General features: G+C 40.7%; 2 protein-coding genes and 1 pseudogene across 4 annotated transcripts; 1 reads left to right on the top strand and 2 right to left on the bottom strand.

Moving 5' to 3' along the window:
• The first annotated feature begins 84,429 nt into the window (after window positions 1-84,429).
• On the top strand, window positions 84,430-137,541 carry LOC118699128 (leukemia inhibitory factor receptor). 2 transcript variants are annotated; one of them, XM_036402875.2, is made up of 20 exons: window positions 84,430-84,515; window positions 104,486-104,640; window positions 105,338-105,458; window positions 107,727-107,869; window positions 109,082-109,245; window positions 110,034-110,208; window positions 110,494-110,760; window positions 112,836-112,965; window positions 114,762-114,925; window positions 116,562-116,707; window positions 119,022-119,187; window positions 119,341-119,411; window positions 119,842-120,055; window positions 123,286-123,465; window positions 125,098-125,199; window positions 126,750-126,917; window positions 127,560-127,721; window positions 128,746-128,839; window positions 129,381-129,459; window positions 130,129-137,541. In XM_036402875.2, exons 2-20 carry the CDS (start codon window positions 104,559-104,561, stop codon window positions 130,765-130,767), a joined length of 3,267 nt encoding a protein of 1,088 aa, XP_036258768.1. In that variant the 5' UTR covers window positions 84,430-84,515; window positions 104,486-104,558; the 3' UTR covers window positions 130,768-137,541. The 2 variants fall into 2 exon arrangements, with proteins under 2 accessions (XP_036258768.1, XP_036258767.1); XM_036402874.2 differs by lacking the exon at window positions 84,430-84,515 and adding an exon at window positions 84,782-84,970.
• A 5,867-nt stretch (window positions 137,542-143,408) lies between these two features.
• EGFLAM (EGF like, fibronectin type III and laminin G domains) lies at window positions 143,409-218,845 on the bottom strand. Of its 2 annotated transcripts, XM_054518012.1 has the most exons (24): window positions 218,682-218,845; window positions 203,216-203,328; window positions 201,161-201,244; window positions 200,017-200,043; window positions 195,522-195,639; window positions 195,139-195,274; window positions 188,511-188,677; window positions 175,223-175,338; window positions 174,692-174,986; window positions 172,114-172,214; window positions 170,782-170,882; window positions 169,545-169,689; window positions 167,505-167,694; window positions 163,667-163,792; window positions 162,694-162,937; window positions 158,324-158,435; window positions 156,649-156,765; window positions 154,255-154,435; window positions 151,914-151,937; window positions 149,721-149,799; window positions 148,740-148,883; window positions 146,173-146,256; window positions 145,018-145,121; window positions 143,409-144,505 (listed from the first exon to the last, which is right to left on the bottom strand). In XM_054518012.1, the coding sequence occupies exons 1-24, from the start codon at window positions 218,788-218,790 to the stop codon at window positions 144,351-144,353; spliced, it is 3,072 nt and encodes a 1,023-aa protein (XP_054373987.1). In that variant the 5' UTR covers window positions 218,791-218,845; the 3' UTR covers window positions 143,409-144,350. The 2 variants fall into 2 exon arrangements, with proteins under 2 accessions (XP_054373987.1, XP_036259895.1); XM_036404002.1 differs by lacking the exon at window positions 151,914-151,937.
• On the bottom strand, window positions 179,038-181,817 carry LOC118698999 (40S ribosomal protein S6-like; annotated as a pseudogene).
• Window positions 218,846-251,703: the final 32,858 nt, after the last annotated feature.

The following is a 251,703-nucleotide window of genomic DNA, read 5'->3' as shown; positions in this document are numbered from 1 at the left end:
CTGGCTATATCTTCTCATGTAGCCGTGAGAAAGTTTGTTTAAGGTTGTTCCTCATCTCTTCCAGGACATTCATGGTGACAGTTTTTTTCAGTTTGTAGTACTTCATAAAAGAGGTCTTCTGTCTCTTCTTGAGGCTTGGTTGCTTTTCATCAGGGGGATGTGATCTGCAAAGTTTTCAGCCTATGGGCTATCTTATACCTCATGATAACCTACACTTTTCTTGTGGTCCACTTCATCACCTTGATCCTTCTCTTCAGAACTGCTGTCTAGCCATTTGTTCCCTGCCTCATTGTATTTCAGGGATGTCTCATACTTCCCTCTGCCAAGTAACATCCTGTTCCTTAGTCAGGAGTTCCGTTTTCTTGTGATGCTTTTGCATTTTAGTCAAGCAAATAATTTGTAGTCAAAGGGTAGTTTTATTCTTCAGAACTGCATTCTGAATAGTTGGATCTATTTCTTCCACACAGTTCATGTGCATGTTTTGTGAGTCATATAAACTGAACTTTTCACAGAGGGTCACTCATTTTTCATTGCCTGCCTGTGGTCTGGAGACACCACAACTGGACATTCGCTGCTGTTTCAGAATTCAGACCTGACATAAAAGTTTTACTGAAAGTTAAGTAAAGCAAAAAGTAAAGTAAAGTAACACTTGCTAAGTTTTACTGAAAATGCAAATCACAGATGTCTACGGTTAGATGCCAGAATTTTAGCTTTTCTTTTTTTCTTATGTTTTTTAACAAGTCTCTGCAATGTTCTACTAAGTTCTTTCTTCTAATGTTTCTAGACAGCATAATTAGTAAAGCTTTCTGGAAATTTATCAATTGCATATTTAAAATAGATTTTTAACTATATACAGTAAATAAAACGTGGGGTGGAAAATCTTTGCACATACTATATTAAAGATAATAACCCCTTTTTTGTGCTTTGAGCACTCTGATCTGTGTTTGAAAATATTTATTCTTTTAGGTCTCTAGTGGAGACACCTTTTAAAATCTATCAACCCCTGTTGAGAACCTATCAACGCCTGCTGTGGCAGGGGTTGAAAAATTCTCTCTTGCCTCTATGTTTGGGTAGCAGCAACAGTCTCTGATTATGCTTTTACTGATCCACATGATCCTATAAGTTCCAGAATGAACAATGTATTAGCTTATCCTGTGAATACTTCCTTATGAACATATGAATTCACTGCTATTTAGAAATAATGCTCAAGATACTAAATAAAACCAAAAAGACCATAAAGAGTTATTGAATAATAATATTCAATAACTGTAATGAATTTCATGCCTGGTCAGAAAGTGTTTCAAAAAGCAAGTTGTCAAGTTCTTGGTATTTGAGCAGGAAAAACTGACATACAAAGAGAAGAACAAAGGTAAATCCACAAAATAGCCTGGAAGCTCAGTGTGTCAAGTGTCACAGAATTTAGAGAATTTAAAATACTAAGTAGCAAACTCTATATACACCAGCTTATAGCAATGTAGTTTGGAAAGACCTAGAAGGCATCCAATCCAACCTGGCACCATCTGTGTCTGTAAGAAGAGCTCTGAGTTTCACCTCACTTTCCTGGGTGTTTTGTTGGCTGTGTACATATATCCAAAGCCCACCTCTGGCACGACACACCTGCTGGACCTTGATCCAGACTGCTGTGACAGTCTGCCATCTGTAGAGGTTTTGAGAGTAGGGCTGTGGACATGAGATTGTTGATGTTCAAGGATTTCAGAGCAAAAGTTCCAGCATGAAAAGGTGTAAAATCATAAAGGTAATGTGGGGAAGCCTGGTCAAGCTAGACAGTCAGCTGGGGATTAGCTGTGAGCCCTTGTGTTGTGTCTTAAGTATTAAAGGAAGACTGCAAGTTAGAAATGTTGGGATTCCTCTCCAGAGAGCCATGGGAACTGACCCTTACCCTTTTGGCTCATGCCTCCCTGCTCAGCAAAGACTTCTTGAGTAGTTTAATATTAATGGTGAGTATAGTAATGCTTTGTCTAGTAGCTCATTAAACTCTAGCTAGCTCTTCTCTCTATTGGCCAAAAACTAACTGCTTTATTTTCAATTATGTGTATTCTTCTTGCAGAGTATCTGTGCCTGGCTAAAATACCTAAACAAGCTGAGCAAGTGTGGCATATGTACTCAACTCCTTAACCAAACTAAGGGTAGCTATTACAGGCTGCAAAGAAGGTAAAGACCAGAGTATTAGCAGGGCAAGAACTTCTCTAGTTCTAGTCCATTCTATAAAAATATAAAAGAGGTGATCATTGATGCATATGAGCTTGGCTCACTGGTCATGTAAATAACACATGAATAGCAGGTAGCTTTTCTAGGACTCACTTATCTAGGAACAAAAAAAGCCATGGGTGCAAGGAATCTCACAGGTATACTTCCCATTGCATGTAATTTGACTACCAGGCAACCACTTTATTCCAGAAATGTGTCAGCCTAAATGAGCATTTTTCAAGCTCTCTCTCCTAAGCTGCTGTTTCCATTGGATCTCCCCTTGAGCAGGGACACCTCTTGAGTTTGGTCATCAAAGCAGAGACACATCCCACCAACAGCAGATGCTCAGTAACTGACAGATACCATGCATAATCTGGTATTATAATGCAGGAAGATTTTTGAGTCATTGTTATGTCCTTTGTGCAAGAGAATACAGTGAACCTTGCCATTGACTGGTGCTGTAAAAGTGTCATTTTTACAACATATCTGAATAAGCTCACTTTTGCTGATACCTTTGGTGGTACTTCTTTATTTTTCATATTTCAGTGTCAGCTGGTCCTAAAATAAAATATTTCCTCTTTATATGTGTTTGTAGCTTCTTGGCATCAAAAACTAATTTTTCTCTGTTGACGTCTGTGTTACACAATGTTCTTGTAATGCTACATAACTTACTTGCATAATTTGGAAAGTCTACCACTGAAGTTGGTATATTAATAATTTGTACCCATATATTACACGATGTAGTAAATCTGCCCCTTATGAGTAATAAAAAGGTAATTTTCTTATTTCTCCACCCTTCAGGAAGAAAGTAAGCCATTGGAACAATGCTATCTATGTTAACAGGACCATTTCAAAGGAAAACCAAAAAAATCTGCAAACATATGGAACAAAACATAGTTCCCTTTGTAGGGCACTGAATCAAAGACTCGAAACAAGAAACATTTAATGTTATTTAATGTTCTTCATTAACCAGTGTAATGAAAGACTTTACTGTGTTGTTTAAAGTAAAGCAGAAATATTTGTATTTCAAGAGTTTCTGATTCCAGTTAGTTAGTAATCATATGCATGAGCTTCTGCACAGTTTAGTAGAGGTGTTGATTCTCTTATTAAAATCTAGTAATTTAGATGAAAAATCTGAAGTTCTTTTGGTTGCAAATTAATATTCAAAATACTGTGAAAGATGTCATCTTAAGCCTCAAAGCAGGATGAATTCCACCTGATTCTCAAATTTTTTTTCTTAAAGTCTCCTGCTCCCAGAAGTTCCACTGCCTTCAAGGACGGCTTCTGGCTCAGATCTCACTATAGTGATAAAAAGTTCTCGTTTTTGGAAAGGCTTAGTAGGTCTTTATACCCACTGCTCTCTGCCTGCAAACTAATAGAGACCAAGTTATTATTTCCTGTTCTGCAGCAGCCTTTGAAGCATTGCAGATTAATAATAGGACCCCCTCAGGCCTCTCTAGGTTAAACAAACTAAATTCTTTCCATGATTTACAGAATGTTGATTGTGTTCGCTGCTATTCACATGTCTCTTGAGTCCAGTTTCAAAGAATTGATGGACGCAACATTTCTTTTAACAGGAGCCTTATTAACACTGTATTTATTCTCAAGTGACACTTCTGTTCATATCTGTCTCTATGTTTGCTGTTTCCTCAGAAGGAGAACACTGTTTATTTAAGATCTACCTGTGATGTTCCATAAGTCACAGATCATTTTTGTCTTGCCAACTCTTTCCTTGTTTAACTATTTCTGCTTAACACTACAACATTGCTCTTTCCCTTTTGACACACTATTTCTTTAACTTGTCAAGATGCTTTTGAATCTTAATCCTGTTTTCTGATATGATTGTGAGCCTCATATCTTCACATCATTTGGAAATCCTGGGCATCTTCTGTTTTATCAGACAGATTGTTGGCTGTGTACAGCCAGACAGGTGTTTTGAACTCCACTATTTTTTCTTTTTAGCTCCAAGCCACTGCTAATTGCTTTCTGACTGCGCAGTGGCAACTTCCAAACCCAAAGTAAAGCAAACCACTGTCTTCCATAAACAGTGTTCTTCATACATTATTTCAATTCTACCCAGGAACAATTTCTATTTAGTCAGAAGTTGCCGAAGTACTCTACAGAGTGAAAGAGTTCAGAGAAAAGTTATTGAGCTGAATTGCACTGAACAATTTCAGATGTACATTTTAGAGCATCCAGAATGCTAAGAAGTTTTCATAAATATTCATGGAGTTTCTCTGGAAGTAATTTTGTTCATTCCACAGCTGCAGAGGAGCTGTTGAAACTGTACAACCATGTTGCATAGGTATAGTACTCTTTATTTCTCAATAGGCTCTCAGCTTGGAGTCAAGCTAGGATTCTTCAGTGCCAATCTAAATTGTCTCACAAAATGTAGGAGGCAGGAATAGTCTAATTGTTTGCATTTGTTTAGTAGGTGAATCCTGAGTGCCATACACAGATAATGCTTGAGCTTTTTATAGGCATTTCCATTGTAGTTGTGGTAGGTCACTGTAAAGGGCAAAGCCTGATCTCATATCAAATTGCAGTTTGTTGTACACAAACTTGTGTGGTTGCAGCAACAGTCTCTCCTCCAGGCATACGTCTTTGATCAAGTAATAATTGTAGCTCCAGACAAGAGAGGGTGCAAGTGTTATATTTGTATTATCTGATATGATCTTAACTAATAAGTAACAAGTGTAGGTTTGTTCTAAATAATTAAAATCACAGTAGTATAAATAAGTTATGGGGTTAATGAAGAAGAAATCATCAGTTATTTTTCTTTAAATAATAATTGCTCAACAATTCCTATTGTAAACAATTGCTATTTAGATGAAAAAGCAGTGAAATGTAGGAAGTAACAACATTAGAATTAAAAAATAACTTCAAGTGTCTTTTTATCTATATACATGGTTTATATTGTGCTAAATTATGTCAGGTCTGCTTTATTTCACAAAGCCTGGTTTTGCGGTGAACACTGGGATACATGAAGTTCACTGATTCTGTAGAACCTCTGTGTTTTATTTTCTCCCAAATGTCAAGTGGAAGGTCCACAGCTTTGTTATGCTGAAATATTTAAACCCAGCTCAAAAACTTGAAAAAAATTTCACTATAATATTTTTTTGTCTGTAGTCCTTCATCCACAATGTCATATAAACCAAATTTATGTACATCAATTTAATGGCAGTCTCTAATCTTTTTCCCTGCCTAACTTACTTGGAAACTAAAGCTATTAAAATTTTGTAGTGTTGTTATTTGAAATGCAGTTGGGTTCAGCAGTGCAAGATAATAGATTTGTTACTAACAAATAACTACTTACATAATTTAGGCACTTATTTACCACTGAGATTGTTTGCGGTTTAGAGAACAGCACCTTCCAAGAATCTTTGAAAGTCCTAGGTTCTCCTTTGAGTAGATAAATTGCAGCCTAATCATGTCCCAGAACTATTCTATCCCACTGGACTGGATGAGGCGCAAGTAGTCTGTCTCTCCAGGTCATATGCTTCTGTGTCTTTCTCAAGAGTTGGCAGCTTTAAATGGAGGGCAGTGGCTGTATCCATTTACACTACTGTTAAATCTCTGCCTTCAGTCATTCCTTGGGGTCATTCCAAGCATGTATTTGAACTTCTTGCAGCTGAGGAGGGAATTGAGTCCTTCTCTTTACTTTCAGCTTGAGTAGTCTGGTCAGTAGGCTATTATAAAAGGACTGCACGCCTTTGCGTTTTAAGAGTGGGCCTCAACATCTTCATGTGAAGGACAAGTACATGCAACGTGCAATAGTCATACTCTGAGAATGAGCTTCCTGGGAATCCCCACACCTACCTTTTGACCCCAAAAGCATTTTTGCAGGCTGCATGCTCCTGACACTGCAACAATTCTGTACACATGAAGCCTAGTTCCTCAAGGAATTTGAGGGTAGAAATGCCAAGTGTATTCAGACTTTCAGGTTAATGGTTAGCTAGATAGGATTCCAGGAGGCAAATTAGCTTCTGCCTAAGAGCCTCGATATGTAATTGTGTAGTTTCCTGGCTCATCAGAAGCATGCACTCTCTGGGGCCCAAGCGAGACAATTCAGTGCTATTTTCAGATCAGCTTTCCTCGGGAGAAGCTCTCTGCTGCCATCTTGTGGTAGTCTAGAGGAAGAGACATCAAAAGCAAACATTCTCGGTTCCCATCGAAGTCAAGGGTTAAAATTCATTCTGTTCTTGGACGAATAAAACATGGAGAGTGTGATGTAATATTTCAGGAGAGAAGAGTAAACAGCACAGTGTGGTAGAACAAAATAGTTGTCCACTTTTGTATATTGAGACTGCATGCTCAAATGTGGTTAATACGTACTTGTTTCGTTATTGGATTTGTAGGGTTTTTTTTCTGTGAGATAATTTGCTAGGATGAAAAAGGAGCACAGTATTTCTCTCTGTGGGATGAGAATATTGTTTATAGCAGTAGTAGGGCTACTTATGGTTACATTAGACAGCACTTATTCAGGACATTTATACAGTACATTATATATCAGTGTCCAGAAAAAACTGCCTTTTTTGAGTGGAAAATGGAGTTGGACATATTCAGAAGGAGGAAAATAAGGTTCTCTGTAGATTTTTGTTGTTCTATGGGCCCTCACACTGTTGTAAGAACAGATCTGCCTGGTATCTCATGGAAAAATCATACCAGTGTTTCAACACTAGTGCTTTCAGATGCAAATCCAGCATTCCATTTGTAGATAACAGCTGGCAGGAGATGACACAAAGACACTTGTCTCCCAAAATCCCTCTGGTGGCACAAGAACTAGCCTAAAACCATTCCTGAGTTCTGGGACACCGCAATCCACTGACCAAACGTGATAGAATACAGACTACAACTGAGACTGAGGCAAAGGACTGTTTTCCACAGGGTAAGTGTAGAAAGTGAGGCTTGCTACAACAAAATGGTTGTTTACATGGATGCTCCACTTTCTCCAATTAATACTGTGCTATTCTAAGCACAATTATTTGCTTTACACACAGTTTCAAGGTATGTTCACTGTAGACCACATCGAAAAATCTAAATTAGTTGAATGGGCTGAAATGGAATGGGCTGCTGCAACTAGCTGGTTTCAGGCTTCTTAGCTAGTTAGTTAAAATGAGCAAGGGGATTTCCAATCAAGCGTTGGAGACAGTGGGACAGCTCTAAACAAGTGTCCATTAAATGTGACTACTAGAAACTGCTAAGTCACTTGGACTGAAGTTTAAGAAAACAAACAGGCCTGCAAGAGGCAACTGAGTTTTTCAACTGAATGAATGACTGACAGTAGCATCTTGAAATGGTAGTGCTACCTTTATGTGCCTGTTTGTCAGTTCACGGTAGTCAATAAAATTATTGGAAGAGGACTTTTTAAGCCCATTGGTAATGCAAATGGTAAAAAAAGGTTTGTTTTTGTTTTGTTCCACGTATTGGCTTTGAATTGTTGTATTCAACATTCTTGTTCCCGAAAGTCTTGTTCAGTAGAGTCTGTGGAAAGTGGAATCAAGCTCCAAAAGACAAGGTAGGCTTTTTCAGATGTAACTTGGGATACCTCAGCAACAATTGGGATCTTTTCTTTATACATTGTTGAAACATCTTGGTTGAAAAACCTACTGCATTTTTTGAAAAATAAAAAGAGCTGGGTGTTATGTGGATGTGCCAGAAGTAAAAATTCAAATTTCCACCCCGAGAATTAGTTATCTTTTTCCCCTTTCCGTAAAATGGAATGTGTGAAATTTAAAGAAATTGGAGGGCAGAAATTGGAGAGCAGAAATCTTGTAATTTTAAGTACATTTGTGTCATGTACTATATCTTTAATGAGCTGAGATGCCTAGATTTAAAATTTTAAATTTAAATTTAAATCTAGGCTGAGATTTAATGCTGTGATTTAAATGGCTGTGCACTAAATGCACAGCCATTGCTTAAACTTGGCTGTGCATTTAGTGAATGAATAGGTAGTTAATCAATTACAAATTAATAATAAATTCACCAGAGAAGATGGTATAGTGTGAATGCACAATGAATGTATAAAAGGCTGGCTATGTATTATTTAGAGAAAATTGCGGCTTTGATGCCTTGGATGCTTAGGCTCAGTGGATTGATGAAATTTAGTGCAGTGTTTCCTATCTGCCACACTGAGTAAAAGAATCTATGGTGAGGACAGTGTTGTGTTGTGTTGCACAGTGCACTTAGGCGAGGCTGAGGAAGCCTGGTTTGTGGAGGCATTGGAAGCACATCGTGAATTAGTGGACTCAGAGCCCCAAGCAATCATTCCTGAGTGTGGGGTGGCAGGAGTTGGGAGCGCTGTGGCTGATAGTGCCAGTTAATGACAATTAAGTGGGGAGGAGGCAGACTCGGCAAGGAGCTGCCCAAAGAATATGTCATTAGAGCTGCTCATGGGCACGCTCTCAAGTGTTGTCTGTGCATCGGGGGATTGTGGGCATTCCGACAGCAGCTATTCCAGTCCTAAAGTGGTATCAGCAAGCCTCTGCTGCTGACAGAACTTAGTGATATAACCGGAGCCAGCAGCTAAGCTCCACGAGGCTGCTCACCCACCCCCCCTCCCGGTGGAATGGGAGGGAGAATCAAAAGCAAAATTTGTAGGTTGAGGTAAGGAAAAAATAGTAATTGAAATGTAAATTGAAAAGTAAAATGTATGAATGATAGTAAATAAAAAAGGGAAGAAACAAAATTCAAGCAAAACCAATTGATGCACAATCGAGTTACTCACTCCCTTCTGAGAAATGCCAGACCCAGTTCTTGCACCCTGATCAACCCTGCTTCCAGGTAATTCCCCAGTTTATATACTGGGGATGGTGTTCTATGCTGTGGAATATCCCTCTGACCTGTTCAGGTCACCTGTTCTGGCTGTACTCCCTCCTAGCTTTCTTTATGTACCTGTTCACTGGCAGAATATGAGACACAAAAAAGAGTCATTGAATTAGGACAAACACTAATTGGCAGAAATCAAAATGTTAGTGTATTATAAACATGATTCTCATACTGAATCCAAAACACAGCATTGTACCAGCTATGGAGAAGAAATTAACTGAATCCCAGACAAAACCAGAACAAAAAAGTTCTGTTTTCTTCACGCTGCTTCCCTAAGAAAAAGAATTGCTGCCAGCCAGTGGCTTTTCTGGGCACGTAGAGAGTGTTTGCATAGGGAGTAGGTCCCACAAAAAGTTGCACTTGTGCCACTTAGCAGTATGATGGTTTTTTCTCTGATTGTTTATGTATAGAGGTTTGCAGATCATGTCTTTTTCTAAAAGGGTAGCTTTTCTGATTTAGCTATAAAGCCTTTAGAGATGAGAAGCACAAGCTGCAAAATACCACTGTCATACTAGGGTGTTTTACCCATGGAAGTACTCCACTGCATACTCAGTGGAATATGTGTATTTAAATCCACATCTTGTATCATACACATTGTTCCATGACCGCAGATTCCAGAGGAAAATGTCCTCCAGACAAGGCTAGATGGCGCAGTAGGTCAATGCATTGAAATTTTGAGGTCCTCAAATTCCTGTAAATTTCCACAGCCTCATATGTTTATAGACATATTGGTGCATTGATTAATATCAAAGAATCTCATTGCCTTTTGTAGCTTTTCTGAGTCGTTATTTTTCATACTCATCCAAGTAAAAGTCCATAGAGAAGAAGCTTCATGGTACTTTCTGGACTAAACAACATAAATACTTTCCTCATTTTTTGTACCTTGCCTTCCAAACAGAAGTATAGTTGAGGGCAAACAGAGTCTGGCTGCTTCTAATTTGAGAAAATTAGAGTTTATTTCATTCTTACTGCCCTCTTGAATACCGCAGTGGTGTGTTTATAGATGTTTTGTATACCAATAAACCACTGTCTCCAAATACTTACCAAACATTAAAGAAATCTTCAGTGTCAGCTGTTTCCTCTATGGAAAAGGAAATATTTTTTGAAAATACATTATTAGTGTGCCCTCAGTACTTCTTCTGTCTACCATGAAAAAGAAAGCTGAGTCTAGTAGTGAAAAATTTCTGTTTGGCTTTGAAAACCTCAAGAGAACTAGCCGGACAGTTTTGTGAAGCTACTTGGTGAGCATTAAGTGGAATATTTTTTGGTTACCAAATAGGTTGTAGCAAACTGCTAGTTTCTCAGATAGAGAATATCGTTTACATAAAAAGTTCAAGATAAGTGTCCATCTCATGCATTGTTATTTGCAGGAGATAACTAAGTCATGATTAGTGAGTTATTTATATTATTTTTAAAAGTTCAGGAGAAGAGTTATTAATATTTGAGCAGCAGTATGTGGCATTTTAAATAACCCCTATTATCAAAAAGGTTGAGGATAACAGTCAGATGGTTAATGAACTGAGCATTTAGCATCTGCTCCTTTGAGGTGTCAAGTGCCTTTGCAAGGCACTGAGTGCACTCAAATTACATTAAAATAATGAGGGAACTCACTTCCTTACAGAGGATTCTCAGCCATTGGCAGGATAAAGCTATTATCATGCAGGCTGTAATGGATAGTAGGAAAAAGCCATTTCCTTCTTTAATTTTTATTTTATTTTATTTTGTTTATGTGTATGTAGCTTTCTACTCCTGAAATGGATTGTGGAAGTTACAAATGCTCTGTAAGCAAATGTGAAAGCTAAGTGCCTGCAAGCAAAGTATCTTCTGCTGCTCTGAGACACAGGGTAAGCACAAAAGCTGAAGACAACAGAGGGAAATTGAAGAGAGCAAGAGGCCACGAAAACCTTTATGTGGTAGATTTTAAGTCCTTCCCTGCAATCTGCTTCCACAGCATAGTGTGCAGCTCCAGACGTCTCTGTGCAATGTGGCCACTCCTTTGTGTGCAGGCACATGGTGGGAGCCCTCTGCTGCCAGCCTGTGCCCTGAGATAGAAATGCAATTGCTCAACAACCTAACTGCACAAATCCCAGGAATCAGCATTCACAGCTCATATTCCTGACTTTTTCCAGGATAATCTGCTTGTCCTGTCATGTGATTGAGGAAGGTGCTGGTTTAGATCCACTTTGTGAGGGTTTCTACTCATAAAATAGCTGTGCCAGCTGTTAGAGGTATTTTCAATGGCTACAACACTGATTTTGGAAGATTTAGACCAGAAGGAAAGTAACATCTGTATTCCACAGATGTGGAAGTGACAGCAACTGAAAGAATCTGTGAAGATTTAAAGTGAACCAAAGTGATGCTGCTTTAGAACACCAAATGCCTCCTACTTAAGTAGGAGCATTTCTCTTGAGGCAGTATCCATACACTTCATACAGTGTAATCATAAGAGATACATGCAGAATTCTCCAGGACAAAATACTCTGGAGGTTGAGTGACACCCTGGTGAAAGAGCCAGCAATAGAATTTAAATTATTGCGGAAATTGTCTCCTGAAGCCTCCATCTCTTCTATGCCAAGTCCTACACAAATATTGGATAAAATAAATGTAAATAGTTGAAGAAATTTGAAATAAAAGACAGCTGATGCTTATATGCAGAGAGGGAACCACAAAGAAACAATATTTTTTATCCGATGTGTAGTGATAGCAGAATTATATGATACTCCAGCTATGGCTGAAATTTTGACAACTTTATGATATTGAGAGTGCAGTTGCTCTGGGGAAGCAAACAGACAACATGAGTTTCTCAAGCTGTTGAAGCATGGGGTCCATGCTGAGTCTATGTCCTGTCACCAGGGCTGGGATGGAACAGGCTGCTGAGTATTCTCAGCCCCTCACTGTGGGAGAAAGTAAGCCAGCAAGGGTTTCTGAAGCTGGCACCATGAGATAATTCTAGAACCCAGCTTAGCCCCAAACCACAGAAAGAATTGTGGGTCTTCTAGGGAGCTACTGTCATCTTTTTCAGACAATGTTCTTGCTCTACTCAGATCTCAGAGGGATATGGTGAGTGCCTGGTGATTCCTAGCCCTCTGGGTTAAGGGGCAGCAGGGGTTTCTGTGCTTGGATTAGTTCATGAAAGGCTTGAAGGACAAGGAAGGGAAGTCAGAGAAGTGGTACTGAAAGGACGATAACCAGTCAAAATGCTTGCAATAACGTACTGGACAGATATGAGCAGGTCAGTCTGGACAAGGCCAGGAAGGAAAGTTTCTTAGGTGCTGACATGAGACTCAGCAGTCTTTTTAGAGGAGTTTTAGCTAGCTGTGTAGATAGAAGAGCCTAAGCTGTAGAAATGTTATGTGGGAATGATGCTCAGAATTTAGATCTAACCTGTCAGTAAAGACAAGGGAGGGTGTAGTCAATGATAATTCCTATGTTATTGACTTGAGAGACTAAGTGATGTTATCTCAGAAAATGAGAGTGGGGGATATGTAGTAGATTTATCAGAAGGTTGAGTGCCATAAATTTACCAGCAAATGGTTTAAGATTGGAAAAAAATATAAGTAATGTAGGGAAGTAAATATCAATAAAAAGAACTGGATAAATTATTAGTATTTCTGGGAATATTTTCTCCTACTGAATGGGCCACACAGCAATCATATTGCATAAATGGGGCTTAGTTAATTCTGTATCTGTGCTAGGAATTGTTCTTTGTATTCTGTGGTACCTGGTAGCATCAAGACTATGCCAGGGAACTTTCTGAGAGTTTAAGAGTTTTCTACTGTGGTTTATAACTCAAAACTTACATTTTAAACACCATGGACATCATTGAAACATCAAGGCTTACTCACTGATGACACAATCATTTGTCATGCCCTTTTCTCACTTTCCCTCAACATCTTGCTCCTGTTCTTGCTGTGCTGTATTATTTTCTGATCAATTAGAGAAATCCTTTGTGTATCCTTACTCATCCACAGTGAAGCAGTGAAACTTCTGTCTTCTGTCCCAGACACTGAATATTCTGCTCATTACCAGCTTATAACTTCACATGTTTAAAAATTTGCTCTTATTCTTAGCAGTCACAGAGAAGAAATTAAGAATTCCCCTCAAATTCATGTAAATTCCTTTGTACATCTCTGCAAGTGATAGGTTTTGTATAACAAATATTTTTGTTGCTTACTCATGCTTTTGAGTCATTATCCAAGAATAAAAAAATAAAAACTTCATTTGATCAATCCACATAAAATGAAAGTATTCCTTCAGCAAATTTGTGTTATCTACTGGTTTTGACCACAATGCCACCTCATCTGCTTTCTCACCAATTCTGTACACCCAGAAAGTTTTCTGAAGGATGCATAAATCTGACATGAGAATACATGAATACAGCTTGATGGTACCAGTTTTTCTTTTTTGACCTCATCAAATCTCATCACGTAGCAACACCAAACATCCTATGTGGGCAGAAGAGGAATGGTGAGAGACCAGTTATTTCTTTCTTGTGTAGCTGGTTGGCATTATTAATCTTTTGGGCATCTAGTGAATCTTTAGACATACTTTGAAGACTCTGTGGTTGCCCTGGGTTTGGTTAATTTTGACTCATAGGAAGAGATCAAAGGATCATGATAACTCTGTTGTGGTTGCCCAGAGCTGCACGTTTTCTTTGTGGTAATGTGTAGTAATGAAATGCCTTGAGAGATACCATGAGATTTGCCAAGTGGCTTACCTCATGGTCGACGTCTCACCTTGTAGTACCGAGAATGGATTGTGGTTGGGTGAATGTTGAGTAAGGAGGAGACCATGGATGAGAGACAGGAGAAAACAAAGATGTTACAAAACCAGCAAACAGTGACAACAACATCTAGGGTGTTGTGGTTTGTTTCTATGTTTGTTCAGTTTCCCCCCCCCCGGTTATTATGTTAATGGTTCTGCCCAAAGTTCCAGTTTATGTCAATCTCTGTACCCCTCCCACGTTACTATGGTTTCCCTAATGTATCTTGTTTGTTCCCCTCCCCTAGCTACCTGCCTGTCACTCAGCACCCCTCCCTCTTTTTCCAGAAGCTTCTGGCTAGGGTGTTGGGTGATTGGTTCCGGGGCCAGGGCCCCACCTGCAACTGTCTCCTGTTGGCTCCCCATTATTGTCAGTCTCAAATGTATCTTCCCTACCCCTCTTCTGATTTGTTGCCCTGAACCCCTCCCTTTCCCTTTATAACCTGAGGTTTTTTCCTGCTTTGGGGCTCTGGACTTCTGCTCCCTAACCCTCCACATCCCCTCTCCAATAAACCTCCTACCCTAAGAAGCCGAGAGTCGCCCCTTCTTTGTATCCTGCAGCCTTGGAGTCTCTAAACGCGGCCACCCGCCCTCAAGCAAAACATCGCTTAGGCACAGGGCCTGGACTTAGTGTCTGGGAAGTGCCTGACTGGCTGGAGGCTGGCTGGACTCTTTCTCTAGCCTGGGCATTCAACTATCCACCGGCCACCGCTCCACTAGGGTATTAGAAGTAACAATTGAAAGGAGATACTTTATATTCAGAGTTTTTTTGATCTTCTGGATTATATTCAGACTTCAAAATCAGTATGTCCTAATGGGTTAAGACCTCTTAAATTTCACAACTTTGTGTGATCTGTGCTTCTCAGATATATGTTTTATATTTTGGCCCACCAAATCCTTTGGGAGTAAAAGGTGAGTGGATCCTTTGGTGAATATTACACCCCATGATGGTGTAATAGCTTCCATCAGTATGTGTTATTTCCATCACCAAAGACCTTTTTGAGATACTTCCATTCAGTTCCCCAAAATGTCCTGAAAATGTAGACTGTAGAATTTCATTATTTGGACAGTGATCTCATCATTTTACATGTAGAAACAGTACTACTACCACTTCTCTCTGTTTGAATTCTTCCTTCTTCTTTACTCTTCTGTCGCTGTATCACTGACATTTCTGGTGAGTTCCTTGTCCACGTGGCTCCATGCCCTTTCCAAATTTGTTGTAGGATACTTTTGCCTCCTTTTGTTCATCTAAACCCACTTAAGTTTCTAATATGAAGGAGTTCAGCTCAGCCAAATTATTTGGTGCTGTTATCTGCTTACCTTTCTTTTCACTTGCCACACCCTTAGTTTTTTGTCATCCAAAAAACTCAGGTTTATTTTCAAATTAAAATTATTTCTGAAAATGCGAGATAGCATGCAGTCCTGGAAAACTGGCAAAAGCAGTTTGGTGCAATCTTCTTTGAAATTATAAAAACTATTTCTCTGCATCTGCAGACAGCATTCAGCAGATGTCTTATAACAGAGGATGTATGCCTAAACATTGTAACAGTTCTTTACTAAGTTGAATGCTTACCAAGTGTTTCATTATAATTGTCTAGATGAGCACTTCTTATGGACCTTCATTACCTTGTGGGGGATTGTATTTGTGCACACATTCATATGTGTATTCAAGATTTCAGGATTTCCAGAGTCATTGATCTTTTCCAGAATTCCTTTCCACAAGTCTTGCCCACAATTCCTACCAGTAACAGGGTGGTTTCATGTTTCAGTTACCTGGAGTTGCTGCTTTAGCATGTGAGCAATTAAGAATTTCCTTTATATCTTTTGTCACGTATATTCAGTTTCTTTCTTAAATACAGACTTTTATCTTGCACAGTAATTGATTCCTTTTTCCCATTCTTCATATCTCTGCCCTTCTTGGTGCTTAACAAATGTATCAGTTCCTACTGGAAGTTTGGACTAGAAGGACTTTCAAGAAGTATACTGAAACAAGGCAGCTATGTTTGCATTTTTCAGAAGACTTTTGGAACATTATAAAGCACAGGGAAGTCAGGATCTGCCTGGAATTATAATCTCAAGTACAAGCAAAAATTGCCCGCAGTCAAACCTTACCAACAATAGCCTGATTGTACTATCTGAGATTAGAGATGCTACACTGAAAGAAACACTTTATTTTTTTATTTGTAGCACACAAACACAGAGATGCAGTGAGAAGGCAAGCAGAGTTTTCCAATGGCCATATTGTGCTTTGACACAGAGTCTACTTGGTAACAGGGAATGAAAGTGATCTAGACATGGTCAGCTTTCTTCAAGGGAAAATAAAACCTATACAGAGACCATCTTGATTGTGCACATCAAGTAAGACATTAATTTGAACTTTAATAACCACAGTTCTCTCTCCACAAATCAGCAGTGCAAGCACTTAAGAATCACAGGCTAAAGCGGGAAGCATTGGATCAGTTTATTTCCTAGAGTAGAGTTGAAGGAAGTTTAATGGGTCACCTGCAAGTCTTCTGAGAAATTAGAATGGTAAGGCCTGCCAGAAATGATTGAATTTTTCATCTGCAGTTAAAGTCCCCAGCACAAATGTCATGTCTCATCTTTATCAGTGTGTGCATGTGTGAGTGGAGCATGCTACAGGATATGACCGGTTCTCAACTGAAAACATTAAGAGAGAAGATTAGTGCTGCCAAAGATTTTGCATGACATTTGTGTACACTGCAGACTCATCAAAATTTGTCTAGTCTTAGCAGGATTTCTGTGCATTTGACCAAGATGTCTGGCAGTTGTATCCATGTCTTTATTTCAGTGTGATAGGGATGGTGCATCCTATCATGTTTATATAAGAAAAATGCAATGCAGTACAGTTAAACAAGAATAAAGAACAGACAGGAATTAATGCCTTGCCCTCTGCCATAAGATTTCCTCAGTAACTATCGTATTTCACACTTTCACAGAGGATCTTTGATGATCCGCATAAATTTAGAATTTCAGCTTTGTGATGAAATTGCAGTTCCATATATAGGGCAGCAGTAGGCAGAATTTTTCCACAATTTTTCATTATAGGCTTCAGTCACAGGCAGATGGGAAAGCCAGAAATAGAAGGCCCACATGCAGAAGTGAAAGACACCTTTGCTGTCATCTATCTTGAGCACAAGAAAGAGGTTGCAGCCTCTCTTTACATTCTCAGATGATGCTGGATCAGAGGATCATAGGGGTGGAATGGAGATAGAACTAGGAGAGGATGCTTAAGTTCTCAAAGTTGTATGTGGCATAAACCCAGTTTTGTCCTGTTTTAAAATGGTCCCATCTGTATGCTTGGAAAATGGCTTTGAAAATGTTGGGGTTTTTTTAAGATTGTTTCTCTTCATTGTAGTACCTGGAGCTCTCTTTTTGGAGCACTTGCAGGAGAGGTGGATGTAATGTTAGAACTTGTGTGTCAGATCTGAGATTTCAGTGAGGCAAAGTCTTCTCACAGCCCAGTTCTGATGGCAGCTTTATAATTACTGACCTTGCTTTTCCTACTAAGCATGCTGTGCAATCACAAAGATGCAGGATTTCTTGCATAAACATCACACCATTGCCATCTCTTCTGAGACTGAGCTAAGAAAGGAGGTTTTGTCAGCATGAGTCAATGCCTCGATTCAAGAAATGTAGCCTGTCTTTTGAAGTGCCCCTTATTGTAACCACAGGCTGCCTTTAGAATGGCAAATCTCGAGACCATAAACTTAGCTGACATGCCTGTGATCTGCTTTTAATTAGTCACAAAATCCTTCTGCTAGCCACTCACCCCACTTGCCATCTGTAGAAATGATTTATGATGTTATGAACCACTTAAAATCTGTTTTTAAAAGTAGGTCTGAGATTTTTATAGAAAAAGGAAAGTCTTTTGGGCCTTGGATGCTACACTAGCAGGAGTAAGCTTCCTGTGTTTACACTAGTACTCATGAGCCTGTCATAAGTGGGCACTCCTGAAGGGCAGCATGTGGGCACTCAGGTAGGAGGCTCAGGACTAGAAAACAGGACTTTAATGACTGAAGTGGGAACATACCGGCACCAAGAATTTTGTTTTCTTTCTTTTTTTTCCTTTTTTTTTCTGAAATAAATGGAAGGAGTATATAGGAAATTTTTCATTTTTTGAAGAAGGCAAAATGTAGGCTAATTTCTAAATTATATTGCCAGCATTTGTTTTTTAAAATGTTTTCTGTAAAAAATGAATTTGAAGTTTATTTCTAATTTTAGAGTATTAGGCAGACTAATTATGGAGATTTTTCCTGTATAACATGTAAGACTGGCGTGGTATGTAGAGTCATGTAACTTCCACATCCTGGTGTAAAAATACACAAAAGGCTCTCCTGTGTATTTTCCATTTTTCCCAGAAACAGGAGAGGTTTTTGTATCTTTATTCTAAAAGCACTTCTTTCACACTTTTTGGGGAGTTTGGTCATAGAGATATAAGCTTTCTTTGGTAGTCTGCATTACTTAAGCTTTCCATTTCCATAGGTCTTAATAAATATATATATAATATATAAAAAGTAATAAAATAATGCAATTTAGTATGCAGCATGAATCTATCTGTGGTGTAATTATGCTGTTTATTAATCAAATAATTCTATTTTTCAATGTATCTTTGAATGCTGACTACTATGCACAATACCTTTCTGATATTTAAATAAGCAAATATGTTCTAATTTATGCCATCCTTTTGCTGGTATTTTGATTTCCTTCTCGCTGTGTTTTCTTATGGACAGAGGGAGTAATCAGTGTTGTAGGTAAGGACTGAGTGGTTTTGGATTTGCTCCAATTCTGATTTGAAGATATGGCTTGTCTTTCTTACATGACCCTGAGCAAGTTGCTTTCCCCTCTTAGTTTAATCTTTGTAGATAAGACATTTTTTGTAGCATGGTCCTTACCTACAAAATCTCTATATTTATGTCTATGTGACCTGTTTCTTGGAAAATAACATTGATGCCATGTATGAAAAACATTGGTGGTAGGTTTTGTGGCAACACCTGACATTTAGTTTCCAGCTGATTAATGTGTCTGGAAGCTCTGTTTTGTCAGCATTCCTTCACTGGCCATCTGTGTTAGGGACATGTAGACTTGTGTTCTTCTCAGCATGAGATATGTTTATTTTGTCCTGATAAATAGCCTTCTGCTCATTATTATTAGAAATTTCCAAGTTAATTTTCTATTTATACCTGAGAATCTCTGTTACATCTGATCAACCATGATGCTGAAGAAGAAATGTTCTAAATATCAAACTTTAGCCATTTGTTTTTTACATTGAACTCGCGAGACAAGAGATCAAATTATTTAGTACAGGTAGCAAGGAAAGTTATTGATTGATCTGAAGTCCTCACACTTTAACTTTTCCTGGGCCTCTTCTCCAACCAGTGGTCAAGTTCTCTCTCTTGTGTAGTGAAACAGGTTTATTTGGAAAGGCATGTCATCATTAAGCTCTGAATGTTTAAGTTTCTTGCAGTATTAGATTAAAGAATAATGATGTTTATACCAGAGGTTAATTTGTTTTGGTGACAGAGCAGAAATGCCCATTCCAGCACCTAAACTGTGCCACAAGGATAAACTCATTGTTGGAGCCCCTTTGCTGTGGCCTTGCCAGTTCACTCTTGAACACGGAGCAGCATTCAGTTTACTGTTAACTGGAGCTGCTCAGACTGTGCCATAGTTCTGGTTTTTCTCAAGATGTTAGATGAAGGATTTTTTTTCCCTATTTATTGACATAATTGGAAAAAAAAAATTTGGGCACACCTTTAAATGGCTACAAACTTTCTAAGGAACTGCAAAACCATTCTGATCGTCCAAAGAGCAAACCAGGAAGTTGAAAGGTGTTCAGAGGTTTTTGAAAAATCTATTGCAACACTCAGAGCATCTAAATAATTTTGTGAAAATAAAGTTTATACAAGTATACTGACAAAAGAGGTTTCACAGTCACTCTGATAGTGGTCCTGAATCTCTCAGCTTGGATTCAAGGATTTCAAGGAACCAGCACACTCTTCAGGATTAACACACAAGGCTCAAGCAGAGGACAAAGAGTCAAAGAAACTCAGAGGCAGCAGCATAGATCCTAATACTTCCTAATCCTATCTTCTGCTTTTTTTGTAATGCAGTCTTTGGGAAGAGTCTGAATTGAAGGAAAATAAATATGAGAAGATTGTTCAAAGAAAAAAACCAAAATGTGGCATAATTGAAATTGGAGTTGACAGCAAGTAAGTTTATTCTTCGCATTCTAATAAGAAAGCAAAGAGAGGAGAAGAGGCCTGAAAAATGTACAAGGACTGGAAGCAGGAGTGCAGTCATTGGTAGGTAAGAGGAGAGAAAATAGCTCCAAAGAAGGAGCCATTCAAATTTGAAGAGATTAAGAATGCTTGTGATTCCAAAAATAAAAATAAATATTTTAATGTTGAGTGACCCAAAAGCCAAATTTTGTTGCTAGCTTCTGAAGGCAGAGGGAAAGGGAGTATTCAAATGGCTGTCAATAACTGTTGAAAAAGGAGATTTAAAACATACTCTCATCTTTCCTTATAGCATTTCTTTACAAGAATAGATTTGGGGGTTTTATATTTCTATAATATATTCCAATAATTTCTAATTATTTATATTACTATTATGTTTTTATATTTCTATGAAGAAATATATTTCTTTATAGAAGAGATTTGGGTTTACCTTCTAAGCACATTCCCTTTTCCCTGAATACTTTCCTTCTAATGCAGCCTTATTTTTTCTAATATTTTTTCTTTTTCTGCTTCAATGAAGCACAAAAACTACTTTTAGAAAGGAGTAATAACTACCTAAACCATCTGTGTTTTTCCTTTTTTTTCTTTTTTTTTTGGATGCTGGAACAATTTATTTTCTTTTGTTCTTGAGAATGAGATTGTCATCTGACCAGATATAGGTACTTGCTTAGTGTTGCTGCTGTCAACATTCAGAAACAGAGACAATGGCTTGGCCAAAATCCAGCTGTCATTAGAAAACTCTTTCTAAAAAGAGCTCTGTGGGATTTTAATTCCATCTGTCCTTCATCATGACTTCAAACATACCAGTATTTCTAAAAGCCAACTAAGTTCCTTTTAGGTCAGTCGTGCTCCCTAGGGACCAAAGTAAAAAAGAAAAGCTTTAGCTGACAGCTTTATCAATGATATATGAGGGAAAACAGAATTCAGTGCTGTTTTTTATAGCTGCATTAGTTATGCATTGCTGGCACTTAAATATCATTTTCAGCAGTAAAATAAGAACACAGCTATGGGTGATTTCTTCTCCCTTGAAAAGCTTTCCCATACTGGTGAACTGCAAACTGTGCACATTGAAAAGGGAGCTGGTGGAAGAAATGCATGAGACAGAGTGGGACAGGACAGGGTGAGACAGGATGGGATGGGGTGGGATGGAATGGAATGGGTTGGGATGGGATAGTCAAAATCCTGGCAGGATCTTAACGGAGATAAAAACACTGCCTCATACCAGGAACAGATCTCTCTACAAGTAGTTAGAAAGTGATGATGGAGAAAGATGGTAAAACTCCCAGTGATTTCCTTGGGAAAGGGGAAGAAGTATACTTTGAAAAATTACTGGTTTAGGGGTGTGTGGCTTCTCCAGGACCTGGGAGCCATGTGCTTGCACCATACATATAAAGCCAAGAACTGGGGTAGAAAAAGGGGATTTCCAAATATGTTTTTGCCTAAGATTGGTAAAGTCCCTGACACTGGCTCTTAGTTATAGGCTACTCTGTAAATAGGATATCCATCACTTTCAGAGAGTATTAATTGAATGTCAGTAAACCAACCACCCTTCAGGCCTTCAGAAGCTCAGCCAATGTGCAGTGAATCAAAGCTACTTAAAACAGCCAATCCTATTGATATTCTCTGAAGATGGTATATTTTGAATTGAAGAGTATTGAATAGGACATAATATGCAAAGCAAAACAAGGGAATATGATCTAGAAGATACAATAACTTAGTTCTAGTACCAAAGCTAGCCTGGAAGTAATAGTGAGTAGTATTTTACTTTTGCAGTTAGTACAATGCATCATCATTTAGCTTTGGCATCTGGAAACTAAAGATTTCCTGTCCACAAACACAAAATTTCCCTTTAATTGTGTCAAATTTATTAAGTGTTGAAGAAAATGATCCTTTTCTTGGTCTTTTGTTCAAATCTGTGGCTGCCCTACTTGAGGATTGAGATAGTGACAATAGTCTAAAAGTTGTGAAAGAGAGCAAATGTGATACAGCCTTTTGGGCACAGACAACTAGTGGTTTATGCTTTAGACTGGGCTTTCACAAGGGGATAATATTTCAATTTAAGCTTTCAGTGTAAAATTACACTATTGTTCTGTCTCAGGATTGATTGAGCATTTGAGGATAAGTATTATACAGTAGCCTTCAGGAAAAAAAAATAAACCAAACAAAAAAAACAATCCAAAACCCAATCTGGTAAATGTGGGGGAGCTTTACTGGATTTTCTCAAGAAGACCAGAGAGAGAAGCGAAGGGAGGGTTATAGCCATGGGACCTGCTGAAATCCCTCAGCTGTTTCTGAGCTAATCATGACTGGCTTTGAAGAGACTAATTCAGTGCAGAAATATAATTTATTTTCACATCTGATTAGGGAAGGTGGAGTTCAGGCTTTAAACATAGGATCAAAAGTTTTCTTGAAATCTCTGTGTGATATTTTAAGATTTGAGGACCTTTGAAGATACTTGTCTTTCTACTGAAGATACTTGTCTTTCTACAAGTTTATAAAATCCATATCCATTGATGATAAATGGGAGGTGTTTATGCCATCAGCAAGGATGTTACAGCATCACAAAATTTTTTCCAATTTGCTTCAGTGGTATGTTTTATAGATTGAGCTACTACTTGACACGCACATGGGATTTTTGTAGGCTTTCAATAGTTCCACAGTCCTGTTAAGCATATTGAAGAAATATCCATGTGAATTATTTCTGAAGTCTGACTTTCTGAGCAGAACTGCAGAGTGCTGTACCAGCCTGGCTATAATGTTGTTCTAGAGCTGAACTGTGCCTTTTCTTTTGGGATGATGTCTTACAAATGCTTTCTGTCTTCTCACATAACGTTTCTTGAGATTGAGTCCATTCTTGTGATATTCTGCTAGGAAGAAAAAGGTGTATTCAAATCATGACTGCCATCCTTGAGCAAATAGTGGGAAAATGAAGAACTGCCTGCTGTAGGACATGACTAGGTTCGTGAACTTGAAGGTGCACAAGTCCATGATGCCATACATCCATGAGTCCTGGGGAAGTTATTAAGGAGTCAACTATCATATTTGAGAAGTTGTGGCAGTCCAGGCAAACATTGGATAATGCCCTATTTTTAATAAGGGAAACAAGTAACACCCAGGGAACTACAGGCCAGTCAGTCTTAGCAGTGGCTGGTAAGATCATGGAGGAGATTCTCCTGAAAACTGTGCTAAGGCAAATGGAAAACAGAGAGGTGATTGTTGACAGCCAATCCCCATGTTAACATGGGTTCAGAAAGGGCAAAATATGCCTGATAAATTTGGTCAGGGTTTGCAGCAGTGGTGGATAAGGCAGGGTAAGAGACATCCTCTACCTGGACTTGTGCAAAGCATTTGACACTGTCTGGCACAACATCCCCATGTCTAAGCTGAAGAGACGTGGATTTGATGGATGGGCCACTTGGTAAAAAATTGGCCGGATGGTAACACTCAAAGAGTTACAGTCAACAGCTCAATATCTAAGTGGAGACTGGTGGTGCCCCTTAGGGGGATCATTGTTGGGACACTGTTTAGCAAATTTGCCAGGGACATGGACTGTTGCTGGGATAAACACCAATTCTGTGTCTCTATTTTCCAGGCTTTTAAAAATCCATTTTTCACTGACATGACTAACAGTAATGCTTCTCTTGACATAGTGAAATGACACCGTCTGAATTTCTCTGTAAATGTTTGATGAGAGAAGGAGGGCTTTTAATTTGCCAAACGGTAGTTTCATAATGCAAAGTTTAGAGATAAATACCACTTCCATCTTTCAAACATCTGAAGTATAATTAGACAAATCTTAAGTACTTTTGAGCACTCTGTTCCAGGATGACAGTCCTGATCCCATGTTAGAGCACAACTAATGCAAGCCTCTACATAGTGCCTTTGAAAAGTGGAAGAGGTTGGCAGAAACATCAAATAATGATACTTATCTCTTGGAGCGCTTTTTGGCTGTAGATAATCAGGAGTTCTCCAAGTACTGTTGCAGCATACTGAACTACAGATGATAAGCACAGGTACCCCCTCCTTTTCTCACTGCTCTGGCACTAACATTAACTGGCTCACCCCAGAAAGTTGGCCACCTTGAGGAAACAAAGCTCCTCCTCTTTGGATGAGAGACGGCTTATTTAAAGGACTTTCTTCTTTTTAGAAAAGTTTGGAGCTCATAATGCTTCGCTCCAGGGAGACACACAGATCAGAGACTGTTCTGTGTTCTCTTGAATTTTGCTTTACACCCTAGCAGAGGATAAGAGGGAAAACACAGACCAGCTAATGCTAGGAATGCTAGCCTGCATACATATTTGGGGAAGAGCTATAATTAAATCCATGTCCTCCTACATTGCATGTAGGCACTTGCATAGCTTTTATCCCTAAAGGCCTCTCTGTGTGCCAGAGAATGCCTAGGAGCAGTTGAAGGCTTCTGACAACTCCTGCAGAGAGATATTTCATGGTTCCAAGTCCTATCAGCTACTAATACAGGTTTCACTTCCTTGTCCTCATGTTCTCCATAAATCATATTTCTTGCTTTTTTTCTACACAAGAGGTAAAGACAAAAGGGTTGATTCTCAGACATTCAAAGAGCTTTTTCCTATAGTTTGTGAGAAGTAAAAGAGCATCAAGCTACATAGTGAAAATAAAAGCTAACCCTGAAATATTTCCATGTGTTGTTATTATTATTGTTGTTTGTTCATTATCTATTATTATTTTAGAAGTGAATATATACATTAGATTTCAACAGTTTACAGCACTAGTTTTTAACTCTACTTGATTCCTGATCTATTTCTGACTCCTGCTTTTTTTCCCAAATGGAATGTACTTCAGCAGCAATACCTTGTCCCCACTTGAACATTAAATTTAGCACTTTTGACTAACCAAGAGAATCAGAGCATGCTTAGATTAGACCAGTAGCAAATTCTGTCTTGCACTTAAACAGCTTCAGAAAGCTTCAGAAGTTTCAGAGAATGAAACAGTTTTTCAAAATTGCTTCAATTTGATTCATATATCCCTCCCTCCTAAGGCATGGACCTACAGGCATCCCATACATACAGAATTGTTCTCAAAAAAGGTTGTCAGAGCTTTCACATAGGGAAGCTAGGATGAGGTTTGCCTACAAGACATCTAGAGCTTTGCTTTTTCTTTTTACCATTTCTTTTTTTTACCATTTCTTTTTTTCTGGGAAAATCCAGGCACATAGGTTATTGCTCTTTCTGGAGAAAATCAGAACCACCCATAAAACCACGGGTATTTTCTAGTGTGCAGAAACCTTATGAAATAGAGTTAATACATTTAATGTGGTGCAGCTACTGTATAGGAACATCCTCATTTGTTTTTAGGATAACTAGAATTTTATACAAGGTTGTTCTGCATCTGGGCTAACAGAAAACGGAGTCAGAGGGTCCAAGTGATATCACCTTTAGGAAAAGAAAAATATTTTCTGAAAACATTAAAGTAATCACTTGCTTAGAAATTCCAAGACAAAGGAAGCGAAAGTAATGAGTAAGTGAGCATTTTAAGAGAGAACAGATCTTGTGGGAAAGTCTCCTGGGGAAGAATTGTTCCAGCCACTGTGAGTGAAAGCAAACACTGTTTTAATGTTTAATAACATGTTTTTTTCCTTTGGCCTGGCTTTCCTCTAGAAAATGTTCCAGTGCAACTGAGTGGTAAGGAAAAGAAACTGCCTGTCTTGGAGCAGTTTTATTAGGCTTTGTATAGCAGATATGTACTGGATCGTGGAAGTGCACAAGCCAGGTCTCACCTGTGCAACAGAGACGAAAATACTTTCTACCTATCTACTCTTACTGTGATCTCAAAGTCATCCACCACTGCAGTCAGGAGTAGCTTTCCCATTTTCCAGATACCCAGACAGCCTAAAATACATGAATCAGAAGGTGATGTTTGAAATGCACATCCCCTACATGTCTGTGGCCTGGTTCTACTTTGTACACACAGTTTCTACCAATTTGTTCCATTAGAGCAGCCAAAAGGCTAAACTCAGCATCCTCCACAAAACCATTACTTTTGTTATAATGCAGCACTACCTGTGTTTCATCTTTATAAAGCTGTGTGTTTCTCTTACCCCTCTTCCACCCTTTGGAATTCATTGCATGTCTAGCTAGAACTACCCAGCACTCCTAGCAGTGGTCAGCTCTGGTCTCAATCCATAAAGAAAATATCAGTGTGCTAGTATGGGAAACAACAAGTATTTCAGAAAAAGCTGTTGTACTTGTCAGACCACAACAGGGAGGTTCAACTCTTCTCCTAGAGAGCTGGAAAGATGCCAGGGAGAAATTATATAAAAACCCAAGTCCTTTGATCAAGCTTTCCACCTGAGTGCTGCTGAGTGATTTTGCACAGTGTATGAGGTCAGGCACCTGTCAAGCCTGCAAAGGGCTTCAGCTGAAACTCTGAATGCTATTAGATGTCTATACAAAGGGCCACGGAAATTCCCAGTAGGAGGTGTGTGTGGCATGGCTGCTCTATGTTCTGCTCAGATGTATTGGGAAGAGGATTAAGAAGTTTATGATGACATCCAACAGATGATTAAAACAAACTGGCAAGCTGAGGATGAGGAATCAGCAACATAGGAGCGTGGTTTTAACCTAATGATTTGTTGCCTCCACTGGGCAGCCTGCCTAACTTGATCTGAGTCGCATCATTTCAGGGAATAATGTCCTTGAGTGATTAGTACTGCAGAAAAGTTACAGGTCAAAAGGTCTGAAACATGACCTGTTTGGAAAGATGGAAGAAAAGGCAGTTGTTTAGTCTGGAGGAGTAAAGACTGTGGGAAAGAGTGGTACAGCTTCAAATTTGAGGAAAAAAAGGAAAGGAATACAGTGTTGCAGAGAAGACAGGAAGAAGTGGGTATGAGTTACAACAACAGAGAAAATGTGGTAGGAGCATTAGGTAATCTGTCTCCAGTTTAACTTGCCTAAGATGGCGTTGAAGCCTCATCAATTAAACTAAATATGAATTAGACAAGAATCACCAAGTGACATGGATACTGTAGATAGGCAGGAAGAAGACCTAGATGGACTCATGCTTTATTCTGGCAGTGATTTCAGTAAATTTTGTGGTACTTCTACATACTGAAAATACACACAAGGCTGTGTATTTTAGTACCTATTTATGAAGGACCTCTCCTGATCTTTAGGGCTGCTTGTTTTTAGAGATTTGCAACTGAACATTTTGCACAGAACAATGGGGCTTTTTCAACTCTTTTCAGCATCCCATATTTGAGGAGAATTGTGGCAGAGTTTTGCAATTTTAGCACTCATGCAATAAAAGCAGCTTACTGTTTTGTTTCCTTCCTCATGTTTGCATCTCTTGAGTTTGTTTTGCTAGCCTTTATTGCCAAGAGATTCAAAGCAGAGAAGCTAATCAGAAGAAACCCTGTAAAACATTGACAACTGTTCATCACACCACATCACTGACTGCAGTTTGTAAGGTTTTTCCTGATTCTCAGGATGTATGTGATAAACAAACATACAACTACTAAAATCAGGGCTGGTCTAAGCCCAGCCAAGGGCAGCTGGTACAAATGTGTAGAGATTCACAGGGAGCAGAGCAATCAAAGAAGCAAGGAGCTGTCTAATTCGGTAGTAAAGCAACATTACAAGCACACAGAACTGACAGCTTGCTTATCACTACTTGTTAGTGTTTTGGTAGAAAGAAATAGGTCTCTTAGCTGTTCACTGCAGTCTTTTCCTGCACAATCTATTTTCCTTCTGATCTGATGATTCACGTTTATGAAACTTTTTAGATCAGTGGTATGATTTGCTGCTTATGGCGAAGGCTGTCTGCCAGCTCTGACTGAGGGAAATGCTTGAACGCGCACAACCAGATGGTGCTTGCTTGCTTTACTTAGATTGTGCAGAAGTTTAGGCATCAATAAAGGGTGTAAATACAATGCATTGCCTCTCAGAGACATTGGACTGGGAGGCAAATAACCATATTTGCATGGCACTGCATTGTGTTCAGACCTAGCTCAAGGGTTCCTACATTTTCCTGTAAATGGTATTTCTATTAGTTTGTGATTTGGCCAAAGCTTGACAGATTTTCATGCAAGCAAGACAAGATCTAACATTCTCAGATTGTCCCTTTATCATATTGCGAGACTTAGTCTAAATCTTGAGGGTTTTGGAACAAATTTTTAAATCTGATGTGATCTGTTTTCTCCTAATTTTGCTTTCAGGAATGGACGTGGTGTTCTGCAAAAACTAGGAACAAACCAGAATGTTGTAGCAATGCTCCTTAAGTGGTAAAGTTTTGACAAAAGAAAAAGAAGGTATACAATAACATAAATTAAACAATTTTACATTGCTAGCTCTCTTGCTTTTCAGTCAGTATCATTTAAGATCTTTGTTTCAAAGAGAAAGGACAATGATAAATCAATTGCTTTCTAGTTCTTAGAAACATTTACAACTTTTAACTTGAAGTTTGTATCTTGCTCTGATGAAAAGTCATGCTTGAACATGGTATGACCTTTGCATTTCTTATAACAGCCAGGTAACCAATGTTATTAATAACAAAGTATTTAGAAATGTTGTTCTTGTTCTGGGCTGACAAGTGACTTGTACTGTGTTATCAGTTGGCTCTCTCCTGCATACCTTCTTAGGGAAGTAAATAGCTGGCACACTTGGAGACCTCTGGTTAAGATAATCTGGGGACAAGAGCAAGGAAACTGGAGGTGCTGGAGATAGTTAAGCATGATATTTGGCAAATGCCTGTCTATACTCTTTGGAGTTATTAAAGCCTTTGATTTTTCTTCCTCCCCAAACACTAACCCTGTTAAGAATTTTAGGTGAAAAGTTCAAGGAAAAGGAAAAGGTCCTTTTACCTTTTTTGCAGCTGGTAGTTCTAAAACATAAAGAACCTCTATGACAGTGTTTATCAGAGAGAGGAGAGAAAGAGAAAAAGTAAATCAAAAGGACAGTGACATTTGCTTCTAGACTCTTAAAATGCACAAAAGCAATTTAAGATGCCTTGGGGCATGACTATATTCTAAAAAATACAGAAGACCTTGAGACTGAGTTGCCAAAATATTTTTTTAAAACCTAGCCATAATTTCTTCCATTTTTGGTGTATTCTGCAGAATGTACTCGGGTGTACTCTGCTATCCAGTCTCATCACAGACACATTCTATTCTCTTGTCTGTTTCTCAACTACAGAATTACACACGTGTTTTATACAATATATTCTCACAGGAATGAGCTTAGCACAATGGCCTCTCTCCTGCTCCACATACAAGATGCAGCTGGTTGGTCTGATTTTTTACTCCTCTAATCAAAGCACTCAGCACATGTGGCCCTGAGCAGGTGAATGATCATTCTGCAGTGCTATAGCCAATTAATCTGTACCTCATATCATGTCTTTGAAATACAAGAGCCTTGCCAGAGGCACACTGACAAGCTGCAGCCAGGCTCTGCTCCCCTGTGCCATGTGTGGACCCTGGTTTTCAATACTCCCCATCATGTGTCCTGGCATGCCTCCATCTGTCAATAGCAAAGAGAAAGTCACCTGCAAGGCCTACAAATCTCTTGTGGTGGCTTTCTCAAACATAGAGTGCTTCCTTTTTTCTTTCAGAGAGTTTGCAATAAGACCAGTCTCTGACTTTTTCCAAAGTAAATTGTACACTGAGATAAGTTCCCATATTATGTATGAGCTTCATGGGCCGTGTCAGCCACAGTGATATGTACAGTCCAATGTTATGCAGCTAAAAAGCTACAGCTACCCAGGAAGAATAAAAAAACTCAGCTTGCTTTGGTATAGATTGCCTCATGCCTGTACTGGCAAAATTTTAATAAGTTGATAATAATCTATCACTTTGGGTAGATCTCATGGTTTGTTGTTTTTTTTAAGTGACAATATTTTAAAATATATCAAGTGGAAAAAAGGTAAACTGTCTCTGCGTAAAAATAAATGTATGTATTATTAAACACTGAAAGATAATTTTATGCACATTTTGCTGTGCCCCAGTACCAAGTAAATATCCTAGAATCATTGCATGAGTGTACACAAATGAAAAACTATGACAGGTAATTTCTGTCATGTGTTTTGCCTTTGGATAGGGATTGTCTGTGAAAAGGGTATGATTTTTTAAAACTGAGTCATCTGCATGCAAAACAGCTAAAAATAATATTTTAATGTAGTCTTTAAGATTACAACATTCATATAATTAAAAACCTTTTTCTTCCTTGGAGGCCAGTGTTTACAAACACATGAAAATCCTTATAACGTGCTTGATAATAAGACTACACTTAGATTTTATATTGATTAGGTGAAATTAGGAGCCAAGGTTTCCCAAGACAGAGAACCTCTTTGGCATTCTTCTACCCAAACCCAACATGATGGACAAGATGAAGAATATTTTTTCCCCTTCCTCCTCCTCTCTTGAGGGTCACATCATTACTCCAGTCACTTAATGAGAGCTGTCATGCTGACAAGCCTGCTGAGCTCTGACAAAACCTCCTGCCCAGTATCCTGTCTCTGACAGGGAACAGTAACAGATACCTACCAAGAACTTGAACAGTGTGACCTGCTGCTGGGTTCATAGTCCTAGTTGTTGGTCTTTGGCAGCTTAATGCCTTCCTGAGCCTGTGGCTGCATCTGGGCAGTGCCCGACAGCCACTGTAATATTCTTCAGTCTTTTCTTCAGCCCTATAAGGGTTGCAATTTACTATAACTTTCTGTGCATTCCTCTGGGACAAGTAGGTCAAATGACAGAGAGGACATCTGCTTTTCATTCAATGCCCTCCTTTCTTGGAGGGCACCTGGATGTGCCTGACAGGAGCAGGACAGAAAGATGGGCAAAGAGTCCTTTGCAGGGTATGGAGTGGAACAGGCAGAAAGGAGTCACTAAAGTCATGTTTCTGTTTCTAAATGGGACAAACAGGAGAGGGGCTTAGCTGCTGGTATAGTTTTGGCCTGTGTCAGCTAGCACCCTCTGAAATACTGCCAGACTATGGTGCAGGCAACAGCATGCCGGGCTATTCCTGGGCTATTCCCAATAGGCATTCATATGTTGAATCCCTAGCCTTGAACACAGTCCTTTTTCTATTCTTAGACAACTTGAACCAAGAGAAAAAAAAAAAAAAAAAAAAAAAAAAAAGAAAAAAAAATTAGAGCTGCATAATCACCACATGGAACACAAAGGAGACCCAGAGCCAGCTCTGTGTAGTGTGAACCCTGCCATTTGGCACAGGGTATGGGAACAGTCCCTGCCCTTGTGTCACTTAGCAGAATGAATGGATCCAGAGAGACTAGGAAGCTGATGAGAAAAATCAGTAAGCACACCCCAACCAGAACTCAGAGATGGTAGAAAGAGTGGGTTTTTTTATGAAGCTGAGTAGCTGCATGGAACTGGTTGTATGTCAGAAACCCTGCACTGATGTAGTGAAAGTCTGAATCCAGCACCACGATAATTAGTATGCTTCTAAACCTTGTTAATATCTAATCTGCCTTGGTATGATCTTTTCTGCTTTAAAACGTGTTTATACCCATAGCTTATCATTAACATCCCAAAAATGTTAAAGCTTAGCCAGGCTCAAACTAATGGAACCTTCACAGAGTCATCCTGAGGCCTCCACTCGACCTGTGCTCTGACACACTCATAGGGCACTGGATAAAGCTACACCTTTCAGCTGTTCTGAAAAGGATACCTTGCTCCACAGAATAAACTATCAGTAAAATTTTACTCACTCTTCTCTGTGTGAGTTGTCTTCTATACTACTTCCTTGTAAACTATTTCCAATAAACTTCTATTTCCATTAAACTCCTATAGTAGGTTACTCAGGAATAAGGCCTGAGTCACACAACATGGATACGGTAGTAACTTTTAAGCAATGGTTGATAACTGTTCTTAATAAGTAACTTTTCCTTAATTGGAGCTATAGTGGCAAAAAAAATTCTCCTCAAAAGAAAGCTGGTCTTCCAGGGTATCTCTCATCATAATCCTGATTCAAGCAAGTCCTGACAAGCTGTGATAAGCACCATTTTCAGACAACTCAGTTTTGCACTGAATTTAACTCCATAATTTCAGACTCTCCCTACTGGCTAGAGCAAGCCACATGTGTTTAAACACATGTCGGTTCTTTCACTTCCCTTTTTTCAAAAATCTGAATGTATTTTTTCTGAAAATAGAAATGTTAACTCTCTGCACACGTAAATTCCTGTTACCATATCATCTGTCATTGAAATGGTGCATTTCGCATATAACTTGTCTCATAAAAGTTGATTTCTCATCTCTTTAAAAATAAATATTCAATTAGAAAGAAGAGCAAGAAATACATAAGCACTTAAAATGAGAAGATGTGTTTGCTGAAAGCACTGCGTATCATACACACGTATAACAAATATTCACACTTTCTCATTCATCTTCTCAGTGGCCATTTCATTCCTACAAAAGATAGAAGACAACCAGGATAAAGATAGATATGTAATCTGAGAAAAACAAGAAATATTGAAGGTGCAAAATATATACCCCCTGTAAATGGCTTCAGATGGCTCTTTCTCTAAATCCACAACCCTGTCAGTGCTTTCCAACACGTCATCAATTTGTTGTGGAGAATGAAATGGAATGCTAACTTGGGAGCATTTTTTTCCACTGGCATCTTCTGGTGCCAGTAAATCACTCACCCCCTGGGTTGTCACAGCACACATGTCAACATATTGAACTTAGCTAGACAAACTGGGGCCTAACTTGAAGCATTCAGCTGAGCTCTTATTCCACATGAGGAATATTCATAGTGAGAACATTACTAGAATTCATGAGCATTATGAAAAGAGGCAAAAACAATCCCTTGAGTAAAAAAAATGAAAGGAATTGGCTCATTTCCTGGTTCAGAGTGGTTAACAACATACAAATTATTTTTTTCTACTGCAAATGGCATTTGCTATCATGTGGGTCAAAACTAGCAATGATAGTATATGCTCAAGAAAAAAGAATTTAGGTGTTCAGAGCCTATAATGCAGTGAAATCACTGTTTTCACTCTCTTCCTCAATGCACCTAGAGAAGCATAAAGCCATTCTTCAAAGAGTGCATTAGCAACTTGATGCACAGGGACTTTACACCATGACACCAATTAAGCTTAATAAAAGTTCTGCAGCTGAATTGTCTCATGCTTTTAGCTGAAAATGTACTTCTAATGGTGTTTGGACTAATTTCCCTCCATGAGTTTTTCTCTGTAGGTTTTTTACCTTTTATGTCTTTAAAAATTGCAGCACAATTTGCATATTTCGCAGTCACTGTGTCCGTGTTTCTTAATCATGTGGTTTTCTTCCTTAATTGAATTTCAGTGGAATTGCTCTGCATGCTGTGAAGGATAGGGCAGAAAGTGTTGACATACAGCATTAATCTCCACAACCACCACCACCTGCCGAATTGGATCCTGGCTTTGTTCATTTGTGGAAGGCTCTATTAATTTACTTAGTGCCTTCACAGTTTTCTGACCATATTCTGCATTTTTTTTTCTCTAAGTGCTCTTTCTACCTGCTATCTTGATTTTCTTCTCAACTGCATTATCAACACAGTATTTTCTCATTATATATTAATGGCCTGCATGTTTCCAAAGCTTTTATCAGATCTGTTTAATGGAAAAAAAAAAAAAACAAACAAACAAAAACAAACACATGGGGAAGGCAAATCACAGGTCTTCAGAACTGAGCTCTTTTTATCAGTGACACCCACCTTATTAGTTTAACCATTTACATCAGATTACATGCCATTCTGGACAAGTTCTGCCTTCTAGTAAGTTTCACTGTGTACCAGAGAACTTCAGGACATTTCTCTGTTTTTACAATGCAGACGTTGAGACGGCATTTTGACCAAATGCATTGAAGAGAAATGTGCAAGCATTTATTTAAATAAAAACACTAGTTTTGTGTTTGATCTTAAATACACACATTCTAGTAGGGGAAGAACTCATAAAATCTGTCTCTGTCTTTAGTGTCAAGGGGTACCAAGAGCAGACCACTTTTCAAGGTAAGAAAAACCAAGACAAGCCAACCACAACAGCTGGGCAGAATGTTCCCTCCACAGCTCCACACCTGGAGAAGAGGTGAAGCAGTCCAGGAACCCTCCAGAGAGTCTTGTCAGGAACAGCAGAAGATGGGATGAGGCAAAGACTTAACTAGGCTGTGGCATTGCCTGAAGAGTCCTTTAGGAGGTAGGGTTGAAGGCAGGTGTGCCAACAACAGAGCTCAGCCAGGGAATGAAAGGGCCAGGTCTGAGCCTACAGAGAGTTCCTCCATGTGGGCAAAGGGTGGAGTCCCAGATGATGCTGGTCAGACCTTCTAAGATCAATTGATGTACTCACAGTCCTCACCATGGGGTCTTCCATGAATTTCTTAGTGTCAGGTTTTTCATCTGTGTCATCTAATTCCTACTTCATAATTAAAATTTAGTGAGCTCTTTAAATGTCTTCAGAAATTTGGCTGCAAGTGCAGAAGATACTGAGCTGTTAGGCACCTAAGAAGCTTTCAAACACATTCCTAAGGTCAGTGAGGCCATTTAGCTGGTAAAAAAGTGTTTGCATTGCATTTTAGCCATAATCTCTCTGTCTATTAACATTGTTGTCTTCAAGTTGGCATTCTAAGGAGGATTAATTGGCCCAAACTCATATTGCATGGAAAGTGCAAAAAATTCTTCCAACTGCAAACAGTTGGAAGGAGTCATTGCTAGGAGTCAATGCTAGGAGTCATTTTATATGCTAATCCTAACATCAGAATTTATCTTTACACCACATAAACTTTAAAAACATCTAGTAGTAGCCATCCAGAATTTCTCCATGTGCTTTGCTTTAATCAGTTTTTCTGTATTAACAGGCATATGAAACATCAAAACCAGAAAAGTTTCCTTATGGTGTTTCAGTAGGTGAGACAGAGGAGCAGTGGCAAGGAAGCATGAATATCAGATATGTGAAACTTGATAACAGATCTGTAGTTTTTTGAGATAAATCTCCTGAGCCCCCACTGTGTCTCATGAGCCATCTCGTGATAGCCAAAGCAGAGCATGTGAGAGCACAAATACAAGATGGGACTGAGTTCAGGTAGGATGTACTTTGTAATGGATAGGGACTGTTCCTCAATGTCCATGTGACAGATTGTTTTGCACTACTGATCTTGCAATTCCAAATGACTTTATCCCATTTGACTTAAGAATTGCAGCTGAGCCATTTGGCAGGGCATGGAGGCTTCTGTGGGAGAAGGAGACTGCCATACTTTGAAAGCAAAAATGGCAAGGAATACAGATCAACTTCTGATGCGTTCCTTGAATGCGCATCTAGGGAATGTTATCCATGTATTTCTCATTTTCAAGGTTCATTTTGGATTTTTAACAGTTCAGCTATGTGGCCGTATGGCTGATTACTAATTTTGTAGTATTGCTATCTTTGGAAGGTGAGCCATTACTAGCTGATTGCTATAGCAGTATGTTGAGCCAAATTTATTCTGACATGACTGCTTTGCTCATAGCAGCCACAGAGGTCTGTGAGATTTTCAGGCAGCAATTCACATCTTCTCAATGCTCAACAATTTCTGTTTCAGGTCCCTGTATCCAGGCTTGGCTCAACACTGCATTACTCTACAATTGTGCTGGTAGAGCTACTTTATAGACAAGTTGGTGTAAGTTGGAAGAACACAACGATAAAATAGGCTTCCTATTCTTATTTTCAGGACAGTAAGGCTACCTCCCTATGATAAGGATGAATAGAAGCATTCTGTTCCAAATTACTTCCTCAGCATGTGTTTTTCCCTTGTTGTTTTGGATCTTTGAAGCTTTTACATATTTGCTGCATGTTTCTGAGCACCCCTATTGGATTAGTCTGTTTTGGTTTTTCCCACAGAAAACTGACATTAAGTGCTTCTTTTCCCAGCAATAATAATCTCATTTACTATAAATTGTTATATCTGGAATACCTTGGAGATGCCCTAATGCTTTTACATAATGAAAGCACCATTTATTTCCAAATATTGCAAAGACTGTTTTCAATTTTTTTCCTCATTTTTCAGTGGAAATCATTGAATTTGATGGGGAAATAATTGCTTTTACAAAAGAAATCAGTCATACAAGCAAATGTATAACTTATTTGCAGGCAGAGAAACAAGGAAATGTTTATTTCTTAAACATGCAAAAGAAAGTATGAACTTTGTATAGTTAAATAAAGTAAAAAGTACACAAAACAAGTGATCTATGCATTAGGTTTAGTTTTTCCTTGACATTTACATTAAAGTGTACAGGTGTTTACATGAAAGAGATATCTGATAATAAGGAAAGTTTTCAAAATTTAGCTTGCACCAACATGACTATATTTTTAGGCAAGTCTGGCAAAGGGAGGAAACTTCAAAACCCAGTTACAGAGCGAGGGTGGGGTAATGATACAGGTGTTTGCATAATTTTTTACATAAACCAAGCAATAGAGCAGTCAAGTAGGGCTGTTCAGTATATACTGGAAAGAGGATACACAATGTACCACGGCAGCATAAAAGCAAGGGAAAACAATTTTGGTTCCTTCAATTTTATGGAATATATTCCTGATGTGGAATTATTCTGTGACCTTCTGAACAGCCCCAGTGCATCTTCTGGAGAAGAGAACCAGCTGGCCCAGTCCAGTTCCATGGCTCCCACAAAGCAGCTGGGATCTGCTTGGGCAGCTCATGCCACAATGATTCCAGAGTGTGACTCTAAATAAGCAATCCTCTCAAGCTGCAGAGATGACAGCTGGGTGGCTAAAAGGGTTTCACACTGTCCCATGAGGATTCTTAAATCCAGATCAAGTGTAGAAGATGTTACTTCTTCAGAAAGACCCCATGACCAGTGACTGTGAAGGGAATCTGCACGCCCACCTGAAGGATCAGTGGCAGGGAAGGCAGTGGATCTCACTGAAAGGGTGGATTGTGTAGTATGGAGAGGCTGAACAGGGTATGGGCTGGGGATGTTAATGTTTTTATACAAATGCCACAGATTTTATTTCTGATTATTTATCATATTTGTAGCTGCCTTCAGTTCAAGGCTTAGACCTAGACAGACTTGAGACAGGGTCTGCTGCAAACCACCTGACCTTCAACACATCCAAGTGCCAGATTCTGCACCTGGATCAGGGTAATCCCAAAGACAAACAGTGTTGCATAGGGAAAGGATTGAGAACAACCCTGCCAAGAGGGACTTGGGGGATAAGAAGCTACACATGAGCCAGCCGTGTGCACTCACATCCCAAAAAGCAAACTGTACAGTGGGCATCCAGAGCCCCGTGGGGAGCAGCTGTTGGAAGGGATTCTGCCCCTCTGCTCTGCTCTGCTCTGCTCTGGTGACACCCACCTGCAGCACTGCAGCCAGCTCTGGGGTCCCCCGTGCAGAAAGAATGTGGACCTCTTGTAGCTGGCCCAGAGGAAGCCAAGAAGATGATCAGAGGGCTGGAGCATCTCTCCTTGAAGACAGGCTGAGAGAGCTGGAGTTGTTCGTCATGGGGAAGACAAGGCTCTGGGGACGCCTTATAGCACCTTCCAGTACCTGAAGGGAGCCTATAAGAAAGTTGGAGAGGGACTTTATAGAAGGATATGTAATGATGGGACAAGATGGAATGGCCTTAAGCTGAGAGAAGCCAGGTTTAGGTTAATCATTAGGAAGAAATTCTTTACTGAGAGTGATGAGGCTCTGGAACAGGCTGCCCAGAGAAGTTTGTGGATGCCTCCTGTCTGGAACTGTTCAAGGCCAGGATGGATAGAGCTTTGGGCAGCAGGTCTAGTGGGAGGTGTCCCTGCCCATGGCTATAGGGACGCCAGGGATTAGAACTGTATAGTCTATAAGATTTCTTCCAATCTAAACCATTCTGTAATTATGTGATTGCATACCAAGTAGATACCTGTGATTCAATACCTAGGTGAGAGCGTGGTAAATATGTGTAGGTTCATACAGGAGTCAGCTCTTTGTTTGAACTGTTATTAGTGCTGTTCAGCAAATGCAGTTTATCCCCAGCTAACAGGAATGACAAGTCACCACAAAGACAAATTGGTGGATTTGATATTCTGGGCATGCAGCCCCTTTTTTGGGCCATTCCTAATTGAAAGACATTGTCCCACTGGTGATTGTCAGACCTCTTCCTATGTGAAGGGCTAGCAAAATTGAAGCCAGAGTTATAAATCAATGTTTATCCCATGAGTCATGGGACGTATTAGAAATCATGCATGACTATCAAAAAACTGTTTTTACTTAATTGTCAAGTAAGACTTGAAGAATAATTGATAAAAAGCTCAGATTTCCAGGCTGTATTGATTTTGCTTTGATTGATCTATCTTTCCATCATTTTGATGATTAGGTTTTTTTCCTGTGAACCTCCAATCATTGATTTTTATGGAAGTAGCTGCTGGCATTTACATTTCTTCTTGTTCTCATCTATCACTATCATTATCCTTTGATGTGACTATTTTTTAAACAATTATGTGTGTATTGAGAGTGCTGTGTTAATGCTGCAAAGCTAAACATCCCATATGAATCATAAATAATTATTGGTATAGTTTGTCTTCCTACACAGTTGGAACATACATACATTTTTAAGGTTAACTGACATGATTTTGTGGTAGAAAAAGTAAATGCAAAAGTATTTAGGAACAGTTCAGCAGTGGGACTGTAAGATTTTTATGTCATTGGATCAGTTTTGCAAGTATTCATTGTGAATGTCTAATGTTCAACAACTGAGCAATCATGTAAGTAGCAGTGGAGATGCTCTAGGAACCTGAAGGACACAAGAAAACACTCTTCTACTCACTCAGCAGTAGGTACTGCAGTTGCAGTATCCACTGCTTTTTCCTTAGTGGAGTGCTGTCAAAATAGTGTGCAAATCTTTGCATTCAATATATGCGCTCCATGGAAGATACAATTAAGAGGAGGAGCCACATTGATTTTTCTGGTAAGAATTCTACTTTTTTTATTCTTAGCTCTGAGAAAGCCAAGTTATTAGCTATCAGTAGAGGTTGCAGGATGTTTGAACTCTGCTTTTTAGTGCCAAGAAAGTGAGATTAATGGGAGTTCTAGTATATCTCTTCTGACAAAAAGCCCATTTTCATTTTTGCTTTTAAAGGAAAGTGCCACATTTCCTGTAATTTGCAAGACAGCCATCAGCTACATATAAGGAAAAGAGTATAAATTCAGCCTCCCTGCTGAGCTATGGCATCCTGATTGTCACACTTACTGGCAAAAGAGCGTTCAAAAACATTGCACTACTGTGTTTGTTGAGCAGTAAGTGCAGATTTCAGTGTACTGGGACTTCATGACACCCACTCCACCCTCCAATTAACCCACATGTTGACTTTGCATTCTTTCCTGGGCTTCTGTCTTGCATGTCTTTCCTCTGCTGCAGATAGTTTCACAGAAATCTGTGTTGAAACCAAGCCTCTGTGTCCTTGGTCAAACAGTTCTTCCTGAGTGAAGCTTGCCTTTGGGAGCTTGGGCTGTGGGCAGTGAAACGCTGCAGAAACCATTCTGTGTCTCCAGTGGTTTGTGTGCACAGACATGTCACACTGTCTTGTATTTGCCCTGAAGGCTTGTCTGGCACCTTTTGATTGATTGTGCAATAATTCACTTGATTCACTTCCTTTATTTCTTTTCCCAATCCACACTTACCAGCAGTGACAAGAGACTGCACACAAAGTCTTTTAGCCTGTGAGTTTTCTGTAAGGTTTTCTGCATAATTCCTAGAGTCCTATATTTCATAGAGTCATAGAAGATCTCATGTGGGAAGGCACCTATAAGGTTCACTGAGTCCAATTCCCTGATCCTCACAGGACAACACAAAACTAAATCATATCACTGAGAGCATTGTCCAGATGCTTTCTCATGAACTGTAGAGGAGTTCTCAATAACTAGTGTATTGCAAGCCATTCTTGGACTGCCACATCTAGGAACTGAAAAGGTGGAATGGAAAGGAAGATGATAATTGTTAGGAAGTGGATGAAGGCTCTTCTGGCTAATTAAGGTGCCTTGGTGCACTCATTGCCCCGAGAGCCCTCCAGGGATACCACAGTAATGGATAACACAGTGGTGAGTGCTGCCAGGAGAAAGAGCCATTTGAGCCTGTTGTGGCACTGAAGACAGAGGGTTGGGAAGAGGGAAAGTGATGTATTTGGAATGTGCTGTGGAAAGCAGGCAGTAAGAGCACAGGGGAGTTCTGGATGGAAGACATAACCTCGTGCTGAGAACTTGCCATTTTACTGGCTCAACTTCTAGTGATTAAAAAAATGGTGAAATACTAAATGAAACACCACCATAAAGTTTTTGGCTGTTTCATACGGGACATCTCATTTGCATAACTTTGGTCAGAAAAAGTTATTCCTAGGGGATAATCTAGGGGTTGCTGCAGAAATACACAGAGTCTAGTAGGATGATCAAGATCTAAAGTAAACAGTTTCTAATTTTTGTTTCACTGAGAGCATAATATACAAGTTTCATTATTTCCATACATGTTTTCCACACTCACTTGTTGAACTAATTTTAGTCCCTTAAAACAATGAGAGGAAAATTGTACATGGCAGAATATTGTAGATTAGGCAGTAGGGAAGATTTTGCAGCCTACCCAGATTCTGAGTCACAAATGAGATATTCAAATACGCCATTCTTCAGAACCCCCTTTGCTGTTTGAGTACAGCTTCCCTGACATTGCCTGAGTCTGAAATTTTGTTCTCTCATACAACAGTGTTATTTCTACCACCTAATAAATCGCCATGGCTTAGTATATTTATGTCATCTGCTTAACTTTTTGATACGTTGCACTAAAGCATCTCTTACTGCATCTCTTAATGCAGTCATCCTTACTCAGAAAGTGGCCTCAGATTGGCCCAGCTTCTGGGCTATTTTAACTTTCCTGTTATAATTGAATAGATACAACTCAAGCTCTTTGGGTCTTATTTATAGTAGTTAGAGTGGTGCACTTCCTTCCTCAGGGAAAAGATATGTACACTGGAAAAAGGGTTGTTTTGCTGTTACTGCCCTTTCCAGTTCCTGGAATTCAATGACTATTCACTTTTAGGCTGGTATGACCATGGCTTCAGACCTTGGGTCAACCTCAGTGAAAGGGACCTAGGCTGATTTGAATGACCTTGCTTCTCATGCAGGCAGAGTATTCACAGATGGCTGCAGCTATCCTGCAGAAATTTGTTTTTTCTATCTAGGGACTCCTCTGCAGTGTCTGCCAGCACAGTTGTCAGAGAGGTGTGTGATGCTTTTTCCCCACACTCTTAACCAGCGTCTCTCTGCCAGTAAAACCTCTAAGTTTAGCCAGGCTGTAGTGTGAATGCAGCTGTATCAGTATAGCTCATTTCTGTATTAGAAGAGAACAGTGTTGTACCATTGTAAGGAACCTTATCATCACACTTTTATTAGGGGCAATATCAGCATAAGCTCTTTGGCAGAAGTGAGAATTAGGCCATTTATCTATTGCACACCCCACTGCTGATGAAAGGGCTCAGTTACAATCATCTGTGAACCCCTTAGGAAAAACTGAAGGATTTGCTGACTGAGACAAGTTAATATAGCACTGGAGAGATTCACAATGTCATGCAGTTCTAGTGGTGAAAAAAGGCATGGGAGCTAAAAAAAAAAAAGATCTAACAGTTGCCATAGCCACCTGATGGACCACTGCATGTTCTCTGGCTGGTGGCATCACCCTTGTTTGCAGAGTTTGTTGGGCTGGCCAAGATTTTTAGTCTTAATCATTCATGCAGTTCTTAATAAGATGTGATTCTGTAACCACCTCAAAGGGATTTTTTTTAGCTGAAGACAAGGCTGCACCTAGATTTCATGCATTTTGTTTTCAATAAGATTATTCAAGAGGAAAGAAACACTCAGTTGAAAAAACACTGGAGTGAAAAAAGAGCATGATAGAATGAAGAGAACTGCATTGCCCTTAAAATTTTACCAGCTTTTTTACAAAGTTATTTCCCTGTGGTGTCTGGCTTTGTAACCCAAGTATCTTTTATTTTTATGTCCCTTACCTGTTGTTGAGGGACATGTCATGTTCATGCTTTTTATGAAGACTGTGAGAGATTGCAAAGTATTTTACTAGTCATTCTGTGTACACTGCAGTTGAGTGGGAGCTGTTTTCTCCATTTTCTGGGGAATTCCAGAATTGCCATTCCAAAACGGTTTACATCACAAAATGGGTCAGACAAACAGGCAAATATCTGCCAGGAACCAGAATTGTCCAAGATTTATCCTTTACCTGAGAGCTATAAGCCCTTGTGTTTGAAGAGTTTTCTTGGAAGTACCTAACTTTGCACTTAGTGGTTTCAGTAGGACATAGAGAAGCTGAAGGAGGCAATATCTGTGTCTGCCATTGCTCACATGAGAGGATATATAGGAGGAAGGTGCTTACAGCAGTAAGCTGTACCCTCAGAACAAGATTTCTAAGCCTTTCCTAGTACCCAATGTGTAAGCTTTAGAGGTGATGGTTCTGCTGCACCTTGGTCTCCCCTGTCTGTACACAAAAGATAACAATACTACCATTTAATAATATTGTGAGGAATCATCTATTCCTTTAACATAAATGCTTTGCAACATGCCAGTGAGAGTCCTGAAAAAATGTTTAAAAACAATTGACTCTTGTCCTTCTCAAGCAGTAGTAAACTGGTTTGGATGGGCAATAGCAGGATTTAAAGGCAAAGATTGCCCTTTATCTGAACCAGCAAAACTTCTGCCATAATCTAGGGTGAAGCCAGACACAATCCTGAACTGAAAGAGGGGAAGGCCAAGAAAGCATTTTCTTGTCTTGACTTACTGACTGTGGAAGTGCACTGCAGGCTCCCACCTCAGCACCCCACCACAGGCAGTGAGATGGCCAGGTGGGTCTTGCTTTTCTCACAGAAATAACATAAAGCAAATCTTCCAGCAGAGTTAAAGCAAAGTGAGCAGCTAAAATGGATTCACTAGTGTTTCAGTTGGGTTGTTAGCTGATTTGGATTACTTTTAAAATAAAAATATAACTGTCTAGTTCTCCTTCTTATGTGGACCAAAGCCAAATTATGAAGTCTTCATGAATTTTTTTTCTCAGAACAGGAATGCTGTCCATCATGTACAACAAACTAGGCAGGCTGGCTCTGGGTGTCTTCTCAAGAGTTCAAAACACTCTTGCCCTGTATTACATAAGCTTGCTATGGAGCAAAGGCAGAGGCCCTTCAGAGTCTCTAGGATCCTTCTAGGCTTTAGCAGATGCATGCAGGAGCAGAATACCCCTTGTTTGTGGACTATCCTTGGCACTCAGGCGCATTTCAGCTCAAGCACATGCTGATAGTCCATCAATAAGAAAAGACAGGTAATAAAACACTAGGAGCAAGCTTCCACATCCCTCTTTTCCTCCTTCAGTCTTTGCATACACAGTTCTTTTTGGCTGGAGCAGAATTTTAGAGGTCATGTTGTTTCAGCCCTTTGAACCCCAGTGTTCTGTATGTCCTTTGAAACATTCTGTTCTTACACACAGCTTCCAGCCTCTTTACATCAGCACATTTGGTGTAGGAATCTGCTCTTTGGTTGTTAGCAAATATGACCTGTCCAACTTTCAGGATGAGTGTTTAATCTTGAGTTCTCCAGTCAGCTTTTCTACATTTTTCTAGACCCATTTCTCAGGGGATGAAGTGCAAAAAGCTAGTTTCTGTAAATGCCTGGACTTGGTTGGAGGAATTTGGAAAAATTCAGGGGATTGAATATAAAGGATACAGTGTGTTTTCTGCTTTTGATTTTTTTTTTCTGCCTCTACATTCATCTATAATTTGTGGCATCACAGTTAAATCATGTTATGCCACTGATATTTTTGTATGGTGTAATCATTCCTGATTGCTGTCTCTGCCCTTTGCTAGCTGGTTTCTTTCTACAGTACAGCTCTCTTGAGAAACCACAGAAAAGAAAAAGAAAAAGAAAAAGAAAAAGAAAAAGAAAAAGAAAAAGAAAAAGAAAAAGAAAAAGAAAAAGAAAAAGAAAAAGAAAAAGAAAAAGAAAAAGAAAAAGAAAAAGAAAAAGAAAAAGAAAAAGAAAAAGAAAAAGAAAAAGAAAAAGAAAAAAAAAGAAAAAGAAAGCATAAAGACAATTTTTGACTTCCAAATGTTTGTGTAAATTGGTCTCTCAACTAAAATAAAGTAACATGAAATGATGAGATAAGTTTTGTGTCACCTTGTCATCTTTTTTACTGGTTTCTTTCAAATCAATAGAAACTTGCTTTCATCAGCAAGTCTTAAGAAACATTGGTTACTGGAAGGGAATCAGTTTACATTCTAGCAGGGCTTTGCCTCACCATGAAGGAAATAAAGGCATGATTCGCATGAAATCTGTCCTGTTTCTGCACTGTACTGTGTGTACCTCTCCTGAGCTCCTGGCAGTGGCCTGGCACACATGCCGTGGTGTCTCTAGCTGCTCTCAGTGTGCTGAGGCGGGCTGGTCATGAAGGAGACCACCCCAACAGACAGGACATTCTGACACTCCTGCCCTATGGCTGGCCTCAAGCCGTGCAGCAAGGGAAATGCTTTCTGAACAAAACACAGCTCAGGGAAAATGAAAGGCTGTGCTGTGGCCTGGCTCTGGAAGTGTCAGTTGAGTCTAGCTGGCTTCGAAACACTGGGAAGCTTCCTCTGCTCTGGCCATATGCTCCACTGCACTGCTCTCCCTGCCCAGATACCTGCACCTTCAGGGTCAGGAAATCGCTAGACAGTCCCAGAGCCAACAGGGACTTGGCAGGCATTGCTTAGGAGATACACTCCGTGTGGCAGTAGGGTTTTTGAAAGGTGTAGTGACAGTTTTTAACCCCAGGTGAGTTTTAACCATTAGTGCAGCACATATGTCTTGAGAACAAAACACAATGTTTGACATCATTTTCATCCAGATTCTACAAAACGGCAAGCTGAGTGTTAAGACCTTTTCAATTGTACTTTTAAACAAACACATTCTGGCCTGTCAGCTTGGTGATACTAACTTCAGCTGAATACCTGCTCAATTCTTTCTGACTCAACCATCTCTTCACTCCCAGCTGACTTAATCCAATAAGTCATTAGCTGGTGCATTTGTGAGACGGGACTGTGAGCAGTGAGGGAAATCACTGACAGCTTACTGTTGGTAGCTCACAGCACTGGCTCTAGCTACAATCTCATGTAACTCATTAGTACAGAAAATGGGAACCAAAGGTGCTGAGGTTCACTATTACAGAGCATTTCTCAACAGCACAGAAAGTTTAGGTTAGTTTTCATATGTTTATAAGTCAGAGTCATTACACAACTCTTCCCATTGGATGATTTGTTTAATGAGACAACCTCCTCATGAGATTATATCAAGATTTAGGATTGTTTTGGTTTGGTTAGGATTTTTTTACTATGGATTTTCTGTAGTCATAAAGTTTAGCTTTTGCTCATTTTTAGCCACAGTAAGTTGTTGCAAATTGCAACATCTTGCATTCCTTCTCAAATCTAATAACTGTACTATCAGGTAAAATAAATAACAAGTCTTTCAAAGAATGTGTTATCTATATCAGCTTCATGAACTTGAAAAATCTGATCTTTAATATCTCTGTGCATTAGTTCTGATTTGTAAAAACTATGAGATCTAATTGGCCTCTAGTTTTTTTGTTTGTTTTTTTTTGTTTTTGGGTTTTTTTTTTTAATTAATAGAACTCAGATGTGGATAGGACTATAGTAATTACTTTAGTAAAATCTGGTGTTTTGCAATTGACTGATTGATGTATGGACCTCTGACATTTGGAGACCATGAGGAATTTAATTTGATTCATACAGTTAGAGAGAAGCATAATTTTTTCCTTGCAGTTGAGCTATTCCTTATTTTTCAGAAAACACATCAATGTAAAGACCTCATGTGTTAAATTTGATTTACATCATTCCAGCTTTAATGTTCAGTGTTTGCATAGGTTCACTCTCCACTTAACAGAGAAACAGGCATTGAAGGCTAACATTTCTGAGAATGATGGGCTCTATCATTTCAAGGGCCATCTGTCTCTCCCCACTGACTCTAGACAATTAGTTGAGGACAGTTTATCATAAGTAATTCTGTTAAGAGGCACTCCAAGTCCTAGTGTGGGGATGTGCCATCAGCACTCTAATTATTATTGCTTACATATCATATTTTAAGTTTTTCTAAGAATAGCTTCCCACAACAAACACTTGTCCAGACCCTTGATATATTGAATTGTGACTTAGGTAAATGAGAATGCTCCTCTTTATGGTACATCCTAAGACAATGACCCTGTGGAGTTTCTGATCTCTTTCACAAACTTAGGTCAACTTTTTTAATCTACTTTAATAATCCTGTTTTTCTAGGTTGTGTATCATCTGTGCTGACAGAGAAACAACCAGAAAATAATGCTGCAAAAGGACCCTTAGAACTTGTTTCAGCTTTGTCCTTTTCCTGGGTTAATGGCATCTTCTTCCTTCCTTCCCATTCCTAACAGAAATTTTCATAGCCTATTCTTTAAATCCTCCAAAGATGGAGATTTTAGCCTTGAATTCTGTCACCTAGCCATGCTATATCTTCATTGTTCTTCTTAGAAGAATGTTTTCCTTTAGATTTAAGCTTCATTATTGTGGCTGCACTTTAGAGTCCATTGTTACTGCCTTTGTAGTCTTCCAGTCCTGGGATATGGAACAGCAGTGGTTTACTCAGCACAGGACAAACCTTACTTACCCCCCCCCCACCCTTCTCTTGTTTCACAGAAATGCAAGAAGTCATGAGTATTTTCTCTTTTTACCATTGTTGTTAGGAGTTTTTAATCTCTATGCAGAGTATCTGTGTTACCTGACAATAAGTTACCTGTCTGTCTGCCTACACACCACTAACATAATTCCTTGTTAGTCTTACACTGTGGAGAATCTGGGGTGTACATGGGTGAAACAGTCCTCCTAACTTTGGGAGGGACAAAGCACTACTAATGGTTCTTCATAAGGAAAGGCATGCTGGAAAAGTAGCCACCAGACTAAGTAACTATAGAAATAAAAGTCAGGGCTGTGGAAAAAACCATTCTGCTCGTGGGTTCAAGTCTGATTTCTCCAGAAAAGCTGTCAGATTATAGCAGCTGAAAGGCTATTGCTCTTTACAGATACAGAATCTGCTGAGACAGGAAGGTGCAGAGATGGATAGCTAAGTTTTAACTAGCATGCAAAGCACTGCCAGGACAAACAAGCTTCCTGCATAATTTCCTAACAAGAAATTAGGATATTTTACCTCAGGGATATACTAACAAGAGAAGGCTGCTGAAGTAATGATCTCTATGTCATACACAATGACACAAACTTCCAGAGTTGAAACAATCCAGTGAAAATTATGGTCCTCATCAGCAGAAAAAATGCTTGACTACAGCCAGCTAAGGTGCACTTACACTATTTGGTTTAACATTCTGCAGCTCTCTGTGGTATAAGTGGAAATGAAATGTTTTAAGGGGGTTTAGGTCAGTATTCCTTCTACTGTGCTCCTTCTGACTGGTGTAGCAGCTACAGCTGGATATAGAAAAATATAGTGGCTCCTCACGTCCAAAAGTTATCTTGTGGAAAAATATCTTAGTATGGCTATAAATCTGCAAGTTCTCCCATTCCTTTAACCTTCAGCCTCCATATATACTGGCATAGGACAGGGTTTCCAGAACAATCCATAGACCCTGTGCCTGCGTCATACAAACACATAAAAAAAGGAGCTGGTACTTGGTGTAACTGGAAGCATCTTGAAGCTAAGTCTATATGAATAAACATGGAATCTTTGTGACAATTCCAAAGGAAGACCCTGCATTCTTGAACTCTTGATTGAGTTTAACTCTGAATGAGAGCCTGAAATGAGAGAGCTGATTGTAAACAGTACTGTGAAATACTGGGTTGTTTATTTGGAGACTCAAACCAGACATGCTAGAAAGAACACAGGAGTGTTTACAAAGTTGTATACACACAAAACCTGCTCTTAAATTCTTTGAAATGTAGAGATAAAACAATCTTTTATGGCTTTTTTTTTTGTTTTGTTTTTGTTATTATTCTGAGTCTTCATTCTCTTCTCTGCCCTTGCTTCAGTGTTACTTGTGGTGCTCCTGTCATGGAGAATCTGTGTTTCATTATCAAGGTCATGGCTGGATACCATCATAAACCCCTTCTTTAGAGCCTGCAGGAAAAAACAGACCATGCAGTAGCTAACCAGATATTCTCTGTTACTGAAACAGTTTTTGACTGAAGCTTGCATCCAAATATTCACTGGTTGGAGAGGATTCTTGTGTGACAGATGGCTGATTACCCAGGAACATCAGATAGCTCAATCCACCAAAAACAGTGGTATGGTTATAAGGGCATAGAGAAAAAATGTTTTCTTTTGCCACTGAAAATGAATTTTCTTCCAATAATGTCAGTATGAGAGCGAATGAAGGCTGAGAAGGAGGCAGGAATGAGCCAAGCTGAAGTACAAAAATAGTTAAGGAAAAATCAAGTCACACTTTTATTACTTTAAAATTACACTATACTTTCCTTATATAAATAAACTCACAAAACAAATATTTAAAGTATTATATGTGGTTTATATTAAAAAGTCATACTATCAGATGATGAATTTAGGAGGAACTGACTCCTCATACATGCAGATCAGTAGTTACAGACTGAATCGCTTAGTTAAATCTCTGGACTGTGGCTACTGAGACAGAATCTTGTCAGTGCCCCCTGTGTACCCAAAGGCCTTAACTGCATTGGCTAGCCTCACCTGGGTCTCCACACACACTCTGCCCCTGCAGCCAGGGGCCTCTTTTCAGCTCATGTCAGGGATTTAGTCCCTGCTGAAATTATGTTGTGGGAATACTGATCTCTAGCTCAGCCACAGCCCAGAGTAGCAGTGGATCCCACTGATGATCCCTGTCTACAGAATGACTCCCTTGCTTGTTCTCAGACCTGTCTCATTACTCTGGACCTGCTCCATTATTGTTGAGCTGTGTCTTCCCCTGGGATGCCCTCATCAAATCTTATCCCGGTCCTGATCTGTGGATTTTCTTCGTGCCTTACCATCAGACCTGACATACTACCATGAATTCACCTGATAATCTGGATCCTTTGCTGACTCTGGCTGCCATCTCTGAGTCCATGCTGCTCATCTTCCTTGGCCAGGGTGGGGTTTGGGCTTTGCCCTGCTAGTCTTGTATTGTGCTCATTTCCTGGTTCCTCTTCCCTTAAGGAACAGTCAGTCCTTGCTGTACCCTGAAAGGTCTATCCAAAGCACTGTTACCACTGGTTTTCCAAATGACTCTGTTCCAATTACAGGAGCACTCAAACTACCTATGCCACATTTCAAAGACACGATTTCAATCTCATTTCTGCATAAAATAGACTGCATAGACTGCATAGACTGCATTTCTGCATAGACTTTATTGCAGAATATTTTCATGATCAGTAATGAACAAAAGTGCTCCAATACAGAATAATTCTATATTCCTACTAACTCATATGGGACTAAAAGCAGTGCATCCTAACTCTTGGGTTGAATATGATGCTATTTTGCACAGATTAATATATTTTCTTTTTTTTCCCCTCCAAATATATAACTCTGTGTGGCAGTAATGCAGCCCCATTCTTTAGTCAGAGCCCTAGAGTTTTATTATTTCCTACATCTATGCTAGTAGGATGGCCCAAGTTGCTTAAATGAGAAGGAGACAATTAAACTGACAGCTGTCTACTGGGATGTAGTGGAGCAAATAACTGTCTGTACTTGAAAAAGAAATTGTGCTGCAGATACATGACAACATAGCCAATCTCTTTGAACAGGGAGAATAAAACTGTCCGTTCCCTGAAATAGTGTCTGACTATATTGGGAACACTCAGGTATGACTCTGAAAGCTGTGGCTTCAGCAAGCAAAAAGTGATCACAAAATAAATAAAGAAATGAAAATACGCACATTCCCACACACTCAAGCAGAACAGGGAAAATAGAAAGGATAAATACAGAGTTGAGTTTATTTACTTTATTGCGAATGAAAGTCAGTGTCATTGCTAAGAACAACAAGGGCCTTGGATTGTTTTTCAAATAGGTGAGGCAGTCTTTTGGTTAGAACCAGAAGAGAAGCAGTTTGAGTCAAAGTGCCACAAGAAATAAGCCAGACTTTCAGAGTGCCCAAGTCTCACTTCAGTTTGAAGCCCTAATTAAATCATCATTTTAGGGTCATTACTGGAGACTTCTAAATTTAAGTACTCAGGACCGGGAGTTATCCAAAGCCATTCAGGTCAATAGCAGCTCCATGGACTTCAGCAAGCTTGAGATCAGGTCCTTAATGGGAGTATTTCACTGCTATGTACATCCACAGAATAAATATGTAAGATATATGTAATGCATGTATTCCTACAAAATAAAGTCATATATTACATACAGCTTTTCCTTCCTACCTAGCATTAATAAAGAGAGTTAAGCATGCCATTTTTCTTTTTTTTTTTTCCTCCTAAGGCAACCTATTTCAGATATGAACAATCACGTTTTTGCAAGTTAAAGATTACACGGTGAGTTATTAACTTTAAACACCCTTCATTCCTGAAAGCTATGTGGTAGAGACATTTTAGGTTCAGGCAACTCCTCTTACATAAGAGAGTTTTTCTGCCAAGCTATTACCTCAGACAATTTTTTGTGTTGTAGGTGAATATTTACATAGAGATTTCTTCTCCTCACACAAGGATACTGGAGAGCCTGGATATCCAGAATATGGCAAAAGCAGAAATAAGGCAGTCTTGGGCTTGAAAAAAACTGAAGAAAAACATCTCCAAAAAGAATAGACAAAATGAAACCAAATGCTGACTTGTAATTCTGTCTTCTGTGAAGTTTTCCTCCCTCCTACTGCTTCCAGCATAAGCAGAGCTCTCTTGACACCTTGCAGATACTTAGGAGCACCTGGCCGGCTCTCAAGGGTAAGTCTCAACTTGTCTATGAGTTCACTAGAAAAACACTAGCATGTTGTTCTTCTTCCACCTGATATTTATTTTCAGTTTGCCTACAAAGACTCTGGTCAGTGCAGTTTCTGCTTCTCAGAAATTACACCAAATGAATGCTGATATGCTTGGCTTGCAACTTAAAGTGCCAAGTTAAGCAGCTGTCCTGAAGGTCTTGGGCTCCCTTGGGTGCCTGAGGTTTCTGTGTCCTTACAAAAAGAATAGAGAAGATGACAAAAATACATCCTCCTTTATTTTTTTCTTTTCACTGGTTTGTTGGTCTGGGGACAGCATGTACTAGTTAACAAGTCCTGCCCTTTCCTATTGTTATCCTAAATTGGTAGTCTTCGGGCAACTAGACGGCTCTGTTGTTAGGCTCCCTTTTAATGCGTATTTCGATTAGGGCCAGCATTAAAAGGCTGCTGTGGGTGTCTGGCTGGAGCCATACCATGGGGTTCAGAACTACTCAGTAGCTCCCTCTTTCAGTAAAAAATATTAGCATGTTTAACGGGGAGGAAAGTGAGGGGTTCCTCACTAAACTATTGTCAGATTTTAAGGAGTGGTGTCTATGAATGAACTGGAGGAAGGCTGAAAAATCCTGCAGAGGAAAACTGCTTTGGCACTGAAAAAGAGGTGTGAGCAAAGAAACTTTCAGACATTGGCTTGCTTCTCACTCCCACTGGAGTCAGTGAAGATGCCTGTAATTGATTTCAAAGGGAGAAAACCATGCCAGCATTTGTAGAGAAGTATTTTTTGTATACTTCAATACATGGAACCAAAGTTCTGGCCCTTCTGTAGCTTATGTAATGGAGTGATCTCCAAGGAAAGGGAAAATTGGCTGCTATATAGACGTGGAAACATCCATTAATCATTGGATCAGCACTCTAAACATTTCCTGTTTATATCCAGAATGACACTTCTTTAAATTATACTGCCAGCTTCAATTTGGCATCAATGTCTTATTTTGTAAAAACAAGCTGTTATCAAATTTAACAAAAATAGAACAGTTTCTATGAAGAAAATTATTCTGAATGGCCTTTAGTTCAGATCATGTTTCAGAAAACAAACTGTCTTCAAAAGTTTTCATCTAGTCACCTCAGACTGAAAAACTGAGAGGAAACTGGTTGAAAAAAAAAAAAGTTTGAAATTGTCCTGTATTGTCCACTTTAGCAGAAAAAAATGAATTATTAAAGAGATGTGCAATTCTCTGGCTCAGGTCATAGTAAATGAGCCTGTGGTGGATATCTTTCTAAAAAGAAACTGAAGTTGTACTGCTCACACATAAAAACATCCATTCTGATTATTGCTGTTTGTCCCTCCTGCTCTCTCAGAATTTCCATGATCAACAGTTCTTGCTCTCTCCCACCCTCAGTCCCCCAGACCTAAACCTACCTCCTTTTTCTCATCAGGACCCAAATAAGTCACAGATTTTAACATATTTCACAGCACTGCATGAATGTATAAACAGATTTTGCAGGGAAGAGAGAGCAGAAGGAATGAGGAGAGGGGAAAACAGCACCTGAAAGCTAAACCTTCTAATATTCCATTTCTGTCAATTGTTTTCAGCATGACAAGAACGGGTTTTTCACAGTAAAGGCAGACTAGCAATATCCTATGATAGGAAAACAAATTATTTTTGGCACTCAGTTTAACTGGTGCAGAGCAGCTGTGTCTATGCAATCAAACAATTTTGCCCTCCAGGATGGGTGGCTGTATCCAGACCACTAGCTGTGACTGACTCCTGGAAGCATACCTGGGAATTGTCTGGGAGATCCCCACTTGGCTTCAGCTGAAGCTGTGCCCCACTGTCCCACTGCTTGAACAGTTGAACAGGGAAGGCAGCTCATCAAGAATCACTCAAGTTCCCTGGAGCTGTTTGCTGGTGTGACGACAACCTAGCTGTTCCCTGGGTTGTAAGAACTAGGGACACTATACCAAAATAAAAAGTGCAGTAAAAGTTTAAGTTATAAAATATTCTGGGTTCCAGGGTCTCTTTGTTGTAATCATGAAGTTTCATTTTGACAGTCTGATGTATCTTTCCTCTCCCCTACACACCTAGACAGGGAAGATCCTATATGGTAGTGGCAGTACTGGCAAGCTCTTTATTCCCTAGGGTTTATAAGTGAAAAAGAAAAGGAGTTTATGAGAGAATATAGTGAAGAATGCATCCAGCCTCCCAGTTTTTCCCTTGCCTGTGTGTCTTAGCCATCACATAGCATGAAAACACCATGCCCAAATATCAAAATCCATCTCTCTCACCCCTTGGAAAACAGGTAGATGAGTAATTTACCTAAGGCATGGTTGGCTAAAATATAGCAAATACCAGAACACTGTGTCTGTTCCTACTTCTTATCTGTTCTGCTGTTTCAGCACATAAAAGAAACAGACTTTAGTGACATATAAACTGCTGATGAAAGTGTGAGTCTCTTGACATATTTTGCATGAAGTAATGGTGAATCTCAGAGTTTGGCTGGCAAGGTAAAAAGGTCTTTAGTAATCTCAGCAGAAAATCATTGATGCCCCAGCGTCTTGGCATTTTTAAATCAATTCATAAACATTTCAATAAGGAAGGACATATTCTAATCCAAGGAAATTCTTCCCAGTGTAAGAGAAACAGTTTTAAATTCAATGGGTTGTATCAAAAGAGGCTACAGAATAACTTAATCTAGTAATAATTTGTGAAATTCAGGTCGCAGGATATGGCCAGCAGAAGAACTGTAAAACTTTGGCTTTTTGTTTGAGCTGTCCTGACATACATTACCCACAACAAAGCATTTGGCCTTTGCCTCTACAACACTGGCTTGTTCTGTGGCAGAGCCAGGAATGTAGGAATGTGGCTCCCAGCCAGGCTGGTGGGGAGAGGAGAATGCCCTCGACCTGGAGGATTCTAGCTCTTTCCATGTCTGCATCTTTTATCCAGCACTTTATGACATTTGAAGAGGGTGCTTTCCCATGCTGCCCGCAGCTGCTGTTCCCCCTGCTGCATCTGCCACTGTCACACTCCCAGCCCGGGTGGTCGTGCCGGGTTTGTGCACTGTGGGCCAGCCAGGATGTGGCTATTGAAAAGGCAAAAGTGGGGAAGGCCAGAACTTGGCTATATGTGCACAACAGCAAGTCAGTCAGTGCTCACAGGCTGAGAATACCACAGTGTTTGAGCTAAGGGAAGCTCTTTGTTTGCTTTTCCTTGCACTAGTGACTGGGTTACTTCAGCCAAATAGAAGGCTCTTTATTTTATTTTATGCTCTGTGAACCTGACCCATCACAAATCAATTACAAAAAGCTTATAGGTTCTTTCATCCTGCTCCTCCCAGGAAGGGCAGCTGAGAATAATTCATACGAATAAATCTGATAGTTCTCAGAAGACTGTACTTAGTGGGCTTGAAGTTCTTCCTTGTGCTTCAAACATCCACTGAAAGAGAGAATTGAGTTTCGTGTGAGGTAGTGGTAGTAGAAGAAAAGATGTTTTACAATTCATTTTTACCAGTGGGCAATTTCTGACTGTTCCTCTGTAACTTTGGAAAGGATCATCACCCAGGGTCCTCCCAGGAGATAAAGTCAGTAATAACTGCAGAGCAGCAGGGCTCTGGACTCTTGCTTGACACTTCACAGCTCTCCCTGACATCTGAATGTACCAGTTTCTGGAAAGTTTAAGGTTAAATAGGTGAGTCATTTATTCTGTTGTAAAGACTTTTAAAGGAACTATTGTGAATTCACCTTCTGCCTGTGGGTCCAGATGTTAAAATTGACTAAGGCCCACCTCTAATTCTAAACTCAGTGGTAGTCTACAGAGGAATTAAATTTATCAGCAAGAATTTAAATTACATCTTTTTCCAAAGCCTGTTTATATTCCTTTCTTTAATCATACTTTCATTGGGCCAGCAAATAATAACATGGTAATAACATCATGCCAGATAAGCCACTTCAAAACCAGGAAGAGAGGAAAATTACAAACACTGAACTGGCAGAGAAGACGACCACTAGAGATTGCCCAAATGGTGCCACAGTGTCTGCAGACATTACAGGGAGACAATGGGATACTGTAGAAGGGATAAGAACCAGTTCTGGAGGCACAGTGTTTATTCAGAACATGGAGAATCACAGCCTCTGGGATTTCTATTGCATGTGCCATATTTAAAGCCATATTAAAAGAGTATTTAAAGGTTGAATCTCTTGGATTTTAGATGGGAGTGGAGATGTAAGTGCTTTTGAGACCTTACAAGTCACTATTCTGCTGCTTTAAATACTTTGAGAGTTTGGCTTTTTGAGACTGAGGGGTGATATGATCAAAGTTAAGGATTTCATATGTACTGAGTAGCCTCCATCCCCATTTGCACTGATGGGAGTATGGAGATGCTGTCCTCTGCCTCAGTGTTGCTTTGACCCATCATTTAAAATACCTAGGCCAAAAGGTAAGCTCTGACCTACATGAAATTGCTGCAACAAGTGGTGGTTTTTTGCCAGCTTTTCAGTTTCCTTTGCACCTCCCAATGGGATTGTGATGCATAATTTGAGTTTGCTAATTACTCTGGCAGGAAAGCATTCTGACAAGCAATGTCACAGTATATTGTGTAATTGAGTTTAGGCCAAACACAGAGAAAAGAAGCAGGAAGGAGGTCAAAAATTTATTTCATCCCTTATATTTCTGTAGGAAGAAGGTAGGTGGACCCAGCAATCTCCACATGCTGGAGAACCCAAGAATAGTTTTCACTTCTGCTTATGAAACTGTACTGGAAGATTTTTTCATGCCACTCACTCTTGCAGGTCCAACACACTTAGTGCCTCCAGGCTGAGAGAGGAGCCACAGTGAAGTTCAGGCTGAATAATGCAGATTGAAGAGATACCTCTAGCTATCAAGGGTGTCTCAGTCCTAGAACCTCCATCTGTTTAGATGACTGAAATGAGTGGATTAACTCCCAAGGCCTAGGAAAGGGAAGTTAGTTCACTACCAACTGCTAGTGCATAGTGAAGGAGATATGAACATTTGTGCAAGGAGAATACACAGCAAACAACATCCACAGCAAACAACCTCTGACTCACCACATGGTTATTAGCTAACTTCTTTAACTTAAAATTGCCTTTTTGTGAAAGGGAGAACACTGGACATTTGGAGTTTGTATATCCTTACATCATTTAATGGAGCTAACAAGGAGGAGTGTTTAAACTCCCTACTGCAGCATGGACATCCAAGGACTGTCTGTCTTTTATGCTAATTCAAATACTTGTTGCTGCTTTGATTTTGTGCTTAGCCAGTCCCAGTAACTGATTGCAAGGAGAGAGCTGTTGCTGGCAGTTGAGAGCTATTTGTGAGCAGGTGTGAAGTTGAAGGACTTGGACAAGAGAAGGAACCCTGATCTGTTGCCTTCCTTCTCAGCTTTGAAGAACCCACATAATTTGTAACATATATCATGGTCACTTTATGAAGAGAAGTGGCAGCAAATCAGAGGGGAAAGGGCTTATACATGGGAATATACATACCTGTATGTTATCTTGGAATTAATTGTGTGTGTTTGTGTGTAGGCATGTGCATGTGTGTGCCTGTGCACGCACACACAAGAGTGTGACATGTCTCTGCCAGGAAAGGCAGGGAGGAATTCACAGCTGTCGATAACACAGATGTCCACAACTGAGCTAGTGACTGCACACTTCCTTACAATCAGTGGTGAGAAACAGGCACTTAGCAGAGCACAATTCATCTTATCATCTGAAATTAATCACCTTTTTTAAAAGGCTGTTTCTCGCCATTATCTGTAAATGAGCAGAGATCTTTGTTGCAGAGGTGTGACATGAAGTGAGATGAATCCCACCTTTCCTGTCTGAGCTCTCTGGAGTATTCCACATGCAATTTACTGCATTATACGTTACTTACAGTGCTCTTTGTGTGACCTGGGTGTTCACTTGCCAAAGCCAATGAGTAAACCTGATCTGAATCCAACTGAAAATTATAACAGATCTTTCCACACAACAACCTCATTATTTATTACAGTGGCATTTGCTTTCATTTGCTTTCTTAAATACAATCTGAAGTGTAAGAATTATTCAGGTTTTGAAGGGTTCTTTTTAAAATTAATTGTTCATTGATCTACATTATAATGTGATTGCACAGACTGCACAGTGTTAGCAGAATCAAGAGAACTTTGGATCATGGCATGGGGCAAGAGGCAGGAATCTCTTAAACTAATATTTTTGCTAAACTTTCTCTTACTAGAAAGAGTGTGAAGAACTAATTTGGCAGACAGTTGTTACAAGGTGAATGACTTTACTTCATCAATAAAATAAGCAGAGTAGATATCTGCCTCCTGCAAACACAGCTGGCTAGAACATTAGAGGGCACCCCCAGGAGCAGCTAAATAAATTGTATAATGTAAATGTTCACATTTCAGTAGCATCTACATTGATCACAGTTTTACATGACATAATGGTTCCCCAAGGCAACCATTGGAATTATATGATTTTTAAGGTCCTTTCCAACCCAAACTATTCTGTGGTTCAATGATTATTTGGCTTGGAACTATATGATCTTTAAGGTTCTTTCCAACCCAAACTATTCTGTGGTTCAATGATTCTATAAAGGTGCATCTTGGACATGCTCAAGGCAGTTCAGGTCCTCAAATTATGCAGAAAAAATGTCAGATGAAACCAATCTGGTTAGACATCCTTTGCTTATTCGTACACAGAAATAATGATACAGGTGAAAAAAAGGGGTTTCTGAGATTCACCCAGATTCATCCTACCTAGCTTCAGATGCTGAGATGTCCAAGTCAGAAGTCTAGCTGTTTTAACTCACTGTGGAAAAAGGGACAGCCCCAAAGACCAACTCAGATTTTGATTTAATTGCTCTCCCTATCTCCCCTGATGATAGAATAAATAAGTATCAAATGCAGCTACTCTGGTTACATGGATGAACATATTTCTGTTAGCACCTTAGCAGTCCTGTAAGGCATTCATAGGGTCCTCAGCAAGTCCATCTGGATTTGGTATGTCAAGGGAAGAGCATATTTTTCCCTAGTTACTCAAGCAGGAGTTATCAGTTGCTGTGTTTGCTGATAACCTCAAGATCTCATTCCTGAGAGTGCTGACAGAGGCATGTGTGGTGCAGATCTCAGGCTGTGCTAGCTAGAGGGAGCAGTACTTACCAACAGTTCATTAACTCCACTTGCATTAGGTACTTACACAACGGATGTTTACAGGCTGTCTTGGCTGGATTTATAATGGCAAGTGGTTGCTAGGAGGCGGGAAGAGATTAATCCTAAACAGAAAGGAAGGCAAGAGAATCAGCTTTTGAAAGGGCAAGAAGGATGACCCAGGAAAATACAGGCCTCTCTGTCTTACTTCAGTGTCTGGTAAGGTTATGGAGAAGATTATTCTGGGAGGTACTGAAAAACACCAGGTCAGTGCAGTCACTGCTCACAGCCAGCACGCCTTCATGACAGGAAGGTCCTGCATGTGGAGAGCACTACTCTCTGCAGTGCTGGAAAGTAGACCACTGCATCAGGAACTGGAAGGCACTTTAACCTTTCCTTCCACTGTAACCAAGAGGGAATTCTACATACCCTACCTCTTTCAGCATGTTTGTAATGGCAAACAGAATTTTAATGACCCCATAGGGTGCTCTTTGCTATTGCTGGAAATAAAAAGCCTTGTGCAGAAGTACTGGAGAGTCCAGAGGAGAATCACTAGGGTAATCAATGTATTAGATCATTGCCCTTATTAGGACAGGCTGATTGAGCTGGGAATGTTCAGCATGGAGAAGGGAAGGCTCATGGAGGAATCACATCAACATGTACAAAACCTGAAGGGAATCTGTAAAAAAGGTGGAGCCAGGCTCTTTCCAGAGATGCTCTGTAACAGCCTGAAAGGGTATCAGCACAAAATGAAGCACAGGAGGTTCCCTCTGGACAGCAGGATACACTTTCCTTTTTTACTGTAAGGCTCACTGAGTACAGAAACAGGTTCCCTGGAGAGGGGGTAGAGTTTCTAGCCTCAGAGACTCTAATAGTCTACATGTTCCATGTAACTCTACATAGTCCTAGGCAAGTGGTGACCTGCTTGAGCAGGGGATTTGGACCAGATGAGCTCTAGAGGTCACTTCCAACCTTAGCCATTATGATACTCTATATATGTTAGCCTGGGAAGCATCTGTGCTGGATTTGTGGTTGTCAAAGCTCAAGGCAAGAAAGTTGCCCTTGCACATGCAAGAGGATGTGAGTGGGGAAAAGATGTGAGTGGGGAGGAGATCACTTCCAGCTTATCTTTGGCTGTCTCTGTCCTTGCAAGCTGTTGAGGAATTAACACACATGACAGCACTAACATTTGCAGGAGGATTTCTGATCTATAGAGCTACATACCTCCTATGCAAGAAAAATAGCTGAGAAAAATTGTTTCATTGTTCCTGATACTTGTTTTTACACTCAGGAATCAGCTTGCCTTGGCACCTTTCCATCTCTGGAACCCAGCTGCCAACAGCCTGGTTTGGGTTTAGCTGACCTATTATTTACTTTTCATCTTGAATATCATAGACCCAAAAACTAAAAAAAAAGGTGAATGTCACTACAGCAATGAGTAAGTACTAAATAGATTTTCTTTCATATGCAGTGTGTTCATACCATGGGTGTTTGTTAAACACCTGGCCTATACCCTCCTACAGTCATGCTTGAAAGAAATCCTATGCATGCAGGTTACTCCTCTTCCTCAAAAGTGCAACCTGTGATCCAGGACAGAGCAGTAAGGACTCCTGCTGGCTTTTGCAAGGAACCTTACAACCTTTCCATGCAAATTCATCAGATAAATAATTAGCCCTAATTTTTCCTACTTGATAGGAAAAAATAGCTTTCAAAAAACTTTCAAATAAGATGACATTCTGCTTGCTTGGACTCAACAGGAGGAAAGAGATCATGTCGAAATTACCTAGGGATAAATAATTCTGGGGGCCCTGGTGTGAGTAGTTTTCTAACTGACCTGAAGCAGAGCAGAGATAGTGTAAGACCTCAGATCCATGTGGGTGAAATAACTCTGCAAGTGGTGGACCCAAAAGATCCTGGCACAGCACAGTTCTGTTTTCACTGCCAGTTGCTATCAGAAGTCACAGTTCTCATTTTCCTTAGTCATAACTACAGCCTCTGCAACAATACAACTTTTTTCAGCCTGACACATATGCCACTTCCCAAGTTGTATTCAGAGACCTTCCCAAGCAGTTGTGGTAGGGTTCCCTAATATGGAAAGTATATTTGAAGAGTGGGCAGAAAATGAAAATGTTACGTGGTCCAGAATCCTCTGGTTTCATACCTTATCCTGTATATATATGAAATGTGCCAAACTGGTCTCTCTGTATGAACTGAGCAATGTACAGTAACTATGATTTGTGTAGGGTAAATGCTTCCTGTTGGTATTTTAAAACATACAGAGGCAGGCTTAAAATAATGCACCAGCCCAAGAAGTTCTTTAAATAGCACAGGAAATTCGATGAACTCTGAGTACACCAGTGACAGCACAGGAAAAGGAAAAAAAGAGATCAGATAAAACTTTGGTGACAGGAATGACAGTGGGATTATATTCTTCCAGAGGTTATCACAAGCTTGATTCTGATACAGGTAGAATGTCACTAATAAAGAGGATATTCTACCAGGATGGGTTATACTCTCCTAATTATGGAGCTGTTTCTGTGGCAACAGACAGAAACCACATTTACCCTGGTTTTGATGGCTTGTTCCATCTTTAATGATGCTTCCAGAGAGTTAAGGAGAAAACAGTGATTTGTGGAAAAGGTCAGCATGGGAACATTTTTGTCCGGTTGTCTTGCTTGAACACACTGACTGCTTGACAGAAAAACTCTTTCTATCAGACACCATGCTTGGTTACAGTTTTAATTATAGTCCTGCAACTGAAATTATAACTAAAACTGTATACACTAAACTAAACCTATAACTAAAACTGTAACTTGGTTACAGTTTTAATTATAGCCCTCCATATTGGGACAAGGGGGCAAGGGAGTAGGGAGCCTTATTCTTATGGCTGGTACATTGCTGCTATTAACAGCCACTGCAGAGTCCATCTCCCTCCCTCCCTCCTTCCCTCCCCCTTGTCTGTTGATTTATGTGGGTGTTGCCACACAGAATTACTTGATAATCTCATTATATCTAATCCTGTTTACTCCTACAAAGGAGACTGGCAGAGCTCCCTTGTTTTCCTATTCCTCTTTTCCTTTAGTTATTTCAGAAATATTCTCTATAAAGCATGGACTTTCAGAGTCAATGCTTATCCTGTTTACTGTCCTTAATTCCAGACTCATCAAATTCAGCACCCTGCCCTATCTCTTTCGGTAAATATTTTCTTTGAGCCAAGCATCACACAAACATTAGCTGTAGCTCTCCTTATGTTCAGTTCATGTAATTGCATTATTCTGATGCAATTAAAGCTTCTCAAATGACATTTTGTGTTTACATTATCTTTTATGCCTTTAAAAGTGGTCTCACAACATTTCTTCATGGGCAATGCAGTAAAGAAGACTAAAAGCTGTAAATGTCTACACATACAGTTGGTAGTTAAATACTAAGGTGCTTACTAAGGTAGATTCGCTTAATTCAGAATGTTTCTAAAGCATAGGGAATCACAAGTATAGTTTTGGTGATTGGAAGCTCTTAACAAGGTTACTAAAAGCATGTAAAAGCTGTTGATATGAATACAGGCATTAGGAGCATGCCCACATAAACATAAATCTAGATAGCAGTTGTAAGGCAAGATGAGAACCATAACCACATGTACCTGTTTACCTTTTTAAGTACTGGACGTAGCTAGCAATAGCATGCTTGACTTGATAAAGATTTCCATAGATAGGCTTAGTAATTTTTGTTTTACCTATTTAGTGCTTGTGAAATGTCCTAAGGAAAATGAAGACTTTTTCCTTATTTATATAACCTAGATAGTGAATAAACCCATTTCCTGAGTTTGTTTTAATCAAATAATCCCATTGTGAAGTGATAACTTTCAAAAGTACTGCAGTACACACTCTTCAGCACTATACAAGGTTTTGGAGGAAAAGAAGACTCACAATTTCCTAGTCATTACTTTTATACAGTTCCAAAAGCTACATTACAGTTAATTGTACTGTAATTCTTCATCATTAGTAGCATCATTAGCAGCATCATAGAATTTCTATGATAAATGGGGAAGGAATTGTAGGGAAAAGTAACATGACATTGTTGGCTCAAAAAAGCAGATGAGTTTTCTGGGAATGGAATAAGAACAGTTCCACTCAAAAATCCTACATTCAATCTTTCGGACCAAGATGTATGTAAGAAGATTATTTACAGCTTAAGCACCACATCTGTCTTACTTAGTTATCTATTGTACCTGAGAAAACACTTTCAGCATCCAGTATCACAAGGCTGCCAGCCCAGAACTGCCACACTATGCATTAGACATTGCTGATCATTTTATAGCATCAAAGAGCACATTGAGGCTTTGATAGGGATCTCCACCAGGACAGTTTTCAAGTAGGAATGATTTTCTAAGTAGGAAGGATTATCTGATGGTGACAATGCAGAATCTCACTGTGGAGGGGAAAGAAAAAGGTTTCAGCACAGCCTCTGAATTTACAGAACTTAAAGTTATGAGAACAATAAAGTTCCTGTATTTTAGGGCCCAGATTTCAGTACCATGTTACCACTAGGAGCTTCTAAAATCAGTTGCTATGTAGCTGTTTATCTGCTTAAAAGAATTGTGTTTGACTTCCTTCCTTTAACATTTCTGAAATTTCCACCATCAGGCATTACGTCTCTCTATCGACCTTCACTCAAAAATCAGATAGCAAGAGGAAGTCCCTGTAAATGGAAGAATTGGTTTTACATCCTTACTCCAAATCTTTTAAAGAAGAAAGATTTAAAATTGGGTCCTGCCGTCCCCCAGCTAAGGTGTCCAGTCACTGGCCTCTGAATTAGACGTTTTAGACTGCTTAAGTTTTTCTGCTTCTCATAAAATACTGAAATACCTCCCAGGAGGAGGGATAGAAATCACAGCACTCCAGAGCTGTGTCCACAGCAGCAGTTCTCTTTTTCTTCCCTAAAGACTATCTCAAAAGTTTGTACTGAGTGAGATAATGTCTACAGAAGAAATAGAAGACAGTTGCCCCATTTGACATAGGAAATATCTGCTCTCAAATTTGAACCGGACAAGATCCCGGGTCACAGGCTGAGTGTTTTAATTAACAGGCTATTAAGTTATTAATGGAGGCTTTTTTTTTTTAATGAGAACAACTTATTTGGACACAAATTGATTCAGCTGAGATGTTGATTCACAGAAATTGGAGGTATACACACACAGACTCCCCCATCATGTGATAGGAAACACATCCCACTGAATGGTGCCAGTTGTGAGGGAGAGGGAGGCTGTGACCAGTACTGTCGATACACATACTCTTATTGTTCTGTCTCAGGCAGCTCTAAGCTCCAGTACTCCTGGGTCTCTGTCAGCTACTGAACCTCCAGTTCTTGGTTTGCCACATGCAAAAGATGCTGGGTGTTCAACCAAAGCCTGCTACTTTTATCTAGGTGAGAAGAAGTTACTCTTTCACATTGGTGAATGTTGTTGCAGAATTGACCACCAGTGATGTTCTCAAAGATTCACAGATGTGGAATTATGTAAAGCTGAGCCCAGACCTAATTTCCATGCCAGTGTCTTGCTCTTTTCCTCTACTCATCTGCTTCCCTATAGAAATGATTCTTAAAGTACAGAGGCCAGATTTGCAATCAAATATATCCTGTGGTTGTATTACTGTATAATAATTTGCCATAAGAATCCATTAGAAAATGCACCTATTATAATGGCATAGGAAGTATCCCAAGTACTTAGCATTTCAGAATTTTCCTCAGTTTCCCTTGTTTCTCTCCTTTAAAATTTGAAAGCTTTTATAGCACAGAATGTGAGTAGAGCGTATTCCCGGGGCACTTCAAGATGTTGGCCTCTGAGGTAAAGGCTTTTTGAGACAGCTGCTGTTCCTTCTGCTGCCTTTCTTGACAACACCAGCCTGTTTACTTCATCTCCCTTTGCTTTAACCCGTAGGAGTCTTGCAGAACTCTTCACAGCTTGGCAGTTAAGAAGCAGAGCCAAGAAAACACTTGACAATTGACACAATTCTGCAACTGACACGATGGGTGACAAACATAGAGAAGCTCTCCATGTGCAGCTTAGGAGAGTAATTTGGTTCAGGCTGCAGAGTGCTGAGCAGCAGAAGACTTTGTAGTCTTCTCTATTGCACTGAGTCATTATTAGTTTTGAGATAATGACTCAACAGAGCATTTCAGAATAGAGCTATGCTTTATTCTAACATCAATCTGCGTTCAACAAAGAAACTAAATATCCACTTGAGTTTAAAAATGCTTATATAATTTGCTGAATCAGTCCTTTACAAGCAGCCTGATTTTACCTTGCACTGCTTTTCTTCCTATTCCATTGTAGCTGTGATCCTGGCATCTCAACAGCAGGAAAGAGTGACTGTGCCCTAGGAATACAAACAATGGAATTTGAGATTAAAACATTCTGAGGAGAAACTCTAAGTCATCGTTTCTCTTTATCAGTTAAATTAGATCTACAGTGGCAATCCCACCCTGCAGATATGCACAGACACAGATATGCAGATATTCAGAGAAAGGCATTCATGCTCTTTTTGCTTTGCAGGCCACATAGTGATTTTTTTCCTTTACAGGAATTCCCACAGACTTCTAGACGTGACATGATGAGAGCATGCTCTCTTTTGCCTAAACAGTTTCAATTGATTTTATTATGAAAAAGGAATATTGGAATAACAACTGCTATAGAGGACAATATGCCTCTTCTTCTGGCATAATAGGTGCTGACAGAAAGAGCATGAAAATGTATTTTCTGTAAGATGTCTCAAAATCTCTGACAGCTGCATTTAGTGTTGTGTTTGGGCTGTAATTTTCAAAGGCAAGCAAGGACAGAAGCACTCAAACTCTGTGAAGTGGGGCCTTCATTCATTAGAAGCCTTTGAAGCTTAGACTTACTGTTCCATTCTGAGGCACAAGAAATATCCTCTGCTCTACAAATCCTAACAAGGCGTGCAGGAAACATTGTTACCCAGGGCAGGAGTACTCCAAACTATAGTGCAGAGAATATAAAATGACATGCAGATTACAGCCTTTTTAATGAAGTTGGTTATATCCATGCTGTCTTTCTCAGAGAAGACAAGCAATAGTTTAATTGAAATAACATGATGAGTGGTGCCATGAAAAGAGAAATATCATTCACGGGTGGTTCTACCAAATGGAGGGAAAGGTATCCAAGACTACTTCTGCTTCCTAGGGAGGATCATCATTATTTATTTTAGCAGCAGTGGTCAGAAGGAGGAAGAAAGTCAAGGAAGATAGGATTATGTCTCTCTATATCACCAATGATATATCATCAAGCCTCTGAAATTATATTCTCCATTTTTATAATCCTTGAAGGAAAAAAACAAGCAAACTGTCAGTACCTCAAGCTAGTGGAGCATCCTGAACATAGAGAATATAAAAAATGTGCTCCCAGCAAAGAAATCCCTAAAAATTTACGAGATTGATTCTGCCTGATTGTGATAATAGTCTTCAAGAATATTGCAAAGTGTGGTACCAAATAGTGATGTATGGCTTCAGCATGAAAGTACCAAGAAAGATGTGGAAGTCAGGGATCTAAAGTTTATTAGATTTATTAAAGTTTATTAGATTATTAATTGGTTTTTTCACAGTTAGGAATACACTACAAAAATGAATAGCACAAAAATGTTCTTAATAAAAATGTTCAAGCATATCCATTTATTGATCAAAGTGGTTCCCAGTAATCAGATTGTACATTTTGTCTCAAGAGGCAAAGCAGAAGGTTATAAGAGTGTGATAGCACAAAAATGGTAAGAAAAATCAGTAGACAAATTACAGGTATAACACAACATCCTGAAGGTATGTGTAAGACAGTCTAGAATAGGTAGCAATTAAAAACAGGCTTCAGGAGACATCATGACTTAGATTAAAGATGATAATTCAGATAATTCAGGAGAGGTCTAGGTGTAAGGACAAAGAAGCATTGAATGAGCTCATGGCAATGTAAGTGGAGACAGGCATGTGACAGTGAGTATAGGAACCCCAAGCAGGTTCTATTCTAAGTGTGAGGTAATCATGATTAGGCAAAAAAGCACCTAGAGGACCATGAAGGGTTTTCAGGATTTGGTGAAAAAAATGAAGCAAGAGGAAAATGCACATAATGTGGGAGTATTTTTTGTGAGCTACAACACATGGAGACAAGATCAGCTGTGAATGTGATAGCAAGGATGCAGTTATGGACAGAAGGAGAGAGGGAGGGAGGTTTTAGTGACTTGCTTAGTATTGATGTGTTAAAGATAGCTGAGCTGTTTGAGAAAGATAAGTTTACAGGAGATTTAAAAGGCAGTTTAAGCTTTCATCAAGAAAAAAAAAAAAAAGAAGAGTGGGGAATTTTAGAACCAAATAATTGTAACCAGAGAGATGATGGAAAGAACTTTGTGGGATGGTGGAATAAGATAGATCAAAGACTACAGAAGCTGGCTTTGTTGGTATGTAAATAGTTTTTCTCCATCATTTATAAGAAAGTGTTGAAATAAACAATAATAAGTGTCATAAAACTTCCTACTCATTGTACCCTTTTGCGACATTGTAAATACCTCTCCCTTACACAGAAGAGAACAACTAAATAGAAATGTGGTTTCTGGAAAATAGGAGTGGGAGTACACAGGAAGACTGACTTTGTTGTGTCTTCTAAAGATGTCCGGAGAGTCATAGCACAACTATAATATTTTCTGGAGAAACAGAAATCAGGTCATCTTCACTAGTCCCCCTGATGTCGCTAGTAATTTTGGTGCTTGCAGAAGAAAAAAGATACAAAGAATAATTGGACACCTCAAGGACATAGAAAGAAAAATGTGACTTAAGATAAATGAAGATAAAGCCAACTCAGATAAGAGAATTTCAGACAAGCTTCTCTATCAGCTGATAATTGTAGAGATCAGAACATTGGCAGTTAAAGTACCTCAGATAATTAACAATCAGGATTTCAATGGGAATATGGAAATTAATATCAATCTGAGAAGGTAAATGTATTAGAAACATGTGTTACTTTATTTTTAAATTATAATGCCAGAGTTTAGAATATACCAGACAAATTTAATTCATCTTGTTTCACATAAAAGTGACCCTTGGTGATTTACTAAAAAGACAAATGAATGAAATAACTTCAGAAACAAAATACTGCTCAAGCACGTGTGGGTAAGAAAATTAATTAGGAATAATGGGGGGTCAACAGAGAACATGAATAGTCATTTAATCCCCATAGCTTCAGTGGTCAAAGTGTGTGGTTAAGATGACCCAAGGCAGACAAAGAAGCATCTGGATAAAGCTTTTCCATTGCTGCTTGAGGCTGGTCAATCAAAAGGAAGAAAAGTGGAAGCACTAAGTTAAAAATGTGTTCTTAACACGTGTGACAAGCTACAAAAAAAATGTGCCCTAGCAGAAGGAGTTTGGGGCAAACTGAGGAGTCATGAGTCACTATGTTCTCTAAATCCATGAAGGGGGAAAGCAGCAAGTATGTGGGAATGAAATGGACCACCAGCAGAGAATTATGCCTCTCAGGCATACCCACATGCCACAGGAGACGGGCGTGTAACAGAGGAGCACATTGTGATTACAGTCTGCCAAGTGGTGAGCAGCCCAGATCCTAAGCCATATCACCATTTACATCATTCCTGAGTTTACTCATCTAGGTCTCAAAATAAACAAAGGAGGAGCCTTACATTTTAAGCGGTTCTACTTCAGCCTAAGCAGAAGTTTGAACGTATTCCCCAAGTCGAAAAAGACAAGGGGAATGTCTGGCTCCTGGTGTCTCTGAAGCAAAAGTGAGCTGTGCTTATCATGCACACTGTGATGCTGGGCTGGCCACACAGACAGGATTGAAAGTAATAACAAAAATTGAGATATAGCTCCCTACTTATTTGCTGCAGGAGCTTTTCCGCCCAGAATTATCAAGCAGTTCGTGGATTTCAAGCCAGATTTAATTGCCATTATGAAGGAAAAGCCTTTCTCACTTATTTTCTGGAGACTCTAGCTTTTTGCCTAAGTATTTGAGAATGCACCTACTTCTGCCCTGAAATACACAGTAGTGAATAATAATGTTCCTGGTTCTTGCATTTAAGACATTATGCGTGCTGCCAAATAACACCTCAGTATCAATAAGGGTTATGAAGTTACATTGCAGTTTTCCTAATGCAATCATGTCACATGCCCTATATTGGGAAAAACAGTGACTTTTTAATTTCAAGAGCATAAGTAAGTTTTGGATGGTCATGCTTAAGCATGCTTTCCAATTATCTAAAGAAGGAGTGTAAGAACTGTCCTTGTCTACTCAAATGCAGCTGATTACTATTGATTGCCAAACTCTTTGTTCCATATTCTTTCATGAAATCATTGAGGAAAGTGACACCTTTGGGCTTGGAAATCTAGAGAAGGGTATTTCCCTCCTGTAAGTGATTTTATAGCAGAATTATTTTTTAACTTAGCTTTCTGCTAAGTTTTATCTACATTGAATACAGAAATAAAAGATTCACTAGTGCTTTCTGGAAAGAGTGAGAGGCACAGAATGAAGATAAATTGCTTTACAAATATCTTCCAGATTTGACGACAGAGTGCATCAAATGTTACTATAAAAGCTGAACCAAAGTTGAAGCTAAATCTATATTTTAAGAATACAAAAACAACTTTGGGTGAGTCACTGAGAACACAAAAGCAACCACAAAATTTGTGCACAGTCTATACAGTGACCTTGACATGATTTCCAAAACCTTTAATTTCTGTTGGTTAGGAGAACTAAACACATTATTTAGACAAAATACTGTGTTTTTGCAAAGTTTATGCTTTGCAAAAATGAAAAGGTTACTGAAGACATTAACTCTTCAGTGCTGTACAAATGTGGGAAGGATGTGTACTACTGAAAACTTGCACAGATCACCTTGGAAATGAGTATCTGAGTATCTGAACTATTGACCTGGGCTGCAAGTATTTTTTTAAGAGAAAGAATATTTTCCAGTACATTTTTTTATAGTTTAGAGCTTCTCTTCTGGTTGTATTTCAAGATACAGTATGATGAAGTAATTCTTGTTTCATAAGAATTAGATGCCTACTTTGCACCAGACAACTCTGACTCCTAGTATGGCCAGAGGCTGGTTATTTAGGCTGTTATCATCACTGAATCACTAAGATTCCTCTTTGTGCAACTTTTGTCACCTACTGAGAACATATCATGGCTTCTTTGCAGATACTTGTCCAAGTTAATGAATCTATGTTAGTGAAGAAAGTTTTCTGGGCTCAGAGTCCAGGGAACTTATCCAAGGCCCACTGGATTCAAAGGGAGCTTTTCCATGAGCACAAAGATTTAAACAAAGCCTGTTACTATTAACATGCAGTCCTGGAGGGAATGGTTGCTGTTCTTAAAGACACATTTTATCAATATCAATGTTGTTGTGGTGTCAGTGGTGTCAATGCCTTCTGTGGAAGAAGACTGGTGAGAAAGCCATCATTAACATAAAATATTTTCTGAGTTACTCTGCCTGAAATGAAGAAAATAAAAAAAATCCGTCATAAAGTCTTCTAAAAAAATAAATCGCGCTTAAATGGCTTCTGTTTTACATGTGGTATGAGCACAAGTTAGTGAGGATGGCATTAGTGAAAATAAATAAATAGTGGAATGAAAAATTTGCTGCTCCTAAACACCAGTAGACATTCTTATCACCTTCTCTCCTATTTGCCTGAGTCATGAGTGTGCTATCCCTTCTCTTCACAAGTGGAATGAAAAATCTTTCACAGATATTACAAGAAAGCCTATATAAATTTTTATGGACAAGTCAGCAACAGTGTGAACTGGAAATTATATATTTATTATGATATTTTTCAATGCCATGGGTATTTTAAAGAGTAAGTGCAGTCCTCTTTTGTGTAGCCTGTAAAGAAACTAGGGACCTAAAGTGTTTTACACATTTGGTAAGAAACTGCATATACAAGGCAGGTATTCCTTAAACAGTGTGTGTGACACAAGCAATCGATATCTTTTTTTACCCCTTCTGTGAAAAACAAGTCATTCTATAGAAAGACTTCAGATCTCACCAAGCACGAAAAAGACAGCAGTAATTCAGTAATTGTGGCACTTCCACTTACTAATGGAACTCTGGGTTCTGGTCCTGCTTTAAGGGCTATTTATTTACTTTAAATAGTGAGTGGATTCAGGGCACAGTTCTTGGAGCAGGGGTCAGAATTCAGATTGCCCCTTCTTGTGACAAGTATTCAACTTGACACATTCTAGTAGGAATCTGGAGAAATCTGTGTTGTTCTGGTTTTGTATTGGCTATCTTTAGGCATCTTTTGCAATAAGAACACTGACTGAAGGCAGTTGCACTCAGTGCTCAGAGAATTATTTATGAAAGCCAAGAGCTCAAGGGCGAGGCCATGTGTGACTTTGAAGCGCCTAAGGAAGAAGCAGATATTGGAAGCCAGACTTTCCAAAAACTCTTTCAAAGCCTCTTCCAGCCCTAGTTCTCTTTGTCTCTCAGTAGGCACAGGAAAATAGCTCACAGCATCTATAACAGAGTAATTTCCTGTGAACTAATACTCAAAATTGTAAGCGTACATTCATGTTATGTTACTATATGTATGACCCTCTTACTTATAAATTCCAGTCTGCTAAGGATAAGACTGACAGAAAAATTATACAGATACTGTTCAGAGTGCAGGAGGAAATATGCTGAATAGGTCATTATTTGGCCATCATCTATGTAATGCAGGGGCCAAAAATGTTGAAAACAGATTTTTTTTTTCTCGCTGTGTATATTGAAGAAGAAAAGGTTACCCAAGGTTTTCTATGCATTTGGCTCAAGGATGCTGCAATATGAGAACATGTGATTTGTTAGGGAAATCCTATGTGACTCCTCTACAGCAGCTAACCAAGTAAACAAGAAGTGAGCTGGAACTTTCTGTACAAGGACTTTTACTGGAATCAGTCGGAAGCTTTTGAATATACTCAGGCTTCCTCGGGAGGTTCCATCTGTTGCTGCATGTATCATCTCTCAAACAAATGAACTTTGAACAGCTCATGATTTTCAGATCAAGGATTTTAGAAAAGGTTTTTCATCCCCTTACAAGTTCAAGGACATCTTACCACTGTCATTTCTATGTGAGTTGATAGACTTTTATAAAATATGTTCTAGACTTCTGTTTTTAATAGGAAATAAACAGCATAAACCTTTCATTTAATAAACACTTCATCTTAACAATTTTGGTGATAATCTCCCTCTATAATATGAGTGTCTTTAAAAGGCAATTTTTTTGCATATCTCCACATGTAGTTTTCAGACATTCAAGCTGGCACTTATCTGTGTTACTAAATATGAAATCATTCAAAACATCTGATCTTATTCTAAGCCTTCATCTATAAAAATCACCACGTCATTTCTTTAGTTTACTGCAATGAAAATCCTATGGGATCACTAAATACTGAATGCTGAAGTCTATCATTATCAAATTATGTCACTCAGGAGAAGTCAGTGGTAATGTGTTCTTAAAAAATCACAAGCTCTAGACATAAAAAATGGGATTATTGCTGAAAAAAAAAAGAAAAGAAAGTTGGCCAAAGCACCTCCGTTCATTCTAACAAATGATTTTTAGCCTTCTTTCTGCACTGAAATTTCCAGAGGAACATCAAGATCTTGACAGATAATACAGACATTTTCTGATATGAAAGTGCTTGTATTCAGAAGTTGGTGACAGGTGCATTTCGGTGTATTTGCCCCTCTTTTACTCCTCCTCTGTTTCTTTTTGTTTTGTTTTCTTATTTAAGCATTTTCACATTATTTCAAAAGCAGGATATCAGCTCGAAACTGTTGGTTTGTGATTGCAGAAATAAATATCAGCAGTGAGAGCTCATCAATTTTTAAATTAATCTCCTTGTCTCTACAGTGATTATCCTGTTTGGCTGAGCTCAGTAGCAAATGCACAACAATATTTCATGCCAGAATTCACTAATCACTGAATTTGTAAATCTGTGTCCATTGTCCTGTGAGTAATCGTCCACCTTTGCACCTTAACAGCTACAGCACCATGCTTTCCAATTATTGTTTCCAATACAGAAATTGCCTGTGAAAATTACTTCTCATGTCATATATGCTGTCATTTCTAAGTCATTTGACTGAAGCAGAGCAAAGCCCCAAATCTATTCAAAACAGCTTATACAAGATTTACTTGTAGATGAAGATTGGACACTCTGTATTTAAGTTTTCAGTTCAGTTGCCAGCTCTTTGGGCTGTTGTACCAACCATTCATGTTGAAAGCAAAACATGACACTGAGCACCTGTCCACTCTTCAGGAATTATACTTTGTATCTAGGATATTCCTAATATTCATGTATCCTATCATTCCTGGTAGTTTTTTATGAGCCTTACAGGTAATTTCCTCTCGGGTCCCCCAATTCATCTGAGCAACTAAAAAAAATGTAGGCTGTTGTAGATGATTCATATTCAGAGAAGAAGGTAGTGACAGAGTCAGACCTTTTGTTTTGTACCCTAGTTTATGTGCAAAGACCCCAGTAAGCCTGTATTCCTGATCAGCCTCTAACAGCTAGATGCTCTTCCACTGCTCCTAAGTCCCTGTTTCTTTCAGCCAGCACTCATAGGAGCTCTCATCTAACTTTATATTGCTCATGGCATGTTCTTCTGCAGTGACTTCTCCTATTTTCATGCTACTTTCTCTTCCTGCTCATTTATTTGTTCGTTGGCCATGCAGACCTTCACAAATATGTATCAGAAAAGTTCTTCTAGCAAAAGTTTGGGGTAGAGAAACTGCTTTTTGCTGTTTTTTCCAAATACCAATAGACTTATGCATTCCCTGGACAAATATTGGTTTCAGTTCTGTTATTCTGAAGCAGTGGGAAAATGGGTAAATGTCTTAAGGATACTGGAACACCCAAGATAGTCCTGTGACTTCACTGGGAAACCAAGAACACAGTATTTTATATGTCTTTTTCAAACCTGGGAGATCAGTGCCAAAAAATGTACTTTGTAGAGATTCCAAGCTCCTGTCATCAAAATCATGTCAAGAAGATCACACTCCAAAGAGCATCGGGGAGGTAGAAACTGCTGATGCCTAAGGCAGCTCTACATGTTTTATTTTCTTTAGGTCTGGATCTGCATAACTTGCTTTTCACAAGCCATCAGGACCTTGGATTTTGCTGGATGAAGGAGTCATATATAAAAATATTGTCATGGGGTTCTTCTTCTGTTCATAGAATGCCACAAATTCTTCATTATCTAAATAATTTTGGATTATTTTAGATGCTATAGGTTCCTTTCTTCAGAACTTACTAGGCCTTAACAGGAGATTTTGAAGGTCACAAAAAACACAGACTGGAAAAGTAAAATGTTGTGAAATATAGTCCTTTGGTAGTGTGTTTGTTGCCTAACTTTCTGAGTTCTGTAAAAGCAAACTAAATACTTTTATAATAATAAATCAAAAAAATATAGAAAAATTACCAGCCTGGAACAAAAAGTAAACTAAGCTTTATAACAGAAGCAATATGTGAAATTTGGATATTGATTGTATTTTGGGTATAGATTGATCAGCAATTGTTACTTAATTTATCAAGGTTATTCAGAAGCTGCCCAATGTTGCTTCCCCTTCGACTAACAAAAGAAGTTTTCATGAATAAAACCCTTCCTCAAGAAAAATCAAAATGTATAGATTTTGAAACTTGCAAATATTATTCAGTGTTGCATTAATTTCAAAAGCAAAATTGCAAAATCACAAATTATGTGTTAATTACATTTGTTTCCAAAGCAAGCATTAACACACACCCTTTAAACATCATTAGTGGGCTTTTAGGAATAAAATTATGGGGAAGAAAGAGTCACAGTGATAAAGTAACAATCTTTCTAGTGATAATGTCACCACAGTTATCCTCTCTGCTCTGTTCATCTTTTTCAGGAAAAGTTTTGCGAGATATAGGTCTTATGGTATAGAGTTCTTTTCCCACTAAAACTGACAGCAAAGGCTTGCACAGGCCTGATATGCTCCTGAATACATCAAAGACAAGGGATTTGTCACTTTGCCTGGCCAGATTTGATATTAAACATACATGCTAGTAAATATGGAGATGGTTTATATCCCTCAATAAAATTTAACATTTACATAGCTTTATCTTTCCAAATTGCTGTAAGCTGCAAATGACTAGCTAAACAGAAAGATAACCCTTCCTCTCCAATCTTTAGAGTGCCAAGCTTCCCATTTGTTTCCAGTCCAGAGATTTCTTGTGAAAGTTATCTCTTGCACAGTGCTGAAATTAGTGGAGAAACTTTAAGGCATCTCTGGGAGACTATTTAGTGGGTTGGTTCTGCAGCTTGTGTTTTGTCTCAAAAGTTAAGAGTAGCATCACATTTGGTCAGTGACCGCTGCAGAATAGAATGAGGGCTAGCTCCCTGGAAATTTCTATGACACTTGGCACCACAGACTATAGACCTTTGTAAGCAAGTGCTAGAGTAGCTTTTAACCAGCTTCAGAATAACTAAGCAAAAGAGCAAAGGAGAGGGGAAGGGACAACAAAAAAGAAAGAAAAAAGATCCAATTAAAACAAGGAGAGAAATAGAGAGGCAATAGTATTTGCAGAGCTGTAGTAGCTAGTGAAACTAACAATTTTGGGGTGTTTAAGGTAAGACTGCCCCCAGATTTTCTCTTCTAAAATTCAAATGCTTATTTCTGTGTCAATCTGAGAGAGACTGATGAGTAGCTCCCTTTGGAAGAACAGTTATTGTTGTACTTCTTCTTACCAGCTGTGAGAGCCCATCCCACTGGCCAACTGGTACAAATTCCCCCTGAAGCCTTTGGTACACTCCCTCTTTCTGGAGTTGGAGCCAGTTGCGCTACCAGACCAGACTTCACATCCATGTGCAGCCTGCAGTCTCTCTGGCAACCACTTCTTGCCAAAAAAAAGCAATGATTTATGCAACCACTGTCATCTGTGCAGCATATAAGCTTATCTCCTAATTCCAGAGCCTCTCTCTGGGGTTGCGGGCACCGGAGCTGTGAGATGCTTGCTCTGCTATCACTGCAGGACAGTGCTGCTCTGTACTCCCAGCTGGAAACAGAATAACCAGCCCTTAATTCCCCAGAGTCACCTTTTCCCACTGCTGCAGAGCTTTGGCACATACTCATGGCTGCTGTAAATCCTGCCTCCTCTGGATGAAGGGAAGGCTAGGAAGAAGCCTTTGCCACTCGGATGTCAAAAGAAAACATGTTAATGGCACAGCTTACATTACTGTCGAAGAAGTGGGAGTTTCAGCAAGTCTTTCTGTCCAGGCTTTCTCTTCTGTGGGTGGGAGGAGTCAGGCCATTCTGAAATAGCTCAACACAAAGGGTAGTGTTCCCGTGAAGTCCGGGAAAGTGGTAGGATTGCACAAGAGAGTTGTCAAGGTTGCTGCCTGTAATAAGGGACAGGGTGAATCATAGTCTGACTGTCACGGGCAAATACAAGTTTCTTCCCAGCTTTCTGAGAAAGCCTCACTGTTCTGTGTGAAAAACGCACAGTTTCTGCACCCAAGTACAACGGGGGGAAAAAAGCATGCCCTGGAGCAGGGATCAGAACTTTGCACTTCCCGCTCCTTCACTCCTTCACCACCTTCACTCCCGCTTCAGCCCTTTCTGCCTCCACTGCTTCCCTCTTGGTTTTTAAGGGATGTCCACGCTTCAAAATCAGAGTGGACAGTGCCCTCTAGCCTAAGGAGGCGGCCAGAGCACCCTGGGGGCACGGAAAAGCCTCAGGAGCACCCCCTTCCCATTGCACTCCAGCTCTTCCCAATCAAACCTTCAAAGCCTGTATGCATTTCTTGTTTCTCCCTTGTGACTACAGAGAAACAAATTTCCCTAGTGTTTAAATCCAAGAGAGGGCTTCAGGGCCACAAATGCCAATTGAGGCTTGAGTAGAACTGTTGAGCAGGTAGGGCAAGACGTGACACAAAATATTGATGTTAATGCTATCTCCAAAGCCAGAAGAGATTCCATCTAAATGTGACTTCACACGGTGTGTATATTTTACATCTTAACAGGCCGAAACTTTCAGAGTCCTCCTCAGGATCAGTTTTGCCAACTACAGGCATGAGACAGAAGACTGCATGTGAGGCCAGGGGTCTGGAACAAGGCATGGTAGAATTGCTGCCTGTTGGTACACAAAAGTCAAAAGACAACAAACCTCAGCTTACAGAGCTATGTAGAGGAAGGCAAAACTGAGAAAACAAATGAAACAACAGGAATTTCCTTTTGGCTAGAACAAGTGCTCTGTGCTCAGCAGGTTGCTTCCTGAGAGCCTTTTCCTGTGTTCACTAGATGCTTTATTATACATTTTAGGTTCAGCAGAGAGTGTGTCAGGACCTTGACTTTTAAGTTTGCAATTTTCATTAGAGTGAAGGAGAGATAGCAGCCTATCCAAGTAGGAGGAACATCAAATTCCCAAATGCTGCAGTGTCTATATATATCTGTCAGGCTGCATTTCACAGCAGCCCCATGCATTAAGCAGGGAACAGGCACAGGCTGAAGAGGCACTCAATACTTAGAGATTGCAACAGCCAGAATGCCAAAACCAAACACCCTCACTGAGGCTTCACTGAACTACCTCTAAAATTGCAGATAAAAGCCTAATAAAAGCTTCTGGCATGTATGTTCTCCTCAAAGACAGGCACTCCTCCCAGACAAGTTAGTTTCCCTGTTCCAGCAGGCACCCAAATGAATCAGTTATAGAGTTTTGTGGAGGGTGAGCACTGCTGTCATGCTCAGATGTGGGCTCACAAAGAGTAGAGTCCAGATGATCTTTGCAACTAGGGACAGAGCTCACCTCCCTCAACTATGATGCCTCAGAAAATGGACAGAAGGCAAGTTCCTTTTTTCCTCAGATTCCTACTGTCAGTTCATCCTGGCTATTGCAAGCCTGCTTGAGTCCCTGGCTGTGCCTGAAATACTCCAATCCAATGGCTAAGGCACAAAGCTGAAGTTTGAACTCAGCACCTCCACCAGACTAAGGTCAGCCTAGAGCCCAGGACTGTGGTTTGACACACAGCAGGAGCGCTCCTTCAGCTTCTGCCCTTGGATGTTAACTCCAGCCCTATAGCCCTTTAATCTTCGCCCTTGGCTGTTTATTCCTGTTTATTCCTACCTCCTACCAGCCTTCCAGAGTCATGATGTTTGTACTTAGTGTAGCTCAGAGCAGGAAAACGATTCAGTTAAAATATAACTTGAGGGGAGGTTAATAAAAAAAAAAAAGGAAAAAAAAAAGAAATCTGAAAAAAGAAAAAAGAAGAAAAGAAAAAAGAAGAAAAGAAAAAAGAAGAAAAAAGAAGAAAAATTTTTTTAAAAAAAGAGAAAAGAAGAAGTAATTGTTTCCTCAATCTGTATTACTGTGTGGAAATACACAAAACATTATGTTTACAGAATTCAGAATCACAGAATAAGAGACATATGATAGATGCTGAAGCTCACACTGGTGGCAAAAAATGTACCTGCCAAACCCTAATCTAGGCCAACACATGCATCAACTCATTAAGAGGCATGAGATTGTGCCTCACTCATGCGCTCGCAGCACCTGTCTGAAGAATGCGCTTTGCAGCCTCCTAGGTGAGCTGTGTTTCAGAGCAGGGAGGACAGAACAGAGACAAGTGACTGTGAATCCATTTCAGCTCAGTGCTGACAGATGTGGTTCTGTGGCCCCTGGTTGGTCTGCATCTCATGTGACCCCAGTGGGGAATGAATGCCTGCCTAGACATCCAACTTGGCCAAGAACGGAAACAAGACAAAGCATGCTCAGTCACACAATTTTCAGTATGTACGTACATTTCTGGTGTCTCCAGTGCTGTCAACACATGTTCTAAAAACGGTTTTGCAAGAAATTGTTCTCTGCCTAAAGAAGCTCAGCCTTGCAGCACTGATGCTTCAAAAAATCAGGCCCTGTGCAGACAGCTCCTTTGGCTTTACCAGGTTATGCAGAGGCAAATTAAAATTGCCATTAGTCTTCAAATTACTGAAAGCAAAAGTGCTTGTTACACCAGATGGGAGGAAGTAAGGATGTACACAGATATGTAATTAAGTCAATACTAGGTTAGAATTGTATGTCATTATAGAGTTTTATTACTGTAGACAATAATAAAAATAAGGTTGAGAACAAAATTGGGCCCACCTTGGTGGAAACTCCTAGAATAGATACAGAATTTGCAGCAATAAGTAACCTCATGCAAAGAATTGCCTGCTTTTATGAAAACTTCTTTCAGCCTGACTTCCAAACATGCTGGAAATATCTGCTTTACTAAGGTTAGCACTTCTGTTTGTGTTCAAATGCAGACCTTTTATTAGTTTACAAGAGAACTGGGGTTAACAAGGGTAAATAAAACACTAACAAAAAAACCCAGTATTTTTAAGTCAGGCCCAGAAAGGACAAAGTTTCTTCTAATAACTGCATTTTTCCATCGTATTCTCCAAGGCCACACCTTGAGGCATCTTATTTGCATATTGTTTAGTACTGTAACATCCCAAGCTTTGATGCACTGCATCAAGAAGTATTGAAACCCACATCTGAAAAACGACATGGAAAGACTGGCAGAAGGAATGCTGTGAACCATGTGAATACAGAACTTCCTGTTTTCCTGAAAAGCATTTGTTACATATCTCCACCTCCTCTCTAGCTGAGCTCTCTTTGTCTCCCTACTTCTATGCTGATGCATAGAAATTAGCTTCCAAGCAGTGAGTGGGCTAACAGCTCCATCCAAGGATAGTGTTGGAGAAGTCATATTTCTTTCCCTGGATTCAGTTCAATGTGGGTAGAGAGTGTTGCTGCCTGGAAGCTTTGTGCAAGGAGAATTTTGAAAATTCTAGGGACTTGGGATTCACTAAAACTGGCAGCTCAGCTTGAGTTACATGAATTCTGATTGAATGGAGATCAGCTCTGGAGTGCATCTAAAGTTCATAACAGCTTAGAGCACTTCAAATTTATCCAACGTTCATCAGACATGTTCAGGCCATGGACTGATGAACAGAAAATCTGAAGCAACAACTTACTAAGCCTTGAAGTACAGAGGGCATTTCTTGGTGAGATCTCTTAGAAATAGATAAAGCATGGCAGTATGTAGCTGATAAATTGGTGATCAGAAAAGTGTGACTGTTGGGAAAGGCACTGCACTGGAAATAGAGCCAACACAACAGTGACAATGAGTTGTGAAATAAGGAGCATAGTTGAAAGTTGCACAGAACATGACAGGATGTTTGAATGTGATACACTGCTGTCAGGGAGCCAGTGAAGCGCCTTGTAAAATTACAGGCATATGAATGTCTGAGATGTTCTTGGTATCTTTTATTTTCAGATTTCCATGCTTCTCTGGCTATTACAAATCTAAATTGCTTCTGACTCTCATAAATCCTTTTTTTTTTCTTATGTAATTAGGCCCTCCCAGTACTGTACAAAATATGCTTCTTCAATTTCATACCTATAAATCATACTTAGTTCTAGGACTGATTCCACCAACTCTTCCACAATCAGCAATATTGTAACAATTTGTTGATGTTTCTTCAAAAATGTATATTTAGCTTTATTCATTCCCAAGAACTATTCTATGTCCTATATCACAGTCTCAACAGCTGACCTCTCACGCTACTGTATTAGACTCAGCAATATGATGCATCCAACGTGATGATTAAGCCTGTGCTGTACTTGACACTGCAGTGTAAGCAGTGGCACAAGTGCTTAGACTGAAAAGCAGGCCTGGCCTGCAGCTGTTAATTGGTTACAGCATGGAGATTGTTGCAGCAGGGGAACTTCAGCACCAGGTCCCTTCTCAGGCACCAGTTCACTGCAGCCCCTGCAGACGTGTTTAACTGAGGTGTTAAGACTTAGCTGAATGAAATACAAATGGAAATGCCTGTTTGTGAGAGCACCAGAAGCCACACTAGAGCAAGGGTGGAAAGAATGAGCATTGCTAGACACAATGGGCATCACTGACCTTACTCAAATCAAGGAATGGTGAGGAGTGTGCTGGTTACATCAAGATCACAAGATAAGACCAAAAGTTCTGTTCCCTTAGCACACGCTACTTGTCACCCACCCCCAAAACTGTGCTCTGATAACATGGGCTCAGATGACATCTTCTCAAAGAAAGGCAGACAGGAGCCATAAAAATGTGAAAATGAGGATATAAGGTGATGGGCAGAAACTTTTCCAAAGGTTCTGTAGAGCAAGGCAAGGAAGAGGAAGGGTCTGAGGCAAGACCAGACCACAGCTGCTTGACTCAGGAGGATATAAAAGACCTGTTCAAAGGAATTGTTTGCAGTTGCCAGTGAAGATGGACCCAAGGTACTCAGTGAAAACTCAACAGCTGGTACCCCCACTTCTATCCTACACACAAATGCCCTAGTTAGACACAAAGATCTTGGCATTTGGCAATGTGTGGCAATGTAATCCATCTCCTATCACCTCTGTAATGCATGGGAGAAGCTTTACTTTCACTGCCAACAAAAAGGGTCCTATTATGGACAGTGAATCCAATATTTCAACACCATGTATTTCCTGGGCATCTGAGGCAGATTTTTTTCCCAGTGAAAGGAATGTGAGTGCATTAAATTTAATTGGTTTTGGCAAATAGTGTTTTTCTTCCCATTTCTTTTTAAATTCATGGCACTATCAAAGTTAGTGCAGGTCAGTAGATCAAAGTCCTTCATAGCTTCTCCCTGTAAACACAAAAACCACAAAGGGCTACATGGTTTTCCTACAGACAAGAAAGACCAAGGAATTTTTTGAAGCCCTTTAACAATATATTGCCAACATGTCCCTGGTTTTACAGTCATAGGTCTTTAATGATGAAGAAAATGCTCTGTATTTGAAAATTATTAATTACCAAGAGTTTATTTCTCTGGGATCAGTGTCCTCATTTCCAAGAAAAGCTCCATGTCAGCTTGACAACAAGAGATGCCTCCACTGAGAGTTCATAGGAAAGAACTGCTGCTTTGTAAGTGCACAAAAATACATGCACTATCCCCAGTACTCGAGGTTATTCTTGGCATGAGCAGAGGTTACTCCTGCATTTATCACAGCCAATCTGAGTTTTGTTATTGGCCTTCCTGAACACATTTAGTTGGACCCAAATTTACTTTGTCGGTTGTATTATATAATTTTGTTTTAAAGAAAACAGGAACTGATAGCCCATAAAAACAACCATTGGCAGACCTGTGCCGGCACTACTATATATTTGCAATTTCTGGCTTTTGTAAACACTGGTAGAAGTAGTACCTTTCAAACTTCTGGTTAAACTGTATGGTTTGTAAAATGTGCACACAGCTTCTCAGCAAAGGAAGTTCTCTAATATTCTTTATTGGCTGGAGGAAAGTGGGTGCCAAATACAACTGTGAAATGAGAAACAATGCACAAAGGAAAAGTTCCAGAACATCAACACATCCGTTCCTTTTCTCTGCCATAAATAACCAACACACCCTGAAACACAAGACTATATGGCTCCAGGAAACTCTCATTAATGAAAATGTCCTAGCTGGACTTCTCACTTTCATTTGGAATTACGTGCCTGAGAAATTTTTTCTGACCTAGACAGCAGATCTGTTGTTCTCTAAGTAATACTAAGCTCTGAGATAGACTAAAATAAACTGAAGCTAACCTACTTTCCATAGAGACTTAAACCTCTCCCTCTCAATGTCCAAAATATAAGTGTTGAAAGGCACAGCCCTGCTGCTGTTGACATCAATGACAAGATCCTACACTGACTATATTAAGACATAGTTGTGTGTTCCAGCATCTGTCCTTCAGTTTTCTGGAAAACACAGATAAGGCAGGAAACAATATAAATGGTTTTCTTGTATATACTCTATGCAGATAAATTTCCTCATAAAGTATAGCAGCTATGATATTTTATGGAGAAGACGTCATGATGAGACTGTATGCATGCATAGCATATTTACTGAAGATCAGAAGTAGCAGGGTAATTAGGCCACTCATTTATCTAGGGGATGTTTATATTAAAATTATCATATTTTGCTGTATAAAAAAGAGATAACTGATACCAACCATCTGTAGTCTTATCCTCTTGAAACTTGTGCTATACAGACTTGTCATAAATTGTACCAGACCTAGAAATTTCTGTCTCCTTAACTTCCAACTGAGTCACTGAAAATTGACTCATTATTACAATATTAAAACATTAATACAAATTCAGGAACTATCCCTAGCTCTTTTTTTGTCCTAGAACTCTCTTCTAATTTCACAATCACACTTTTCTGCTTAAAAAACCATCAAACATACACAGCTCCTCTATGAAATATCTGTGAATTACAGGAAAGCTATCTGGCTAACAAAACAGAGGAAATAGTAAAAAATACTATTGTTTCATTTTGTGATCAAGAAAATTTGCAAATCTTCTGCCACTACTGATGGTATCATGCTATAGGGCTTTTGGACAAGTGAGATGCCTGTGAGCCTTTAATAAAGTTGAAATAGCATGAGCTGCAGAAAAGAAAGGTAGTAAAATTTCATTTAACATTTTCAATGCCTTTTAAAGACAGTTCTTGTGTCATTTTCTTGGATGGAAGTGTGTATCATCCGTGGCACAAAGTACATGCTACATCCTCATGAAACTTAAATGCAGACTCTAGAGAGGGCACCAGGCTGCAGTTAATGAGATCTGGAAACAAAGAGGCAGTCCTCCCTTGAAAAGGTGTGTACAATGAAATGTCCACCTTCTCCTCAAAGCTTGTGGTGCTATGGGTATTCCCAGTTTCATTGGGATTTGGTTGCTTTTGCATGAAAGAAAGTAGAAGGGCTTCTGGGCTAGAATACAAACCAAATGGGAAAATGTTCTTAGGCAGCTGACATATCAAACCTCTTTGTGCCTGCACTGAAGACTTCACCACAGAATTAGCCATCCAGCAGCCTTTCTAGTGAGGAGAGATTTGGTACTGTGAAAAGATGACTGATATGCTGGAAAGGCAACTGCTTGAACCTACTAAATAGAAGATCCCTAATAGGAGTCTTGTGATAAAGTCTGTCTATCCTTGGAGTTGTGAGTGTTTCAGTGTGCATCAATGTTCTGCTTGGGATTCAGCCAATGGTTGAATCCCAAGCCCATGGCTTGTCTTCAAAAAAGGTTTAAAATAATCCAGGAATTGTAGCTGTATAAGGAGACTCAACCCTTCCTCTTGAGAGGCCAACACACAGACAAGTGTCTCAGGGTTCAAGGCCTGAAGTCAAGGTGTTCTTGAGCTAGAACAGATCTGAAGTCATGTATCATGATGCATGACTGAACCACAAGGTTCAGGTGCATCTTGCTGATCTACTGCATGTCCAGTTCTGTTTGCACAACTAAAAATGCTGGATAGGAGATAGAACAGTGACACATTTCTTCTCTACAGAACAGCCTGTCTTCACTTAGACTGTGCAGGTAATGTGCAGGATGGCAGGAGAGTCTGGATTTGGGAACTTGAAGTCTACTCAGCCATCATGGGACAAAAGTCTGGCCCAGGAATGCCATGCAAGTATTTGCAGTTTTCTGTCATCAGGGTTGTGAGAGAAACAAAAAATCTGCAGCAACTTGGAAAACTGCACTAGGAAAATGTAGGCAGAAAAACACAAGGAAAATCCAGCACACACTTTTTCTCCCCATTCTCCTGTGGTTGACTGGGGCACAACAGAAGAGCCACAGGCTTGCCAACTCTTCTGATTTTATGGGTCTCGTGGCATTTTTTTTTTTAATTGCCCGACTCTTGAGACTGTGGGATTGTGAGGATTTCAAGTTTAATTTATAAGAGAGGCTGACATGCAACAGTTGCGGCTTCAAAGAAATGCTGGAGGTCAAGTCTCAGACCTCAAAAACTAGTGGCAAATATAAAGATAAAATGAATCAAGAATTGCCTGCATCTGTGGAGCCAGGCCCACCGCGTCCAACCCTGGAGGTCTGGCAGCGCTGGAAGTGTTCGAGGCACTTTTCTATAAAGGGTGTTTGACCGCATCCCTGAGAAAACCCGAAAGGCTCAGATGAGCTCCGCGCCTTCACCCTCCGGCAGCACACTCGCCCCAGCCCGCGGGGACCCAGCCACACCGCCGGCGCTGCAGGGTCCCCGCCAGCTCGGCCCCACGGCACGGCCACGGGCGCCGTCAGCCCGCAGTGCCGGGCAGCTTCGGCACGGCAGCACCGGGGCTGCTGCAGCGGGGCCGAACCGGGCCGTGCCGGGCGGCGGGAGGCGGCGGTGCCCGGGGCAGGGCCGGGGGCGGCGGCGGGCGGTGCGAGGCGCAGGCTCCTCCCGCGGGCAGCCCGCCAGCCCCGCTCCTCCATCCCTCCCTCCCTCTCTTTCCCTCCTTCCCTCCCTCCCTCCCTCCGCGGCTCCATCCCTCCTTCCTGTCGGCGCTGCGCACTGCTGCCGCCGGAGCTGGGCCGCGCCGCGCACCGCCCGCGCACCCGCGGCATGCGGCCCCCTCAGGGCACGGCCGGGCGGCGCCGGGTGAGTGTGGGGCCGCGCCGGGCGCCCGCTCCCGGCCGCTCGCACCTGGGAGGGGGCGGCCCGAGGGGCGCGATGATGGATGTTCCCTCCATCCCTCCCTCGCTCTGCCCGCCCCGGGGAGGTGCCGGCCGGGAGGGGCGGAGGGGGGGGGGGGGTTGGCAGCCCCACCGGGACCCAGCGCGGCGGCGGGGATTTTCGGAGAGCCCCCGGCTGCCTGCCTGGTGTCGTGCGGCTCGGGGCTCGGCCGGGGCTGGGGACAGGTGGCGGCGCCGGGGGCGCGGCGAGGGTCGGAGCCGGTGCGGGCGCAGAGCGCGGCAGCCTCCCTCGGGGCGCGGGGGGAGACCGGCGGCTCCTGTCTGCCGCTGCCGGAGCCTGCGACTTAAATAGAGGCTGTGTTTTGTCAACAGCTCATTCTGCTGGCCGGCAGGTTGGCTGGCTCGAGGACTGAGCAGCGGGTAAATACTATTTATGCCTTTATTTCATTTTATTTTATTTCATTTTATTTTATTTTATTTCATTTTATTTCACTGCACTTCACTTTATTTTATAATAAGTAGCACCCTTTTGAAAAACCGAATTTAGGAGGGGACTCCAAAACCCCTTCTGTATTTGGGGAGCATCCAGACATGCTGGGTGCCTCTCTGCGCACTGGCTGTACAGGGACTCTGGCACAGCGGCAGCTGTGTCTGTTTTGAGTGATTGAATTTCTGATGTGTCTAGATACCGTGTTTGAAAACGATCTGTGAAAACCTTTGAGGCAGTTCTGTAAAGAACGTTATTCCGTTGTAAGATTCAGCGTGTAAATTTGAATTGACTATTTTGTACTGGCAGGCTGTGTGTTACTTCGGTAGGAATTGGTTATATGCTTGCTTGCTTTTTCAGTTGTTATTGGTGGTGAATGCCTGGGAAGTTTGCTATGAATGGGAGTGAAAATCTGGATAGGTATTATAATCACCTATTACTGAGGAGAGTGGGATAGTGAGCTGATGTGTAGGAATTGTCACTCTGATTCTTTTTGACAGACTTTTACACTTAAAATTGCCATTGCAAAAATAGTCAAATATTTATATTCCATTATCAAGGCCATGTCGTGTCAAAGTTCCTTCAGGAAAGCTTGGGAGTTGGGTTGACTTCTGCTGTACTTGAAACTCAGCTTGTTACCTAAGTAAGACAGTGTAACTTGCCTTTGATATCTCACCTGGAGGTCCATTCTGCCTTTTCTCCTTACTGTAGAAGAAATATTTAAATTCTTCCTAAACCCTTAGTTCAACCCCAGAGCATGAACCCAGACTGCTAATAACGCTAAGCAGGTTTAGTAACTGTGAGAAAGATTGAACTCTATCTCATGCCACGTTCCCTCTCAAATCAGCATGTGGCATTGCCAGCTGAGACAGTATGTTTTTTTGGTGTAGCTCCATCAGTGCCCACATGCTCTATATATAAAGCTTTGCACATCCTGTAGGGAAGAATGCATGAATGCCTTGATCTGCAGAAAGTCTGTGCTTGTCCTTAGCTCATCAACCATTTTATGCTGCATGATTTTGGTGATAAAGATAAGCTTTGATTTCTGTACATAAAGGTGAGAATAGACCTAGAAGTCTCCTGGATTTGGCCACAATTTGAATGAAGATCAAAACAAAAATTATCTTTGATGAGGGAAAGGATTGGATGTGCAAGAGACAGGAGCAAATGCCATGAGTGTATCCACAGAATGAATAGCAAGCACCATATCTGCACTTGGCTATTATTTGTCAGCATGAGTTGCTGACCATTAGCTGGAGATAGATCTGCAGGTTACTTGGGAGAGGTTTAAAAAAGACAGATAGTCTCAGTAGACTGCAGGGCTGTGATCTACCCTGGAAAAATTGCAGAAAGTCACAAAAGGAACACTTACTAATCATTAAGTTGGACCTGGTTTGGAATATAACTTTTAGGGAGTCAGTAGATCACACAATTTTGTTTGCTTTCTGTTTACTAAGTATTTGCATCCTTTCATCTTATCTCTGTTTCACCTATTCAAACTTTTATCAGCACTACTGAGTGATAACAGTTTCCATTGTGCACTCTCCAAACGCACCACTTTAGTCACCTAGAGCAACCAGCGGCAAGCATTATCTGTGAATTAGATTGTGCAAAATCCCTTTACAGGTGTGCTGAGGAAAGGGAGAAACTTAACCTTCAGGTGAGGGCATTCTCGCAGACTTGCCGAAGGCAAATCAGGAATACATGGGAGCAGCCATATGGGTGGAGATGCTCCAGCATCTTAAGAGAGGAAGACTTTTTCACAGGTGGCAAAGCTGCTGCTGCTACTCTAGCAGGTATTCATAGGACTTTAATTTCAAGCACTTGCTGAGTTACAGTCTCTGGCTATAAGGTCATATCTATTTCAGCATCATGCAGCTGAGGGTGTTGGAAAATGTTTTAAAAAATATCTGAATTTATTGACATCCATATGTATCCATTAACATCCAATGCTAGAACAGAATCTCTAAATGTATTAGAAACAGCCCTTTTAGAGTATAAATGTTGGATTGCTTAATCCAATGAGTATCTGACAGCAAATTATGTGCTTTATGAAAAGATATATTTAAAGATGTATTTAAACAACCTAGATGTTTGTAAATACTGACTCTATCTTGCAGAATGCCGTATATCCCAAGGCTGATGCAGATGAATTATGTTTTTCTTTTGCCCCTGAGATTTAGTTATGATTATTCTTGACCGGTAGGCATCAAATTTGTCTAAAAAAAGAAAAATAAATTGCTTCTAGATAAGACTTGAGAAGTGCTCTATGCTCCAAAGTTAGTTGATACATTTTGTTCCATAAACAGTTTAATGTAAAAGATGACAATAATTTTTGGGACCAAGACCTGGAGTCCACAATCCTGCACGTCCAGGGAGTGACATCTCACAAGGACATGACTGTAGCACTGAGTCAGTGGTTGCTTAGGCTTCAGAATCGACAGAAGGGCTGGAGGAGTCTTCATCCTGACTCATCTGGCACTTTGAGTAGCCTGAGGTGTTTCTGATACCCCCGCAAGTGCTGCAGTGACTTGGGTTGCTTCAGAAAAGGGAACATTCCTGCTGTTTTCTTCTCCTATATCTTTAAACAAAAGCAACAGCTTTTTTTCTTTGGAACCTGATTCTTTGGTTCTGTGCTCATTTTATCAGCAGGTACAAGCAGGGAGTAGTTGCTTTGTGAATCTTGAGTGTTTAAGCATCAGGCAAGTGGTATGGTCCTGTCAAAGGTGAGACTGCATCTGTGCATGCTGATGCCTACTAAGTTTATCATCACCTCTCCTTTTTTTTCATTTTTCTCTCTAATATTTAACTGCAACTAAGTGGAATTTTCAAACATGTCTCTATTAGATTGAAGCATTCAAATTTGGGTTTTATACATGCTTAAATGCCTTCAGGCATGATCTTCCAGAATCGTATGGATTTCTTCCAGAGTCATTAGCATGGCAATGATGAAGGCCATACAAATTCCTTGATGAACAGACCTATTTTCTTACCTGTATTTTGCAGGATTGAGGGGCAGTTAGGATATCTATCACTAGAAAACACAGAAATCCCCTGTGTTCTTTGCCTTCCTTCTGTACTGACTTACAAACTAACAGATTTTAATTAGAATAAATAATCTTTGGAAGTTGTTATCTATCCCTGGGAAATATATTTGGGGGCTGTTTTTAATGCACATTATCATTTATTTGCTGCTCACTGCTATCCTCCTTCCTCTGGAAAATTTGCAGTCCCTACATTTACAGTCTGTGGGAGCCCTGCTGCTATGTGTGTCCATAAGGTCCTTGAACTCCTGCGAGCACCAGAAGCTCAACAGGGCCTTTTGCCACTTTGCTGCTGTCTGCCTTTCCCTGCTGCTGTCTCTTGGAATTATTCCTAGTAGCAGGTTTCACTGTAAGCAGAAAGTGCTTAGGCTAAAAATAGCTCCTAAGCCATTGGTATGAATGTTGGTCAGGGTGTAAGGTTTTGAAGGGCATATGCACCCCCTCCTTTCTGTGCACTGTCTGGAGCTGGCACTGGAGTGAGGTCAACTGTTGCTACAGCAGAACCAGCTTTCCCTTATCCCACAGGCAGGGAACTGCTGAGTTGTCAGCTGTTGAGTCCAAATTGTGCCTTTTACCTCAGGGAGCACAAGTTATAAAAGCATGTGTCATGGAAACAAGGACAGCACTGTGGCAATTCCCTGCTCCTTCTGCCTTGCTTCCTACCCTGCCAAAAATCAGACCCTCAGCACAGCCCAGAGCAGAGGATGGGCTGCTGTGTTGGCAGGTTGGTTTTAGCACTACCTCCCCCCTCTATTGGGCCGTGTGTTGTCAGGGTGCAGTCTTCTTTCTCATCCCTATACCCAGTTTCCTGCAAAACCAAAAGCACAGCCTTTCAGCCATCCTCCGTCTCCTGAAATTTCCTTTAAGTAGATAAAGATGTGCTTTCTTGAGGTTGATTTTATGTTGCAGCATTCTCTCCCCAGTCAGCCAGTTTCAGTGATACAGGATCATTGGTTAGGAAATTATTGTGGGGTTTTTTTCTTCATTTTTGGTGGAGTTTTTTGGAGATTTTTTTTTTTGTTTTCTTTTGTTTTGGAAGGGAATGGTTCTATATTGATGAGTAATGTTATGCTAGTGTTCTCTGCCAGTATAGCTTACTGCATTTTCATCAACAGTCAAAAATACTTTATTATGGAATATATGTATATTCCAAAAATAGAGGTGTGCATTTATGCTTGCTTTGTACCTACAGCTGCACTGATAACAGCTTTATAATATTGACTGAACCTTGATAGTTTCATATCAAGGTTGCCTGGTAATTTGTAGTGCATAATCATGAGATTTAAATAAAGCAATGTATTTGAGTGTTTTCTTTAGGTGATAAACACTCTCTGAAAAGTATGCTGGAGTGTTTCTTATGCTTGCATAATTTTGTTGTTATTGCATAAGTTGCTTAAAGGTATAATGAAAGTACAAGCAACAGGGGTGGTTGAGGGTGGTTTACTCTATCAATCTGGCTCAGAAATGGTCCGTGTTTTACTTCTGGGCCTCAGCCATCCACTTAAGCTAGTTTTGCTCCCTGAATAAATCAATTTCTTCCCTCCAAGAAGAAATGCAGGCTCAGTTGACCACATGTAACTCAGGCACAGTTGAGCATTTTTTCTGGATGGTGGGGGTATGGCCTATGGCGAGGTTGGCTAGGGTGGTGAGCAGAGCAAGTCAGCTCTCTCCCAGCTGGCTTGATGCCCTTGAATGCCCTCCACATTGTGCCCTTGGGCATGACACAGGTTTCAGCCTAAAGCTTTAAAAAATTGCTCTTTCCTAATTTCAAACATTTTGAACACAGAAGAACAGGAAAAGCTGCTTTGGAGCCAGCCTGGCCACTTGCTGCAAAATTGTCTAGCCCAGACTCAGGGTGGTCTCAAACAGTGTGAAGGTGAGCCCCTCTGCAGCATTTAGGCTGTGGGTGAAGACACCTCCACACTGCAGTCCATCAGGGTGGTCTGAGAATATCTGATAGACATATTTTCTTTTCCTTTATTGGCTGCATTTCAAATTACATGCATGTTTGAGAGTTGCACATCCCACATATCTTGGAGAATCCATAGGAAAGAGAAATTTGGACAAGTGAAAGAAGAGTCTTGACTCTGCTCAGCGTGGGGCAGGTCTGGGCAGTTGCCTTTTGGGGTTGTTTGGTGGTATCTGCCTTAGCCTGGCAGCCCTTCTCCTTTCCAAACAGGATTTAGCACAGTCATCCAGAAGCTCTTGTGCCAAGACAGCAGTGCTGCTCATCATGTGATGTAACTATGTTTGTATGGCAGATCATGGTTTTGTCCTTCTTGAACTGGGTGCTCTAATGGCCTCTCTTAAGTGTAGGAACAGTGAGGACAGAGCTTCAAAATATTTTTCTCAAATAATTGGTTTGAATATTACTGCAGGGCAAAAATGCTTCCTAAATAAAATGAACTTCAGAAGAAAATTATAATGGTCAGTATCATAGGTGGAGCTTCTGCAGATTCTGAAGTCCAGAGGGTGAATGTAAGTTATAAGTATTCCAATTATAACTAATTTTCACAATAATTCATGTTTTGGATCAGGTTCAGCCCTTGTGGCAAGGGACGTGTGACCTCTGAGGTTTTTACAGCTACTCTGGAGCTAAAACCAAGGAGATAAGCTTCTAATGTTTAATCCTAGGCAGAAAAAAGAGAGGAGGTGAGAGAAAAGGAAAAAAAAAAAGAAAAATATTTGTTTTTGTTGCAAGCTTACGTGTTGTCTTGAGTTATGTGCAACAAGAACAGAAGTACTGTGTGTGTGAGGTGAACTTAAATGTCAAACTCCTTTAGGGCTTCATCTAGTTGTGAGGATATTAACATCTGTTCCCTAGATTCTACCTGTTCCTCTTCCTTTTCCCCTCCTTCCCCCTGCTCCACACATTTCCGAAGATCATGGCTGTGGGAAGCCTTTGGTGCACAGGTCTCAAGGCACGTAACTCATATTTCATCTGCTAGAGCAGCATTGTCACAATTCCCAATATAGAACAGCCTTCTCCAAATTAAAGGTGATTGGTGATTTGTTTTTCAAGATGATGGAAAATTTTTGACCAAATGTTGCCGCATATTTCAAAAGACGGGGTCAGTCTGGGTGTAAATCCAGCAAGATGTTGGGTGACCCTTTTATTGTAAGTCTTACCTCAAAGTCTGTATTTTGTACCTTTCATATTTCTTCCTTCACCATTAAAATCCTTTCTAAAGTGAGATCTGTGCATGATTTGTGCTAATCTAGTCAGATGGAGTAATGTGAACTAAAGGCTTTAATATAGTAAGACTTGCATTGAACCCATATTTAGAATTTCTTAGTAATTAATACACCCAATCTTATTTTTATTTCAACCAGTTCACTCCTCCTGTGAGTACCTTTGCCAACACTTAATTAGTTTTGCTTTTCACAATGTTCGCTTTTCAGTGGAGGTCTACTACATGGCATTTCCTCTCGTGTCTTACACAGTGAGTTAAGTTTAAATCCTTTCTCTGTGTAGGTAGTTGAGAACTGTGACCAAGTAATCTCTCTGAATTAAATAGTTACATTGTGTTAGCCTTTGCAACAACAGACCCAAACTGTTCAAAGTAATAATTTGATCCTGAGTATAAATCGACTTTGTACTGGATGAAACCATTTCCACTGCTAATGAATGGCTAGTTTTTCTCTTGTGTTCTTGGATCAGCAGCTTTTGTAAGGTAGCTTGATCCATACAGAAAAAGTTGTTAGGACTTTTATTTTCAATATCTTTTATGTATTTATTTGCTTGAGCTGATACTTTGAAAACTGAACGTTTTCCAGTTCCTTCCTCATATTTTAACTCGTGAGTGGTGCAGCTGGTGTTAACATGCAAAGAATGCATCCTTGAAAACGTTAGATTCTTGTCTGCTATCCTTTTCCCCTGGTGTATGCATACTTGCTAATCAGTAGGTATCTCTGGGTTGAAATTTGGTCAGTGATTACTGCAGACAGAAATGGGAGCAAGTACTCAGCATTACAATAGCTGCTGTAGAATTAGGTCACTAACAGGCTTTCAGCAAAATAGTGTTAATTTTCCTCTTCACACACTCAAACACATAACGTATCCTTATAATTTCACATATTTTCTGAATGATCCTCAAGTGTGGCATTCCTAGCAATGGTTTGTGTGAGTCTTTCAGCTTCAGGTGCTTCATGTGAGTGCATTAATAGTTCAGCATTCAGCTGTCCTGTACTGAAGACTAAGGAAAGAGCTCCTGCAGTTGGGCTCCTGCCAGCAGTGCAAATGTGAGTTTGTGCATACCTTCATTCATAAGTTAGAATTAGGCATATACTTATGTTTCTGAAATTCCAGAGCAATATGTGTATATATGTGGTTACTGAGGCTTATTATCTTGCTTAAATCTGCAGTGAGTCAGTCACGAGCATCATTCCTTGGCTGTCAAATACCTCTCATCAGAGGACATAGGTGACCTCTGATAGCATTAAGCAGCTTTTTTCATGAGACCTGAGAACTAACATGAATAAGATGCTGCAATCTAAACCCAGCTTTTTGATGAGCTGATCACTTTAAGAATTTAACAAGTATTGGTAAAAATTGCCTCCACTCAATCTCTTCTTTTCAAGTAATGACCATTAGTTTTTGCTGTACTTAATGATAGTCAGTTGGTTTGGTTTTAGTTTTTAAAATTTTCTTATTTGGATGAAATCAGGCACTTGTCACTTGCATTTCTAATACCTACATAGGTATCTGATCTCTTTAAGCTTCTCTACTGTGGTTTACAAATCTTTTCTGTATATAGTATTCTAAAGTAAAATACTTATATCTTATATTACTATGAGGCATATGTATTGGCATCTAAATATGTTTTGCATTTATAGTCCATGTGCAGATTCTGTGAATAATTCTTTAGTATGGGAAATTGCAGAAATGGGAAAAGCAGAGTACTCTCCAAAGATGTTTGAGGTGGTGTTATTTGTGTAATGCTTTGTGAATTCTAATGACTTGTTTGGTGATGAGATTGGTGCGAGCTTTTGTAGAATAATATTTCAGACAAGGAATAAAAAATTATGTGTTGTTGTTTCATACCATAAAATTAAATGTTCTGCTAGTCTGTGGATTTCGACAGGTGAACCTGTAAGGATGTGCTTGGCCTTGTGCTTCATGTGCCATGTGTCTGGATAGACCTGACTAGATTCATGAAGAGCAGAATTTTTCCTAAAGAATAGAATACTGGAATAGAAACTAAAAATAAACTGAAACAGAACTTCTGATCCATATAACTACACCCAGATTTTAGTTCTCCAGTCCTCCAGCTCTTCAGGTTCCCCTTTCCCCTGCCTTTTCTTCCCAATGTCTGGCCACCTCAGTCTGCAGCCACCAGAGAGACCATTGAGAATTGTCGCACATCTCTTGCTCCCGCAGTCAGACTTGCTCAGCACTTTGGAAACAATAGCTGCTTCATCGCTGACTTGTGAAACAAAAAAGTTAAACATATCAGCAACAATGCATGAAAAATGTGATGAACAACCTTCCACAGGAAGAGGTTTTTCCATTCTACTGTGTAGGATACAGAGCTTATTGGTGTCAGAAGCTAATAAGAAATCCTTCTTCTTTTGTGCCTTATCTGCCAGCTCAATGCTGAGAGAATTAAACTGTGAGATTTACTAATAATAGCAGGAAGGAAGAACCCTGTTAAGCATAGATAGAAAAGTTGAAATTACTTATGTGTGTAAAATCCAAGGTGTTTTTTCCTCTCCTCAGCCCTTTTTTATAGTCACCCTTCAGAAGAGAAAGACAAAAGAGAGCTTCAGGAGGTGAGTCTCACTTTCAAGGGAGGATTGAGGGAGAAGAGGCAGATGCAAGTTACAGATGCTATAATGATGGTCATGTGAAAGGGATGTGGAGATGTGAGACGTGGTCTTAAAAATTTCTGTTTAATTTTCTTATCCTAACAATGAATCATGTCAGAAGAGATTTGTGGAACTAACTCACTCTATGTCCTATTAGTAGCAGTCTCAATCTTGTATGAGCTGCTTTCAATTTTAAATGAGGTGTAGCATCACTACCCTTGCAGATGCTGCTGTCTCAGCACTTGCTGGTGAGTTATTTACAGGGACTCAATTTTCTTAACTTCTAAAAGAAATTGTAGAAAAGCATTGTTTTATTTTACAGCAGTAAAAACCATGGATCCTAGCCATCATGTGTATTGTTTTAAAATGTTCATATCTTCATTGCTTTGTTTCTTCTTCTGAGCATTATTTTAATGGTCCAGAGTTGCCTTTACTCTTTCTCCCTGTTGAAACCAGGACAACATCCCTGAAAAGTACATTTATTGCAGTATTTTCTATTCTGAGACCCTCAATGAAACACCTAGACAACTGCTAGGTTTTTTTACATCAAGGAAAATAAACTTTCTAAGATAGAAAACCCCATCCAACAGACAAAATATAAACTTTTCATTTATATTATTCTGAAAAACTTTGGAATTTTCAGAATCTTTTTTGTGGACTGAGAGATTTCAGTCTATATTTGAATTATATTTACAGTCATCTAGCAAAAATTGAAAACAAAATTTGAGCTTTCCTTCACGTTTTCTTTTTAGACCATGTGCTGCCTAAACTGAATGATCAGTCTAAATTATTGGAAGCCGAAAGCTGGGTGTTAATTTACTTGTAAAACAACTGCATCTTGTGCCTCTCGCATTGCAATAAGTGGTTTGTTTTAGTCAGGGCAATACAATTAAGGAAGTGCTGCATTGTAGAAGGGATAAGGAGCACACTAAAACTGATGTGAGGCTGTATGTTTCTTGGCAGCATCAAAGTCTATTGGATGGGTAGAAAGGATAACATGAAAGAGTCAGTTTATTTTGAGGCACTGGGTTGCTGAGGTGCTACAAGATCTGCAAATGGACCATAAACCCTTTGCAGGGTTATGGTGTTAGAGGAGCAGAGCAGCAAAGAGGAGTAGCGTTGCCCTCTGAAAGTTGGGTTAGTGTGCCTGCGTGTCTTTTGGGTCCCTGGCTCCAGTGGAAGCTGTGAGCAGCAAGAGAATGAAGGAGTACTGTTACCATAAGCAGGCATGAGAGTGAGCCCATGTACGTGCATGAACTGTGCAGTTAACACAAATTTCTTGTAGCCTGTGTCTGTGAGAATTAATCAGGAAAGAGACTGTCTCCAGTATATTAATTAGAAGTCAGTATTTGCTGAGTGCTTAGCGCTCGCACTTTGCCACCTTAAAAGGAGGGACGTGCATGTATATATGCGTAAGTAAAAAAGTCAAAGGGTAACAAAGTACAATTAAAACAGCATTTGAAGGAAATACATGAAGGAAATACAACTGCTATGTAATTACACATGGACTGACTTGTTCTGATAATGTCCTGCCGTATTGTAGATCTTTCTCCTTTGTCAAGATTGGAAGGGGAATGGCAGCATTGAGGGCGCATTTGTGTGCAGAGCAGAGAGGAAAGTGTTTGCCCACCCCAATGGAAGGGTCGTCATACATGATAATATGCTGCAGTATGTCTTCATGTGATCCATCAGATACTTATTAAGAGAGGAACTACAACCGGTCTTGAGAGCTTTTAATCTCAATAAAGATTAGTACAACAGGAATTTGTCAGAAAATATAGATCTGTAGTTTCAGGAATTGCCCATTTCCTTGATTAGTAAAAAAAATCAATTTATTTCTCGTAAGTGATTCTCATTCCTTACATTCATTCTAAAAGGATATTGCATAACTGTTGTTCTTTATTCTCAATATATTATTTAATGCGAAAGCTGCATTTCAGCATTTGATCTATTTATGTGCTCTTTGTACAGGTGAAAAGAGACTTTGGATTTGGTTCATTGTACCTTAAAAATAATTTGGATACCACAGGTTTTATTGTAAACAATGGAGGATTCCAATCCTTGGGTCACTGCCGGTTTTTTAAAAAAAACACACTTGGAATTGCTTCAGTAATTATCAGTGTTCTCTTATAAAACTAATTAGGCTTTTCCTGTGATGGAAGAAGATTAAAGGTCGTATAGTTCAAAGTAAGTTTTTGGATACTTCCAGATAAAGGAAAATAAACTCTCATTAGTAAGGTCGACTTCTTAAATGTTTGTGAATTCACAAGGGTGTATGAGCTGAAGAGAACCGGCAGGGACAGTACTATGCAGATAACATGACTTCTAAGGAACTGCAATTTTATTCTGCAATCTTTATAAAGACTGAGTGATGTGGTCTGGCCCTTGAACCTGACATTGAATAAAGTGCAGCTGACAATGTGGGCAGTTGACATTTTCTTATGAAGACGTGCTGTTTTGAGAACTACAGGGTGGCTAACAGTATCCTCCAAAACTGAAATGTGCTTTGAAATAATTAGATTATGTTTTCTTCCAGTTACATGTCAGTAAAATGCAATAAGCACTGGAGAAGTGGAAGCTTCTCTGTTTTCATTGGATTCTTGGTTTATGTACTAAAAAAAAAGAGGTGGGTGCATTTTTTTTCCTATGCTTTGCACCTGTATTAAGTATTGAAAAGGCATAGTGGATAGTCACTGGAGTCATGATAAGACGTATTTTTTAGTAATCAGACTTCTGTGCATTTGCTCACTGTGCTTGTTCCATGCTGTGTTGCAAAGCACAAGAATTCAAGGAAGTGTGTTGATCATGAGGTCACCAAATTCAAGTATATCAGGAAATGTGTGTAGCTGAATCAGATTTATTAAAGTACATCCCTCGTCTCCATACAATATTAATTTGCCAGTTGTAGTAAGTATCAAGAAAATTTTTGAATGGGTTAAAACGCAAGTGTGTAAGTGACTCTGAGCTGTTTCCTTCTCCTGCACAGCACAATAACCTACAAGATCAAAAATTCTCTTTTGGCCAGTAGCATTCCTTAACCTTCACCCTTTTGCTTTGTTCTTTGTTCAGATGATTAGGTGTTTTCCATCTGCACCTCTATGGCAGGAGAATTTGTGCTTGTTAATTTGAGCTGACTTCCTAAGGAAGCTGGGCTTATCTGATAATGTGTTGTCCCCTCACCCTTGCAGTAACCTTTGAACACACTGCTCAAGTTCAGTTCAGTCAGGACAAGGAGGTGAGATCTCTACTGTGTCCTTACAAACATGGTGAAACTCAGCATCTGGATGGAGAAACCCTGCTGAGGAAATGGCTGTAGAGTGAAGTCAACCTTTACTGTTCTGCAGTCCAGACTTTTCCAGCGTGCCTTTTCTGATGTCTAATAAGGCCTAGGGGTAATCTATAATAATATTGTCCTAATATGTAACAACAATAAATCACGAACAGGCTTGCAAATATCCCAAAACATATTTAGTCTATTTTTGGTAGTATTTGGGTTCACTGTGTTTCACAGAAGAGTTTGTTTTTTGTTGTTACCATCTGGAGAGCAGTGCTGTGCTCCTAGTAGTCATTGGTGTGCTTGCATTTAAACATGTACTTGATGACTAATTGATATGGCAAGGACTTCCAAAATCAGGAGTGAGACTCCCAATTTTCCTTTGAAAGTGTCCTCATTCTTCTGAAAAATCTCACGCTAGGAACACTGAACAATGCGTGAAAAAAATTACTCTAGTAGGACTAAGAGTTTTTAAGTTAGCATACAGTTTAATTGAAAACAGGCATAAATCAATGAGAGCAAAAGGCAAAGTGTCCAAAATGCATATCTTGCTTGAAAAACAAGAAAAGTCATCTAATAAGTTACCTTTTGATTGTGGTAGAAAAATGTCATCAGTTGTTGCAGTGTTTCTTTGCTTTTATTGCCCTTTCAGTCCACTGCTCTACCTGAGTGCTCCACCTCTTCAGTATCACTGTGCTTTTTTCTTTCTAGCTCATCAATCCCAGCAGGGGTATTCTTCCCAGTGGTCTCTGTCTTGTTCTTGTTTGGTGGGGCTTTTTTGGTTTACATGAGTAACATGAAGGAGTCTTCCACTGTACTTTCCAAATCCATCTCAAAATTGTATACATTTTGCAAATATGAAGTATTTGATGTCTACTTCTGCTACATATTTTCCTTTCTTTCAAAAGGCAGGTCCTGAATGTCTCAATTTTTGTGTATGTGTTGTGCTCTCCAAGAGGTGCTAAATGCTTTAATAAAATCATCCTTGAGTTGTGGCGCTTGTTCATGAATTTGTCATCTCATGCCCTTGCCAGGGAAAGGTGCTTCTCATGCAAATCGCCACCTGGAAATAGCCTGCAGCTTTCCCAGTCTGCAGTTTGCTTATTTGTATTTCCATAGTGTCTAGCAGTCCTGGAATCAGAAAAAAAAAAAAAACCGAAGAACTAAAAATACTGGAATGCAGATGCAGTTGCAAGTTGGCCTTAGAAGCTGAAACAAGTGACATTTTTACTCCGTCTGGGGTGCACTTTTACCCTTGTTGGTAAAATTTCTTGCTAAAATACTTGTGTCTGTAGGTGGTGCTTGAGACCAGGAGCTTTGAAAACGAAACGCTGAAGTGTTGATCCTTGCACTGAGCTTGTCTCCTGACTTCTCACTTCTTCTTGCTGGAGGTGCCTGCAAGATTAACTGCAGTATCTCGGAGGTGATGCTGCTGTTTGGCAGCTAGGGGAGGCAGTGAGGAGGGAGTTTTTCTTCTTGTGCTTGACAGGAAAAAGACCCTAACAAAACAAATGTCTCATAGGACTGTAAGTTTGGCCTTGTGTACTCCTGCACATTTACTGAATAATATATTAACACCCTGTCTTTGTTTTCTTCTCTTCCACTGCAGATTAGAAGACATTTGGTGCAGATAGGAAACTTAAATTATTTTATCAGCTTTCAGAAAAAGGAATAGCAGATTTTTAAATTAATTCCTCAGAACTGGGGAAAGCCAGATTCCCAAATGGGACTCAGTCTCCGTTTATAAACAAGTTTCAGTGATTCATGTCCTGCAAATCTTTAATAAAGTGGAATAGTGCCATGTTATAAAACAGAGGGAAAGCCTGCATCTAGATTACTAGAGATTTTTGTCTCAACTTCGGAAATTTTTTCAAGGAGGTGAAAGAATGTACTCTACTGAAAAACAGCCAAGCTCCCTCTCCCTCAAATAAATCTTATTAATTCTTCTTTTTTTTTTTATTACTCAGCTATCTTTAAAGTCAAAGACTGAAGCCTGTGGGATCAGCTGTGCTAAAGAAAGGCAGTTCATCTTCCGTTTCTGTGTTCATTGCTTTTACTGTCAGCTGTATTGGCCATTTGCTTGGTTTCCCAGAAATGTGTACTTCTGGCATGGTTTTTCAGATAGGGGAATTTTTTTGGAAGCTTTCAGTTGGCAACAGTAGAATGCATAACTTGATATATGCATTATTACCTGGATGTGAGTGTGTTTTCTTTCACTTTGAAGGTTGAATTAGTGTCTTTCAGCAGAGACAAGTAAAATGATCTTTCTCCACCTGCTGAGGAGAGTAATTTTTCTTCTAGAAAGGTTTGATCTAGGCACATACATATCACCTGCATTTCTGCCTGATAGTATTTGGGATGATGGCTGTCTGCTATTGCCAGAAATGCAACCTCTTATCATTCTGTACAATATTTTGGTGGTATGCTATGTAATAATTTTCCTTGAGAGCTTTTAATATCCCATTTGGTGGTAAATTATTATGATACCTTTAGCTATGGAGGCAAAATAAAAATACTAACTTGAGAAAATTTATTGGCCAAGACACTTCTTCATTTGCCTTTACTACATATATTTTTACTGATTTCATGGTTTCATCTAGACTTCTTGACTTAGTTTCCTAAGCCTTTTGTATAAGCTGTCTTTTTAACCATTTCTTTTCAGGTGTCTGTTTATGGAGCAGAATTATATATATAAAAACTCTGGCAACTAATCCTCAATTCATAGACGTTTTTAAAAGATGTATCTGGAGGCTTGTGACTGTCAGATCAGGCTGCAGGCAGAAAGCAGGCTGGAAAGATTATTGATTTTTTTTTTCTTTAGCTTTTTTGTTTGTTTGTTTTCAAAGTGGTTTCCAAGCACTTGACAATGAAATACATTCAGAGACCAGAAAACTCAAAAGTACAACAAAGCTTTGAAGAACTTTTGTGCTTAGAGAACTGGTCTATTACAACTGACTAAGAAAACACTTTTTTTTTTTTTTAAGATAATTGAGCATTTGGGCAGCTATGCTAAAAAAGAAAAGATACACAGAGCCAGTTAAGCCAAGAAATAAGTAGTAACAAACACAGTCAGAAAGAGACATACCAGTTATTTTCTGCTTTTTCCTTTAAGAGGTTAAGTCTAAAGAGGCTGGTAATTTCTTAGCTGCCCTCATTTCTTTGTCACAGAACCTTTAACCTTCTTTACAGCTGACAAGGTTTTGAGGCAAAGCTGTCCTCACATATTTTCCCATTATTGTCTTGGAGTAGTTTTCCCTTTCTGATCTATCTGATCATTACAGATAGATACAGTGCGTAGATGCACTGACTGCATCAAAATGTCTTTAAAAGTCATTTAAAAGTCCATGATGACTGTTGACCTTTTTTAAATATTGGCCACCAACTGCTGGCTTCAGTGGTTAAGAATCTGAATCTAACTGTTCTTTTGCTACCTTGTCTGTGTAAAAAGAAATTCAGAATTTCTTTTTTCTGACCACAGGTGCAAAGGTAGCATGACATAAAGCCCTGGGCAGAAGTCAGGGCATTCCCATGTGCTGTACCTTCCAACACTTATTATGGAATCCTGCTTGTAGTAGCTGCTCTTAAAGAAGGGCAGTTTACACTGAAGCCTGTCATTCATGCCTGCTGTTGTTATGGCATGAATTTGCATGTGAGTACTTTCTGTACGCACCCACAATTTTTTTAGCATGGATTTTTGGGAGGCTCTTTCCATATTTTAAAATTTCAAAAGTGAAAGACCTTTTCAGGCAAAGACTTTAAGGTGAATTTGCTGTGCAAACATACTCATGCTCAGTCAGGAGGTTTGCAGTCCATTTGAGGATGAGATTGGAGTCTGAAGTATTAAATAAACAACTACGTGGCAGCTTTGTACAGTATCTGAGGCTGGATCACACACTGATATTGAGTCAACAAGGTCTGAATGTAGGAAAAAGCAAATATGTCATGGGCTGTGTAAACACATAGGTTTGCCTTAGGAAAGTTCCTTCATTGTTCTTGATAATGCTCAGGCCTCAGGGCAGAGATGTTTCAAAACTATGGATACAGCAGCTTTGGTTCACTGGGAAATGTTTATTCCAGGAATGATCAGAAATCTAAAAACTGAGACTGGGAAATGGTGAAAAAAATTGGAGCTTTTAAGGGAGGCGCTATTGGAGATCTGATATCAGTCATCTTCTATGTAAGAGGTTGCTGCAAGGCAGAGGATAAACTGTTCTTTGTCTGCTGGAGATAGGACAAAGTAATGTGCTTAAAATGGACCAAGAGATAGCTGTGGAGCACATTTGGAATGCTGATGATAGTGCCAGTGAAGTGACATGAATATATTGCCCAGGGAAATGAGATTGTTATGGGATGTGCTATTTTTTTAAGATGGACAACTGTTAAAAGTGGTTTAATTCCAGTAGCTTTTTCTAGTGGAGACCATGGACTTAACACCCTTCATACTGTTTTTAAAAACAAAGAGCTGCAGTGTAAAGACAATTATATTTAGTAACAACTGGTCTGGTTGCACTCCCAGGCAACCATGGTCAAGGTTTTACCTTCTTGTGACAATGTTGAGCTCTCTTGAACTAAATAAATATCCATGCTTCTAAGAGTACCTCTGTCTAGAGGATAATATGCTTCTCATACCTTTCAGGATAAGGAAAAACATCCATGCCTTGTTTGAGTTAGTCTTGAACTCACGGAAGGCAGCTTTCATCCAAAGAAAGTAAACTTCCTATTTTTAAAGTACTTGAGTTATTTTGTAACTTTTTAATTAAAACAAGGCTATAAATGGGAATCTTTTCTCCTGACTAATGGCATTTAATTATGTGACATGTGGCTTCTAATTGCCAACTTTTCAGCAAGTTATAAAATGTGAATAAGAAAATAAGAGCTAGGGAGTGTATTTTTGTTATGAAAGGTCGTGGTTTACAAAACTCTCATCATACCCTGCATGAGACTACATAGGTTCACTTCTGTGCCTGACTCTGAAACTGAAATTAAAACTATTAATTTCTCCTAACTGCTTGAGTTAGGAGAACTTGGTATGACTCAGATTTCTTGTAATGCACTGCTATGATGTTACTCTTAAAACTTCTGCAGTAGGAGGACAACTCAGTGAGCTACATGTTGAAAGAGGTGCAAAAAACCAGATTTTCCTAAAATACACACGCACATACGTAGTTGCTGAATCTACCTCATAAACCTGGCAGGACTGAGCAGGTTTTGCATGTATCTACTCAGGTAATGTGTTTAGAGACTTGGGATTAACATGAAAAGCTTGAGATTTAATTAACATCACAGCTCAGTTCTCTCTTCTTCAAGTGGCATCAGTGCCTTTTAATCTTTCCTTGACTTTACCAGCTGACAGAGGACTGTCATGTGATTGTGCTCTAGAGCTTGAAATTCTGGGTTTGGACTTTTCTGCAAACTGGAAATAACCTTTGAAGAAGTCCTCAGAAAAAGATAAAATTTACATATACTTCATAGACTGAAATAGAAATTAGTAATTTTATTCATGTAACTTCCAGGCCTGTCTGAGTGGTATGCACGCTTTTTACGAAGTTGGAGGTTTATGAGCAATGTTTAAACCTGGAGAGAACATTCCATATTTTCATTAATAACTTAGAGAAATACAATATGAGTACCCTGAGATACACCAGAATGCAGAGGGAGAATTTGGCACAGAGATAAATATATTTTCTGTGCTGGTAGGTTCTTGATTCATCTTTTCCTGGATTTGTCAACCTCTGCTCCTGATCTTGCTTTTAACAAGCTGCACAGCATGGATATTACAAATTTGGAATATATGAAAAATACTCTGTGGTGGCAGTGTATCTTAAATTAGTATTTGTTTTGTGAGGTTTTCTAATTATTTGAGAACATGCTGAAATTAAAATAATTACTCAGCTTTATGGGTGCCCTTCCATATGTAACAGTGGTCTTGACCATAGCATTTCTCTCATCTCTTGTGCTGCCTGGACCTTTCCCTCAACCTGGTTATTGCAGACCAAGAGAAATGGCCTCTTGTGAGCAGCTCTGAATTATTTGGCATAGTGCTGCTGTGTTTCTCCTCACACAGTGCAGATTGGTAAAGGACAGAAGAGCATTTCATGCATTTCCAACTGTCCCCTAAGTGAAGATCCCTTAAAAAAAACAACCAAACAAAAAGCCAAGCTCATAAAAATACAGGGAATGAGAGAGCACAGTCCTGGTGGTGCAGGGAAATTCAGTATAAAGGGATTTCTTTTAAAATTACGGAGACTTTTACACAAAGTTTGTTATTCTAATGATGTTTATCTGGCTTTGGAAGATATTCTGAGTCAAGGTCAGGAGCCTTTCAAAATAGGATCCTGGACAAAATGGGAACAAAGCTGCTCTGTAGGACAGGTAGGCTTGGTCATATTCTAACATGAAAATCACCCAGTTCCTGCTGTTGGTTGCTGAGAAGATCTCTGGCTACGTGAGGGTGGAAGGGTGCTTATGTCTTCACAGACTTCAGGTAGCAGGGAAACCGTGCACCAGGTATTGACAGAGCTTTTAGATAGGTTTTCCTGCAGTTTTTCCCTTTTGAGAACAAAATCTGACAGTGGATGATGTGTGGTTGGAACTGAGTTCACCAGGGTCCTGCTGAACAGCTGACCTTCTCTTTTTAAAACAAGAAGCTTGTTAAATCTTCAATGAACACACTAAACATGATACTCCAGATGATAAGTTTTTACTCTGAGGTCAGTGATTACAGCAAGAATTATTTTTTGAGAAAGAAATGGCTCCCTTTTTTCCTCCATTATTTTTCTTCCAGGGGTCATTAGTTAACACTGATTGAACCAGTGATCCTGGGTGATCAGATCTGGTTCTGCAATGTCTTGGGCATCCCATAGCTTTGAATCAGAGCTTTTTGAAAATTGAGCAAAGGAAAGAAGAAAACAGATGGTGTGTTTGGTCTTAAGTGCATAAATTAATCAGAGGACATTTCCAGTCACGGTATACAATATCCTTTGTGGATCTGGCATTTCATCTAAGATGAAGAGCCTTATCCTAGGAGAATACTCTGCCATGTCTGTTCTGTTCTGATATTAGATAGTCCTGAAGAGTACCTATGAACTGCAGAGTTTTATATGTCTATGATTCTTGAGGAAATGTCTTACAGAAAATGCATGAATCAGGGAGTTGTTGTAACAGAGAAGAGGTTTGTTTGCCAGATGAAGGAAAAGGAGTTGCTGTGCCTGGGAGCATTACTGAAGAAGAAAAGTATATGGAACAAAAAGTGGTATTTGTGGCATACCAGGTCCAGAATTTAAAACTTTTTTTTATTTATTTATTTCTGTATTTAATTTTAGAACTGACCAGCTTGTTGGAAGATGACGTTTACTCCTGCTTAAAGCTGCTATTCTTAAAACAAACAGTAGAAGAATGTGGAAGAACTCAAGCCTCCGCTGCCTTTTAGCACTAGCTATTTTATGCTTAAGAAGCTTAATGTATGGCCAAGAGATAGGTAAGTTTATTGCAATGTAATTCACTAACTCCTTTTTCTCTGTAGCTTCTGTACCTTGTAATTGCATTGCTTTCCTACTATAAGTATGTTCAAAACCTGTCACCTCTGTGGCCCCACACCATCCCAGGATGGAGGCAGTGCCAGGCCTGGTCTCTGCTTTCCACCAGCACTCAGCAGCATCTTGGAAACCAGTGCAAAACTGGGTGTTAAATTCTCCATAGTAACCACTGATAGTCTGCATATGCATTGGTGTAAATGTCTGCATTGAAACCTTTTTGCTGTATATGTTGGCCCTCTTCAGCCATTTCACACATTATCATTAACTGTCCTTCTGTCATTAATTGCCCTCCATGTATGACATGGAGGAGAGCAAAAAACTCATTATGTTAAAATCAAAGCTTGTGGTTTTGCTATTGGCCCAAAGCCTGCTTATTAGGCTAGGCAAGGAACGAGTATTGTGGAAAGAGGCAGCTGCCTCTGTTATACACATGAGTTTAACTCCAGATCTCAGGTACCTCTACAAGTCTGTGGCTGTCTAATCAGGCACACAAATCATTCAACAGTTTTAAAATACTGGCCAGACGTGCATGCAATAAAAATTTAAGGAGAATGGCTGCAGATGTGAAAAATAGCAGTTGTTTTACAGTTGCTCATTTTTGACCTGCAGTTTTTTACTGTATTTTTTATATTATTTCAGGCTCTCCAGGGGACCCCCGGAATTTGAAATGTGTAACGCACAATTTACATAAAATGCTCTGTACTTGGGATGTCTCTTCTAGAGGAAGACATGGACAAACTGACTTTTGCTACACTACCAAGTAAGTCCCTCTACATACCTGGTTAAAAATACCAAATTGTGATGAAGGTGCAGTTTTTCCTCAGTCACTGCCCATGGAAATTGTGATGGTGTTGTTTCCCAGCATCTCCCTAGCAGTTTTCCTTGGGTGGTGCTTCCCCTAGGCCCTGTTAACTCAGGCAATGGCAGGGTTTCTGGCAAAGCTGTTCCATGCTAATAATTTGCCTGCCAAAATCTGCTTGCTGTTTTCAAAGGACTGGAAGATGCTCTTATTTACTCAGACTTCTCTGTATGTCTGCCTATCCCTTGCTCAGAGTTTTCATGAGGGATATCTTCAAAACAGGTTCAGTCCAAAAGGAAATGAGAGTTGGAAGCAGTGAATCCTGATGTTGTGGGCCAAAGCAGTAGAATATATGACACAAGTGTTGAGATTCACGTGGATTTTGTGTGGAAAAACATGAACAATCTCTCAGCAACTGTCTTAGAACCTTTATAAATTTTAAGCTGTATTAGAGGAAACATAAAAATTATTTCACAATTGAAACAGCTTTTCTGAAGTGAATGCAAGTTGAGAATTTTGAGAAAAGTTAAAAAAACTTAAATCTTCTGTGTGTTTTTTCACTAATGAGAACTACATGTTCAATTCCCCATGCTGTGCATCTGCCAAATACTTATCATGTGCTAGGGATGAGTTCAAATCCATTCTGCATCTTGATCCTGCCCCCAGTCCAGATATTTGTACTGTCTTTTGTTTTCCTGCAAATTCTGCAGGCAGCCCAGACTTTTCCTTGGGGTCCCGGGGCTTGGCTGCACTTAGTCCACCTACATGCTTGATTTTCTGTGTCTCATTATTCCTGCTGCATTGCCAGCTATCATTCCTATTTAAAAAACACCATATATATGACTCTGTGGCCAGAGTTCAGAAGTGCAGAGTTCATGAGGTACTGCTCTCTGAACAGGAACAGTCATGTAGCTGCTGCAAAGCAGGACAGGCTGGGGTCCCTGAAGCAGAAATTCTGAGATGAGCTTGCAGACATCTCTGAGGGAAAGAGGTTTTGTTTTTCAGTTGCCCAAACATCCTCTAATAATATCTCAGTACTGAAGAGGAACAGCCTTTCTGAGCACTCAAGTCTCAGCTGGCCTTTGCTAGCCCAGAATATTGTGTGAATCTTAAGAGTTCAACCCAAGCTCTTGACTCCAGCTGATGGGAGCTCCAGGGTCCTGTTCCAGTTCATGAGTGAGTAACAGTTCCTCAGCAGGAAGTCTGGCATTGTTCTCTCTGCTTTCCTTCCTGCCGTCATTCCCCCAAGAGGAAGGTCTGGATTTTTCCAAACTTTCTGCCTTTCTAGTTGCATATCAGTGATAATGAGCAAAGGGACTTGACCCATCCATTATTGTTTCCTGTATATATCTACATCTTCAAGACAAAAGCCAGATCACATTGTGCTGAGCACTGCACAAACATTAAGCACAGGCTACATTTTCACCTGGGATTTTAGGAATCCTGTGCCATGCTCTCTGCTCTTTCCCTGTGAGCTGAGCAGCAGAAGGGAGCTAAGATCTGTTCTAAGACATGGACGTGGGTGGTAATCCTTCTCTTTCAACCCATGTGAGGGCACATGGGTTTTAAAGAAATGGAGGGAGAGTGAGTCAGGAAACACAAAGGGAGGGGACGATGCTATTAGGTTTGGTTTGGGGTTTTTTGTTTTTCTTATTTCAAAATGTTGATTCATGGTGACTAGGTTTCAGAAACATGTATTTTGTTGGCCTCAAGTTTAATTAGATGTTAAGAAAATTTTTTCACAAAAAAGGTTGTAAAGCATTGGAACAGAGTGCCCAAGGAGTTGGTTGAGTCAGCATTCCTGCGAGTGTTAAAAAGCATATGGATATGGTACTTAAGAACATGGTTGAACGGTGAACGTGGTGCTTGTGCTAGGTTAACAGTTGCATTTGATGACCTTAAAGGTTTTTTGCAACCTTAGCAATTCTATGATTCTATGATTTTGGTTAAAAAGCAAGGTCTTCACTTTGAAGTGTTCTCTTAACAACTAGTTTGTTGCATTTTGCAGCCACTGCACAGCCTACCACTATGATAAAAGTGACCTGAAAGATGAGGGAATGCCATTAATCTGATTTTAACCAAAGCCCAAGCAAGTCCTTCACAAACTCAATATGGAGTTTTCTGTTTATTACAGAGAATTTGTGTTTTATTAGTGTGCAAGAATAGGACTTAACTTGCCTTAGCTTCCTATCAGCTGAAATAACTGTTTAATCCTGTCTGTCCTTTTAGTGGCCTTACCCCTCAAGTGTGTTTTAAAACTAAGGAGAAAAGAGTTGAGATTCCAATCCCAGAGGGCTCCATCACAGTGACAATCAAAAGCTCTGGAACTGCTTTTGCTACCAGAGAATTTGTAATTCACCAGAAAGACATCTGTAAGTATCAGGTCATATGTGTGTACCTAAGGCCTTTATACTATGTTTAACAACGTTTCATATGCTTGCAGGTTTCTTTGACAATGTTCCTATATGTAGAATGTTGATATAGTGACTCCATGAAAAGCTTCCGTGTATTTTTATAGATTGTGTTCTCTAACCCTTCAAGAGAAGGAATACTCCCAGTATAAATTAGGAAGTATTTGTAAACAAATTCCTAAACTACATACATAAGTAAATGAGACTTTTTCCCACTTCTTTCCAGGCAAAGAAGGAAATTGTAAACAGGAGATGGCAGTGATGCAATCTGCCATGCTTGGTCTAGATTTTACGTTTGTTTTCCCTGCTTACTCCTTCAGTGTAGTCAGATTCTAATGTCAGTAATGCTTCTTATCCATGGTTCTGTTTTCAGTCAAGAGCAGCTCAAGAACTTATACAAAATGCAATTAAAAAATATTTGGTCAACATGATAAGTCTCTCAGTTCATCACAGGTTATTGTGGGCAGTGTATTGATTGTGCTGAATACTTTGTAGGCTCTCAGATCCTTGGTCAGGACTGAAGCTGGATGTATCACACGTATTTTTAAAATGTTTTAGCTTGCACCAGGCCCAATGAACTGCTATAACCCTTATATTACCAAGGTTCTTCCCTGTTTCTCAACCTCTTGCTTCACCACAACACATTTTTAGAAGAGATACTTCTGTTTAATCTCTGTGTCTTGTCCCTGTCAGGATCTCATGCCCTTAATACTTCTTGTAGCTTAAAATCACTTTCCCTGTGATCTTCAGAACCTCATGTGAGCTTCTTCTATCCTGTGCTTCTGGTCTCCTTCCTTGCCACTCTCCCTTTTGTTGCAAGTCCCCACTTCCCTGCTGGTCTCCAAAACATAGTTCTTCTTTTGGGGATTTTTTTCCCCGCCATTCTCATTGCAAAGAGTCATATTCACAATCAGTTACTTGCCCATCTACATGCTGAGGTGTTAAAAGAAAATGCTACCTGATGATTCATCAGCACCTATGCTTTCCTGAGAACTCTCATGCTCAAGTAGCCACAGAGCCTTGTTCTAATTAAACAGAGGTTGAGTTACATGTTTGTATGGCTACTAGCCAGTTCAGAGCGCAGGGATGTGGCTGTTAAACACCTGTAGGGCTGGTGCTGCTGACTAATGACCTGAAAATGACTTTTTTTCCTCCCCCTGCCTCTTTTTCAAGCCTTTGTTCCTGTCACTCCACACATTCTTAGTTTAATGCCTGACTTTCCAACTTCCACATTGAATCTGAAGTGGAGTGATAATGCATCGGTCTTCCCATATGGACTGGATGCCCTTTGGCAGATTCAGATACTCCGAAAAGAAGCTATGGAGGTAGTCACACAAGTAAGTACCTTTCTTCTTTTATGAAAAATATATGTACAGTTTTTTGCCTTTTGTAATGTTCTGAGAGGTCACTTGAACAAAACCGGGAATGATGAAGATAGTAGAGCTTTGCAGGACCTGAGTGTAATTATGCTTCTGGCAGGTAACTTCTTGTTAAATTTCACAGTTATGGGAGCACTGGCTACTGTACTGTTGGTACTTGGTCACAGCAATTTTTTTTTTTTTCTGGTACAGAGACTTTGGAATTAGAACTTACTTATGAATTTGGCAGATACTTTACACCATTGTCTATGTATCTCCAACAGTGTCTCCAGTCTTGGTCATCTCTGAATGCTCAGCTTGCTATTTTCTTTTTTTGTAACCAGAGTTCTTCCAGTTTGTAGCTCTGTGCTATAAATTTTAATAATGGACAAAAGATGAAATGTGCAGCCTGGGACTAATATTGGACGAGTTTTATTTTGGAGAAGTTGAAACATTTAGCTGCCTATGAGATTCCCAGGGTGCAGTATATCTCTTTAAATGCTTGGGAATCCTCTTGCTCTCCCTCAAATGTCTGCCCTCTGGTATTTCTGGCTGACAGTCTACCTAGCTGTTAGGCTGTTCAGCCACTTAGACTTTTGTCCAGGTAAAGTCATAAAAGTTAGGTAGAACACTCCAATAATCAAGGAGGATTTTATGATTTACTTCACGATTTGCCATTCTGTTGACACTTTGGAGATTATATGTCACTATTAACAGGTGTTCATAAGCTCTGTCTTGGTTGATTTCTTGGTGCAAAACCTTTGCAGGTTACTTACTACTCAAAACTGACTCATGAAGATGCCATTCTTTCTTGGAGCTGGACATCAGATATGCCTTTGGAGTGCACATCACACTATGTGAAGATGCGCTGTTACATTAATGCAACACAGTTTGTTGGCCCCAAGGATTGGAGTGACTGGAGCCCAGCAAAAGTAATCCCTGGTATGTTTGTTCCCTTGCAACCACATGGACTTTTATTTCTTTATAAGAATTAAACCAAGGTCAGAGGAAGAGCATTAGGTGGTTAGCATTAGGAAGAGCATGGGCTGCTGCCTTTGAGACTGTTATGATTAGAGAAATAATGCAAGCACTAGTTAATGAAACCTAGCAAATATTTATTTGTATGCATTGGAGTGCTCCTCAGTCACATTTTAGCTGATCATCACTGTGTTTAATAGCAAATTGTTCATGTGAGGTTTCTTGTTTGTTTTCTTCCTTCTCTGCTAGGAAAAGATACCGAGCCTGGTGGAAGTGGAGTGTTTCCTCTGGACCGTGTGGTGGCAGTAGGTTCAGATTTGGTGTTTTGTTGTGTCCATGAAGAAGATGAGCACATAAAAAATATGACTTATGGATCGAAATCCTATACAATGATGCAACTGAGCCGTCGAAGCCATGCCATCAGAGTGCTAAATGCCAGTGTTTCAAATACCAGCGGAACAAATGTAGTGTGCAGACTCGAAAATGGGTTGGAAGGAAGTGTCGTGTTTGTAGGATGTATGTATCATGATTACTAACCTTAGGAAAATCAAAATAATTTTGAGACTCTTAAGGTTCTGCTAGGAAAAAAATACTATTGTGGGTTTTTTCCCTCCCGGGGAAAAACGTTTTGAAGTTTGGTTTTGAAGTTGAACTGGGGATTGTACTTGTTTGATTTCACTGTGGAAAGGCTAGCTCATGGAAGAGACACCAAGTCTGAAAGGATGAGAAGGTACCCATGTAATCCCTCTTTAGAACCTGCCCCAGTGCTTCTCTCATTGTTCTAAGGTACTTTTTCATGATCTGGAATGCCAAGTATTTTATTGCCATATGAATATTCAACCCCTGCCTCTTCCAGTCTCTATCAGTTTAGGTTTACATCTGTTCTAGTATAGTCCATGACTAGGTGAGAGTAAGGGCAAGAACTGTTAGTGCTAACATTCATTTACCAATCAGTCAAGTGAAGACAACAGTTGCAGCAACAACAGATGCTCATCCAGGGCAGAAGCTCCTTGGGGGCTAATTACAGCAAAGGAAAGCATTCTTCTAAAACATCCTTTTAGTGTTTTCTTTAAAGATACTGACTCACTCTGTATCTTCTCTGTGTAGGCATGCAAGGCTCAGACATATGTTCAGAAACAGATACCTATTAAAACAAATGACTTAACGTACCTCATTCTTCTTCCCCATAATTGGTCACTTTAAAGCTTTTTATGTTTTTTCCTCACAAGGAATTTGAGAGTTGTCTTCCAATAGCTGCTCATTAGAATCCCATTCCCTATTACAAATGCCTGCCTTTGAACTTAAGGTCCTTGGTGTTGAGGAAAAGGACAGGAGAAACTGGAATAATTTTGAAAATGTGTTCCAATCTCCAGCTTGTGCATCCTGACTTGGTCTGTTAAGGGTTCACTAGGAAGTGTAAAACATAATTCAGCCTTTTATTACTTCTCAGTGATATACCATTTTTACGTTATGTGTGAGAATTTGCTTTTGTGGGAAAATCTTCCAGGTAAATAGATCAAGAATGAAAGCTGTGACAATCCCATAGGATTTTCCTTCATTTTTTTTTTAACAGATGGGATGCCAAGTCTGTTTCTTATCAGTGTTTCTTTTTGTAGTACCTGCTTAGTGGGGAGAGGTCTTGTTCTGGTCCTCTTGCTGATGAGGGGAAGAAAAGGTGAAGGAAGTAAATATGCATACATAACACTTTGGTTAAGCCTAGGTCTAGCAAAACAGGTGTTCTTTTCTGGCTCACTGCTCATAATCTGAGCTAGGTCTGCAGCTGTTGCTAATTAACACTGTGTGTTAACTCCCCTTCTCTAGGGCAGAGAGAAGGGGATATATCTCTATGTGGATATTGTTGCCCTACCTTTGGCATACGCTTTTTCAGTTTCATACAGCTCAAGTGTACAAGACCTGAAATAAGTGCTCTGCCTAGTCTCATGTTTGCATGGTCTGTTGGGAGCACTGCCCATCTTTTCCAGCAAGGCACTCAACACTGCTCTAGTATGAACACAAAGAACAAGACTTAAAAGGAAAAGATGGAAACTTCCAAAGCCATGGTGACGAGGATGAGCCATTCAGGGCTTGCTTTAATTTTCAAATTCAGTTTGGAATTCATGCTAAAGGGACTATTTTCTTGACACGACTTGTTTGGAAAATTCAAAGCAGTGGTGGGGCTGGCATGTTAGAAAATGTGACGCACCCGACAGCATTCCTGCATTGCTCAGCAGCTGAACTGATGCTCAGAATTTCAGAAAACTCTTGGCATAGTTGCAGTGAAACACTTCCAGGTCAGAGCCTGGAGCTTGTGAACATGTTTGCATGAGATTTGTCAGATTACCCACCCACTTAGAATTCTAGAGTCAAGTGTTAGTCAGATGGGGCTGATAATTATCCACTTATTTTATTGTAATTTTTTAAAAGCATATTACTTCTGTGGTTGGGGTGTATCTATTGCCATGTATTTTTGAAACACGCAATCTAGACCCAGCAAAACAAAAGAGCAATGCTTTCAGGAAGCCAGTGACCCAAATGTCACACTAGGATGGCAAAACATCAGCTAACTGTTTTGGTTTCCTTTCCTGCTACAGATGCTCCTGATATTCCCCAAAACCTCAGCTGTGAAACACCCAACTTTCTGATAATAAAATGCAGCTGGAAACCAGGCAGGCCCAGTGGACTATATGGAGAACGAAGAACAAAGTACAGTTTATTTGAAAGGTAAAATAGTCAGCACTACAAGGAGTAAAAGGATACAACTGGAATACCTCCATTGCTGCCTGGGACTTACTGCACCATACACATTTAAATGTAATTGCTTAGAGCCTAAAATACTTTCCAAGAGTTTCAGCAAGCTGTACCTAAACTAGATTTGGAAAACCTTGGTCTAGCTCTGCAAAATTCCAGTGGGAATTAAGGATAACTTTCCCTAAGGCTTATACCATTATGAACCCACAATCAGATAAAGGGCTTACTGTATCAGGCTGCTGCCAACATGTAGTCAAGACCAGTATGAAAATACAGGGAGATAGTAGGAGGCAATCACTAATTTTTAATTTTTTTATATGAAACCTGGTTCAGATAATTTCAGACATTTACTGAGCTTCTGGTAAGCAGGATGACAGAAGTTCACTGAGAAATAATAGTAAGACAGGTTGTGGGGCATTTCCCAAATGCCACTAGGGAAAATAGTAGTTAGCCTCCATCTGTTCTCCTGCCGTTAAGAATTACAGCAGGCAGAGTAGATGTTAAAACATTGAAAAGGACAAATAACACTGGTTTCACCCACAGGAAACAGTCAACTAGTGTCCTACCAGATAGTCTTTAAGGCCAGGCCATGTAAAACCTTAAAAAAGAAGAAATATTGGAATAGCACTTGGAAAGTGCAACTACTTCCTTGGTGGTTGTGATTAGAAGTTAGTGAGGAGTTAACAAAATTCCCATGGTGAGAGGAGGCTCTTGTGTCATTCCAAAGGAGCAGTCAGGGAAAGAAGCCAGGAGAGGCCTGAGTCACACAAAATGATGAGAAATGGAGTCTCGTGGTGGCTTAGAAGCACACTGGAGGCAATGAGGTTTGAGTTACAGTCACAGATGTCATCTAGAGTGCCAGTGCTAAAAAAGCCGCTGGGTAGGGTGCAAAGAGGTGGACAAAACAGGGCAGATATTCACAGGAAAGGAGCTTCAGTCACTGACTGCCCATATTCATCTTATAAGTAATAATGTTGTCCAGTTTTGTTTTGCTCAGCCCAAATTTGAGAGATTAATATGATGCATTTTGGGATAAATACTCTCATCCTTATTGTCAGACTATGCTGAACTCGAGCACAGTGTGGAGGGAGCTCAGAGCTCAGCTAGAACACAGTAAAAATGCCTGAAAGAAGAAGTAGTTAGTTAAACTTGAGCTACTGAAAGAGAGGCTTACAGAGATTGTAATTAAAACAGATATATGTACATATGTACAGATACACAATTTAGATTTTATCTCTAAAGATGCACCACTGTTCTTGTCTGTTAACACACTGCCTCTCCTGCTTTTTATTAAAAGACAGCTGGGACTAGTGGATGTATTCCAGGTAACAAACCTGTCTTCATTTTTAACAGGGCTTATAGAAAGACAATGTGTATAGCATCTCACTAGTTCACAAAGCAATTAAGAAAATTCTTTAAATGCAAATGTATGCTGATCTGAACAAAGATACATTCAATCAGAATCTTAGCTGTGACTTGTAAGGTGGTTTTACAGGACCTACCTGTTTTCCAGGCTTTTGAGAAGTGAGAGAATGGAAATGTTATGCTAGTGGAAGAGGAGAGTTTCACGTGAGAACAGGGCAAGTCATGACTGATGCCACTTTAACCTGCGTTGTGGTGTTAGATATGCCTCTGCAATCAAATCATTCTGTAAGCCATGTGAACTGAACCCATCGTTCTGTACCATGTTTTCAGTCTAGACTTGTGATTGCTGCTAGGAATTAACTTACTCAAAAACTAAGGTTTTCCCTCTTCTCTTTTCTTTGTAGAACATCTGGTAAAAATGTTTCATGCGAAGTCAATGAAATGAACAGAGACCATGTTTGTGGCTTTCCAGTACTGCCTGATCAAAAAACCTATGATTTCATATTAGGTGTCTCCAATCCTATCGGGCAAGCACAGTCATCTCTTTTGGTTGATATAACTCAAAGAGGTAAGACTTATGACTTACAAAGGGAAAATATGTTTCCTACATGCTGTTTGTTAGTTTTGGGCTTGAAGAGCTCTACATGGTATACTTTTCATTATTTTCCTCAATTGTCACTAGATTATTACCATATTCAATAATATGAACTTGAAAGCAACTCAGAGCATTTCATGAGGCAAAGATGAACTGTACAGGGAGATGCCAACAGCAGTGCTGCCTTGTTGGACGGACAGCTGCGTGACAAATTCTCATATGTGATCCAATAATTAGACAGCTGCTGTTTATCATGGAATCCCAGAGTGGCTGGGGTTGGAAGGAACCTTAAGAATCATTTAGTTCCAGCACAGCACACACACTCTCCATGCCCCACCTCCTGCCATGGACAGGGATGCCACACACCGGATCAGGTTGCTCAGGGCCCTCTCCAGCCTTGCCTTGAACACTTCCAGGGATGAAGCATCCACAGCTTCTCCGTGCTCATAAACAGCAAGTTTATGTTATGTTTCACATTCTATTACCCATCAACAATTAAAATTTAGGTGTAAGTTTATGAACCTGTACGTAAATTACCCTGTATTTCAGTGTCTGCTTACAAGACAAAATATTACACAGTTTTACAGCAGCAGGATTTGGAGCATAAAAAAAATAACATGGAAAGACAGAAGGTAATATCAGGACTATTGTGTCCTATTGGTAATAGCCATGATCATCTGCTGTCAGGGCTTGGATAAAGAAGTAACTTCTCTCATTTAGACCTTTAGATTAAAAAAGGAAAGGAAGATGACCATCTCTGTAGCACTGCCTTCACCACCCTTTTCTCCTCCACAGTCCCAGCTGAGATTTCAGGGATTCCTATTAGTTACAGTATTCTGCTGTTCTCCAAAAAACTGAATTAAATATGAGGATAGTACATTTTTCATTGTCCAGGTCCCAGTTCAACTAGCCTGAGATTAGAATTGTCAGAGTAAATTGACAGTTGGGAAAAGCATAATTTGTTTCTGTTAATCATTAACTGGGCTGTTTCACACCCAGGTGATATGCTGCTGTTTCCTATTTGTTTCCTTTTCTTTCTTTCCTGCACTGTCCAGTTAATTTCCAAAGCACAGCACATATTTCATTAAGGTATTTGGACCAAATCCAACAGTAGGTATTTTTTTACTCTGATAGCTGTGAATGTTAGTGCTGAATATTATTGAAAGATTCTATGAAGGGAATTTTGGGGTGGGGTCATTTAGGAATCCTCCTTTGTCCGGGTCTGCGGATTTTAAGTACTAATTTAAAAAGTTCACAGAAGTTGAGCAAAGTACAGTAAATTTCATCCATCACCTGTGATCTTCTGAAATAGCTAGTGATTAACTCTTTTGATAAAATCAGTTAGGAGGAAAAATGTTTTTCTGTGTCTCAACTCCTTATCATGTGTCCAGTACACTCAGTCTTAAGTAAATCTCTTTCCATATTTGATAGCTGAGAAGATATCAGGAATGAGAGTGCTTGCAGGTGCTTTCCCAGCACCAGTTTTCCCAGCTGCTGATTGAAACACTTATCTTTCTGATTCTCTCTGACCTTCTAAAATAAGATTTTTCTGAACTATAGTAAATGGGTTTTTTTCTTGCAACTGAAGGTTTTTTCTTTATTTTTTAAGTTCATCCGAATGCCCCAGAAAAGTTAACTATTACTGGGAACAACTCTACAAGCATCCAACTGCGTTGGTTTATAAATGGCAGCTTTGCTGAGACCAGGCTTCTGTGTCAAATTGAAATTAGCAGTAGTCACTCTGAGAGGAAACTGGTAAGCATTGCTTGTAAAAGAAAAGTTTTTGAACAAATGCTAAACTTTTTCACTGAACTAATCACATTTCAAATTTATTTCTCACCAAGAGCTTCATTCTGATGATCTTAAGTCATTAACGTAGTACTGAGTAGAAGTTATTTACTAAAGTAAGAAAAATTCCTGCTCATCTCTGTTATTGCCAGTTTTGGTTGGTGGGTTTTTTGTTTTTTTTTTTTTTTTGTTTTGAACACTAGAGAAAAGCCAAATTATACACCATGTTATTTGGTACTTGAAAGGAGTGCATAGTGCTTTATGCTGATCTTTTAGGTAACAGTCCATGTGCTTTGTCCTTCCTGGTGCAAGCTGTATTAACATACTCTTGTTCCAGGATGCATTGTTGCCCTGCAGACTTCCACACTGGCTGTTTCATATCTTGAAGTCTGCAGTTGAATTTCTCCCTTTATTTTTTCCCCTCAGAGAACAGTTCATTTGTTTGCTGCCAGCAGTTGACATGCATGTGGCCATGTTAGGCAGCTGCAAAACCTGCTCATATGTCAGTGATGCAGAGGCAGGATAGGGAAAGATTCTCCCATGGGATGGGAGAAGTTAATTTCCAGTTACACCCCAGTTTACCTGGAGTAACTTCTGCAGCATGAAGTTAATGTGGGGTGACCTGTGTCACTGGGGAAGCCTAATGAGAAGTGCATTTTCAGCTGGCCTGAGATTTACCCCCAGTTTCTTTGTGCGCACTTATCTCTGACCATTTCAAGTAGGGACATAGTGAATTCTCAGGTAGCTCTTGGTGCACAGAGCCTGAATTTTTAATTTGAGCACATTAACCTCAGAGGCTTCTTTTTGCAATGCTTGTTTGATTTTTAGCAGTATTCTGTCACCCTCTGCACTTAGTTGCCAGCTGGGCACAGCTGTTGAGCACGGCCTTGAATATCGTAAATCAAGCCACATAAATGATGCAGCTAAGACTGAAGATAATCATGATGTACATGCCTCCAAAATAAGAGGGTGCACGCTCTCTAAGAGTATTTTTTAAATACTTTCAGAGCACTTAATAAGTGCAGAAGCCTTAAGCTTTTGTATTTTGTCTCTAGTAACCTGTGTTAAGTAATACCAGAGATTAGATACCACAAAAGGAACTCAGATATTTTTGTAATATGCAGCTCAAAATCTGGGGCCTGGACTCATTTGTGAATTCTGCTACTGCATCAATCATCTGGGATAGTGGAAAAGGGTCAGGACTTACACTTCCACAGCAGTTTGATTCCCTTCACCTGTATCAGAGCCCTCACCCACGGATATTTTGTATGCAGCAAACAGCTTGGCAAAAGCTTTTATAGCTTTGTTTTATGGTTGCTGGTTGCTTAATAAAAAAACTCCAGGAGTTCCCTGTCACAAAAGGAGCTGTGAAATTGCTATGGGGTTTTACATGGCATTTTGAGGATGTTTTCAGAAGCATTTCCATCTGCATGAGAGATTGTTGGCTTTTCTAGTATTTTTCAAGTTGTTATTTGGATTTTCTATTATTTTTCAAGTTGTCATTTGGTTTTAGAAATGCAAAATTAATTGCATCGTAAAGTCACTTGGAGTCCAGTTTTTGGCAGCTGTGATGCACATGTGTTATAATTAGAATCAGTAAAAAATATTCCTGGGCTTAGGATTTCTTTAATAGTGAAATTGAAATGCTCTCTAGACTCACACCACTTTAAGAATAATAGGAGAGGCTAGTCCTGTCATAAGAGCTGTGAACTGAGATCACTTGGGTAGGACCTGGATAATGTCTTCTAAAGGAAAAATGGAGGCAGCAGACTGCATGATAAGCATCCTGCTCAAGCAGACTGTCTTTAGTGAACTTCTGTGCATGTCTCATAGGAAAAAGGCCTTTGTCCCTGCAAGATGTGCATGTGTTCAGTGGAAGTGTGGGTTCTGAACACCAGAATTCTGGCCTGCCCCATGTGAGCAGTTTGGATGCAAATGGGAGAGAGGGGGACTGAATGGGATAGATGGGAAACAATCACCTGCTGCTGTGTGCACCCTGTTGAAGAATCACCCATGTTGCTGCTCCTTTTTGCACATTACTGTATGCTTCAAATACTGTCTGTATAGAACTTTATTTTGGTGCATCTCTGAAGTTTTTGTTCAGGGTGACTGCATGGGACATTTTTTTCCCACTATTTTCTTCATAGGGCTTGACTGCAGCTTTGACACTGTCAGTATTTTTGGGGGACAAAAGCCCTCACCTTTTTAGGTGTTGACTAGCAGTGTAATTTAGGAGAAAAAAAATACTTGTATCATGTCAATTTCTGTAAATTTTGAACAGCACAATGTCTCCATACCTGGGCGGAAATCTTCAACTTATACAGCTCAGCTGAATGCATTGCGCCCTGACACCAAATACCAGCTCAGGGTGCGCTGCTCGGCTGCTGACCACTTCTGGAGGTGGAGTGACTGGAGCAGGGGGGTGGAGCAGACTACATCAGAAGCCCGTAAGTTCCTCTCACTCTTGATGATAAAATGTTGAACTTGGGAAGATACGTATTTCAAAATTAGTCATCTAAAAAAACCTAACTTTTCAATAGATGGTAAATTGTCTACTCTGCTACTGGGGAAAAATACAACCACTCTTATTTTTTATTTAGCTCCTGCAAGAGGACCGGATATCTGGAGAGAGAGAAGTCCTTCTGGTGAAAGCATAATAGTCTTCTGGAAGGTAGATAGAACAAGTAAAATATTATGTCATGTAACGTATAAAAAACTATTTACTTTTATAAATTTATAAATATATATAAACGTTTACAAATTAGTAAAGTTTATAGTCAATAAACCAGACTGCTTTTCTTAACTTTTTATAGAACCATCTATTGAGACAAATATTTTTCCCCAAATAAGAATGTTATTAAAGTTTTATAATTTAAATATTGCTTTGAGAAGCATTTCACATGAAGAATTAAATGCATTTGAGTTGAAAATTAAAAACTTAGGAATTTACATGTTAATTCTCAAATTACACATGAGTTACTTTTTTGCCTTATAATCTTACACAGTCATCAGACTAGATCAGGACCTGTAAATTCATATTATCCTATGTCATCTTCTGTATATTGCATTTTGGTTTTAATGCACTCTTTGTCTGTTCATAGCCCTTATCCCTATCTGAAACCAATGGAAAAATAGTGTCTCATGAAGTGTCCTGCTACCTGCTAGAGAGGCTACTGGAGCGTAAAGTAGTCTCTGAACCTTCAAACAGTACTGAGATAAAACTTGGAAAAAGTGACTGTGTAATTAGCGTTGTAGCCAGAAACCATGCGGGCTCATCTCCCCCTTCAAGGATAACAAGCGTGGAACTTCCAAGTGGTGAGTGCTCCCAGCTGAGAATTAAACACCTTCAAAGCTTGGGGAATATCTAGTAGAGTTTTTTTATTGAAAAATAATGCTTTGTTTGTTTGCGTTTATTTCCCCACACAAATCTGCTGGGTGGGGGGACAAATGCTTTGCTTTTGGAGTAGTGTCTCACCAATTAATTGTGCTCTTTACATAAAATAAAGATGATAATGTGCAGTCTTTACAGCTATTTGCACTTTTCAAAAGCATTGGTGTGGATCCCTGATATTTAGGGAGCTCAGTGTATTCCTGTGTGGTTCTTGTTGAGACACTGAGAAGTGTGACATGCTAAAGAGATTCAGAAGTTTTGGAGGTGTTGTGTGGCTTTTTAAGGTGACAATTGTCAGTTCAATGCCTGAGAGCTCTGTAGGAGAACATTAATTGGGCTGGTTGGTAAGGTGTTGGCATCCTTGTGCTAGGGAGCCAGTATTTGAAAAGGAGGTAGGGCTTTAGCTTCCCAATTAAAACACTGCTGCTCTTCCTGAAGGCTTTGTATACAGAAATAGCTGAGCCTGATAATGATTTCCTGCTCTTAACACTGAGCTTGCAGAGTAGATAATATTGCAAAGCAGTTATTGAGAGTCCACGCTTCCCTGCACACCAAATCTTTAGCTCCATATTTGGCTGATGCTCTGCAGGGAGAACAGATTCACACAGCAAGGCCTGTCTCAACTTGTTTGCCAGGAGCATTCATGGGTCCACTTCTCCTTGCCCACCTGGGGAACAGGTGTCACAGTTGGTTGTCTGGCAACTCAGGTTCTGGTAAGACTTGGCCATCTCTCACAGGAAGAAATGTGTTCTGCCTGAGATTCACAGTGAGATAAAAAACAAGTTTGTTTCTGTGTAAAGCAAAACAATGAAATACAATGTTTCTTGTGCTCCTCCAAAACAAAGACTCACAGAATAGGTCAGGTTGGAAGGGCCCACCGTCTAACCTCCTCACTCAAGCAGGATCATCTCAGAGCACAGGGCACAGGATTGTGTCCAGATAGTGCTTGGGTATCTCCAATAAGGCAGACTCCACAACCTCTCTGGGCCTGGTCACTGTACAGGAAAGTTCTTCCTCATGTTCGTGATCCTGTGCATCAGTTTCTGTCCTATTGCTTGGCACTACCAATCAGAGCCTGGTCCCTCCTCTGTCCCCTCTCTGCATGCTTTGGCAGACGCTGATGAGGTCCCCTCTCGGCTCTTGTTGAGGCTGAACAGGCCCAGCTCCCTCAGCCTGTCCTTGTAAGAGAGATGCTCCACTCCCTTAAGCATCTTTGCTGCCCTCCGCTGGACCTATGCCAGGAATTCCATGTCTCTGTTGTCCTGAGGAGCCCAGAACTGAGCACAGCACTGATGCTAATACCTGGTAGTATATTCTTAGTCTGCCCATTGGAAGGAAAAGTAACTATATGGGACAGTTGATTTGAAATGCTTTTATAGCTCTCCTTTAGCAGAGAAAGAGTCAGGATCTGGAAGTCAAAGAGGTCTATAATAGGTTTGTGGTTTGGGAGAGCTGATGGCAGCTAGAGCTTTGCATTCATTTATAGCTTTCTCTTAGATGTCTGAGGCTCCCTTTGGTGTTACCCAACTTGTACTCATTAAAGATTTGCTCCTGAGTTGGTATAGGAATTGAGCCACTGACTGGAGTCATACAAGATGACTCATTCAAAGAACTGGATGACATTTTTGCCCAGACATCTTTTCTGGCTGCTTCCTGTATGCAGTCTGTAAGTGCTTTTAATGTCAATAAGAGAGCAAAGGGTCTGAAGCTGGAGTTTATGAAAACTGAAAACACAAACAAAGGATACACTGCCATAATTAATTTGTCACTGTCCTTGAACAGTGCTCTGTAGAGAGTTGAGGCATATAATCTGGCTGATCCAGGCTCCCCTAACATAGTAGTGTTCTAGTGCTAGTAGTTTGTTCTTCTAGTCTGGGTTGCAGCTATAAATACACCAAAATGAGTAGTACTGCCCATGGTGAATTTCTAGTCATCTAGCTCAGAAAATAAGGTGGAGTGTGGTGTATTTAAATGGTTTTTAGACAGTATGTGATTACTGTCAGTAAAAAACTCTTTTCTGTAAATAGAAAAATTAAAGTCTGCTAATTAGAAATATGATCTTTACCAGCATCACAGAAATATAGTTTCACTGGCTGCATAGTAGTTTTTCTGGGGAAAGTATCAAGGCCCTTGTGGAGTTCATTTGCTTATGTCTTTTTCTTGCCATAAGCAAGCTACAAAACAATTATACACTTAACTGTGTGCTAAGATTATTTAGAAATAGGCAGTCCTTTGACATTTGCAGCACATCTATGAGAGTAAAGTTTTCATAGCACTAATTCTTGAAAACTGTCCTTGCCCTTGAGCCTTCCCTAGTTTATGGCTTTAATAAAATGAAATAATAGACTCAATGGGGAGCATAAATGAGAACACTGAAAAAGGAAAACTGAAACCCTGAGATTGTTTTTGCAGATCTGTCATGGGGCCACCCCTTTTGTGGTGGCCTTTGGAAGCTGTCCCTTAGCTCTGCGGGGTCCCATGTAATGGACAGCCATGGAAGGCAGCTGCAGGAATTGGAAGCTGTTCCCAGATCTGATCACTTCACAAGGGCAGCTAGATCTTTGATAATCAGAAACAAGAAAAATAAATTAAAGGCAAAGCTTTTTTTTTTTTTCTTTCTTGTATAATTTACCCTTGGTAGACTGAAGCCTCCATAAAGTTCACCAGGGACATGATTATTGATGTTGATTTTTCATGAAAAATGGTTGTCTGTGGTTGGGCAGGTGACAGCAAGACATTTTGAAAGAAACACAAAGCAAACCATTTGATGAAATGACAGCAGGAATTTATAGCTGGAGGCTCCTGCCAGATTGGTGTCAATTCATATTTGAACCTGACATCTGCTGTAAATCCTTACCTTGAAAAAGTGCTGTTTAAGCCAGTCCTGAGCTGCTGCATTTCTCTTCATTGTACTTAAGGCTGGCTGAGGGATTTGCTGGAGGCTATGTCTGATTGTGAGCACTCCAGAAAGCTCAGCTGAGTGCGCTGCTTCGAATTCTGAGTTCACTCATGCCTCTCATTCCTAGAAATGACTGCCCCTAGAAATGACTGCTGTTTATAAAGCCATTGTGCTGTGGCTGGAAGGCTTTCTTTCATCTTGGGCTTTAGATAAGTGTTTGCTCTTTGATGGATTTTTGTGTCATCTTTGTTGCAGACAATGTCACAACAGATCAGGCCGTGGCAATGGGCAATGGAATTAATATTTCTTGGGATTCTTACCCCAACATGACGTGTGGCTACATAGTAAAATGGTGTCATTCATCTGGGTCTGAACCCTGTAGTGTGGACTGGCAGAAGTTTCCTTCAAGTACAACAAATGCAGTGATAAAATCTGGTAAGTCAGAATACTTTCTTGTGAGTCTTTCTGGTTGAGATCCCAAGCAGCAAGTGGAATGAGAGCAGCATGAAGCTATAGGTTGCAGATGGTTTGATTCCTGTGTACTTCTGTAAATAAATGAATTTCTTCTTGGTACTGTGTTTATTTTAATTTCTTACACAGCCTTGCCAAATCCAAATATCAGTCTTGATTTAACTTTTGTCATTCCGTGTTTATTAACTGTTTTGAAATTACCTCTTCTAGCTGTACGCCAAAATTTCCTAACTCAGCCTAATGCATAGTGGTTAATCTAGGGTTAGGGGTTTTATTTGGATTCTAAGCATAAACAGTGCTGCTCAGGATGGGAGAAGACTAATCCGTTGTTTTTACATGAGGCAAATTTTTTTAAGTGTGACCTCCATGTGTTGGCTTGCTGTCAGCTATTGAAATTTCCTGGAACAGGGCACATTCCAGGTCTCTAGATGCTGGTGGGCAGATCAGGGAAATGAAATTCAGCTGTGGTGGGACTAGTAGCAGCAGAAGAGGAAAGAGAGAACCCATTAAAGATGTGGGACTTTTTTCTCTGCTTTCTATAAGGGTATATATTTGCCTTTTAAAAGATTTTAGTATTAAAGTCTCCATTCAAGGAAACAACTTGGAGCTGTGTACATGGGAAAGTTGAGGGGGATTGAGACCTGGAAGGAAGGGGGCAATATGTTTTTCTGTCTGTTACCGCAACACTGTGTCCATGTTGTTTCTGTTTGTGCTAGCTAGAGATTTCTTTTTTTTAAGCAGACAATACAGTGTCTGTGATGCACTGCTTTACTCCTGAGCTCTTCACTGGGATGCTTCGTGCAGCATGTGACTCTTTTATGAGTTATCCAGCTGCTAGGGCTGGGCTTAAGCTGGCAAATCCACCTCTGCTCTTAGTCCTGCTAGGAGAATCCCTCAGGCTGGGCCTGAACTCTTGCAAAACCCAGTTGACTTCTGTGTAGTTTCACAGTGGTATCTTGTTTAGAAAAAGTCTTGAAAGCAGTGTACAGCCCCAACTTGAGAAAATCCCAGAAAGTGGTAAATTATTTACACATTATAGTATCAAATAATTAAATTATAGTATCAAAATTATAGTATCATGTCCACCAAAGACATGGGAAGCATAAATATGCTGACTATCTGTGTTTTTTAAAGTGAGTTCAGGACTGAATTTCATTGCTAAGTTGTTTCACTGTCACTTCTGCGAGTTTTCTGCATATCTTTTGTACTGTTGCTCCAGTAAGCCTGGTTATTTCCAAATGCATTTGTATTTCTGAGGAGGCAGGATCTACATGGCTGCTGTGGGAGGAAAGTAAGGGGATTATTTCTGGTAACTTCAATTTGTGTTTCCCCATGGAAAGGGCAATTTATGCAACTTGAGTAGCTTGTTTTGAATCTTCTTTGTTTAGTACTAAGCTTTCTCTGGTAGCTAGACTTGGTTACTGCTTCTAAACCACATCTGATGGCATAGCTTTTGTAGAAATTACAAACAGGAATGGTATTTATACCATTATACTTTCTAATTTTTTAATATGTACTTATATATCTGCATCATGTGAAATCTAAATGCATTGTTCTTCTGAAGTGAAATATTCTTACAGCAGTTTTCTCTTGCAGCTCTCTTCAAACCTGGCGTGAGATACAACTTTTCTCTGTATGGCTGCAAATCCATGGGATATCAGTTGTTGAAAAACATAACTGGGTATATGAAAGAGCTGCGTGAGTGCACTTTTATCATTCAGGATCTCTGAAAAGTGAACTTAATCTGTGTTTGTTTTTTAGCTCAGTGTTGGTAGAAGGCTGAGACCAGAATCTCCATGCAGTACTGCTGACTTCTCTTTGTTCTGTGTATAACTGTAACACATTTCTCCAGCCACTTCCAGTTCCAAGCTTATGCAATAACCCTGTGTTCTCCAGCTTGTGTGGTGGCACAGAGTGTCACAGCAATTCACAGCCATAATTTGAACCACATGGCTGTGGTCCATTCTACACAAGAAGAGGCAACTTTTTTGATTCATCAGGTCCAAGTAAACTTCTAAGCACATCTGGTACAGCTCAGAAAATGTAAAAAGTATCCATAACATTTCTGTGTTGAAATGAAAGCATTTCATAGATCCAAACTAGATCCTAGAGAACAACTACTTTGAGAATTGTATTCTGTCCCAGACAACCCTGTGTGGGTAACTGGGGTTTGACCCAGTGCTGAGCTTTGCTGGCGTGAAGATGCATTAGTGTCTGAATGCTTTCTGTTCCCAGGTGTCTGGACATGACTTTAGCCTTTAACATCATAGCTGTATGGTATTGTAACTACAGCACCGATTTCACTTTGAAGTTTAATATGTTTTCTGCTAAAATAGTTTGCCTAGAAAACTGAACTGCTGACATAATCTGAGTCCTTGGAAATGGTGTTGTTTACTTCATTGCTAAGGTTGAAGGTGAGGTTAAGGCGCTTTTACCAGAAACTCAATTGTCAGCCATTTGTATTTCTGCAGAAATTCTGAAAGGTTTCCCAGAAGAGTTTTCCATATGTGTTATGAACAGATCAAACAGAAGCTTTCAAGATAAAAAGACTTTGAGGGACTAATAATGCGTTGAGCGTGCAGAAGAAACTTATTGGGAACTGAGAAATGCACAAGAGAGCATAGATTCATTCTAAAACTTCAGATTTGCCTTTGGACAGATAACCATCGAGAGAAAAATTGATGCATTCTTAAACATGAGTTTAGCCATGGTGGTTTAAAGCCAAATGTCAGCTAAGTCCTGACATTATACATGGGGGTATACATTAGCTGCTGTAACACTTTCAGTAGGCCTCAGGTATTGGAAAAAGGACTTGTGTAAACTGCTAAGAGTAGTTCTTTTAAGCTGAGATGGTAAAATTGTGTAGGTTTTTTTTTTTTGTTTTAAGACGGGCTATGAGTTAAAGCCTGTAAAAGCTAACATGTATCCTCTGAATGTTTATACAATCTTTAGGGGTTTGTTGCAGGAAGAAGGGTATGGGTCTGTAAGAAGACTGACCAAAGAGAAATTTTTCTTCTAGCACCTCTTAGTAGCTAATACTGCAGTAATTATTAACAATTAGCCCAACTTTGCTGTATTTTTGTAGACTCCTGCTAAGTCTTTCACATGTACTTTACAGTGAGGAGTCTTGAGGAAAATGTTGGAAAATGCTAGCTCCAAAACGAAACTGATTAAATACTTACATGTTTTCAGCATTTTATAATAAGGCAATTTCTTACTGGTTTCTTCCTTCATAACTCTCTCTACAGCTCCAAAAACTGCACCAAATTTTATTGTTGAAGAAACTTCTTCAGATTCTATATTGGTAAAATGGGAAGACATTCCTATTGAAGAATGCAGAGGATTTCTAAAAGGATATCTTCTTTCCTTTGCAAAAGGTGAAAAAGATGCTTTAAAGCCTAGACTTTCAGAATCAGGTAAGTTAATTGTGTAAATTGCAACTTCCTTGCTTACATATTTCCTTTTTATTTTTTAATAATTTCATTTCACCTTAATAAAAAAGATGCTTTAATAATAATTCAGTTGCATTACTCACTGTTATAATTTGCTCCTGATACGTGACAAAGGCATTTAAAATGCCTTTGTGTGATTAGCCCAGTTGTTTTTTAATATAAAGCAAAAGTTGGAGAAAACCCTGTCTCACTGAGGCCATAAAGTAATGCAGTGACTAAGTGGCAATGTGTACTGCTGTCCTGTGCTCAGATACCCTGGGGAGATGAGGTGGGGAGGTTACAAGGCTATATTTAATAGGGTTAAATAAATTTAACATTCTTCCAGTGCCTGTCCTGTCAGGACTGAAGCCTGACTGACATTCATAAGAGGACACTCAGGAGGGTAAGGAAATGTAGTCAATCTGCAGCAGCAGCACCACACTCCTGTGCTGCTTGGGGCTGTGTAAGCATGTAGCATTGCTAGGGTTCTTTATTTCAGTTTTTTTTACACAGACTGTTCTTCTGGTTTCATCTGCTCACTTCAAGACAGTTTTGCTGAAGCTGAGGTTGTCTTTTTTAATCCTTTCTTACGAAGTTATGCTTTTCTTACTGCTTCCAAACAAACAGGAAATCCAGAACTTAAAGTTAACAATATCACTGACTTAACAAAGAAGTCTATGAAAATACTTGATCTTCAAGGCAAAACGAGTTACCAGCTGGAACTACAAGCCTACACTGCCGGTGGATTGAGCCCTCCAAACAGCCTCTATGTGGTGACAAAGGAAGACTGTAAGTTGATTATCCCTGTTCAGACATATCCCTGTCTTTAACACATGGGCTGTACAATGTATATAAAGCTGAGCTTATTTTGTTGGTTTATTCTGGTCCTGTAGGTTTGGGCCTACAGTCTAATTTTTACCTTTATTTAGTTGGTTATTTTTAAATACAAAAATACAGTTCAGAGTAAGGGAAACATCCTTTTCTATTACAGCTACTTTGTAGTTCATGGTAATGTATGCATAAAAAATAACTTCTAACCTACTACTAAATATAGTGGAGTCTGAGCTTAGTTTTCTCAAGCAGCCAGTTGTTTCTGCCAGGTTTCCCATTATGAATATCTGCTAATACATGATGGGAAGAAAGATATTGTGGAAATATTTATCAGTTTCAGAGCTGAAAACAGATGCTTCTCTGCTTTGAATTCAGTTTTATTGATCCCTTGACAGAAGCAAACACAGAAAGACAATTACAAAAAAGAGATTGACTTTGGAGAATAAGAGAAAAAAAGTACTTCTATGAAGGACTAAACACTGGGGTGCAACTAAAATCAAGCTTGAAGCATTTAATATCAATGGAAGAAGACAGTGGAGATCTATTGGAGCTAAAGCTCAGGGATTAGAAGCATTGTAAAACATATAAAAGACAATGCTGTTTATGCAATTAGTTGTTGGCCTAGAAGAGCCATTATCAGAAACTGGGCCAGCTCAGGTAGCATGAAAGTGCAATGCAAGTGCTTAATGAGAACAGAATCACTGTACCAGTGAGTCTTGTGCTGCACATGAATCCTTCTGTAATTAAACAATCAGAGAGAAATATCTGCTGATTCCTGTAGTTATCAATGAATCTGTGAATTCCAGCAAAGGGAAAGGGTGATAGTGTAGGTCACTGTTTGCAGACCATTGCACTAGCTGAGTTTAATGGAATGGGGGGAATATTAGAAAAGTTTAATGGGGGGAATATTAGAAAAGCTGTAAAACTTACTGATTATATTGGATATATATTTACTGTCTCCTCTCTTTTTCTTATCCCCCAGCTGTAGGATTAATCATTGCAATTCTCATCCCTGTTGCAGTGGTGGTGCTGCTTGGAGTGTTGGCCAGCATCTTCTGCTACCGAAAGAGGGAATGGTAACTGCCTGCCTCGGGTTCTCATCTTTTCCTGGAAGTGTTTGCTTCAGTGCTAGGGTTTTCCATGATTTTAATTACTCCCTGTTTTCTCTATATACCCAAAGATGTTGGTGGGCTTTTTTCAATGGTGGGTGGCAAAAACACCATGTGGAAAGTGAGGGAGAAACTGAGCTGGAGAGAGGTCAGAGGGAGGAATGCAAAAAGCTTTTGCAGGAGCCTCTCTTCAGTGAGCACCGTTTATAAACAGTTCCCGAGTGGAAATAAGCTGGCGACATACTGTAATTTGTGTGCCCTCTACAAACAAAGATAGACATATCATCTTCAGCTTTTAGTAAATGTGGCATATTAAATTCCCAACTTAAAAAAAAAAGGGGTTGCTGTTTTTTCCATTATACTCAGTGAAAGTTTAACACATTAAATCTTTGCACCAGATGTCTTCAGTATTCTGAGTTAAAGGGAAGTGTCCTGACTCCTTTTGTGTATTCACAATCTGTTTCAGGCCTTGCTATCTTTATAATAGTTTATTCTTTCCTTTTTAAAGGATTAAAGAAACATTTTATCCAGAAATCCCAAATCCTGAGAACAGTAAGGCACTGCAGTTTCAGAGGAACATCTGTGAGGTAACCCTTATTTTAAATCTAGTATTTTAAGCTTCTAAAAGATAAAACCAGTTAAAGAATTCTTTTGCAAACTTTGACTCATCTGTTCCAATTGTAGGAAAAAATTCTGTGGCAGGGGGAAACAAGCCAATTTACTGAGTAACTTCTGTCAGGTGCTATCTAGAGCTTTGTTGTTGTAATGTAGTTAATTGCAATGTTTGAACTAGGAAAGGACTGTTGCATTTCTCTTCTTCCAGCTAATGAGAAGTGTCAGTACCTGATAAGAATACAAGAGTAATACAGGCATCTTTGTTGAAGTATTAGAAGAAGCAGGAAGTATGGAGATCTGCCATATCCCATTATCCCGGTAGATACATCAGTTGAGATGGGCAGAATATTTAAACAGCCTTCAGAAATGGGTTGTACAAAGACAAGATTTGGAGAAAGTTCTTAAAAATATACTGCAAGATCTCAAGTCTCTTTAATTTGCATAAAATACTTCTAACATTTACAGGAATGTGAGCCAGAAAATGATAAGCACTTTTTTCTTTTTAATGTATCGTTATAGTGGCCATGGAATGAGTACAGTCCACAAGCCACCAAACTGCTGTAATTTCAGCAACTTGTTGCTTTCAGATTTTCCAGATCTTTTAGCTTAGTGTCTCCCCCTTCTCCTTTTTCTCATTTCAGGGGAATAAGACACTTAAAACACTGGAAATGAACCCATGCACCCCCAACAGTGTTGAAGTGGTGGAAACACAGTCCACAGCTCCAAAGATTGAAGACACAGAGATGATGTCCCCAGCAGCAGAGACCACTGTGCCTGAAGATGGCTCTGACTCAGAAATGGAAAACCATGTTGTTGTCTCCTACTGCCCTCCTATCATTGAAGAGGAGATCTCAAATCCCCCTACAGATGAACCTGGAGGGTCATCTCAGGTGGTTTACATTGACATCCAGTCAATGTATCAGCCTCAAATTAAACCAGAAGAGGAGCCAGAAATAGACTTAGTGACTACAGCAGGCTATAAGCCACAAATGCAGCTCTCTATCAGTGCTCTGAAAATAGAGGGCCATTCACCTGTGGAGGAAGAATTGGATAAAACTGCAGGCTATAGACCTCAAGCAAACACAAATGCGTGGAACATGGGCACTCCAGACTCTCCTGGATCAGTTGAAAGCAACAATGAAAATGCATCTTTTGGGAGCCCATGTTCAATTAATTCCCGACAGTTTTTGCTTCCCCCAAAAGATGATGAAGACTCTCCTAAACCCATTAACACAGGGTGGTCCTTCACACACTTTTTTCAGAACAAACCAAATGATTAACAGTGAGTCCTCATTGCATGTGAACCTGCCTTCTGAATAAGCTTTTATTCCTGGTATTGTTAAGAAAGGAAGAAGAAAAGTGCAAAAGGCATGAATTATTCTTGGAGACAGTCAGCAGAAGTTCTAGTGAGCTGAATGTTACCATGTTTAAGTTAGTCAAAGTGTTAATATTCCATTGTAATAGAGGCTGAGAGGCCAAAATTATAGCAATTTAGTTATTACTCTAGTAAAATATATTGGATGTAAGGGGTTTTGAATTTACAGCCCCTGATAATTATAGTCAAAGAACTCTGCCTACCTTCACAGAGTGCTCCAAGATAAACATGGTCTCATGCAATTTATAACTTGGAAAGATTGCTTTGCTTTGTTGCAGTCGTTCTCAACCATGCAGACTCAAATGATGCAGCACCAACAGATTTCCTTACTGAAGGTTTAACTTATAGCAAATCTCAGCCTAAGACTCAGAAACAATGTGGTTGGAAACTGTTGAGATCTTGTACCTAGTTATAAACAATGAACAAATGAGAGTGCTATTTTTTTTCTTCTCCTGTATGGAAGGTTATTGTCACTGTTTAACACTTACAAAGCAATGGCCATTCAAATCTGTTGCTTTTTGACTAGACACTAATTTCTGTACCTACTGTACAATGTTTATTAAATGTTTGACTCAGGGGTACAAACTTGGGGAAAAGAAGTGTAACACTGATTGAAACCTCAACAAGAACTGCATAAAGTTTAAAACTTCCTTTTTTTAAAAAAATACCTTAGAATGCTCTATATTTTTTCTATCTTTTGGTTAAAGAGTTAATCTTGCCTAATGTATTGCACTAATACATTTTGTATTTCATAGCTTCTGCTCCAGACCTCCTGCTTTGAAGTGGTACAGTAGTCCATTCACCCTCAGTGTTCAGCAGATTTGCACTAAGCAGTAATGTAAGCCACGGGGAAATCTCTGTCAACTCACCTTAGCTGCTGAAGCAGTTTGGCACATGAAATTAGAGGTAGTAGGACTAGGTCCTTGAGGAGAAATTGCTTTTTGGATGGTCTTTATTGTATTAGCTTTGTATTACCTGCTGTCTGACTGATCTTTGATCTTATGTGTCAACCCAACAGGACCTTCTATACAAATCCTACCTGGGACTACAAGGTAGGATTTCTCTAGTGGCAGAGAGAAACCCAGGGAGGTTTTAGTGCCACTAATTCTACCTCTCCTTTACCAGATATGTAATGCAAAGAAAGCTTAAATTATATACATTTGTGTGCTTAAAGGAGTGTTTAGAACAATCATCTTTTAAAATGCTTGTTTTCCCATGTGCATCTCTAGACAACTGTAACTGTAACATTTCACTGTGTAAATTTCAGGCTGTGGCATACATGAATTTCACTAGTTTACAGGAGAAACTTTTGAGAAATTTACCTGTTTCTTCCTGTAAAACAGTGGGGAGGTATCAGATGAGCTTGATCAAAAAGGGTCTCCATATGGTTCTAACCAATTTTTTTTTAATCTCCATTTCCTTAGCTACTGTGCTTTGTTTGGGGTTTAGATTGCTGTTTGGTTTTGGTTTTTGGGTTTGTTTTTTTTTTTTAAATAAATAAGACATGGGAATGGTTTTCTAAAGAAAACAGATAAGGAGACTGAATTGGCTAGGCTGCTAGTTGTAAAGGTGTGAGAGCAGACCAGGAGGATGACTTGACAGACATTTGGTCTCCAAACCACGTGATCTGGCTCTCAAAATAAAACCAAGCATAAGCTTAAACCTAATCACAGCACTGGGTCTTTCAGTTTCAGAGGCTGGCGTGTCTCTGCCATCTCCATAGAACGAAAGTGTAGTGGTGTTTCAGAACTGACAAAAAGGCAAAGCACTAAATAGTTACCGTAGTAGGTAACACCCCCCTGTGTGTGCCTCCCAGACTAGTGAGCTGTGAAGTAGTAAAAAACAGATTAGTCTGCAGGTCTGGCAGAGTGCAAGGTGTCTCTGAAAGGACAGAAAGTGCACATAGGATTCATCTGTTGAGTCTTTGAGTTAGCAGGGCTGCACGTGGAAACACAGGCAGTGCAAAGAGCTGACGTCCATTTGTGGCCAAGCGTTAGCACAAGAGTAGTGTCATAGCATATTACTTAAAACATTAAACTAACACATGAAAGGAAGCAGTTAAGCCCTTTGTGACTGATAGCTGGGAGGAGGCTAAATCCTAATAGTGACAACTGTTTTTCATAATTGTTTTTTAGAGTATTTCTTTTCACTAGTGTAGACTTGGCTTAATGTGTCCATCTCCTAAGATGAATTTTAGCTTTTGCTGCTATATGCTTTTAATTGAAAGCAGATTATGTCATGGACAGCATGTATGGGTAGTGGTTAGGGTTTTTTTTTTTTATAGAGCAGATTCTCAGTACAGAGGAGCAATCAGTATTGCATGGTGATCCAACTGGAAAAAAAAAAAGCCTCTCTGTAGCAGAACAGCTGACCATGAAGAATAACTGTGCTTTTCATATGGCTGTGTATTGCAAGAAACAAAATGAAACTGCCATTTGAGAGTACTAGGAATTTTTAATTTGGAGACTGGAAATCAAGGCAGCTTCAGAGAACACACAGAGCTCTCACAGGAAGCAGTTTAGGACCATTGTCAGTGTTCATATGGTGAATCACTTACACGTAAGCATCACATACTCAGGTTTCCCACTGTGCTGCTCCTCCTATTCAGTAAAGACAACAACATTTTAAATTGCTTTATTTCTTAGTGATTAGGTAAGGAAAAACTCCACAAAATATATGTTCTGCTTCAATGTTGATCTTTTAAACTCCCTCTGACCTAGTTATTAATCTCTTTTTTTTTTTTTCCTAATTCTTGACTATATACCTGGTGTTCTGACTTTCAGGATGCAGGTCAAAAAGGTCCTTTAACTGAAATGGCCTCAGTAAGAAGAGGGGGGCAGATGTGGGAGAGACACAAGCTTGTGCAGTATCTGTAGCATTATTGTCACTTAATGCTGATGAGCCAGTAAACAGGTGTCATTCCAGCACCTGAAAGCTCAGCTGCTTCACCTCTGTGGTTTCCTTTGAGCCTATTCAGTGCTGCCTTTCAAATCCCCATCTCAGATCTTCAGCAGTGAATTCAGGTGCATAGGGAGAGGTGGTCTGCTAATGTGATCAGCCACCTCTAGGTACATGGAGCAGTAGGGATGAATGACCAGGACAGTCAGGGAACAGACTTGCTTTCTGAGCCCAAGTGCCATGTTAAACCAGTGGAGCATCTTTAGGAATGTCTTTGAACCAAATACTCTTTCAAAGCATGGTGCTCTCTTATAGCCTCTAAATGTTTGATAACAGTTGTAAATTTCAGAGGGGATCAGATTCTTTGTACTAGTGCCTTCTAACTTCCTGATGAGCCTCTTTGGACAATTTTTTTTCTGAAAATATCCTAGGAATCCTAAAGTTTAAACAGCATTTCCTTACCATCCTTTTGTGAAAAATCGTATCCTTTATTGAACTTATTTTTAGTTCTTTTGCCTTTTTACTTCATTTTTAGAAGAGTAGAAAGTGCAGCTTTAAAAAAAAAAAAAGAACCAAACAAAAAGCAAAATCCAACAACTTCCAGAAGGGATACGACCAGAAGGGATTGTGTCATGCCTAACTTCAGTCCTCCAGGATCAGTGTTCGGAGATGTAGGGTATTAATGCCAAGCAGTTGCTTTCTAAAGAAAGTTGTCAGTTCTGCTGCTTTTTATTTTTGAGCCATGCCTGTCATATGTGACAATTTAAGTTTTGTAATGGATTTTTGTACTGTTCACTGTACGTGTGGAACATCAGTCACATTTGTTGTATCATTGTGCACTCTCCTATTTGACACATTCATTATTTTTGGTTTTTTGACATGCCCGAGATGTGGGATCTCATGCTTGTGTTAGATTTTGGGATGGTAGATCTGCATGTAATATACCTCACAGAACTACTAGTTAATATATCAACAAAATAGTAAGCTAATATTACAGGCAGGCAGTGAATTACCTCCCCTGCTATGCAGTGGCTGTATAGGCAGACCTAGAACCCAATAACTGACATTTGCTGTCTTTATTATCTCTAGTTGCTGCTTTCATGGGTAAACCATTTCCAAAGGGAGCCAGTCGCTGTGCTGCTTGTCATGGCACAATTGGCAGATGCACCACATTTCTTCATCCTTGGTTTGTGTGGGGGACCAGAACTTGACTTTGCTAGGAATGTGACAGCAGCACACTCCTGCTGACCTCCAGCTTTAGGCTGCTCTGAAGAGGCATTTTCAAATCACCTTTTTATGTTGTTGATAGGTTCAGCTGGGTAAAGCTGAGTGCTGTGGTGTTTCCTGTGATCATGAGTTCACTCAGTTGAACATGAATAGGAGCAAAAAGGAAAGTGATTGAGTGCACTGGAGAGAGAAGATGATTAGACATCACTCTGAAAAGGCAATGATAAATTGTGTGCTCTGTTTTTAAATAAATACTGCTTTGTAAATAGAATACTTGTATCCCTACAAGTAGATAGAAATATAGTAAAATAATTTGACAGATATTAGAAAAATGTAACATTTAGAGAATGAGATTGCTAACAAGGCTCTATGTATCATAAATTTATGAAGAGCTTCCCGTGTAAATAGCATCTTATGTTCTGCCACAGACTTTGATGAAGACTTCAGTGCAAATGACATTTAATATTTATAACACTAAGTCCTAACCCTTTATGCACACATGTGCTTGCATCATCATGTGCCTAGGTGCGTATGGCAGAGGAAGTCGGCTTACAATTGCCAAAGTGATTTTCTTGGAGTCCTGTACAGGAATATATACCTTCTGAGACAGTTTTGTCTAGAGGAAGCACCTGCTGTCTTGTGCTCCTCCCAACACACTTTGCAACACTTGAGGTGCTTGCATTAAATGTTGCCCTCTGTGGATGATGCTCAAAGATGCTGTTGGCAGTATTTGTTGGTTTTTTTCCCTTGTCTCTTCCTTAGCCAGCCTGGAAACACAGTCCCAGACCCCAAATGCTAGACAAGGATTTAGAAGTGTTTAAGTGTTTTATTCCCTCATGTTTAAGACTGTCTTAGATATCTTGTTAGGAGCTGTAAAATAGTTTCTTCCACCACAATTTTCTTTCCCCTCCCCCATTTATATAACTCTGGATTTTTCCCAGTGCTTCTCAGATAACCAATGTTTGTTTCCTTTTAGCATGTTATACAAACAAACCTCAGATGATATTGGCAGGCTTTCTGTAACTTTATAAGTTGTCCCAGTGTGCATGACAATACTTCTCCCCCACAAAAATATCTATTAATTCCTTCTGCTTTTACAACTGAAACAAAAAAAAAAAAACAAACCTCAAGAGGAATTCTGGGTTTTGGAGGGCAGGGGCTCAGCATCCCCATGCAGGTGAGGTGGTCTAATGGCAGGGTGTTTCATGAGAGGATGGGGTTAATCCCTCTCCAGTCTCACTCTCTTCTTGTGACAGTACTGTCCAGGTGACTTTGTGGTGTACCAGAGCAGATGAAATCCTTGGTTTTCAATTTGATACCTAACAAAATCTCTAGGACAGTCCCAAATCTGCGTTTTGACTGAAAGCCAGCTTCAGTGGAGATTTATGGACAACTTCCACTAGAACGGTCAATACCTTTGCAGCTCACTTGGTCTCATGTTGTGCAAAAGGTAGTGAGTAAAGCTAACCCAGGAACAAAGCAAAAAGTGAAAATTTCACTTTTTCATTACATGGATTAAGAAAACTTTAAAAATTAATAGCTTGAGCAGGGCAAAGTAAAATAGAAAAGTCACACCCTTTAGTAGTAACACAATAAAAAAAGAATCCTTGAACATCACTCTGTCCGTGTTTTCTAAATGTGGTTCAAGAATGACTTTGGAAACATTTTATGTTTTGATAGCATGTCAAAAGTTTGTAAAGCTGGGGATAACAAAAAGAGAAGACAACTGAATCATATCATATCTGAAATCCTACTTGAAGGTAACAGCAATTTGAACTTTGAGCCTCTTGTGGCACACAAATAATCAGAACTGGTGGAATCATACAGGTCACCTGAAAAAAACACACAACATTATACTATAATGCTGTAACTTTAAACATATACTGTGAATAGGTTCAATTTTTTTTAGCTCTTTTTATACCATATTTTTTACAGCATAAATAATTTGCTTAGAGATGTTTTTTATGTTCTGTTTTTATGAAGATTTTAATGGACTTTTTTTTAATACTAGTGAAAATATTGTTTGCCAATTTGACATAGTCATCTACAGAAGTTAATGCTGAGAATAAATCAGTAGATTGAGCTGAAAAAATAGTTTTCATAACACACTAAATCTAATAAGTCATTTAGCATATTTTTGTTGCTGAATGATACTGAAATTTTCCAGCTTCCAAATCTGCTTTTGAAAAATTACTTCTTTCACAAATTTAGCAAAATCATCACAAGGCACTTTAATAAAGCTGTAGCATGCCAAGTAAAATACTGATTCAACAAAGTGTATCAATATGAAAATTTATCAGCTAAGCAGTTAAACAAATGCATGCTTAAAAAAGGAAGCTTGGGATCATGTTGGGGATATACTATTTCAGTGTGGCAGTTGACATTTAAGACTAACCTAACACTAAGATACAACTTTGCATACAATTTAAACCTAGTTTGCTTGCTTGATGTAACTCCTGTTGTATTGCTCGGGTGTCTAAAAGTAAGCATGTGTTTAACAATTTTGCCATAGTATTGCCATGAAATTTAATAAATATATTTTCTTACACTCTTATATGTCTTCATATTCTTTGCTTTCCCATTTATTTTTTAATAAGAGTTAAATTCTGCTCATGCCCAGTACAAACAAAGTTATTTGAATTTTGTGCCAGAGTAAATAACCACAGGATCTAGCGAGCACAGCCTTGGCTTCCTGATAGGCAGAGTGGATAGTAACAAATACTCCCCAAGCGGCTTCTCCTCAGCACAACAGACCCTACCATTTCCAAGGGCCACTGAAGCCCTCCTGTTCTTGGTGTACAATGTAGGGACAGGAGAAAGTCCAGGTCACTTACCTGTGTCCTCCTTGGCTTGTGGCTCTAACACAGCTGGGGTTTGATGTGTGATCCCCTGCATGCCTGGGCTGAGGGTGCGCAGACATCAGCCCCTGCAGACTCCGCATGGGGGACATCCCTGTCCCCCATCCATGGGATGGAGTGGCCCAGGCTGTGCACTGTGGGGTTGGTTTGGGTGGTGTAGGACACTTTCTCAGCATGCTTTAGTGGAACTGAGATGACCAGCTACTGGTCATGGGCCTTATGTTTGAGGCCATTTATGTCTTGTCATTTGTGATGTGTCTTTGTGACAGCCAAAGAATTTTGTGGCTCATCTAACCCACAGCACCTTTACTTGGGAATGACACGTGTGTAATGACAGGTGCTGCACCACAGCACGTCACACAAAACCATCATGGCATGGTGGCATTGTTCTCTCTCCATCTCTTTGGAGGCATCCTTGAAAGTCAGTCAATTCCTTGCCTCACAACAGGAGATTGGTGCAGCTTGATGTGACAGCAACTGGGCAGGGTGTGGGAGCTCCTCTGAGCACTGGGGAGATGTGGGATTTAGATCTTTTAGTGGGACTGAAGAGTGCTGCTCTGAAAAGACACTTAGGGCTGTAGGAATGAGGGAAGGCTTGATTGTTTCAAAACTGAAACCCACAGCTGTCCTCTCCAGCCCTGCTACTGCTCTGGTCAGAGCAGGGGCACCAGGGAAGAGCTCCAGAGATGTCTCACTCCATCTGTGTCTCAGGTCTAAAAGAATTAACAGGATGATGGCTTTGCAATATCTTCTGAAGATACTGCATGTGATCAGATATAGCCAATTCCATGCTTGGCAAAACCAGGTTAATCCATCTGGGCTGTATATTTAACACAGCTCCTGGGCAGCTGGGATGAGAAGATACAATCATCATGGAGACACACAGCAGCAGCAGCAGAGGACCATGAACACAGGAGGTTTTTGCAGGGACCATGAATTGTCCCTTATGTCACCATCACAATGAGACTGGAGAGAGGGAGCCAGACCATCCATGTTTTCCAGCTGGTTCCAGCACACAACCTTATCTTCTGTTTGACTCTCCCTGTGCTGCCAATGCTGCTTGCTCCCAATGTGGCACTGGTTGTAGCATTAAAGTACACACTCCCCTGGATGTGCAACCACTGAAAGCTTCTCTTAACACATAAATAAAGCTTAAAGTCCCTCTGTATGAAACATTTGTTACCTATTAAAAGAAATCTGTGTTTTGGTAAGATCAGTTGAAATGATTGTTTGATGATAATGAATGCCGGATGATAAATGAGTGATTCCATTTTTGAATTCTGCTTTGCTGACACCAAAACTAAAAATTGTAGAGAGGAAAAAAAATGGAAGCAAGTGAAATGGTAAAGAAAATATTAGATATTGCTCCTCACATGTTTTCAAAAGACAGAAAAAATTTAGGAAAATTCTGCCATGTCCACAAAAAGTGATGATGTAGGCTGCCACTACTGCCAATAGAAACTATTTAAGAGTCTGCAAAACAAAAAATTAGGTTGGAAAGCTGCTGTTTTGTGAGACAGAACATGGGGTGTCCGCGCTCTGCAGCTCTATTTCTTCCGTGCTTCTCCATATATCTCAGTAACAAAAAGTGCTGGAAAACATGGCCTGTGGGGATGGTGTTGAAAGAACTGGCACGGTTGTTTTCCTAGAAAGAAAGACTGAGGGAAGATTTAAAAAGAAAGAGCAGGGGAAGAGGAACAATGTCATCTTTGTCTTAGTGCACAATGAACAAAGGAAAATGCTGTGACAGTGAATGGATATTCAAAAGAAATCAGGGCAGTCGGTCACAGCACTGCCAGGCAGTCTCCATCACAAGGGGTTTCACAAGAGAGCACTCACAGAGGAGTCCTGTCCACAGGGACAGAAAGCCAGGACCTTGCAGAGCTGCAGCGACCACAGGTGCTGGCACCAGGCTGTTATTCATGAGTGAAATGCCTAAGTGCAGAATCAAGGGCACAACATCACAGTGCCCACAATGACTCAATCCAAGGAAAAATGGAGTGGGAGAGAGTTGGGGAAGGGGAACACCCCCACCCCACCCTCCACCACCCAAGAAATTAAATGGGGATAAAAGATATATCTGTCTGATGGGATGTGGCTGTTGTTCTCCCTGAGTAAACCACAACTGTACCTTATCTACTCCTTTAAAGTGAGGAGATTTTCCCCTTGAGGGGTGATGCTGTCATGGAGGGAGCTGAACATGCAGAGCTGGAACAATAAATTTTCCACCCAGCTTACTTTGCCATGCAAACAGAATGAAAACTTTTTCTCAAAAGGAAAGCCTGGCTGACAAAATAGCAACATTTACAATAGGCAGCTATTGCAGGGTAATACTCCATCCAGGGAATGGGCAACTTCCCAACCCTGGCAGCCCCCTCCTCCTCCTCCTCTTCACTCTTTTGCTCCCTGGGGCCAAGCTGACAGGACTGGGAAGGAAATGAGCTCCAGCTAACCCAGGACAAACCAGTGCAGCAAGGATTTTCCACCCATAGGGAGCATTGCTAAGTCTCATCTAGCTTTAGAACCCCTTGACTTGCTTTCTTTTTCTTTTATCCTTATTTTCCTTTAGGATGAAGCAGATTAAACCTAACTGCTGATTCCTAGCAGCTGGTTCCCATGGAGATGGATGAGTAGTGGAGAGCAGCAAGACACACTTTGCCCTGGCAGAATGAGGGGCAACCAGGAAGCAGCTCTGGCCAGCACCCAGTGCTCAGCACAAAACCTGACTCAGCCCACCAAAGCTGGCATCAAGGCAGGTGTTCAGCCCTACTAAGTGGAATGTTACATGTTTTGGGAATAATGTGGAAAACTAGTAAGAAAAATAAGAGGCACAGTTTAAGGAAGGAGATAAAATTGCAAAGAGAGGTACAAGCTCTTGTGGCTGCTGCCTTCTCTGCTGGTTTGCTCAGGTAACTGCAGCAAAGGGGACACGGCTCCAACTGGCAGGAGCTTACCCTGTTCAGCACTGGGATCATGCCTTGCATCTGAGTCAGCCCAAGCAATGAGTAACGTGACTAATAAACATTCCTGGAGACAGCGAGCAGCACATGCAGGCCAGTTCCTGGGAAAATGACTAATCACTCTGCCATTCACTGTCCACCTTTCCCTTCTCCTTCCCTGACCCAGCGTCAGTGGGGAGGGTGGCAGAGGGTGAGAGGGGCAGAGCCTCCACATGTGGTCAGATGTTCCTTATTTTCTGGTACCTGTTTCCTGTTCAGCCCTTGAAGTAGAAACCACAGTGGAAACGCATGCCCAAGCTTTACCAGGAAGAGTGGACACATACAAGAGGGATGTTTCTCAAACTGTCTTTAAAAGGATGCAAAAAGGATCCTTCTTTTAACGATTTAAACCATCAGCATCTTTGCTATTCGCGCCCCCACCCCTGCCGGCCTGCACCGCTGCAGCTGCGCTGCTCCTGCTCAGCCTGCACCGCTGCAGCTGCTCCTGCTCAGCCTGCACCGCTGCAGCTGCGCTGCTCCTGCTCAGCCTGCACCACTGCAGCTGCTCCTGCTCAGCCTGCACCGCTGCAGCTGCGCTGCTCCTGCTCAGCCTGCACTGCTGCAGCTGCTCCTGCTCAGCCTGCACCGCTGCAGCTGCGCTGCTCCTGCTCAGCCTGCACCGCTGCAGCTGTGCTGCTCCTGCTCAGCCTGCACCGCTGCAGCTGTGCTGCTCCTGCTCAGCCTGCACCACTGCAGCTGTGCTGCTCCTGCTCAGCCTGCACCACTGCAGCTGCGCTGCTCCTGCTCAGCCTGCACCACTGCAGCTGCTCCTGCTCAGCCTGCACCGCTGCAGCTGCGCTGCTCCTGCTCAGCCTGCACCACTGCAGCTGCTCCTGCTCAGCCTGCACCACTGCAGCTGTGCTGCTCCTGCTCAGCCTGCACCGCTGCAGCTGCGCTGCTCCTGCTCAGCCTGCACCACTGCAGCTGCTCCTGCTCAGCCTGCACCACTGCAGCTGCGCTGCTCCTGCTCAGCCTGCACTGCTGCAGGGTGAAGTTGCCAGCCCCGAATTCCCACGTGCTGATAGGCAGAGTTGGAATCAGGCATTTGGGGAGCTGCTCTTCTTTTCCCACAACAACAACAGAGGTATTTCCTACCCACGCCCCTCTCTGCCCGACATTTCAGGAGAGCTGCTTTTGTTTTGGAGAAGCACCACCTCCTAGCAAAGCACCCGGTATTCTGCAGTCAATTATCTTAAAATAGAGACCTCTCCCACCAGATGTTTGTCTTGGAACTGGTCTCCAAACTCTGTGACAGAAACGAAAGGATGGGAAAGGCGAGACATGTAAGACAGAGCAGAGGATGATGCTGTTTGCGGACCATGGTAGAGCCCCATCCACATCAGCCCAGCATGTCCAGAGGATTAGGGTACAGCCAGTCAAATCTCCCTACTCTGTGCCAGGTCAGGACAGGTCACTAGCATCTGGAAAACCCCTCAAGCTCATAAGATGTGAATTTTCCCTCTCATGCAGCCAGCAGCTCAGACATGACACAAGACTGTGTCAGGCCACTCCCACAGGGCTACACTGAGTAGACAGAAAAATCTTCAGTCTCCAGAAATTTTAGTTTTCACTCTTTTTTCAACTCTACACATTTTCCTTTTATATCCCAAGGCATCCAATTCTATTTACTTTAGTTTCAAAGGCACATCTTGATCTGGTATATTTTATAATGCTTTTTCCCAGCCACAGAGGGTTTCTCCTTCCCCATGGGGCTCCCAAGCCAAACAAAACTTTGCTTCTCCTGGGAGGAGAGCCATGAGTGTCTCCAGTTCCTCTGCAAGCTGCCTGTGTCTTCTAAAGACTTTTTTCCCAAAAATATCATTTGAACAGGGATCAGAACACAGGTGCACATCACATGATGGCACCACCACTGCCATTTTCCTTTTATTTTCTGTTTGTAATAAGTGCCTGCATTTGTTTTTGACCACTGCTACCTTATCTACAAGGAGCACAAGATCTTTCATCTAAGAGATAAGGGTGTCCCTTTAGCATGCAGGACAGGAGCTGGGGTATCTTTGGCAGGAACTTGTCTGTACCATTATCTAGGTGTAGGTGTAGGTGGGATGAATCTAGGGGATGTGTGTGAGCTGTCAGGGAGCCAGGAGCACTCTGAGCACACTAAAAATGCAGCAGAGACCTCCTCACATCCATTGCTTTCACCACATCAGGTTCTTTCAGCTCACAGGCATTCAGATGAGCCTGTGCCCCTGAGGAAGTTTGTGGCTCCCCTGCCACAGGCACATGGCAGGCTGTGGGGTGCCCTGCTGCATGGTTGGTCTCTCTTCCTGTCCCCAGCCCCTTCACAGGCTCACTCATCCACTTTGAATAGAGAATTAAGGAAGAAAAATCTCCAAATTATGAAATTCTGAACCACTCTTTCAGTGTCTCAACAGCACTCTGTTTGCCTGTTTAAATTATACTTTGGCAATCAAGGTTGTGTAAGTGCTGGTCCAGTGCCTAGAAAACATAACATTTTAAGAGGACTGTGACCTAGCAAGGTCTCTTGCAATAGCTTTTCTCACTTTTCTAAAAAAAAAAAAACATTATAATACCACAGTAGCAAGTATTTGCTCTTTTTTTTCCTAATCTTTTAATCTGTTTAAGACAGGAAAGCTTCATAATGTACAATTTTAAACTGTCAAAATTTACAGAACAAAAAGAGTCAAATGTAAAACTGGTCATAACTCACAAATATCCCCATTTAAACTGTATAATACAGACATTAAGCCACAGGTCACTTTTCTATTTTTAGGAAAGTGTGCAAAGAGCTAATTGTATAGTACATGTAGATGTTAAAGGTGATGCCATGTAAGCAGGTCTGCTGCTGCTATAAAAAATAGACAAGTATAAAATTACTTCTACAAAATTGGTTCATTTTTTTGTTGCTTGTAATAAAAAAGTAGACTTGTAAGAACTTTCCTCCTCAACAAACAACAATATTTTGAAACCAGCCATTGTAACTGTTATCCCGCTACACAGGATGAAACATAATTTAGCTAAATCAGAGAGTGGCAGGGAGAACTGCTTGTTCCAGGACCTACATGTGAATGCAGGAATATGCCGCCCGATGGTGTATTTGTTGAACAGCACAGTCACTGTATCACTCCACGGTGGGATGAGTGCCGGTGTTTGAAGACTGCTTCCTCTGATACTACAAAAGATAACCTAAGGACCACAAAACACAGTCACTGAGCTACTCGAAACATCACACTTTGCTGTTTGCACTGATGCACAACCTTTAGCACTCACTAAACATTTAAGGGGTAGAGGGCATGGTTCATACACAAAATTATTGGTTTCATTTGGACGGGAAAGTAGAAGAAAGAAGAGGGAATGAGAGGGGGGAAAATGTTCTTTTTTTTTCCTTGTTTTTGGGTTTCCCTTTGGCCTTGTCACCTTCCCAGACAGGCAGCATGGTCCGGCTGTCGAGGACGGTGTCAGCCAGCTCCCGCTCAGCCACACACGCACGCACACGACGGGTCCTCAGCACCGGGATCCCTCTCTTGTCACTTGGTCCCACACGTGTTGATGTTCTTCCCGTTGGCAGCATCCTCCACCAGAGAGATGTGGTAGTCAGTGGAGAGCGTGAGGTGGGAGATGCAGCCCACCAGCCCCCGCAGGTACTGCCGGTTCGTGTGCAGGGCGATTTCCTTCATGCCCCCTGCGGGAAAGGCAGCTCTCAGAAACTCCTCACGAGCACGGGCCTCTGCTCCTGCTTGGCAGGCTGCACGCCCAGCAATGCCATCCCTAGTGCCCCTCGGAAGGGAATTTTAATTTATAGGTTGCTCTGTGTTGTTTTAAGTAATGATTTTAAGCACTTTAAACTACAGAGGGGATAAGCAGGAGGTAATGAATTAGGACACTAATTATTTATTCCAGAAATTGTATCATCAGTAAGGGCTGAATCAGTTTGTGCCCAGGTGTGGGGTTTCTAGCTGCCTCTTGCTGTTTCTTTATGTACCTGCCAGGAGTACCAGAGGGTGTCCTATAGTGCTCATCCCTCCCTATACCCACTCCCCCATCCCACTCAGAGAGGCCTCCTCACACAAAACAGGCTGTGGTAGACTGGAGGCTGCTGTGTGACACCTCCACCAGAAGCTGGACAGAGCTGGACAGCCCTGCCTCGCAGCTGACCTCGCATCTGTGTCCTGAATGTGAATAATTAGCACCCACCTACGTAGAGATCTCCATTGATATTTAACTGCCTCATCTTCCCAGGGGATTTACCGGTCCTGGCACCATAATCGTCCACAGTTACTTTGCCAGACTGTCCATCCCTGAAACAAAAAGCAAATCACTCCTTTTCATCTAGCCTACAGTCAGGAGGGAGGAGGAGCAAAGGCATTTTCCACTTGCCAGGAGACCACAGCAACTCAGAGCTGAGCTGGGTTCATGGTGAAGGCTTGGAACTGGGAAGCCCCACAGACACAGTGTATTAAGGCCATCCAGACTTTTCAGGTCTTAGGATTTTTTTTATAGATGTAAAAGAGCTGCAAAGTGTGCAGGACACATTTTCAGAGCAGAAAGTGCTGGAAAATAATCAAATTGAACAGGTAGGGGACAGAGGGGATGGGTACATTCTAACCTATTGTTAAAAATCAAATGTAATGTTAAAAGTTAACAGCAGAAGATTCGACAGCAGGGGAAAAATGGGCAAGCTATGGTAAAACTTACTTTTAGGCAGTTTTGTTACCCACTAGAGCCATTTTACATATGGTCAATAACAGTATTAACAGGAAAGCTACTTGATGGGTACTATTCTCGCTGAATTTGGTAACAAGTTGAGCTAAATTTCAGACTGTGATTTCCAGGGAATCAACCTCTCATGAAGAGAGGGATGTATGCTTTCCCTGCTGGACACAGCTGCCTCCCATGAGGTAATGAGTTATAAATATGAGTTATATATACACTGCAAGATGTCTGCACCTCCTCCAAATAGAAAAACTAGGTTTACACTGTCTGTGCTCCAATGCTTGTGCCAGCCCACAAAACTCTCACCAGGGAATTTTAAAATGCAGACATTAAAGAAAAATACTCTTGACTGAAATGGTATGGGTTTAACAGAATGTCTGTCACAGCCCCAGAATAGCCCTGCATGACTTTGGCAACCTGCCCTGAGCTGTGCCAAGCTGGCACTGTAACCTCAAACACAGCAATCCTTGTGCACATCATCCTGAAACAGCCAAGCTGCTAACAGCTCCACTCCTAAGCGAGGTGTGAGTGTGGAGCTGCAGTGATTCACACCCCACCAGCCCCCAGAGACACCAATCAGCATCTTTAATGGCAGGGTGGCCCCCAGGTGCTCCCAGATGCAGCCTGCCCACTCACCGAACAGCTTTGACTCTGTGCCACCGGCCGTCGCTGAAAGAGCCGTTCACCGTGATGGAGGCAATGCCACTGCCCAAATTGTAGCTACAGTTAAAAAAAAAAATTGAAATGTTACTGCCTTCCTTGAAAGGACCTGCGTGCCAAACTGCTCAGGCATCCTTACTCCCTTTTGGCTCGGATTTTGGGGCAATCAGTGGAGTCCCAGCAGCTGTGTTCTTATTTTTTTAAAGTCAGTCTCATGGACAAGCAGGAAAACTCCGAGTCAGAGTGGGTCCATCACCACCTTTCCATGGGAGCAGGAAGAGAGCCTCTGCATGGCCAGTCTTCCCCAAAGCAGGGGATTATGAAGGTCAGTGATCTACAGTTTCAAATATGGCAAATAAATAAATTTCTGCAAGAGCAAATAAGCATGCAACCCATAACTGATCTACAAACCGTTTGAAATATAGGGAAGGTTGAGACCTGTGATGTTAGAAAAGATGAAGTCTAATAAATGCAGCTGCTTCAGCTGCCACTCTAATTATTTCTTTGTGCTTGCTTCTACTAAAATAACTCAGCAGATATAATGTCCCCATCATGTTTACACTTCAGGCATCTTAATTTCTGGGTCCCTGAAGCTTGGGCCAACCTTAACAAAAGAGAAGTAGCTGCTACAGCACAGTGAGCTATTGAGTGCTCCGGATGAGCTAGCTGCTGCTGGACTTCAGCCTCTACAAAGCAGGAGGGATTAAAGCCAACATCACCATCTCTCCAAAAGAGACTGAACATGGAATGAACTCATGGCCAGGGTGAGATTCTGAAGCACATTAAACTGTGAGCTGCCCAGTACAAACTGGTTACCCTAAACTTGTTTCCTCTCCAGGGGTTCAAGTGAGTCTCAGGCAAGAACCCCCTTTTATACCCAGGATGCAGACACCAGTGTAGGTCAAAAACAAGAGGATTTGAGTGTTCAGGATTGCATCAAAATGTTAGACCTTTGATAACAGAAATGAGATTCATATCCCTTATGAATTCCACTACAACAGCTATCCCACTACAACAGTGAAGTAACCTTTGACAGAAGCAGGGAGCAACAGAAAGAATTTCTAGCAGCAAGTACACTGTACAGGGAATAAGGCCATAGAAAATGGGAAAGTAGAAGTGTGGTTTGGATTTCAAATTGGATCAGAACACAGACATCTAAACTTGAACTGCAGGAAAATTCTTCAGACAAATTCACAGCCCTGATAGTCTCTTGACTTCACCTCTCAAAAGATGAAAATCTAGCATGAGGATCAAGCTTTCAGAATATTTTTTCTGCATTTGTCCTTTCACTATCTTCTCTGATGCTCCCCTTCAGTAAGCAGTTATTGCTTATGAGGGTTTTATTTTGGTAGATTAATTTTTCACCTTCCTAAATAAATGTGGAATGTACAAATATTTCAGTAAAATTCAGCCGGTTTGGTCTAAACCTTTTGACTATCTTTATCTCTGAGAAAGAGCAGCAACCTAATAAAAATTTTACTGTGTTTTGGAAACAGAACAGAGTGGCCACTTAGTATCATGCATGTTAGAAAGACAGTCCCTTCCAAAGACATTTAAACAACACAGTACTTCTGCAGAGTCAGTTCCTTGTTTATAATTCAATGAGGAAACAAAGAGTTTTTGCCAAGTTAGCCACTGTTAAATCACATTTTATAAAAAGCTTTAAAAGAAATTAATTTAAATAAAAATGTGCAACTTATCTATACATTCATTGTAGCAAAGAATAGCCAGTTAAGTAAAGTAAAAAAAATAGCTTAAATAATAAACTCTCTGCCACATGACCAATGGTATCTCACAACAATCCACAACAGTGATGGCATCTGTGATTTGTTGTTTCAGTGTTTGCCTAACATAACCTAAAGGAGCACCATGAGGGAACACAAGGCTTTCAAAACACAGGAGACCCAAAAAAGCACCATGAAAAAAACTTGCACAGGGTGTGCCTGAGTGAGTGCAAGGGAGAAAGAGATTCTGAAGCAAGACCCCAGCATTTCCCAACACTCCCCAGTTTCACCATTTTGGCAGCAGTATTACTGCTTAATTAATGATTCTGTGGACGGTGGCAGAAACAAGGTGTGGTGACAGCTGTGTGTGTGTCACAGGGCTGTATATCTGGGGGTTTGAGGTGGTGGAAGCCCTGCTCCTATGTGCACTGTCTGGCAAAGAGTGAGCCCACAGTGAGCAGTGGCACCACCAAAGTTTGTCCTCGACCCCTGCCAGCCCTACCCTGCTCTGCCTGAGACAGATTTAATGGGTATGTGGGGGGCTTACCAAGAGTATTCATCCCCTCATAAGAAGGCTTTCAGAAAATCACAATAATGCCTTGATATTTGAAAACCTGGGAAGGAGGAGTGATGCAAATCTTGCAGCACATCACCTCTTCAACTTACATCCTCTCCCAGACAGCAAATGGGATCCATCATTGAACAAAACTTTGAGGATGAGAGTGTCTCACACTGTGCCAAGGGACAAGTGCACTGTATGTATTGTAGCAACTCCTCTGAGCCCTGTGTGTTACACAAACAAGGGAGAGAAAAGCTCACCTGAATATTAATGCTCCCTCCTGAAGGCCTAGAGAGATGAAATCGCTGTTGGGCCGCATGGGACTGTTTCCCCTCCACATCAAAAGGCCTTCCTTCATTGTGGTTTTAAACCTCATGAACACGTTCGTTCTTGTTCCTGACACCCTGTTTAATGTAGAAGGAGGAAATAATAGTAAAAAACTAAATTGTGCCAGTCTTCTTTCAAAAAAACATAAAAGATGATGCAGTATTTAGTCTCTGCTGGTCTGGTGCGTTACTCTCCTGCAACTCATTTACATGCTGATCTGTGAAGGACTCTGGCTCACATCCCCATTTCCATCATTTCAGAGCAGGGGAATTTAACTCATCTCTCTACACAATAGCTGCTAGGTAATTCCATACAATTAAGAGAAAATCCTTTTATTCCTCTAGCCTAGTGTGAAATCCAGCCCAAAAAGCAGATTTTGAGAATGCCTCAGAAGCCAGAGGAAGGAGCATAAGAAGGGCAAAGCAGTAAGTCCCAGTAGGTGGGAGGTGAGGACACTGGTGAACCCTTCTCTACTCAGTGCCTGAAATAAAGGTAGATGGAGGAATTTGTTGAAACAAGCCAACATTTGCTGTAATGTGGGGATGTTCTAGGATACAAAGCAGCCAAGGAAGTAACTTTGAGGATCTAAATGTTAGGCTAAAGCAGGAGTTAAAAAGGAGTTAAGGTCCTTAGTCTCTTTTGAGACACAAGCCCTCTATGGCTGTTCTTTCCCCGCAGGGAAAAACCAGCCCCTCTCCCTATTTTTGACAGGCTGCAAGATGCTCAAACTAAACCACAAGGATATGCACTTAAAATGCATTCTTCCCTGAAATTTAAAAATATGGCAGAAGTACAGTTAGAAATATTATAAGTACAGCTTAAAACATGTACATATACTACTCTCTCTCACATAAGGCTCCTAATGTTATAACATTTAAGAAACAGAATACTTAGGTCCACAGGAGATACATTACCTTTTCAGGATATCTGGATTATCATATGTGAGGTAACTGCGACCAATAAATTGTGGGATTTCAATTGCTTCTGTAATGGCTGAGAAGTCAATACAAAAAAATGAAGATGAGTGTCAGATAGCTGACTTGGAAATGGAAGGAAAATAAGAAACTCTTTTATTGATTTACTCCTACAGTGGCAGGTACCTACCAGTGACACAGAACTGAGCTGAACCCACACTGCTTTGCAAACAGGCACTGCCAGATTTTGCCTGAATGTAGGGGCAGCAGTTAAATGGCTGACAGTCCCTCTGCTTACAGCCTCCATGTCAGGAGCCTAATGTATTGCTCCACTACAAATGTTAGTGCAGAAAATTACGAAGCATTGGGAAAACATTGCAAATTTTCTCTTTACCCCCATTTCCATGTTCCTTGATTCTCTGTGTGGCCCAACCCTCCCTCTTGCCAAAGACTGTGCATTAACCACCTTTGTTTATAGGTTAAGAAACTCCTCCCCAGCTGCTAACAGAGCACCACATGCAGAGCACATTAGGGACCTCTCACCCTGCCAAGGGAGGCTGAAGGCAGCACACACAACCTGTGAGCAGCTCCCTGTTTTCTGTTTCAGTGTCTGTGACTGCCCTGAGTGGCTGCTGCCTGCTCAGAGCTCAGCCCTGGGGTGCAGTGTGGGGTCAGGCTGTCTCAGGGAGGAGTCACAGAGTCCCAGATCACTTTAGTCTACTGAAAACAGCTGGGACTATGCTAAAGGCTGCAGGGCAGAGGCTGTGGAGCCCTTTCGTGCACTCAACACTGCAGTGCAGCCTTGGGGGTCTTTTTCTGTGTCCCCCATACAGCATTTCTCTAGGAACAGCCCCAGATGCCCCTAGGGTGTATGGCTGGGACAGTGGCAAACATTGCAGCCAGAACTGGAGTGGGTGCACTGCTGCCCAGGGAGAAGACTTTGGCAAAATAACTCAGCTGTGTGACATAAACCACGGAACATCCCTGATACAGAGCCCTTCACCAGACTATGAACACTGGCCCAAACAGATTTTTTTGTTGAGTGAACATCCTACAGTTTGTTGCTGATCTCCCATAACTGACTGCTGCATTAATATAAGCCAGTTGTATAAATTACTTAAAATAGGTGCCTTCATCCTATTTTCTTACTGAGGAATAATCCCTTCAACCCACAGCTAATCCCATCTATATAAATTTCAAGCTTTCCAGGGCAAGGATGCTTGCTTTCTTTATGCAACACAGGGTCTGGCTGGGCTTTTAGAGCTCACTGTGACACAGATATGCAACAATTGGTGTAGTCTGGCAGCCAGCAACAGTAATATGAAATTTAGCTCTAGGTGCCAAGACTGAGAATTTTAGATAGTGATGAATGACTGTTTTCACCATAGTGAAATCAGGAAAGCTGCCTAATGTGTCTAAAGAAACCACCATAGGCCATGTCCAGCCTGCAGTCTGCCAATGGCGCTGGAAGATTGCAGAAAGTTGTGTTACACTGGCCAAACATTCATCGCCCGGTCTGACACTTCCTGCACTGGACAGCAGCCTCTGATGGCAGCAGAGCATGAAAGGAGCCCTTGTTCCCCCTCCACATCCTGCACTGGAGCCCCACTGCTCTTGCCTTCAGCAGGGAAAGGTGCCCATGTCATGCAGCAACCTTTGCCTGTGCCAGAGTACTCTGATTTCCTCTAGAGAGCTTAATAGGCATTTACCTCTGCTTGCTCTTCATTTGTTTCTCTGAATCTGAGTGCAGAAAAACAAGCAAATTTTAGCAGTGCCCTTGATGCAGTCAGGATCTTTGCAGCTGGAAGGGAGCAGAGCCAGTCAGGAAATCTAGGACTACACACCTTCATTCTTTGCTCATCATGATTCAGCAGACAAGCACCAAAGCTCTCATGCCAAGCAGGAGTGAGCTCTGGACTGTAGGGCAGCCTGAAGTCACACCACTAAACCCTCAGCCAGCTACCTGGCCCTCTGCTCTGCAAATACAGGGACAGCTCTATAGCCACTGTTCTGAGCTTGGCAAATGCTTTGGATGCAGTTTGAAATATCAACAGTATGATGTTTAAGGAAGTACTATATAACCTTAGAAAATATTTTGGCTTAATGACAGAAACTTGCCAGGCTTAATGGGAACCCAGCATCCAGACAAACACACAATGACAGTGCAGTTTTCACATAATTTGCAGTACTTACTGTTCAGGCAGTAACTTCCACACTCTGCAGTGAGTCAGCACAAAACAAAACAAGAACATTCTGGGTTTATTATTCTAAAGCATAAACATCTCTTTTAGTCCAACTTCATATCCACTTTTCTACAAATGTGTAATCTCCCACCTACCATTTGCACAAGTGACTACAATCACCTGTGAAGGTAGTACTGTTTTCATAATTGGTTTGCTCCAAGTACCTATATTTGTCTGCTCAAAACACACAAAGGGACAGACAAGTGGGACCAGCAGCAAATCCTTCTGCTAGTCCTGCTTCTCAAATCTCAGTGACTCACCAGATTTTACCCAGGGATCAGCTCTAGCCAAGGGAAAACAAGAGTTTGCTGTTCTATTCTATCTTACAGTTAAAGTATAAAAATATCTTTAGCACTCCCCCAGCTTGGACAGAAGATATAAAACTTAGCAATGCCAGCAAAAGCTCTATTGAATCTTCTGGTAATGATCCATTACAATATGAATCAATATCTCATATACCTCATACCAGCATTACTTGAGTTTTTAAGTGGTGTGTGTAATTTTGAAGAATGAGGTGAGCTCCCTCAAAAGCACTTTGCTTTTTAGGGTTTTTTACAGCAGCCTACCACCAAGAAGGATGGAGACAGCACCTTCACCTCACATACCTTCTGAGTGCACTAACCAAAACCCTCTTGTGAAACAGAAGTGACACAGATGTGCATCTCACCTTAACAATGTCTACACCCCAACAGAGACACAGGTAAGGATTATTTTGAGGAATCTGTTTCAGATGGTTCTCATCAAGGCTGTCAGGGACTGAGGTTCAGGAGCAACTCTATGCTCTATGCACATCTATCAGAAAAACTTTCAATTTTTTGGGGCAGCTGAGGCTGCACAAGTGCAGAGAGGTTGAGCTGCACCTGAATAGGAGCCACAGGTATCAGGAACCAGGTGGCTCATGCTTTTGGACACCCTTAAAAATGAATAAAGATTGGATTCACATAGAAAGCAGCACCCAGGATCTGGCTAAAAAAATCATAGGCAAAAGTGCTTCAGACTGTCTCTGAAAGCCTGGACATCCACTGAGGTGACAACAGGGAGGACATGCCAGCCAAGCAGCACCACTGCTGGTACCACGGGCTCAGACACTGCTTCCTGGGCTCAGCACAGGCCAGGAGCTGAGCAGAGGTGAGGAGCTGCAGCCCCAGCACTGCCCACCAAACGGGCAGGCAGTCACACACCAGCTGCAAAGGATGCCCTTGAATGACTGCCCTGGGATATGTGCTGGTACTGCTGCAGATACCATCTTGAAGCCAGGAATTTAGCACCCTGCACATACCTAGAAAGTCAAAATCCCAATTCTCCTGCCTCCCTACAGAAAAGCCAGGGTAAATGACGTTGTTTTAGCTCTTAGTTAGACCACAACAATGTAAGCAAAGTGGTTTCTTGCATTGCATTTTATTATAATGCTTTTGTTCTAAGATATTGTCTATTTTGAAAAAAAAAGCCAATATATTCATTGCAATTTAACCAAAACCATTACATTTAACTTTGACGTTTATGACTATGAGAAATGAAGCAGTGGGTGAAGACAATAATGTCAGTCACCTCTTCTGAACCGAGTTTACTGTTACATTACAAAACCTCCCCTCAGGAATTTTTTAAGATCAAGCTTCTCAGAAGGGAAACGACTCCATCTAGTGGAATAACCCAAAGCACACTTTTTAAATGCTTTTCTTGCAATCTTATCCCTTTCCTGAATCTAGGGTTTAAATTATTACGGTGGCTCTGAAGAAAAGAGAATAATGTGCACGTGGATGAGTTTTCTCCTTGGTGGTCTCCTTCGCCCCACCAAGGCAGGATCTGTGCAGATGGTGCAATCTCCATCAGAGCAGTCAGTGCCTAGAACAGGAGCAGACCCTTCTGTGTGTGAGAACAGCGTTTGCTGTCAGCTGTATGGTGGATAAAATTACAAGGGTTATCCATGCTCATGCTTCAGGATGTAACATAACTGCTGGCTGGTGGACCCTGGCAGGAATTCCCCCTTTGCACAGCACTGCACAATGTGGGACGTGCACCAAGTGTGAGTGTTCAGTGTCGTTCACCACAAGCAACCAGATACCAGGTTGCTATCTATGGATCCTAGCCCCGTGCTGGGATAACAGTCACCACATTCCTAAATAACAAAACAAATTCTTCCCTAGATACATGGAAAGTGCACAGATGAAAGGGGTGCTCTGGCCTCCAGGGTTTCTATTTGAAGGCATGTACAGCAGCAGTTGTAGGTGCTAAATCTTCCTTATTTTTGTGATCAGCTCCTGACCCCTGGGTTGATATCCAGCCGTCGTTACCTTTTTGGCAATGCTGGCCATCGAAGCCCAGGGGACAGTCACACTCGTAGCTGTCCTTCTTGGGAACGCAGGTGCCTCCATTGGCACACGGTGAGGTCACACAGGGGTGGGCAGCATTTACCAGGTTGATTCCAAAACTGAAATCCTGTTTCACATCAATTGTCCGGTCATTCAAGATAATCTATATGTTAAAAAAAACAAAACAAAACAACGTGGGAAAAGATAATGTTAAAACTTCCAAATCCAGAGTATCCTACTGCTAGTTAGATTATTCCTCTGAAAGACTTCCTTGAAATGTAACTCCTGAAACTTGGCCCAAACCCTATTCTTGTGTGTTTTCCAGTTGCAGAGGTCCAATTCATACTTTGCTCCTCCTGATGCCCTGGAGATTAATCTCTTTTGTGTCCTGTGAAACAGCCTCAGGCAACTCCTGTAAGGGGTGAAGCTGTGTGGAATTTACCAGGCTCTTGCCTGAACACTGGTGCAACACTGGTTGTAGCTGAACTGTGAGCTGGGATGGTAAAATTAGATGAGTGCTGCTGAAGAAAAGCATTTCTGAAATCAGAAAACCCCCCAGGAGATGAGTGTTGACAACAGAAATACTAAGCAGAACAGCTTTTTTTTCACATTTTCTATTGCTTTCTAGTATCTCATCTTGCCCGAAAGAAGCTAGAGTTAAGATGAATGGAAAACATAAATAATGACTTCACAAAACTGTTTGTATATAAATGGAAGAGAACTGCTAAATGCTGGGATTTTTCCAATATCTCAGCAGCATATGTTCTCCAAAATAAACCAACATTTGTATAATCTCAGCTGACATCTCAGCAAGAGAGACTGCATGCAGGCACAGCATCTGATCTCAGCTACATCAAAATAAGTACATCTTAACAAACAATAGATTTTAAAGCCAGAACTGAGAAAGGTAATAGCTGCTCTGGCTCCTGCATAACTTGGACAATGCACCTTAGGGGATCCAGCCTGGAGAAGAGGTTACATAAAGCACCACACAACTATAACAGCAGAAAAAATATCCAGTCCTGTCATGCAATGGACCAGGGAAGACTGTCATGTTTTCAGCTTCCTTCCAAATTTTGTTCCAGAGGTTAACAAGCCTCCACTCATAAAAACATGTCTTTTGTTTTAAACTTCTATTCAGTTTCCAGCCCTTGTTTCTCATAATGTCTTTTTCTGCATAATTCCAGGACCACGTATCCAAAAAAGTCTCATCCTTGTCTAGGAACTAGAAGACCACAACAAAGTCACTTCTCAGACTTATCTAATTAAACTAAACATATTGTGATCTTAGGTCTTTCTATGCACTGCATATTTTCCAGCACTTGGTGATGTTTGCAGCTCTATTTCTGTATAGTTCTCCAAAATCCTACCATGTGTAAAGAAGGCAACCAAATGTTCCCAGTGCCCAAAAGGCAGGCAGTACTTTTCCTTGACTTCCCATTCATGCCTCTGAGAATACAAATCCACCTTACTAAGTACATCATAGAGGTAAAGGCTCACACTCTGCATTTCCCAATACTTATCAGAGCCTTTACTCTATTGTACGCCCCCTCACCTTGTAATTGTAACCTGTGTTAATTGCTCCCAGGCTCTCTATCTTGCATCCCAAAATACATTGTGTTTAGTCAAGTCTACCTTCCCAATGATGTTCACGTGTCTGACCTATTCCTATCACTATTACTCACTCCCTCAGTTTTCCTGAACTTCATGCTTTCTGCTGGACAGCTGACAAAGGCAGTAAAAATTGTCAGACTGAGTCACTGAACCATTTACACTGAACTACAATTATTTTTCTATCCTGGAGCAATTGTTAACTGTACAGCTTTAAATTCTTTAAAAAAAAAAAAAAAAAAAAAAAACAAAACAAAAACTATACTTAAACTCGTGGGTTTATTTGTTATTTCTTTGCATTAATCTGATGCAACTCACTCCTCTAAAACTGTGAGGATTCAGGGCCAACCTTTCAACTTTATCCAATTATTTTAGGTATGTTTAGAAAGAAAAATGTAAGTTCAGTTTGCACTTTCATTTGATTATTTACTAGGCCTTTACAAACTGCACTTATGCTCAGCTGACCTCATGGGAACACCATCCCTAATGTCTGCTAACAATGGAAAACATCTCCTCCATTCATGTGCCCCATATAAAATTGTGAGAGGGGAAAGCAGTATGGTGCTCATCTCCATGGTGGTGTAAGAATGCACTAGGCAGACTTTTCACTTTGAAATAATCATTTAACCACTTCATGGTGGGCTCCTGAGGTGAAATCCTTGATTATTTTGAATATTGACAGTCAAATAATGGCAAGTTTGCACAAAAAGCATGCATGGATACAACAGAAATAAATGCCCACAGTGTGTTTCTTTGGGCACACACCTTCTGGATGCTCCCACTGAAGGGTCTGAAGATCCCAGAGTTCTTCTTCACATCATCATAATTAGGGACTCCACCAATGAATATTTCAGAGCTGCATTTAATCTGTGTAAAAGCCCCCTGCATGAAACACAGAATAATATTTTATTAGAGTAGCTGGAACCATGCTTCTGTCTTCAGATTAGCCCACATGAGTTGTCATATAGCTTATTTCAATGCCTCTTCTTTGTACAATCAAGAAAGCCATTGTTGGACACTCTTGACTGACTTTACACTACCCCTGTCAGAAGTAGCTGAAAAATCTCAAGTATTTCAAAATGGAAATACTGAAGGAAGAAAGAAAGGAAATTGACTCATTGTGTTTTCTGAGTAAGCTACATATCTAGCTTTATTTGCAAAGACTTGAGGTACACTGACGTAAATTTGTAACCAGAATTAGGTTCATAAAGCTAAAATCAGAGCAAAGTTCAGAGCAACAGAGACTCGTTCAGTATTTCCAACATCTAAGAGGATAACCTACTGGAAGATATGGGGCTAAATGAAAGAAACATTGAGTTTGCATCAATTACCAGAAGCAGCTGTTCAGGATACCTGAGGGGAATATTCAGGGTCCTGGAGTCAAGTGAAAGTAATTTAACAGCTAAAGACAGAATAACGTGTAACTCCAGTCCTCCAGAAGCTTCTGTGTTTTTATGGTTCCCAGCCACCCTCCTCCTGGAGCACTGCAATGCATCACTTAAGAGGAAAAAAATGGGAGTGCTCACCTTAACCCATCTATCTAAAGAAGTCTTGAGTGCTCCAGTCAAATGTTTCTCACTCGATTTGTTTCCTGACAGACAACTGGAATTTCAATTTATTTAAATTTTTGAAGAAAAGTCAAAGTTCTGATAAAAAAGTTTCCCAGTTTTCTGAAAAGCCTGCTATGGGATTTTTCTGCTATGGGATTTTTCTGCTATGGGATCTGGAGTCTGGTTTTCTGTCTGCACTCTCCACTAGATAAAAGACATTTCCCAAGCAGGTCTAACCTTGGCTTTTATCAAGATAGAAAATGTATCGCTGTGAAGGCATTTAAGTGCTTAGAGTGAATATCCTGCTCGGTACAAGTACAGTTTCACTTATTATAAATTTGACTCACAATGATCACTTGGTGAGTGAAGAACAAAAAGCAAGTCATCAACTATCTAATCGTTCCAGCACTTACGCTGGCCTGCAAATTACTTTAGCAAGAAGAAGACAAAGAAACAATTCTCTTCAGGTCTACCTTTCCAGGACAACATTCAGCAGGAGGTAAAAAAAGACTGGGCACATACTTTTCAGCACAATACTTCCCCAAATTACACCTCTCACAGTGCACACGTTGCTCAACAGATTTAGGCACAACAAGAGCCAACAGAAGAACCTCAGGAGGATATATGAGCCAGAACTAAAATGTGAGTCCAGTTCCGTGTCAGGAGCAGGTACAGTTGGGTTCCAGTGGGATCCCTGCCTTTATGGGTGTCCTTGTCCTCAGAGGGAAGACCTTACGCACAAATTCCCAACTCTGGGCCTAAGACAATGTTACCCTAGAGTGTACACTGTTTTAAGCGAGTAAGAGCTTTGAGAGCAGGCTGTGCAGCCTACCATGCGATCAATTTACAGTCCAACAGCTGCCTTCAGGACAAGTCTGCCATGAGCTCACCTCTGCCATCCCTTCCACTGGCCTCTGCGTGTCCACCTGCAGGATCCCATTCTTGGCCGTGCGAGACACTCGCAGCTCATGCCACTGGCCCAGGCTGACAGGCTCTTCACTCCTGTTTCAAGGGAAAGAAAATTTTCAAGCATGTAACACTGTGCCTTTCTGATACTCTGCAATGTTAAAAAGTCAAGTCCTCTGGGATGATTTTCTAAATAAAAAAGAAGTATTAGCCACTGTGATTCTTCCCTTTTTAGAAAGTAACAATCTTCTGCAAAGACTATAATTCTAGAGCAAATAAAAAGCACTCTAGTTTTATTTATAAATGAAACACTATCACCAGCACATACTTTAGCCACCTCTGCTAAAGGTGAGTTTTTCTGCTCAGTAATTTATAACACGTAAAAACGAGTTTTTGTCTCATCCTCAATTCACTAAAAGCCTCCCACTTAATGGTTGGTCTAGCCCCACATTCTTCATCCTCTTTTAAAACAGAACTACTTTATGTTGGCTTATCAGCTCTATTTATGCATCCTGTTACATTGACATCTACACACACACACGTGCAGCCCGGATGCTGTACATAGAAGGGAAGTAATTAAAAAATTATCCTAATGATGTGATGAGATCTTGGCTAGGAACAATAATCCCCAGTTGTGCAAAGTATTCACCAGTCTCAAAGGAAGCATTTTTAAACAGTTCTTACAATCTTTATTGGCACAGCACTAATATGAATAGCAGCCTGTATGAAGGGCAAAACCACATTCCCCTTCACAAGTTCTATAGATCTTTGTATCTTGTTTTCAAATGCCATTTTACTACACTGGTTAAAGCATTTTATGTCTAAATGAGATGTAGCAGACTTTCCTCCAGGAGGACTGGAAACTTGTGTTTGATTTACTGACCAAGCTGGAAAAATCAGAACTGTGTTATCTTGGACCCCTAAGACTTCCTAGCTTCAGTGAAAAAATACACAATTTCTGGGGATGAAAAAATGTTTTGTATTTTCAGAATACTTGCATTTAAAAACAAACAAACAAAAAAACCCCCATATTTTGAAATGAAAAAAAAAGGAAAGAAATTGTAATCTGAAATTGTGAGTCAATAGTGATTCAAATGCTGATTAAAAAATTTATATAATTTTGAAAATGTGAAAATAATATTTTCTTTTTTTTTCTTAACAATCAACAGTTTTGAAACCTTTCTGTTGTGGTTTTTTTTTTGATCCTTGAAGTTTTCTTAAAGCTCATTTTTGTGTGTTTTAATGATGCTGCAGTATTACTTGACACTTCTGAATGATACTTGGTTCACAAAACCTCCACTAAAAATATTATCAAGCAATGCCAGTCACTTGTCCTTCTTCTTATGTAGCATCATTTAGGGTTTAACTGTCTTGGGTAAATCAACAGCTAAGGAAATCTAATCACCTTGAAGAAGTCAACATATACATATAAAGGAACCAGATAGGTTTGGCTACATAGTAAGTGGCCATACAGACATTATCTCCTCTGCTGCTTAGGTCTCATCATGCTAACCCTCCTGCTTTGCTAGATTTAATTACAATCAGGGATGATTAAGCCTTGCAGAGTCATCACTTCAGAGCTGCAAGCTCTTTTGTGGAATCATGGGCTTTTTGAAACCAACATGAGTTTGATAACACTTTCTTCTGATGGTTGAACACTCCTGGCTCTTCATGTGCTGTGGGGTTACTTTTTCCCCATGTAAACCAAAGCTTAAAAAATATACCAGATCATGAAGATCTTGATGCTGCTTGGCCAAGGGAACTCCCAACAACTTTTCCTCAGAGACATTTCAGTGCTCAGGTTCTGCATCGCTTCTGCCTGTGGAAGAGCACACTGTGCTGCTTCCATCCTGGGACACATCAGGAAATCACAACCTTCACCTGCATCAGCTCTCCTACTGCTGCTGCTGACGTACACAAATAAGCTTGCCTCATCCTAATTATAAAGTTACTATGGCTGTGTTCTGATTATAATATAATATCTAACAGCCTGGTGGTCCTGTGGCAGAGGTATCAGGATGACCAGAGCTATACCCTTGTTACAGACACAGTGTAGGCATGATATAGTATGATTAAGATGGACTTTTAAGTGGACATTGACCAGGCAGCCATGAAAAGCAGGGAATCTATTTGTCTTATTTAATCACTGACAGAGCTGATGACAGGGTGCAAGTTGCACATTTTATCTAGAAAAAGAACTAACAGGACAACCTGACAACTTTCAGTGAATCCTGGTGGTCTCCTGAGTCTCATCCATTCCTCAGCTACCTCACCACACTCTTTTCCTCCACTGCATGTAGCTCAGGCAGTAGCTGCCATCCAGCTTGCTCTTCTGCTTTCCAGCAGAAAGGGGCAGTTTCTACTCCCAGGCATATGCTTGTGGCTCTCTTTACATTTCATAACCCTACATATCAGTTAAACTTTAGTACAAGGTGTTTTGAAGTGCTACAATATTCTTGGAAGAAAAGAAAAAAATTCAACTGTAATATTTTATGGTTGCCAATAACAGGAATTAGAAGGCTGCAATCACTAAAGATTGAAGGCTGTTGTAAAAAGGGCTATTCTGAGTTGGAGAAAAGGTCTCCAAAATTAGCTATTTGGAGCAAAAGAATGGAATAGGGCAAGTATGAAGTGATTCTTCCCTTGATATATCCTCTCAGCTTCTGGCAACTTGTCATTTAGCAATTTCCTGAGTCAGAGGCTGCATCCGTACAATTGCGTTTGATCTCCCTCAATGGAGCTTTCTTCAAATTTCTCCAATTTTTTTTAACCTATTTATAGTTTTGGCATCTGTAACTTGCTGTGACGATTAGTTTCCACAACTTATTTATGTACTCCTCTGAAAAAAAAAAAAAACAAACCCCAAACCCAAAGAAAAAAAGTCTTATTTTCTTTCATTCCTTATTTTCTTTGCACATTGGAAAAATACCGAATTCTCATTAATCTCCATGCCATTTATTATTTTAAAACTTCTATCATACTTCCACCAAACTCTTTCTTTTCCAGGATGAAAGGTTCTGCTGCAGAAGAGTTTTGTGGAAGATGTTTCATTCCCTCTCCTGGATGTCAAAACTACTCTTCCTTTTTAATTTTGCTAATTTCTTTTGAAATGATGCAACCAGAATTGCAGCAAGTTTTCAAGACAGGGTGCATTGTGGCCTTCAGCAGAGGCATTCTCCTTATTCCATTCCTAATAATTCTCTGCATTGTACTTAGGTTTCTGTATTTGTCTCTAAACCGTTTGCTGTTGCTTCCACAGAGCTATCCATGACGACTCCAGGATCTTTCTCTGTCTGACAACACTAACTGTTTTTCCACAGCTCTGCATTGTTAAGCTTGTGCATTATTTTCCATTTGCTCCCTTTATATTTCATATCTAATTTTGTCTGCAAAACTGAATGGGTTTGTTTTCTTGAGTCCTCATTCATTGCAAAATCAGTACATTTTCCCTAATCACAGTATAGTCAAAATTCCTCATGCCCATCCACAGGAATCATTGGTATGCAAGACTTGCAGACAGTGTACATATTTTGCATAAACTTTATATAGATCATTTCTAAATATCAGGTCAGCCTGGTCAAACTGGCAGCCTCCTGGGCCATATCCAAGATATTCAGTGCCTCTGTTCAGCCCAGTGCCTTTTCAGAAAGCTCAGGAACAGCTGCCCAGTGATTGGACACTCAGTTACACAGGGGGAGAGAGTCGTGTTTTTGAGGTATTTCATTGCTTCTTTTCTCCTAGACATTAATTTTAGGATGCAATGAGTCACTTACAGAAGGTCTGTCTGGGAACCTTGGTGACCAGGTTAAACCACATATTTATGTTTTAGACAGCTTACGTTGTATAAATTGGATGCTAGCCTCAGGTCCCTCAAAAAGAGCACTATGAGGAAGCGGAGGGACATGGAGCTGTCTCTTCTTGTGCCACCTCCAGCCTGGCACCCCTGCTTGGAACTGGAAACCAGAAAGGAGGATGCTCACCTAAGTGCCAATATTGTGAAATCCTATGGCTAGAAAGTATATGCATAAAATATTTCTAGATCCCCTAACAGTGTCATGGGGGCAAGAAGGGAATTACTGCAATACCATATAGACCCATCTGTAACATCTGCTGTAAGATAAAGCCCAAAGCTTTGAAATACACTGACGTAGAAAAAAAATCCTGTCCCCTTGACCAAAATGATTGTGCTTAATTGTGCTTCTGTGCTTCCTCAGAAGCAGGCACAAGAGACCAAGGGGCTCACACGCCTCATCGTAGGCTGTGACCCTTTCCAGCCCCCTCCTCTGCTGGATGAGCAACGTGGCACTGCTGGGAAGCAAACACCATCTTTGGGAGGTGTTAATCATGCATTTACCTGATAACAGCTGTTCCTGAGCCACAGTCAAACCTGAACTCCACGTAGCCAGCCACCAGGGTGATGGAGAGGAAGTCCTTGCTGTCTGTGTCATAGCTGTACAAAAGGACACCAGTCTCTAAATCTGGACGAAATGTCAGCTCAAACTCCATGAAGGAAAGGTAATTCTGTGGTTCCAAGGGCCAGGGTGTGCTAGCAAATGATCTTAAGGATTCGTTGAACTGAGGTATGGCCAAGGTGAGTGCTGGAAATCCAGAAATCACAAGTAGGTCACTTGAGGTTCAAACATAAAGGATTGACTCTTACCAACCAGTGTCTGTTCCTTGTGTTAAGTACTTAAGCTAATGATTAGCAAAACAACCTGATTTTTTTTCATCTAAATTAAAAATATTTTATAATCCTACCCAATACTAGTTAATCCCTTCCTTTTCCAGGGATGTATTTGTACTGTAAAGCATTTTGTACCTTTTCTTTAGTGATTCATAATAGTTCCTTTCAAAGTAGCAAGCACGCACACAGTGGGTGGTAGCATGAAAATTTCTACAGCATAAATAATAATGCCAGATGTATTTTACTACTTGCATCTCTGATATTAGCAGGCAATTATGTCCTTTACATTTCAAAATATACAACTGACACTGGTTTTAGGAGAAAGATGGGTATTTTTTTAGGATTAATGAGCAGCTGTGGAGTGGTACATTATTTTAACTTCTGAATAGTAATTTCAAGATTCTTAAATACAGTTAGCTTAAATAAGCAGAGATGTTTGAGAATAACAGATTATGTAGGAGCTGTATGTAGCTCCAAAGCAGTAAGAGAAACGTTTCAGTAGGTGACTTAAAAAAGATGAAGTAACAAGTATTCTCTTCTGTCAGTGTAACAGTATGGACCTCCTCAGGTATCTCTAAGTGGAAAATACATCAAACACTAGTAATACACACAAAGAAATAGAGGCATCGCAGTATCCACTCACCCTCCTCGCAATGATGACCTTTAAATCCAAGAGGACAAAGGCAAATGTAAGAGTCTGCTTTGCTTGCAGTACAGGTGCCACTGTTGATGCAGGCTGCCTCATCACAGATGCCACTGCTACACTCACCTAAACACAGGAGTCAGAACATCAATTTATCGGAGAAGTTTGTCAAAGAAGATTTATTTGGCTGCTGATCGCTGCTACTAACCAACACAATTTGCTCTTATGCCTAGATTCTTTCCCAATTTGTCAAATGGCATGCAATTTAGACAAGGGAACTTGACTATGAGTATTTTTTTTTTAAATTTCAGACCAGCAAGACACCTTATAATAGCAAAAAGTAGCCCTTACAAGCAAACCATGATAGAAATAACATTCAATCATTCCTTGGATTACTTATTGTCTGCTCTTCTTCCTATTTTCTCATAAGATACAAATTTCTCTAAATTGTTTACATGCACCAAGCCTGGTTTAATTTTACTTATCTTAAGTGCTTCTTTTCTCACTATAAATTCATGCTATCCTGAGCATGGAAGGTGTTAATCATTATCAACTAATCTTACTAACCAAATGAGGTTGTCGACCCTCTTGTCCACACTAAAAGGGATCCATATCATCAACACATGGACTTTTTAAGCAGCATGTCTACTATGCTGGCACATCAATTTAAATAATAAGGATGTCATTTCTTCTTGCTGGATTTTAGCTGAAATTGTTGTAGAACAAATAAATTCTCATTTGCTTTTTAAAACTGATATCTATAAAATTGTCAATCTGAAACTACACAACCATCAAATGTACACCTGATTGATGTTCTTGTTGAATTTATTTTCTCCTTTAGTTTCTGATCAAATAACTCTCTCCTCGTCAATACTAACAATTGATTACATTATCTGTATACATTAAGAGAGACCAAGTTGTGGTGTACAATGGTAAGTACACCATTTGGAGGGGCTTAGTGTCTTATAGCAAACTAAGAAGTAAACATTTATTTTGAGGGACATTGAAGTATCACCTCTCAGATGACAAAGGTTTCATGAGGCAGTTCTGGCAATAAACGCTGGGGAAGTGTTTTGCACCTTAAAGTGATATAGAGAAGTCTTGAAAAACTATTGTAAAAGGGGATATGCCCTTTTTTTTTTTTTTTTTTTGTTTAAACACAGCACTCTGATTGCAAGGACAGTTTTGAAAGCAGGTCTCAACCGATCATCAGCAAGGCATTGGTGTTTGTACAGCACCAGCTTTACAGTTTGAATTCCCATCCCAAAGCCAGAAAGAAAACCACAAACAAAAATGCAGATATAAATGGCAGATGTGCTGGTCCAATCACTCTGCTCTCCACAGTGGAAAACAACCTTTTCTAACTAACTCAGGGCAGAAGCAGAAACAACTCACAGATCATCTGGTACCACTCCCTGATAGACCAGACTTGTCTCCTATTGCTCATCTACAAATCTCCTACCAGGACCACTTTTCATTGTAGGGAGGGCAGGTCTGACTACAGCAGCCATGACACAGGACTCCAAGGCTGACCCGAGGAGCACAGACAAAACATAAAAGTCCCCCAGCAAGGAAAACATGCTCCTTTTCCATGGAAGGGGACAGTTCCATCTGCTCCATGCCCAGTCATGGGATCAGGGGTGCTGGCTGTGCTCATTGAGCTGTCTTTGCCCCTTCTGGCCTGCACTGTAATGGCCACAAGTGAATCAAGGCAGGACAGGTATCTTGTCCCTCAGATCCCTCATACACTCACCAATTATTGTGACACTGACAGAATAGCACTAGCTCTGTTTTACAGGCAAGGAAACAGAGCCAAGACGTGTAAACAAGAATCTCTATGCGTCAAGTGTGTGATCTCTGTGCATCAATGCTCAACTTTGCTGCCTCTGCTCCAGAGATAATGTTGACAGTATGTTCCAACAGATCAGAGTTAAACAAAGTCTTTGAGAAACAGAAAAGAACAAGGAAGACAACAACAACAGGACCAGTCATGGGACACCTGATTTGAGAAACAGCTTGAACTGGAGTAGTGTTGATATTTAAGGACATTGCTCTCCCACTGTCCCAGTGGCTTTTCACAGCCTTTGGGCCAGCATAGGTGACTATGCTGAAGAGGTAAACCACAAGTGTGGTGGCTGCATTTGCTTGGTTCCAATGGCAGATGAAGAAGGAGAGAGACTGCAGCAGCAGTCCCAGTCCTGCCATGTCTGCTCCAAACCATGCCCAGTGGCTGGACCATCCTCTGTTGGTCCCTCAGCTCACAGTGGGACCTCTGCTGCAGCCAGAAGGGAGAGCAGAGAGATGGATGGACCCCTCTGCTCACCACCCTCAGTTCTATGATCCATGTAGCACAGCACTCCTGATTTATATATTGTGCCAACAGAAAAAAATCTCCAAGTGACTGACTCGCAAAAGTCATTCCTAAACCCTAGCAGAGCTTACTTGCAATTTTTATTTTGAGTTATACTTACATGACCTATTGTTTGCAAGTCTCTTCTGTTACAGTTTTATATAAATAAATGTGTGCAGTGACACAAGGACAGCAAGGCTTTATCAGTCAGTTTCGAGTCACACATGGCAGAGCGAAGCATTTATTTTCATTGTTGTTGATTGTTAATGCAGTAGTATGTGGAGCATTCATGGATGGGAATGAAAGTAGCTGCATCCCAAGAGGCAATAGAGATTAGGGCTAGAGAAGTTCAGCAGGGCTTTCATCTGTCTAAATTCCATAGATTCTCAGTCTATCATGAAATTACACTCTGATTCCAAAATCTTACTCTTTTCAGCAACTGTTTCTTTGGCCAGTCTGTTCTACCCCTGTATTGCACAGAAGTTTGGCCATGTTATCTAGAGAATACAGAGCAATTGTTAAGAAGTTTCTCATAAATCATTTCCTTCTTGGGATGTCAAGTGCACAGCTACAGAAGAGAAGAAAGATGACATTGTGGCTGAAGCATGGCAGGGAGAGTTCAGTGGTATGGAATCTATTTCTCGCTGCTAGAACTTGCCTTCTGTCTTGGGTTTACCCTTATTCTTGCAATTTTAAGACTGGGAGATCATCAAAGTAAGGATTTTGTTGCCCTGCCTTTTTTCAAGTGCCCATTAAAAGGAAGAAATAAATGAATAAATAAGACAGGACTAGTTAATTAGCTTCCCTACTTCTCCATCTTTTACTCTGTGAGGGAAAAATAATTTTATAATAATACTTCATAAAGCTGCTGGAAGTATTTATTCCAAGCTATTTTTAAATCACATCCATGGCTCTGGATAGCAAAACAAAGGATGGTATACAGGAAAGCCCATATGTTTCAGCAGCGGTTGGGTGTAACACAGAAAGCCCTCTGTAACATCCACAGGGCTGCTGTGGGCCTGAGAGATCCATTTGTTACTTTGGACAAGTGCAATGATGTCTTTAGGCAAAATGCATTTTGTTGGGTCCGTATTGTTTCAAAGGCAAGCTCAGCATACAAACTATTGATTTCTGAGGACATGACTGTGTCAGTCAGGGGCATGAAGTGGTGCCCTGAGAGCTGCTGGCAGAAATACCGGTGCAGTTGTAATGATATCTGCAACACAGATCCTACTGTTCACTGATGAAAATGGGTTTACTATTTGCTGTGCACAGGATGTCCACAGAGGGCTTACTGGTGCAGTGTGATGAACTGTCCTACTACTGACCCAGCAAGAGCAATGTGCATAGGAACAGAGGAAAACCATTGAAAAGTAGAGACGGTGCCTGCACCCCCTCAAACCTGGACCATCGCTCAATTTGTCCCAACAGGAAAAAAAGTTACCCCTGGTTAGTCACTGATTAAAGGCTCCACACCATTGCACTCACCGACATCAGCACCACTGAGAGCTTTCCCTAATGGCCAGGGTCTCATGTCAATTGTCTTCCCATTGATGCTCAGGGCCTGGACGCAGCCCTGGAAGCCGCGGTTGGTGCCGGCGGCCCTGACCAGCCAGTACACGCTGGGAGCACCGCCAACGTAGAAGGGGGTCTGGAACGTGATCTTGCTGTACTGGCCCTAAGGGAGAGCAGAGCACAGCATGCTGTGTAACACATGTAACACAGGAGAAATCATTAAGCCACAGTGCTTTACAATCCATTTTTTTCCTCCTTGAAGAACTGTGTCAGGGAATGTTGTTTGTTGGTAATTCCTTACCATTTGTCATTCCCTAAATCAGTACACCATTTGAAATCAACCTTTTTCACCTGCATCCCATCAGGATAACAAGAACTACTAAAAGCACAATAAAAAAGACTAGAAACCACTGTTTTGAGGAGAAAGCATCGTCTGTCTTTTGCTGCAATTTCTTCCTTTCTTTCTGCCAAAAAATTGTTCGTCTTCTAAACTGTAAGCCCTGAGGGATAGACCAATGAGATATTGTCTTTTGGACAGAACCCAGCAAGTGTTTGGTATTTAATAATTATGAAATGACAAAATAAGGTAAAAAAACAAAGAAAAGGCAAAAGCCAGTAAAGTCACAACTTCAGCAGGGTTCTGCTCACTTTGCCATTGCTAAATGTACGGCCCATCTCTTTAACAAATCTATAGAAATCTACACATATAAGTTTACTAAAATTGCTACAGTGAAAGATCAAAAAACATCAAAACCAACAGAACCTTTTTGGACCACTGACCCAAACTCCATGCTACTGCAGCCAAATGAGTCACAATTCCCTCCATAAACTGATCAAAATATGACTTCTCCTCCTACTCAACAGCTCTTTCAAAACCCCACAGACCTTTAGAAGAAAATATTAAAAATTCTCAGTTATTTGGGGCCAGGTTTTACCAACCTGTGCTTTTGACAGCACTGACCTCTAGCCTAAAATCTTTCAGGATTTTTCACGCCCTGCCCCCATATTGTTTATAACAATATATTCTATCACCATAGCCTGTATTTGGCCAGGCTAAATAAGCTGAGGTTATTGAGTCTGCAGGTGTTCACTTGCACAGTACACTGCAGAAGCTGTACACATCTCTCCTGATTCACATCTGCCCTTTGCATGGCCTCAGAGCACTGGTAACAGCAACACATGACACACTGAAATTCTTTCCTCTGTCATTTCCAGCTGATGAGAACTCAATACATTGCAATTTTTTCTCTTCAATGCCTGCACATAAAAGTGGAAAGTAATAAGACAACTGAAGCAGCTTTCTTTCAGGGCTAGGGATGGCATGTTAATAGTGGCTATCAAAGGAAAGACATCTGAAACAATTTGAAATTGCCTTTTCTTCCAGTGCCTTAATTTTGTTTTCTGGCCCAGCAACAGATGAGCAAGTCAAAGCATCTTCCTGTATTATATTTTATCTTGTCAGCCTTGTATGAACTTGCTGGTGTTAACATAAGTCAGGGCAGAATGTCTATCTCTATTACTATGCTTAAATCTTTGTCCAGAATATGCATGTAATTTTACCTCTGTATACAAATCTCGTGTAGGTATATGCATCTTATACATAAATATATACTCATACACACATATGCATCTAATTTTTATGCCTGAGGAAGCAGAGCAGTTCTCTGAGGCTTAAAAAAGAAAATAATCAGGGACAGCAGCTGTGCAATCTAGTAAACTTCTAATGGCCTGTATTTGAGACTGGCATAGGGTAGATGAAGGGTGGCAGAGCAAACATGGGGTACAACAGGGAAACAGTGATGGGATTCAGCCCTGAGATATTTATCTCTGTGATTTCTAAATTATGTATTTGGAAGAATAATCTGTGCTCTGATCTCAGTTCACTAAATGTTCTAACATCAATAAATAAAACTGCACCTTTTAAATCTGATCAGACTTCTGGTGGCAAGAAAAGAAACATCATCACAACCTTGAGAGACCCCAAGATTGAGCCACAAGGGCAGGATTACCAACCTGAGATTTTCCTGTCACTGGAGCATTGTTGTCCATCCTGAGCCAGCCATTCACCCCATCTCTGAACAATGTGACACTGTGCCAGTTCCCCAGCTTGATTTTGTTTTCACTCGTTATGACTCCAACTCCTGTGCCACAGTTGAACCTGGGATCATGAGATAGAGAGGGCAAGGTGACAATCTTACATTGACCAAATAAGCAAAAGTTGGTTTTAGATTCCAAACATTCTTTTTGCACTCGGGAACCTCTCTGTTCCACACTGCATATTAGCACAGGAAATTCAGACAGCAAGTCTACATAAGATCTGTTCCAAATTTCAAACTTCATTAATCTGTCTTTCATGTGGAGAAGATTTTGCATTCTCTGTCTGTACCAAGCGCATTGCCAAGCTTGTCATCAGCTGAAACTCTTTCAAGATGGAGGGTATTACAATCTGAGCTCCTGCTATCACGTAATTTCTCCTGGGAATTTTTCTAGCTCCCTGGTGAAAGGCAGTGATACGTTAATAACTCTGCTAGTCTACTTGAAACTCAGTGCCGATTGACAGGAAGACCTCCAGGAGAGCTGAATGTGCACAAAATGTCCCATTTTCCCTGACTGTCATGCAGTGCAGGTGAACAGAAACACAACTAAGGCACACCACCCACTTTGTTATTCCCCATTTTTAAAGGACTCACCCTCCCAATTTAGGAGATCCCGGAAATACTAAATACTCTCTCACTTGCTTCATATCTATCAGACTGCAAGAAACAGTCTCCATCTTCATTTAAGAAACCTAAACAAGGTATCATCTAAACAAAACATATAAGATGAAGTTCCTGGCCCCTTGCTGTCACTACATCCTTTGTTTTGCTACATTATTTCCAGGCCATTTTCTGTGAAGCAAAAACACTGACTCAGTATACCACCAATGTACCATCAGCTTAGCAAATACAGTGGCTCATTGGCATTTCTGGTAACATAGCTATGAGCCCCAGACAAATGTCTTAAAGAAAACTGATCATTTTGTCTTTACTCTGAGGTCTGAATAAAAGAATTCAACAGGGCCCATGTTCACACACTAAAGAAAGATGAGAGAAAGAGGTATTGAAGTACTCTTAAATGAAATTATACTGTCCATTTAGTGCTCTGTATGGGGCAGAAGTCAAAGACACTGGAGATATTCATCACATGTAGCAGTCCCAGGAGGCAGCAATAGCCCTGTCTCTTTACATCAGATTTAGGATGGAGGTTTTACCTGAACTGGAGGCTACGTCGGATGATTGCCAGTGACATAAAATCACCACGACCATGCTCATTTTCTCCACAGTACAGCAGCAAACCATCCTCGGATTCAGCCTGCAATCATTGCGCCAACATGAAAAATCAAAGCCTCACAATTACAGATAAAAGCAAGCAGCAGTGGGGGACTTTTCTCCAGAAAAGGGTCATCATTTTTCAGAATGAGTTTTTAACTTGCCGAATCAGAACCTGTTTGATCAGTTTTGAATCCTGCATTTGAAAAACCTAGAAAATCGCTGCCTTAATGGTTAAACAATTTAAGACCATCTCTTAAAGTACGATACTATCAGACCTGAAAAAAAGCCTGGAAGTATTACAGACTGTCAGACATATCCCATGCGAGACTCGTGAGTAAAAAGTCTAACAAGAATGTCCTAGCAAGCCTGGTAAGTGTTGACACATCAGACTCACTGTGTATGAATACATACACCCTACTTCACATGTTCCATGAGACTGACACTCCTCAAGCCAAACAGGCTGTGCTGGCAGCAATTCTCCATATGCTCATAGCAGCTGACACAGTGGCTTTTTGCAGCCATCCTGCATTTTAAAATGGCAAATTGCCAGGGGAGTGTAAGATCAGCACTGAGGTGACTGATTGCTGCTGTTTAGTAGCAGTCTCCTTCCCAGATTGTCTGCTTTATGTGGGGGTGGGGATGCATCCAAGAGCTTGGCCACCCTCCCTAGAGGCAGCCCTGCATGTTCTGTCCATAGTGAACAGACAGCACTAACACAAGCCAGCATGGGATTTATCCCCACTTTAGTCCTGCATTTTAAGTAATACAGTATCCTGAATGTATCAGTAGCCCGTGTCCCAGACTTCAGAGGGAGAAAATAATGTCCACTTAAACCCTGCAGGGTGGGAAAGGAATGCTATTCACAGGGCAGTGTTTTGCTTAGTATGACAGGATCATCATCTCTTGTCCACAAAGATACAGTATACCACTTTCAAACTCTAATTCACAAAAATTCTGTGTGTTCTTCAGCCTGTAGCTCATCCACCTGACTGTAACCTCACTAATGTACATTGTTGCTAGCCCACAACTACGAGTCCCAGGGGTTCTCTCATGCAGCACCTACCAACAATGGATGAAAACCCTTCAGCTGCTTACAAACTTAATTCACATTCACTGAGGGTCGAGCCAGATCTCTGCAGATGAAGGTTACACACAGGTTCATCACAATTACACTGAAGCTCTACTGAAGCTAAGTTACAGCTCTATTGTCCACCACATCAGAGTGAGAAAATAAAATTTAAAGCACCAGTCTGAGAATTCCTTAAACTTACCCTGAATTCAAGAGTAATTTGAAATGTCTGATAGGACTTTTTCAGTGGTTCAAAGGTGATATATGAGTAGCCAAAGAACTGGGGATACTGGATACTAATATCTGAAAAGCAAAGAGGAAAGCATGTTATTTAGCAGTTCTCTTCCGAATAAAAATCAATATACACATTTAGTGCTAGATAACATCAGGTGGCAATGAAAGGCAGAGTTCCTCCAGAGACAACCATTAGGCAGTAGCAGTCAACAATCAGTTAACCTACTGCCTTGTCCTCCCACCATTTTTTACAGCTAATTCCTTTATTCCCAAGGACCTGGTGAACTTGAAAAGAAACAGCATACTGAGGGCCAAATAATGCTCAATAGTTGAATCAGAGAATTCAGAGGAAATTTTGGCAGGTTTTCATCCTTGTTATAGAAGAAAGACCAAACATTATCTTCTTTTAAGGACTGATTTAAGAAAGAGAGGACAAAGTAATTTTCTGTTCTGCAGGATTACAAAAACACACATGGGAAATACGGCCAGACTCTGGGCAGCATTAGTCACTGCTACTCTGTAGCTGCTGCATCCAGCATCTGGAGAATCACTGGATGTCTCATAACAGCCCAGCAGCTTCCAGCACTTCTCTCAAATCAGCTCAGGGCAGAAGCTAAAAGGAGTGATGGGGAAAAGAGCGTCCTTGCAGGCATCTTTCCATCCCTGGCTGCAACAGTGGCTTTTTTAATTGCTCTTGTCAAAGGGCATTATCAATCCTCACCCTTTGCTGTCTTGTGTTAGACCCTGACCCTGAGAGAAAATGAAAATTAGAGATGTCTTACTGCTAGCCACTGTCAGCTGTAAAATTACCTTTGCAGCCAATTTTCCTTAGAAGCACTGAGGAGAGACACAGTTTCAGGCCTGAGTTTTTATATGGACAGTGGATTTAAGTCTAATGAGGAAGGAAGGATGAGGATTCCTATTCATCTTTGCTATTTAAATATTGAGTTTTCTCACTCAGTTTTTGAATCTGAGTTCTCTCAGCATTTTTGCTTGCAAGGCATACATTTTAGGCTGAGATGAAGGGGATTGGTGCTATAAACCTGAATGCAACCTTAGCAGAGAACAATTATCTCATGTCCTGATCACAAGTAGAACTGTCTGGACCAGAGTGCCAGGCAGCTGTTGAATGTGAAGAAAAGTCTGTTTTCATCAGATTAATATATTATTTAACAATACTGGCTGCTGAAGACAAACTATGTACAGAGGAGTATTGGCACATGATGTTTACTCTGGAATAACACCCTCCCCTGTGAAAAACAGAGGGTTTGGGCTGGTGTTAATAGACTGCTTTACAAGTTGTATATGGCCTTGTCAGTTCAAATAAATCCTCAACTCTTCATACTGATCAAGGCCTAAAATCATATCTGCAGCTGTTCCATGTGGCTGAGTCACATCAAATTGTTTTCAGAAGGAGCTCTCTTTGTTCCAGCACTCCAGTTAAAGAAGATGAAGCACCCTCAGTGTCTGTATCCCTGATGCATGATGCTGTGCAACATGAAACTCTAACATGACCCCGTAGAAGAAACCTGTGTCCCTGATGCTCTGCTGTATGGCACAACCTTGGCAGATCAGATCAGCATGCAGAGGGATGGGCAGATCAGCTCCTTCTTAGCAGGAGGAACAGCACCTCCACTGCCAATGGGACATTTTCTTTTCATGGGCCCTGGCATTCATCTGACCCTTTGGTCACCAAACCAGAAAAAAAATTACTTCAGGGGGAAAAAGTGACCTGCTTATGGCCTGGTGAGGGAGCTAGACTGGCTCAGCCAGTGATCTGCTCAGTGTTAACCTTGGGAAGGGGTGGGTTTAGGTCTCTAGAGGGAAAGAACAAGAAGGCAGCAAGAGAAGAAGAAGTAAGACAGCCTCCTTCAGCTCAGCAACTTCTTGCCATGGCTCAGCTGCCCTGAAAAGAGGCAACAGGATAGGTGGCAAGTCCTGATGAACGCAAACACTTCCTCACATGCTTTTTGAACTGGGGATGAGATTTTGTTCCTCCCTTGCCCAGTTTGCCTGACATGAGTGCTGCACTGCAGACTTGCAGACCATGGGGAAAGCCTCCTCTGGAGGTATTTTTACAATGGGAGTTTTCTCACATCCCTGCTGTGGGACCAGCACCATCTGGACTACACAGAAAATGGGGGTGGTTCAGGGCTTCAGCTGCTGCCAAAATGCAAGTATCAAAGAGGGGTTGAATGTCTTCAGGTTCCATCTGAGGGTGCCATGATTGGACCCTGTCACAGCTGGGTGTTTAACAGCATACCTGCTCCACCATCCCCTGACTCCTAGGTGGTGGAAGGACAATTAACTGCCCCTGTGCATCTTTACACAGGTTCTGCATTCAGCTTCATTAAGGAATGACTTTTCCCCACCTCACTGGGGAAAAAAAAGCAAATGGGGCGATGCCAGAACTTCAATTTGCCACTGGTAGGGACCCACAAAGCCCAGCTGGCTATGCCCAAAGTGCACATTGGTGGGCTCTTTGCAAAGCCGCTCCTCGACCCAGACAAAGAGCAGCCAGCAGCCGTGGGCACACAGAAGCCCACCTTCCTGGCAGGTCTCCCCTGCTTTGCCCAGGTTGCAGTGGCAGCGGGAGCCGCCGCGGTCGTAGTCGTTGATGCAGAAGCTGTCGGCGGAGCACACGGCCTCGTCGCAGGACAGCTCGGAGAGCCGCGGCACGGGGGGGGACACTGAGGGCCCCGGGCTGGCCGCAGGGACAGCAGTGGGCTCAGAAGTGGTTGTCAGGACCCGTGACAGGAGCCTGGAACTAGACCCTGGAGTGACCTTAGTTTCGACCAGAAATTTTCTGTTGCCTCCTTTAATAGCAGGAAGTGGTCTGAGCTGAAAGGAAGAAACACCAATTCAGTAAAATTAAAATTCTGTGGGGAAACAAAATTAACACATTTTAAGATACAGATCTGAGGAAACAAACTCATCCTCAATGAAGAAAAAGAAGGGACCACATCACTATATTTAATCACTTAATATCAGATATTAAACTTCTTGACAGGACCAGACACTAAAATATCCAGACTATAAAGAAAACAGAAGTGCCAACAACAAATCTTGACATTTACCTCTTCTATATAAATGTCATAGTCTGAATCATCAATATCAAATCCATCACCATCACCAGTCACTGTGTCTGTGATGTACCGATGTCCAAAGCTTCCACTTCCCAACTCCTCAGAGCCTGAAAAGACATAACTGGCATATGTCACTTCCTATAGTTTTTTCTCTTTGCACACAGCAATTCAGATCTTACCACTCCTTCGATTCACAACACTTAAACCTAAACTAATGCTAATGTTCATGCTGTGCAGACAATGCAAGTGTCAGTCTGGAGAAGGCAGATCCTGTCCAAGTGATATACACACAGCTTAAAACAAAGTGAAGACCTTCATTTAGTCGCTTACTAGGTGATTAAACAAATAAAGCAGGCAAAGATCAGTTCTCCCTCTGCAAACTGACTTGTATTCATCATTTTTCCAGGACAAAGGTTTCAGACTTTTTTGACTGAATTGTTTTTAAGTCAAGCTTTTCCCTTTTGGAAATACAGTCTTGTATCTGCCTTACTGGAACAGCAAAAGAGATGCGTGCAGGCAAGATATACTCTATTTAGGATTTAATCTACCTCCACTGACTCCAAAACTCCTGAAATTAGTGTCCTGTGTGTATTCTTAGACTATTTTATAAATACAATTCAGCACCTTGAAACAAGAAACATTCACCTTCACCCAGAGGGTTGCTGGGCACTGGAACAGGCTCCCCAGGGAAGTGGTCACGGCACCAAGCCTCACAGAGCCCAAAAAGCACTTGGACAATTCTCTCAGGCACATGGTGGGATTATTGGGGCTGTCCTGTGCAGGGCCAGGAGTTGGACTCCATGATCCTTCTTGGTTCCTTCCAACTCCAGATATTCAGTGATTCTATGGCCACGTGTTTTTCAAGTACATAATCTACTTCTGCCACTTCCCAGAGTGCTGAACTGTGCTTTGGAGGACTCTGGGCTGGGAATGGACAGTTTGAACAGTAAGGGGATCCTCATTTCTATTTCACAGAAAGTGTCTGTACTTTTCTGCACTTCACATAGCAAATTCTGCCTAAACAGTGGTTTGTGCTTTTTAGCTATTAAAATTCACCAGGTCATGAAGAAACACAGTAAAAGTAACCAAACCATTACAGTTACTTGTCATTGCAGTAAGGCTGAGAACAGGTGTCTTTAAACCATTAAAACAACAGACTCATATAACGACCTTTTCCATACAATATTTTTCCATCACTTAAAAACAGCATAAGCAATTTTGGTTTACAAAGTCTCTCTACTGAGCTGAGTGTACCTACCTAAATCTTTTTGTACTCTCTCCTCCTTTGCTGTGATTGCAACCCAGAAGTCCTGGCAGGCAGTAATGAAATCCAACACATGTGCACCAGAGATGGATGTGTGCCCTGGCTGACTGACTGGCCACACTCCCTGTGCCCTGCAGGGGTTACTTATCAATGGGCTTTGCACATTACATCAGCATACAGAAAAATGAGAAACAAATGAGTAGAGATAATGAGGCATATACACTTGCAACCTAGAAATCATGCTGGACTGGGACAGAATGTGTGTAAGTCTTTCCACTCTGATATGTATACCTAGTCATCTGTAAATAATACATTTTATCTGTACATTAAATAAAAGTATTCAGCACTGAGTTCAACCAAATGAGCTAAGAAGAGAGCTCCCCTCTATGACTGGTAACAATATGAGGCAAACAGGACAAACTACATCCAGATTATTTCTGCTACTGACTGTGAATGCACAGGCAAAGGATTAAGTGTTAGGGAATCAGACTGCACTTTTATGAACTGGTCCCAGTCCTACAAAAACTGGAATGAATTTCACCATGCTGAAATAAAAATGTAAAAATACCCTCTTACTCCTAGTATTCACTTTTATAATCATTCAGGTTAATCATCATCCAGAACAATTTTACACCAGGCAGGAAGCTAGGGAGAGAAGAGAAGAGAAGAGAAGAGAAGAGAAGAGAAGAGAAGAGAAGAGAAGAGAAGAGAAGAGAAGAGAAGAGAAGAGAAGAGAAGAGAAGAGAAGAGAAGAGAAGAGAAGAGAAGAGAAGAGAAGAGAAGAGAAGAGAAGAGAAGAGAAGAGAAGAGAAGAGAAGAGAGAAGAGAAGAGAAGAGAAGAGAAGAGAAGAGAAGAGAAGAGAAGAGAAGAGAAGAGAAGAGAAGAGAAGAGAGAAGAGAAGAGAAGAGAAGAGAAGAGAAGAGAAGAGAAGAGAAGAGAAGAGAAGAGAAGAGAAGAGAAGAGAAGAGAAGAGAAGAGAAGAGAAGAGAAGAGAAGAGAGTACAGCAAAGCAGAGTAGAGTAGAAAATTATTCAGTTGGAAGGAACCTATAATGATCATGTAGTCAAGCTGCAAGTTCTACCCATCACTGCATCACATCCCCTTCTTTGGTAAACAATGATTCTGTAAGACATGCATTTCTACAAAAGAGTTCCAGAGTGTAAAACCACAAATATATGCATTACAAATATGATTTGCAGTTGGATTGGTTTTGCACTGCCTGGTTCTTGCAGCAGGGTTACAGGGGTAGCTGCCAGAAGCTTCTTCCATATCCAGCAAAGCCAATCCCTGGTGGCTTCAAAGATGGACATGCTGGGCCAATTAGAAATTATGGCAATGACTCTGTGATAACATATTTAAGAAGAAATCAAAACAAAGTTTGTGGAGCAGTTTTAATCCCTGACAGAGAAGAGTAAGAGATGAGAATATATGAGAACAACATGTAGAAACAGGGTCAGTGAAGGAGGAGGGGCAGGAGCTGCTCCAGGCCCCAGAGCAGAGATTCCCCTGCAGCCCCTGGCGCAGCCCTGGGTGAGGCAGCTGTGCCCCTGCAGCACAGGGAGGTGCACAGGAAAGCAGAGATTCACCTGCAGCCCCTGGAGGAGCACAGCAGAGCAGGTGGATGTGCCTGAGAGGGGCCTGAGGGAGACCTGTGGGAAGAGGGCCCTGCCCCAGGCTGGAGCAGCCTGTCCCTGAAGGACTGCACCCCACTGAAGAGTGACCCAATGTTTGAGGGGTGCTGTGGCCCATGGGATGGACTCACACTGCAGTAATTTGCAGGGAGCTGCTGTCCCTGAGGTGGTGCCATGCTGGAGAAGTTCATGGAGAACTGACACCCATGGGAGGGACCCCATGGCGCAGCAGGGGAGTGATTCCTCTCCCTCAGCAGTGAGAGAAGCCCTGGGTGATGAACTGACCACAACCCCCATTACCTGTCTCCTTGCACTGCTGGGGTAGGAGGTAGATGGAAGAGGGAATGGGGTGGGAAAGGTGTTTCTAAGGCTTTTAATTCTCATGATCCTGCTCTGATTTTTTTAGTAATAAATTCACTTCATATCTCCAAGTTGAGCCTGTTTTGTCTGTGATGGTATTTAATGGTGATCTCTACAGGTCCTCACCTCAACACATGAACCCTTCACTAATTTTTTTCTCCTCTGTCCAGCTGCAGAGAGGAGAGAGAGAGTGGCCTTGGTGAGGGCCTGGGATCTGGCCCAGATTAACCAGTCCTCTTACTGGAGAATGGGGGGCAGTCATGAAGATTTTCAGACAAGGACAGTAACTGGGAGAAGTAATGGGCAAAACAAGTACTGAAAAGTGTTAAGTATTACAGAGTGGAATGATCATGGGGAATTTTTCTTGTAATTGTGGTGAAGGATCAAGGAGTGACTTTTGTGCAAGTTGTTCATTTTTGTTCTGTGTTGTGATGATTTTATTTTGGATTTAATGTCGGGGGTTTTTTTAAGTTCACCACAAAAGGGATTTATTGGTAATACCATGTACAATATCTTTTTTGTATCACATACAATGTCCTTACTTCTGCCTTCATTTAAATGTAGAAGCTCTCAACAAAGAAAGCCAGCTCTGGTTCACAATTTGTTCCCGGCATTTCTCATTGGCTTTGCTCATTCTCTTGGCCAAGAGCTTTGTATTCTGCTGCTTCCTCCTTGTTCTTTTGAGTGCCCTGCTTCTTCAGAGCAACATGCCTGCACTTGTGCTGCAGCTCTTGAGTCTCTGGATTTTAGGAGCCTTGGTTCTGGGCTTCTTGCCTCCCTTGTTCAGAGGCTTCCTCACAACATACTGGCAAATGTTATCCTTCTTAGACAGGTTGAACAGCCTGGGGACTCTGCTGCTCCTTTTGGACCGGGTAGTGTCAGTCAGCCACAGAATGCCCTTTTCACTCCTTTTCACTATGACAGAGTTCAGGACACTCAACTTTGCATCAACAATGCAACTACAAATGGATTTGTGCTTCCTCTCTCTAGTTCCTCTGGGGTGATAGCAGGAATGCTCCTTGCTGAGCAGAAGGCAGACACATCTGTGAGGCAGGACACCTTGCTTCATGGAGAAACCTTTGTCATTGCCACCACTGATCCAGATGTAATATCCCTCCCAGTCCTCACCAAGGGAATCAGAATGGCACTGTGGCCATTCATTTCTCATAAAATGTTCTTAGTTTGCACCCACGTCCACTTCAATGAGCATTTGGCAGCTGGTGGCTGGGAAAGAGATGTTCAGCTTCATCATGCTCACACCTTGACACTGCTGGAAGGGGCAGCACTAACTCAACTCCCTGCATTCACAGCAATTTTCAGCTCACTGAATCACAGAATCACAAAATTAACTAGGTTGGAAAAGACCTTTGAGATAATCAAGTCCCACCTATGACCTAAAACCACCTAATCAACAAAACCATGGCAGTGTGCCACATCCAGTCTTTTTTAGACATGTCCAGGGATGGTGACTACAGCACCTTCCTGGGCAGATGATTCTAGTGCCCAATCACTATTAAAGTGAAGAATTTCTTCCTAATGTCTGGCCTAAACTTCCCCTGGTGCGGCAAAAGATGTTTACCGCTTGTTCTGTCAGTGGTCAGAGAAGAGACTGACCAGCCTCTGACCAAAACTCTTCTCAGGTAGCTGTAGAGAGTGATAAGGTCTGAGTGACAAGGTTAACTGAGCCTCCTTTTTTTCCAGGCTAAACACCCCAGCTCACGCAGCCATTCTTCACAGGGCTTGTGTTCCAGGCCTTGTTGCCCTCCTCTGGATGCATTCGAGCATCTCAGCATCCTTCCTAAGGGCCCAGACTGGACACAGCACTCAAGGTGTGGCCTCACCAGCACCACATGCTGGGGGACAATCCCTGCCCTGCTCCTGCTGGCCACACTGTTCCTGAGACTGGCCAGGATGCCATTAGCCTTCTTGGCCACCTGGGCACACTGAACACTGTTCACAAAGTTTCATTGAAAATACAGGGAAATTAAATTTCCATGCATTTTTAGTAAGCTTTTCTGGGATATTCTAATTTGTCCCCTACTCACAGCTCGCCTTCTGGGGGTGGATTCTGAGAGTTTTTTGTCTCAGTACTGATCTTTAAGTTTTGGAATGAGTAACAATAATCTGGGGAAAAACCAACAGGGTATCAGCTCCCTCTCAGGCATTGTTTGGAAGCTCAACATTTCCCCCTCACTCCCAATATTTTAATCATATGTTGGAGTGGGTAGAGGGATAAGTTCCCCCCTTCCCAACAAGTCAAAACTTCTCCAGCAATAGTATTCACTCTGATTAAAAGACATAGCTGAGATTAAAAGACATAGCATAGATTAAAAGCCATGGGCTTTTTCTTGAGAAAGGTTTATTTAATTTTCCAACATTAGTAAAATTTTCGTGAGTCTCTGTCCTTTGTAACTTAGTTAATTCTGTTGCAGGGTGTGGTATCATCACCATCAGCTCTGCTCCATCATATACTAATGCCTCAAAAAAGAGCAGGCCTGAGGGTGATTATCAGAGAGGGTGGCTCCGATCAGTTATCCCCCTCCTCCAAGGTGTGAAGGGAGGTGGCATCACTGACATCATGGTCAGGGAGTCCTGCCTCCCTCTCTGCCTCCTCATCTTTTACAGGTGGGCAGAGTTCAGTGTGGTGGGGAGGAGTCTGGCTTTGGTGCAAACTCCTCCCTGGGGCTGAGGTCACGTGCAGGATGGTCCAGCACTGCATCCAGATTGGCATCCATGCTTCCCCCAAAGATGTTGATTTGCATTCTAAAGCCCTTCAGCTCTGCACAAATAGGTTTCTGGGTTCTAGTTGCTTTTGGACCATCAGTTCTTCCTCAGCCCTGAGGACAAGCCATTGTTTCAGCTTTCAAGGCAAATGGCTCCTCAGCAAAAATGTACTTCTCTTTATGTTTTTTATCTCTTTTGGGACAGCCATCTTAGACTGACCACGTGCTACCTGGCCAGGAGATTTCTTTTCCCCCTCTCAGGTCCTAGCTGCAGTTTTTGCCAGTTATCTCTTAGAGACATGCTTTACAAGTGTACAACAACTCCACTTGGAGAGCAATCCAGATATGCCCTTGACCTTACTGCTGGAGAACATCAGTTTTAACCAAAAACTTTCTCTCCTTATGCTGCAGCTAGCAGTTAACCATGTAGCTAACCACACAAAACAGGTCTTTGCCTAAAGTCAATGTCCCTTCCACTCCTCACCAAGGGAATCACCCGTGACCTCTGTGGCCATTTGTTTCTCATAAAATGTTCTTAGCTTGCACCCATCATCCACTTCAATGTCTTCTGGCAGCCAGTGGCTGGGAAAGAGATGTTCAGCTTCATCATGTTCACACCTCAATGCCATGGGCAGGGACAGCACTAACTCAGCTCCCAGCATTTGCAGCAATTTTCAGCTCCCTGAACACTGTTGCTTTTAAATCAGGTCCATGCTACTGTCACCAAAATCGCTGGAAAAACAAAAGCTCTCCAACAACATTTTTTACGTATGAGAGAATTAAAGCATTGCTTTATTCTGGCCAGGATCTGCAACAGAAATAATTTCATCCACACATTGCCTGGGTTGTGCAGAGAAAATCATTCCATCACACACGGCCCTTTGCTAGATTTTTCACATACTTATACAGTCAAAATCAAGAGAAATCCATTGGTTCATTGGTCTTAAGTTACACAGTTCTTAGTATTTGGTTTCCTATTGGTTACTGATCCCTTCGCCTTCGATGCTAATTAAGTCCTCATTCTTGGTTCTCTTATTGATCTTTTCCCAGACCAGGTGTCTCTGACACACCAGGTAGGATGATCAGGCATTGATGTTTGTTAATGGTTAATGTTAATTCCTTGTGCATCCTCCAGCAGCTCCCAGTCCATTGAGATGTCAAGCTCATCAGGCCTTGCCCAGGGAACAGTCCCTTAAAAAGAAACTTCCATTCCCTTCTCCTCAGGGTGAAGACAAACAAAACCCCTGACTGAAGTTAGTTAAACATTTTAGGAGTTGTATCATTTCTAGCACTATTACTTATTGCCTTTATGTTATGTCTGAAAGCATTTCAGAGCTAATTTTGTTCTTTCAATGTATAAAAGTATAATTTGCCTAAGAGCAATGGAAGCCATAAAGATAATTTGGGAATAAAGGAGGGAAAACTCACAATGATGTGTCAAGGGAAACAATCTAATCTGTATCCAAACAAGCTGTAATACACAAACTCCATTTTCTAACTTAGAAGTCATAAGCTACAAAATAAACATCTGTTACGGTCAAAATACTGTCATATTTTATTTTCCTTCCTATCAAATGTTCTATTGGCTTAATGGAATGTAAGTTCAACGAGGATGGCAGGAGTGAAGCAATGCAGAAAATGAAGTATCCATATATTCATACATAGGAAAACGTTAGCTCTGGAATAAATATTCAGCTAAACACAGTTGCATGTATGGGTATGATTTTAATGTCATGCCAGTTTCACAGAAATGTAACTCTCCTGATTTGAGTGGTTATCACTAAAATACATTAATAACCACCAGCATGCAATGAGATGTGCTAGCTTAGGAGAGACTGGCAGCTCTCCAAACAGCAGGTGTGCCACTTTCATCCAGCAGAACAAAATGTTCCATGCTTTTCCAACAGAAAACCTCAGGAGACCAAATGTACCCACTGTTTGAAACTGGACAATGGTTCCTTTCACATTATTAACTGGTACAACACTTAGAGCCTTAGAGAGAACAAAGAAGGTATGGCTTATTGTGTCTGGTAGAAAGACTGCTTTGAGGCCCTTCTTCAAAGACATTCACTATGTAAGTTTGGTGTCACCAGAATTAGTGTGACCTCAGAAGATGTCCTAATATCCACAGGTCTCCAGCTCTCCAATTTTTCCCCTTCCTGACTCTAGCTATCTGCATTTCAGCCAGCACATGCCACATTGCTCTACCAGCTGATCTGTGAGCAGTTTTGGAAACATGCAATGCATTTGGATGGACTTGGATGCACAATGCAGCTGCTGGATGGACTCACTCCTGACCATGTCTGGACTTACACACAGGACTGATGAGGTATCAGACCACTGCCTTGTCAGCTGCCTTGTCCTTCCCTACATTTGGTCTTCGCTCACTGGACATAACATGATAGCCACATGTGATGTGATGCAATATAACTACAAAACAGGATGTAGAGAAATTAACAGGACTTTTTGTAGATAAACCATGACATCAGCCCATCTCTTAAGTGCACTGTGTTGCTTTCCTGGAGAGCTCATCTCATAATGGGTGGTAAATCAGGGACAATTAAGCAAAGTGGTATTCTGCAAATACCAAAACAATGACTGCAGAGATTACAAGCAGGCTATATTTAATTAAATCAGTATTCCAGTGTACAAGGAGATGAAGTCTGAGTAAGACCTTTTACCAGGTCCTATAATCCTGTTTTACAAATAATTGAAGAACTTGTGGGGGTCATGAACTTTGGACATCTTCTTTCCAAATAATTAGAGATTAAGTTATACTAAAGAAATCCTTCTCAAAACAAATACAAAGCCACAAAAACTTTTGTTTTGCTAATTACGTTGCCATCATCATACTGATGAAGAGACCTGAGAGAGTGTAAGAAGTAGAACAGGGGGCACTGTAACACAGACAGATTGAATGGAAGTGTTAACAGACTGACTGGCTTCATCCAGAATCCCCCACAGGTCTTAATCCAAAATACATCAGGAACATTTTAAAACACATTTTATGGCTTTCAGTGACTCACAGTGTGACCCTGCATGCTGGCTGGCCTGTCTCTTGCTGTTTGTCACTGTCCCTACAAGTACCTACAAGTGTTACTTACAAGTAACACTGCTTTTGTAAATTCTCTGGACATGTGTGGGAAACAGTTCTGTGGAAAACCTTCTCCCAGGACACATCACCACCATTTAAATCAAGGTTTGGGCCTCAGAGACTGCCCCTTTTTTGTGCCTGGGCCTCAGGTGACACATTCAAGCTCCATGCAGAATATATAAGCATCTGTGGCAATGCCCTGCTCTGTGTGATCCTGGCAGTGACAGCCAGGAGCAGAGGAAGGGATGTGCCCTGCTTAAGCAGGCACTTCTGTCACGTTTGTTGTGGAGAAAAGCAGGAGGGTATTTTTAACAGGAGACACTTCCTCTGCTGGTCTGGTAAAGCCCAAGGCTGGTGACCTTGCAGGCACAGTGCAAACTCCATCTGTTTCCCGAGGAGATGAAGGGTATTTAAGCAATGCAGGTGATGACATTTTTTTTTTTTGTTTCATTCTTTGGGACAGTTTATTTTGTTGTTTCTAAACTGAGTATGTGCAACCTTTTATTTTCCAGTGAATTGTCCATGACATTTTGAAAGTTTTTATACAACAAAATCCCAACAACTATGTAGGTGAAACACCCACAATGTACAACTGTAGTTAAGAAAGGCAACAAAAAATTGATTTATTGCATCATTTCCCTCTAGAAAAAAAATTAATGAAACCAAATCACAAATAAATGAGAACCCTTGGGGAAACTTGCCCTCTCTTTACTCTCTGAAAATGGAGCAATTAACGAAGCATGCATTTTTTAGTAGGTAAGGGGGTAACTGCTTATAATCAAGGCCACATGTTCTATTTTCAAGGACCTTGGGAGGTCTGTCACATTAGGTGAAACTGTCAGCATCCCTTTAGTGGAGCAAACCAAGACGATGTTTTCCTATGCTGACCTGAAACAATGCAGTCAAGAGTAGTGCAAATCCACCCCCATTTTAAAAACACAATGAGTGAACTACCTGTGAGAGTGAGATAAACCTCAACAGAAAACATCCCCAAGTAGCATGGACTCATCTCTGCCTCAGCCTGCCTGCAAGATCTGCAGGAGAACCTGTGCAAGACATCATGGACCCTGAAGGTCCTTTGTGCCTGAGGTAATGTTGGGAATTTGTTAATCAATTAAAATAAATATCAGAAAAGCACTACTTATGTCAAGTCATGCATAAAAAATCCAGCATATACAAGCGTAAATCTGTGAATCTTTAAAATCCAAACACACTAAGGACCTTAGTGCCAGCACCATGTGAGCTAAATGTAATGCAAAGGAATCAGACATAACTTCTGCCAGCTTTCTAAGATATTTCAAGAATTTCTGAAGAATACATGGGCAGGCAGAAAACAGTATCAAAAATCTGTGGCATGTGGCATGTTTCACTGCTTAGGTAGAAGGAGGAACAGCAGTAATAATGAAGGTGGTAATTCTTATGATGTGCACTCTGAAGAAAAAAGGTGCTTCGGTTTCAGAGATACCAGCTGTCTGGCACCTTTTCAAACTCACAGGTGACTAAGAGGGCACTGCCTGGCACTTTGAGACAGCCAAGCAGCAGATGCCACCTAAGCCAACCCCAGGGGATTATCAGGTGTCTGTGAATGGCACATAACCTCCTGCAGTGACTGATGAAAACCACAAAACTTTGAGGACCTCAAATCTGCTGAACACTAACACCTGAGCAACTGAAGTGAGTGATTAACTGGACCAAAATTCTGGGCTTTCTGGCTGCTAGAAGCAGGAGGGTACCTTCAGATACATAATGTGAATTAGAAGTGAGTTTTAATTGGATGCCTTTAAGTACAGTGTGTAGTTTGGGGTTTTTTTTTTTATTCCTGTTTTTTTTTCTGAAACTTGTCCACTAAATCATTCTTCAGAGGTTCTTAATGTTTTCGGGAAAAAAAAATGTTCAGGCTCTGCACAGCTTTAATGAAGAAAAATTTTCTCCCAACAAAAGTTTAGCTTTTCTAGTAATATGCAGAGTACTTGTGTATCTGGTTAACATCAAGTCAGTCTCCTACAGAGACACCACAAGGAAAGATAAGTGAGAGCTGCTATCAGCTAGACTATCATCTCAGCTACACTCCTCCCTTCAGAAAACCAAATAATTTATTTCTAAAGGCATGCATCCCTGACACTTTTGAGCAACACTCCTTGCTCTGCACAAATCTGGTTGTTGTGACAACAGGTATCCAGAAGATAATGCAGGTTTTCATGGGTAGTGGCTATATGTAGTTTTTAAGCCTATTTTCAAATAGTACACTGACAAAAGAACAACATTTGCATTTGCCAGAGGGTCCAGAGCACCACAGTAGCCCCAAGTGCAAGTGGCCTGGAGCAGGGCTGGAGCACATCATGGACATGGCATGGCCCTGGCCTGCAGGAGCCCTGCCTGCTCATGAGGGTCTCTGCCAAGCACTGCCAGGCCCTTGGAGCTGGGAAACCAACCTCTCAGCCACTGCAGCACCAATGTGCCTACCCTGGGCCAGCACAGACTTTTTAAGCCAAATCAAAGAGCAGTGCAAAATGCATAATATACTGAATTTTCAGATCTGATCCAGGCATAGAGAACCAAGCTAATGTCCCTTATGAACCTCTCTAGAAATCAATGCTTATGCACACCAGATGTGAATCTGATTCCAAGCTCTAATGACAGAAACCCATGTTCTAGAGACATCTTGGCAGGCCTCTGCAGAACAAGTAGTTTCCAAGGCAAAGTGTTTTCCCTGGAGTACTGCAGTAATAAGCACAGCATGAGGATGATTCCACCCTTATTAACAGAGCTAAACACTTTATCTTTTCTGACCAAAGGATGCAGCTGCTAACATCCAAAGATAAACAAGATACCAGGGAGCACACGTGTGCCTCAGGCAGCAGGAGCTGACCCTGGAGGATCCATGGGCCAAGGAACTCCAGAGTACACTGCACAAGGTTTTCACAAACATTTACTTCAGAAGTTAAACTTATGAGCTCAGCAGACATAGCAAACTACATGCAAACTGTTCAAGTGGCTGAATTTATGACAGAGGGACAAAAGGAATGGAAACTGCCATATTAGAGTCAATGAGAAAAGGGATTCCACAACAGAGAGGCAGTTCAGAAATAAATCTTTATCAGGTTAAACTGGTGGATCACTAAGCATGTTGTTTGTGTTTTTGAAGCATGCAAACTCTTCTTGCAGAGCTCACAGTCCTACCTGAATGCTCATTTTCACTAGTTAATTAGAGATGGTTTGCAATTGAGAGAGTGAGAAAAGAAAAAAAAAAGGCACTTAAAAGTACTGTATAGTACACATTTGTATAGAAAAATTTTGGAACATTAATGATAGAGCTCAGTTAGTTCCCATACCCTGCTGGCTTTGGCTCTGTTTCCTCCATTGTTTCTCTTTGTGACATTGGGGTTTTTGCTGTTAGAAGATGTGATTTGCGTGATTCCCTATATGCTCTGTGTTGTCTTGGTTGGGATTCTCACATGCAAGCTATGAATTTGGGTGTGATGAGGGGCAACAGCCCCTTAAAGTCAGCCTACAGAGAAACCAGTATGGCAGAGGATCGCATCCTGAGGAAGCCCAGCAGCAACTGGACCAACACTTACTGCAGTGTGCATGGTTTATATTGCTACACAAATGTAAATACAATAGTTAACAAGTTGTTAAGTTGGCAGATTCACCTAATATTTTTGCTATGCAGCTTCTGATCAAAAAGGGGTGCTTATTCCCTTATATAATTATTTTCATGACTCTGCTTAAGAGTCTTACTCCTCAGAAAACTGTACAAGTTTGATTTGGTCTTTCTGAGTTGCTGGAATTATAAATGTAATATATAAGGTTCAGCTTCAAAGAACAGAAAAAATTAACAATAGATTCGTCTCTCTCATTTTCCCCCATGATATTCACTTATTAGTATTGCATGAAACCTGCACAAAATTCAGAAAGTAGTAATCCAGAAATAACTGTCAATGACCCCCAGAGCAAAGAAATGGCATGAGAGTGATTCTGCCTGGGTCTTTTCAGATCTTTGCTCATGGCTGGACTTTCACAGGGTGCCTGCTTGCAAGCTCCTCAGGCAGGACTGAGAGGTGTCAGAATGGAGGTGACTGTGCCTGGAGAGCAACTTTTTCCACCAGCAGGCCTCCACAGCTGCCCCAGATACACTTTATTTACAGATAAACAAAAAACTTCATTTTTGTTTAGCTTTAATGACAAAAAGGTGTCTGTACTCACTGAATGTGCGGATGACGTCGCTCGGCGCACTGGCAGGGCTGGATCCAAAGGAGTTTGCTGCTCGGATGGCAAACTGATACTTGGTGTTCGGGAGAAGTCCTTTCAGAACCATGGACTCCATCTGGATCTGCTCTCTTATTACCGTCCAGTTGCTGTCAAGGTCTGGCCTTGAGGATGAAATGAAGACCAGATCTTGAATAATTAAAGCCGGCTGTATAAATTAGCTGCATTTATACTTTTCTAGGAAATACACTAATAAATGAGACAGAAGTCTACTAAATCATCACTGAAACCCTTCACTCTTAAAGGATCAGACTGTGCAACCCACCATTACCAAGCTGTGAAGCCTGTGATTTCAAAACTGTATAATCATACAAACCCAATTACTCAGATTTTCCTTATAAAATCAAGGAACGACTGACAAATCCAGTCAATTTTACCTGTTTTGTGGATTTTGGATTCATAGTTTTCAAGTAAGGGTCTATTACCCGCAGTTACCACCTCTCTGTGTGGCTGTATAAAGCAATAGTTTGCAATAGAGGGAAAGGTCTTGATTTATTTCTTAAGAGTTTGTGTTCCAATGCCAGTAAGTCCCTTCAAACATACACAAGCATTAGCAAGATGAGAATCCAACATTTGATCTCACGGGTAATCAGGTTAATCCACTTACATAGGAACATATGGATCCAGTCTTCTCGTCAGAAAAACAAACAGACAAAAAAAAGCAACCCAAACCAAAAAAAGCCCAAACAAAACCACCAAAAAAACCCACACAGACAACTCACAAAACCCACAGAACAATAATGCACAGAACATGGCCTGTGTGTCCGGATTTCATAACATTCATATAGCTGCTTTTGGACAATGCCTAGTTAACTCCCAATTCATACTGGAAGCCAGCTGCCAATAAGTACTTCTCTAGGTGCCATTATATTTCCAGTGAAACCAGTATAACCATTCACATGGCAGTTTGTTTTCAAGTTTAAATTCATGCATACAGGCACATTGTAAAGGGTTGGGCAACTTCAAGTACTCTGAGAGAGTATTCAGATGCTTTCACACCATTTCCACTCTCTCCAAAAGTGGCCTCTTCTTATCAAAGAGAGAACAAAATAAGAAGCTAAACAAATACAAACAACATAATAATGTAAACATTCACTCTAGGCCACCCAAAATATTAAAATTAAAGTTTATGAAAGTAAAATAAGGACAGAAATAGCTTTCAGAGAAAATTATTCCAGTGTCCTTGCAATATTTATTACAGGAAATAACCTCCAAGTGCACCCTGAATCTACCAGTGTTTACACAGGACTAGCTGCAAATGTCTCCAACAGTCTTCAAATTAAAAATTATAACACAAGGCAGGCATTTTGTATTTGTTTATTTTCAGCTGGAAGGAAATGCCAAAGTTAATGTATGTTTTCTTTTAGTGGTCAATATAAGATTTATTGATCACTGAGGTCCATTGCTTTGTGCCAGCATGGCAAATGCAGTGGCAAAGCAGCGGCTCCCAGCTGCCCGTCTCAAGTGCACAGTGGCACACAGGACACGAGTATTTCATTGTCTCGCTAAAATTAAAAACAAAGTAAGACAAACGCACAAGATGTAATGATAGCTAAACAGACCATCTTAAGTCACCCTTCACCACCATTTCCTGGTAGACAGAAGAGCATTTATTTTGGCTACTCTTCCATTGTTTCCCTCCTCTGAGCTTTTGATGCCTGGGCCAAAATGAAAATATATAGCGTTTCCCAAATGAAAGCTGTTAACACTGCCTCCTTCCAAAGGCTTGCTTAGTAGTGTTTTCAATTTTCCTGTACACATCCTTTTTTGGTTCTAATTCCCATCCAAGGAATTCCTGCTAGCTCAAGAGATGCCTCTTTGCAACAGACCTTGCCCGTGTGTCCACCCAAGTGGAAACAACACACCTTTGATGAAGGGACCCAAAGGAGGCACTGCACCCTGAAAAGATCTAGGAGATAACACAAACAGCAGGCTAGGCTTCAAACACACTGACTGTCCCTCCCAACATTTCCTTCTGCAGAAGTTTATAATAAAGGAAATGCCTGCAAACATGTAAGGATCTTCAGCTGAAGGAGGGAAAGAGGGAGATTTATCACTTGACCTTTGCTACTTCTCCAGAATGCTCCCTGTGTGAACAAAACAGTATGAGACGAAAACATGGCAAACAGATGGGGAAAGGAACACAAATTCAGCTGGTGAGTGCATCCAGGGCAAGCCAGCTCCCATGTTCCCTAAGATGGGAACATTTTGTTGAAAACTGTCTTCACAGTCCTTTTTTTTTATGTTGTATTTCAATGTGTTGTCAACTTTTACACTGGAAGAGCTCATTCTGGTACAACTTTTCCCATTTTTCTGCAGCAGTACATTCCCCAACAGAAGGGACAGCACCTTGCAGGTCAGCTCCAACCACTGTATCTGTGACTGGGGAAATCAGACACCTTCCATGGACATTGCCTGCTCTTGATGCAGCTCTGCATCTCCGACACATAAACGCTATGCAGAAAAAAATCTAACACAAGTCATAGTGGTTTTAAGATAATAAATACATGGCTAAAGGAAATAGGACTGGATGGGTATAAACCAAGGGAAGAATTCCATGCCAAATGTACCCAAAATTTTGGATTATTGCTTTATGTTGTAACTTGGGAACTGATTCAATTCAGGAAGGTAATTCTTTCTGATGCAGAGAACAGCAATTTTATAGTCACTTGAACTTCCTTTTAAAATCACCTGGAAATTATTTAAGTGTGAGGCACCCCCTAGCAATCCAATTTTTCTAACGTTTCTGATTTTTCTTCCGTGCTGTATTTGTACTCATCTCAAGGGAAAAATTCATCTTATAATGGTTTTTAAAAGTATTCCAGCAAATAATAAATATGATGACAAGTACAATACATCATCATTTGCAATGGAAAAATCTCTTGTATAATATACTGCACTATAACATATTATTTTTAGCAACTATTATTATTTCACATTACTGTGACACTTTGTGCAAAATAGATCAACTGATATGGCAGGCCATCTGTGAGGAAAGGAAAAGTGAACAATTTTGGTAACTCATTTTCTTGTTAGATATTCTTCAATACAGTATAATGTTGTTAAGCACTTCCTCTCTACTATCTTTCACTCCTCCTTCTTCATCAGTTACCTTCTCATTCAAGGAGTTAATCTCACAAGCAGTGAGCTAAATACTAGTCAAATATGCCTGTTTCATGAAATAATCAGGGAAACAGTATTAAAAGTATTTTTTCCTAGACACTGGGAGGTGTCTCCCTGGTCAGATTTGTTGTTTCAGGTTCTTTTCAAACAAAAGCAAACAATGACTGTCTGGTTCAGTGCAGTGCCAGAGACAGTTCAGCAGGGAATGGATTCAGGGGTAGATTTTTCTGGGAGGGAGAGGGAAGGCTTCAAACTAATCAAGAAATCTGTGCACAACACTATGCTGAATCTGCACCACCCTAACATCTGAATACTAATAAATCTCCCAGTTTTATCAGCAGAACCTGCCTAGTTCATTGCAGCAGAAGTTTCATGTCACTACCAAGATACTGAAAAATTTCCTTTGCATGCCAAGATTAATATTAAAAGCTTTTGATTTCATCTACATACCAATGAGATTAAAAGAAAGTGACCTGATTGTTTTAGGGCATGTGCTGCTCAACACTTGTGGTTCTGTAGCTGCTATGTGGCTATAAAAATTCAGATAAGTTAATCACCAAGTTTAAAAGATCATGTAGGCATTTCACGGATTAAAAATTTGAGTATTTGGAGTATTTGAGTGAAAATATCCAAGACATTTTTAAGAATTAATTTTGCATAGCATCTTTAGGAAAAACACCTAAGCTCATATACTTAAGTCTGAGGTCTCACTTTAGAGACTTTCATAAAAATGTAATTTTTATGAAAATATGTAATTTTTCATTACATAAAAATGTAATTTTTCATTTTTCATTTTCACCATTAACCAATAGAATATTTACAGTGAGCCTAAAAAGTTGCATAGACATATATATATATATATATATATATATATATATATATATATATATATGTTTTATTCCCTTAGAACTATCCAGTGAAGAATGAATCCTACAGTCTCCCTCCAGACTTTCAGCATTTAGACAAGTGGGATTGTGATCTCCTTAGTATCCTCTGTTAGTCAGCAGCATAGCAGAGTCTGAATTATCTCAGCTCATCTTTTACCTGAAGCTGCCTGCTACCCTCCCCTGCCTGTACTGAACAAACTACTTCCTTTGGTCCCAAGGGAAATCCCTCAGGCAAGTGCTTAAATAAGGGACCAAATTTAGACCCTGAGTAGAGACAGGATGCAGGCGAGCTCTGGTTCTGATTAGATTCTGGTATCTCAAAACAATTAATATACTGAGTTTTCATGAATGCAATGTATTTCTCCAGTATCATAGCTGAGCAATTGAGAGGTGTGCTTTGTCCCAGCATGTTTTTCCTATGGTTAAAATCATAAAATTAATTCTAAGGAGATGGAAATTACTTAAACAATGTCAGAGTTTTTAGGCATTTGTGCTGTGCCCAAGCAAAATTACAGATTTGCATTAGAAAGTTATTAATTTTGTAATATCACAGGATAATGGTGTATTTCTTTGACATAAGAGGACCTAATTCTAATTTACTTGAGCTGATTTGTTTTAGTCTTACATTGGTTTAATTTACTAGCTTTAACTCATGATAATACATTTTATAGTAATTAAAACTATATGCAGCAAAAGACAACGAAGCTTAAAGTTAAATGTTTACCTTTAGCTGCCATTAGGGCTTATGGCTCATTGAACTTATTCCAAATATACAACCAAGCTTCCAAGGCTAAGAGAGCATAATCCCAAGATTAACAAAGGCACTTTCAACTTAGCTTTAAACCTCAAACTAAACAGTGTAATCAAAACATTTTGCTGTTAGCAAATTCTTTCCCAAAGTCTAAAGCCAATGAAACACTGAAATTTCAATCACTTGCATCTTTTGACCTAAACAGCAGCTTTCCACTCCCTGGCTGAACAAAAACATTCAAGGGTGCACTTTTGGTGCATCAGATGGAGATGATGGTGCCCACTTCTTCCATTAGCAGGCTCCTGGTGCTATGAAGAAGTTTACATAAGCCTCCAGGTTCCACTGTGCAGTCAATCAGAACGTAACAAAATCCCTTCCCCATCAACTGAGCAAATGAGAGAGAAGAGATGGAGAGAGAGCAAAAAGTTCAGATAAAAATTGTGTTCAAAAAGAGATATTGAAGAAATGTCACTGTAGGTCTACAGCAGACATTACACAAAGGAGATAAGGATCTTTGGCTCTCATGTCCTGCCTTGCAGTGCACTGAATATTGGATGGCCTCCAACTAAATATGGGGGCTTTCAGCCCAAATACAAAGTGCATCAGTTAACAAGTAGGTTTTCAGTCTGGGTATTCTTTTTGCTACATCAATATCTTCTAGATTGTACCCGTACTTTGAAAATCAAGTTCTTCCTGTGTGTTCTAACAACAACAATTTCTTTTTAAAAATTACTATGTTTTCCTTAAGAACAATTTTTTTTGATCTTTTACACATAGGAGTAGTTTAAGAATCAATTCTCTCTTCTTTTCCAGGAACCTCAGCTAAAACCTGTAATCAAGTATTTGCTCAAAGAATTAAAAGGGTGAATTTTACATTCACTGTAAGGGTAAACATTGAGACAAATAAAACTAAATAGATTTGTATGCAGATATTAGCTCACACAAGCATATGAAGAGTCACGTTTTTCAGATACTTGTTTATGCTTGCAGATACAATCACCTCCTCCTGGCCCTTTTTATGCAGCTTATAAAACCAATTTGTTGACTGGAAACTTCTGCCAGTTCAGTTCTACTGCTGAGAATTTTACGAGTTCATCATAAAAGAACAAAAAAAGCACCCCACCAACACCCCACTTTTCCCCCCAAATCTAAACAGAGAAATCAACATTTCACGTCAACTTGGTTAGCATTAGCATGATAAAGCAAGTCTAAATTCTGCAAACTCAAGACCAAAACAACTTTATGTTCAAGAGGTGTCTCGGTCTGGCAGGTTATGTGATTTATTCCTTTAGGGGCTACAGTGTTGGGTTGATGATCAGGCTGGATGATCTTGAAGGTCTCTTCCAAAACCTGATATTTCTATGATACTATAACTTTTGTCAGGTAAAAGTGTTAAACACACTGAATTTCCAGTCCTTGGACTATTTCCTAAAGCAGCCTAGGGAAACCACTCTGCCAAACATCCTTTTCTCAGCATGGTTTGACAGCATTGATGACAGGAGAAACTTAAAACTTCATTAATCCAGGCCGCTGTTAGAGGAAACAGATCAAATCAGACCTTTTTTTTTTTTCCATGAGAAAGTACAACTTATTGGTGATTTTATAACAAATTGGATCCTTTCTGGTTTTGTCTTTAAATTTCCATGGTAATTCAACACACACTGAGAGAAAAACTAAGCATACAATACAGAGTAAGTAAATAAATCATATCTATATGCAGTTGAATAGTGCAGTTGAGGTTAAAAAAACCCCAAAACGCTATAGTGCTCAAACACTGAAATTCAGACTCCACTAGCAAACTTGCCTGATAAACTCCACCGTGTAGTACTGGATGGGAGAACTTCCTTCACTCACTCCAGGCTTCCAGGACAACGCAACTTCTGAATCAGAAACCACCACGATCTGGGGCTGATAGGGTGGCGCAGGAGGCATGCACTTATCTAAGAAGAAGTGCAAAGGAGCAACATTAGAGAAGCAGCTGGGTTGCTACACACAACACCCCACACCCACAGACTTAGCAATCAAATTCATAGGCTTCTCCCCTCATGCTATTGCCCCTCTAAAACCCTACACGTGCGGAAAAGTACCAGTGAAGTACCATGATGCTGCACGCAACAGAGCTCAGGTGTGCGTGCTACAGGCATCTGCCCTGCCAGTCGTGCAGCAGAGCCCTGCAGGCAGAGTTACCTTGGGGTAAGGTTGTCACCTCCCTGGGCATGCTGGGCCGTCCTTTCCCTGCCCAGCTGTACGCTCCAACGCTAACGCGGTGCACAGTGCCCGGCTTCAGGTCGCCAATAACAACATCCTGCCAAGTCAAGAGCAGAAAAGCACGTTGTGACAGCACTTCTGTGTGAGTGGGGAGGTTGCTGTGAGCTGGGACTTGGGGATCTTTCATGGTGTTTTCCCTGTACTCTCTCTGGGAGATTGTCCTCTGCCCAGTACAGCTCAGAAACAACAAACACAAATAGAATCATGTTTCCTCTCAAGCTGCAGCTTTGCCCCAGGGGAATCCACAAGGTTGACCTGGACCCATTCCTCAGCATAACTCATAAGGTTGCAGATATTTGCATTTTATATCCAGCTTTTTCACTGGTGAAGTCAAAGGCACATATTATTCCCTCTGTTGAGCCAACTGCTAGCATTTGGTATCAGTCTGGTGTGTTTTCCTCTTTTTTATTTCTTGTTTGTTTTTATTTCTCTTTTAAATTCAGAGGCCATAAAACCTCCTGAGAGTGAAGCAATTTGATGCAGTGTGAACTGATGATCCTTAATTTCTCACGGAGCAGAGCCCTATCCCCTCATCTCTCACAATTTTATGAGCTCCGCTAACAGCCTTGACCTGAAGCGAGCATTTCCCTTATTTGTCCTTCTGCCATAAACACAGAAAGATTAACCCACAGACAACTACCATAAAGGAGGCAATGCTCAGCTCCATGTGAAGAGCTTGGGCTGATGAATGCTGTTCAGAGGAGCCAGTTCAAATCTCCCAGAAAACAGAAAACATCACCAAAACATTACATTTCATCACTGGCTGCTTCACATAGCATGGATCAGCCTCAGACATTTAGATATGATCTTTAAAGGAGAGTACATACATGTGTACTCTCCCTTAAAGATCAAATTGAGTATTCTTTACCTGCAGCCTACCTGGAATGTCTATGTTAATCCCAAACTTATGAATTTTGACAGCATATACAAGGAAAGAGAAATATCAGGTTCTATACCAAAGACTGTTCTGGTGTGAAAAATAAGCACTTACAAAAAACTTGTTTTACAGCTACTATTCTTCTGGGTTTCCTTCTCTGATGTTAAACACATTAGTCACAGCGTATTTGAAAATGTAGAGTTCTCCTTTTTCTTCATATTGGAACAAATCTGCACTTCCAGTTGCATTCAAATAGTAAACAATCCCAAAATTTTATTAACTGCTAAATTTCCTTCTGATGGTCTTTTGGAAAAAAACACTTCCTCTCTATTCTTTGGGGAACTTACATTATTACTACAACATTGTTCAGCAACACCCTGCCATCTGTCATTTCTGTGGACATGGTTTTGGAGCTCCAACACTGATTTCCTATTAACATGGATCACCTGACCACTATCTTGTTTTTCCATCATTCACCCTTGATCTGCTCGAATGATCTGGACAGGTCTGTGATGAATCTGAGATGATAACAATGCTGGGATAGTAATTGTCCAGAGAGAGGCAGCAAGAACACTCACTCTGAAAGATTAATCTGGGTCTTTCAGTCTCACAGCTGAAGGGACTGAGGTCTTTCACAATGTGATCTGAGAAGCCAGTTGCTGAAAACCCTGTACCTCTTCCTGGTGACAGAAGTGATGCCCCTGCTCCTGCCTTTCTATCCTCCATGCCATACATACTGTCTGTCTGCCCTTAAACTCTGTGCATTTTTTTCCTGCCAGTATTCCTCTTTATTACACTTATGCTTATGAGGAAAAATCCTTCATTATCTGTCTTACTGTTTTCACACTATTCAGGAATAGTATGAAATAGAACTTGGCCCTTGGAGAAAGTTAGATACTCATGTACGTGCCTCATATTATTTTTTATTATTGTAGACTCATATTTTTTATTATTGTAGACTCAAGTCTACAATAAACTGAACTGAGAGAATTTCTTTGAGTTCCTGGCCAGTCAAGATCAAAGCCCTGATATCTGCTAAGGTATTCAGCAAGTTCAACGTGTGTGCCCTCAAAACCTCAGCAAGGTGTACTCATGTCTCACACTCGTGGCTACCTGCCTCTCTCCATGAACACAGCCCTGGAACACACAGTGAGTATCTCTAAAACCAAACATCTCATCTTCAAGGACAGGGATATCAGTGAATAAGTAAAAATTCAGGACACCATCAAGCTACCCTGACCTGTGGCAATGTCAGGGAATAACCTTGTCACACCAGGAACACTTTCAAATCAGATCCTAGAAAAGAAATACAGCTCCTTGTGCCCCACTGTCCAGTAGCCTCAGAGTACATAGTTAATTTTTTTTTTTTTGCTTGTATTTAGAAGACAGGTGTGAAACCCAAGTTCTGTCCCTCTCAGAAGAGACAGAGTGACCTCACAGATAACAAATTTAGGTAGTATGTGGAAGAATTATCCCCATAATTTTTGCAGTGCCCCCTCCACTCAGATTAGCTCTATATTTTGAAGCCTGATGCCCCAAACTCAACAATTGCTGATGATGCTTCAACAGTCACCAACTTCACTTCCTTGCCTTGCACAACTCTCTTGCTAAAATCCTGATAAATGACATTTGGTGTTCTCATTACAATCTCACATTCTTGAATGGGGTGAGACAATGTGATGCCTTTTCTGTGGTAGGGGAGCCGATTTCATACAGATTATCCCATATATCCCTCCCTGCCCTGCCACACTGCTTCCCTTTCCTACAACTGTGTTGAAACTGTGAGGCTCGGTAAGCTGCCTCACAGAAACCAGGATTACAAATTGTTTTCCAGAGGAATGTCTGTTTTCTGTTTTGTTTTAATCCAAAAGACCATCAAACTCTGGATTACAGCACAGCTGCAGGAACTGAGCTGGTTTTAATGACACTCTCTCCCCTGGCGACAATTCCTTCCCTGAACTACTGGTCTCAGCTGGTCACTTCCCATTTTGTACTGGTATGTTTGTGATTTGACAGGGAGCAGTGTTGCTCTCCAGGGCTCTGTGCCCAGCCTAAAACCTCCCACCTTTAGAGCCTACTAATTTTTTATTGATTTTTCTTGTTTTTTATGCGTACTGGAGCTCCTGAATATTATGCCCCATTAGAACAACTGCCTGTACTAAAAGGTACTGCATCTGCACTTGCCCTGGCTGCTGTCAATTACATATTCTCTGCTTTATGATGATATAATACACAATAATACATTATCCACTTTGCTAACACACAAACACATAAACAGAAACAGGCAGTGCAAATCAGCTCTTGCTGCTACAGCAGTCCCACGTGGCCCAGAGAAGCCTCCAAGAAAGCAGCAGGGTCATACCAGCACCAGGAGAGAAGTGATGGAAACATGAACTATGCAGACCTAACCACAAAACTATTGCAGATTTCTGTTGAGTTTGGTATGAGTACAACAGAAAGCATTTCGTCAAGAACACCACTTCCTGGAGGATTAATGACAGCTGGGAGCTGATTAATCCCAGCCATTCATATTTCTCCACAAGTACCCCTCAGAAGTGTTATTTTTATCAAGCAGGAAAAAAGTGTCCAGCATGGAACCTCAATTCTGAAATGCCATAATCCAGACTCAGCTCATCTAGGATTGAACCAGATAGTCCTGGTTCAAGTGCATCCTGAGGACTTAGTCTCCTGTAGTCCAAATAAACTCCCCTTATTTCAGACCACAGAAGCTCTGTGAGCTCCACCAACCATGTGAGATCTCTCTATTCCTAAAATAGCTCTCAGAAAACAGAAGTTTGCAAGAGGCTGTTGATGCTAGGGATTTCAGTTAAACACTGAAATTGTTATCCTTCTCCCATCCAAACATGAGCACCTCCAGCTTGCTTCCTGCTCACAATAAACCCAACCTGTTTACTGCTCACAGGAAGCAGACTGGACTGAGTGCAGGACTGGAAATAATCAATCTGATTAATTCACCAGCTGCAAAGCCATTAGGAGAGTTGGTATTTCTTTCGAACTTGTTTTATACTAGTAGCTAGTCTCCCACTCCTTCCTCCTGGGCGTTGCAAGGCTGGCCTCTTCCTGTGCTCCTCCTCCTCCTTGGCTCTCTCTGGACTGGCTCAGGTTTTTCCCTTTTCATCTCCTCTCCAACTGCCAGACTCTGTTCTTCCCTTCCACTGTCTCCCTGACTACTTGACTGTCCCCATAATCTCTAAATCCTCACTGCCTGGATAGATCTAATTTTTTTACACAAACTTACTCCATCAAAACAAGACATCCATAGATACCTCTGGTGACTGAGAAAAATTCATTGCTAAAAAGGGAGCTACTTTGCCTACATGTATCCACCTTGTCTACCTGTGGATTTTGAGCTTTTTGAGACTAATAGTTTCACCACAAAAGATCATGTGTACGTGCTACATAGAACCAACATTTGAGATCAACTTTTGCATGTGTCTGTAGAGAGACCGAGTCAAAAACATTCAATTTTATTTTTAATCACATCTGTGACCAAGTTTCATGTGAAGCAATACTTACAAAAATTGCTTGTCCTTCGTGTTGACCCTGGAAAAAAGCAAATAGGACTTATTAAGAACTAAAATAATAAAAAGTGATGGCAAAAGCACATAAATAATGGGTCAGCGAATTAAAACAAGACCAATGCTGCAGCATATAGCAGTCTGTGTGGCTGTTAATCATCTGCATGAGTACGGGGATACAGACTTTCCTCTCCCACTGATTAAGAAGTACTGCTGTTAGGATTAAGATAAAAAAATAGTACTGTTTGATCTTTCTCAGCACTACTAGCAAAACTAGTTTTTAAGAAACAAAAAATACAAGAAAGGAATACAGAGATAAAGATAAGAAGGGAGAAAATAATGCATGAATAAAGAAATTATATATCATGACAACAATATTGTTTTATTCACTGTGATCCCAGAATCCTGCAGAAGTCAGAACTGACAACCAGAGTGATGGAACTCTGCAGGAAATCCAAGCACTCTCCTCACTATTGCTTCTAGTGAGGGAGTGGGGCAGAAAAAGGGAAGGAGCAAAGAGAAGAGGAAAATGGGAAAAAAAAACCCAAAGCAAGAATGCAAGGGAGATATAAAAGAAAAACATAACATTAAAAACAATGGAGAGCAATGAGAAAAAGTAGTCCTTTCAAGAACAAAATAAACACCAGCAGCTGGGGGAATCTTCTAGAATATGAACTTCCAGAACTGCAACAAAAGTGGCCATATCTCAGGAGGCCACAGTCTCACACAGAAACAGAAACACCCTGTGTGTTAATCACACAGCTGTGTCAGACACTGCAATACACATACAGTGATAATGCAGCTCTCTCTCATAGACTCATGCAATTCCACCCCTTCCATGTGTGAAAATGCATGCATCTAAGATTAAAAGTTCTATTTTAGTAGATTTCTTGACAAAGGTCAGTACTAGGAAGCTGAGAGCAAGTCCCAATAGTTTTACACGATAAAACAGCAAGACAAGAAGGAGGAAAAGTGCATCACTCAAACACAAAAACATTTTGATTTTCTTGTGCTCTATATCCAGTGCAGATTTCGGGCTTGGATCCTCACCATATTTCACAAAACTACAAGGAGACAGTTGCAAGTTTCCACTTGCATGTTCTGCTCCAGTGTCCTGATTGTTGATGAAAAGAAATACTCACCATGCTAATCATATCCAGACTCAGGGGAACATCGTGTGAGAGCTGTTTAACTGCTTTGTCACCTTCAACTTCTGAGTAAAAGACCTTGGAAGAAGATATAGTCAAACCAGTTACCGCAATAGCTCAGTATTTCAGAATAGCTTAAGAATGAGTGCACCAGTGCATCATTCTCACACTGAAGACAGAATTTGAGCCCATGATCCCCTGCCTTTTCAAATGCAGGAAAAGCTGAAGTCCTTTAATATTCCTTACATATTTGCTGGAAGTTGTCAGTGTGACCAAAGGACACCACCACACAATGAATACACTTACCTAATGTGGAACAGAGTTGTAGTGCTTGTAGCACAGGCCTGAGCTGCTTCATTGTGCATCATTTGTCTGTGGTTAACATGGACAGCTGAAGAGTTGTGGGACTAGTCTGCACTATACAGACACCTTACTTCATGCAAGAAATATGTTGACATTTCATGATTGTGACATTATAAAAATTGCTCTATCATAAAATGTCTCTCCATGTCTGTTGCCACGTACTGGGGACTAGTGAGACAGACAGTCAGCTTTCCTGTGCACACAGACCCAGAGATGCCAGAGGGTCAAGGTATTACATTGTGAAGGTACTACATTCACTACAGTGAAGACATTTTGGGTAGAGCACTATTGTTGCTGCTTGTCATTGGTTTTATGATCATGCCACACACCAGCTCAAGGTTTAATAAAAGAAGTGGAGCTCAGATGCTCGATCTGCATGCATGAAGAGTGACCACTGTGTATGACTTAGGCCACTTACTCCCTGCACCTCTGTTTTCACAGAGAAGAGTGCACCCACCTACACACAGAGCCCGCCTGAGGCAGCTTCTGGCCACAGCAAGTCTTTTTGGAGTTTTAGACTACTATATTCTAGTTCATAGCACTTTCATAACAAAAAAAAGGAACTCTGCAGCTGGGCTGCACTGGTGTAATTTACAAGACTGTGGAATAAAGGAGCATGTGTACCAGAAATGCCTATTGCAGGGATTTTTCTCTTTATCTTAGTGTACATTTATAGTAAGGTACTCAGTAGTATTCTGCTTCCCACCTTTTTACATAAAGCTGAGTTTTGGGCATTTTATTTCTGGAAATTTCAAATCTGTCCACAGAAAATGCTAATAAGAAAAACTGCTATTCATTTCATTTTTTGTTGTTGTCAAAGGGGAAAGCAACGCATTTTAGTCAACTTCTCACACCTTTGGTGCTAATTTCCCACTGACACACTTCTATTTTGGGACTGAGTTTCATTGCCATGGAATACCTGTTAAAACAATACCTAACAAAAATGAATGAATGGCATGTTAGTACTTATTGTTTTTCTTCTTGCACACTAAAATACAGTCACCAGTTTAGCCTAGCCCTTCTCTTTTGTCCTATAGGCAGAAGGTAACATGGCAGAGGCTTGATGGGGGTCAGAGACTTCCCAAAAAAATTGCTGAGTGCAACAGGAAAATCATTCAGCTTCTTTAACAGAAACTGACTTCTGAGGTAGGGGGGAATAAAACAAAAGCCCTTTTGATATTTATGTCTGCAGGTGGGTTCCCAGGGATTCTATGCAGTACAGTACCTATCTAGGAAGAGATTCCATGAAACAGTCCTTCCCTTGTACCTGCTGCAAGTCTGGGAAGTTTAGAGGCTTAGTTTGAAAACATATTCCTGCTAAAGTAATCCTCAGGCTGGAAGTACAAGTCAAAGGATCGGCATGACCCTCACTTGCACAGTGCAATATCGACCTGGTCTGCTCTACTTTACTGTGTTATCAGAGAGCACTGAGAGCCTTGCAGGAAAACCACAACAGAACAGCAATCTATATCCACTGCAGGCCCTTGGCATCCAACCCAAATGCCCATCACATCTTGTTTCTAGAACACGAGCTGCTTGTTTTTTAAGGTTACAGCTCAGTCCGCTCAAGCCCACTGTCTGCTGGCTGCTTTCTGGGCAGTGGCACTGTTTGTGAGGAGAAGGGGCTGTGCTGCTGGGTTCAGAGTGTGCAGCCTGAGCCAGGCAGCAGCACGGAGCATCACTTACCGTGTACCCTGTGATGGTGCTGGCGTGCTGCTTTGGCATTTTCCATTGCACACTGAACGCTGTGCAGTTCAGTGAATCCAGCAGAATATCCAGAGGAGGCCCCAGCCTATCTGCTAAAAACAAAATGGTATTGTGTGAGGAGCCATAGGACAAAACCCCTCTCCTCTTGCTGCTTGGCAGGTATGTCTTTCAAGAATAGGCCTGAAGAACAGCTGCCCTCACTCCAAACTATCAAACATATACCACTACTCAGATTTGACTTGGGTGCTCCTTTTCCCTCTCCACTTCTAACTTCCACGGTCCCCTTCCAGGAGAGGGGGTGCAAAGGGGGACATCTCTTCTTAGTGGGCAAGCTGTTGCTTAGCTTAGGAGCACCGAGTGCTTCAAGCAATGCCGTTGAACAACTCATAGGCTTTTAAATTTGGTCATGACATGCTGGATACTACCCAGGACCCAAAGACAGGGACATTCACACATTCATACTGCTTGTATAGTACAGCTGTGGCACAGATTCAGACTACTGGGAAGGTCTCCCAGTAATGGTCTGGAGGACAGCACCTCTCACACACCACATGTGTAAGTCAGTATGGACATCTTTGGGGAAGGAAAATCCAACCATGTGGAAGAGAGCCAAGCCATGCCACGTTCCCTGGGCCCTCGCCCATTTTCTTCATTAGCACGGACTTAGTCCCATGGATTACTGCTTGGCCCAGTGGCTCTGAACGCAGCATGTGCTACCTCCTCTGCTTACCTTCTGCCCTGCACTCAGCAGTAGCTGGAACCACACACCACCTGCTACCTAAAGGAGTGATACACCAGCGCTGGTGTATCAGTGTCCACTCAAGAAGCATTTCACATTCAGAAAACAGCTTTCCAATCTTCACAACACCCAATGAGGCAGATTAGCATTTCAGCTGCATTAGTAATAAGGAAGAAAGAATACCCCCTAAACATTCACTCTTAACATATTCATAGCATCCTTGTCTTACTTTCTGGGGAAGCTCTATGAGACAAATTTGCTGGAAGGCATAGTTGCTGAAATAATGAATTTTAACCAGCAATGACAAATAGTCATGTAAGGGAAGTTTCAAATTCATATTCTGAATGCACTATAGGCCAATAACATTATTTACTGAAAGTATTTGGTGAATAATTTGGAACAACAAATAAATTTGAACAAAATGCAATCCATTTGTAGACTATCTGCAAACAGAGAGACAACATCTGTTTAATAAGGAGCCACATAATGAATTATTCACTCAGCCCTAGAAAACACTACTATCTCCAGGTTGCAGATGATGAAAGAGACACAGAGAGCCAAACAGTGACCTCAATTACACTGGCCTATAAATTGTCACTGTGGAGTAAATACAAAGCCCTGGACTATGCCAGGGAAAACAAGAGCAAGGAGCCAGAGAGGCCTATATTTTTATCCTCCCTGTTTAGTTCTCCCTAGAAGTTAGGGAATTCCCCTAACACAACAGGGACATGGCTGGATGCTTGCTTGGGAGCCAGGCATAAGCACCATCAGCCCTAGCACTGTCTTTGCAAGCAGCCTCAGGTGATGGCCAGGCTCACCACACACTGCATCCTGCCCTCTCAGTGACAGAGCCGTGTGACAGGCAGGCACATGGCACTGACACTGCGGGGAACCTGCTGCCTCATGCCCACACCAGCAGCCAAGAGGAGGAAGAAAGCCAGTGGCAGCTGTGACCCAGGCACAGAGTTATTTCCTGGGGAGGCTAGAGGGCAAGGCAGAGAGGAGTATCTCATGCAGCATGGCAGCCCCAGAGTCCCCTGCTGTCACCGCTCCTGGCCTGACAGCCCAGTGATGTGCATCTGGGGATTCAAAGTCACTTCTGGTTGTCAGAATTTCGCACAACCTGGCAGAAAGTAAAAAATGTCCATTTCTGGACTGAACTTTCCCCCTCAGCCACGGCAAAGTGACGGCAGGATCTGACACAAGCATTGTTTATGGCACTGAGCTGCAGGAGATGTCATGGCTTTTGAACAACCATATCAAAGAGGTTTGTCAGCTGACCACAACTGCTGCAGCACATGTCACTGCTCTACTGACAAGTCATTTTGAGATAAACCTGAGCTTAATGTATTTTGCATGATTTTATGATCATTGTGTATTAAACACACTAAACACAGATATTGAAGCTGGTCTAAACACTTACATCTTTATGTCAAATGTCATGTTTAGACTATTAAAAATAATAAAGAGTTTTCAAGGGTAAGACTTTTGGGGTATTTGTAGCTTCTCCTACAATTGGGGTCAGAAATACCTCTTCTCAAAACTCAGAATGAAACCTCTGTTAATCTGGTAGGACCAGGCACAGTGCAAAACCACAACAGAACCTCCTCCCCCGTGCACCCTTTGGATTGGGAATCTGCAGACAAGGGGGGTGAGACATATCCACTACTTGTACATGCTCTGAAGATCTGCCTGAGCGATGATCCCCCTGCCAGCGCCCTCTGCAGCTGGGTCAGTGAATACCTAAGGCATGGAGGTTTGCTCTGATCATAAAGAACAAGGAGCCAATTTATGTAAACAATAAAATTAAACATGTTTTGTACAAACACAATCATTCTCCTTTCTGGCCCATCAGGCACAGCCAGTTCAATACTGTCCAAAATGCTCTTATGGTAATGGAAGCAATGACTCCAGTGCCATGCAAAGGAGCCATTAATCAAGGGGGAGCACTCTCACACATATTATGACTATACATTGTGAAAGTATATCAAACACAAGAAGTTAATGAGGATTTAGCCTCATTAGATAAACAATGTTGAACTGACAATGTTGTGTTTACTCTTCTGCTTACAGCTACTTTCCTTCCCGTTTATACATCTTTGGTTCCATACTTCTAAAAATATGCAAAAAACACTAAACCAGTAAAAAAGTCACCAAAGAAGCTCTCCAAGTAAGCTGAAGAATACATAAGTCTTCCTGAGGTGGAGTAAATTTTACTATTTCAAAATAATGACCATTATTTAAGTTTCTGCTTCACAAAAGCAACTCAAATTAAAAATGGTGGAAAAGCTCATGCCATCAATACAAGTGTCACTTCCATTGTGGCTCTCACTGCTACATACAACAGCCTCTGCCCAAATATTAAACACCCATGGGCTACCATGAGGGTGGCCACAGGCTAAAGGTGTGCCTCCTGGGAATGGTCCCCAGCCTGGGCCCATCAATGGTGTTATCCTTTACTGCAATGAAGAGAAGAAATTCTTTGCTGTGAGGGTTGTGAGGAACTGTCACAGGCTGCCCAAAGAGGTTGTGGATGCCCCAACCTTAGCAATGTTCACAGCCAGGTTAGAAAAGGCCTTGAGCAACCCAAGGTTGGCAAGGAGATTGGGATTAGATGGTCTTTAAGGTCCCTTCAACCCCTTAGCATTCTACCATTCTACCACTGCCATCACTGAATCCACCAGCAGAAATGTCACTTCCATGTCTGTCCTTGTGATTTTGCACAGTTACCTCGAGTACACAGCAGAAACACTTCCAGTGAATCCACCCTCTGCTCCCAGGCCAACCATGCTGGCCTTGTGCAGGGCTCAGGAGCAGCTACCTCATCCGGATCCTTTCCTCCAGCTACTCCAAAAAAACTGCTTATGCAGGAAGCTCTTCCTTCCTTCCTTCCTTCTAGTCATGGACTGAAACCAATATCTTACTACAGTGATGAACGGTTGTGAGAGAAAACCTCAACTTCAAGCCAAATACATTTCTACTGTTCATAAGCTTCACATTTGAAGCACTTTGGATGAATTGAATAAAGCTCATCCCTACTAGTATATACTACTAGTACTACTATTTTAGAGCAAATTTTAAAACTCATTCAAATTTAAAATTAGATTAAAATACTAGTGATTGAAAACAGTTTTAATCTTAAATACTGATGAATGGAATATCTGAAAGGATTTGTGTTAGAAATATTTCTTTTAGAATTTTTATCATATTTTGAATTTAATCTTTTCTTTTTAGATGTTGTTGCTGTATCAAGGCATGCAGGTAGTCACAGTTACTTGCAGATCCTGAAACAACATGCAAATTCACTGATACAATCCACATGCAATAATACAGTAGTACATTTAAGGGAAAACAGATGGTTAATTTCATCTTTATGAGTTTGTAGTTTGGAGAATCAAACTATTTATACTACATTTTCTGTCCTACTCTTACTAGAGAGCATAAGCCAATGAAAGGAGATAAGCATTTCACTATTTTACTCCTAAATCTCCGTGGGTAACAGCCTAGGAGGTACTGACTGAAGGGCTCCTTATTTTCCAGGTGTCTCCCATTTCATGAAACAAATGAAACTTGTTGATGAAATGCCAGCTGTCACTACTAAAATGTCACTATATAAGAAAAGAGGAGTAAAAAAAAGCTCAAGACAAACAATTCAAATTAATTATAAATTGAAGTTTTCTGAAAAAAACCACTTTCCAGAAATACCTCTGAATTTCTTCTGTTTGAAACATTATTTGTGTTCACGAATTCACAAGAAAAATTCCCTATGAATTTTATTAAAATAGCATTTTATCATTGTAATAGCTGTTTTCAAAGGACAAAAAGCTTGTCCACTCCAAGAGGTGAAACAAAGCGTAGAACAGTCCATTCACTCTCTCACTGAAATATTGGTGAAATTCTTATTTATTAAACAATAAACAGTGATAAGGTCTTTTGCTTCCCTTATTTTACAGACAGAAAGTTATGCAAACACCACAGTGGAAGGAAGACAACATGACAAATTGAAAAGGTCAGGAAATTCTAAATGAAAAAAATATGCCATCTTTAAATTTCTTTGAAGCCTTTTCCAGCTCCCACTGCCCAGCAGCAGTACGTAAGAGAGCAAGAATGTCGCAGCCACAACTACAAAGGACAAGCACTCAAAGCTGGAAAATCTCAGCCAGCCTGTCCCGGTTCTGCACCCAGAGCAGCAACATCCACACACTGAAAATCTTGGTAGTCATTTCTCTGAATGAATCACCTACCACTGCAACAGATCCTGCAGCAGAGATGGCAGGTTGCACGGCCCTAGAGAAGGCATCATGGTTTTGGATTCAAACCACTGTGCACAAATCTTTGGAGAGACTAACCTGACCTTCATTAGTCCTTTAAAAATACTGCAAAAGAAACCACAATGAAAAAAAATCTCTCAACATTTTAATTAATAACAGGCTTGGACTCATGTGATGTTTTGCTGATGCTTATATAGCATCTTTTATCTGCCCCAGGGACAACTGAGGTGACAATCACTGGGATTTTTATAGCCCTGCAAAGGGGAATGAAGGATAAAAAGCTCAGAACTTAAGCTACAGTGCAGCACCATGAATCCCATTAACAGCAAACAGGCACAATGTCACTGGTGGCTTTGTCGTGGCTTTTCCTGCTGTACCTTGGCCCTGAGATCACTGAACAGAAAGGCAGCAAGGGGAAGTTCTCTCCTTACACTCCTTCCTGGAGCAAGGCTCTGCTCCCAGGAAGGCTCCAGCTGCAGCAAAGGGAAGGAGAGAGGAGGTGAGTCTGCACAGTACAACAGGGACTTCCACGATGAAAAGGAAAAGCAGTAACTACTTTTAAAAAAAAAAAACACTTTTGGAGAGCTATATGTAAAAAAATTCTGGCTATGGATGGTTATGCCCTGGACACACTTTTGAAGAATTCCTGGTGCTGAAGGTTATAAAAAGCAGGGGACATCATATCTCTGAGCAAAGTTTATAGCTGTCTTGCCTTAGTCAGAATGAGCACATCAGGCAATCTCTATGCAACTCTTACAGTCTTGTGTTTTTAATGATTACTGCTGAGAGGCCAGTTTGATTCACAAAAGTGCATACATTCATACCTTGTACCTGCACCCGGATAACCTGGTGTAAGTTATGCTTTCCTAATGGAAGCATTTTCCACTTCCAGAGGAAATGGAGTATAGGTGCCTGTAAAAACCCCTACCAAGACACTCCACTTGCATAATTTCCAGTGTATTTCTGGAAGTCTGAGTCAAAATCTAACGCTTACTCCTCTAAAACCAGGCTTGTGCTTTGCCCATTGAAGCCCCAGTGCTGGGGCATGGCTGTCCCAGTTCCTGATACCTCTGCAGCACCTTGGCCTGGCAGAGGAAATTGGTAACCAGGTTCCTGTTGTTGGAGAAGGGGTGAGATGGCACTGAGGCTCACCTCTCCCTTCTCCAGCCTAGAAGCTGCTCGAATGCAAAGCTCAACACTTTTCCTGGCTTGGGATTTCCTGCCTGGGCTCCATCCTGCCTTGTCCCTGTGGATGTGTCCAGTGACTGGCAGGCTGCAGCCAGCCCTGCCTGCTGCCCGCACACTGCCTGCCCTGCCCCTGCCTGCCTTCCCATCAGCTGCTTCAGTAGTTTTCAAGTAACTTTGAAAAAAAAACATGTCTGAGAGATTTAACTTAAGTGCCAGAAGGTAGCTGAAATCAAGCAACAGTACATCACCCTGTGTAATAGACTTTTGTAATCAGTGGGGTGGGCTGCTTAGGAACCAGCATGCCAGCAGCATAGCCTGGCATCTCCTCCCACCTCTTCTGTCTCATGGGTTATGCATCTGAGGTGCTAGGAAGCACTGTGGAGGAGCTTCACAGACCACAGCACTTCAAAAAGTAAAAAGGCCTGTGAAATTTTAAAAATGCCAAATAAATAACTTGAAAATTTATTATCCCATTAATATCACTTATTTTTCAGGTGTTTGCTGTCCAAATCTTATTAACTCAATGGAACACATGGCAAAATTGTTCATGAGAGTTGAAAAGTGTTCTCCTTGATGTACCTTAATTGTTCACTTTATCTACTACACATTTCTTTCTTACTGAAACCCAGAACAAAACATTTCTTGAAGAAACATCTTACTTGGTACAAGAAAATAATTAAAGGGGAGCTTCCTTAATAGTGGTCAGATAGAAAAATATTACAAGCAGACAATCACACACGCATTACATACACACATGCAAAAAGATTAAAGTGTAAAGAGGACAAAGCTGACCATGTGACAGGCCACAAATGTGCAGGGGGAGGATGTGACACATGTAGCATTTGGGTTTCCACAATCCTTCCAAGTCCTGAGTGACTGTTTTGAAGCTCATTATTCATAGACACAAATGATCTGGTACTGCCCCAGAAAGTATCACAAAAATCAGCATATGGGTTTATTATCCCTGAGGGTCTGGCACAGGCCTCACAGAGGTACACAACACAAAGTGTAGACACCTCCCACCAGACATTTTATACCAATCACAATGCCAGAAAACACTAATTTCTCTGTAGAAAGCAGAGTAGTTGGTCCAGTTGGTGTTTTCAGTCCATGACTGGGTGCAGGAGATCTCAAAGGAAGCTAAACCTCCAAGGTGAAACAGATATTTTCAGGAGATCCTCGTGACACTCTGCAAAATCACAGAGGGAGTGAGGCTGGAAGGCACATTTGGAGATCACCTAGTCCAAACCCCTGCTCAGAGCAGGCTCAGCTGCACCAGGTTGCCCAAGACTTTGCATAAAGAGGTTTGAATATCTCCAAGGACAGAGACTCCAAGACCTCTCAAGCTCAATTCTCAGTCGCCCTCACAGTAAAAAAGTATTTGCTCATGTTAAAGGGAATTTCCTGCTTTCCCTTTGTGTCCACTGCCTCCAGCCCTGTCACAGGGCATCACTGAGAAAAGCCTAGCCCCATCTTCATTACTTCCTCATCATTTATATGCACTTGTATGATTCCCATAAGTATTTTACTTCTGAAGAAAATCGGGCATCTTCTCAAGGAGCAGGAAATTCTTCCCCAGCTCAGTTCCTCCACAAGAAATGGGATCATTTCATTACCTTCTGCAGTCAGCAAGTCTCTCTATTCACTAACACTATCAGTAAAACCAGAGGAAATTCTTTGTCTGTACTAAGTGACTGAAATAACTGTGGTTTTTAAACCTGAATCCCTGCACTGATTTAGTGTGGGACACAGCCTGTGCTTTCAAAGAACCAGTTAGAAGCAGCAGGATGTGAGAGCTGAGAGACCGACAGGGAAGGACAAAACCCTCTTTGGTGCAAGAGACAGTAAGACATGGAAATATATCCCAGCATAAAGAACAAATACATAGGGCAGAAAATAGCACATGACCCAGGCACAGCTATGATGTCCTCACAGCTAGTATCTAATGCTCCCTAATCCTCTCAAAGCATTCCCTGCTCAGTGTCTCCTGCAGCCTGTAGAGTCCCACCCTTTGTCTCAAACCTCTACCAGGGCTACCTCATGCAAACCATGCCCTTTACTTGGCATCAGCTGGTCCAAACAGTTCACTTTTTTCTCCCCTTTAAAGGCCTTTTAGGTGCTGTCTTGTTCTTTGTCCAGAAGTCCCTGAAAGAATTGCTTATATTCTGCAGGTTTCTTCTTCCATCCTATGCCCCTATGGCTCTGCAGGGGTAAATGGCCTCATCTCACCACCCTCCTGAGGGAGTCTTTTGGCACACACATGGACAGAGAAACAGTTCTTCACTGCCAAGTTCAACTCTTGTGACTGATTGTGCCATTGTGACTGATCAGTTAAGATGGGAACATTAGCAACCTGCACCCCACAGGTTCACATGGGAACAAGAACACCATGAAAGGAATGGGAACTAAAAATGTCAGCAGGACACCAATCTCCATGCATGGCTGGAGTATCAGCTGCAATGCCAACATCTCCATAAACAATCATCTTCATAAAATGCCTGCTTATTTTTGGAAACATGTTACCTTCTCCTGTAATTGTCTAGAAAGCAGAATATGAAAGAGACCTCACATTTCAGTTCCAAGGAACAGATTTGGCTTTTGCAATCTCTAATTAAACCACAAAAATTTTGGTCCTAGACACATACTTTCCATCATCTACAGTTTGACGGGTTTTGTTCACAGCTTGGCTTCTTTTTTCCTAAAATGACACTCTAGTTGAAATTTTTAATGCATAAAAGCAATTAAACTTGAGTGAAATACTGTATAATTTTTGCCCTTAGGATTTTTTATCAAAAGATTTTTTGAGCGTAGAAAAACAAAGCCAGTCTTGATTTAAAACTTTGTATGTGCAACAATACCTTTGGCACAGCAGAAAGATCAGAATGATTTCTGTAGTATGATCAACATTCACAGGATGTTCATTTCCCATCATTTTAGAAAGACAATTTTGCAAGTTCCAAATGTACATAGGTATTGATATATACAATCCTTTTCATAGATGCCAGCAATTTTAACCTACTTTTAAAACTGAGAGAGCTGTGAAGAGTAATCTGTTTTGGGATTCTTCCAGCTTCAGAGATCTTTCTGTGAAAATAACACTGGATTGACTATCCTTTGAGGATGTGGGGAAACTCAGACCCACTCAGTGTCCACATCTCAGAAGAAACTGCTCTTGACACAACTGCTATCTGCACTGCTATATAAAATGTGTTTATTAGCGGTAAGGTTAACATATATAAGGGGAAAGACACCCTATCACTACTTGGGGATACACTCAGAAAGCCAGGTTCAGCTCTTGGTACCTGCATATAGTTTCTATTTCCTAGCTTTAAAAATTATCCAGGAAAATTTTGGCGATGCTTGAGTGAGACATCTTTTTAAGAAAGGAAAGCCAATGCATTTTGACTACCCACCTACAGTGATCCAGACCAAGAGAAGAAAGGGTTTCTCCCACGACCACATAGCTGTCCTATCCCTTTTCAACAAATGGCTCCTTTTATCAATATTGTGTGGATTCCTTTTTCATCAGAGCCCAATATCCTGATGGACTTTCCTCAACAGTAGCTGAGTGTAGCTACTCTATACTCTATGTTCAGTGGAGGAACTGGCATGAACTTAGTGTATTTCACACTATACACCCCTCACCTGCAGAGTTTTATGGATCATCACACAGCGTATCATTATCTAGGTTTGAGTTAGGCACCTGGTTGAGCGAAAGCTTTACCCCTAAGCCTTCAATTTTCAGTGGCTTATGGCCTCCTGAAGCAGTTACTTTCAAAGATGAATTCTGGTGTGCTTGTTCTCAGCTCAGTGGCTCTAAGAAGTCTGAAAAATAATGTTGATATTTTGCTGTGGTATTATCTGAAATAACTAATCTGGTTGTCATGTGTAAGCATGTTCACTAAAAGTAAAAAATAAAAGAAAACATCTTGCCTAGCCCTACCCAAAAGTATTTCCTTTCAGCTGGAATTAGTCTTGAAGAACAAGGAATTTGTTTGATTTGTGGATTTTTTTTTTGATAGATCATTTGTTTGCACAGAAAACAATTAAGAAATTTTATTCAAGATCATACATCTAACATAATCTCCTGTGTCTCTGTGATTTAGGAAGTCTTTTGTTATGCGATCATAGGCCACCACCACACATTCACTGATAAATATGGCACCCAACTGTACACTCAACAATGAAATAATAAATTCTGCAAAGACCTATTCATGGCTGTTTGCTTAGATTACAGATATCTTTAATATCCTTTAATGACTTTTTAATATGAAAAACTTTCTATAAGCATTTGAAAGTTTCATATCCTTGTGATGGAAAAGTTGTGAAAAGGTCCTATCAGTCCTGTTTTGAGGACATGAAGCAATAATAGTCACCTTTTCTGAATTAATTTTATTTTCAATTTAAAAAAGAGCATAAAAAGAGCATAAAAAGAGCATAAACACATAATAAAAGAGAATAGAAACACGCAAAAGCGTGACTCCCAATTTAAGCATGAAGTTACAAACTTCCAAGTATTCTCTCAGCTAATCAATGAGTTTTAAGGGGCACTGAAGAGAACTCATGCACTGAAATTTTCCAGTTTAAGAAAACAAGTTACTATTCTGTTCCTCAGGATGTCTTTTGGGTGACTGACACTCAGAATCCCTGCCATTAAGTTCAAGGTGAATATCCTATTGGATGTGTTCACTTCCAATAAGCTGCAAACAGTACACAGTGATATGTCCTGTCTAGTCTAGTGTCACTGAGAGAAAAAGAGGGTTTTTTCTCCAAGGCACACCAGAAGACACCGTGGAAGCATTGACTAAAATTGGGGTACAGCTGGGATGAGCACCCTATAGGAGTATTTTCACTGTCTAAAGTGGCATGGTTGGAAAACGATAAAAGCATAAAAACACTTCATTCCCATTTTTAAAAATAAAAATCTGGCCTGTGAAGGACTGGCAAGCTATCAAAGACAGGCTCCGACAGCCTCAAGGCAGAAAGATTTCCCCAGGATCACTCTAGTTCCCTAACTCCAAAACAACCCCTCCTCTCCAAAGCATCACTGTGAATCTCAGTATCTGGTATAGAATGCCTTGGCTAATTTTACCTTTCTAAACACTGGTGGAAGTCTGAATAGTAATTTCAGACATTGGCATTGGCAAAACGTGCCAACAAAAAACATTTACTGAAAAAATATTTTCCTTGTACAGAGGAACATTGCAATTTCATGATGGAAAGGGCACAGACATTCTGCTGCAAGTGAGACTAACTAAAGTCAGAAAACATACTTCAAAATGAGTAACAGTGACACACAGAGTAACATGCTCAAGTGGACTAATTCACCATATTCATATTGCTGCCCTGGAAAGTATTCTCAGAATGCTCCTATCTGCATGAGGTGGTGATGTGATTGATCAGTTTTCAGAATTTACCAGCCCATGGACCCAGAGGTACAAGAGGAACTCCAATCAAAATCAAAATGTCACATACTGTTGTAATGCAACTTACACCTGAAGGTGACAAACAACAAATACATATATAATGAGTGCTTGATTTTATTAGTGTTGAACAAATCAGGCATTTTTGAAACTGTAAGAGGATGATACTAATCTTCCCTCAAATAAATTATTCACATCTTCTTTATTAGTTCTAGCTCACAGATATGCACAGTCTCTGACAGCTCTACATCCCTCACATTAGGAATCATTCAGCTTCCAAGTCATTCCTCTTCTCAGACACTTCACATCCAGCAGCAAATCAACCTTACCCTTGCATGCTTTACGTGTGGGATTTATGATGACAGTGAATAAGAATTCATCCTATTGTTGTTCCAAATAACTGTAATATTTAAAAACTCAAATAAGCACCTTCTTTCCCAAAGACTGTTGCATTTTTCATATCTGTAGACCTGATTTCAAGGCAGCTTGACCTATTTTGATACATAAACACAACTAGAATTTCAGAAGTGTTATTTGTGTAGAGCTTTCAGCTCTTATTATAGTCAGATTTTCTAAAGAATTCAAGTATCCCAGTATCAAATCCATTGGAAAAAAAAGTCATTTACTGTAGTCCTGACCAAGGATCTGTACTCTTTTGAAACTCTGGCCCTGGTATTGAGTGCTACTCTCTTGTAAAGTCTTCAGGCTTTAACTGGTCTGATTCCTCCAGCATTTACACAGAAAGCTGGTGATATCTACTGCTGTGGACATCTGGGAAAGAGATACAAGCCAAATTCTTTATTTATATTAGCTGGCAAGCATAATATATTTATAAAAAGAGAAGCATTCCTAAGCATCAGATATGATTATTTTTACTCTCCATGCAGACCGTGTTACCCGTTTTATTATTCTACAGGGCGTTGGAATTTTACACTCTGTTACTAAAGAAGCATCAGTGCAATACAGTGCAACAACTTCATGGCATGAACATCCACAGGACTGGTCAGCTCTTTCCCCTAAAATTCTCTAAAATCACACAACCATTAAAATTAAATACTGTGTTTATATTAGTAGCAGAGTAATACATTGGGAGCTAGCTTTAGACTCTCTATCCTTCAACCAGTTGAAACTTGAAACAGAGATGGGAAAAACCTGTGCCTTTGCCGAAGGCAAGAGCAAGAAAACAATGTGAAAGCAGCAGTATGAGTGCCAGCTTCTGGGAGTACAAGATATAGAGAATCCCAGGCTAATCTGTTCCCAGCTATACTATTCACCACACGGTGTCTAAGGATTTGTTTTAAGTCCTTCCCAAAGAGTGTGTCATCCCATTTTCTTGTCTCCAGAAAATGTATTATGTAACTGTAAATAAATGTTCAGATGATTTTAGCAGTCATCAGAATCTCTTGTATTTGAGTATGACAGCTCTTTTCCCTGAAGATTAATTTAAGAAGTTGCATTTGTGGCCATTTTACTACATATTTTTTACTTCACAAACAGATTTCTCACTTTGCTGCTTTCTTGGGATTACAGAACTCATCTTTGTAAACTAAGCCCTGAACTGAAACCTGGGAAAAAATGGAGATCCATTTTACTCTCTTTTTTCTTTGATCCACAGGACCTCCAATTCAGCCTCTGTTACTGAAGATAACTGGTTTTATGATTTCTCTCTTGATATAACCTCTTGCTTTCACCTCAGTTAAAATTCCTGTACAAGTCTCACGGCTATCCATATTAAAAGGGCAAAATGAAAAAAAAAATCCTAAAGAACTTTTTACTATCTTATCTCTTCTTTACTCACTGAATGTGAGTAATTTTGGATGTGTGCATAAATGATAGTTCTTTTCCACTCTTAACCACCCAGCATATGATATGCTGCAAAACAAGGCAGAGATGTTCCAGCTACTGGAAACTACACCTGTTCTGAGTGTTTTGAGGGCAACATCTCATAGTAAGGACCTGGTCATGGCATGCTTGGGAGCCCTCAATTCCAACAGTCCCCACAAAATACAGATGGGATTTAAATCATATATAAATACTGCACACAATCTCTGTGGGGGATCTCCCTCTTCAAATCTTGCTACAAGTGGATTTTCAAATGTTTGCACAGATTTTGAAAAAATTTTGCCCAATAAAACTCATTACTTCTTATACAGCAAAAGGAGCAAGAGAGGAATGATTGAATCAGTTGGTGAATCTGAAGCATATTATAAAAAATTAACATAAAAATGTGTGCTAACAAAAGTAAGGTAAACACAATACAAAGATATTAATTCATTTCCTTCACAATACTACAGTTAAATTTCCAAGCTTTAAGCTGTTTTAATTTAATGCATTTTCCCCAGGTCTGCCATTCTCCTGTGACAGCAGAAACAAGTACAACAGTATGTTACAGTCAAAGAGTATCTTAAAATATTTACACATTTGCCTCCCCAGCTTCATATATCCAGTATTTTTAATGCAAACCACCAATCATCTCATTCACAATGCCTGTCTGCCTAATTTCCTCAAGTACTTAATGGTGGCTATTATGACAACCAAGGATCATGGGACTAGATCCCTAAGAGACAAGGTCAGACCAGTAAAATTAGCCATCTGTCCAGTAAGGGTTTTAAGCTCAGGCTGTATTTAAGTATTAAGTTTCCAACTGTACAGGGACTTGTTTTCTTCTCACATGAGCAAGAAAAGGCACAATAGTGATTCTAAAAACCAGCAACAAAAATCTTTCAATACTGTGGGATAGACACAAAAAAGATCTAAAGCTACAAACATTTTGTGAGATGAGGCAGAACTTACTAAACTTTTTGTATTTCCAGCTGAACTGATCTCAGTGAATTTAGTGATAAAAGTCAGTGTTGGTCACAGACTCCAGGACAGTCACAGTGTTTGAGACAGTCCCAGGCATTGTTATCTTCTCTTAGCACCGCAATTTGTAAAGTATACAGAATGTCAAACTTCACCATGCACTATGTCTCATCTTATTGTTTACATTTTACCTTACTGTTTCATATGCTGCAGACTGTAAAAGGGTTTTAACAGACTCGGGGTTTTAACTTTCAGCCTCTAAGGACCGTGCAGGACCTCCTTGATCAGCGCGCAAACCTCCCCTGGACAGCCGTGGGAACTCCCCCAGGACACGGGCAGCGCTCAGCCAGGAGCAGGACCAGGAGGCACACCAACCACATCATGCTTGGTACACGACAGCCACGTTTTTGGGACAAAATCATTGCTTCTCTAGTAATTTTTCTTTCTCATGTACTACTCTGTGTCTTAGGTTATTCGCTGCCACACATACCAATGTCATAGCCACGGAACAGCCTTCCCGACAGGTCACCCCTGACTGCTTAGAGGTTCACCTGGCTTCTAACTCTGCTCACGCCGCACCGCAGGTAACGGCATCCAGGGAAAACCGGATAAAATTTCCGCCAATTTCTTCCGCAGTAGCAGCAGCCTGGTCCTGGTTTGTAAATAGAGCGCACCCACCAGCACTGGGTGCCGGAGGAAACCGGTCATACACCGACTCGACGGGTCATACACCGACCCGGCAACTTCGCGGGTCCCTGCCATTGCCTGGGCATCCTCTTTTCCCCGTGCGAGGGCCGCAGGGGCTCGCAGCGAAGGGCGACGAGTGGCGGACGCCCCGCCGGGCTCCCGAAGCTCCCGGACGAGCTCCCTGACCGGCCCGACCTGCGGCGCTGCCCGCTGCCCACCCGGGCCCCGCTGCCGCCTGTGCCGAGCCGGGGCAGCCCCAGTGCCCAAGGGAACTTCGCCGGTGCGAGGGAGTCGCGGGGCGGGCACCCCTCGTCTGCCGCCGCCGCCCGTCCTACCTTGCCGGCGGGGGATGCTCCTGCGCGGCGTGGCCGTACAGCCGATGCACGAAGCCAGGAGCAGCACCAGGGCGAGGCAGCGGCCGTGACAGCCGCCCGGCACCTCCATGTGCGCCGAGTCCCCCCGCCCGAGCGAGCGCGGAGCTGGGGCCGCTGGCCGCGGGCGAGGGGCGCCGGCGCCCTGCCGGGAGCGGAGCGGAGCCGGGGCGGCGAGCAGCGGACAGCGGGGCTGGGACGAGCGGCGGGCAGGGCGGGGAGGGACGGAGGGAAGCGGGGAGGAGGCTGGGTCCGGCCCTTTGATGGGATTACGGCCGCTCGGCGCGGGGCACGGCTCGGCACCTCCCCCCGGGGCGCGCCCGCCCCAGCCCCGCCGGAGGGGTCGCGGCGTCCCCTGCCGGGAGACCCCCGCGCCGGCGGGGCCGCTCGGCAGCACGGCCCTGCCCTCAGGAGCCACCCCTGGGCACCGTGGGGCAGCGTGTCACCCCTGCCTCAGCGGGCACCCCGGCCCGTTCCTGCGCCCCGGCCCGTTCCCCCCGGCGGGACCCCAGCCCGGGTGCTGCTCGCCCCAGGGAGCATCGGCATTTGACACGAGTTTCTTCCTTTTTCTTTCCCCCGAAGGTACGGGGCTGAAATGCTAGCCAGCTGCTGGGGCGAAGGCGAAGCTAGGAGGAGGATTTGGTGAGGAAATTGTTGCTGAATTAAGAGGATAAATTAAGTTTAATCCCCCCCCCCCCGCCCCCCCCAGATGGAGGCTGACCCCTATCCAGCCACTCAGACTAATATAGAAACCCCCGTGGAGATTAGAGGGGATGGGGAGGGCAGGGGGAGGAAGGCAAAGGGAAGTGCTGGAGTTTGACCATACAGGAAAAAAAAACTGAGATAAACAAGAAATCCAAGGCATCTCTTCAGAGCAATAAAACATTGGTGGGATGAAGGACCAAATCCATTTGATTCAGTATCCCGTCTTTGAAATTTAAAAGACAGAAGGAAGTGCAGAAACTTTGTATTAGCAGACATGAGATTATCTGTCCTCTGCTCCAGGTCTCATCCTAAGCTTGGTTAGTTAGAGATCAGTATAAAACCCTGAAACACCAGAGTTGTTATGTCTTGAGGGTTTGTGTGGCCTTTGGTTTGGAAATTTGCTTCATTTGTTTATTTTGCTGTTTGCTTTGATAACTTTCAGTGGGTTTGATGTCCATATAAATTATGTATGTTTATACAGTCTCTTTGTGAATCTGTAAAACTGATACTCTGTTCAATGAGTTCCATGCTGTAGTTTTATGACATGTGGAGAAAAACCAGGAAGAGATCAGAAGAAAAACTGTCTCTCTGTGTAGGAGCAGTGCTGATACAGGAAAATAAGGAAATCTGTACCTCTTTAGGGTATGAGAGGAGACAAGGAAATGGTGATGAAGTCCTTTTGGACAGAAGATTCAGAGGAAGGGATCCTGTAAAAGTACTGCAAGTACCTCGTGAAGTTGTTGGGGGCAGTAATCAAAACCTTTACAGGAGACAGTGAAGAGGACAGCCCTTGCCTGCTTCAGGAAAGGAGAGGAGACAGAAACCTGGTCCCCTTCAAAAGGGCATCATCCAAGCTTCAGAGTGATCACTGCCAGGAGAATATGCTCGAGGCTACAGGAATTAAAGATGAGGAGTAGTTTTGTTAGCGTGATTGGGATGCCAGTGGTATGTCTGTCTCACAACTCTTATCAGCCTGCCTTTGCAGAGACAGAGGAATTGCAGTACATGTGGGAGAGCTGCAGGACTCAGGAATTCCTGGCAGGGTCAGTAACTGTGGTGTGCTAAGAAACTGCAGTTCACAGGGCAAAGAATGAACTCTGGACTCCATATTTGCCCAAAAGGCAAGGACTGCTCACTCCTTGGCAAAAATGGCAAGCAGATCACAGCCAAGGGTGGAGAAAAGCAAAGCCTGTCCTTTATGTACACTCCAAGTAATTGTGGTTTGTACAGTGTGCTGTCATCAAATTCATTACAATTTCTACTTTCCTTCTTGCTTGATCACCTTCCTCCCTTCCTTCACTCCCCCAATGCCTTCCTCTGACTTTCTTTTCTGGTAGTACTCATAATAACCACTGTTTGTCTTCTCACATATACCCATCTACCCAAAGTATTCTGTGATTAAGTTGTAGTTGGACATATTGAGGCCAAAATGATTGGAACACCAAAGTTGATACTGCTGAGTTTCAGGCAGTTATAAGATTCAGACAGATTTTGTAATTTTAATTACAGTTTTAGGAGATTATCTCTGCAGCCATGCAAGTTGGCAACTTGCCTTCTGCTGCGATGGAGCAGGATATTCAGTTCTGGATGTATGGAGAGGTGCTCTTCCTGAAAATCCTACCAACAAAGGTAATCCACCACAAGCCCGGTGAATTCCCTCTAAATAACAACACGATTCCCAGTGGCTTTCTCACTGGTAAGATTTTTACACTCTCCTCATTGGCATAGTCCCTGTTGTCTTCCAGCAGCATACCGATTAAAATTAATAAAACTTGGCACACATTTGTTAATGCAACCTCTATCAGAGGGAAAAGCATTTTGATGGAGTATGTAGAATTAAAGCTTAGAATTTTGCTTAAAGTATAAACATATGCATTGCTGTTCACTGATCTGGGAGATGGCAAGATGAGTGAAGAGTTACATGAACTTTTGACAGTGCTGAGTTTTGGGAGGTTAGATTGTTGCTGAGTTTTCTGCCTGTCTCAGACTAGCTTGTGAGATACAGCATTGTCTTACAGACAAAAAATTACCTTTATCATGGAGGAGTCTGTTGTACCAGAAAAGCACAGTTGCTAATTGTACCTCTTGTCAGCATATTCTTCCAGCTGCCTCTCCTTGTCCTCACCTGAAACTTGTTCTGTTTGGATTTGGCTTTAATCAGTGGTCTGCAATTTGATTCAGCCTCAGAGCCACCTCCATACCAGTGACGAGATTTTTGTTTTGTTCCAAAAAATATGTAAAATATCCTTGTTTAGCCTGGTTTTCTAGTGGTTGTAAATACTTGTTGATAAGGACTGAGACACAGTCTTTCAAAAGTCCATAAACCCAGGAGTCTAGTTGGTGGAGGCAATTTTCCATCATTATCTCCGCCACCAGGGAAGATGCTAACTAAGCCAGCACGTGAACTGGAATATACTAGCCCTGTGTTCAGGTTGAATAGAGTACTCCATTCCTTCTCTTGCTCTGTAGCTCTGGGAAGGAATCATACTCCAGTCCACATAGTTTCTTACTCAGTGAAGCAAAGGGATACAACACAGAGAATTTTCCCCTCACCTCTTTTCCTTAAGAGGCAGTGCATGTGCATACAGCAATAGGGATGCAAGGAATGATGTCCTGGGAAGGCAGGAGAGAGTGTGTCTCCTACTTCTATGTACTCAGGCCCTTCTAAAAGCTCTACATCCAGAAGGATCAACGGATCAACCTGATTCAGTTCCATTAGCCTGTTATATCAACATGTGATTTCCAAGTGCTGGAATCCAGAGCCACCCCTTTTCCTTGAAAAGGTAAAAATAGATATAAATGCAAAGCACCAAATTTTCAAGCATGGCCATTACTGCCTTTCAGGTTTTGGAGGTCCAGTGTAGCAGGACTTCATTTTTTGGGTAAATTTCAAAGTTGGCACATCAGGACTCTCTAAGGAACAAAGTGTGCTTAGTAGGCATCTAGACCATTACTCATTCATAGTTAAAAATAGATCCCTACTCTTATTTTCAACACCTGATTTTACAATAAATCACTGTGGAAGGACCTAAAACTGGATGTTTACCCCAAAACTATTTGGTAGAAGCAAGGAAACCTTTGTTTGTGGGCAGTGAAGTGAGCAGATGAGAGGCTGGGGAGCAGAAGAATCTGGCCAGTGAGGTTAGCAGGCTTTTCCACTGTGATTCATGGGGGTAGAAGAGCCTCGTCTTTGCCTTGGAGCTTGTCTTCACTTGAAACAGGAGTGTAAATTTATAACATTTTCCAGAGTTGTTGAACATGTGGATACATTTAGTCCACAATAGGATTAAAAGAAAAACAGTGAAAAAGTCTTTTGAGATAGAAGTGTACAAATGGGGGCATCTCATGTTGAAATGGGATATTTTATACCTTTATAATTCTTCTTACGATGAGAGTATAGGGGGCAGATTAAGACATTTGGAATCTGGACATTTTCATAATTATGAAGAATGGATTATTTTCTCATTAATTAAAGCTTTAAAAATTCTGTTGTTCTCCATCCTTTTTTTTTCTTTAATAATCAGCATTTTTTAAAAGACAAATTCCAAATATGTAGCATTGTGTCAATTTGTTCATGATCCACTATAGACTTTTGTCAGGAGTTTTTCATGGGTTCTTATCAAAGGAAGAGCATAAATTTTTGACCTATTAAAAAAAGGTCAAAAAGGACCTATTTGTCCTTTTAGTATGCCAAGGTCACTCTATCTATTTTAGCATCCTGGTATTTATTCCAATGAGATACTGATTAAGAGGTTTACCAATCTGTATATGTGTTAAATAGGATTATATAGAAGAAAAGATCTTTTTATTGACTTTGGTAACTTCATACATTTATGGAAAATGGAAGGACTATTACTTACTAGTTTTCAAAATTAAACCTCAAAAATGTCATATCACTTAAAACCAGCAAACTTTAATTTAGCAAGTCATGTTTTGTTTTATAGCAGTAACAAGCAAACCAATGGTAATTTGTATCTTATTATTAAATTAGAAACCAGTGATGTTTAATAAATTAATATATTTGTTGCTTCTACTAATCTTTATAATAAATAATTGCCTAACTTTCAGTGCATACAGTGCATATGTCAATATCTCACTTAAAGCCATAACTCTTCTGCATAAACTGGTTTTTCCTGGCTTAACTAAAAAGTGTCTTGGGTAGAGCTGTTTCAGCCAATATACATCTGAACACGTTAGGAAGTTCAGGCTGCCCAGCAAATTCAAGGGGCAAGGGTCATGGAAACTAGTTTTCCTGCCGAGTTGGTGAGGCTTCTTCCTTAGCATATTATTAGGAAACACATAAAGGTCTATGTAAATTTAAACTACATTGAAACAGTGAAGGGATGAGTTTAGCCAATAGGTTCTTAGCTTCTGACACCATCAACTTATTTTAGATCTGGATCTCAACTGACCCTTCAAGGCTCTCTCTTTCTTTATGTTTTCCAGAAGACAGTCTATGAAGTCCTGATTTAACTCATTTAGGGGAAGGAACCCAAAACAATCCCTGCCTGCCATTTACTCATATCTCGCTATAGAAACAACTGTACATCAGAGACATACTACACATGGACAGGTACTAAATGCTGAAAAAACAAGACCAAACAAATATCATCAGCCTTCTCTTGTCACATCAATAAATATTTGACATATATTTTTTACCCAAACTGATGGTTTGAAGTCCATCAGCTTCACCAAGGGCTCAGATTCTTTCTTCCCTCCCTTGTCTCTCTTAGGGACTGGCTGTAGCATTGCCAGAAGCACACATGAGCATCTGCAAGCAATGACTGTGCTACAGAGAAGAGAGTCTTTACAACCTTCATTCACGTGCTGTCAGCTCTTTCTCCTAACCTCCCTGCCCCCTGCTCTATTCTGGGCTATTTTTTGGTCCCTCCATCTCTTTGCTTCTTATGATATTTCAGGATGGTTTAACTAAATATGTTTCACATGTTACTTTGTCCTTTGTACTCCACTAGGACTTACAAACCACAGCCAAGACCTGTAGCTCTGCACACAGAGACCAGGACATTACATAGAAAGGTCTTGTTGTGGCCCAGACTTCCAAGAATGCCACAAGTTTTGCTGAGAACAAAAGTGGGGAATGGGAGGATGATGAGCAACAAGAAAAATAGTGGTCACAGCCCTGCAGTTATCTGGCCAGTACAAAACATTGCATTCCTCATTGCTGTCTCACTCTTTTGCCCTCACTAATTTTCACTTTTTATTTTACGTCACATTAGTACTTACCATGTTATCAAGTGTTCTTCCCTAACACACTATTCATTTTTTATTATTCACCCTTTGCAGTATATTTATAATTAGATCATCTATATTTATAATTTATAATAATTTATAGTGAAGAACTGGGATACATTACACTCCTAAAACAATAGGACTACAGGGAATAAACAGTAGGTGTTCTATTTGTGGGCCAACTTTGTTACTTTGTTTAAAATTTAAAATAAATGTGATTAGGAGTGAGCACAATCACTCATTTGTGCCAGCACTCCAAAATGGATGTTGTAGTCCATGTGTTCAAATGCTAAAATGTAATCCTCTAGTTTCTTTTGGTAAATATTACTTTTTCTGACTCCTGTAGCAAAGAATTTGACAGGTCTTTGGTCATAGATTAGGGTTTCTGTGTGCTACAGATGTCCAAAGTAAGCTTCAAAGACCATTCAATCTGAGTAAATTTAACTCCAAGATTGGAAGATTCTTAAGCAAAGGAGCCCCATGGAAATGGGGCCCAGCAACATGTGTGGTAGCTTGTGAGAGCCAAACCTGACACTTGTTATTTATGAGAAAGCTATTTAGTTCTTCTTTCTGTCAGAATCGTTTGTGGATTTGTAGGTTCCTGGTTTAATAACCTTGTTTTACTTCTCCCTTCTTCTTCCTTAACTGTGTTTTGGTAAGGTGGGGAAAGCATTGTTTTGAACTCAGACACTCTTTACAGTGTCTTTTATTCAACTCATAAAGAAGCAGCAGAAGCACAAAGACCTAAATACAAAAAAAAAATCACTTAAGAATATGAGCATATCTTTATACATCTCTCTCATCCTTTCATCTCAAATAAATCAATAATTCCAGTTTATTCTTTGTGATTTAGCAGAGCAAGTTCTCCTCTTGTCAAGTCAGTTCTTTGGACCTATGGTAAATGCAATGAAAAGCGGCAGAAGGAAGAAACGTGGTCTTTTACAAACTTGATGTTGCTTTAGACACTCATAAAGTTTACATGCAACAAATATTAAATATTTATTATTTGTAAGTGTGGGAGGTGTCGGAAAAATGATGGGTTTTTTGTCTTTTCTGTTCATGATAATGATATACTGAAAAATGAATGATCCACAATGCTTTGAGGAGCTCAGGGCACCATCTTCTTATTTGTTTTCCCATTTCAGTCCTTCTGCTGCTCTCAAAAAAAAGTGACGTCAAAGATTGTCTTTCATTGTTTTTCTGTTTAATATAATATGTATCATCTCCCACCCTCTCATCTGTTAACTTCACAGACTGGTGTCTAACTCCAGCTTAGGATATAATTTGCCAGGATATTTTTCCCACGTTTGTGATCAGAATTTCAGAATCACAGGATGGGGCAGGTAGAAAGGGCCACTTTGGGTCATCTGGTCCAATCCCCTGCCCAAGCAGGGCCATCCCACAGCACACAGCACAGGACTGCATCCAAAAAAGTGGGATATCTCCAGAGAGGGAGACTCCACAGACTCTGTGGGCAAACTGTTCCAGTGCTGGGGCACTGCACAGTAAAAAAGTTCCTCCTCATGTTCAGGTGAAATTTCCTGTGCACCTCTCACTGCCCCCCTTGCCTCTTGTCTGACTGCTCAGCACCATTGAGCAGACCCAGTCCTGCTCTGACCCCTCCCTGCAGTCACTGACAGACACTGATGGGGTCCCCTCTCAGTTATGCCTTTCAAGGCTGAACAGGATCAATTCTCTCAGCCTTTCCTCATCATGGAGATGCTCCAATCCCCTGATCACCTTTGTAGCTCTTTGCTGGACCCACTCCAGGAGCTCCATGTCTCTGTTCCATGCATGTCCCTCCATGCTCCAGAGACCAGCACTGAGCACAGACTCCAGGTGAGAGACCTCACTAGAGCTGAGTGGCAGGGCAGGATCACCTCCTTTGAATTTCTGGCAGTGCTCTTCCAAAGGCATCCAGGATTCTGTTGGCCTTCCTGGCCACACGGGCACAGCTGCTCATGCACAGTTTGGTGTCCACCAGGAGCCCCAGCTCCTGCTCCACAGAGCTGCTTCCCACTAGGTGGGGCCCCAGCCTGTGCTGGTACCCAGGGCTGTTCCTCCCCAGGTGCAGGACCCTGCATTTGCCCTCTAAGAATTTCAAACTGTTCTTATCTGTCTATCTTTCCTACATGTCAAGGCTCTTCTGAAGGGCTGTGCAGCACTCTGGGCTCTCATCCACTCCTCCCTTCTTACTTGCCAGAGAGAGCACTAAAAGATGAATTTGCAGAAGGAATGACATTTCTGGGAAGGTCATTGAAGAAGGGGAAGAATAAAAGTTCTGCTAGCTCAGTCATTCTCTTCTCCTCCTTCCATAGAGAAACATAAGCACTGGAGGAGAAAGCAAAAGTTTTAATAAGATGAATTTTTCTTTCCAAGTCAAGGAGAAAACTGCTGAATGAGTGTCATGGACCTTGTAAGAGCCATGGTCTTGAGTGTTCTAACACATTGCCATCAATAAAACATCATGCACTAGTTTACCTCTTGAACCTGACATTAAAAACCCTCTTGTAGGTACTGCCTGGTCTCCCAGTTTACATGAATATAAAAAATAAGAGGTGTCCAGCTAATTTTGATCATTGATTCATCTAAGATCTTCCTCCTCTGTCTCTTTCCAAAGATCACTGAAAACTTCACTTGTCACACATTATTCACTGTCTTGAAACCCAGAGAAAATACCATAGAGATTAACTCCAGCTGTCTTGCAGATTTACAAGCCTCTAAAGAGTTTTTAAAATCATAATTTTTTGAAGATATCTTTAAAAGCAGTTTTTGGTATTTGCCCTAGCAGAGTAGTAATGTTTATATAAAAACAGCTGGTAGCAAGGTCCAGACAATAAACCATAAAGGCACCGACAGCACTAGGGTAGGATTAGAAGGTGAATAAGTTGTGAAACCTTTTAACTTTTCCATTTTTTTTTTACTAAGAAAATTTAAAAAAATAAGATGTGTTATTTATTTCACAAGATATGTTATTTATTTCACGAGCTTAACTCAATGTGATCTTACATCTTTCTTGTCATTATAAAAGCCTTCTGCTTGTGCAAATATGAAAACAGTGGGTTACTGAGGTACTCATCCTAAAATCGTGATTCTTATTTTTAGGCTGAAAGATGTTTGAAACAAGACAGCAATTTCCTTTTGCTGACCTGCATAGGGTAATATCTAGGTTCCATAAAATTCTAGAGGGGCAAGTTCAACTGTGGCTACCAAGGGCCACTGCTTGGTGGCAGTCACTAGCCCAGCACTGCCCAGACTGTTAACATAAGGGATCTGGGAGATTCTTTGTTTCCCCAAGAGCACATGACCAAATGAACTCTTGAGCAGCAGATTTTATGGAGTAGGAAATGTCATCATTCATCTTATTTATGTTTATAATGACTATGTGGTGGATCCATATTTCAGATTCCACGTGTCTTGGTGGGCTGCAAATACAAGGGAAATGGGGCTGATCTGTAATGCAGGAGATGAGGGTACTATTCCATTGACACAACATAACTCTGAAGGTGTCTGATGGTCTCTGTGCAGGGCAGCTGTACACTCACATCACATGTGATATCCATGCTATGTAAAACTCTCTCAAGTCTGGGTCAGTTGCACAGAGTTCTGGCCTGCTCATGCATCTCCCTTTCCTTTGACTTTGAAATTCAAGGCCAGATTGTTCCAGCACAGTTTTCTAATGCCAAGGCAGTTTTGACATGCATCTCCACCCAACAGTCCTGTTATATTGCAGAGTGTGATACTGTGTTCCTGTCCCAATGTCCATCTTGAGCTTGTTTTCAAAAAATTACCACTCCAGTTTCAATGCTGACCGCCTTGCCATTTGCTTCTCTGGTACCCACTGCTGAGACCCAAGTGCAGAGCAAAGTCACTGTGAGGCAGTGGTTTTGCACTTGAAGTTATGCATTAATTTGGCCAGCTGTCTCCTTGCCAATGGACATACCAATTTATTTTCTCTCAGAGACAGGGAACAGAATGGTATATTCAGCTTGTAATTTGAATATGAGTTCTCCATCTAATTTAGCATTTTTTGCTATGGGTCTAATACAAATAAGACACTTTGTAACTTAGACCACATGGTTCTGGAAAACTTATTAATGGAATTGCCTTACTGGACTGGAACCAAAGCTGGTAAAGTCAACTAAAAACCTTTTAGTGACTTCAGTGGATTTTGCATTTGTCAGATGAATGTTGAGGTGTTCAGGCATGATTTTTAATAGCTCTGTGCTTGGGGATACATGAAGCTGCAACCATGCTGCTCCTATTCTAAGCAAAAAAGGGCAGTAGTTGTGAAACACCACTTTTTATTCTGATTTATGCACATATGTAGGACTTTGTATACAACTTCCAAACAGTGTGAAGGTCTCTGAGCTACACTGCTCTTGTGTAAGAGCAGAACTCTTGTGTAGTCTTAGTGAGAAGAGAGACCTGATGTGGACCCTGTAAGAACCCATCAAATTTACTTTTTAACAAAAATTTAAGAAGCAACAAATCATGCTTTGGCTTACAAGACAGGAGAGAGGAAGCCATTGACCCAGCCCCCTAAAGACTGCCCTATTTCTTCAGGTGCACATGCTACAGATTATTAGGGTTTCCTAAACAGTCTTAATATCTGCACAGATATGCTGTAACAAGGACAGTAAACCTAAGGCTGAACTAAAACAGCTGCAATATTGAAAAAAAAAAGGAGCTAAAGGGAAAAATAAAATATTTATTGCTTTTTTTTTTAATATTCTTTTATAGGAATTGAGAACTTCACATTTTTGAGAGACTTCCTTACTATGTGCCACATCTTTTAAAAATTGTTTTGAATTGCAGTACTCTTAAATATTATAATTTCAGTGGTACTACTGTGGCTTTGACCAGGTTTTCCTTTCAGAAACACATCTCTGTGTGCGTGGTCTAGTGCTTACTCTGCTAGTATAAACAGCATGTGTTCTGGGTTGGGATATGGATTCTTAATGAGTGTCATCAGGTCTGCTGCTTCATTAGGCCTGATTCCGAGGGATAGTGAAAATGTGCAAAAGTCCTTAAATTCTGTCCAGATAAAATTTCCAGACAGAAAAAGAACAGACAGAAAAATGGCTGCTCTAGTACATTGGATAGTGCCTCTTTCATGTTTATATTCTAGTAAGCAATGAGCTCTATCAATATTAGACAAACCACCTTCTTTGTAGAAGGAAGTAAATACTGACTCTTACACAATTTGAAAGCGAAAATACAACAGCTTATACTCAGAGTAATCTGTCCATCTCTACCCATATCTGTGGAGCTATTCTGGATTTATAGTACCCTTTTTCAGTTCAGGATCATTTTTCAGGTCAGGCTCAAGACAGAACAGTGATAAAGGGCACACACATAACTTTAGATTAAGTAGAGTGAACCAGGCTGTATTTCTCTATTCTAGTTATTAAAGTACCCTCCATATAATAGAGAAAAAATCTCATAGACGCTGGGCGCAGGAAGTCCAGGGATTTTATTAAGAGGAGATACCAAGTAATTTTTTGCTCTGTAACTCTAAGCTCATTGTTTTGTCTCAAACTGGCATAGCAACAAATGTATCTTTGCTTTGTATCTTTGCTTTGCAACCTGTTTTGTCTCAAACTGCCATAGCACCTGTATCTTTGCTTTGCAACCATGTTTCCTGAGGTCACTGTGCTGCTGCCAAACACACAGATGACCAATAAGGGTATAAATGTATGTCCCCTTTACATCAGCTATATTATATTTCGTAATATATTAAGTCAGGTCCTTTGTTGGTTTGAGTCAGGACAGCTCCTAGGATGCTCCATCAGCTTCAGAAAAACACTGCCTCTCACAGTCACCAAGGGTCTGGCCCTAGCACATTACCTTGTAGCAGTAAGGGCAGAAGGGACAGCCTGCTCATGGAATAAGATTCCAGTGTTTATGTAGCCTGTGTTTTCCAAACCCTTCTGCGGAGTCATCAAGGCTTTCTTTTTCTTACTCATCCAGGAGGAAGACAATGACTGAGTCTTCCTATGAATTAAAAGCATTCTAACATTATATTTAACACTACAAACTATTTTTACTTTTTATTTTACATGGTGAAAGAACAGGTGTGTTTGTTCTCCCTTTGTCTACCATCAGGAAAAAATATTTTCAAAAGAAAGAAGAAAACAAGTTTGCCCATAAAAATTTCTCAGATCTTTAGGACCTTCCAGATGCACTCTGTTAACAGAAATAATACAATCTTGAATCACATGTATCATATCTATGAGGCATCACACTGTCCCTTGGATTAAGCCAATTTAAAATGTATTGAATCCTGCTTTGTTGGTGTCACATTTAGATATCTTTCCTCAAGGATACCATTCTGTATCTTCCTAGATTAATTTTTCTTTGATTTATTTCTATTACTGCACCAATCACAGAGTTAAGCCATTCTGTTTTCTGTTAAGAAAACACCTCTTGGATCCATCTGTTTTGTTCTTCACATGCAGCAGGATGGCAGTTATTAAAGAGGGTCATTCTTTAAATTTCTCTGACCAATGGACTCTATATATTTTCATCTTCTGTAGCCTGTAAATTTGTCAAGATCTCAGTTAACAAAATCTATTGTGATTGTGTTATGTGCATGTGGCATGTAATTAAGAGCATAAAATGTTTTATATCTCCATTTTTATAGATATTATATTTATAGGTACTGCTGAAAACAAGTACTGTAACCTTTGCTCTCACTACTAATCTAATGCTGACTTTATGCAGAATTTAATTCTTAAATAGCTACTGTTTTTTCTGTCCAGCACAGCCACATCAGGAAGACAGTGTCTGCAGTGTTTTGTCTCTGGTCTCACCAGAATGCTCTGGCTTTTCTGCTGTGGCTCTCAGCTGCACTGCAGCTCCACTCACTACCAGAGTCCAGAACCAACACCAAAATATAGCAAACTGTTCTGTTGGCCCCTGACTTTGAAGTACTTGTGACAGCACAGACATCTGAACCCTGCTGGCCTATCTGTCACCTTTGAGTGCAATAGAGTTGGTGTCACAATGATTGTGGCAAACTGTCCAGACATGCTCAGCTGCTGGTTATAATCACATGCTGTAACCACTTCTCTTGCTATTTGCAAACCCATTGTTCCTGAACTCTGGAAAAACAAAAATAAAAATTGGTTTAGGTGGTAAAAAACAGTGCTTAGTTTTCTTCATACGAACAAGAAGGACTTTAAAAACAAATAGGACTTAGAAATGCAACCATGCATTGGGGGCTTGGTCTAGGGACACTTTAAACACTTATGAATACCTAGCAATGTTATAAACAATTAAATTCCTCACCCATGTTGTATGTACACAAGATAGTTTGAATGTCATCCAGAGCTCTCAGAAACAAATGTGAACAGACCTTTTCAGCTGCAGTGGGAGTCTCAGAAATCAAATGTCAAAGTGCAGGCCTGTGAAAGCTTTAGGGGATCATTGGGGTTTGTTTATTGGCTGGTGTGACCTGCTGTTTGAGAATTAAATTGACATTGCTCCAACTTAGTGGGTGAAGAAAATAAAAAGACCTTCATTCTCCCCACACTACAAGAAGCAAACTGGTGACTTAGGAAAAGGATAGCAGTAGAACAGAGAAAAATTAGTGCCTCTCATTCCCGTGGAAGCCAGCCACTGTTGGGCACTGACAGTAAAAGGGCAGGGAGCAGTGTGGTGCAATTCTGTAGGCTAGTGGTATCACTTTTCCAAAACAAATGGGGGAGCAAGAGGTAAGGATAAAGCCTATACTTTGATCCCCACACAAAGTGATGCTACTCCTCCCATCCCTCTCAGCTTAGACTGGAGATTCACAATCCATCCCTAATCCTGCTCTCCTGTCTAAGACCTGGTGGGTCAGTTGGGATCTGGGCAGCCTGGGTCCATGGCCCAAGGACAGCTGTAGGAGGCTCAGTAAACCAGGTCCTGCTCTTGGGTAACAACAGCCCCAGGCAGTGCTATAGGCTGGGGTAAGAGTGGCTGGAAAGCTGCTGGGTGGGAAAGGACCAGGAGTGCTGTCAACAGCAGCTGAACATGAACCAGTGTGTGTGCCAGGTGGGAAGAAGGCCAAGGACACCCTGGCCTGCATCAGCAACAGTATGGCCAGCAGGACCAGGGAGGGATTGTTCTCCTCTACTGGGCACTGGTGAAGGCCACAACTCACGTTCTCTACCCAGTTCTGGGCCCCTCAGTACAAGAAAGGTGTTGAGGTGATGGAGAGGGTCCAGAGAAGGGCAGTGGGGCTGGGGAAGGGTCTGGTCTGGAGCACAAGTCTTTTGGGAAGCAGCTGAGGGGGCTGGGGGTGTTTAGTCTGGAGAAAAGGAGGCTCAGGGGAGACCTTATCACTCTCTGCAGCTGCCTGACAGGGGGTTGTAGCCAGGTGGGCATCAGCCTCTTCTTCCAGGCAGCCAGTGACAGGAGAAGAGGACATGGCCTCAAGCTGTGCCAGAGGATGTTCAGGTCAGACATCAGGAAGAATTTAATCACTGAAACAGTATTAAGCATTGGAATGGGCTCCTCAGGGTGGTGGTGGAGTCACCATCCCCGAAAGTCTTCAAGAAACATGTGAATATGCACTTGAGGACAGGGTTAATGGTGAACATAATTGTGGTGCTAGATTGGACTTGATCTTAGACATCTTTTCCAACTTCAACAATTTTATGATTCTGTGAGTGAGGATCTACCTTGGAAGATGGTGATAGAGGAATACAATACCTTTTACAAAGGAAAACATTGGTGAAATAAGTTCCAGAAAAAAAACTTGCACGGAAAGGGAAAATGAGTGGATCATTAGAAAATTGAAAGACAGCTGCAAGTAACTTTTCCAGAGCACTTCTTGGAAACAAAGGAAATGAAACCTTGAACTGACTCCTATCTGTGTAAATAGTTCTCCATGCCTGACATGATCTGGTAGGTACAGCTGATGCTGTCCTTCATGGCCTCCACACTGCAGTGCAGCAGCCCAGTCTGAGGTACAAAACTGCTTTTGTGATGGTTGCTGTTCCTCCCATGCAACTGGACAGAGAAAGGATGATCAAAGATGAGGTAGGACAGCTAAACTTTTCCCTTTTGAAAAGAACAAAGTGATAAGGAGAGAGGGCTCTCTACCAGCAGTGGCTGTGTTGTTCCTCCCTTTCTCCGTGAACAAAGGAGAATGATGACTTAGACAAGATACATACTCTTGCAAACCTTTCCTTGCTAATTGGATATTAGATCTAAAAGATGCCCTTGGCCTCATCAAAATGGTCCAGCTCTCCAATTCTTCCCTTGGAAGTCTGTGTACCTCAATAATTACTCTTTGGTAAACTGGATGTATTTCTAATTGCTGGAGAAGTGAAATGCCTAACTTCTAGTAAGTGAGTGACAGGATTTTCTTTGTAATGAGTTAATCTGTGAAAGAGTGAGGGCCATCATTTTAAAACAAAATTAATATGGTCCAGTTGCCAAAATTGTGTGTGTAAATGACATCCATGCATAATCAAGGTGATGGAATACCTAACATAAATCACTACAAGGAAGGAACAACAACAAAGAAATTCCTAGTGGTGGTTGCATGCAAAAAAGGGGTACTAGTTTTTTGACCAGAGTCAAAAAAAGCTTCATCAGAGGTGAGCGCAAGAATGTTTAGCACAGCCTTGACTATAAACAGATAAACTGTACAAATACAGAAGATAAAAGAAAATAAAAAAGCAGCTAAAAGAGAAGATTAAATCCACTTTGTTTGCAAGGCAAAGATAAAAGTACATGGATACAGGCCTGAAATGGGTTTAGCATAATGAAAAACAGGGAGATTTGAGATGTACACTCCAAAAGAGGATGTATCTTGATAGAGAGAGGAAGCGAGTGCCAGAGAGAAGAACTAGTGAAGAGCAAAGTCCAGGGGGAAAAAAGTAGAGCCAAGTATGTAAGCGTGCAGGGTATGTAAGATCAGAGACATTAAATAAGTCTAGGGAGAGTGCTAAAGATAGCAAGTCCAAGATGAAGATAAAGGAACCAGCTCAGAACTGCAGCTCTATTGAAAAGCTCTATAGGAGCTTTGAATCCCTCAATTTTTTGAGGAAACAGTTGGGGTGACAATTTGTACATTATAAAACTTGAGCTCTGGGAGTTACATGATCATATAGAGAATTAAGGATTTAATTTTAAAACTCAATCGTTGTAGTTTAAATTGGAGGAAAAAAGAAGTGTTCTGCATAAATTCTAAAAAAATCCAACAGCAAAAGGCAATCTGTGGGAAGGAAATTTATTCATCTGGGTAATTTTACATTATTTTAAAGCAAATAATATTATTTATGAACATCCACAGTCTTACCTATTCCCCAGTCCCACTTTGAGGACAGAAGTTCAGGGGAGCCAGGAGTACCCTCTCCAGTCCTTTTCAGATGCCCTCACAGCCCAGTGATGACTACTTGCCTGACATAGGTGTTATGATGTTTTACATTGGAACCAGAAAATACATATTTTAAAAGCATTATCCTGAAAAAAATCACAGGATCACTGAATGGTTTGGGTTGGAAGGGACCTTTAAAGGTTGCCTAGTCCAGCCTCCATAAGCAAGGAGATTTTCAACTGGACCATTTTCTCAGAGCCCCATCCAACCAGACCTTAACTGTTTCCATGGATAGGGCATCCACAGCTACTCTTGGTCACCTGTTTCAGTGTTTCACCACCCTCAGCATAAAAAATTTCCTCCTTATATCTAGTCTGAATTAACCCTCTTTCACTTTAGAAATATTGTCCCTTCTCCTATCTCTACAGGCAGTCCTACTTGAAAAAAAACCTCTTCAAAGAAGATATCCATGTACAAACTTATATTACTGGGGTTATCCCAGGAATATCCTTTTGTGTTTGAGAAAAGGGGATGCTATAACAGAACACACACAATCACACTCCCTCACATGCCTTTGAAGTAGGGGAATGTGACATGAAGGGTTGTGCAAGTGTTGGATTTCCCTTATCCAGTACAATTTAGTGCTTAACAATAAGAGGCCTTATGTTTTCACAAGGAGTTGTTTGTGTTCTACCTCCAGCAATAAATAAAATAGTCCAAATAAAGAGAATGAGTGATGAAGAAACAGGATGCCCTAGGGCTGCTCATCCAAGGTGGCCCTGGGGCTGGAATGCTCTGTCTGGCACCCGTACAGCCAGATGTGGCTGCACTGGCTCTGCTTTTGCTCACATGGCCAAATGACAGCAAAGCCCTGAAAAATGAACCTTCTCCCATTCTGTGAGGAAATGAGAAGATAACCTGGGGTATCTGCAGCAACTGTCAACTACATTTGCTTTTCACTGTATTCCAAGATATCAGTCTATTTTCTCCTTGGCTACCAGTGTCAATCAGCTACTAATAAAAAATCAAAATAAGGTCCAGACTTGTGATTTCATGCTGTGACAGTGCAAAGCTTGAAAGCTAGCACCTGAAAGGAAGTGACATGTTATCCCAGGGGAAAATCTGGATTCTCCTGTGCACCAGAGAATCAGTACTGACTTCTTGGCTGTAGTGGAGTGTAAAGCACAGCTGGGTGGAACATTTTGTAATTGTCTATCAGCAAGTTCAAGTTCAGGGGGCAGGGTGTTAAAGAGCAGAGAAATGAGCAAGAGAACATATCCTTTGTGCTGTGACCTAAGCCTAGTGCAGACCCTGGCACAGCATGGTGAGGAGGACACTGGAGCAGGCTGGAAAGCCAGGATTGATGGCTACTTCATCTCTTTGCTAGGGCAAAACTAGGACGAGGTGAAACACAGAACAGTGTAGTTTGTGAAGGACTGAGTTAACCAGCCATTTCTTTATATGTATGTACATATACATATATATTTATATATGCATATAAATGATTCCACTGGCAATCCCAGTGTCTTTCTACCAGCACTGAGGCTGTGACTGAATTAGGCAGCCATTTCTTTAGATATATATATAAAATTTTCCCACTGGTAATCCCAGTGTCTTTCTGCCAGCACTGAGGCTGGGACAGTGAGTTTAAGCACAGCACATCTCTGGCAGTTATCACCAATCTTGTCTGGCTGCTTTTGGTCATCTGAGGCATGTCCTTAGTGCACCCAGCTGAAACAAGTGGCTCCTCCGGATGAAAACCATCATGTAAGGTTAAATTGCAAATCTTCAGCTATGAAACTGGAACAGGATGAGACCGACTTACCGTATTGGACATTAGAGCTGAGCTTCTAGGCTTAGCAAGATTAGTATCATCTCTGTACCCAGCACAAGGGGGCTGAGTTTGTCTGGAGCATGAATTCTTTTCACCTCAGGAAAATCTGCAGAAAATCAGACAGTGCAGGGAAGTGATGGCCTTGAAGGAGGAAAAAGCTTCTAACACAGATATGTGCTAGGCATCAGAGCTCTGAAACATGTGAGTGACACAGCCTGGAATATGCTGAAGAGCAGCAGAAGATCCTGGCACTTTCCTGAGAAATATTTAGAAAAAAACCCAATGATAGAGTGTTTTACCTACCTCTCTGGGATGTGCAGAAGTTCTTTTCATTGGCTTATTAAATATTACAGTGAACTGGACAAACCAGTTTTAGTTCTTGTTAGCACTGTGGCGAAAATCAGGATATTTTTAGGTTAAGCACAGCACAGATGTATAGTCTGTTTCTGTTCCTGCTTTGCAAAATACAGAAAATGTATAACATGATATAATATTGTGCAGATGGAGAGATACACTGGAGTTTATTCTTTTTTTATAGACACTCAGTTTTCCCTCAAAGAACTGCCTCAGCTTCATTTTCAAATTCCAAAGTCAAGTAGATGAATTAGTGGAGGAGAAAAGTTTCCTTCATTTCCTAATTCAAAGAGTCCCATCCACCCCTGGGAAAATAGCAATTTTGAGAAAATATTTCCATTTTTCAAAGCAACATTTTGAAACTAACCGAAGTGCTTATTTCAAAATGTCAGTGCTTAGTTTCAAATTTCTGGTTTAAGTCAGACTTTATTTTCTCTAATGGAACAAGGTAGTTCCTAGAGAGAAAATGTAAATCTTTTCTTGATGTTTGATTTTAGAGAAATCTGCAAAAGAGTGAATTCCAAGGATAATTTACAGTTCAAGAACATAAATTATTTTCTGTGGAATATATAATGATCCATTTTCCTGCTAAAATTTGTGTCCTTGTTATTTCTTTTTGCCTTGTTAACATTACTGTGACATAGCTTCAAGTTAATAATAATTTATCCAACCTCCCAAACAAGCAAAGATTTAGACTAAAGCCAGTGGGAAGTTTGCCATCAGCATTGATAAGGACAAGGTGCAGCCTCAGGTTCATTGTCTCTGTAATTTTATGTTACCAGTGTGTTTCATCTGACTGCATATAACCTGATTCACAAGCTGATGCTGGATATTCAGAATCCACCATTCTCTTAAATTCAGACCATCAGACTGTGACTTCAACAGTGAAAAACCACTCATGTTGTGTCTGGAATTAAATCCAGAAAAATCTGTGTATTTTATTGGGAATTAATCAGAAGAGCAAGCCTAGGAATATGATCTATTTATTTGTTTTGCTACAGTATTTATATTATTGTTCTCTGTTTCTGTTTTCCCTCTGAAGAAATAAACTCTTGTCTTTTTGTTTTTGAGGTATTCATGTAATAAAAATCTAATTTTTTTCATATAATCCATTGTCATTTGTTTGTTATTGCATTGTATTTTATATGTCTTATAGCAGGTAAGACAAGACAAAAGAGTGAATCCTTGCCACAGAGAAACTTTTTCATTGAGTTCAAAGCACTGTGAAGCTGTGGGGAGTGTAACTGTATAAATAATTTAAAAGACAAAAAAAATAGATGTGGAATGCAATTGCTGAACATACACTTTTTGTCAGATGTTTAATATTTTTTGTCAAGGAAATGAAGTTAGTTTTATTCTACACCCAAGCTGCTAAAAATACACACACACACACACAGAGTCAAGCATAAACAACAGCACATAATAGCAAAAGACAAAAGTCCTTTCTTGCATTAGCTGTACTGGCTCCACCTGACTGACCCTATCGTTGGTCAGTGTCTTTGTCAGTGAATCAATGTAATATTCTCTACATTTCTAGTAATTTAAATATGCTAAGCTAGCATGTAATGTTACTGATGGAAAATGTATGTGAAAAAAAGCTTCAGTACTCTGGGGAAAAATTTCCACTCTCTTCTCTACCTGCTGCTCTCCTAAAGATACCAGACATGAGTCTGGGGCAGCACCCCTGTGCTGCAGCAGAAGGTTCCTGCCCTTCTCTACACGGATGCTGGGATCATCAATATGTTGCTGTGCGCTGCTGTTTCTGTGCTGCAATGATCAGCAACAAAGAAAAATCTGAGTGTAAAGCCCTGTTTACAGAAATGGATGTTTTTGTCACAGGTCAGGAGTGCTGATGGGGTTTTGGGCACACAGAAGATGTGAGTTTTTTCTGTTTTGCCTTGAGGAGCCCAGCTGTTAGAGATGAGCAAAGATACTGCATGGCCACTCTGTGCTAGGACTCCAAAGAGGTCCTGCTGCCCAGACTTCTCCACACACAGATCCTCTCCAGCCAAGCTTGTGCAAATTTCTCTGTGAATGCTCGTATTTCAGCCAAGGATAGGCATGTTTGACACCAGCAGTTAAAACATTTACTGGGACAGCAGACAGTTTGCAGCAAAGCAATGCTAAGCACACATTTCACTGCACTGGTTTAAGATCACGGTGTGAAGAATGCTTATCTGCCAGGAGGGTCACTGACTGGCAAGGGAATTGCAGTATTTTGGTTATCTCATGTTAATTCCCCTGTGAGCGTTTGTCTCATTTACTCCCTGTGGAGGAAACAGAACACATTGGCAGGTTATCCCCTCATTGCTGCAATGTAACCTCAAAGAAACTCTGTGGCACTCAGCTGGATGTGCTGAGACTATAATTAGGAGACATCTCACAACCTAACACCCAGCCCCCTAATCCAGCTTTGGCAGAAGAAAATGAAGCAAGACTGATTCTCATGTGGAAAGTAACCATCAAATAATAAGAAGTATTTAGTAGCATTTGCTCTGAAGGTAACTCTGAAGTCCTCTGTCTCAGACTTATGCCCAGATTCAGATTAAAAGAACAAAAAAGAACAAGGAGACTCCCATCTCCTTTCTTATATTTGATAGCAGTGGTGTAGAGGCAAAAGAGACTTCTGTGGGATATGTGAGGAAACTTGCTGTTGCTAGATATAGGCATTATAGTGTACCCCTGCACATCCCATGGATCGTTTTTCTTTGTGAAAGGTACTTCTGAGCAGCCCTATAACCTCCATCACTGATTTCTCAGAAATTTCTGCACGAACGTTCCTGGATTATGCTTTCTCCTATGGCACGGGGCCTCCCTACTGTGGAAGGCTGAAAAGCTGTGCTTTATCCAATTTACCATGTAGTAAATAAGACAGACATGTATTCTTTCTGTGGCAGAACATTTGCAGTGATATATTTTCAGGGGGACTGCTCGTACTGAACAGGCCTTTGCATGACAATCTTAGCTGTTACCAGATTTGGTCCCTGTGTCCAAGAGCTAAGTTTTGTTCTTGGTCTGAGTTTCCATGCCCTGGTCCCCTTTCCACTGTTGCCTATGGTTGGTAAAGTGCACGGTGCTGTTCTGATAAATAGCTCCTGCACACAGCCTGACTTTGTATTCCACATATCCATAGGCACTGCCTGATGAGAGGGGGCTTTGTGCTGCCAAGAGCTGCTGGTTGGAAAAATACTTCTGACCATGTATAGAGCTATTGTTGCTCAATACCACTGCTTAATCAGCAAAGCTGCATCCTAACTTCTGCTACAATATTCAAGGAAAATATATATGTCAGTGAAGGATCCTGGGCAATAAACCCTCAATGGCCCAAGAGCTGGTAAGCAACAGAATCAAGATGTACAAGATGCAAAATTCACCCCCTTCAAAGGAGAAGACACGCAGGAAAATTTAGAAAAACTGGGAGCATTAATTTCCTTTTCTGTGAACATCATGCCAGGTGCCGAGGAAGCATTCACCTAATGCACTTCAATGCTAATTGAGCCTGTCGAAGTCAGTCTTCTGTGGGAGATGAGAAAAAGGCAGCAGCTGATGACAGCAATGGGCTGAGAAAGACATTGAGAGGCCAAGAGAAGCACAAAGAGAAGCTGTGAAGTATGATCCGAGCTTTGAGCTTATTTCAAAGTGAAGGTTAGGTATTTAAATTTGAAAATAGTGATGAACAAGAAGAAACCTTTGGAAGAGGGGTTAAGCTTAGCAACAAATGATCACAAGTGGAGGATCTATACCAGTGAAACTGAAAGTCACTGTGAGTTCTTACGCCCAGGTAAACTAACAATTTATCTGATATTCTTTTCTTTAGGAGATTCAACCCATATTGTATATATTACCATACCACACTGAGAGCCCCATGCTCCAGAAGCATAAGATCAAGCTTCCATTAAAAATAAGTAAGATCCTAGCCTTTGCAGCAAGGAAAGCTTATAAACATGAAGGTAATGGATACAAGTAGCTGGAATATGAGGTAATGAAGCTTAAGAGCTACCTCTTGTATTTCAGCAACAATCTTACTTCAGCCCACTGTGTGTCTCAGGGAAACCACCCATGGTGTTGTAGGACAAACAGGAGTTCAAAAGGGCCCCTAGCGCAGGCTCACAGGACTAAGAGGGGCCTTGTGTATCACTCTTCTGGGCATTAAAGGCAGTCATGGAAGAAAACTTCAATGTGACGACACCAATGCTCTTTGGGTACCAGGAAGAATAGGCTACCAAGAGCCTCACTCTGCCTAACAGCACCAGAGATTATAGATATAAGGTCAGTTCATTGAAAGAAATTGAATTGCTATACACATTATATTGTGTTTCGGAGAACCTTTAGACTTGCTCTGATTTTACAGTAGCAGAAAACTCCCTCAGATCAGTTTCACGAGTGATTTAGTGAGGGTCTCTGACTATCTTCACAGGGCTGTTTTATGTTCAGTGCCTACCTGCAATGTCACTGGAGTATTGTGGACACACTGTCATGCTGCATTACAGTTTGACAGTCCCCAGTCTTAGACCACCATCAGTGAGCCTGAAAGTTTTTTACTAGGAAAGGGTTACACCCTCCTAGCTGGTGAGGGAACTGAGCTATGGAGAAGGGACCTTCTGGAGGCCTCTCAGCCTTTGCAGGCTCAGAACTACTCAGTGCAGTCCTAATTTCTGAGGTCTTTCTAGGACTGGAGGGTGCTTCTGTTCCATCTGTGCCACTGGAGTGGTTTAAGTCATCACAAAGACCACCTCTGAATGTTTCTTGAGTAACAAAGAGTTTCTCATCCTTAAGAGAGGAGATCTAAAGGCAAAACAGGCACTGGAAAGTTTGAATATAAGCATTTGGGTTAAAACAAGCATTTGCCTTTAGCTTAGTGGAAAGATTCCAGTACCTGAAAAACTGCTACGTCTGTGCTTCAGTTAGTTTTACTGATCTTATGCATGTGCCTTTCCTGTCTTCTTATTCCTTTAGAACTGACTTTGTAATTATTTTGATAATTACTCCTCAAATCTGATTTTCAAAAAAGGCTGGATAAGACTCTGTTTGTTGAAACAAAATAAAACAACACAAAAATAGCTCAGATTAACCCCAGGTCATTTTGCTAGCAAAAATGGAGGAAATGAGCCATGGAAGAGAAGGATGGATGGGAAAGGGAGGGTGCTGGGGAATGATATTTCATTTTGCAAACATCAAGATACCATCTGAGTGTTGGCAAGACACTTGAATTCCTGAGCCTCCCATGTGTTGGATATGTCTAATGTCTGAAGTAGGAATAATCAAGAGGCTGCTCTAACACTTGTGTGTCATCTGCAGAGCAGGCACATCAACCCTCATTGCCAAAGCAATGTTAACTTGGATACCTAAGCTAACAGTTTGTTTATCCACAACCTTTTCCTTAGATACCTAAATACAATTTACTTTCACCCACCTTCACATAAAATATAAACAGGAAACTCACCATACCTGTCCATAGCAGGATCTCCGGGTAAAAATTGATATCAAAAACAAAAGGAAAGGCCTTATGCCACAGAAGCACAGTCCCCCCACCACCAAGTTTTTTCCTCTTGTTTTTAAATGCAGCAATACAAATATTTATTTTGTGATAGATTATGGATGTACAACTGCTAGCTACACAGTGCACTGAAAATTAAATCTTCACCCAATAGCTTTAGATGGAACTTGCAGGAAGCAACATAAATAAAAAATGTATTATTCATTACTTCATTGCTTATTTGCTGTGAAGGATATAAGAGTTCAAGTGTTCAAGTAGCTTATGATTTCGTAATAGAATAAAAATGAAACCAATGGCGAATATGCCCAACATTTAAAAACAATTCTTTATGAAATAAAACCTTATTTCCTATGGTGCCTTTCATACCAACTATATTCCAACAAATTATGCATACTGAAAGAATCCAATCACAGAGATAATAAATAGGAAAGGGGAGTGTAATGAAAGAGATACTGTGAGACAAGGGGAGAAACATAAATAATATGCTACAGAAAAAATGTTTCTCTACTTAGCTTTGTACATAATGATTACCTTGATGGGATCCTGTTGGAAATGGCAAAAACCCCAGCATGGCTCATTTTCAAAGGCCACAATCAGCAACAATTTATCAGCTGCTGCACTGGAGGATATGCTGATGTTTAAAGGGCCCATAAAAGCTAATGGAAGGCTTTTGCTTTCTTTGTGTATTGGATCAGGCTTGAGTGTACATATTAAACCAATAATACACTTTTTTTTTTTTTTTAATCTAGATCTCTACATCAAAAGAACAAAACTCCAAAAGGACTTTTTCAAGAATGGCAACAAATCACCAGAGGAAGATAAAAACTCTTTTAACTCTGCAGATTTGATGTCTTTCTGGCACTTTTTATTCGAGTGTCATTTCACAGGACACTTGGAAGAAAATATGTTTTCAAACTGCAAAAAAAACTTAGTGGGGTGAAAAAAGGAAAGTGTTACATTTTTCTGAAATGCAAAATGTGCTACCTGAGGTAGTTGGGTAATTGAAATGTTACTTCAACCAGGCAAATATTTTCTAACATGAAAATTTAAGTCCTCAATCCATTATAGTGAAAAACAACAAACAAAATATTTGCAAAGATAGAGGCCTGAGCAAAATAAAAACAAGTGTTAAAAATACTGTCCTTAAACTAACATGTTCCAGCTTCAAAATCTACTTTACAAAGGCTCAGGACAGACTCAGTTTTCAATCTGGTAAAACAAGTATGATTACAGGTACTTAAAGAAATTATGGTAATATAGTCTCATTTCTTTTTTAAACATGTTATGCTGATTTCACAGATAATCAATAGTGATTTTCAAACATTTATGAACTTACCAGATTTAAATATAAGATGTGCAAATAAGACACATTTTTTAATATAAAAAGAGAGAGATTCTATGCTAGTGGAGTGGATTAAGTACTATAAAAAATCATGAGACAATGATTTCTATGATTATATTCTAAAGGTAAAAATGAGGAAAAGTAAAAAGTTATTTAAAATAAAGGGCAGCACTGAGATAAGGAATGGGCATAAGGAGCTAAGGCAAAAAGAAAAGTGTATTCCCAGTGAAAGCAAGTTAGGTGGTGTGGGAGAAATATATTACAGCAGGGAGAAAATTTATGTGGCCACAGATCAATTGGAGTAGAAGCTGGACAGAAATGTGGGGGCAAATGAAAAAAGAGTTTCAAATTCAGTGTTGGCAGAAGTCAGTGCAGAAAAAGCATCAGCCTGTCACAGGCTGAAGGATGATCACTTCATAGAGCAGTTTACTTTCACCCACCTTCACAGGGAAGATGTGCTTAAAGCTTTCTTTGCCTCTCTCTTCAATAGAGATGATGGACTGAGGACATCCAGTGCCCTAAGTGGGAGGAACATGGCTGTGAGAGTGACCAGTTCTCAGCTGACCATGAAGTAGTGCAGGATCAGCTACTCCAGATGAATCCTTAAAAATTATGGGGCCTGATGGGATTCATGGGAGAATACTCAAGGAGCTGATGTCATCACAAGGCCTCTCTTGATGACTCTTGAGCAGTCTTGGGAATTTGGAGAGATCCCATTTGACTGGAAGTTGTTCTTGTTTTCAAGAAAGGCAAGAAGGATGATCCTAGAAACTACAAACCTGTCAGCCTCACTTCAGTTCCTGGTAAAGTTATGGAGAAAATTATTCTGGGAGATACTGAGAAACAGCTGAAGAGTGACACAGTCATCAGTCACAACCAGCATAGCTTCATGAGGGGAAAGTCCTACTTACCAAACCTGATTTCCTTTCATGGCAAGGTAACCCACCCAGCTGATAAAAGGAAGCCAATTGATGGAATTTTTTTGCATTCTGGTAGATCTTTTGACACAGTGTATCCCAGTGTCCTTCTGGACAAAACGTCCAGCTCACAGCTGGATAAACACATCCTGTGATGTGTGAGCAGCTGGCTCATGGGTGGGGCACAAAGGGTTACAGTGACTGAGGTGACATCAGGCTGGTGATCTGTCACCAGTGGGGTTCCACAGGGCTCCATTCTCTGCCCTGTGCTCTTCAACATCTTCATAAATGACTTGGACACAAGACTGGAAGGGACACAGAGCAAGTTTGCTGAAGACACTAAATTGGGAGGAATTGTTGATGTCCCAAGAGCAGACAGAGCCTGCAGGGTGACTTTGACAAATCAGAGATGGGCAATCACCAACCATTTAATTTAGACAAGTGCTGGATTCTGCCCCTGGGCCAGGACAACCCTGGATGTACTGACAGACTGGGAAGGAGATGCTGGAGAGCAGTGCTGGGTAGAGGGACCTGGGGCTCTGGGTCCATGGCCAAGTTGAACACGAGCCAGCAGTGCCCTGGCAGCCAGGAGGGCCAACCCTGTCCTGGGGGCATCAGGGACAGCATCACCAGCCAGGCAAGGGAGGGGATTGTCCTGCTCTGCTCTGCACTGGGGCAGCCTCACCTCAAGTGCTGGGGGCAGTTTAGGGTGCCACAAGATAAAAAAGACATTAAACTGTCCAAAGAAGATCCACAAGGAAGGTAAAGGATCTGGAGAGGAAGCCATTGAGGTGTCACTGAGGTAATTTTATCTGCTCAGTCTGGAGACCTCATTGCAGTTACAACTTCCCCATGAGGGGAAGAGGAGGGACAGACACTGATCTCTGCTCTGTGACAGGACCTGAGGGAATGGCCTGAAGCTGTGTCAGGAGAGGTTCAGGTTGGATATTAGAAAAGGTTCCTCATCCAGAGGGTGTTTGGGCACTGGAACAGGCTCCCCAGTAAATTGGTCATCGCATCAAGCCTGAAAGAATTCAAAAATTGTTTAGACAATGCTCTCAGGGGCATGGTATGACTCTTGGGACTGTTCTGTGAAGAGGCAGGAGTTCAACTTTGATGACTCTTGTGGGTTCCTTCCAACTCTGGATATCCTATGATTCTATGACATAAAAATGGTTGCAAATGGTGCTGGAGCACATTTAATCTGGGAATCAGAACACTAGTAATCATCAAATAAGTAAATGTCTGAGTAAGTCCTCTGACAGGACCAATCCTGGGACAAGAATAAAGATGTTTCACAGATAGCTGGAGTGGATGAGGTAGTGTCCCACAGAAACCCAGACTTACAGCTCATGAACCTCTATTCCCACTATTGTTTCACCTTCCCAAAATACTGCTGAACCTAGCTTTTGAAAAGCTTAGGTCTGTTCAAAACCTTCCCAACTTCAAGAGTCTTCTTTCCATTCTTGTCTCAAACATCTTTCACAAGCTCTTTGTTTCTTTCAAATTACTAGATTTCCTTATGCTGTCCTAGATTTTGCTCCTTTCTAAGTTGAAGGTCAGTATCTGAACCATTTCCTCAACTGCTCTCTTATCACTGCACTGCAAATTTCCCCTCCGTACGCGTTGTACAGCCAGAGTCTCCGGTGCCTTTTTCACCCCAGGCCTGCTAGAAAGTCTCCCCTGAGATATGTCATAAGTAGAAATATGAAGTCAAAGAACCCCAGATTTTGGCAGCAACTGCTGAGAACATGCTGAAAATATGAAAATATTTTCATTCTCCAAAGGGAATACAATTTTGTGATAGGCTTGAGAAGAAAGGGAAAAAAAAGAAAAAGGAAGTACTAAAAATCTCTTTGCCAACAAAGAAGACAAGCTTTGTTAATCTGTTTTAACACTGAAATAGCCATAAAATTCCTAAGCCATGTTATTTCAGACTATCTTAGTTTATCTGGTTATCTGGGTTTACAAAGACACCACTTCCCAAAAAGACACTGTGATTTTTAAGAAACATTAACTAGAGACGAAAATCCTTCATCTTCATTTGAACTTTACCAAAGGCTCTACCAAGCAGGGCTGTAGAAACACAAAGGTTTTCCTTCCCAGTAAAACACACCACACTAAATATTTTTTCTATTTTCCCAGTCTCTAACTGAGCAGGTACTTGAAGGGAGAACCATTGCAAGTGATGTAATAGTCAAGACCTAAGGTTTCTCCTAGTAATCTAACTCTAATTTCTGTGGACTCTTCCTCTCTTTCAAACAGGTACCATACCATACCCTGACTGATCTTAAAGTGTTTCATCAAAACAAATGTTGATTAGAACAAATAGAAGCCTCAGTATTGGCTCTGGTGGTTTTTAGCCTAATTCAGAAAGGCAAAATCAGGTCCAGGGCTGGAGTAAAGGTGAGAAAATTCCATGTGGAGAAATCTACACATTTTAAGTAATGAGAGCAATGAGTTAGGAGAGCAACATACCTGGGATCACAGTGGATTTTACATTCTTCCTTGCAGTTTAGGTGTCTATAGGTAGCTGTGTTACTCTCGGCAAATACTTCAACTGCTGAAACCTTTCTAAATACTTGCATTAGCAACTATATGGCCAGTATCTCTGGTCTGTACTAAAAGCATGTCTGAAAAAAAAAGTTCTTATAATTCTTTGCATTTATAAAATAAAATTTTTTAAAAGTAAACCCAGACTATTAAGACATTTTTGAGTAGTATTTCTACTGCAAAATGAAAAAAAATTAACTTTTCACTGTACATATAGTTTAGCAACATTTAGAAAGGGTATCCCAAGTTCAGCTGCCTAGATAACACAGGAAAGAAATTCCAGGGCACTGTGATAGCTGTAGAGTCAATAATTGCAACAAATTTTACCTTTTAGCTCACAAATCCTGTGTTCTCACCCTAAAAGTGGGAGGAGCAGCTCTTGACTTTTTTTCAAATAATAAAAAGATACAGATACTCAGGCAGCTAAATTTCCATATCCTCAGTGGAAGAGTTATTAAGTGGATTTCTGTATGCTAAGCAGAGCAACTTGTATATCTGTGGGGGTCTTATATATGTTTAGAGACAGAAGAGTTGACATTTTGAAAGAAAAAGCCTTATTTAGAAAGGCAGTACCACAAAAGAAACAAAAAGCCCCAAACATTATTAATAACAAGTTAGGAACCAGCTTTGTAAAGAACCCTTGTGTGCGAGCTGTGAATAGCATTACAGCCAGGTCCTAAACTGTTTTGTTCATTCTTATCCCCTGAGGTCCAATTAGACTTTCACAACTTGCTCAACTTGAACCCTTGAATGAAGCCCAGCTTCTAACAATAAATTCCCACTGAAATCTCGTTTAATCAATGTGTTTTTTGAATATTAAGCTTCTTCTCCAGTATTTCTCGAGCATCAGCATAGAGATGAATAAAGAATCTGTCTTTAGTAGGACCTTTTTATTTTAGAGATTATAAACTTTCGTGGCTAAAAGAAGTACCAGTTGAGCAGAGTGACTGCAATTGCTGGGTTTGTGGGACATCTAGTGGGAAAAGAAGGTTACTGTCATGGTTATGCAGTTTCTCAGACATGCTGTTCAAGAAGATAACCCTGCAAGCACAACACCATTAAGCACAATTGTGAGGAACACAAAGGTACCTGCACCTGAGCGCCTGGGAGGAAAGTCATCTGCTGCTCTACATCTGCTACATCTGAGCCCGTTTCCCGGAGCATGAGCGCTTTGTGCTCTTCCACTGCAGCCTGGCAGCACAGGCACACTGAGAGAGGCACTCCCTCTTGCTGGCTGTGATCTTGCACATGGTAACGTGGTGAAAACAGTGGCAGAGGTAGAGCAGCACAGATATCATCATGGACTGGCAGCTTCAGCGTGTTACCAGAATCCTGAACAGCCTGTACCCTCCCATTGCTATTTCCCCCAGCCATAAGTCAGTAAGCTGTGCTGGGTCACCCTATAGGTTTACCCAGTTCAGGACTCCTCTCCCAAAACAGCCCCTGAAGGGCCACAGGTCTCAGTGTACCTTCCCTGTCTTCAGACATTCCTGGCACAGAAACAATTCTGAGCTTTCTCTTTGTGTCAAACAGAATTTTACATTCAAGGAACAAATCCTATCTTTTAATTCACACTGCCACTCACAAACTTCTGCCAGTGTTTTCCACAGTTCATAGCCCACTATGAAATACATAATTTTGATGTTAAGTCTGCTACTACCTTGTTTCATTTGGCATCTCTCTGTTCTAAATCATTATGAAAAAGAATCCCAGAATCATTGAGTACTTTGAGTTGGAGGGTGCCTTTAAAGGTCACCTTGTCCAACTCTCCTGCAATCAGCTGGGACATCCTCCATTAGGTCAGGTTGCTCAGAGTCCCATCTAACCTGATTTTGAATGTTTCCAAAGGTGAGACATCCAACCTATCCTATTTCAGTGCCTCACCACCTTCCTTGTAGAAAACACTTTCTTCCTTATGTCTAATCTAAATAGACCATCTGCAGTGAAACCCCACTACTTGTAGAAATTGTCTTTGTAGAAATTGTCCTTTGCATTAGACAATGCAAAAGACAATTTATTCTCAAAGATTGGGCTCTTTTTCCAGATACCTTCTCTGTGTTTGTCTGTTTAGACATCTCTCCTTTTTCTCTCTCTAACATGCCTTTCTTTGTAGGTAGCAGAATCTTTGCTCAGTTGACCTTTGAACTGATCCTGCTGCAAATCTAGGTTCATCTTTGCCACCCTTTGAAACTTTTTCTTTTTTTATTATTTCTGGTATGCCCTCTCAATGACAGCAGTTCTGAGCTGAAAACAGTCGTCAGGATACACTCACACCATGAATTTCTGTAGTAGCATAGTAGTATGTCCCTGTTACTTACTTTTCCTTTCCCTTTCCTTATAACTCTTACTATTGTGTGCTTAACTGTCACTGCAAAGTGAGCAGACATTTTCACAGAAATATGTCTCCTTCCTCAGAGATAGTAATTAGTGCTGGATCTGTCATAGTACCTGTGTTTTTTTTCCTTTCAAATGCATTTCTGCATGTTTGGTAGCATTGGATTTTACTAGGAATTGTATCCTCTAACCTACCAAATAGCATGAAATCTTTCTGCTGGGCACATTCTCCTGTATAGCTCTTTCTTGGCTTTTTTGTCATGAGTAGTTTATCATATGCAAAATTTGCTATCTTCTTCTCCTTTTTCCTACATCATTTATGAATATGTCAGATAGCACAGGTCCTAGTTTCCCCAGAGGACTGAGAAAACAATTTTATTCCTACTCCACATTTCTACCTGTAACTATTTATCAATCTAGGAGGAACATTTAATCTCATTCTTTTATAGATTAGCAGGTTTTTTTGACACTTTTTTTTGACTCATTGTTGAAAGTCTCTTGGAGATAAGCATGTGCTCGCATAACCAAGAGCTTCATCAAAGAAACCCAACACAACCCTGAGGTGCTACTTTCTTCCTGTAAAGTCACACCCAGTCCTTCTCCACTATGGCATGTCAATTCATGTCTCTACTAAATCTAATTTGCAGTGGTGCCATGGAGCCTGAATTGAGTTTCCCTAGGCTGTCTTTTTTGTCACACTCTTTTGTATCATCCCTCACTGCCAGTGACTGCCCCAGGCAAGAGCAAACCAGTAACAGTGCAGGGATAGAATCTCAGTTGCAACCAATTTATACATCCTGAGACTAGGATGGGGGGTATTCATGTCTGAATGCATATTTGGTGTCTCTGGTTCTTTTTAGATCCCCATCCTTTTTCTCTTAGAAATAACTTACCATTACACCAATGCCCACTGGGAATAAGCCCAGCTCAAGACATGACATTTTTCCCTAATTTAAGTAAGCTGATAAAACATAAGCTTTACCTGTTCAACACAGGTAAGGAAAAGCAATGTAAAATGAGTGAGAGCTCTTCCTGTTCCTGACCTTCGCCAATTCTCCTTTCAGTCTTATATATCTCAGTTCTCCTCTCTCTGTTCTCCTGCCCTCAAACCTCTCTTCAAACACAATTCTTTTAGAACCAGATCAAGCTTCACTTCTACACAATTTCTCAAGTTCCTCAGAGTTGGGATGCTTGCCTGTCTTCATGAAACTGCTAATATTGGAGATAGAGCCCTGAATTTTTTTATATTGTAAAGTCAAATAAATGTAGGTGTGTAACTTCTTTCTTTCTTATTTGAACAATAGATCCTGCAAAGACCTTTCTTTCCTCATAAAATACAGTTCATGACACAGGAGAGTGTCATGAACTGTATTTTATGAGGAGCGTCATGAACCTCATTTTTCACAATCACTGCACCAGCAAGGTTCACTAATATACACTGATGTGTTAAGATTAAGGAAGAACACTGCCTAAAAGATCAGCTTTGCATCGTGCTTTGAAGGTGACAACATCTGGCTTTGATTGACTGCTGCAGAAATTCTGGGATGGTTTAAAGAGGCTGCCATGACTCCAGTTATGAAAAATACTCATTTACAGGCAGCTAGCAAAAGAAGAAGAGAATAAAGGTGTTGTATCTGCCTTTTTGCCATGAGTCACAAAAAGAAAAATTGGCTGAGAGATATATTCAAGTAGTTAATTGAGCATTGCTTGTAATAAGAGGCATTTTTAATGCTAGAAGTTAGCCATGCTACTGCTAGCAAAGGGATATTCAGAGCATGTCCTCATACATCAAATCTCTGCTATGTTGTTTATGAGCAGCAATTTGAGATCAGGATTGGATTTGCAGAGGTATGTGAATTGTAAACAGTTTGCAGAAATGGCAACC

The sequence above is a fragment of the Molothrus ater genome, chromosome Z, assembly GCF_012460135.2.
Source record: "Molothrus ater isolate BHLD 08-10-18 breed brown headed cowbird chromosome Z, BPBGC_Mater_1.1, whole genome shotgun sequence".
Taxonomy (NCBI): domain Eukaryota; kingdom Metazoa; phylum Chordata; class Aves; order Passeriformes; family Icteridae; genus Molothrus; species Molothrus ater.
This window is presented reverse-complemented; position numbering and strand designations above follow the sequence as displayed.

What these genes read in the sequence shown, in the direction of transcription:
- LOC118699128 (XM_036402875.2), top strand. Translation starts at nt 104,559, where the DNA reads ATGTGGAAGAACTCAAGCCTCCGCTGCCTTTTAGCACTAGCTATTTTA. An exon ending in AAGTACAGTTTATTTGAAAG is followed by an intron (nt 112,966 to 114,761) that starts GTAAAATAGTCA and finishes TTTTCTTTGTAG; the next exon opens with AACATCTGGTAAAAATGTTT. An exon ending in GCATAATAGTCTTCTGGAAG is followed by an intron (nt 119,412 to 119,841) that starts GTAGATAGAACA and finishes GTCTGTTCATAG; the next exon opens with CCCTTATCCCTATCTGAAAC.
- EGFLAM (XM_054518012.1), bottom strand. Translation starts at nt 218,790, where the DNA reads ATGGAGGTGCCGGGCGGCTGTCACGGCCGCTGCCTCGCCCTGGTGCTG. An exon ending in CGACGTCATCCGCACATTCA is followed by an intron (nt 175,339 to 188,510) that starts GTGAGTACAGAC and finishes ATGTCTTTTCAG; the next exon opens with GCTCTGAGGAGTTGGGAAGT. An exon ending in TCAGTGGGAGCATCCAGAAG is followed by an intron (nt 154,436 to 156,648) that starts GTGTGTGCCCAA and finishes TTTAACATATAG; the next exon opens with ATTATCTTGAATGACCGGAC.